Source organism: Myxine glutinosa, chromosome 2 (genome assembly GCF_964187855.1).
Source record: "Myxine glutinosa chromosome 2, kmMyxGlut1.1, whole genome shotgun sequence".
Classification (NCBI taxonomy): domain Eukaryota; kingdom Metazoa; phylum Chordata; class Myxini; order Myxiniformes; family Myxinidae; genus Myxine; species Myxine glutinosa.
Window position 1 is genome coordinate 56,132,014 of NC_136262.1, and position 288,358 is coordinate 56,420,371.

Sequence of the window (288,358 nt, forward strand, 5' to 3'; positions counted from 1 at the left end):
GGTCAACCAGATGTATGAGGGGAGCGTGAGGAAGAACAAAAAGTGGGAACACCTTTTCCTGTGAGATTGAGCAATGTTGCAATGTTGTGAGATTGAACTTTCTATTAACGAGTTATCTGAAATTGATTTGGGGATTAGCAAAGTATTTCCCTGGTGAATACGCAACAGTTAACAACTTAACGGCAATTTGATTATCTGAGATTTTCAGAAAAAGGTAACTACCCATGAGAAGTTAAAATAAATTACGGCCAGAGGTGAAACTTGGTTACACCATTTCAGCTGTCTAGACCGTGTTTGATTCCCGACCCGACTATAAACTGTCCGGTTTAAGGTGATTTGGGCAGGAACTTGTAATTTGTTCAGGACGCCGGCGTTAGCTCGCCTATTCTTCGTGAAACGCATCGTGAGATTTTTTTTTTGTGTGTCCAATGACTAATGCTATCAGATGGGACACCTAGCTTAACATGCATCCAAAGTATGGTGCACTTTGTGGTACATCACCATGACTAGGAAGCACCAGTCAAACAGTTTATGGTAGGGGTTGAGAATCAAACCCAGTGTAGACAGCTCAAATGTAGGTAGTCTACCTATGCGCGCCATCATGTCGTACAGTTATCTCAGAGTGTAAACTATGAAAACAAACTGAGACAGAAAAAGCTCGATGGAGAAAAATCACAACTTATAACTCGTGAACTGTGGCTGGTTCGGAGTCGACTCACAGAACAATTGATGTTATTAGTCATAGGAGCAGTCGGCTCGGTCCCAACCTCTCTCCGGCAAATTTCTACTCATCAAAGAAGTGTCTTTCTCCAGCTTAACTACAAAACCTCCTCCTCCATCCCCCCACTAACCCCACAACTCATGGAAATCCTAGACAATACTAGAGAATGCCCAATTAGTTAGCTCCCATATTACCAGTTTACCCATCATGCCAGAGTCTTGGCCTCATCCAAGAATTGCGCAAAGATGGCTTTCTTACATGACATCACTATCTCTGCAAGGATTCTGTTCAGTGTTAGAGTTCAGGATAGTAGAGTAAAGCCAATATATTTCAGGAGAACAAACCTTGACGGTATGAGGAGAGAGTTGGGAGAAGCCAACAAGAGGACAATCGGCATCAGAGAAATGGGAAAACTTCAAGGCGCAAATGTGCAGAGTGCAGAGTAAGCACCTTCCAATGAAGTGTAAAACTAGAAGCAGAAAGAGGCCTGGGTGGTTGAGTTGTGAGATAAGGAACGCTAATAAGGAGAAGCAGAAGGTATTTATTTGGTATAAAATAACAACTGGAGTTAGATTTATATCAGTATCGGAGTAAACAGACGCAAGTTAAGAAAATAACTCGGCAAGCCAAAAGAGAGAATGAGAAGAACATGGCAATGAATATTAAGCATAACACAGTAGCAAGGCATTCTTTAGGTATAAAAGGGATAAAGAACAGAGTTGGACGAGTCTGGACCATTGAGGAATAGCACAGGAGTGTTTTATTTATTTATTTTTGGAGCAAAAGTAAATAATATTATTATTATTATTTATATTTGGAGCAAGAACACTGAACAGATCAGAATATACAAGACATGTGTGTGCATCTGTGGGAGGAGAGTCTGGTCAAAGGGTGGTGTGTGATTGATATGAGTTTTTCACCCAGGAACTACCTTCGCCACCCCCTCCCGGGGAAAAAAACCAAATTAACAACCCCGCTTCCCCACACACAAAAAACATTAATTTACTTTCATTTTATTTAAATATTTAAAATGAACATGTTTCCCCTATTTTATTTTGACGCCCTTGGATACGATACTGGTCATGTCACATAGTGTCATCCACATTCGTCCCGTCATTCCCCCAATGGAATTGCATCGTTTTGACGGATTATATTTGTCTGCTATTGATGTGGATATGGCCTCCTCGTGCATCTCGTTTCCTTGTGTATCCCAAGTCCCAATCAATCTGATGTGCTTTTCCACAACATGACATCATGCCCCTGAACCTTTTATGTTTGATAACAGGCGGACACTTTTTAGTAACCTTCAGAATATTCCACAAACTTGTTGTTTACCTATAATGAATGTATAATTTGGCCTGAATTTTCAAAACGTTTATTATGTGCCTGAAAAATAGCACAACTTGTAATTCCTCCATCCATCCCGTCTGTCCCGAACATCCCTCTACCTTTCGCTAATTTCAATCCCGTTTCTTTTCAATCTCTCTTCTGTTCTCTTCCCCCTATTTTTCCATGTTCTGCCACCCTACTTTCTCTCCCCTATCCTGATTATTTTCTCAGATCTATTGTTCGCAACTTCCCCCCCACTCCATTTCGTGTTTACATAATTACTTGTTGAAAACCAGGGCATGCCCACTGACATGGTCTCAGAGGAATTTGACAAAGCAATATGAAAACTTTTCATAATTAAATTTACTTGACTTGATATCAACATTCAAATCCCATTCTAGTTAAAGAAAATAAAAAATCCTTTTGTACTTTTGGCACTAGACCTTTGGGTATCAGTTTTCTCTCCCCTCTGTCTCACACAGCTGCCGGTAACAGCAGGGTTGTGCTTTCACTATGTTTCGTTGACGTGAAAGTTTAAAAGCAAAGTATTCTCAGTCAACAGGGTTTATTAAAAGCATCGGTCTTCTTTGGACTTTATTTCTTTTAGCTACTCGCCAAGGAAAACGAAGGAAAGAGGAAGAAAGATAAATCTTTCACAGGGCAATTCCATGGATTTTTTGGAGACCAGGCTGGCAGACCACCACCCGTGAAGGCGGATGCAATGATCGCATAGCTTTGCAAAGCATCACGACAGTCGATATTGCTCAACTGTTTTGGACTTCACGCCTTATCAGCAAAAGAAGGCTGTGTATATGACCAGCGTGATCTCCCTAACGACTATAGTACTGGGGAAAACACACTTTTTTTTTGTCAATTTTCAGATTTGGCTTTTGTAAAGTTTCGTTAATGTGCAGTAACGATTAACCATTGTCCATCAGATCGGAACTCATGAAAGTGTTCTTTCTCAGCCTGTCATCCTTCCGAGGTCGGCTAATTGAGTACCAGTTCACTGGCAATTCCCTGTTTGTCGTAAAAGGCGACAAACAGGGTTGGTGGCAGGAAGGGCATCCGGCCGTAAAACATTGCTTCAAAAAGGGGACCAACAAAAAAAGCAACAACAACCACGGTTCCCGAAAAAGGCCAACCCCCGCTTTGCGGGGAAAATGGCCTCTAAAGGTGTTTTTTGTTTTTGTTTTTTTTTCATCAGAAATATGACAAGAGAAAGTTGTACAGTCCCTGACGAGCACCAGAGATGGTAAAATGTGTTGTTTAGCAGGTGTCAGGAGATGGGACGAGGGCCCTCCGGAAGCTTAAAGTGTGATCGTCATTTTTTAGTGGACGTTTCAAGGATCCCAAGCTATGATGTTTTCAAGCTTAAACTTTGGAGTATTTTCAGGTGTTGCCTTTCAGAGCATATTTACCTTAATTGCTGTTTTTATGCTGCTGCCAGCGAAGTCGCCGGAAGCATTATGTTTATGGGTTTTCCGTCTGTCCGTGTGTCCAAGATAGGTTTTCGTTGTCTCGATTACTTGAGAACGGCTGAAGGGTTCAAAGTCAAATTCGGTACAGGTATATATGAGGTAAAAATGAACTGATTAGATTTTGGGGTCACGAGGTCACAGGCCAGAGGTCATGTTAGGTAAAAATCCTGTTATCACTTGTGAACCAGTTTTGAGATTTTGACCAAAGTTTGTACAAGTATGTATTATGATGCAAAGATGAACTGATTTGATTTTGGGCTCAATAGGTCAAAGGTCAGAGTCTGTAATTGGCTTGTAACTTGAGAACGGCTGAAGGGATTCAAATCAAACTTGGTCCAGGTATGTATAATGATGTAAAGATGAACTGATTAGATTTTGGAGTCATTAAGTCAAAGGTCACAGGTCATGTTAGGTAAAAATCCTGTTACCATGATAACTTGTGAACCAGTGATGGTATTTTGACCAAACTTTGTACAAGTATGTATTATGATGAAATGATGAACTGATTTGATTTTGGGGTCAAAACGCAAAAGGTCAAATGTCAGAGTCTGTAATAGGATTTTGTTACCACAATAACTTAAGAACAGCTGAAGGGAACGAAGTCAGACATGATACAAGCATTATAATGACGCAAAGATGAACTGATTAGATTATGGGGTCAAAGGTCAGAAGTCCCGTTAGGTAAAAATTATGTTACGATGCTAACTTGTGAACCATTGATGGGATTTTGACCAAACTTGGTATAAGTATATATTTTGATGAAATGATTAGATTTCTACAAAGGTCAAAGGTCATTTCAGGTAATAATGTGATACTTGAGAACAGCTGAAGGGATTTAAATCAAACTTGAAGTATGTTCCATGAAGTAATAATGTGGATGGAGCTATATCAGTCGACGTCGCGGCGTCGAAGAGTGCCATTCTAGTTGCGATTGTCGCTTTAACCACGGGTGTGTTCAGTTACGAAGTATCTTGCAGAGCGCTCCCCAAGTCACTGAATCACTCAAACAAGCACTGCATTCAAAACCGTTTATAAGGAACGGCTGGCTTGGAAAGCGCTAGCTAGCTGCTTGGTAACTGAACACATCCCTGAACTGATTCCAGTAGGAGCTTGTTTATTGGGATATTCCTTGGTATTTCCTTCGAATGCTTATTGAAGTTATTTGTTTTCTATCACTTCAATCGCTCTAATTCTGGCATAATGTCGATTTTCTTTCGCTTCCGATTTCTCTTCATATAGCTCCTCGTGCTTGACCGCCTTGATTATTGTTTCCAAATAATTGGATCGAAACAATTGGGTATACAATATTGATACTTGAGGCACCAATTAATGTTATCCCCTACTCTTAATCTTGATATTTTATTCACCCACTGACTCATCTTTCTCCTTCAGCATTTTCACATGGGTTCACCATTTTGTCAGCTTTTTCTTTCTGTTCAAGTGTTTCTTGTGTACTCCACACACTCGGTTTCTTTAAGTGGCCTGTATTTCCCTACTTTTCTGCCTGTGTGTTTAGTTCCTTCCCTATTTCTCTATTCTTCCTTGTTTGCCAACTCCTTGTGCTCCGTCGCTGTCATTGTCACTGCTCTGTCATTCATCTCTTCCATGAGTCCCAATCTCTGTAAAAATGAAAAAGTTACCTTCCAGTGAGAGAAGGCAATACCTGACTTTCAAAATGATGCAGGAATGCTGACCGAGACCTTTTGCACATGCGCTGTGTGACTCGGTTCTGCTCGAAGGGCACTTTAAATCTGCCGATGTTAGTGCGAAGTGTGTAATTCAAATCATCTTTGTAAAATAATTTTCAGCATTTAGACGAAAGATTGCCAATCTTAAAATGGTTAACCATAACTGTTCTGTTCCTGAATGCAAATTGGATTCATGAAAACGTCCTGAAATACGACAAATACCTGTGGATGAGAAGTGTCGATGGTCCTACCTTTTCCTGGTAATACAATTATTGAGCGGCTGCAGTGACTAACACACACACACACACACACACACACACACACACACACACACACACACACACACACACCTGGGAGAATGACAAAAGAGCAGGAAAATACAAAAAAGAATTGGACGGAGTGGCGATCGGCAAAGAAGGCTCATTGGAATGGCTAAGAAGAGGTCAGCTCAACTGGGATGGCGAACGAATCGTAATAAATGCCCAATATCAAGGACACTACACCAATGGATTTAAAAATATGGCGGGACTGAGTCAGACGGACAAGTGTAGATTCTTTAAGACCAAAATGGAAAGTACTAGTCACCTGTTTTCTGGATGCAAAAAACTATTATCAGAACAACTTTACACACAATGGCACAACAAGGTATGAAAAGTGATTCATTGGCATATCTGCAAAAAATTAAACATCCCAGTACCAGAAAACTTATGGAAACATGAACCAAGGGCAATTATTGAAAATGAGGACGTCATGCTCACGTACGATCTGATGATTCCATCGAGCGTGAACATAGAAAACAAAGCATCTCCACGCATCATTTATCCATGGAAATCTCCACGCATGGCTTGCGGACTTCCTCTCTAGTCGGAGTCAATGTCTGGCCCTGAATGGATTTCTCTCATCTCCCCTTCCTGTTGAGGCTAGAGTTCCCCAAGGCAGTGTTCTGGGCCCTGTGCTTTTTCTGGTCTTCATCAATGATCTCTCCGACTCTCTGGAAAATCTTCTCTATCTCTTTGCTGATGATTCCACTCTCTGCCGCTCCATTCCTCTTCTCTCAGATCAGCAGTCTGCAGCCTCCTCACTCTCTGCAGACCTGGACAAAATCACAGACTGGTCAAACAAGTGGAACATGTCTTTCAATCCTGACAAATCTCACACTCTTACTATGTCTCTCCGAAAAGACCGACTGGAAAACCCTCCCATCTACTTTCTCAACAATCCTCTCCAAGAAGTTCTGTCACTCAATCTTTTGGGTCTCACTATCTGCCATGATCTTTCCTGGGAAAACCACATTTCAAATCTGGCCTCCAAAGCCAGTCTCCGACTGGGCATCCTCCGTCGTGCGAAGTCCTTCCTTGGCACACCTGAACTCCTCACCACATACAAGGCTTTCATCTGCAGCTCAATGGAATACTGCTCTTCTCTCTGGGCTGGTGCTCCTGCCTCACACCTAGCTCAGCTTCATGCTGTTGAAACCAAAGCTTTCAGAATCATTGGAATCTCCCACCATGGAGCTGATTGTGAGGGCCTTTCACTCACTCACTGCAGGCAGGTAGGTGGTCTTTCTGTCTTCTACCGACTCCTATTTGGCCTAGCTCCCCCAGCTCTATCTGTGCTCTGTCCCCCAAATATTCCTACAGGTCGCACAAGATCTGCCAGCAACACTCTTCTGGTGAAACTGCCAAAATCAAGACTCTCTGCTCACCTTTACTCCTTCATTCCTCTTTACTCCCGCCTCTGGAATAAACTCCCTGACTCTCTTCAATCCCACTCCTCTCTCCAGGTCTTTAAAACAGCTGTTCACCACCATCCCTTATCTTCCCCCATCCAAAACCTTGATCTTTTCTACCCCCGTTAATTCACCCCAGATCCATTTTTTTGAAATACCTACTTCTTTCCTGGAGGTCCGAACAGTGTCCATGTGTTTTATACCTCTCCCTCCTCCCCCCCCCCCCCTTCCCATGCCTCCTCCCCCTAAACCCTCTCCCTCCCACAGATCACCCTATGTCCCTGTTCTCTGCTTTTGTACTTGTGTGCTTCCCTCTCTCTCCCCATCTTGTCTCCCGCTCCCTTTATTGTATGTTTTGTGTGTCCGTTTTTAGCCGCGTCACAAGACGCTGGTCATAGAGTGCCCTCTGCTGTTGTTGTTGTTGTTCTTCTTGTTCTTCTTCTTCTTCTTGTTCTTGCAGAGAAGACAAAACCTCAAAGCTCCACCCATTCTGGGAACCATAGCTCCACCCATTGTGGGAGAGGCTTCATATAAACAAATATCCACCATTTTATTAACTCGCATAGCTTTGAGGCCTGTTTTGTAGGCCCGTGGTGTCTTCCTCTCTCACACAGTTTTATTTCAAATCAAATTCGATATATCATTTCATTTTTCACAGTCGCTAACATAGTTTTAGACTCGGTTGAAAAAAAACGGGAAGAAAATCCGATGAAAGTTGCCGTTTATAGAACGAAATGAATTCTCAAAGGCCTGTAACTTCAAGTCCATTGAGATATATTTTTTTTAAATCGCGGCATGCTCAGTCATACACCGCCCAAAATAACAGACGGGAAAATGTCGGGATATATTAAAAATTCGTCCATTTGATGACAATCGTCACGATGAAATATTTAATTTATACGTCATCACAATAATGTGGAGAGAGGAGCATAGCTTCGTTCACATGTCGGTACACACGAGAAATTGCCGAGATATATTTTTTTAAATCGCGGCATGGTCAGTCATACACCGCCTGAAATAACAGACGGGAAAATGCCGAGATATATTAAAAATTCGTCCATTTGATGACAATCGTCACGATGAAATATTTAATTTATACGTCGTCACAATAATGTGGAGAGAGGAGCATAGCTTTGTTCACGTGTCGCCACACACGGGAAATTGCCGAGATATATTTTCACTTTGCACAAAAATAACATCAAGTAATCGAATCAATAGGAATGTCCTGTGCCTATAACATCGACGTTATAGGCACAGCTGCATCTAGGCATTGTGTAACATCGACGCAGCTTTTGTTTTAATTAAAACTTTATGTACTTGTTTTTTTTGGATTAATGAATAGCTCTTACATGAGCCTCGATCTTGTATACAAAAGAAAAAGCGTTGCATCCGGACATTGTACTCAGGAACAAAAAGGAAAAGACAGCATTGATGATTGAGATATCAGTACGCAGCTGTTTTGGCCTAAAGAACGCAGAAATCAAGAAAATGACCAAATACCAGGACCTCAAAAACGAGGTCAAGATATCTTGGAAGCTGAAGAGCATCGAAATTGTACCAGTGATAATTGGAGCAACAGGAATGATAAAGAAGAACTTCACTGAGATTTAAAAAAAAAACCATCCCCAGGAATATTACCACAAATGAACTACAACTGGAGGCAATCCGGGGTTCGGTGACGATCCTGAAAAGAGAACTTGGAGCAAAACTCTGAAAAAGTTGAACAGCTTGGTCCATGAACCGTGATCCTTTACTATAGAGGAGGTGGGTACTTTGGGGCCTGGGAGGACTCCGTTCCACCTCCTGAAACTCACAAATGGAGATAACAACCAACGACACACACACACACACACACACACACACACACACACACACACACACACACACACACACACACACACACACACCTCTCCTTTTAGCAATACTGCAGAGCAAAAATTTAGTAAATTACCTCCACCACCAAAGGTGGAAGAAGGTTATGTTTTCACCTTTGTCTTTTGTGAGCACGATATCTCAAAAAGTTGTGGACGGATTCGGAAGAAACTTTGTGGATGAGTTGGGTATAATAATAATAATAATTCATTTATTTTGTATAGCGCTTTTCCAGAAGCCCAAAGGCGCTTTGACAGAGTGGAAAACATAATGCATAACAATACATGAAAACAACAATTGCAAAAAGACAAGAATCAAGAAAACAAATAGCAGCGATATACGGCATATATATAAGACAAGAATCAAAAAGACAAGACAAGAATCAATAGGGAAATATTTAAAGCAAAAGGAGGGAGAAGGAGAAGAGATAGTCAGGGGTTAAATGCTGTGGGTTGAATGTTGAATGCAGCGTTGAACAGGTGGGTCTTTAGTGATGTTTTGAATGTGGTGAGTGAGGAGGAGTCTCTGATGGTGTGAGGTAGTGAGTTCCAGAGGGTGGGAGCAGCGATGGAGAAGGCCCTGTCCCCCCAGGATCTGAATTTGGTCCGGATGGAGGGGGTCAGGAGGTTGGTACCAGCAGAGCGGAGGTTGCGGGTGGGAGTGTGTCTGGAGAGGAGGTCAGCCAGGTAGGATGGGGCCAGGTTATGGAGGGCTTTGTATGTCAAGAGGAGGATTTTGTACTGGATTCTCTGGGGGATGGGGAGCCAGTGAAGCTTGTAAAGGACGGGGGTGATGTGGTCACGGGTCCGGGAATGAGTGAGTAGACGGGCAGCGGAGTTCTGAATGTATTGGAGTTTATTGGTGATTTTTGAGGGTGAACCATAGAGGAGGCTATTGCAGTAGTCCAGACGGGAGGTGATGAAGGCGTGGATGAGGGTTTCTGCAGCCGTGGAGGAGAGGGATGAGCGGAGACGGGCAATGTTTTTCAGGTGAAAGAAGGCTGACTTTGTGATCTGTTTAGTGTATTTGTCGAAGGAAAGGGTTTGGTCAAAGATGACGCCAAGATTCCGGATGTGAGGGGAGGTGGATACTGGGATACCGTCGATGTTGAGGGCAAAGTTATGGGTGGATTTTGTGAGCGTTTTTGGGCCAATGATGATTATTTCAGATTTATCACAGTTAAGCTTGAGGAAGTTGATTTGAAGCCAGGATTTTATTTCAGTGATGCAGTTTGTCAGGATAGAGTGGGTGTCGGTGGAGACGGACTTGGTGGAGATGAAAAGCTGGATGTCATCGGCGAAGCAGTGGAATTGGAGACCATGACGGCGGATTAAGTGACCGAGCGGGGACAGGTAAAGGATGAAGAGGAGGGGGCCAAGAACTGAACCTTGGGGGACACCTTGGGGGAGGGGAGCAGTGGGGGATTTGCATTTATTGATGGAGATGAACTGGCATCTGTCAGAGAGGTATGATTTAATCCAAGAGAGGGCAGTGCCGGTGACGTTAAAGGTGGATTCAAGTCGGGTGAGGAGGATAGTGTGATCGATGGTGTCAAAGGCAGCGCTGAGGTCGAGGAGGACGAGAATGTTGAGGTTGCCAGCGTCAGAGGAGAGGAGAAGGTCGTTGGTGATTTTGAGGAGAGCAGTTTCAGTACTGTGGTTGGAGCGGAATCCGGATTGGAATGTTTCATACAAGTTATTGGCAGAGAGATGATGTTTGAGTTGAGTGGCTACAGCGCGTTCCAAAACTTTTGACAGAAAGGGTAGGTTGGAGATGGGTCTGAAGTTGTTTAGGGTGTCAGGGTTTAGACCAGGTTTTTTTAGAATGGGGGTAACAGCAGCAATTTTGAGGGAAGGTGGGACGATGCCTGTAGACAGGGAGGAGTTTATTGTTGCAATGATAAGTGGAGAGAGAGCAGGGAGGGAGGCTTTGACAAAGCTGGAGGGGATGGGGTCAAGAGTGCAGGTGGCAGTTTTCATTCCTATGAGGAGTTCAGAGAGGTCAGTAGGAGAGATTGGGGAGAACCGAGACAGGGGATGGCAGGACAAGGGGGGGCAGGTGGTTGGAGGGGGAGCGGGTGCGGCGGTGGTCAAGCTGTTGTAGATGTTGTCAATTTTGCGTTGGAAGAAAGAGAGGAAGGAGATGCAGTTGTCTACTGTGAATGACTGGGTGGTGGTGTTCAGGGGGCGGAGGAGTTTGTTTATTGTCGAGAAGAGTGCTTTTGGGTTTCCGGAGCCAGAGTGGATAATTTGAGAGTAGTAGGCAGAGCGGGCGCGGGAGAGGGCATCTTTGTAGTGTTGTATGTGGTCCTTGTAGGCTTGGGAGTGAACTGTGAGACCCGTTTTATTGCGGAGTCTTTCAAGTTGGCGAGCACGAGTTTTCATCAGGTGGAGTTCAGGGGTAAACCAGGGAGCAGAATGGGTGAAAGAAACTGTTTTGGTTTTTACAGGCGCAAGCTGGTCAAGGCAGGAGGAGAGAGTGTGGTTGTAGTAGTCAGTGAGGTCGGAAGGGGTGTGGAGGTCAATGAAGGGAGAAGTGGACATTTTTTCAGAGAGGGTGGATGAGAATGAGGTAGGTGAAAGAGCGTTTAGCTTACGGAAGTTGATTGTGCGATAATGCCTTGGTGTTGGGGCGGGGATGTTGATGGTCAGAGTGATGGCTAAGTGGTCAGAGAGGGTGAGGTCGGAGCCATAGAGATGGTGCAAATTTAATCCAGTGGAGCAGACAAGGTCCAAAATGTGACCACGGATATGGGTAGGAAAGTCGACATGTTGAGTGAGGTTAAAGCAGGTGAGTAAATCAGTGAAGTCAGTGGTTATTGTGGAGTCAGTGGAGTCCATGTGGATATTGAAATCACCAAGGAGGAGGATTGAGGGGGAGAGGGAACATAGCTGGGTCAGAAAGTAGGAGAAGTCAGACAGGAATGATGGGTGTGGTTTGGGAGGGCGGTAGACGACAGCCATGACTGACTGCGTGTGACCAGAGAGTTTTAAAGCTAGGTGTTCAAATGATGGAGCAGATGAGATGGAGATGAGGTTGGTCTTGATGTCTTGACGGTGGATAACGGCAATTCCACCACCTCGGCCCTCCGAGCGTGGTTTATTGACGTAGGAATATCCATTGGGTGTGGTGAGGTTGAGTGTGTAGTAGTCCAGAGGTTGTTGCCAGGTTTCGGTGAGACAGAGAAAGTCCAGTTTGTTATCCAGGATGTATTCGTTCAGGATGAGGCATTTATTGTTGAGGGACCGGGTGTTGAACAGGGTGAGCTTGATGTTGTTTTGAACAGCAGGGATGAATTCAGGTGATTTAGCCAGGGTTCGTAGGCAAGAGGTGCGATCGTGTGGGTTGCTGTGACCAGGTGCGCTGGGACGAAGAGTGAGAGTGCGCTGAGCCGACCAGAGGACGGGGATGGAGTGACCTGATTGCAAATAAACAAACTTGCGACCGGAGCCACGGTGAATGTACCTGGGTCGTCGGAGGAGTCCATTTGATTTGATGGCAGAGATGCATGATGGGGTGGAGTGGGTATTGAGCAGAAGAAGCCTTGCGGCGGAGTACTTCAGAGCCATGCCAGGCAGGAGCGAAGGGACGAGTACGAGGCCAAGGTCGAGGAGGCAAAGCGGCAAACGCAGCGGCAAACGACTGCAGCCGCTAATCAAGACCATAGCGGCAAACAAGGCCACAAGGCCACCGGCAAACAAGGCCACGGCCACAATCAACGGGAGCGGGCCTTTCGAATTCCGTACCATCAAAAGCAGATTCCGTTATCCAGCCGGAGAACACGCGGCACGTGCGGGTGTGAAAAGGCAGGACAGGTGTGAGATGTCAGGTCAGAAAGGTAGAAGCAGACCCTGTACATCCATCCAGTCGGAGAAGCGGCGAATATGCAACGCCAGCGTCCTCTCGCAACCGAACCCGGAAGCATGTATGTGACAACAAGGAATCGATTCGATTTTGGTGCAGATCCAAATATGGATCCGGATAAGATAATTTTTTGAATTATTCTTCACTATTGAGTGATGGGGCCAAAATCAATGTATAGCACGATATTTCAAAAAGTTGTTGATGGATTATGACAAAACTAGGTGGATGTGAGTTGGTTAGGCAACAAGACGAAGCCGATTCGATTTTGGTTCAGGTCTGGATCCAGATCCGGCCTATCAGTGGGATGCAAGATGTAAATTGTTCAGACTGGAGGAGGTATGCGCTCTACCAAGTCCCATTCTAATACTTGTTTGGTTCTGGAGCCACAAGGTAAATTCCACTAAATTTTGCATTTCTTGCTAAACGTGCGTGCGTGCGTGCGTGCATACCTCATTTGCTCAAAAGGCCTCATTTATAGGGCATTTCAAAAGTCGCATATTGGTTCACTTTGTCTGTGTCTGTCCTGTCTACAAATGTCAGTTTAAGATTGAGGAACAATTGAATTTAAATTGAATTTGATATTTTGAACATTCATAGGAATGTGAATTGGAAAACAAGTTTCCCGTTTGAACGCACTTTGGCTCTGAATTTGTCCCGCTCACATATGCACGGAGATGAGTGAGATCCCCCGTCTGCCTGCCTGGCTGTCAACAACAACAACAAAACAATTCCAAACAAAATTTTCCTGTTTTTCAGGTTTTCCAAAGAAAAAGGCAAACAGGCCCAAAAAAGCTAATGTGATGTGTTAAATAAGGTGGTGTAAAAGACGTTGCATCAACAGCGGTATACTTCCAAAAGATGGGGTTTTCTACAACCTTCAAAATCTTTATTTTATTTCAATTGAATTATATACTTGGACACTTTCAAACACGAATCGCCTTTTTGAGACTTTTGAAACTCTTCCGCCTGGCAGTACTTGGACAAAATATTGCAGCATTTTCCCATCATCATGACCAATCAAATTTGCCGCTCATAGACCCCGCCCATGTCGTAGTTTTCTCAAGACTGCGTGTGCGTTATGAGGTCCTCTAGTTATGGAATAATTGATCCATCATTTATTCTCTTTTTGTCCTGATGATCTTCTTTTGAAAACTACCATGCATGTTCTTAGCATGAGTGAATTGCTGTACTAACACCACCACCACATGATCCAACGTGAACACACTCCATTAATTGAAGACGTCTTCCAGAAATAATATATCCAGGATATGCTTGCAGCTTTGTTTATGACGACGAAATTCCAGCACCCAAACATATTAATCATCCGTTCAAAAGCATTCCGCAAGGCCTGAAACAGGAACTGATCGGCCGCTGGAGGTCAGTGGGTCCGGTGGAACCGCTCTCCCTCCTTGGCTCTGCCTCGTACTTGGAGTGATGGCGACCAGGCCCGAGACATCACCGTGGATCATGGTCGAGTGAGGTCTGCGATCATTCAATCATTCGGATGTCCATTTCCACGGATGCTCAGGTCGTTCATTTTTGTTTGATTGCTTGTTTTTGTCCCCCGTATATCCCAAGCAGATTTTGAAACGTCCACGGTGTGAGCCAAACACACGCGTCCTGAGAAACATGTCTCCTCGCCAATTCCTGGCGGGTGTCCATGGAGTGAACACTATGTCCGGACAAGCAAAACTGACCGGCCACCATGCCAAGCGGTGCATGACGGAACACCAGCTGGCGATCAGCTGTGTTAAGTGTAGAGCAGTGGTGTGAAGTTTGCTCTTTTCTAAAAAGGCTGTTTGCCATGTGCACAGAAGTATTGAAAGAGCAAGATGTCTTATTTGCTTTAGCAAAGCTTTTCCATGCTTACAATTGTCCTCCTTTGGGACTGGTCGACCGACTCGTTCAATGGTTGTAGGTGCTGCAAAACAAGATTGTCTTTGCTGTCGTTTTTTATTCCTTATCTTCCTACATAATTTAGGGGCTGTTGGGGTTGCTCTTAGAGGTATGTGCACTCAACTTTAACCCTAGATCGGTGTACCCCTGGATATACTCATCCGTACGGAATGGGTCGATTTAGTTGGGGTACACCTATCTAGGGTTAAGCTGTTCAGCCTGGTTTCAAATCCCGACCCGGCTATAAACTGTCATCCCGGTGTTTCGTGAAGAGTAGGTGAGCTACTGCCGGCACCTTGGAACAAATTACAAACTTCTGCCCTAACTACTGCTGGGAAGGCACCGGAATACCACCCAACATAACCCTTGCCAAGAAAGTGCTTCTGTAACAGAGTATGTATGGTACATCAGAACAAGAATAATGTATACATGTATGTATACAGTACATCCTAGTGTTCCCTTCCATCCCCGTACACCTCCCTGACTTATTTACCTTCTCTGCCTTCTTCAACTACACCATAATAATTTTCTTTATAACCCCACCCTGTCCCCGTCACTCCACCCTGTATATGCCTAATCTGAAGTTCCCTGTTCACCCCCCCTGGGTTCCCCTCTGGGCGTCTTTGTCTCCAGTGCCTTTGCGTTGCCATGATTTTAGAGGCAACTCGATTTTCGAAACAGATTTGCTAAAGTTTAGAAAACATCTTGTTTTAAAGTTCGTGTTTGTACGTTCACACTCGCTCTGCATGCAAGAGGGAACCAGAGGCAATCGCCCCCATTCCGCATCGGTTCCATCGACACCACGCGCACATGCATTGACACCACGCGCACATGCATCTATATCACGCGCACATGCATCTTTATCACGCGCACATGCATCTATATCACGCGCACATGCATCTTTATCACGCGCACATGCATCTATATCACGCGCACATGCATCTATATCACGCGCACATGCATCTATATCACGCGCACATGCATCTATATCACGCGCACATGCATCTATATCACGCGCACATGCATCTATATCACGCGCACATGCATCTATATCACGCGCACATGCATCTACATGACGCGCACATGCATCGACACCACGCGCACATGCATCGACACCACGCGCACATGCATTGACACCACACGCACATGCATCGACAACACGCGCACATGCATTGACACCACACGCACATGCATTGACACCACGCGCACATGCATCTATATCACGCGCACATGCATCGACACCACGCGCACATGCATCGACACCACGTGCACATGCATCGACACCACGCGCACATGCATCGACACCATGTGCACATGCATCGACACCATGCGCACATACATCGACACCACGCGCACATGCATCGACACCACACGCACATGCATCTATATCACGCGCACATGCATCTATGCATCGACACCACGTGCACATGCATCGTCACCACGCGCACATGCATCTATATCACGTGCACATGCATCGACACCACACGCACATGCATCGACACCACGCGCACATGCATCGACACCACGTGCACATGCATCGACACCACGTGCACATGCATCGACACCACGCGCACATGCATCGACACCACGTGCACATGCATCGGCATCATGCGCACATGCATCGACACCACGCGCACATGCATCGGCACCACGCGCACATGCATCGACACCACGCGCACATGCATCGACACCTTGCGCACATGCATCGACACCACGTGCACATGCATCGACACCATGCGCACATGCATCGACACCACGCGCACATGCATCGACACGTGCACATGCATCGACACCACGCGCACATGCATCGACACCACGCGCACATGCATCGACACCACGCCCACATGCATCGACACCACGTGCACATGCATCGACACCACACGCACATGCATCGACACCACGCGCACATGCAGCGACACCACACGCACATGCATCGACACCACGCGCACATGCATCGACACCACGCGCACATGCATCGACACCACGCGCACATGCATCGACACCACGCGCACATGCATCGACACCACGCACATGCATCGACACCACGCGCACATGCATCGGCATCACGCGCACATGCATCTGCATCACGCGCACATGCATCGACACCTAACGCACATGCATCGACACCACGCGCACATGCATCGGCATCACGCGCACATGCATCGGCATCATGCGCACATGCATCGGCATCACGCGCACATGCATCGACACCACACGCACATGCATCGGCATCACGCGCACATGCATCGGCACCACGCGCACATGCATCGACACCACGCGCACATGCATCGGCATCACGCGCACATGCATCGGCATCACGCGCACATGCATCGACACCACGCGCACATGCATCGGCATCACGCGCACATGCATCGGCATCACGCGCACATGCATCGGCATCACGCGCACATGTATCGGCATCACGCGCACATGCATCGACACCACACGCACATGCATCGACACCACGCGCACATGCATCGGCACCACGCGCACATGCATCGGCACCACACGCACATGCATCGGCATCACGTGCACATGCATCGACACCACGCGCACATGCATCGGCATCACGCGCACATGCATCGGCACCACGCGCACATGCATCGGCATCACACGCACATGCATCGGCATCACGCGCACATGCATCGGCATCACGCGCACATGCATCGGCATCACGCGCACATGCATCGGCATCACGCGCACATGCATCGACACCACACGCACATGCATCGACACCACGCGCACATGCATCGGCACCACGCGCACATGCATCGGCACCACACGCACATGCATCGGCATCACGCGCACATGCATCGACACCACGCGCACATGCATCGGCATCACGTGCACATGCATCGGCACCACGCGCACATGCATCGGCATCACGCGCACATGCATCGGCATCACGCGCACATGCATCGGCATCACGCGCACATGCATCGACACCACGCGCACATGCATCGGCATCACGCGCACATGCATCGACACCACACGCACATGCATCGACACCACGCGCACATGCATCGGCACCACGCGCACATGCATCGGCACCACACGCACATGCATAGGCATCACGCGCACATGCATCGACACCACGCGCACATGCATCGGCATCACGCGCACATGCATCGGCACCACGCGCACATGCATCGGCATCACACGCACATGCATCGGCATCACGCGCACATGCATCGACACCACGCGCACATGCATCGACACCACGCGCACATGCATCGACACCACGCGCACATGCATCGACACCACGCGCACATGCATCGACACCACACGCACATGCATCGACACCACGCGCACATGCATCGACACCACGCGCACATGCATCGACACCACGCGCACATGCATCGACACCACGCGCACATGCATCGACACCACGTGCACATGCATCGACACCACGCGCACATGCATCGACGCCACACGCACATGCATCGGCATCACGTGCACATGCATCGGCATCACGTGCACATGCATCGGCATCATGCGCACATGCATCGACACCACGCGCACATGCATCGGCACCACGCGCACATGCATCGACACCACGCGCACATGCATCGACACCATGCGCACATGCATAGACACCACGTGCACATGCATCGACACCATGCGCACATGCATCGACACCACGCGCACATGCATCGACACGCGCACATGCGTCGACACCACGCGCACATGCATCGACACGCGCACATGCATCGACACCACGCCCACATGCATCGACACCACGTGCACATGCATCGACACCACACGCACATGCATCGACACCACGCGCACATGCATCGGCATCACGCGCACATGCATCGGCATCACGCGCACATGCATCGACACCACGCGCACATGCATCGGCATCACGCGCACATGCATCGGCATCACGCGCACATGCATCGGCATCACGCGCACATGCATCGACACCACACGCACATGCATCGACACCACGCGCACATGCATCGGCACCAGGCGCACATGCATCGGCACCACACGCACATGCATCGGCATCACGCGCACATGCATCGACACCACGCGCACATGCATCGGCATCACGCGCACATGCATCGGCACCACGCCCACATGCATCGGCATCACGCGCACATGCATCGGCATCACGCGCACATGCATCGGCACCACGCGCACATGCATCGACACCACGCGCACATGCATCGGCATCACGCGCACATGCATCGGCATCACGCGCACATGCATCGACACCACGCGCACATGCATCGGCATCACGCGCACATGCATCGGCATCACGCGCACATGCATCGACACCACGCGCACATGCATCGGCATCACGCGCACATGCATCGACACCACGCCCACATGCATCGGCATCACGCGCACATGCATCGGCACCACGCGCACATGCATCGACACCACGCGCACATGCATCGGCATCACGCGCACATGCATCGGCATCACGCGCACATGCATCGACACCACGCGCACATGCATCGGCATCACGCGCACATGCATCGGCATCACGCGCACATGCATCGGCATCACGCGCACATGCATCGACACCACACGCACATGCATCGACACCACGCGCACATGCATCGGCACCAGGCGCACATGCATCGGCACCACACGCACATGCATCGGCATCACGCGCACATGCATCGACACCACGCGCACATGCATCGGCATCACGCGCACATGCATCGGCACCACGCGCACATGCATCGGCATCACACGCACATGCATCGGCATCACGCGCACATGCATCGGCATCACGCGCACATGCATCGGCACCACGCGCACATGCATCGACACCATGCGCACATGCATCGACACCACGCGCACATGCATCGACACCACGCGCACATGCATCGACACCACGCACATGCATCGACACCACGCGCACATGCATCGGCATCACGCGCACATGCATCGACACCACGCACATGCATCGACACCACGCGCACATGCATCGGCATCACGCGCACATGCATCGACACCTAACGCACATGCATCGACACCACGCGCACATGCATCGGCACCACGCGCACATGCATCGACACCATGCGCACATGCATCGACACCACGCGCACATGCATCGACACCACGCGCACATGCATCGACACCACGCACATGCATCGACACCACGCGCACATGCATCGGCATCACGCGCACATGCATCGACACCACGCACATGCATCGACACCACGCGCACATGCATCGGCATCACGCGCACATGCATCGACACCTAACGCACATGCATCGACACCACGCGCACATGCATCGGCATCACGCGCACATGCATCGGCATCATGCGCACATGCATCGGCATCACGCGCACATGCATCGACACCACACGCACATGCATCGGCATCACGCGCACATGCATCGGCACCACGCGCACATGCATCGACACCACGCGCACATGCATCGGCATCACGCGCACATGCATCGGCATCACGCGCACATGCATCGACACCACGCGCACATGCATCGGCATCACGCGCACATGCATCGGCATCACGCGCACATGCATCGGCATCACGCGCACATGCATCGACACCACACGCACATGCATCGACACCACGCGCACATGCATCGGCACCAGGCGCACATGCATCGGCACCACACGCACATGCATCGGCATCACGCGCACATGCATCGACACCACGCGCACATGCATCGGCATCACGCGCACATGCATCGGCACCACGCGCACATGCATCGGCATCACACGCACATGCATCGGCATCACGCGCACATGCATCGGCATCACGCGCACATGCATCGGCACCACGCGCACATGCATCGACACCACGCGCACATGCATCGACACCACGCGCACATGCATCGGCACCACGCGCACATGCACACCCCCGTGGGATCTCAAAGCATCGCCCTGTTTATTAATTCGACGACCGTACGGACACATGGTGACAGCGTCCGCTCTGTATAATGTCAGAAACACATTTATCCAGCAGACGGCGATACCCACCTGCTCTTTTTAAAAGTTTGAAGTACCATACCATTACATACTCTGTCGTCAATACAGAGCGTTGATGCTACTAAAGCAGTTTATTGGCCTGGGTTACACTGGGTGGTTCGCCATTGCCTTCCTAGCGTTGTTTTGTCCGTGTTCTTTAAGCAAGGAAGCAGCACGTAAGATTTATAATAGACTCTAGTCTAGTATGACTCGGCTCGGGGTTCGAACCATGCACCGGCCTCCCAAACTCAGAGCAGCAGACGCTGTTCGACAGGTACAAAAAATATTAAATCGAAGACCCGTTTGCAGAATGTTTTTATTAACTTTAACAAATAAAACAAACTTTGCTTAACTCAGAGGCGTTGTTAGATTTAAAAAAAAATTGTTTCGCCTTTTCTGAAGGTTTTGTTTGTAATCGGACTTACAATAATGTGGAAACACCTGCTAAATAGGTTTTTCAATGACGTCATCGGTGGACATCACTGAAAATCGCAAAGCAATAAGTTGGGTTTTACATCACGTGGTTTTTACATCTTTTTTTTAAAGACGTGCGCTGGAATATTCTGAGGGTTGGAGAAGTTTTAAGCCGAACTGTATTTTCACCGCCAGCATTAAAGAGAGATACCTAGAGTAGGTTGGTTTGTAGTAGATGGTTCGAAAAGAGAATTACATTTAGCAGAAAGAGTAGATAGCTTTAAATTGCAATTAGATAGGTGCTTAGATGCATTGGAGATACAGGGGTACTGAGATATTGGCAGGACAGACTCAGATGTGGATCCATGATTTTAGGTTAGAGGGGTGCGGGATCCATGATTTTAGGTTCGAGGAGTGCGGGATCCATGATTTTAGGTTAGAGGAGTGCGGGATCCATGATTTTAGGTTAGAGGAGTGCGGGATCCATAATTTTAGGTTAGAGGAGTGCGGGATCCATGATTTTAGGTTAGGGGGAGGGTGTGGGATCCTTGATTTTAGGTTAGAGGAGTGCGGGATCCATGATTTTAGGTTAGAGGAGTGCGGGACCCATGATTTTAGGTTAGAGGAGTGCGGGATCCATGATTTTAGGTTAGAGAAGTGCGGGATCCATGATTTTAGGTTAGAGGGGTGCGGGATCCATGATTTTAGGTTAGAGGGGTGCGGGATCCATGATTTTAGGTTAGAGGGGTGCGGGATCCATGATTTTATGTTAGAGGGCAGGTGCGGGATCCATGATTTTAGGTTAGGGGGAGGGTGCGGAATCCATGATTTTAGGTTCGGGGGAGGGTGCGGATCCATGATTTTAGGTTAGGGGGAGGGGTGCGGGATCCATGTTTTTAGGTTAGGGGGAGGGTGCGGGATCCATGATTTTAGGTTAGGGGAGGGTGTGGGATCCATGATTTTAGGTTTGGGGGTGCGGGATCCATGATTTTAGGTTTGAGGGGAAGGGGTGGGATCCATGATTTTAGGTTTGGGGGTCTCAAAAGTTTTCATTGCATTGAAAATATAATTTCGCCGAAATAATAAATATGATAATAAATATATAAATAAAATAACAAAAGAAGAAATAATTATTTTCATTATTATTTTATTTATAATAAATTTAAAAATGATAATAATAAATAAAATAATATAATTAATAAATAATTGCCGAAATAATAAATAAAATAATAATAAATATCCCCGTTAAAATAGCAAAACGTTAACGGATGGAAGGATGGATAGACGGACATCACGACCCAGTTTACAAGTTCATCTCTTCCAGAATCGAGATGCGATGACCTAACAAGGTTTGACATGGAAGTGACCTTCAGAATTTCAGTTTCTCATCAGCTGAACCTTTGCCTTCATCACCTCGACGATGCGAATCACTTACAATAAAGCTTTCTTTTCCAACCCATTCGATGCCTACTTAGTGCATATCCTGGAGAATTTATCGTGGTCAAAAAGAATGTTCTTGAGTTTTTAAAACACAGACCGAGTGCCGAATTCAAACAGAATGATAGGAACTCCGGATTATCTGATATTTGGGATACCATTCCACGAGTTCTTGCTTCATGAATGGTTAGGAGAGAAGAAGCATCTCCGATGACGAATGATTCCGCGGTTATTCGTTAATCATCAGGTATCCATATTGGGAACAAACTGGTTCAACATCAGCGATGGTCTGAGGAATATCGGGTGATTCCACGTTCTGAGACTACATCTTCGGTTATGTACACGCTGATACATGTGAAAAAAAAACGATCGCTTTTGATGGGACTTGGGAGGGGGTTACGGTGCACGTGCCCGGTGCGCCCCCTGGGTCCGTCCCTGGGACTTTTTTTTTTTTTTTTGTATACTGAATCGAGGCTCGTGAAAGAGCTGACATTTACTTCACAAACAAATCAACCAGACAAACAAAATATATAAAAAGAGGGAGCGGAAGACAAGAGAAGGGGAAGCACACAAACACTTGAGGGCACACAACATTTAAGAGCAGGGAGATGTGTGGGAGGGAGAGGGCTTGGGGGGAGGAGGCGTGGCAGAAGTATAAAACACAAGGACACCAAGGACTTCCAGGACAGAAGTTGGTATTTCAAAAAAGTGGAATTGGGGTGAAATTAGCGGGGATAGAAAAGATCAATGTTTTGGATGGGGGAAGATAAGAGATGGTGGTGAACAACTGTTTTAAAGACCTGGAGGGTGGAGTGGGATTGAAGAGAGTGAGGGAGTTTGTTCCAGAGGCGGGAGAAAAGAGGAGTGAAGGAGTGAAGGTGAGCAGAGAGTCTTGATTTTGGCAGTTTAACCAAAAGAGGGTTGCAGGCAGATCTTGTGCGACCTGTAGGAATATTTGCTGGACAGAGCCCAGAGAGAGCTGGGGGGGGGGGGGGGGCAAGGCCAGAGAGGAGTCGGTAGAAGACGGAAAGACCACCAACCTGCCTGCGGTGAGTGAGTGAGAGGCCCTTGGAGTTAGCTTCATCGCGGGAGATTCCAATGATTCTGAATGCTTTGGTTTCAACAGCGTGAAGACGAGCTAGGTGTGAGGCAGGTGCACCAGCCCAGAGGGGAGAGCAGTATTCCATTGAGCTGCGGATGAAAGCCTTGTAAGTGGTGAGGAGCTCAGGTGTGCCAAGGAAGGACTTCGCACGACGGAGGATGCCCAGTCGGCGACTGGCTTTGGAGGCCAGATTTGAAATGTGGTTTTCCCAGGAAAGATCATGGCAGATAGTGAGACCCAAAAGCTTGAGTGACAGAACTTCTTGGAGAGGATTATTCAGAAAGTGGATGGGAGGGTTGTCCATTCTGTCTTTTCGGAGAGACATCGTAAGAGTGTGAGATTTGTCAGGATTGAAAGACATGTTCCACTTGTATGCCCAGTCTGTGATTTTGTACAGGTCTGCAGAGAGTGAGGAGGCTGCAGACTGCCGATCTGAGGGATGAAGAATGGAGCGACAGAGAGTAGAGTCATCAGCAAAGAGAAAGAGAGGATTTTCAAGAGAGTCAGAGAGATCATTGATGAAGACCAGAAAAAGCACAGGGCCCAGAACACTTTTAGATGGGTGATAGTTTCTGGGGTTGGTGTAGCGCGGTCATGATTAAATTCATTCAAAAAAGTATTTTTCGTGCGCTTATACTTGTACTACAGAGAAGAATGACCTTGAAGGGTGTGATCGAACCCCCCATTCCCCCCCCCCCCCCAATTGAAAGCTTGGCCGAAACTCTGTGCGAACAGCCCCAAAGTTCAACCCCAACATGTCCAATCTTCAGGATGACCCTTGGGAAGGAATCTTCTCGCTACAAAGGAGGCTCCAAGCCAAGTCGCACAAACTTTTCAAAACATCATATTTTTGGGAGGAGTTAAAGGACCAAAAGCCGCTAAGCAAATGTTTTCATTTTAACCGCGGGTTTTGTCATAACGCGTTCGCGGAGCACACGCTGGAGCTTCACTGGGAATCGAACCATGTATATTAGATGATCTGTGCGCCTGCTTTGCTGTAAAGGTTATACGTGCTCTGTGCCCCCACACTGCGCTAATGAAAGAAAACAAATAATCGCCTTTTGAAATATTGTTTTCAAAAGTTTAAACTCGGTTCCCCATTGATTCGAACCCACCCTCCCTCTTGCACCCCCAACACCGTCCCCACCGCACCCCCCCTCTCCCAAACGATAGCTTATGCAAACTTTGGAAATATGCCGAGTCGAAAATTTGCTCAAAAGCCGAAAACAGCTTGTCAAAAATGAACTTTGAGGACGCGCCTCCTGAGACGATCGCGGCCCGCCGATTGGTTCGCTAACAAAGGAGGCGGGGTCAGCTCACCTGTTCTTTAGTGCTGATTGGATAGGTGGGCGTGGTGAGCGCGAAAGATTGCCTGCTCGGATAGGCATTAAGGCAGATGTTAGCGTGGTGTGGCTTAGCTCGGTACAGCCGGACGCTGTCCTGGGTTCAAAGGAAAGGACATCTAGATAGACAGGCAAACAGACATAGTGACACGGACAAATGCCGCACTTTTAACCTGCTGACAAGTCCGCGAGCGGTGCAGCAATTCCCACGTGAACCCCTGCGCAATGCGCCTCACACACTCGTTCCCTCGCGCGACCCCTCGTGTGCTCTCGGCGTGTCCCCTCGTTGCCGCGCGCTGATCCGGCGAGAGCGAAAGTGTGCGCAGAAGCCGAGAGCCCACGGGACGATGGACGCGTTGCGTGCGGCGGTGTCCGTGCTGGTCGTGGTGCTGGTGCTGGTGCCTCGCGCGATGCCGGCCGGAGTCGAGATGCAGGGAGCGGGTCCCAGAGCCCCGACGCCCCCCCGGGAGGACGACGACCCCACCGCGCGACGTTACCACCGGGTGGAGCACGGGTCCTGCACGTACACGTTCGTGCTGCCAGAAGTGGACAGCTGCCGTGGGCCGAGCAGAGCTTCGCGGCACGACGCTTTGGGTCCACCTGCGGGCAGCACGGTCGAGCGACTCGGTCGCCTGGAGGCGGCAGCAAAGAACAACACGGCATGGTTGCAAAAGGTGTGCGCACACTCCTCGTCCCTCTCGGTGACGAGTGTCAACGCGATGGTTCATCCAAATACTCTGCAGTTAAATATTCGGCCATTCCATAGATAGATGTTTATAAATGTGTATATAACTCAAAATTCCACTCGAGCAATTGGAGCACACCTGACTTCATATTCAAATATCGTGAACGTTGGCCATAACCAATGAAAATCGTTACCTTATCAAGTTATCAACTACATTGCGCTCTCGCGATACTGCTCATGCGTGACACATGACATGCACTAACCCAGGTGGGTTCTCATCATCAATGAACTGTTGAGATATCCATACGCTGTTGGAGTCTGTTGCGAATTATCTGTGTTGACCATCTCCACGGACCGAGAAGTCCCAGCAGGTAGTTGGAAGTTAAAGCAACTGTTTCCTGCAGCAATTAAATGGGGGGTATTGGGACTTCAAACTCGCGTCGGTAAACAAAGGGTTAAAAGATACTCGTGGGACAAACCTTTTGGAATGTACGCAGTTTGCTGAGTAAATGTACTTTGCTTTTATCTCCTTATTTACAATGGAGGTTGTGACGTCATAAATGGCGTGCAATTCGCAAACAATCGTTATATCCATTTTGCTTGCTGGAGGGCAAAGGATGGTAAATAATGAATGACATTTTGCCTCATTCACAAACTTTCTAACTAGTTCTTGGCTTGTCAAAACTTTTACAGGTGCTCTCTTTATATGGCATGCGCACTCGAATCATATAGGATTTGTATAAAACCCATGCTGTGTGAATCGTACACGAAACGTATACATTGATTTATAGGTACTGTATGTTATGTTAGGACGGAACAGCTTTCTCAGCGGAAATGATCGAACAATGTCTTAATTTTTGGGACACGTCACCTTACTGCACCCACCGCAACACATGCTGCACACTCACACTCCATAACTCATGTTTGTGCAGCAGGAATCCTGTACTTGTATAGCTATATATATCCTATATGGGATATATATATGTGGGATATATATCCTATATATATATATGTATATATAGATATATAGATATATATATATATATATATAGTATATATATATATAGATTAGATAGATAGAGATAGATAGATAGATAGATAGATAGAGATAGAGATAGATTAGATAGATGAGATAGATTAGATAGATAGATAGATAGATAGATAGATAGATAGATTAGATAGATAGATAGAGAGTATATATATATATAGATATATATATATCCTATATATATATATCCTATATATATATATATGGGATATATATATATAGGATATATATATCCTATATGGGATGTTTATGGCATGAAATAGCATTAGTCTACAGATATTTATGACATTGGTCTACAAATAGATTTGATGTATCTAATATATATAGCTCTTTCCAATCACAAACTCACTCACTCACTCACTCACTGGTATAAATGTGTAGGGCAAAGGAGGGCATTAAGCTCCAGGGTGCATTAGGCTCCACTACATTGTAAATCTTGAAGGTAAATATAATGCATTTACAATGTAGTGGAGCCTAATGCCCTCTGGAGCTTAATGCCCCCCTTTGCCCTAGTACTTTACAGATGGGATAGAAAGCTGAAATTTTACATACTGATGCGACTCAAATCCAATATCCCAGGAAAAAATTTTCAAAACCATCTACCACCTCTACCACCTCCCCCCCAAGCCCTCCCCCTCCCACATTTCTCTCGGTGTCTTGCTCTCAAATGTTGTGTTTGTGTCCTTCCCTCTCTATCCCATCTTGTGTTCCGCTCCCCTTATTTTGTGTTTTATGTGTCGGTTGACTTTTTGTGTGATTAATGTTAGCTCTTTCACGAGCCTCGATCTTGTATACAAAAAAAAACAAAAAACTCCGTTAACGAAAATATCCATGAATAAGAGTGAGGAAGTGCAGCCTCTCTCTGCTCACGGTGGGTCACGTGATCCAAGACAATGGGGCTCACACTCAAACTGGTTGTTAGGCAACGCTAAAACATGCCCCCTTCTGCCTTTTAATTAATAACTTTTGAAGTACTGTGTGTGTATGTATGTTTGTATATATATATATATATGTGTGTGTGTGTGTGTGTGTGTGTGTGTGTGTGTGTGTGTGTGTGTGTGTGTGTGTGTGTGTGTGTGTGCGCACACGCGTATTCTGCATCTGGATCTCGGTATGCATCTGGATATATATATTCTGCGGACACATGTTAAATCATCTGAATCGTTGCAACGACCACTCAAAATCCCTGCATCGTTCACATTAACCATCAAATGCGCGCACACCGTTGTACAGACTCACTACTGCTCGTGCACTCACCTGGCCCGTCATTTGCTGTGCCCTCACCTGACCTTTAAGTGCAGACTGTATTCACATTTGAAGAGTAATCTAAAAATTTCTACTGAAGTTTAATTGAACAAATAAAGAAGTTTGTGAGGGTTTTTTTTTCCTAATAAAATTCCTTTTTCAGAATTTTTTTTATCACGTCTTTTATGATCGCGATAATTTTGATGGCGAACGTTTGCGCCGACGTTTTTCCGAAAAGGAATATTGATTACGAAATGTTTTTTCCAATCGATTTTGTGAACTTATCGACGAGTTTTTAAACTGCTCCCTTTTCGTGCTGTGCGATCGCACATACCAATACATGAGGTCTGATGTACCGTAAAGGTGTAACCTGGAATACTTGCGCAGTGAAATGTTAAAATGATGACGTCATTAGACATAGCCGAGACTTAGTTTGCAATAACGTGATGAGCTTCTCCCGTTGCAGTGAAAGGGTAAAACTGATTTCACAAGTTCCAAGTGGCTTTGATGCAGAAGTTTTTATTCGAGAGGATCGGTTCACCCGCTCGATGTTCCACTTTCCGCATTCAATGGTGTTGATTGTGGAAACTCAGTACCACGAGGAAGTTGTGGGTTCACCATGAAAGGTTCTTGTTACGAGGATTTTAATATGAAAACAAACAAGCGCAAGAAGGGGTTATTTGACCCGTGTGTTTCGGCTTTATCACCACCTGTTAGCAATTTTATAAACACCTACAATAGCTGTATCCACTCGCACGGCCACCATACACCTGCACATAAAAATGGAGAGTTGGGATCATCGACTATTATTTCACCTGTTTTGCGTTCCCATCTGAGCACTTAACTCGTGATGTTGGGATGCCATGTTCAAATCCCATATTCTGTGTTCACCTCTCCGTTCTCTACTGATGGCCTCGTATTCGTGCAACGTGTGTCCAAGCTCCTCCGTGAGCCTTTGATCACTGGAGAAAAGAACATTTGACGTCGGAAGCCGTTAAAATTGCTCGTAAAATTGCTCGAATGGCTCACACACGGAGCAGGCGGCAAATGAAACCTTTAATTTATTTTTCTTTTCATTTTTCCTATCAATCAAGCCGCCAGCCTTCACGTAGTGCTTGCATTGCTTTATGGTTCACTCAGCTATACATATCCCATCGAATCGCCATTTTCGATCCATCCGTCATATTGATTCCTGCGATTACTTCCCTTTCCTGCCGACTTATTCCCAGTGTTCATAAATCTTGATCCAAAATCCGATTTTAAATCTTACTCCGTTCTTTTGCACAGTTAAATACTGAGATTCGGAAAAAAGTGGAAAAGGCATAAGCACAATCAAATTTTTTTTTTTTATTGCAGTGATCTAAGCCTAATGTAGATGCTTGTCCATAAATTACATACAGGGCAAAGACATCGGTGTACCTGTTACACGAATTACAAGGACATTATTAGCCACCTTGTCAAGTCCGTATCTGGTGGAGCTGCATGGAATCCATAATGGCCGTTGACTTCAAGTCTTTCCTCTTTTCCAACAGTATGATCTCTGACCAACAGTTTGGATTAGATCCTGGTCACTCAACTACGGGCATGCTGCTGTTTCTATCTCGGCAATGGCCGCAGGCCCTAAATCTCAAGCAAGAGGGCAGGACCATTTCCCCCAGACATACCTTAGGCCTCAATGCAGTCTGGCATCCTGTTCTGCTTGCCATGTTCGCTGTCTACCTGACTCAGAATTCCTCCGCTCAAAAACAGTCAACACCTCTTTTTTTTTTTTTTGTATACAAGATCGAGGCTCGTGTAAGAGCTAACATTAATGACAAAAAAACAAAACGGACACATAAGACGAAATAAAGGGAGCGGGAGACAAGATGGGGAGAGAGGGGGAAGCACACAAGTACAACATTTGAGAGCAGGGACATCGGGAGATCTGTGGGAGGTAGAGAGCTTGGGGGGAGGAGGCGTGGGACGGGGGGTGGGAGGGTGGGAGAGGTATAAAACACATGGACACAGCTAGGACTTCCAGTAAAGAAGTCGGTATTTCAGAAAAGTGAATCTGGGGTGAATTAACAGGGGTAGAAAAGATCAAGGTTTTGGATGGGGGAAGATAAGAGATGGTGGTGAATAGATGTTTTAAAGACCTGGAGGGAGGAGTGGGATTGAAGGGAGTGAGGGAGTTTGTTCCAGAGGCGGGAGAAAAGAGGAATGAAAGAGGGAAGGTGAATAGAGAGTCTTGATTTTGGCAGTTTCACTAGAAGAGGGTCTTCGGTCACTTCGGTATCATTGAAATTCTGAACCCTTTATGGCTCTACACTCATCTGCCAGCTGAGGCTGCATTTCTCCAAGGCTGTGTCTTGGGCCCAGTCCTGTTCGTCATCTACATCAAGGACCTCTCCGATGCTATGGAAAACCTATTTTCCTTTATGTCGATGGCTTCACATGGAGATGACTGTACAGTACCCCCATCACACTGCAGGGCAAAGAGCAGCCGAGTCACTTTGCTCATCTGAAACTTATTACACGTTGGCTGACTTGACCAATTGGACATGTCTTTAAATCCTGCCAAATCATAGTCTCACCCTGTGGTAATGGAAGGATCATCAAACTAGCCCACAGATCTACCCCTATGGACGTCCAATGGAAAAGGTCTATATCTCACCAACAGCCATGGCCTCTCCAGGGCCGACCACGTTGCAAAGCTGACCTCCCAAACCAGCCACAGATTGGGCATCCTCTGTCATTCCAAGCCATTCCTTGAAGAGGTTGAGTAGAATATGAAAACGATTCAGCCTGGAAGGCCTTTGTCCGTAGGCCTATTGACTAGGGCATCAGCATCACACCGGTCTCTCCTGCATTCTGTGGAATGAAACACTTCCAACATTATCGAAATATCCCGCAATTAGGCTGAAACACAAGGCCTGCTGCTCTTACATTGCAGACAAGTCGGTGGTCTTTTTTTTTTACCACCTCTCCTCCGATTAAGCTCCCTCTGCCCTCTCAGTCCTCCAACCCTCCTCAGCTACACCCAGATGTACGAGTTCTTCCATAACTCCTCCTGGTTAAATTTATAAAGCCCAACCCTATTGTCCACCTCACATTACGCTCGCCTGAGGAGAGGGTATTGCATTTGAGTCCGTTTGTCTGCTTGTTTGTCCGCACAGAATAAATTTGATTTTCTCTGCAACCGTTGGTCCGATTGACAGGAAATTTTCACCATATGTGCAACACGACCTGTAGAATGTTTTAATGATAATTATGACGTCATAGGTCATGTGGTTCGGCCGCCATCTTGGAAAAACTGAAAACATTTGCACCTCTATATCTCCAAAGGTGCTGAATAGAATAAATTGAGACATGGCTCATTGTAAAGAACTCTCCATGGGGAATAAAATATGTTAATGATGATGTCATAGGTGCCTCCATTATGACGTCATAATTCGACAAGTACAAAACTTCATCCGATCAAGATGAAATTTCTTGAGCATAATCTCGGAATAAATTAGTTTCGAAAAAAAAATTATGACGTCATCGGACACGTGGTTCGGCCGCCATATTTGTTTTAACACAAAAGCCTTTAAAAAAACACTGAAAATACATCCTGGCGAGGGTTTGCAATCTTTTTTCACGAAACTTTGTATAATTATATATTATGATGCAAAGATGAACTGATTAGATTTTGGGGGTCAAGAGGTTAAAGGTCATGTTAAGTTACAATTATTTTGTTACCACGATAACTTAAGAACGGCTGAAGGAACCTAGGTCAAACTTGGTACAGGTATGTATAATGATGTAAAGATGAACTGAAAGTTTATGGTATAGAGTAATCTCTCTTTTGCATCATTGTGGTGGTATTTTAAAATGTTTCTTCCTCTTGCACCTGCAAAGGGTCTCGGGACATTTCTCCCAAATCATCTGGAGCCTGTTGAAGTTTGTGTGAAGGCCTTTTATTTGGATCTACTCGTATGTGAAGAGAAGCCAAATATCTGTCTGCCTGCGGTTTTGATCACTTTAGTACCGTTTCCGGCTTTCTTTGCCTCTTTCATGATATTGGCTATTGGAAGGCAGATCCAGAAAGAGAGGAGGGCAGTGAATGAATCTCTGAGTGATGATGAAGCTGAAAATTCGACGTTTTGCCAATCTTTTTTTTTTATACCTGCCATTCCTTGAACCAGAAATTGGTAATTTCTCCCCCACGTGATTGTTCTTAGTACCAGTACAGTATTATTATGGCTTTTTTGTTCTTCTCATTTTCACTTGTCTAATTTATTCTGCATTGTTTCTTCAAAACATCCTCTGAGGCTAAAGTTGAAAAAAATTAAAGTTGAAAGGTGGCCCATATGTATGGGGGAGGGAGTGGGGCATTCAAAATGTACGAACGAGATTCTCATCCATGATAGTACAAGACACACAATAGATAAAAAAAAAAAATTACTATAACTACAATATATATAAATAATATGTAGAATCTAAAAAAAATTACGCCTAGTTACCCTCGCAGGAGGAGAGGGTATTGCATTCGGGTCCATTTGTCTTTGTCTGTCTGTCTGTTTGTCTGTCTGTTTGTCCGCACAGAATAAATATGATTTTCTCGGCAACTGTTGGTCCGACTGACAGGAAATTTCCACCATAAGTGCAACTCCACCTGTATAATTTTTAATGATAATTATGACGTCATAGGTCACGTGGTATGGGCGCCATCTTGGAAAAACCGAAAAGCTTTGCACCTCTATATCTCGGAAAGAGCCGCATAGAAAAAATTGAGACACGGGTCATTGTAAAGTACTCTCCATGGGGAATAAAATATGTTAGAGATGATGTCATGGGTGCCTCCATTATGACATCATAATTCGACAAGTACAAAACTTCATCCGATCAAGATGAAATTTATTGAGCGTTATCTAGGGATAAATTAGTGGAGAAAATTTTTATGACGTCATACGTCACATGGTTCGGCCGCCATCTTGGAAAAACCAAAAAACTTTGCACTTCTATATCTCTGAAAGTGCTGCATGGAAAAAATTGAGACATGGCTTATTGTAAATAACTCTCCATGGGGAATAAAATGTGTTAATGATGTCATAGGTGCCTCCATTATGACATCATAATTCGACAAGTACAAAACTTCATCCGATCAAGCTGAAATTTATTGAGCATCATCTCTGGATCAATTGGTGGAGGAAAAAATGATGACGTCATCGGTCACGAGGTTCGGCCGCCATATTTGTTTTTTACACAAAAGCCTTAAAAACCACTGAAAACACATCCTGGCGAGGGTCTGCAATATCTGATTGCTCTTTCTTGTTATATATTTGTTTTATCTGGCATGTGCTGGATGGACTATTGTCATTCTCATTCATGGAAAAAAATTTTATGACCCACGCACAAATTCTGATCATCATTATCATCCATCATCACATGTGTCATAATAGTGTGGGTGATACTTGGTGACGTCCACAGTGATTTAGCTTCTGCTTGAATAGCAAACAGATTTCCCGCACGCAATGTGTTGGACGGCGGCTTGTCCCAAAACAATAGCATGTGTGATAATCCGTGATCGGCGGGCCGGCCATGCCTGCGGCCACGAGCCGTCTCCTTCAATAGAACCCGGGCCGAGTGAGGCCGCACTCTCACCCATACATACTCCAGTCTGCAGGTTCAGCTTCCAAGTGGAATGTCATGGCGTTTTCCATTGCAGTCATGCTTGTGAATGTGTACTCGTCCGGTCGAGTGTGCATTGATCACGAAAGCTAATATACGGCAACTATTATATTATTAGCTCATGATCTATTTCTGTGTTGCTGCAGTTCATTTTATATGGTTGTTTTACACGTGGAGTGGGTTACACGATTCACCTCCTCTGTCCCCTCCCCCCTAAAAAACATTTTTTCTCAAAAAAAGCAGTTAGTTGCTCAATTGTTTAAAAAATGCCTATTTTGCGGATGTTATTCGGAAACCATTTGCCATTTTTAACACCAAAAAATCCAAAAAGCCAAAAATTATTAAAAGTTGGAAATAGATTGATCTGAAAATACCATATAATGTATCTAATGTTCTATTCAACTAATTCCCATCTGTCGGCATTAGTTGGTAGATGTTAAAGATCCCAGGGTGTCCTTCGCGAAGAGTGGACGAGTTATCGCCGGTATCCCGAACCAATTGCGCTTCCTTCCCCTAATCTACAGGTGGCACTGCATCAGTGGCACAGCAATGATGCAAGCCAGCAGTGCTGCATACAAAATGGATGAATGAATTACATTTGAGGGATGGGAGAAAAAGGAGAGGGCAGCAAGCATGCAATGCCATTTAAGTTTGTTCCTTGAACTCGGTTACAATTGCAGTAGCCAAGTTTCATTTTCAGTAATCGATGTTGGCAATGTATTCATTCCTCCATAAATGTGACCATTCACTTTTAATGGAGGTGTGGTCATATGGAGTGCACACAGTCATTCCAAAATCATATTTAATTTCACATTTCAGTAAGTGACACTCCACCATTCTGTGCCTTGAGCAATTGAGGATAACACAACCTCAACCTCACTCGATCTCCAGGCCATTTAAACATTGTATGGCAAGGAATGGCCAAATCACTTTGGTACAATGTTTGGTCCGATGTAGCACCGCGTTGCAATGTGCGCTTATAATGCGCAACGCTACTGCAACCGCACGATTGGAACCACAAACGAATGATGTGGAACCACAAACCATTTACATATGCCGTACATGCTCTTGGAGCATGTGTATGGCTTTATGAGGCTCGAGGAGCAAGCTTTAGGGTGTTTATCAAGAGGTTGCATTCTTCGCTTCAGGCCTACAGGAACCCACCCCCAGGACCCTTTTGTCTGAAGCGGAGGTGTCAGAAATAACGATTTCATGCAGCTGCACCGCACGATGATAGAGCATTTGTCTCAACGTAGATGGCCTCTCTGACCATAATGGACCGTCGGTGCAGGTGTACGATCGAACGGGGAGTCGTATTGAAGGAATGGACCCTGGAGGTTCCGCGATCCATATAGGAGTGGAGAGGCATCTTTTCCGCGTTTCCGTTGTCCGGATTCCAGCGATTTGCCACGAATGCGTTAAGACGCAGAATGCGGAGAAGCGCGGTCGGCGGGACAGATGTAGCAGGTTATGAAACGGCAGGGAGGCCAAGGTCCGGTCAAAACTCGCTCCAGCTGGCAGGGCGGCAGAGAGTAAAGAGACAAAATGGCCGGCAGGCATGTTGTGTTTGTAATGTGGGTGTTTGGGAGAAAAATTGTGCTGATCGCGTCAAAAGCCGATGGTTCCTTCAGATATATGTTCCGACACATGGCGTAGAATCTTGACACATGTCTCTTATTTGGAGGCAATACCATGTCCATCATGACCCTTTGAGGTCGCCTCGCACTGCTTGGACATTTCCGACAGGCTATATCTGGCTGACATACGGGTGTTGAGGTAAATTTGATAAAATTTGATTTTCCCCCTTTTTATACGGGACACATCTGGGACTCCGAAATTCCCACCTTTCAATCCCTAATTCTTCTCCAGTCACTCAGAGATGACGGCAAGAGGAAGAGCGAGCAGACCGCCCATGGGAATGGCGTGCGTGCGTCGGACCAACAGCACAAACGGTTTTCAACATACAGCGGGAATTGTCCACAGATGTGTTCTTGATGGTGTTTGAGGAACCATCTCAGAATTCCTGTGCACACTGGCGAGATCGCTTTAGTTTAATTCATCGCAAAAGCTTTAATCTTCTCCTCCCCATGATGTGGACACATTTGGACACCATCGTGGGGGAAAATGGCCCATTTGGTCGCTTTCGTTTTTGAGATTCCAGTAAATGCAATGACAGTGTCTTTGCACTCGTGAAAGGAAGGTGGATTGTAGATTGGGAATTTGTTCCTTTACAAGTGCAAAGCTGGAATAGATAATACTGTGCGCATGAAGAACAAGGATCTTGAGAGAAAAGGGGGTCGCTGAAAAGGGTCATCTTTGTCTTACCAGTGCAAGAAGATGTAGAGGAATGGTGAGGTTGTTATTGAGTGGGAAAAATGGAATTCAGATAAAGAGGTTGGGAAAGGATGTGTAAAAGAGGGCAAAAGGGAGGTTGTGCGTGCTTGGGGCAGTGGAAAGGTGTGTGCCCCTCCAGGTCGTGCCATCACACCTAACTTGTGGCTTCAGAAAGATGAAAACCAGCAACTCTCGCCTCCGCCACGTCCCTTCAAATCATACTTAGCACTTGAGGTCCTGATTAACTGTTATATCAACGGATTGGTGCAATCGCGTGGGTAATCAGAGTGTAAATGCTTGGCTAATTGGACACGGCGAGGGATGGCGGCTTCGTTTTTGTCATGATGCAAAGTCACGTGATTCGACGAAACCACAGTTGTGACGTCATGATATTACTGCAGGCATGGTGACACTGACGACGCTTCTATGCAAGGCCGAAATTTCCTTATTGATTTGTTTATTTATTTGTTTGCTTGTTTAATTAATTTAATTCATTCTTTCTTTGCTCAATCCTTGCCTTTTTCCTTTTTATTTTTGCATTAATTTTTACAGTGATCCAAAGGTCATGGTGGAACTTGTATTACATGTAGAAATAGAAGGGCAGTCAGTAGAGCGAATACCTCCACCAGGCTGAACAGTTTATGTTTTGTATATCACCGATAGGCTGGATCTGGAAATGGAATCGATTTGTCCTCGTCACATACTCAATCTACCCACCAACTTTCGTCCGAATCCATCCATAACTTTGAGATATTGTGCTATATATCGTTTTTAGCCCTATCTCTCAATGGTGAATAATCACTTTTTAAAAAATTATAGTAGCCAGATCCGGATCTTCACCAAAATCTAATTGTTTCGGCCTTTTTTACATACCTAATGTGTGCACCAAATTTCGTCCGAATCCATGTACAACTTTCTGATATATCCTGTTCACGGTTATGAACGTCATGAGCAGATTCGGACGAAACTTGGTGGACAAGTTAACTTGGTGGACGACATATACCACAATATATCAAAAAGTTGTGGAAGATTTATGACAAAGCCAGGTGGATAAGTTGGGTAGGTGACCAGAACAAGCTAATTCTATTTTGTTTCAACTCTGGATCCAGATCTGGCTTTTCGGTAGGTACAAAACGTAAACTGTTGAGGTTCGTGGAGGTATGCTCTCTACTGAGTGCCATTCTAGTTTATCTTATTCTTTACACGTTGTTTTTCGAAAGAAAAAAAATCGCACCCATGTCCGAAGGAAGCGGTTCAGTTTGGAATTTTAAATATGAAATAGGCAAAGCCGAGAAACGAACAAAACACATTAGAATTACCCTTTAAAACCTTTTAGGATTAACCTTTAGAACCTTTCAGAATTACCCTTCAGAACCTTTTAGAATTAACCTTTAGAACCTTTCAGAATTACCCTTTAGAACCTTTCAGAATTAACCTTTAGAACCTTTCAGAATCACCCTTTAGAACCTTTTATAATTAACCTTTAGAACCTTTAAGAATTACCCTTTAGAACCTTTTAGAATTAACCTTTAGAACCTTTCAGAATTACCCTTTAGAACCTTTTATAATTAACCTTTAGAACCTTTAAGAATTACCCTTTAGAACCTTTTAGAATTAACCTTTAGAACCTTTCAGAATTACCCTTTAGAACCTTTTATAATTAACCTTTAGAACCTTTAAGAATTACCCTTTAGAACCTTTTAGAATTACCCTTTAGAACCTTTCAGAATTAACCTTTAGAAGCTTTCAGAATTACCCTTTATAACCTTTTAGAATTAACCTTTAGAACCTTTCAGAATTACCCTTTAGAACCTTTTAGAATTACCCTTTATAACCTTTCAGAATCACCCTTTAGAACCTTTCAGAATTACCCTTTAGAACCTTTCAGAATTAACCTTTAGAACCTTTCAGAATTACCCTTTATAACCTTTCAGAATCACCCTTTAGAACCTTTCAGAATTAACCTTTAGAACCTTTCAGAATTACCCTTTATAACCTTTCAGAATTACCCTTCAGAACCTTTCAGAATCACCCTTTATAACCTTTCAGAATCACCCTTTAGAACCTATCAGAATTACCCTTTATAACCTTTTAGAATTAACCTTTAGAACCTTTCAGAATTACCCTTTAGAACCTTTTAGAATTACCCTTTATAACCTTTCAGAATCACCCTTTAGAACCTTTCAGAATTACCCTTTAGAACCTTTCAGAATTAACCTTTAGAACCTTTCAGAATTACCCTTTATAACCTTTCAGAATCACCCTTTAGAACCTTTCAGAATTAACCTTTAGAACCTTTCAGAATTACCCTTTATAACCTTTCAGAATTAACCTTTAGAACCTTTCAGAATTACCCTTTATAACCTTTCAGAATTACCCTTCAGAACCTTTCAGAATCACCCTTTATAACCTTTCAGAATCACCCTTTAGAACCATTCGGAATTACCCTTTAGAACCTTTCAGAATTACCCTTTAGAACCTTTCAGAATCACCCTTTATAACCTTTCAGAATCACCCTTTAGAACCTATCAGAATTACCCTTTATAACCTTTCAGAATTACCCTTTAGAACCTATCAGAATTACCCTTTATAACCTTTCAGAATTACCCTTTAGAACCTTTTAGAATTACCCTTTATAACCTTTCAGAATTACCCTTTATAACCTTTCAGAATTACCCTTTAGAACCTTTCAGAATTACCCTTTAGAACCTATCAGAATTACCCTTTATAACCTTTCAGAATTACCCTTTAGAACCTTTTAGAATTACCCTTTAATAACCTTTCAGAATTAACCTTTATAACCTTTCAGAATTACCCTTTAGAACCTTTTAGAATTACCCGTTATAACTTTTCAGAATTAACCTTTAGAACCTTTCAGAATCACCCTTTAGAACCTTTCAGAATTACCCTTCAGAACCTTTTAGAATTAACCTTTATAACCTTTCAGAATTACCCTTTAGAACCTTTCAGAATTAACCTTTATAACCTTTCAGAATTACCCTTCAGAACCTTTTAGAATTAACCTTTATAACCTTTCAGAATTATCCTTTAGAACCTTTCAGAATTAACCTTTATAACCTTTCAGAATTAACCTTTAGAACCTTTCAGAATTAACCTTTATAACCTTTCAGAATCACCCTTTAGAACCTATCAGAATTACCCTTTAGAACCTATCAGAACTACCCTTTAGAACCATTCAGAATTACCCTTTAGAACATTTCAAAATTACGCTTTAGAACCATTCAGAATTACCCTTTAGAACGTTTCAGAATTACCCTTTAGAACCTTTCAGAATTACCCTTTAGAACCTTTCAGAATCACCCTTTAGAACCTATCAGAATTACCCTTTATAACCTTTCAGAATTAACCTTTAGAACCTTTCAGAATTAACCTTTATAACCTTTCAGAATCACCCTTTAGAACCTATCAGAATTACCCTTTAGAACCTATCAGAACTACCCTTTAGAACCATTCAGAATTACCCTTTAGAACATTTCAAAATTACGCTTTAGAACCATTCAGAATTACCCTTTAGAACGTTTCAGAATTACCCTTTAGAACCTTTCAGAATTACCCTTTAGAACCTTTCAGAATCACCCTTTAGAACCTATCAGAATTACCCTTTATAACCTTTCAGAATTAACCTTTAGAACCTTTCAGAATTAACCTTTATAACCTTTCAGAATCACCCTTTAGAACCTATCAGAATTACCCTTTAGAACCTATCAGAACTACCCTTTAGAACCATTCAGAATTACCCTTTAGAACATTTCAAAATTACGCTTTAGAACCATTCAGAATCACCCTTTAGAACCTTTCAGAACTACCCTTTAGAACCATTCAGAATTACCCTTTAGAACATTTCAAAATTACGCTTTAGAACCATTCAGAATTACCCTTTAGAACGTTTCAGAATTACCCTTTAGAACCTTTCAGAATCACCCTTTAGAACCTATCAGAATTACCCTTTAGAACGTTTCAGAATTACCCTTTAGAACCTTTCAGAATCACCCTTTAGAACCTATCAGAATTACCCTTTAGAACGTTTCAGAATTACCCTTTAGAACCTTTCAGAATTACCCTTTAGAACCTTTCAGAATCACCCTTTAGAACCTATCAGAATTACCCTTTATAACCTTTCAGAATCACCCTTTAGAACCTATCAGAATTACCCTTTAGAACCTATCAGAATGACCCTTTAGAACCTTTCAGAATTACCCTTTAGAACCTTTCAAAATTAACCTTCATAACCTTTCAGAATTAACCTTTAGAACCTTTCAGAATTAACCATTATAACCTTTCAGAATTACCCTTTAGAACCTTTCAGAATTAACCTTTATAACCTTTCAGAATTAACCTTTAGAACCTTTCAGAATTAACCTTTATAACCTTTCAGAATCACCCTTTAGAACCTATCAGAATTACCCTTTACAACCTATCAGAATGACCCTTTAGAACCTTTCAGAACTACCCTTTAGAACCATTCAGAATTACCCTTTAGAACATTTCAAAATTACGCTTTAGAACCATTCAGAATTACCCTTTAGAACGTTTCAGAATTACCCTTTAGAACCTTTCAGAATTACCCTTTAGAACCTTTCAGAATCACCCTTTAGAACCTATCAGAATTACCCTTTATAACCTTTCAGAATCACCCTTTAGAACCTATCAGAATTACCCTTTAGAACCTATCAGAATGACCCTTTAGAACCTTTCAGAATTACCCTTTAGAACCTTTCAGAATCACCCTTTATAACCTTTCAGAATTACCCTTTAGAACCTATCAGAATTACCCTTTATAACCTTTCAGAATTACCCTTTAGAACCTATCAGAATTACCCTTTATAACCTTTCAGAATTACCTTTTAGAACCTTTCAGAATCACCCTTTATAACCTTTCAGAATTACCCTTTAGAACCATTCAGAATTACCCTTTAGAACCTATCAGAATCACCCTTTAGAACCTTTCAGAATTACCCTTTAGAACCTTTCAGAATCACCCTTTATAACCTTTCAGAATCACCCTTTAGAACCTTTCAGAATTACCCTTTAGAACCTTTCAGAATTACCCTTTAGAACCATTCAGAATTACCCTTTAGAACCTATCAGAATTACCCTTTAGAACCTTTCAGAATCACCCTTTAGAACCTATCAGAATTACCTTTTATAACCTTTCAGAATCACCCTTTAGAACCTATCAGAATTACCCTTTAGAACCGATCAGAATTACCCTTTAGAACCTATCAGAATTACCCTTTAGAACCATTCAGAATTACCCTTTAGAACCATTCAGAATTACCCTTTAGAACCTATCAGAATTACCCTTTATAACCTTTCAGAATTACCCTTTAGAACCTTTTAGAATTACCCTTTAGAACCATTCAGAATTACCCTTTAGAACCTATCAGAATTACCCTTTATAACCTTTCAGAATTACCCTTTAGAACCTATCAGAATTACCCTTTATAACCTTTCAGAATTACCCTTTAGAACCTTTTAGAATTACCCTTTATAACCTTTCAGAATCACCCTTTAGAACCTATCAGAATTACCCTTTAGAACCATTCAGAATTACCCTTTAGAACCTTTCAGAATTACCCTTTAGAACCTATCAGAATTACCCTTTAGAACCTTTCAGAATCACCCTTTATAACCTTTCAGAATCACCCTTTAGAACCTATCAGAATCACCCTTTATAACCTATCAGAATCACCCTTTATAACCTTTCAGAATCACCCTTTATAACCTTTCAGAATTACCCTTTAGAACCTTTCAGAATTACCCTTTAGAACCTTTCAGAATTACCCTTTAGAACCATTCAGAATTACCCTTTAGAACCTATCAGAATTACCCTTTAGAACCTTTCAGAATCACCCTTTAGAACCTATCAGAATTACCCTTTATAACCTTTCAGAATCACCCTTTAGAACCATTCAGAATTACCCTTTAGAACCTATCAGAATCACCCTTTAGAACCATTCAGAATTACCCTTTAGAACCTATCAGAATTACCCTTTAGAACCATTCAGAATTACCCTTTAGAACCTATCAGAATTACCCTTTATAACCTTTCAGAATCACCCTTTAGAACCTATCAGAATTACCCTTTAGAACCTTTCAGAATTACCCTTTAGAACCATTCAGAATTACCCTTTAGAACCTATCAGAATTACCCTTTAGAACCTATCAGAATTACCCTTTAGAACCTATCAGAATTACCCTTTAGAACCTTTCAGAATTACCCTTTAGAACCTTTCAAAATTACCCTTTAGAACCTTTCAGAATTACCCTTTAGAACCTATCAGAATTACCCTTTAGAACCTTTCAGAATTACCCTTTAGAACCATTCAGAATTACCCTTTAGAACCATTCAGAATTACCCTTTAGAACCTTTCAAAATTACCCTTTAGAACCTTTCAAAATTACCCTTTAGAACCATTCAGAATTACCCTTTAGAACCTATCAGAATTACCCTTTAGAACCATTCAGAATTACCCTTTAGAACCTTTCAAAATTACCCTTTAGAACCATTCAGAATTACCCTTTAGAACCTTTCAGAATTACCCTTTAGAACCTTTCAGAATTACCCTTTAGAACCTATCAGAATCACCCTTTAGAACCTTTCAGAATTACTGTTTAGAACCATTCAGAATCACCCTTTAGATTAGAACCTTTCAAAATTACCCTTTACAATCTTTCAGAATTACCCTTTAGAACCTTTCAGAATTACCCTTTAGAACCTATCAGAATTACCCTTTAGAACCTTTCAGAATTACTGTTTAGAACCATTCAGAATCACCCTTTAGATTAGAACCTTTCAAAATTACCCTTTACAATCTTTCAGAATTACCCTTTCGAGTGTAGAATCACCCTTTATAATTACCACATTAGAACCTTTCAGAATACCCTTTAGAACCCATTATAATTCCCCTCAGAATTACCCTTAAGAATTACCCTTTACAATCACCCGGTAGATTTACCCTTTAGAACCCATTAGAATTACCCTTCAGAATTACCCTTCAGAATTACCCTTCAGAATTACCCTTCAGGATTACCCTTCAGAATTACCCTTCAGAATTACCCTTTATAATTACCCATCAGAATTACCCTTCAGAATTAATAATAATAATAATAATGCATTTATTTTATATAGCGCTTTTCAGGGAGCCCAAAGACGCTTAAATCTGAAGAATTGCCCTTCAGAATTACCAGAATTACCCTTCAGAATTACCCTTCAGAATCACCCTTTATAATTACCCATCAGAATTACCCTTCAGAATTACCCTTCAGAATTACCCTTTATAATTACCCTTTATAATTACCCATCAGAATTACCCTTCAGAATTACCCTTCAGAATTACCCTTTATAATTACCCTTTATAATTACCCATCAGAATTACCCTTCAGAATTACCCTTCAGAATTACCCTTTATAATTACCCTTTATAATTACCCATCAGAATTACCCATCAGAATTACCCTTCAGAATTACCCTTCAGAATTACCCTTTATAATTACCCATCAGAATTACCCTTCAGAATTACCCTTCAGAATTACCCTTCAGAATTACTCTTCAGAATCACTCTTCAGAATTACCCTTCAGAATTACCCTTCAGAATTACCCTTCAGAATTACCCTTCAGAATTACCCTCTAGAATTACCCTTTATAATTACCCTTCAGAATTACCCTTCAGAATTACCCTTCAGAATTACCCTCCAGAATTACCCTTTATAATTACCCTTCAGAATTACCCCTCAGAATTACCATTTATAATTACCCTTCAGAATTACCCTTCAGAATTACCCTTCAGGATTACCCTTCAGACTTACCCTTTATATTTACCCATCAGAATTACCCTTCAGAATTACCCTTCAGAATTACCCTTTAGAATTACCCTTCAGAATTACCGTTCAGAATTACCCTTCAGAATTACCGTTCAGAATTACCCATCAGGATTACACTTCAGAATTACCCTTCAGAATTACCCTTTAGAATTACCCTTCAGAATTACCCTTCAGAATTACCCTTTAGAATTACCGTTCAGAATTACCCATCAGGATTACACTTCAGAATTACCCTTCAGAATTACCCTTTAGAATTACCCTTCAGAATTATCCATTAGAATTACCCTTCAGAATTACCCTTCACAATTACCCTTCAGAATTATCCATCAGAATTACCCTTTAGAATTACCGTTCAGAATTACCCATCAGGATTACACTTCAGAATTACCCTTCAGAATTACCCTTTAGAATTACCCTTCAGAATTATCCATTAGAATTACCCTTCAGAATTACCCTTCAGAATTACCCTTCAGAATTACCCTTCAGAATTACCCTTCAGAATTATCCATGAGAATTACCCTTTAATATTACCCTTTAGAATCTTTCAGAATCACCCTTTAGAACCCATTATAATTACCCCAGTATAACCTTTCAGAATTACCCTTTAAAACCCCTTAGAATTACCCTTCAGAATTACCCTTTAGAATCGCCCTTAAGAATTACGCTTTAGAATAACCCTTTAGAATAACACTTTAGATTTACCCTTTATATTTACCATATAGAATTACCCTTTATAATTACCCTTAAGAATTACCCTTTGCAACTACCCTATAGAATTACCTTTAGAACCTATTAGAATTACCCTTTAGAATAACCCTCTGGAACCTATTATAATATTACCCTTTAGAACCCCTTACAATTACCCTTTAGAATCCTTTACAATTACCTTTTAGAACCTATTCAAATTACCCTTTACAGTTACCCTCTAGAACCCATTATAATTATCCTTCATAATTAACCTTTAAATTAACCTTTAAAATTACCCTTTAAATCCTCTGTAATTTCACTTTAGGATTACCCATTAAAATTAAACACGGTGGGTACGAAACCTTCTTCTTCTTTATTTTGGACTGACGGATGTAAGGAAGGACATAGCCAAATATCAAAGCGGCTTCACTGCTTAAATTTTTTTTTTTTTTCACTTTAACATTAGTACTTGGTTCCTACATTGTTTGCTCTTTTTCAGTGTTTTCTTGCCTATTCTTTGATGTCCTCAAAAAAGTTTTTCACTTTGGAAGTCTTTTTTTTTTAAAGGTTTTTTTTTCTCCATCTGCATCTGTTTGCTTTTGTTACGTGGTCCTCCCGGTAACTATCTGGTCTCGGTGACCCCGGACCGTGGGAGGCACCCCGCCAGAAAGATATATGATTTATACGCTTTCGTAACGCAATCAATATGAATTCCAGTCAATAAGAAACCCCACACCAAGGATCCAGAGTAATCAATAATATATTCCCCCAAGGAATCAACAATCAACAACCATCGACAATCCACAATCAACAATCAATCACCAATATGATTAAGATGGCCATCTTATATATGTGTGTCCCCTTTCCCCACTCCCGACCCCTTGGGTACTCACGACCCCTTTGGTCTCTGTCCCTCACAATGTCTCTGGGCCCCTCCTGACCAAGATGATGGTTGGCCTCTCCGCACACAGGCGGTTGAACGAACCCCTGGCTGACGTGCTCCCAAACGTGCATGTCACGTACCGGGAACAACGGTTGCAGCGCGCACCTCCTTGGCAAGCAACGCGGGCAAAGCAACGCGCGGCTTGTCCAGCGCGCGAGGCCCAAGGTGCGACCCGTACGCGTCCTTGTAGACGGTGAGGCGAACTGTGTAGGACGCTGGGTTCCGTGCACGAACCCACGGCAACTTGATGTGTCAAGGGGTAATTCCTTTCGCCAGATGGGTTTCCCAACGCCGCGTCAGACGCTGCTCGATATCGATACCCTCGCCTCGGAGCTCGGCGAGGAAGAAGAAGAAGAAGATCTTCGCTTCTCCAGGACCTCGTGTCTTTTTCCTTCCGTTTCCGGTCTCCTTTTTCCCAGAAGGGCTCCTGACCCTTTAATCACAACAACCTTTAATCGACTACACATTGATAAGCAAAGACCTGAATAGTAATTCCCATGAATTCGTAACACTCCCCCCCTTCAAGAAAGAAAGTTTGAACCCAGCGAAAACTTTCTTTGCCGGCCAACTTGGATAAACAACCAGATAACTCACACCCCCAAATCATCAGTTCCCCCCGGGCACCATTATCACTTAAAAATAAAGCAACAAAATTTCACCAAAACCCCTAGATTAATTCACTCTGGACCAAGCGTCAACCACTTCTAGTTTCTCTTGAATGACGGTTAAGAGGTGGTGACCAAAGCCCCAAAGTTAAACCTCTCGATAGCACTTTTTCGGGAGGCCCAGCTGAGTATTCCCTACATGGACGCCTTAAGGAATGTGGAGTTCACAGTTAGTCCGGGGAGGAAAGTTCATTACATGGACGCCTTTAAGAACGTGGAGTTCACGGTTAGTCTGTGCAGGAAAGTTCACTACCTGGACGCCTTTAAGAACGTGGCGTTCACGGTTAGTCCGTGTAGGAGCCCCGGCTCGGCGGCTCCCCCGTATCTAGTGCTTCAACTTCTCCAGACTCCTAACATTTACGGTGGGACCCCTTGTCCCAGCCGTTACTTGACTGGCGGTCTCCTTCTCGGCCAGTGCTCTGACATTCATTCTTTCGGGAGGTGCTGTAACTCTGTGAGCCTCCCTAGTAATATCGGCTGCTGCCAACCCCAAAACTACCGCCAAGTTGTCCTCTTCTGTAGACCTCTCGACGTCTACGAAATGCCTTCCCTACTGTTATGGTCCGACCCTCCAAATCCTTACCATTCCAATTCTTCTCTGCCTCTCTGGCGTCTCTTGTGCTTGCAAACGTGACAAAGCCGAACCCTCTTGACCGTTGCGTTTCCCTGTCTTTTACCACCCGCACTTCCACCAGCGGCCCATATCTGTTGAAGACAGAGGTCAGAACTTCTTCCTCTGTGTTGAAGTTCAGTCCCCCTACAAATAACTTGGAACTTTTGTCGCCATCCCGAGCGGGGGTGGTGTTATTTGCCCTGCGGGGCTCTTTACCCACCCTCAGGTTACCATAAATTTGCCCCCCGGCCAAATCATTCCCGATAATCACAGATACTCCCTCTACAGGAAGCGTGGCTTGTAAACCGACGGTGACCGGTCCTGACACCAAATCGGATTCCAAATGGATGACATGAAGTGGGGCACTAACACAGCCACCGATCCCTTGTAACCGAACACTATCACCAGTTGCGGTACTCTTTGACAATGGCAAAATGCCTTCAAGCATTAAGGATTGATGGGCTCCTGTGTCCCTCAAAACCCTAACCGGTCTTGAGTTAGTCAAGTCTCCCTTGAGTGAGACCAACCCCTCATAAATAAATGGTTGGTAACTCTTCTGTGGGCGATTTCTTACGCTTTCCATCGCATTCGGAGTGGTAATAGTCAGACTCCGCTCTGGGTTTTCCCTTTTCATGAGGTAACAACTGGACATCAAGTGTCCAGGTTTCTTGCAAAAAGCGCAAGTAGGCCCGGAGGAAAAACTCGTGGTCTGCCTCGGGCCCCCCGAAAAATAAGTTTGTCTTGGGCCCGTAGCCCCCTGATTTCGAACAGTTCGGGTATCAGCGTTGTCCCCATAATCATCTCGAGGCCGCCGCCATGTATTGTCGTTCTCCGCACCTGCTGTTCCACACCTCCCCTGCAGAGATCTAGGCGAGGAGTTAGGTTCGTGGACCCCTATCCGGTGTGTTAAGGCATAATCATCTGCCATGTTGGCTGCGTCCCACAACTTTGGTACTTTCTTTTCCTGCAGGTACACTTTGATGTCCTCGTGGACACACTGTTGAAATTCCTCCACCAGCATCAGGTCACACAATGCTTCGAAGTCGTTCCCGACTCCTTTTGACTCACACCACCGATCAAACATATTTTATTTCACTCTAGCAAACTCCACATGGGTCTCACTCTCCCTCTTCCTGGCATTCCTGAATTTTTGCCGGTAAGCTTCCGGAACCAACTAATAGGCTTTGAGGATGTGCTTCTTCAATACCTCATAATCTGCACATTGGTCCATTGGTAGTGCCGAATAAATCTCTTGAGCTTTACCCACTAGCACACTTTGCACTAGTATGGCCAAGGCCTCCTCCGGCCAGTTTAACTGTCGAGCCACTTTCTCAAAGTGTGGAAAAAATTGAGTGACTTCCTTTTCACTGAAGGGTGGAACCAGCCTCACATGTCTGCCCACCTCCCAGGTGTTCTGGCTAGGTGTCGACCCCGTCAGCAAGGGTGGTACCTCTCCCCGTTCTCTCATTAAATCCAGCTCCTTGAATTTAATCTCTTGCTGAAGCGCCAGATCACGTTCCTTCAACTCCCTTTCGGCTTTTCTCTCCTCCGCTTCGAGTTCCCTGGCAGCTCTCCTCTCCTCTGCTTTTCTCCCTTCTAACCTTTCCTGGAGTTCTCGTTCCACTCTCCTTTCCTCTGCTTGTTTCTCTTCTCTCCTCTCTTCTGCTTTCCTTTCTTCTTCTGCTAACCTTTCCTGGAGTTCTCGTTCCACTCTCCTTTCCTCTGCTTGTTTCTCCTCTCTCCTCTCTTCTGCTTTCCTTTCTTCTTCTTTTAACCTTTCCTGGAGTTCTCGTTCCACTCTCCTTTCCTCTGCTTGTTTCTCTTCTCTCCTCTCTTCTGCTTTCCTTTCCTCTTCTTTGATCCGTTCCTGGCTCCGTAATTGCAACTCCAGTTTCCGGAGCTCAACGTCTTCTGGTTCTTCGGGTAGTGTTACATATTTATGTGAATGTATGTGAATTACCATTCAGGTCTTTGCTTATCCGTGTGTAGTCTATTAAGGGTTGTTGTGGTTGGAGGGTCAGGAGCCCTTCTGAAAAGTGGCCGGAAACGGAAGTGACCGAAAACGGAAGAGGAAAAGACACGAGGAAAAAGGACGGGATTTCTTCTTCCTCGCCCCGCTCCGACGAAAGGGGGGATTGATTGAGCCGTGTGGAAAAGCGGCGTTCCCGAGCCTGTCTGGCGAGAGGAGTTACCGGGACGGATACCTGCCCGGTGGACGTCAAACTGTCGGGTGGCCGTGCACCGACCCAGCGTTTGGCGCCGTTCGCGACACCGTCTAAAAAGACACGTACGGGTCGCCCGTTGGGGCCTAACATGCCTTGCAAGCGGCGTGGGGCTTTTGGCTTGCTTTCCCGTACCCGCTTCGCGTGGCCACGAGGGGCTGCAGCCGGGGTGCCTGGTAGCGGTACGATACCTGCCCGGTGGAAACACGTCCACCCGGGGTTCGTTCAACCGCCCGAGTGCGGCGACGCCGACCATCATCTTGGTCAGGAGGGGCCCAGAGACATTGTGCGGGACCGAGACCAAAAGGGGGTCGTGAGTACTCACCGGGACACACATATATAAGATGGCCATCTTAATCATAGGGAATTGATTGTGGATTGAGAATGGTTGATGGTTGTGTATTGTTGATTGCTCGGGGAAAATCTCCGTGGTTGTGTCATTGAAATTGTATGGTATCATTACCATTGAAATATATCCTTGAACATCAGTTGTCTCTTGGGTGAAATTCATATGGATTGCGTGGCGAAAGCGCATATATAATACAGCTTTCTGGCAAAGTTCCTCTCACGGTCCGGGGGTCACCGAGACCAGGTATTCACCGAGGGGACCACGTAACAGAATTGGGGGCTCGTCCAAATTACGATTTGCGGTTTCGCAATTGGGTCTACGTCCGGGATCTAAAATTGTATAACATAATAAAATAATAATATTTTATTAATTAAAATTTATTAATTAATTATTAATTGGTAAATTTTTTTGAGAAATTGGGGTAAAGTCTTGGGTGAAGGTTAACAGGTGTTAACGATAGACACCATGGCGTTTGTGGCACAGAACTTTGGGGTAACCCCGAGTGAGGCACAGTTCCGAGCGTTGCTAAAGTCGGACCTCTTGAAATTGGCCAAACATTTTAACTTGGAGGTCCGAACTAATTTGAGGAAGGCAGAGTTGCAGGCCACGGTGATACAATCTATGGTGGGATTAGGAACATGGGACGAGTTAGCCTGGGAGTGGCTACCCGAAGAACCAGAAGATGTTGAGCTCCGGAAACTGGAGTTGCAATTACGGAGCCAGGAACGGATAAAGAAGAAGAAAGGAAAGCAGAAAAGGAAAGAGCAGAAGAAGAAAGGAAAGCAGAAGAGAGGAGAGAAGAGAAGCAAGCAGAGGAAAGGAGAGTGGAACGAGAACTCCAGGAAAGGTTAAAAGAAGAAGAAAGGAAAGCAGAAGCGAGGAGAGAAGAGAAACGAGCAGAGGAAAGGAGAGTGGAACGAGAACTCCAGGAAAGGATAAAAGAAGAAGAAAGGAAAGCAGAAGCGAGGAGAGAAGAGAAACAAGCAGAGGAAAGGAGAGTGGAACGAGAACTCCAGGAAAGGTTAGAAGGGAGAAAAGCAGAGGAGAGGAGAGCTGCAAGGGACCTCGAAGCAGAGGAGAGAAAAGCGGAAAGGGAATTAAAGGAACGTGACATGGAGCTTCAGCAAGAGATCAAATTCAAGGAGCTGGAGTTAATGAGAGAACGGGGAGAGGCACCACCCTTGCTGACGGGGTCGACACCTAACCAGAGAACCTGGGATGTGGGCAGACATGTGAGGCTGGTTCCACCGTTCAGTGAAAAGGAAGTCGCGAAATTTTTTCCACACTTTGAGAAAGTGGCTCGACAATTAAACTGGCCGGAGGAGGCCTGGACCATACTCGTGCAAAGTGTGCTGGTGGGGAAAGCTCAGGAAATTTATTCGGCGCTACCAATGGACCAATGTGCAGATTATGAGGTACTGAAGAAGCACATCCTCAAAGCCTATGAGTTGGTTCCGGAAGCTTACAGGCAAAAATTCAGGAATGCCAGGAAGAGGGAGAGTGAGACCCATGTGGAGTTTGCCAGAGTGAAAGAAAACATGTTTGATCGGTGGTGTGAGTCAAAAGGAGTCGGGAAAGACTTCGAAACATTGCGGGACTTGATCCTGGTGGAGGAATTCCAGCAGTGTGTCCACGAGGACATCAAAGTGTACCTGCAGGAAAAGAAAGTACCAAAGTTGTGGGACGCAGCCACCATGGCAGATGATTATGCCTTAACCCACCGAATAGGGGTCCACGAACCTAACTCCTCACCTAGATCTCCACAGGGGAGGTGGGGAACAGCAGGTGCGGAGAACGACCATACATGGCGGCGGCCTCGAGATGATTATGGGGACAACTATGATACCCCACCTGTTCGTAATCAGAGGGATGCGGGCCCAAGACAAACTTATAGTTCGGGGGGCCCGAGGCAGACCACGAGTTTTTCCTCCGGGCCTACTTGCGCTTTTTGCAAGAAACCTGGACACTTGATGTCCAGTTGTTACCGCAGGAAAAGCGAAGACCCAGAGCGGAGTCCGACTACTACGACTCCAAACGCAATGGCCATTGTGAGAAATCGCCATCAAAAGGGTTACCAACCATTTATTTCAGAGGGGTTTGTGTCACGGGATGGAGCCTCGACTAACCGGAAACCGGTTAGGATATTGAGGGACACAGGGGCACATCAATCTTTAATGCTTGAAGGCATTTTGCCATGGTCCGAGGAGACGGCAACGGGGGATAGTGTTCGTTTACAGGGGATCGGGGGCGGTGTTAGTGCTCCCCTTCATGTCATCCATTTGGAGTCCGATTTGGTGTCAGGACCGGTCACCGTCGGTTTACAAGCCACGCTTCCTGTAGAGGGTGTATCTGTGGTTATCGGGAATGATTTGGCCGGGGGTCAAGTTTATGGTAACCTGAGGGTTGGTAAAGAGCCCAGCAGGGAAAATAACGCCACACCAGCTCGGGGTGGCGACAAAAGTGCCAAGTTATTTGTAGGGGGACTGAACTTCAAAACAGAGGAAGAAGTTCTGACCTCTGTCTTCAACAGATATGGGCCGCTGGTGGAAGTGCGGTTGGTAAGAGACTGGGAAACGCAACAGTCAAGAGGGTTCGGCTTTGTCACGTTTGCCAGCACAAAAGACGCCAGAGAGGCAGAGAAGAATTGGAATGGCAAGGATTTGGAGGGTCGGACCATAACAGTAGGGAAGGCATTTCGTAGGCGTCGAGAGGTCTACAGGAGAGGACAACTGGGCGGTAGTTTTGGTGGTGGCCGCAATCAATATTATTATAGAGGCTCCCTGAGTTACGGCCGCTCCCGAAGGAAGGATTGGCAAAGTAGTGGCCGAGAAGGAGACCGCTATTCATGGGACTACAGGGACAAGTGGTCCCACCCTAAGTATTAGGGAAGTTCTGAGAAGTTGAAGCACTGAATGCGGCGGAGCCGCCGAGCCAAGATTCCTACACGGATTAACCGTGAACGCCGTTCCTAAAGGCGTCCATGTAGTGAACTTTCATGCACGGACTAACCGTGAACTCCACGTTCCTCAAGGCGCCCATGTAGAGAACTTTCCTGCACGGACTAACCGTGAACTCCACGTTCCTAAAGGCATCCATGTAGTGAATACTCGGCTTGGCCTCCCGGAAAAAGTGCTATCGAGTTGCTTAACTTTGGATCTTTGATCAACCCCTTAACCTTCATTCACAAGAAACTGACGGTCAAAGTCAGAGGGTTATGAGATGGAGTTTGATTTGGCAGGGACAATGTCGTTGCTGGTGCTTAGTCCAGAGGGAGTAATCTGGAGGGGGTGTGGTGAAAGGTTGGTTGCTTTATTTTTAAGTGATAACTGTGCCCGGGGGGAACTGATAATGTGGGGGGGGGGGGGGGGGGTGAGTTATCTGGTTTGTTTCTCCAAATTGGCCGGCAAAGAAAGTTTTCGCTGGGTTCAAACTTTCTTTCTTGAAGGGGGGGAGTGTTACATATTTATGTGAATGTATGTGAATTACCATTCAGGTCTTTGCTTATCCGTGTGTAGTCTATTAAGGGTTGTTGTGGTTGGAGGGTCAGGAGCCCTTCTGAAAAGTGGCCGGAAACGGAAGTGACCGAAAACGGAAGAGGAAAAGACACGAGGAAAAAGGACGGGATTTCTTCTTCCTCGCCCCGCTCCGACGAAAGGGGGGATTGATTGAGCCGTGTGGAAAAGCGGCGTTCCCGAGCCTGTCTGGCGAGAGGAGTTACCGGGACGGATACCTGCCCGGTGGACATCAAACTGTCGGGTGGCCGTGCACCGACCCAGCGTTTGGCGCCGTTCGCGACACCGTCTAAAAAGACACGTACGGGTCGCCCGTTGGGGCCTAACACGCCTTGCAAGCGGCGTGGGGCTTTTGGCTTGCTTTCCCGTACCCGCTTCGCGTGGCCACGAGGGGCTGCAGCCGGGGTGCCTGGTAGCGGTACGATACCTGCCCGGTGGAAACACGTCCACCCGGGGTTCGTTCAACCGCCCGAGTGCGGCGACGCCGACCATCATCTTGGTCAGGAGGGGCCCAGAGACATTGTGCGGGACCGAGACCAAAAGGGGGTCGTGAGTACTCACCGGGACACACATATATAAGATGGCCATCTTAATCATAGGGAATTGATTGTGGATTGAGAATGGTTGATGGTTGTGTATTGTTGATTGCTCGGGGAAAATCTCCGTGGTTGTGTCATTGAAATTGTATGGTATCATTACCATTGAAATATATCCTTGAACATCAGTTGTCTCTTGGGTGAAATTCATATGGATTGCGTGGCGAAAGCGCATATATAATACAGCTTTCTGGCAAAGTTCCTCTCACGGTCCGGGGGTCACCGAGACCAGGTATTCACCGAGGGGACCACGTAACAGTAGCCACTGCCAGGCTAACTCGTCCCATGTTCCTAATTCCACCATAGACTGTATCACCGTGGTCTGCAACTCTGCCTTCCTCAAATTAGTTCGGACCTCCAAGTTAAAATGTTTGGCCAATTTCAAGAGGTCCGACTTTAGTAACGCTCGGAACTGTGCCTCACTCGGGGTTACCGCAAAGTTCTGTGCCACAAATGCCATGGTGCCTATCGTTAACACCTGTTAACCTTCACACAAGACTTTACCCCCAATTTCCCCCAAAATTTACCAATTAATACTTAATTAATAAATTTTAATTAATAAAAATATTATTTTATTATTTTATACAATTTTAGATCCCGGACGGAGACCCAATTGCGAATCCGCAAATCGTAATTTGGACGAGCCCCCAATTCTGTTACGTGGTCCTCCCGGTAACTACCTGGTCTCGGTGACCCCCGGACCGTGGGAGGCACCCCGCCAGAAAGATATATGATTTATACGCTTTCGTAACGCAATCAATATGAATTCCAGTCAATAAGAAACCCCACACCAAGGATCCAGAGTAATCAATAATATATTCCCCCAAGGAATCAACAATCAACAGCCATCGACAATCCACAATCAACAATCAATCACCAATATGATTAAGATGGCCATCTTATATATGTGTGTCCCCTTTCCCCACTCCCGACCCCTTGGGTACTCACGACCCCTTTGATCTCTGTCCCTCACAATGTCTCTGGGCCCTCCTGACCAAGATGATGGTCGGCTTCTCCGCACACGGGCGGTTGACCGAACCCCTGGCTGACGTGCTCCCAAACGTGCACGTCACGTACCGGGAACAACGGTTGCAGCGCGCACCTCCTTGCCAAGCAACGCGGGCAAAGCAACGCACGGCTTGTCCAGCGCGTGAGGCCCAAGGTGCGACCCGTACGCGTCCTTGTAGACGGTGAGGCGAACTGTGTAGGACGCTGGGTTCCGTGCACGAACCCACGGCAACTTGATGTGTCAAGGGGTAATTCCTTTCGCCAGATGGGTTTCCCAACGCCGCGTCAGACGCTTCTCGATATCGATACCCTCGCCTCGGAGCTCGGCGAGGAAGAAGAAGAAGAAGATCGTCGCTTCTCCAGGACCTCGTGTCTTTTTCCTTCCGTTTCCGATCTCCTTTTTCCCAGAAGGGCTCCTGACCCTTTAATCACAACAACCTTTAATCGACTACACATTGATAAGCAAAGACCTGAATAGTAATTCCCATGAATTCGTAACACTTTGCCTAATAATACTTAAATCAGTAATTACTTCATCAGCCGCACTGCTACCCCCATAAAGGAGTGAAGATGGGGTGGAAGATGTCATTAACTTTGGGAAAGAGAGGAGAGCAAGAGGAAGGAAAATTTTCATTAAACATTCCCATGTCTCCAAGTCATCTTTGTCCTTAGCTCAATGAAGCACTGCTCTCCCCTTTTGGCTGCTTCCCGCCACTTCATGCCTGTCGCTCCTGGATACTGTGGGATCTGACGCTCTCAACACCATCGGCATCTCCCAAAAGGGAGCACAAGCACGTGGCCTGCCGTTCTCTCATCCCAGACAGGTTGGTGGCATCTTCTTCCTCTTTTTTTTTTTGCCACCTATCCTCAGGTTTTGTTCTATCTGCTCTTTCATCCCTCCATTCCTCCCCATTTTCCGCAAGTCACATCTTCTTCTTCTTCCAGAAACCCCCTCATTTTGAAAATCCCCAAATTCAGGCTAACTGGTCACCCCCATGACTTTATTATTGCTCTTTTCACTTTTCACTACCTCCATCCCAATCCCAAACCAAAAACATTTTATATCTTCATCATTTACGGTATTAAGTTAACAATATTAAATTAATCACACTGGCAACGGTACCCGCCATACGGGCGGGGCTTCAATTGGGAGGCCCAAATGAAAAGGCAAAATATCAGAAATTGAAGGCTTTTTTATTTTAAACGATTTATATAAACATCCATTAAATCATATCACACGCAAATCATCAAAATCTAAACAGTATTTGTAGAATTTCAATAAAATTCACATCACTGTTCATATCGGTAAATATTATTCCATAGTGTTTGGAAAAACTGGAAAATTGGAAAAAAAAATTGGAAAAACAATATAGCCTATTTTACTCCAGGGGGTCCCAGGATTACCCACCCAAAATTTCGTTGTGATCGGTTCAGCCGTTTTTGCGGTACCTGGGAACAGACAGACAGACATTCGGTGAATTATAGTAAGATTCTTTACATAATATATAAGAAAACCCTCTGATGCAAAACGCAGTAAAAATTTGCAAGTTCAACTAAAGTTTATATGAAACAGAAATTTTAAAATACGTAGATTAAGTAATCTTATCTGTTGTACAGAGGCTTAACAAATCGGGGAATTCTCTCGAGACACTCTCGTCAGGTACAGATCAGGAAGGGCTCCAAGGAACAAAGGTGGAGGACCACAAGAAGCACAAAGCTATATAATACAGGGATAATTATGTTGAAAAATAATTTGCAATAATCATGATAATGTATGGTAAAACACCAGCTTAAAGCTACGTTACGTGACCAGCACACCCAAAAAGCCACCCTTTGCTGGTTTACTTCCACACGGACACTTAGCAGCACCCCAGGGACGCGACGTCATACACAAAGCCCGAAATGTTAAGAGTAGCTCCCACAAAAAACAACCCATTGTTCTTGATGCCATTGTGTTCGTGCCGACCCGTCGTCACCGGCTTTCAGTGCGCGTGTCTCGTGCATTGTGGGAATTCTCGAGTAAGCCTGAGAGAAAGGCCAGGCTATTTACAGCATTCCCAGCGGTTTGAGATGCCGACTCCAGGAAAACCGATGGGCCAACTGTTCGGTGGCGTGGCTTTTATAGGCCGAGCGAACCTCATGGAAACGGGCCTTGTGTTTATTTAATTTACCGATTAGGAGGAGTCGATGTCACAGCGCACATTGCACATTGCACATGCACATGGCCGAGATGGCTGCTTGGATTCTCTTGGATGAAGATGTGGGATCATAAAACAGATGTTCCTTGGGAATAATTCCAAATTGAGACGAGATGTTTGCTTGAATTCTGACTATTTGATAGTCGGGTAATTATTGAGGGAAAGAAAGAAAGAGAAACTCTCATTGTATATTACAGCAAAAACTGAATCTGTTTCGCTCCGTTCCATTTTTCATTGTGACTTCTGAGAGCCCACCCCCCTCCTCTTCCACCCCTTCATGAGGTATGTCATACATCATGTGCAGCTGAAGTTATATATAAAAACTGCAAATATGAAAAACAGTAATCGTGACGTCATAAACAGCATCTAATGACAATGGCATGTGAATTTTGCAGGTGCTTGCTTTGATATGTCCTCGTGCCAAAAAACAAAAGCTTGGACTGGAGACAACAAAAAGTTATCTTTTAGCGCTTTCAGTATTTTTCACAACATTCATAGGCTTAGGAAACTTGAAAGTCGGATAATAATGCACATCTGCCTTCATAATTCCAGCTTCCAAGCATTTGTATATGTACTGTATAAATATACATACATATATATATATATATATACTAGCCGAAAGCGCCCGGCATTGCCCGGGTTCTTTTTGAATGAATTTACTACTATAATTCAGCTTTTACTCGTGGCTGTAGAAGATTGACTCCTATAATTCAGCTCAGCTTTTAATTGCGAAATGGGCCCAGCCCGGCCGAAGCAGCCTCGACCGGCCTCACCACTTAGCCTATAACCTTCGCGGGGCCTGTCCCGACATTTTTAGTTCTTTTTGAATGAATTTACTGCTATAATTCAGCTTTCACTCGCGGTCGTAGACGATTGACTATGATAATTAAGCTCAGCTTTCAATTGCGAAATGGGCCCGGCCCGGTCGAAGCGGCCTCAACCGGCCTCGCCACCAAGCCTATAACCTTCCCGGGGCCCATCCTGACATTTTCTGTATTCGAGGTTTCCTCCTATCTTTCACCGTTCAGGAGATCAGCTTGCGCAGACAAACAAACAAAAACTTTCTTTTAGAATATATATATACAGTCACGTGAAAAAGTAAGTACACCCCATGTAAAGTTTTGACTTTTTCAACATATTTCAACATACAGCTATTTGATCTTCATTTCAACAATATTGATAGATAAAGGTGATATAATATAACAAATATCATGAAACATTTACATTATGTAGTCCATTATATAATTTAAATAAACAGAAATGCAAATTTCGCATGTGGAAAAAGTAAGTACACCCCTACATTTATCACTACTTCAACTACCTAAAATTAGAATTAAGGTGCACCAGCTCAGGTGCAAATGATTAGAACATCATTGGAGAGGATCTTGGAGGAACCTGTCTTATTTAAGCCTCAGACGTTTAGTTTGGTTTGCTCTTTGTTGTTGAAGTGTGCAGCGTCACCATGCCTAGATCAAAAGAGCTCTCTGAGGCCTTCAGAAAGAAGGTTATAGATGCCTACGAGTCTGGGAAGGGATTTAAAAAGATCTCCAAACAATTTGAAATCAATCATTCGACTGTCCGGAAGATCATCTACAAGTGGAGAAGATTCCAAACATCTGCCAACTTGTTCAGGCCAGGCCGCCCCAGCAAGTTCAGCCTGAGAGCAGACCGCAAGATGCTGAAAGAAGTCTAAAAGAACGCCAGAATGTCATCACGGGACCTACAGGTAGCTCTTGCCACTGTTGATGTCAAAGTGCACGAGTCTACCATTAGAAAGAGGCTGCACAAATTTGATCTTCATGGGAGGTGTGCCAGGAGGAAATCTTTGCTGTCCAGAAAGAACATCAGGGCAAGACTAAAGTTTGCCAATGAATACCTCGGCAAAGACCAGCACTTCTGGAACAATGTGCTCTGGACAGATGAGTCAAAGGTAGAGCTATTTGGCCACAGTACCAGAAGACATGTTTGGCGAAAACCAAAGACAGCATTTGACCACAAGAACCTGATACCAACTGGAAAGCATGGTGGTGGAAATATTATGTTTTGGGGCAGCTTTGCTGCATCAGGGCCTGGGCAGCTCACCATCATAGAATCCACTATGAATTCTTCATTGTACCAGAGGGTGCTTGAGGATAATGTCAGGCCATCTGTCGGAAAGTTGAAGCTCAACCGAGGGTGGCCCTTGCAACATGACAATGACCCTAAACATACCAGTAAATCCACCAAGGAATGGCTGAAAAGAAATAAATGGAAGGTTCTGGAATGGCCAAATCAAAGCCCGGATCTAAATCCCATCGAGATGTTGTGGGGGGATTTGAAACGAGCTGTGCATGCAAGAAACCCCTCAAACATCGCACAGCTGAAAGAATTCTGCATGGAGGAGTGGGCAAAAGTTTCTCCCAGTCGATGTCAGAGACCGGTAGACAGTTATAAGAAACGTCTACTTGAGGTTGTTTCTGCCAAAGGGGGAAATACCACCTCTTAGAGCCAAGGGTGTACTTACTTTTTCCACATGCGAAATTTGCATTTATGTTTATTTAAATTATACAATGGACTACAAAATGTAAATGTCTCATGATATTTGTTATATTATATCACCTTTATCTAACAATATTGTTGAAATGAAGATCAATTAGCTGTATGTTGAAATATGTTGAAAAAGTCAAAACTTTACATGGGGTGTATTTACTTTTTCACGTGCCTGTATATATATATAACATCATAACTAAATACTAACATAACTAAATACTAACATCATACTAAAATACACAATTTGGTGTCTGGCTCTCAATTTTTGACCACGATACATTCCGTCTTTGCTTATCCAATCTCAACCAAACTTGACAGGAGGACGAAGGGTCACACAATGAAGGTTGTAGCAAATTCATTTGCCCTCCACCCCAAGGGGGTTTTCCCCGCCAATGGGGATGCGTGTTAAGATAGCTTTATCGTGGCGTTTTTCCAAGGCCGCTTCTAAGAACAAAACTAATGTTAATAGCATAACGTTAATGTTATTACAAAACAATATTAATATTAACAATATCCCACTCCTCAAGGGATATTTCCTTCTTGAACAAACACCGTGTCAACATGTATAAATAGCTTATCATGCCGTTTTTGTGGGAGCACCTCTACTAGAAGTAAAAATATAATAAACCACAATCACATATGATTACCTTTTTAAACATTCGCTACTGCTGTTTAACTCTAAACAGAAAGGGAGAAAACCCAGGGTTTAGTTACCAAGCAGCTAGCTAGCACTTGCCAAGCCAGCCATTCCTTATCAACGGTTTTGAATGGAGTGCTTGCTCGAATGTTTAAATGACTTGGCGAGCTCTCTTCTAGAAACTTGGTAAATGAACAGTACACACCGCTGATGTTCTTGAGGCCGGACCTCAGATCTACTGTCATCTATATACCCCAGAGAGGAATCACCCTTGCTTCCTGCCGCTCACATGGTGAGTGCGTGCACTAGTGGAGCAAAATACAGAAAAATCCTAAATGAAAACCTGCTACCCTCCGCAAGAAAGCTGAAATTGGGACGGAAGTTCACCTTTCAGCATGAAAATGACCCAGAGCACACAGCCAAAGTTACACTGGAGTGGCTAAGGAACAAAATTATAAATGTTCTTGAGTGGCCCATTCAGAACCCTGACCTAAATCCAATCGAAAATCTGTGGCATGACTTGAAGATTGCTGTCCATCAACACTCCCCATGCAACTTGACTGAGCTTGAACAGTTTTGTACAGAAGAATGGGAAAATATTGCACAATCAAGGTGTGCAAAGGTGTTGGAGACCTATCCCAACAGACTCACAGCTGTAATTGCTGTCATAGGTGCTTCCACCAAGTTTTAACTCAGGGGGATGGACACCAACCAAGATATTCTAATTTTGTATTCTTAATAAATTTTCTGAAATTTGTAGAATTTGTTTTTCACTTGGAAGTTGTGGGTTACGATGTGTAAATAAAGGTGGAAAAAGTCCTATTTAATGCATTTTAATTCCAGGCCATAAGGTAACTAAAGGTGAAAAAATTTGAAAGCTGGTGTGGACTTTCTATAGGTACTGTTTACGTATATTGTGAATTTGTAATAATTAGCTTCTTGTCTCATTCCTGCTGCTAAAGGGTCACGGCATCACAAAGGACACGATTCACAATGATGCAGTCATCAAACAAGTCCAAGCGGTGGAATGCCCACGTAACGCAATCATACAACATGATGGAATTTGAATGGAGGATCAGGCTGAACAGTGTCGAGCTCGAGTCTTTCCTTCCAGCCACCTCTTTCTCTTTAATATCGGGGATGGAGCTCAGTGAGTGCATGTTTTGCATGTATAATGGTTCAATCCCCGGCATTTCCCATTTTTTTTAGCATGGGCGGGAGGAAGTAAAAGGTCTTAAGTCACGCAGGCTGGTGCAGAGGTAAGGCATTTGATTTTAAACCAGACGCGGTGGTGTAATGGATATAGCGCGCACTCTGTCTGGGAGTCGGTGGTTCAAATCCTGACCGAGTCATTCCTAAGACGTTACAAATGTTACGGGCTGCTTCGTAAGGGCTGATGGACCATGGACAAACAACCATAGGTTGGCAGCTACTGCACAGGCTTTGATGGGCCGAATGGCCTCCTGCATTGAGGAAAACTTGTAAAGGAACTCATATTTATAATTTGTTGCAAGATTACTTACCAACTTTACAATCATGGATGTCGGTTATTGCAATTTACCTGTTTGGTTGGCAACCACTATATATATATATATATATATATATATATATATATATATATATATATATGAATGAATGAATGAATGATCGTTTTTTTTTAAGGCCATTTTCCCCACTAGAGCAGGGGTTAGCCTTGCGGGCCCCACGACAATCATGGTTCCCTGTTTGAGGCAATGTTTTTATGGCCGGATGCCCTTCCTGACGCCAACCCTTCGTCGCCTCTTCGATGCGCAGGGATACGGTGTACCTATTCTAAACCGGGGTACACACCGGGATATATATATACCACTATATGATCTCCGATATCTGATGCACTCTCCCAACTAACAACAATTCATATATTTTGTGGACTTTCAGAAAACTTGTTAAAATCAATTACTTGGGATGTAATTATCGTTGTTCACGGTAAAATAATTTATTATGGGGATGGGGGCATGAGGGAGAGTGATCGAGCCTGCTAAAGGGGGTGACGACATCAAGCTGCGTGTGTGTATATACTCAAAACACTTGTGTCCGTTTCACTGATAGATTTATTGCTGCACCGCTGGGCAAGTGATCCACGCACTAAGGAGACCCAGAAGAACCGATCTCGTGCTGAAAGATATGGATGCGCCAGATGCTCCAGATCTATTGGGATCCATTGAATGAAAATCCCTTTTGAACCTCCCTGGCGCAAAGAATCGGACGAAATGTTTCTGGACGATGCAAAGACCGTCGGAGCAATTTGAAGGAAGGAAAGCTCGGCGACCTAATCTCTCCTTGCGATCCATCTTGTCACTTCTGGGGGGTCATTGAGGCCGAACGTGTTTGGCTCTCCGATATCTCGTGAAGGCAAAGTCCAAATTGTAAAAAAAAAAAAATTGACAAAAGCCAGAGGTGGAAACTCGTCATTTTCTGCCAGAAATGGTCTACATCTTTTTTTTTTTTGTATGCAGGATCGAGGCTCGTGAAAGAGCTAACATTAATCACACAAAAAAAAATCAAACAGACACATCAAACATATAACAAGGGGAGCGATAGACAAGATGGGGAGAGAGGGGGAAGGACACAAACACAACATTTGAGAGCAGGGACATCGGAAGATCTGTGGGAGGGAGAGGGCTTGGGGGGAATTACAATTAATGAGGCTTGGGGGGAATTACAGCCCTCCCAGGTGAGGGTGGTTAACTTGTTAAACATGCGGGAAGATCAATGCATCATAATGGTGGACCCCGATAGATTGGGTAAGCAAGATTTTCCTTTTCATGGCCTTGATTTTACATTCTGCAAAAGTAACCCAGAATAATTTCCTTAATATACGGAAGCATACAGTAAAAGCTGAGGTTCATAATATAGAGAGATGTTAAGGATATAATATACCGTACAAGTTCTAATACAGAAAATAAAATAAGAATCTCTCTCTGTACCTCTATCTTTACCTTTATTCATCACTCCACCACAACTCTTCGAAAAAAGACACCGGTGGAATCTTTAACGTCCACCAAATGACGAGACGTCCAGTTTCACGTCCATCCTATGGACGGCACACACATTGATGAATAGCCCTGCCTGTGAAACACCAGGATGGAATGGCCGAGATTCAAACCCAGGCCAGGCATGCATAGAGAGCGCCAAAAGCATTAAACACGAAGTTTCAAACAGTATATCTTCATGTGTCTACAACTCTACATCCGTGTGTCGTGCCAAGAACTCACGGATTGGTTTAAGGATAAAATCATGGTGCATGCTCTACTGTAGGTGTCGTACACATATAGGATTGTGCAACCATGTCCTTTCCACTCCACAAGGGGTAACATTGTGGAGATGCGGAGCCATAGGTCCAGAAGCTTCAGTCTTTGGAGGATCGGTGTAATGAGATACCTGCCTGTTTACAGCCCTCCCAGGTGAAGGTGGTTAAACTGACCCTCTGGATCATGCATTTCATTTTCCAAGTAATTGGTAGTCAGCCTTTGAACGTTCCCACCCGATGCTGATGACATGATCCATTGAAGGTAAAGCAATCTTGATACAGATCGATGTATTGATTAACTCGGAAGACGTGCTTGACTCAATTTATCTAAAAACTGTCAATCTGGTGTTTCTCAGGCAGGTCCCACCATGAACAAATTCCAAATTCCTGCCATAACTTTTGCAGGGAGAGGATGGCAAACCACCCAACATTACCCTTGGACAAGAAACTGCTTTGGCAGAACCAACACTCTGTAACACAGAGTGAGGTACTTCGGATCGGATTTGATAAATGCTGAAATGAATCATCATTTTCGACAACTTTTACAAGTCAAGCTTATACGAGAAGGTGTACAAGGAACTTTGACACAGGAGGAGGCCGTTTGCTCCCTCTGATGCTGATGACATAAATCAAGTTCCACTTGTCTCTGCCAGATCAACAACATATTCATTCAGTCTATATTACAGTTATCAACTTCATTTCACTGGGGGAGAAGGTTTGCGGTTGATAAATGAGGATAACAGTGTGGAGGGTGCAGGGACACCATCGATGTAGTTGTTGTTGTTTTGGATGCAGCCTGTGGCTACTGGTTGCATCCTTTTCTGAAAGTGCGAATTTGCTGCTAATGCAAGGCCCTGCTACCAGTCAGCTGTTACTTATTTTGCCGACCTCGGAAAGATGCCAGACTGAGTCAACCCACCTGGTGTTGTTTCAACGGCACGAAAGGCACTCAAACTCGAACATTTTAAGATTTAAGCCAGCCACCTGAACCATTAGGCTAACACCAGGCTTAACGAGGTGGTATAAACGCATGTATATGTGTGTATATATATATATATATATATATATATATATATATATATATATATATATATATATATATATATATATATACAGACTTGGCATTTAATATGGAATTTGTTTTTGTGGGGGTGAACTTACTTTTCAAGATGCCTTAGAACCAAAAGTTCATTGGAATTATGTTGAAATTATTCTAGATTTTGTTAATGTGACCTTTAAAAGAAAGAAAAACCACATTTGACATTTCGAAGCAAATAAATTGATCCTTGAAAGTGATGTAAACTGATATCGAACTCAATTCACGGACAGTACTGTGTTAAACTTCTGTGCGTTTTCCAGAAGTATGTCTTTATTTTGCACATTAGCCCAAATTTTTTTTTAACAAAAACAAAAGTTAAATAACGACTGGGATTACGGACAGTAAAATTACAGTTCAGTACTTCGTGTAACCCCCACGAGCATTCAGGAGAGCACGTACACGTTGAGGCATGCTGTTCACGAGATTTGCCAAGGTTTGGACAGGAATCGCTTGCCATGCAGTGACAATAGCCTGCTGCAATTCACACACAGAGGCAGGCCGCTGGTCCAAATTGTCGATTTGACGCGTTAATTCTGCCCACAAGTTCTCTATTGGATTCATATCTGGGGACATGGCAGGCCACTCCATATGCTCTACACCACGGTCAGCAAGAAAGTGTTGGATCATGCGAGCACGATGAGGCCGTGCATTGTCATCTTGGAAGACAAAGTTTCCTCGAAAGGCTGCACGAACAAATGGAAGCAATGTTTCTTCCAGAATGGCCCTGTGCTTGTACTGGTTCAGGTTTCCATTCAGAACAACCAGGTCAGTTTTGCCCCCTGCATGAAAAGCAGCCCAAACGGTCACCCCACCACCTCCAGCTTGGACTCTTGGCACTATACAATCGTCGTTGTAGGCTTCATGCACTTGTCTGCGCACTCGGATGCGGCCATCTTGACGATAGACCAGAAATCTAGACTCGTCACTGAAGATCACGTGATTCCAGTGTCCTGGCTGCCATTGACGGTGCTCTCTGGCCCACTGCAATCGGCGCTGGTGGTGTTGTCTGGTCAGACGTGACTTTCTCAGGGGACGCCTGGCACGATAGCCTGCTTGAACCAGTCGTTGGTTGACTAGCCTTCTGGATACAGGCACATTTGTCAGTTGCTGCCACTCAGCCCTAAGCCGATTAGCTGACTTGGTACAGCCATTGCGGACTAACCGGTGCAGCTGGCGATCATCCCTCCTTGTGGTTCTGCAGGGACGTCCTGGCCTCGGTATTGGAGTAGGGACACCCCTCTGAGCATTTCGTTTCAGGATATTTGACACCTGACCTTGAGTGATGCCATACTGCCAAGCATTAGCACGCTGTTTCATGCCGGAATTTCGTAAAGCCACTACTAAATGACAAACAGCATTGTCGAGTTGACAGACCATCTCCAGTGGAAGTGGCAATAACTTTTGTAGATGTGCAGCAGTTGTTTTCCACTAATACAGAACGCAACGACCCTTATATACCCGATTGTGAAGCCAATCATCAAATGTACCTGTCCGTACATTTTGTCACGCCACCTGTGATATAATCCTGTTATTGACTTCTTGCTGCGACAGACAATCAGTGACATGGTTCTTTTAACAAAGAAATCACCGAGGCGTAAAATAAACTCACCAGATTGATATACCGAGTTCAGAAAGTAAACCCAAGTCAAGAAAAAAAAATAATTCCATATTAAATGCCAAGTCTGTATATATATATATAGATATATTGTTACGGAGTCCTCTACAAGCTCCTGGTCTCGGTAACCTCCGAACCCCGAGAGGAACCCCGGCAGAAAAATATATTACCCTGTGTTGAAAATCAATAGTGAAACCACACCAATGATTATAAATGAACAAACTTGTATTATAAATCACACACAGGTAATACGGTACAGCAAATGGCCATTAAGAGTGCTCTATATATATCTAATATAAAGTCAAGTGACTCACTGCTCTGCCAGCAAATGAACGGACACTCCTCAATGTCTCTATGACTTTTCCCAAGGCGAATGGGATTCGCTCCAGCGGTCGATGGAACGAAATCCGGTCGAAGCCCGAATCTCGCTCTCCAGTCGATATCCGAAGCATGTACAGTGGGCAAGGGTGCTCTTCCCGCCAAACTGTACAACGGCGCCCTCCAGAGGCGCACCTTCACCGCTCCCTCAGCAAACCGCAACGTAATGGGAGACGAAGCGGTCGCACCCACTCATCCCCGACAGACGGTAGGATGTTGGGGGTGACGATGACACGAAGCAAACGTTCACCGGTGTCCAAAGCACAGGGTTCAAAATGGCTGACGGCTCTGGCTTGAGCCGATGCGACGAGGCAAGGATTCGTCGGAATCTCAGCGCCCCAAATCTGTCTTCGCAGATTTCTCCACTCCAGCGAATATTCTTATCGCCGGATGCGCCCCAAATCTGTCTTCGCAGATTTCTCCACTCCAGCGAATATTCTTATCGCCGGATGTCCCTTCCAGGAACTCAAAATCCCCTCGCGGCTGTCGGTAAACCTGGCTCGTTACGGAGCGCTGACGTCACCGTCCTCTCCGAATTTGCGCGCACTGCTTCTTCCTCTTCACCTTCTCGTCTTTCCGGTTCAGTGTCCTGTATCATTTAAAGTTAGCCTTTTTAACTTTAAATAACCGTTCCTGAATAATAAGCCTTTTGAAGATAAATATAGTACATAATATCAGAACTACGTCAAGTGGGTGCAAACCACAATAACGGAAATCACGAATCCGTAACAATATATATATATATATATATATATATATATATATATATATATATATATATATATATATATATATATATATATATATATATATTGTTACGGAACCCAACGTCGGCCTCTTTTCCCCTTATCGAGGGGGGATTAATCCCCTCGTCTATGACTGACCGACGTGGTCCCGGGGGTATGACGTCACACCCGGTCGGCGCTGGGTAGGGTATTAGGCCCAACCGTCCTATGACCTAAATACCAGCGCCTCTCGGTACGCGAGGAAATACTCCCGCTCATGGCCGCAGCGTAATAGATTGGTTGCGCCGAGCGAAGCGAACTGCGGCGTGAGCCATTTATCGAAGGGGCTAAACCCGATTCCTATGCGTCGGCCGAATCGCGCCACGTATACTCAATTTGGAAACCTCTAAAGCGACCGAATGTGAAGAAGAAGACAAAGTAGGAAGAACAGGGATTTATTATTATTTACACACAACTGAAGGAAGAAAAGCAATCAAAGTAATATACAAGGAAATGGAAGAATCAGAAGGACACAGGGCAATTTCTAGCTTATCTATGCAGTCTTACTTAAACCCAGGGACAAGACACACAAAACAAACTCACGTACACGAATGGGGAATTTCAGAGTGGATTGGCTGGAGGGAGAGGAAGGTCAGACCACAAGGCTGGAAGGTTTGGCAGGGCGCATAGCAAGCACACTTTACTTTCCGGGCTGGGAGCGAGCAGGGCGGCGGTGGCACACGTATCTTGTCCTTCCTCGACACGCCTCGGGCTCTTTTGTCATCTGCTGCGGTCCTCTCCTCCCTCAAAATCGTCTGATGCGTTTCTCTCCCTCAATCACGTCTTGCAGGATTTTCGCCCGCATATATCATACCTCAAGCGTGGGTGTGACACGCCCTCATCTGTTTCGGTACCGCCCTCCCCCGTGCTCTGTTTCGTGACCTTATATGGCAATGCCACGGGCTTGTCTCCTTATTTGGGCATGGAGCCGAACGGCGTGCCCCTCGTGGCGAGCCACGGGCTTGTCTCCTTATTTGGGCATGGGGCCGAACAGCCCCGCCCCTCCTGTCCAAACAGAGCACGGAGCACATATTCATTATAGCAGCGAACGCCGCTTCCAAAGCCAGGCCAGTTGAGGGGGCGCGCACCCCACGCTTGTTAAGTTGCGTTACCCAGAGAGGGAGAGTTCGGCTGGGAAAGGTAATTATTGAAGGGGAGCTATCCTTATTTGATTCGGTGCAACGCAATGAATTAGTGGACCACAGAGCCTTATACTGACATTTACTAAGGACATAACTACTGAGGGGAAACTTATGATTGGCTACGTGTGCGCGATGGCCTAACTAAGGACGACCTTTGACCTTTACAATTTTTAATTTTTAAATTTTTTTTTGTATACTGAATCGAGGCTCGTGAAAGAGCTGACTGGAGGTATTTACAAGGAATATTTACAGCAAATTACACACACAGTTCCCAAATCCTCAACACTGCACCCTCCTTCCTTACGGGACGGCCCGGCCCGAAAACTTTAACTCTAGTGTGACACGCAGGTGTAGTAACCCTCTACAATTAACCTGACCCTGAGTGCGACAATTTTAAAACACAAATAAATATGTCCCGCTAATTGCGTTGCAGCCTGCCTAACAGTTTCACACCCACAGCGAACCGAATTGCGGAATTATTTTCAAACTAAACATGAACGGTGGGGGAGCATTATTTACAGTGACATTATTTTGACTATTTACAAAACGCAACCCAGGACCTGTGATTTTTCTTTCAGGGAAACAAAAAGAAATTCCTGTTGGGAGGGAGGAGACAGCATGCATTGCATCGACGCACCAGCACCAATAAATGCCAAAGCACCAATCACCAAAACCGCATCAAAAGCACCATTTGGTGCAACAGTCACCAGTTCATAATAATGACACACAAAAAAACAACTGGTGGTGGTCTTCCTCTTCTCTGCTGGGCCGATGTTCCTTCCTGATGCTTTCTCTACTTGCGGCCTATTTGGAAATAAAAAGGCACCAACGCGTCCACCTTTATTTAGGGCCACAGGGGCCAACTAAGGGTGGTCCACCTGTTTTGCATAGGTGCCACCTTTACACTGGGCCGCAAGTAAGATTACCTGGCCACCATGGCCGGTCCCCAGCAGAGGTGCCAGGCCCCAAAACGTGGGGTCCATAAAGTGGTGCTTGGCCACAGAATGGCGGTCCATAAGTGGTGCATCAATGCAAGCATGCTGGTTGCGGGAGTTTTGGGCTCACAGACACGGCCCCCCGCACACTCCTCTCAGTGCCCAGAGAGCACAGTCCTCGGGTGGGAGACAGGGGGACAGAAGACAGGTGAGTAATGGGTCAGGGCGCAAGGGTACACATCAAACAAGGTAATGCCGGACGAGGTGCGCACGGAGAGCGAAGTGAGAAAGCTCGTCCCTACCGTACGCCCCCCACATGTGACCTACACTACCCCCCCCTTGCCCCTCCCCATATTTACAAAAACCTACACATTTACAAATTTGTCACTACCGTCACGTCTTCCCCATACTTCCCCTATACCAAATTCGTCATCACAATCCCATTGTCTAAATTTTCCATCACCAATTCATCATCAATCCTCATAAGGAGGGAGAGATGGAACAACATAGCACAATGTCACCCCCACGTCATGATGCGTCTCACATTCCAAACATTTGCACAAAAATAATAAAAACATGGCATGGTGTGGAGTTCCGTCACCTCAGGTGAGTGGATGTAGATGGTGCGAGGAGATTCTTAATCCTGACTATCCTCTAAATGACTTTAATACACTTTACACTACCCGGGGTCTTTCCCTGCCAATCCATTGGCCATCTTACACTCTATGCAGTTTTAAGAACCAATTCCCATTGACCAAACTGTGGTGCTTCATCAATTTGGGGTCTCACTCCCCCGATTCAGCTCCCTGTGCCTTTGCACAATTTCAGGACTGGGTCGGGTGGCTCTCCCAGCAGGTCTACCCACCTGCACACCTCCACCACTGCAGTTGCCACCCGAGCTTACCTAGCTCCATCCCTAACCTATCTAACTGGGGAAGGCCCTCTGGCGCTCTCCCCACTCGGTGCCCTCTGGCACTGGGCTACCCGGGTCCGTCCTCCGGATCCTCGGGCCCCATCCACAACAACTCTAACGGCTCCCAGAGCCCACCTGCGGCCTCACCTGGCCGACATCCTCACAGTGGTGGAGTGCCCATTTAACTACACACACTAACAGGCCACACGCCCAGCCATTTCCACGTCACTAATGCACTCATCCAAACACCATTCTTCCACACGCACCACAGATGCCAATATCCAACCACAATTTACCTACTCCCTCTACCTAACTCTTAAACTACCCTCCCCAGGTATTCGTGATGGGGTCCATCCTCCCCATACACACCTTCGCACCATCCACTCCACTCCACAGTTTTCACCATACTCACTCCACACCATCCATTCCATACTCCATATATTCCATACTCCATGTATTCCACACAACCATGCTCACCTGTATTTGCACACCTGTGCCATCACACCTGGTGCTTCCTGCACCCTCCTTCCTCCCTGGACCATTTGCTCAACACAACACTCAATCACCATTACTCACTCATACACTGCTCCATATACCTGCTCACTTGCACACCTGTGCAATCACACCTGGTGCAACCTGCACCCTCCTTCCTCCCAGGCTTCCTCAATCATTCAATACAATGCACAACCACAATTGTTCCTCACGCTGCTTCATACACTTTCGATTCTCAAACACACGGCATCATCTGATCTACCTGGTTTCCTGCTAATTTGGTGCTCCCCGTCTTCCCTTTAAACAAAGCACATCCCACCATTCTAACCTCTCTATGTCCCCAACTACCTGTCCAATGTTGCTACTTAACGCTACCGTTACCTATGGTCCTCTCTAGGTCCCTATACATTATCCTAACCCTCCCGGGCTAGTTTTCACTGCCATAACCCCCATAGCTATTGCTCATGTGCCCCCGTGTGAGGGATGGTGGATTTGCCATCCCACCACATCGGGCATCTTCCACTATAAATTTTGCTCTCAAATTTCAGCCAATCAAAAATTTGCCAATCACTGCCAATCATTCTACCAATCATCTGCCAATCATCAAATTTTTGCCAATCACAAATTCCCTATCCTCAATTTCGGGTCCAAAACACTATCATCATCACAGTCCACTATATCTGAGCCTCGGTGCGTCGTTACCTCATTAAAACTCGGCTTCGCAAAGCCAAGCAATGAATTCGGGTGGTTTGGTCGCCTGCAGGTTGAATCCGTCCGGCCTTCGGTTCAAGGGAGGCGGCTTGGTCGGGCCGAGATTCCACGCACCATCTTGGCGCGGAACCTTGCGGCCTCTGGCCCGATGGCTCAATCTCGCCCGGTCGGGACCCCGCCCCCGCCAGGGGGCACCGTTCCGATCCCTCTTATCTGTCCTTGAACCGGACCGGTCGCCTTGCCCGGCTAGGCCCGGACTCGACCGTGCGCGGCGGAGCCAGGCCCGAATCGGCCGCGACGCTTTGAAGAGAAGCGATGCAGCACCGACCCGCGCTGGGCCTCGCATCCAACAAAGCGCACCGCGCCCCGACTGCTCGCCTCGGCTATCCGTCGCCCTAACTGCTAACCCGGTTAACGTCGATGCTTCACTTGCATGCTCACACCACACGTTCCGTTCCTTATTCACACATCCAGGTGTCTCCATACACTTCGTCATTGCACCTTCTCTTACACACCACCCAGTTACACTCATTACGCTCACAGACTTCGTCACACACCTGACCACCGCACACCTTGGCACACACTCGTCGTTCGCACACCTCATCAACACACCTCCTCGCGCCCACTCCTCGGTCACATCCTCTGTGACAACCACGGGTGTGCACTCTTTTGCACACCCAATCACGCGCTTCAATGGGCTCTCCCACACCCACGCCACAACCAACTCAGGTGTGCTTCCTCGCACACTCTTACCGTCCATCCCAAGCGTGCATCCTCGCACCCGCTCCACCACCAACTCACTCTCCGGGTCACTCTCACCCTCGCACGTACACTCCGTATCACTCTCACTCCCTGTGTCACACCCCGTACACCCCGACGTGCATTCCCGCTCGCACTCGGTTTCACACTCGCGCTTCGTAACACGCTCATTCCCCGATGCACACTTTTTTTTCACAAGCGCGCCATTTCCACTCACAGGGGACCCTTCACCAACGCCCGGATGCTTCCTCGATCCCAAGCGCGCGAAAATTCTTTCTGCGCCAAACATCCTCCTGCAAAATCTCCCCGCACAATACACAGCACGACTCACCTTTGGGATCCTCTTCTCCACGCGCACCTGCAAATCTTTATAAGGATTAGCAAGTACGGCATCAGGATGTGAACTTAGACTTTGTGCACAATCCATTCCTCCCTGCCGCGAGTGCTTTTCTAAGCCCCCGGTCTCTCCAATTTCAATTCCCACTACTTTTTCTTTACTCACCTGGACGACCGCTGGCTGTATTAAAATTCCCTCTACCTCAGCGGTCACCGGCTTTTCCATACCCCGTGTCGCGATCTCTACACCCGTCATTTTACCCGCGCTTTCCTCTGCCTCGCTCAACCAGCGCTTCTCGAGTCGCGTTACCTCCTTGTGCAGCCCTGGGACCTGCTCGCTCAACATGCGGTCCATGGTCTCCCTTTCCACCCGCTTTGCCTCATACCTGGCCTTGTCCCTCACCAGTCCCTCATTTACTTCTTTGGCCTGGGCAGTTATGTCCTTCAATGTGTCCCCCATTTCTCCCATATTCTTCCTCAATTCCCCAAATTGGTTTCCCATTTCCTTTCTCAGCATTGCGGTGAATTGCGTCACGAAGTCCCCCACATCAAAGCCCGCTGGTAGTGGTACAGCGGGCGCGGCTACCGTGCGCTCGTGCGAGGCGCCATTTTGTGCACCTCCAACCTCGTGCGCGAGGGCGCCATCTTGTGCGCTTGAACCCTCCGCAACCCAATGCGTATTGCGCTCCTCCATTACTCCCAAATCCTCCCTGGGGTCCTGGGTCGATTCAAAACCCTCTAACTCTACCCCCACAGGCATCCGGTTGCCTTGAGCATCCATGGCATGATTTTAAATTTAGGATATTAAATAAAAAATTTATACCACTCGTAATTTGAGTGCGCTAAGCACACTTCAGGTCCAAATCCCGCTCCTGACACCAATTGTTACGGAACCCAACGTTGGCCTCTTTTCCACTTATCGAGGGGGGATTAATCCCCTCGTCTATGACTGACTGACGTGGTCCCGGGGGTATGACGTCACGCCCGGTCGGCGCTGGGTAGGGTATTAGGCCCAACCGTCCTATGACCTAAATACCAGCGCCTCTCGGTACGCGAGGAAATACTCCCGCTCATGGCCGCAGCGTAATAGATTGGTTGCGCCGAGCGAAGCGAACTGCGGCGTGAGCCGTTTATCGAAGGGGCTAAACCCGATTCCTATGCGTCGGCCGAATCGCACCACGTATACTCAATTTGGAAACCTCTAAAGTGACCGAATGTGAAGAAGAAGACAAAGTAGGAAGAACAGGGATTTATTATTATTTACACACAACTGAAGGAAAAAAGCAATCAAAGTAATATACAAGGAAATGGAAGAATCAGAAGGACACAGGGCAATTTCTAGCTTATCTATGCAGTCTTACTTAAACCCAGGGACAAGACACACAAAACAAACTCACGTACATGAATGGGGAATTTCAGAGTGGATTGGCTGGAGGGAGAGGAAGGTAGGACCACAAGGCTGGAAGGTTTGGTAGGGCGCACAGCAAGCAGGTCCTTTCCGGGCTGGGAGCGAGCAGGGCGGCGGCGGCACACGTATCTCGTCCTTCCTCGACACGCCTCGGGCTCTTTTGTCATCTGCTGCGGTCCTCTCCTCCCTCAAAATCATCTGACGCATCTCTCTCCCTCAATCATCTCTTGCGCGATTTTCGCCCGCATATATCATACCTCAAGCGCGGGTGTGACACTCCCACGTCTGTTTCGGTACCGCCCTCCCCCGTGCTCTGTTTCGTGACCTTATATGGCAATGCCACGGGCTTGTCTCCTTATTTGGGCATGGAGCCGAACGGCGCGCCCATCGTGGCAAGCCACGGGCTTGTCTCCTCATTTGGGCATGGGGCCGAACAGCCCCACCCCTCCTGTCCAAACAGAGCACGGAGCACATATTCATTATAGCAGCGAACGCCGCTTCCAAAGCCAGGCCAGTTGAGGGGGCGCGCACCCCACGCTTGTTAAGTTGTGTTACCCAGAGAGGGAGAGTTCGGCTGGGAAAGGTAATTATTGAAGGGGAGCTATCCTTATTTGATTCGGTGCAACGCAATGTATTAGTAGAGCACAGAGCCTTATACTGACATTTACTAAGGACATAACTACTGAGGGGAAACTTATGATTGGCTACGTGTGCGCGATGGCCTAACTAAGGACGACCTTTGACCTTTACAATTGGAGGTATTTACAAGGAATATTTACAGCAAATTACACACACAGTTCCCAAATCCTCAACAATATATATATATATATATATATATATATATATATATATATATATATATATATATATATATATATATATATATATATATATATATATTGTTACGGTCCGCGGATTAGGATGTTATTTTTACCGAGCGGAGGTAACCGCGGCCGAACAGTTGTTCCCCGACTAAACCCGATTCACCCGATTCACCCAAACGTTGGCCGTATTGCGCCACAGATACTCAATCTGGAAAACTCTAAAGCGACCGAATGCAAAGAGGAAGAAGAAGACGTACAGAAGAGTAACGGGGTTTATTATGTACACATACACAAGCAAGAAGAACAGTCACGATTATTTACAGGGGACATGAGACGCAGGCGACACAGTGCAAATTACCAGCTTATCTAACAGGCTTACTTAATACCCAGGACAGAACAAACGAAGACACAGACTCACGCGGGGAATTGCAGAGTGGATTGGCTGGAAGGAGAGGAAAGTCCAATTGGTTCGGCAGCACGAATCGGCGCGTTGGGCAGCTGCCGTTCCTCCGCGGCCCTGCTCCAAACCGTCGTCGAGGCCCCAAATGGCTGGCGAGCGTTGTGGCTGCTGGGGACGCTGCTGCTGCTGCTGCTGTAGGCACTGCCGCTGGCAAGCAAGGTGACGAATAGCAGGCTTTTGCGCTTCCCTGGATGACCTCTGCTTTTGGACCTCACAACTCAGCTCTGCTCTGACGACCCAGCTCTTTCCTTTGCACCTCACCACGCAGCTCAGCTCAGCCTTGGACCTTTTTGCAACTCTCTTGGACTCATCTGCTTGTCTCCCTGCTTCTCTCTTTCTTCAGTGGGGGCGTCTCTCAGCGGGTTATATATGCCCCGCCCCTCAACCTTTGCGAACCTCCCCCAAACGTTCTCTCTCCGCCCTCTCAAGCCAAACCCCTTGTTCATGGTTGGTCGAGTGGGGCTGGCTCACTCCTCCCCTCTCTGACAAGGTGGGGACCCGCCTTTCTTCCCCAACCCTGCCTCGTGGTCAATGGTGGCAATTGGAGGGGATGTAATTGCCAATCGACGAAAAGGGGGAATGGAGGTTTTTGGGAATGGGAATGAAGGGAATCTATCTCTTTTACTCGGTGCAATGGAGTGTCATGTTAATGGACGACAAGGCCTTACCCTAAAACACATAATAAGGATATAAACTGTTGAACAAGGTTTTATCGGGTCCTGCAATGTGGTGTTTCATGGAATAACTACCGGGACGCCCTTTTTATCTTTACACAACTCCGGAGGCAGGAGGCGCAGAATAAACAATAATAATAATAAAGCACACAATAAAAAAAATGCCATCCTCATATCCGCAACAATATGTTGGAACCCATCTGTGGATCGGTCCCATCGGCCGATGGGTCTGCGCCATCTGCGGATGTGTTGTTCACGTTGAAGGAATGTGTATGCATCAATGGTGGATGAGTATGTTTATTTGAACCTAAAAATAAGCAATTGATGTCATAAAAGTTTATAAAGCAGTCCGTGACATGTGGTTTGTCGATAACCGTTTGTCGATAAGATAAAAATAAGATAATATTTTTAGGTTCAAATAAACATACTCATCCACCATTGATGCATACACATTCCTTCAAGGTGAACAACCCCCAACCGCTAACAAGGGTAATGTCTTCACTGGGTCATGTCGTATATCACAAGATCGGGCATTGAATTCTGAACATTTTGGCATTAGTTGCATGCCAATTGGATAAAAATTGACCGCGCTATGGTAAAAATACGATTTTGACCTTTTCGTGACCTTGACCTTGACCTTTGACCCGATTGCTCCCAAAATCTAATCAAATGTGTCCCGTATAATAACCAATCATCCCACCAAATTTCATGCAATTCGGTTGAATACTTTTTGAGTTATGCGAATAACATACACACACACACACACACAGACATACAAATAAATACACAGCGATCAAAACATAACCTTCCGCTTTTGCGAAGGTAACAACACATCCGCAGATGGCGCAGACCCATCGGCCGATGGGTCTGCATTGTCATTTCTCGTGCATCCACAGATGGGTCAGACCCATCGGCCGATGGGACCGATCCACAGATGGGTTCCAACATATATATATATATATATATATCTCTATAAAAAAGGAGGAGTGTCTGTGTGTGTGTGTGTGTGTGTGTGTGTGTGTGTGTGTGTGTGTGTGTGTGTGTGTGTGTGTGTGTGTGTGTATATGTGTGTCTGTCTGGATGTCCGCTTATAACTCAAGAACTACACATCGGAGAAAAGTTTTAGACACAGATTCGGAATCAGCATAAAATCCTGGTGGTTATAGGCTACGTTTTATTTTAATATCAATGGTTTTTAAAAACCACGCCACCTGCAATTCCATGGTGGTTTGTGGCGGCGCTAGACATTCGGGGTGTATTGCAATGGTTTGTCGGGTTTGGCTGTGGGTCCAGAATAGCTCCCATTTCCTCATGTTCTTCCACTTTTATTTTGATTCTTCTGTTACAACGCCTTCCTTATGTACCTTATATCCCCCCGATGAGGCCTCTACATAATTTCATGTGGCAGAATTTCGTGCATTTTGAGTGAAAGAAGTGAGACGAGGTTGAAGGAGGAAGAAGAGGCGCGATCACTCTGGAGGCCTTGATCGTGAGTGGAAATGGCGGGAATTGCGTTTGTATCGCAAAGTAAAGGATCTGCATTCATTTCTGAACTTGCATTGGTGGATTGTTATACATCTGCATTATTTTTCATAAAAAAACTTTATGTTGAACTTGAAGGCTCCAAGCACGGACTATATATATAGCCCTCATTGAGGTAAAAATAAAAGTAAAAATCCTGCTATCGCTTGCCAAGCTAGCCGTTCCCCTCTCCCCCTCCCCTCGCCTCCTCCCCCTCCCTCCTCTTCTCCCCTCTCCTCCTCCCCCTCCCTCCTCTTCTCCCCTCCCTCCTCTTCTCCCCTCCCCCCTCTTCCCCCCTCCCCCCCTCTTCCCCCTCCCCCCCTCTTCCCCCCTCCCCCCCTCTTCTCCCCTCCCCCTCCCCCCCTCTTCCCCCCTCCCCCCCCACTCCTCCCCTCCCCCCCCCACTCCTCCCCTCCCCCCACCCTCTCCTCCCCTCCCCCCCACCCTCTCCTCCCCTCCCCCCCACCCTCTCCTCCCCCCTCCCCCCCACCCTCTCCTCCCCCCTCCCCCCACCCCTCTCCTCCCCTCCCCCCCACCCTCTCCTCCCCTCCCCCCCACCCTCTCCTCCCCTCCCCCCCACCCTCTCCTCCCCTCCCCCCCACCCTCTCCTCCCCTCCCCCCATCCTCTCCTCCCCTCCCCCCCACCCTCTCCTCCCCTCCCCCTCCCTCCTCTTCTCCCCTCTCCTCCCCCTTCCTCCTCTTCTCTCCTCCCCCCCTCTTCTCCCCTCCCCCCCTCTTCTCCCCTCCCCACCCTCTCCTCCCCTCCCCACCCTCTCCTCCCCTCCTCCCCCGTTCCCCCCCCTCCCCATCCTCCTCCCCTCCCTTCCCCCGCCCGGCAATGCCGGGTACTTCCCATGGCCAGCTGTACGTGGGCTGCTCGAGGGTTGGAAAACCAAGCAATCTTTATGTCTTGGCACCAAGTAAGAAAACCAGAAAGGTATACCAAGAGGTTTTGAGAAATTGAAAATTGACAAAACGTCATGGAGGAAATGTACTGTGATATTGCTCTAAAATATACATGTTCTTTTCATCATATATTTGTATTATTCTTATTCAACCCGGGCGAAGCCCCCCTCCCCCCTCCCCTACCCCCTCCCCTCCCTTCCCCCTCCCCCCTCCCCTCCCCCTCCCCCCTCCCCTCCCCCTCCCCCCTCCCCTCCCCCCCTCCCCTCCCCCTCCCCCCTCCCCCTCCCCCCTCACCCTCCCCCCTCCCCTCCCCCTCCCCCCTCACCCTCCCCCCTCCCCTCCCCCTCCCCCTCCCCTCCCCCTCCCCCTCCCCTCCCCCTCACCCTCCCCTCCCCCTCACCTCCCCCTCCCCTCCCCTCACCTCCCCTCCCCCTCCCCCCCTCCCTCACCTCCCCTCCCCCCTCCCCTCACCTCCCCTCCCCCCTCCCCTCACCTCCCCTCCCCCCTCCCCTCACCTCCCCTCCCCCCTCCACCTCCTCCTCACCTCCCCCCCTCCCCCTCCCCCTCACCTCCCCCCTCCCCCTCACCCCCTCCCCCTCCACTCCCCGCTGCCCCTCCCCCTCCCCCTACCCCCTCCCCCCTCCCCTCTCCTCCTCCCCCCTCCCCCCTCCCCCTCCTCCTCCCCCTCCCTCCTCTTCTCTCCTCTCCTCCCCCTCCCTCCTCTTCTCCCCTCCCCCCTCTTCTCCCCTCCCCCCCTCTTCTCCCCTGCCCCCCTCTTCTCCCCTCCCCACCCTCTCCTCCCCTCCTCCCCCGTTCCCCTCCCCTCCCCATCCTCCTCCCCTCCCTTCCCCCGCCCGGCAATGCCGGGTACTTCCCATGGCCAGCTGTATGTGGGCTGCTCGAGGGTTGGAAAACCAAGCAATCTTTATGTCTTGGCACCAAGTAAGAAAACCAGAAATGTTGTATACCAAGAGGTTTTGAGAAATTGAAAATTGACAAAACGTCATGTAGGAAATGTACTGTGATATTGCTCTAAAATATACATGTTCTTTTCATCATATATTTGTATTATTCTTATTCAACCCGGGCGAAGCCGGGTACCTAAGCTAGTATATATATATATATGCATAGATGTTGAACTGCCATACTTTTTACAGAGTCTTGGTGCTGCTGAAGCAGTTTCCTGACAAGTGTTTTACTGGGTGGTTTGCCACTCCCTTCTCAGCATTATTTATCTGTGCTCTATCTATCTATAATTCCAGTAATCTCTGTCTGTACGTTTGTCTGTGACCGCTGTTTCTCGACAACCACGGGTCCGATATACTTTTAACTTGCCAGGTATATTGCTGGGGACCCGAGGATGTGCCTTTTCAAGGTTTCATATTAATCGGACAATTACTTACCGAGCTATGTCCAAAAAACGATTCAACCAATCAGAGAGCAGCGAACCAATCAGAGAGCAGCGAACGATCGCGTGTGCCGAACGTGGCGGGCACACTCTGCCTCGGATGGCACATTTGAGAGCGTATTCATTTATTTCACGTTTGCAAACTATGTTGGCGTTAAACTATGTTTTACAACTAATAAAAACGAATTTGCGATTCATTCGCTTTCCTGCGCGTTTGTGCACGCGATGGCGATTTCTTTACCAAACTCCGGAAGCCGTTCGCTTTGGACCAAACCATTGCATGTAAATAGAGGGGGGGGATTGTCACCACTCGCAAGCCGTTCGCTTTGGACCAAACCATTTCATGTAAATAGAGGGGGGGGATATAATTTTAGATATAGATATAGTACGGGCATGCCCTAGTACTTTTAAATACTGACCCTCAAGCAAGGAAGCAGCACACGCCATTTTAAAGGACTTTGGTATGACTCGATTTTGTGTCTCAAACTTTGGTATCTCAGATTTAGACCAGGTGCTCTCGCAATTATGATATAGTGTCGTGTGTATTTGTGTGTGTCGATTTCTATATCTATATATATTATATATATCTATCTATATATATATATCCATCTATCTATCTATATATATATATATATATATATATATATATATATATATATATATATATATAATAATATATGATGTATATATTTATATTTGCATTTATATATAGCGTCTTTGGGCTTCCTGAAAAGCGCTATATAAAATAAATGCATTATTATTATTATATATATATTTATATATATATATTTATATATTTATACATATACAATGCGTATCAAAAAAAAGGTAATCCGAATTCAAGGGGTTAATATGCAAAGGTTATTTAGTTTGACAATTTACATGTGGTTTACCAATTAAGAGGAGATCCTCAGCTTTCCATTGATACCTTCCATGCATCATTGCTGTCACACGTGACCGAGTACATGTTCATTGAAAATGACAACTTCAAATCGCATTTTTACAAGTTTGGCTAATCGATGCAAGTCAGGATAATTGGTGCAAAATGAACGTCAGACGTGAACTTTTCTTTGGAACGATTGGCCTAAAGGCACCCACACCTTCAACATGTCCACCTCCCCTTTCAACACAAATCTCACAGCGGCGAAGCATGCCCTGAACTGCTCGTCTCAACATAGCTGGGTCATTGCGCAAAGCATCCACTTTATGTGGAATACGGCCCTGCAATTCGTCAAGATCACGGGGAGGAGTTACAAACACCTTGTTCTTTAAATGTCCCCAAAGGAAATAATCACATGGTGTGAGGTCAGGTGATCTTGGCGGCCATTCCACTGCATGGTTGAGGGCGACGACTCGGTCTCCAAAGAGTTCCCTCAGTCGATCTCGGACAGCGATAATACGATGTGCTGGGGCGCTGTCTTGGGCCCACCAGAGATATCTGAAGACACCACGAACCTGTCACTCAAAGTTCTCCTCCAGCTGCGGTAAAACTTCATCATTGATCATCTGCAGAGACCTGTCACCGTTGACATTCCTTTGAAAGAAAAATGGTCTGATCACCTGACCACTTCCACAAAGTCCCAACCAAACAGTCCACTTTTGTCGATTCGTGTTGGTGTCAAAATTAAATTCCGGGGGTTGTCCTGTCGGTGCATATTCAAGAACATTATGGGTATTGACCTTTCATCCATGGTGAAAGCAGCTTCGTCGCCGATAACGAGATACCGCAGGAAATTGACATCTGCTTCGCAACGTGCTATCAACCATCTGGCAAGCACCAGCCTCCTGGCAAAACCCCCTGGCGTAAGTTGATGCCGGATGTGAATCCGATATGGATGTTGGTGGAGGTCCAGTCTTGTGATTCGGTTGAATGTTGCCGAAGGCAATCCCGTCCCATTTCGTCATGCGCTGGTATCCCTCGGATGCTCCAAAACTTGCTGCCTTACTGCTGCAATGTTCATTTCCGATCGCTCAGTGCGCCTCCTACCAGAATTCTCCTTGTTGCAGTTGAGGCTAGTGGCATGTTCTTGGTATTTTCTAACATTCGCCCAGATGGTTTTGGCTGCTGGAGGCTCCCGTTCTGGGAAACGTTCCCTGAACGCATCACGAGTTCGCTGCAAACTTCCAGTTTGGTGAAAGGTTGTAACCACGAAGGTCCGCTGTTCAGTCGTAAGTTGAACCATCTTTTCAATGACTCAGACTGTCTCTAAACCCATGCACTGTCGGCCCATCTTAAATACCCATCTTAAACAAAGGATGACACAACCGACGATTACCAGACGGTGCTTTCTGCTAGTATATATATAAAAGGGAGTAGGGTAGCTTCTGACTTCACTGCAGAGTGAACTCATCAACCTTTAAAGCCATAATTTATTTGTCTTGAATGTTTTCAAAACTAACAGGACTGATAAAGATGCGAGAATACATCGCTAAAGTACCAAATTGGGGGATTCCAAAATCTCCGATTTGTTCACTGACAAAATTGTTGATGAATGTCATCTAGCCTAGCGCAATAATGGCCGAATCAATTACAATGATTCCAACGGAAAGAAGCGACATTGTCTCCTGGGTATTGCACCTGTACCATAACAAAAAATTTGATGAAATAAAAACATTGCAACCACAATACACCACAACCTGTTAAATAATATTTACGCATGCGCAGATCGAGAAACTCTGCTGCTGTAAAAAAAAATCTCTGCCTCTTCGACTGCAAGTTATTACAAAATGCGTAATTTACAAAGGCAAAGGGCCCAGAATAAATGGAATCGTATTGAAAAGAAAGAAAGAACGCAGCCTCTCTTTTGAAGTATTGGGCTGACTCAGCTTCCCGGGTATGCTTCCCTGTTCATTATGATGATACTTCTCAGAGGAAAAAGGCAGCTGCTCACATGAATTATGTTGAAATTGTATGTGTACGTGTGTATTGTTTAACAAAACACTTATTTTGTATTCACGTACTTCCGTTATCTATTTCATATATAACTTAATCCCTGCATGTTTGGTACAATGTAATGGTGATGTAACAGCATATTAGATGCATGCACATTGCACATAGACCTGCAGTTTCATCTGCCTTACAGCACTGATATTATATTGTTGCGGATCTGTCGCCGGCCTTCTCCCCTTATCAAGGGGTATTAATCCCCTTGCCTTTACTGACCTGGCGCGACCCGAGACCTATTATGTCCCTTCCGGACAGCGCAAAATAGGGTTTCGGGACCAAATTCTCGCTCGTACCTGAGTACTCGCGCTGCCCTGGAAGCGAGGAAACAAGCTTCGCACAACCACGTGTGATGGTGATACGCCGAGCGGTTTGCGTACACGTGATCCGCGCCGTTATAGATAGTGGAACCCGATTGGAGCGATCTTATTCGTGCCACGCTTAGTCAATGTAGAAATCACGAGAATGATCGAATTCAGAAGAAAAGGAAGAACAATTAATAGATTTAATGATTATTGCACGTATTTACAGTTCAGGACGAAGAGACACAGGGAAATCCTTATACAGTCTTATTCTTAATACCCAAGGACAACTTAATCTTAATATACATCATAGTAGACAATACTTAATAGACAATGTGTCTATAATAGACAATCTTAATACCATCTGACACACTCACACGGGGATTGCAGATGGGCAGGATGATGTTCAGGCCAAACGCGCCGGCTTGGTCGTCCAGGAACGGCCCCGCCCGGCTCTCCTCGGTCACAGCACGTCCCGCGATGATGGAGGTAGGTGAAGACAAGGCCACGCCGCGCGTCTCTCAAGCAAGGGTGATATATCAGGGCAAACGGCAGGGATGGCTTTTATGGCAAAGGGCGGTTATGCAGCTTCGTTCACTCGCTTGACTGAACCGCGCAAGTTGGTTATAAATGCCCTGGCTGCGCCCACATATCTCCAGCGATAGTCAAGTTCATACGGTGTGAGTGACGCAGATCCTCTTCAAGTCCTCTTTGCTGCACGTCCTTTGCAACTGCCGTGTGCATGCGAGTCCTCTTGAGGGCTTTTCACATCGGGTTATATAGCCCCGCCCCACGAGCCTTCTGGAACTCACCAGACTCTTCTCACCACGCCCTCTGACGCAACCACCTCGGAGCCCTGATTGGCGGCTCATGCTTACCATCATCACCTCGCCGCTCTGCCTCGACTCCGCCCCGACCTCAACGCCGGCCCCACCCTTTTAGGCCTACCTCGTCTTAACTCGACTAGTGAGCGAGCAAAGGGCAGCAAAATGGAGTGTGCCTGTAGAGGTGGAATGGTTTGCCGAAGTAGGACCTATTCTCCTGTTTTTACACAACGCAGGATTAGCATTGGAAAGGGCCTACTCTCACATATACTAAGACATAACTATACTACAAATGAGGCTACATGTTGCACGTGTGACTATCTATGCACGCCAGACTGAACAGTTTACGCTTTGTATCCCACTGATAGGCCGGATCTGGATCCAGACTTCAACCAAAATCGAATCGGCTTCTTCTTGTCATCTAACCAACTCATCCACTAAGTTTTGCCATAACTCCTCCATAACTTTTTGAGATATCGTGCTATATGTCATTTTTGGCCCCATCTCTCAATGGTGAAAAATCACTTTTAAAACTCTATTATCCGGATCCGGATCTTCACCAAAGTCTGATTGATTCGTCCTTGTCACATACCTACATGTCCACCATGTTTCGTCCGAATCCGTCCATAAATTTTTGAGATATTCTGCTCACAGACAAACAGATATACAGACAGACAGGGGTGAAAACACAACTTCCGTCCACCTTCGGTGGTGGTGGTAAATAGTGAGTTTGGTTTTGTAAATCTAGATCTATCGCCGAAAATCAATGGACTCAAACCTATAACTTTATTGTGGAACTGTATATTTAATGATTGTTGTGGTTTCTATACATGGTTTGTAAAAGTCTTTCAATTATCTAATTTGGCTCATTGTGGAGCTTGTACATAAATCACATGGGGGATGCAGACATTCGAGACGTCATTGTACTTTTACATGAATTATAATGACGTTCGTAGACACTAGTGTACAACTACATGAATTGGGACATTAGTAGACAATGGTGAAATTATACGGGATATTATACGGGAAATCATACGGGATTTGAACTTGGTGGGCTTCCCCCACATGCATATGGGATTTGAACCTGTCTTCCCAAAACCGACATGAGATTTTAACCTGGGTTCCCAACATCAGGAGCCAGGTTGAGATGGTAATACTAACAGGCAAACAAGTCAGGTTGGAATAATCCCTGCAGTTTTTGTCCAACAATAATCTGTTCAAAAGACACTGTGTTTCAAACAATGAAGAAGAAGAAGCTAGGGAGGTCGATATTCATCGATATCCATGATTTGTCTATCGTAGCAAATTATAATGTATGCAATATTTATCAGACATTTGTTTGAAGATATTGTGATTGAAGAGTTCGCGAATACAATAGGAATGTATTTGATCATGGTACAAGTACTGAACCAAGAACAGGCACGTACCAGACCACGATCACCTACCGTATAACTTATAATCCGGGACTGGGTACGTACTGAGTCACGATCATGTACGTATTGGACAAAAATAAAACATTGTAGTAAAAGGTTGAAACTTTCAGGTTCAAAACAAAGCAAGTTATTTATGATCAGGAAACTCAGGGAGGAGTTCGTAAAACGGTCAGGGAACAATTGAAAGGACTATTGGTGTCCCCGGCCATAAAGAAGCCTTTTAAACACAACTGGGTTGCGTACAAAAGGGACACCCTCCTACATCCTTCGTAGAGTTTGGTTACAGGATGGGCGGCCGCAGGGTCAATGGGCCAGAAGTTCGGACACGTGGGTGGCCTTAATACGTCGAAGATACGCGATTCTACAAGGAGCCGCTGGACTGTCGTTGGAATCAAGAGGGAAGGAGGCATGTTGGGGTGTGAGGGGAAGGGGGTCAGAGTGGAGGAGGGTGGATGGCAGGTGTGGGAAAAGTATACCTGGAGCCTCATCGGACTATCCGGCGGTTATAGACAAGGAATTAAACAGTTCTACTGTCGGAATGTGGTAAATTCTGACCCATTTTTATTTATTTTGTATGCATGATCAAGGTTTGTGGAACAACTGGAGCAGAAAGGAAAGGAACAAAATGGAAAGGAGGAAACACAAACACCAGTGTAGAAATGAGAATGAGAATGAGATCAAGGGGAGGGGAGAAGGACACATGGTAGTGAACAAGCCGCGCACAATCTGAATGAAACACAGAGGAATGGGAAGCGGAGATGGAACAGAAAAGGAACAAACCAATCAACAACTAACAAACTAAAAAAAGGAGAGGGGAGGGAATTCACAATAATTACCTGGAAAATGGCATGCTTGGGAATGGGGTCAATTTAGGGTAGAAGAGATCATGCGTATGAATGGGGATGACCTGAGGTAGTGGTAAATGGCTACCTGTCTATCTGCAGGATGTGAAGTGATACGCACAGGGTAGAATCTTCAACAAAGAGATAGACAAGATGTTCCAGTGAATCATAAAGATCATTGATGAAGATGAGGAACAGGACTGGGCACAAGACTCTGTCTTAGGACACTCAAGGACAGGGAGAGGAGATGAGAGGATCCCGCTAAGAGCTACAGACTGAATACGGGAGTGGAGAAAGTCAGTGATCCATGAGAGTAGGTGGCCTTGGATGCCATAAGCAGAGAGCTTGGTGATCAAGGCTAGGTGTTCAACTGTTTCAAATGCTCAAGATATGTCCAGAGAGATGGTCCTGATCTCATGTCTGAGATTGAGGGCTTCCATCCATTGTTGGGAGAGTAGAGGCAGCACGTCCACGGTAGAATGACCGGGTCTGAAACAGAATTGGTGATCTGAGATCAAGCGGTTGGCATAAAGGTGGGATTTGATGTCAACTGCAATGATGGATTCCATGACCTTGCTTATAATTGGATTGTTATAAGCTCACAACGTGCCTCGTACATGACCTCGAAACAGCTTATTCAGGCAATTAGTACAATTGTGAAGCACTCCATGACTGCACAGCTGTTCTCTGCTGATGTACAGACTGGTGCTTCTGAAACTGCAAGAAAGGCTCTGTTAGCTTAATTACCGGCTTTCCATGTATCTCCTGCTTTATTTTTACCCCTGGAGGCTAATGTTGCTGCCTGTATACGCATGGAGCATGGGAAGAGCCTTTGATTTATCTGGACCCAGAGATGTGGCAATATCATGGGCAGGGATGTACCTCAAGTGCTGCCTCCTCCGAAACGCCACTCACAGCTCCTTGATATGAATTATGGGGACGACAGCCACAGCAATAACAACCACGAGCTTGTCTGTTGCAATCGGTACAGCATGCCTTGCCAGAAAGGCAAAGAACTCCGACTTGTTGTCGTTGACTCGAAGAAACTGCTCCCAGTCTTTTGCTAGGAGATTTGACCTTTCAACTCTTATTTTAGCTCCTTTTCCACACTTACTTCTTGTCTGGGATTTCAGGTTGTCCTCGAAATAACAATCCCACACTAGGTCCACTCGACCGTTTTGATTTGACCCTGGATGTATTGTACGAAGAACATCTCTCATTGCATAGTCATCAAATGTTTTGGCACCAGCTGCTTTCCATCAAGAATGATGACAACGGCCTTTGGAATATCACATCGGATATCACCGCAAGTTTTGAGACTGCTCAAGAGGTCAGACTTTTTTACTGAGACGTAGAAGAGATATTGATGGAAGTTTTTTTTTTTTTTTTGTATACAAGATCGAGGCTCGTGTAAGAGCCAACATCAATCACAAAATCAACAACAAACTGACACAGAAAACATACAAAAATGGAGTGGGAGACAAGATGGGGATAGAGAGGGAAGCACACAAGTACAACAGCAGAGAACAGGGACAACGGGAGATTTGTGGGAGGGAGAGGGCTTGGGGGGAGAGGGCATGGGAAGGCGGGGGGGGGGGGGAGCATAAAACACATGGACACTGCTGGAACTTTCAGGAAAGAAAGAAGTCGGTATTCCCAAAAAAGAAAGTGAATTTTGGGTGAATTAACGGGGTAGAAAAGATCAAGGTTTTGGATGGAGGAAGATAAGCGATGGTGGTGAACGGCTGTTTTAAAGACCTGGATGGAGGAGAGGGATTGAAGAGCGTGAGGGAGTTTGTTCCAGAGGCGGGAGTGAAGAGGAATGAAGGAGTGAAGGTGAGCAGAGGGTCTTGATTTTGGCAATTTCACCAGAAGAGGGCTCCTGGCAGATCTTGTGCAACCTTGTGCGACCTTGTGCGACCTGTAGGACTATTTGGGGGTTGTCCTAGTTCTCATACTTTAAGAATTCATGAAAATTGCCATCGCAAATTTGACAGGTGATGGTTTTTTTCTGGCAGGTGGCCGACTGAAGAGGGAACCTATTCTTGATGGGATGAGAAATGGGTTTCCTTTCCGAGTGGCCCATTCTGTCATGAAGGTGTCATACTGTTCCTGTCAAATCTTCTCAGCCTTTCAAACTCGATCGACTACAGCTCGGTCAGCAATTACTTTTCAGTCTAGTTTGCTAATTCATCATTGATTATGTGAATAAAATGTGTTTATCGCTAATGGCGGCACCTTAATGGCCGCCACGATCGGCATGGAACATTCTTTCCAATGACTCCACATCTCAATGTCTTCAGGGGTGCAATATCTACAAGTGTGCTAACGTTCATACTTTTATGAAAACAGTCACAATTCTCGCACAAATCGACTGGACTAAAGAGGAAAGAGCTATACAAACAGCCATAAGTTGGTAATAATAACACAAACTTTGTTGGGCCTAATGGCCCACAATTTTATAGGGAATCAGACACAATATATATATATATTCTTGGTTTGAATCCAGTATTTTGGTGCCATATTGGGGAATAGTTCTTCTTGTATATAAGTTTTTGTGCCTCCCCTACTATCCCTATCTATTTATCGACTTCCAAACCTGTTCCGTATTTAATGATCATTCTGTCCTTCCTTATCCCTCTTGTTTCCTTCATAATAAACCATTTATTTTTCAAGGAACGTCTTCCCGTATTTTTACGTTCCCGCGTGAACATCCGCCAGGTTGGGCTTGCATTTGAGCGATCTTTGGGGGGTTGTAAATGGTAAGAGTAATTCTGAATGCAGTACAATGAATTCAACATCGTTTTGGTCGTTTCTGGAGGTCTCAGACCTCCAGCTCAGAGCACCCGCTTTAGCGGACCCTCTGACGAGATTAAATTATTATGATTGTATTGCCCAATCGCCTTGTTTTCACAAATGATACATATTAATTTTTATACATTTCAAAGTCCGCATAATTATGGCTCGGAGGAATTGGCGTGCTTTGCTATACAGCCCCCCCTGCTGGCACAGATTTATAACTGAGTCCTTACTTGGATCCACTTTTTCATGATCTCAACACACCTTCTAATCAAGCACGTCCCATGAGCTATGCTGCTTTATGAAATGACGAGCTTTATCTCAGAAGGTGGAATAAGAAACCGGCATATTCTAATGCTTGAGGATCCTCGGAGTAAACGTGAGGACTCGGGTGTGAAACGGACGAGAGGGATGAATAGCCTTTATCTGATCCTGGTGGGATGTTTCCACTGGAAGGTGGGGCCGGGTCAGGGTGCTATCAAGTTAAATCATCCCACAGCTCTGTATGTAATAGATTATGCCAATTTACGGAAAACCAACCCTGGACAGATGACCATTCCGTCACAGGACAGGAAGGCAAAGGAATCCCCTCTTTCAGTAGCCCGAGCATCCAGAGGATTCCAACCCACAGCAGTGAGGGTAATGCAATGATGCTTTACCCACCACTCAACCACCAAGCTAAATACTAATAAAATATGAGTAAACTTCATCAATGTACAATGTAATACCGTATTTGAAGAAAAAAAAAAAAAAAAAAAAAAATATATACAGTATACAGTATATATATATATATATATATATATATATATATATATATATATATATATATATATATATATATATATATATATATATATATTATATATATATATATATACATGTATATATATTTATATTGTCGCGTGACTACCCTTGGTGAACACCTTAGGGTAGCATGGATGACCAAACAAGCTGTTACTCCGAGGCGTTCAGTTCGAATGGTGGAGAATACGTGTGGGGAAACAGGAGGGAGGGGGAGAAACCGAAGCGCTTCCCTTCACGGATCCCACCGGCAGTCCTCAAACCTGCAATAAATCCACTCGAACCGAGACGAGTTTAAAATGTACAAGGAAAAGCCGGCTTTATTAAGAAATGCCGGTCACAAAATAAAACACGGTCAAATAATAATAAATTCCTTCATTGGAGCGCTCCTAAACAGACCCGAACACAGACAAATGATAAAATAACTACAAATAAATAGCATCTGTGTGCACTTAACTCTGATTGCTGGTGGGGCCTCGTCAGTAATCGTGGAAATTGTCCGGGGCCATGGCAGGAACCGCACGCTCGTTGACGGGAACTGCATGTTTGTTGGTGGGAACCGCTCGTTTGTTGGCGGGAACCGCTCATTCGTTGGCGGGAACCCAGGCCGCGCTGTGTGTTGCGCTGCAGCGAGCCAGCAGCACTCGTCCACCCATCGCTCTTGCTTGGAAAGCCGCGGGCTCTTCCTCCTCATGAGCACCAGCGAGATCTCCAAACACGGCCGTTCACGATCGCTCCCTTGAGCCCGAGAGAAAAATGCCACCGCTCGTATGTGGTCCAGGCGAGAAAAAGCGCACGAGGGAATTCGGTCAGAACGAGGAGCCAAGTAGAAGAGACAAAATTTCCGCTAGAGTGAAAAGCCCAGAAGAAGAGAAGAGCCAAAATGTCCGCTAGCACGTTCCTTCACCACCCAGGCTCTGACGTCATCTGGAGTGCTACGCCAATCAGCGAGTCGCTCCCTACCAGTCCTTCCCTGCTCCTATCAGCAAGTCACATCTTACCCCGGCCTTGTGCCAATCCAAACCCCGACCAATCATTGCCCTTCTGGGCGTGGCCCTTGGCCCGTCCGTCCTGTGCGCTTCCAAAGTCAATGTCATCAGCGGCAGCGCTCATTGTCCTGGTTTCCGGTGGGTTTTTAATTAGGGTGTTTAAATCCGCGTTATTGGCTAGTGTCTATGGTGTGGTGCCAAAAGGGACATCTATCTATCTATAATTAATTCCAGTAATCTCTGTGTGTATGTTTGTATGTTTGTATGTTTGTATGTTTGTATGTCTGTGACCGCTGTTTCTCGACAACCACGGGTCCGATATACTTTAAACTTGCCAGGTATATTGCTGGGGACCCGAGGATGTGCCTTTTCAAGGTTTCATATTAATCGGATAAGTACTTACCGAGCTATGTCCAAAAAACGATTCAACCAATCAGAGAGCAGCGAGCTATCACGTGTGCCGAACGTGGCGAACAGACTCTGCCTCGGACGGCACATTTGAGAGCGTATTCATTTATTTCACGTTGGAAAACTATGTTGCCGTTAAACTGTGTTTTAAAACTAATAAAAACTAATTTGCGATTCATCGTATTCATCGCTTCACATTTGCGACAGTGAAGACTTCACTTCCGGCAGCCAATCACAGAACGCGTTGTTGCGAGCCCGAGAGCCTGCGCCATTACGGTTCGTAATTCGATTTCTTCCGGAGAAAATAATAATTTCTCGATTTCTTATGCGCATTATTTCTCCCAATTCAGTCAGAGCGAAGGGCGGAAGCGAAGAGCGTTGTTTTTTTTGTTTACGGGCGTACGGGCGGGGTAGAGCGTACGGGTAGCGTTTTTTTTTTTTTTTGGCAAGGAACGGGCACCCACGTACGGGCATGCCCTAGTATATATAAAACACAGTTTGTGTGTGTGTGTGTGTGTGTGTGTGTGTGTAATGTTACCGATAGACTCCGAAACGGAGAGGCTCACGTGCTTGGAATTTGGCATAGACATGGCCATTGAGCCTGGGACGAACATGGCCGAGACCATATTTGACGAGATCCATATTTTTTATTCATATTTACCTCAGCGCATTTCAGCGAGAGCGAAGTACCCGCTAATCTCAGCCAGTGCGAGCAGCTCGCTGATTCGCTCAGAGCGATCACGTGATGTTCCATCCCATCACACGTCACACGTTTGCACGTAATTCAGGGCGAAAAGCGATTGCGCTTTTTTCACCTTTATGCGATCGTGTTTTGTGTCGATTTTGTGCGATATGAATTAAATTTTAATTCATATTTCGTGTTTACGAATTCGAATACGAAGGATTTCCCCTTTCCCCTTTCGATTTCGAATACGAATCGAATATGAGCTTGAGTCGAGAGGGCGAATGTACGGGTTGGGAATGTACGGGTCTCCCTTCCCCCGCCCGGCAACGCCGGGTACTGGAGGGTGTGGGGTCACAGGATCGGTGAGTCTCCAAACCCGCTTTGTGCTCTTGCGAAGATGCAGGACGATGTCGCGAATGTTGTGCTGCTCTCCGACCATGAGAACTGCAACGTCATTGTTGACTGGCCCTCCCCTTCCCCCTCCCCCGTCTGTCCTCCCCCTCCCTTCCCCCTCCGTCCTCCCCCTCCCTCCCCCCTACCCCTTCCCCTTCTCCCCTCCCCCTCCCCCTCCCATCCTCACCCCTCCCCATCCCCCTCTTCTCCCCTCTCACCCTCCCCCTCCCCCTCTTTCTCCACCTCCCCCCTCCCCCCCTCCCCCCCCCTCCCCCTCCCCCTCCCCCCTCCTCCCCTCCCCCCTCCCCTCCCCCCCTCCCCTCCCCTCCCCCGCCCGGCAATGCCGGGTACTTCTGCTAGTAGGAAATAAATTACAGAGGTAACGACATACAAGGGATAAATTACCCATGATCCCTGAGCTAAATAACATACCCCACTCCTCGTAATGGGGACCATAATACACTTTACATGACATCCGGGCTAAACAAGTACTTATTACATGGTGGTTCTTCTTCTTCGCGACAGTCGGAGCACATTAATCTATGCACTCTACCTGGTCTATGGTATCACTACCCCTATAAACGTAACAATATTATATATATATATATAAATATATATATATATATTATATATATATATATATATATATATCAAGTAATGAACGGCGGTTGGAATTATATCCACGATATCCATTTTTCCGTTCTCCAACCTATAGCTTTGTCTTTAAAAACTCAACGTTTCGGCCAGCAACCCAGCGTGCGCCGAGCCTCCACTAGCCTTCATCAAGAGAAGTTCCCTTGTTCACCTCCTCCCAGATATATCTGGGGGGAGGGGTGGGCCTATTCTATCAACCAATCACAAAGCTGCGTTGCGAGACCTCGTGACCATGGACCCATGCTCGGCTTATGTTGCAAGTGTTTTGTGTGTGTTTGAGCGGTGTATTGTGTTTTGTTGTCCGTGTTGCCTGTGTCGGCTATGCCTTGAGTGTAATCACCCAGAAAGATCTGCTATCGCCAAGCATGGAATAAGGGCGGGCCATGTTCCGCTATGGGACAATGTGAACGTGCTGGCGGCATCCCCGAACCGGGCCAGGAGGCGAATACTGGAGGCCTGGCACACTGGCCAAACGCGGGCACCATTGACAGAGGAGACTGTGGCGTTACCACAGGCATACGGACCTCTCATGCATAAGTACACCAGAGACACACCGATGCATGGAGGAGGACAAAGACAAAGTGGGACATAGCCGACACAGGCAACATGGACAACAAAACACAATACACCGCTCAAACACGCACAAAACACTTGCAACATAAGCCGAGCATGGGTCCATGGTCACGAGGTCTCGCAACGCAGCTTTGTGATTGGTTGATAGAATAGGCCCACCCCTCCCCCCAGATATATCTGGGAGGAGGTGAACAAGGGAACTTCTCTTGATGAAGGCTAGTGGAGGCTCGGCGCACGCTGGGTTGCTGGCCGAAACGTTGAGTTTTTAAAGACAAAGCTATAGGTTGGAGAACGGAAAAATGGATATCGTGTATATATATATATATATATATATATATATATATATATATATATATATATATATATATATATATATATATATATATATATATATACATATACATACATATATATACAGCAATACGCCGTTTTACGCCATTTCGACCTACGTCAAATCCGACTTTACGCCACTCTTCTCGAGTAAATTTCAGTTCAGCAAATGTCATTATGTGCGACTTTACATCACTCCTACATCATAATAGGAGGACGTGAAAAAAATTAATTTTTCCTTAAAAATATATTTAAAATAAATAAAATAGTACATAAAAATTAACAATAAAAGAAGCTAAAAAAACAATTTAAAATACAATAAAAAGCATATTAAAAATATTTAAAAATGTACGTACAGTATACGTACGCGTCGCTGCTGGTTCTCATTCAAAACAAAGGCGACGCCATATGCATTTTGTCCTGTGCTGCGGTTGCGTGCTTGCTTGGCCTTTACTGTTATTTTTGTGATTATTCCTTTACTGTGTCTGTGTTAGCCATGGGTCCTAAGAAGGATAGTGCTAGTGTTTCCAAGCGTAATGTGGTTACGATGGAAGATAAGTTAAATCTGATTAAAAGGTATGAAAAAGGTGAAAAAGTGTCGGTGATAGCGCATGCCTTCGGGCTGCCACGGTCGACGGTATCGACCATCATTCATGATAGGGAACGTATTCTCGCATACGTCACTGAAAAAGCACCCGGTTACACCATTACGCCCGGTTTACGTCAAAAACCGAGTTACGTCATGGCTTATGGAACCAATTAATGACGTAGGCCGGGGCATTGCTGTATATATATATATATGTATGTATAATTGTGTATATATATATATATATATATATATATATATATATATATATATATATATATATATAATTGTATATATATATGTATATACACAAACACTACATGACAAAAAGTATGCGGACACCCCTTCTAATTAGTGGGTTCAGCTGTTTCATTTACACCCATTGCTGACAGGTATATACAATCAAGCACACAGCCATGCAATTTCCATAGACAAACATTGGCAGTAGAATGGGCCGTACTGAAAAGCTCAGTGACTTTCAATGTGGCACCGTCATAGGATGCCACCTTTCCAGAAAGTCAGTTTGTCAAATTTATGCGCTGCTAGAGCTGCCTCGGTCAACTGTAAGTGCTGTTATTGTGAAGTGGAAACGTCTAGGACCAACAACAGCTCAGCCGCAAAGTGATAGGCCACACAAGATCACAGAACAGGACCGCCGAGTGCTGAAGCACGTAGCGCATAAAAATCGTCTGTCCTTGGTTGCAACACTCACTATCGAGTTCCAAACTGCCTCTGGAAGCAACGTCAGCACAACAACCATTCGTCGGGAGCTTCATGAAATGGGTTTCCATGGCTGAGCAGCCGCACACAAGCCAAAGATCACCATGTGCAATGCCAAGCGTCAGCTGGAGTGGTGTAAAGCTCGCCGCCATTGGACTATGGAACAGTGGAAATGTGTTCTCTGGAGTGATGAATCACGCTTCACCATCCGGCAGTCCGATGGACAAATCTGGGTTTGGCGGGTGCCAGGAGAACGCAACTGCCTGAATGCATAGTGCCAACTCTAAAGTTTGGTGGAGGAGGAATAATGGTCTGGGGCTGTTTTTCATGGTTCGGGCTCGGCCACTTAGTTCCAGTGAAGGTAAATCTTAATGCTTCAGCATACAATGACATTCTGGACAATTGTGTGCTTCAAACTTTGTGGCAACAGTGCACAAAGCGAGTTCCATACAGAAATGGTTTGTTGAGATCAGTGTGGAAGAACTTGACTGGCCTGCAGAGCCCTGACCTCAACCACATCGAACACCTTTGGGATGAATTGGAACGCCGACTGTGAGCCGGGCCTAATCACCCAACATCAGTGCCCAAACTCACCAATGCTCTTGTGGCTAAATGGAAGCAAATCCCCGCAGCAATGTTTCAACATCTTGTGGAAAACCTTCCCAGAAGAGTGGAGGCTGTTATAGCAGCAAAGGGGGGGGGGGGGGGGGGGACCAACTCCATATTAATGCCCATGATTTTGGAATGAGATGTGTGATGTTCGGATGTCCACATACTTTTGGTCATGTCGTGTGTGTATATATATATACATATAAATATATGCATATAAATAAAACAGCAGGCTTCAAATCCTTTTTGAACTCCCAATGTTATTACATAGCCACGGGCACGGGCTAACGACTCGGTACTATATGTTGTCACGTGACCACCATTGGACATCCCCTATAAAATGTACTCCCACGTGCATACAGTAAATTTCAACTTAACTTCCAAATCCTATAAAATCGCGGGTGAAATCTCGAGTTGTTTCGAGCCCATTAAAGCGATAAATCTGTGCTTTGCTGAACCGTCCCAAACACAGCATGTTGAATTGATCTAAAGATGCTCTGCAGCGGAATGTCACATGGAAGGCCTCTCCGTTATGGCCCTTTGGGATATCTGAACACCGCCTCTCTGATCCAGTTGTAATGTGTTTGTGCTTTCACTGAACACAGATTGCACAAAGCTGCTACCGTGTCTTTCTGCTACTCATTTCCCTATCAATTCAACACTTTTCACTTCTTAAATTTAATTAATATTTATTCTTCACTTAAAACCCTTGGAATTCGGAGGGTGTCCTAGTTTTACAAACAGGTACTTTCCTGTGATTATATAAGGTAGTGGACATAAAAATGGAAACACCAATGTAAAGTCACTTAATAGGGCATTGGGCCACCATGTGCGGCCAGTACGGCCTTTATGCAGCTTAGCATAGAGTCCACAAGAATCTGGAATTCTGCAGGAGGGATGTGACACCATTCTTCCATGAGAAAGTCAATCAACTCACACATGATGGAGGTAGAAAACACTGTCTCAGGCATCATTCCAGAATATCCCATAAATGCTCGATTGGGTTCAGATCTGGTGACAAATAGGGCCATGACATATGGATAACATCAGTGTCATGCTGATAAAACCATTGGGCGACCACACGTGCTCTGTGAATGGGGGCATTGGGTGGGGGGGTGGGGGGGAGGGGGGGTTTCCTCTTGCAGCCATGCTAGCCATAATTCTAGGCAATTAGGCCTGTGCAGCATCTTTATACATGAACTTAAGCATGCTGGGATGTTATTTGTTTAACTAACACATGGGCCACACTCGTATGGAAGCCGTTGCTTTCAATATACTTTGTCTCCCTCATTTACCCAGGTGTTTCCATTTTTTTTTTCGTCCACTACCTGTACCTTAGCTTTATTGTAGAATTTCCCTACCCCTCACCATTACCCACATTCCCTGTTGTCTGTCTCCGTTTATTTTGTCCTTCGGCCCTGCTGTTGGCATGTCCCCCTTCTCTTTCGCTGTTCCTTTTGTTTGGTTGCATCCTGATCTGTTCTATGTTCCAGCTCTTCCGCAAGCTACCTTTACTCAGTATACAAAAATAGAAAAATAATAAAAGAGAATGATTATACAGTCAGCGTTTGAGGTCGGGAGAAGAGTGGGGTAGGTTACTTTCAAAAGTACTTCTTTAAAGATTAGTGATTGCATTGCCTCGAGTTAAGTAACCTCTTACAGTAATCTGAGTAACATATACATTGATTACTGCAGATTCATTAAAAAAAACATAGCTTACCGTGCATCCATTTCTGCCCTGATATATGCGTATAATTTAAAAATGACAGAACCACGAAGAAATGCAAAGTTCTTTGCCAAATCAGAATGTAACATCATTTTCCCTTACGTACAAATAAGCTGTGAAAGTTTCAATTTAATACCTTCAAAAAATATTGAGGTATGGTGCAGTATAAGCTTTGTTATCCGGCACGTTCTACCAACCGGTATGCGAGGGATCTCAATTAAGTTGTTTACACACGACAACACAGCACCAATTATTACCCCATCAAAACGGGAACAAAAAATGAATACAGTCATCCCAATGCAGTCAGCTGTGAAAACGAGGTTTTTCTCTCGACGACCAACCATCACAGCCTTATGGTTCAAGACTCGTGCCCATCCATCGTAAATCCACACCATCCGAGGTGGCACGAAAATTTATTGGCTTCTCGAAACGTCAGGCATTCATTTCCTTAATTTTGAAAACCCCACGTTGACGTTTTCTGAGTCAAGGTTCAACGTACCAAAAACAAGACTGAAAGTCTAACAGCTGCGTAGCCGGGCTTGTAAAATATAATAAACCACAAACACATATTATTAGCCTTTTAAACAGTTGCTAATGCTGTTTGTAACATTAAACCAGTGCAGTGGTTCTTAACCTTTTTAAAGGCGCCGAACCCTAACGAAACCCATCGAACACTTGAGGAACCCCTCAAATTTGACAAAAAAATTAAGAAGAATTGCATCTTAATGCGTTTTCTGTTCTTCTTTTCGGGAGGTGATCTGGGAAATGCATGGTTTTGTTTTGGCAAGGGCCACCCTCAAATCATTTTCGCATGCAAGCCTGCTCCTTTTCTTTGTTTTAATGTCCACCAGTTTTGAAAACGCATGCTCGCAGAGATACGTTGTAACGAATGGCATGAGGATCTCAAGGGCAATTTTAGCGATGTGAGGATACCCTTCCATTTGGCGGAACCAAAACGTTGAGAGCATTGTTGTGCCAAAGAGTTGTTGTTGAGTCTGGCTCTGCTGAAGTTCGATGAGGTCGTCGAGGTATTGGTCGTTGACATCTGCTGTTGCAACGTCGAAAGTAAACGGCTGCCGCACCCATGCTGGGTATTGCTCTTGGTCGGGGAAGTAGCCGTCAAATGACTTTCCCAGCTCATCCAAGTGCGTGGCAATCGCTTGCTTCAGCTCCCCCAGTACAGCAGTGCCTCCAACTTCAGACTCATCTTCGATCCCGCTCACGCACTCGTCCAGTAGTGAAAAGTTCGCGAAGTTGTCGTTCTCTGTTCGCCGCCTCCACAATGGTAACTTCTTTCGGAAAGCGCTCAGCTTTTCTTCAGATTCGATGACATTCACTCCACCGCCCTGCATCTGGCAATTGAGATGATTGAGTGCGTCGAAGATGTCAGCCAAGTACGCCAAGGCGAGGATGAACTCTGACTCTTGGAAGTGCGTTGCATGGCAATGCTGGTGTTCTCGCAAAAACAGGGCTAAACACGCAAGGCAAAAACACAGCTCACTACCTTCCCTCATGATAACCATCGAACGTTAGAGTGGTAGAGAAGGACTTCGAATTCAGAGCCGATTTCATTGCACAGCTCTTTGAAGATGCGATGATTCAGAGCACGGCTTCGCACGTAATTCACAGTTTCAACGACGATTTTCAGAACATTGGCCAGTTTTGGAGGCAGGGTTTTTGATGCCAGCGCGTGTCTGTGCAGGACGCAGTGCGTGACGATGATGTGTGGTGCATCGGCCTTCACCAGCACTCCAAAACCGGAGTTGCATCCCAGCATGGCTGGAGCTCCGTCCGAGCAAACTGCAGACACCATGTTCCACGAGAGGCCGTTGCTTCTGAAGAAGTCGTCCACAAGCTTCTTCACGTCAGCTGCCTTCGTCGTCGTTGTTGTGAGAGGCTTGCAGAACAGAAAGTCTTCCTTGATTTCGTCTCCTTTGACATAACGCACAAATAAGATGAGCTGGCTCAAATTCGAAACGTCGGTGGTCTCGTCGAGTTGAAGGCTGAATTTTGTCGGGCTCGCGACTAAATCTGCAACTACCTGGGTGAGGATGTCGTCGCTCATGTCGTCGATTCTGCATCTGATGGTGTCATTTGAGAGTGGAACGAGAGACAACTTGTTTTCAGCAGCTTTTCCCAGCATGATGTTGGCCATCTTCAACGCGGCCGGTTTGATGAGTGTCTCGCCAACGGTGTGCGGTTTGCCCTGCTTTGCGATCAGGTACGCAACTTCATACGACGCGGTGAGGATCGGTTTGTCAATTGGAACGAAGCCGAGAGTGGGCAAGGTAGCACTTGCATGGAATCGGACTCTCTTCAATTTGAATTCATCCAGCGTTGCGTCTTTGTACTGCCCCCCGCCGTGCAGTTTTTTGAAGTGTTCCCGTAGTTTTGCTGGTGCTAGGCTGGAGTTGCTCAACTTGACATTGCAAAGCATGCATTGAGGACGCTGACTTCCGTCCCGTTCCGTCAAACACGTGAACCCGTACTGCACGTAATCCTCCGACCACTTCCTTTTTTTGCTCGACATACTGCAAAAAAAAAAAAAAGTAACAAACTGATCTTAATTGAGTTCGGGCAAATAATTACATGACAAAAATTTAAAAAAGAACATGCTTAAATATAATCAGTACCCCTCTGAAAACTGAGAAATTTTAACGAAGAAAATATAACTTATAGTTACGATGACGGGATTTATTATCTACTCAACTCTATGTCACCTCAAATCCCATTATAATATTACATAGAAAACTGCGAATTGTTAGTTTTGAATTGCGACCAAAGGAGTTATATCACCTCCACCTAATTTTCTGAGTAATTCAATCATATTTTATAACCAGCATCCACTTTTGACTTTAATATAACTCTGAACCCGCCCTGCATATCCACAAACATTTCCAACTTACGTTTCAATTAATCAGTAACTCCAAAGTAAGGCGCGACCAATGACACACGGCACACGGCAAGCTAATCGAGGCTATTCACTGGAATTTCCGAACACCTGCAAAGTCCAAAATCCAGTAAGTAAGTAAGCAAGTAAGCACCATCAACAGAATAATTAGCAAGTTGCTCATTGATTCAACTTACGACAGTCAGTGTGACACAACTTATCTTAAACACAGACCAGAGAAACCATGAATGGGATGGGAATACAATTACAAATAACATTTCCATTCGTTCGTAACATACATAGCAAAATGATAATAATATTAATAATAAGCGTAATTACACATAGATTCAAAATTGATACAAAAAAACAACAAAACAAAAAAAACAAATTGCAATGCGTTTAGGAGGACCTCCGCCGAACCCCTGAGACTGGCTCACTGAACCCCTGGGGTTCAGTCGAACCCAGGTTAAGAACCACGGCGATTAAACAAAGAAATTTGGAGGAATCCCGACATCCATGAGGTAAGTTTTACTTTCAAAACTGAGCGAAAATCTACTGTAATCTATATACCCCACAAGGGTTGGGGTGTGCTCATTTACCAAGCAGCTAGCTAGCTTGCCAAGCTTGCCAAGCCAGCCGTTCCTTAAAGGTTTTGAATGGCGTGCTTGCTCGAATGCTTAAACCATTTCGCGATCTCTCCACAAGAAACTTGGTAAATGAACACACACCCAATGTTCTTGAGACCCGATCATAGATCGACTGTAATCTATATATCCCAAAAAGGAATGACCCTTCCTGCCGCTCCCGTAGTGAGCGGGTGTACTAGTAAATTAAAATGTTGGTCTGTGGACTCAGCCGTCATAATGACATCATTGACGTAATGACGTAACAGACACAAAACTGATATATTTTAACTTCCAGTAAGTTTGCAGTCACGACGAAGGGATTATTGTTACGATTAGATTTACTATAATATTAACGTTACGTTATCATTATTTTAAAAATGATATTACCATAAAAAAACTGAGGCTAATTCCTTACTTCCTCGGTTATTAATATTAGTGCCGAACACTGCTTAGATCATTGATCATGAACAATACACCGCTTCAATCCATTAAGTCTCCATTCACGACATTGGGATTAAAGTGTTATCGTTATATTTACTATATTATTATTAAGAAAACGATACTACTGAAACGATACACTACTGTATTAAGAAACCTGGGCTTAATTTGTCCGAAGCGGAAGGTGAGGCAGAACGCCTGAGGCCTATAGGTACCGTATTGTTGGAAGACCCGTAACGCCGATGCTTTCGATATTTCATGGTCATTTTAACAATCGATTTGTTTGTGTTTCACACTGAATGAAAAACGTAAAAGGTAGAGCATGGCGATTGTGATATATGACAGGTTCAACGATATGTTCAACAGGAACGGCATATAAATCAAAATGGTGGAGTGTGGAGAGTCAGCCTCGTATGCCGTAATGACATCAGACGTAATCACGTAATCACATCACCCTGTCATGTGACCATATCCTCAGTTCTGATTGGTATACGTTTGAGGGGACATACATACGGATGGACAAACACTGTTCTAGAGGCTTCGCCCGATGGGCTACGCCGTAAAAACATGGGAACAGGAACAAACACGAACCCAACCAGGATCCCAAATCGTGGGTATAACATGCAAGTGAAAACAGGTGAATAACAAGAAGTTGGCCTTCCAAAGCATCATGGCTTCCGTTGCCCTGGCAAGCAGGTAGGAAGAGGAGGAAGATTGTTCTCACAATCAACCAAAATATTGACAAATGTAGGAGACTGGCAAAGGGAGAAAATAGAAATGCATTGATCTACCGGTTGGTTAAGTTTCGTGAAGATCGGAGTAAAATTTCGACTTGTAGGTGATTGACAAACACACAGAATAATACAAACAAACAAACAAACAAACAAACAGAGACAGACAGAATACCAGACCAACCAATATACCTGTGAATCTTCGATTTCGCAAGTAACAAACAGGGGTGATAACATAAACTCCGTCCAGGTTCGGTGGCGGAGGCAACAATTTTAACAATGTGGATGTGGCCGAGGTGTTTGTCTAGGCGACCCCTTTCGTCTAACAAACCACTGAGCATGACCACTTTATAGATTAGGGGCCCTTTTATGTAAAATCTGGCATATGTATTTTGAATGCAAAAGGTTTATAACCCTCTTTCATATATACAGTGCATTCAGAAAGTATTCAGACCCCTTCACTTTTTTCACATTTTGTTATGTTGCAGCCTTATGCTGAAATCGTTTAAATTCATTTTTTCCCTCATCAATTTACACTCAATACCCCATAATGACAAAGAGAAAACAGGATTTTAGAAAGTTTTGCAAATTTATTAAAAAGAAAAAACTGAAATATCACATTGACATAAGTATTCATACCCTTTGCTATGACACTTGAAATTTAGCTCAGGTTCCTCCCATTTCTCTTGATCATCTTTGAGATGTTTCTACACCTTGATTGGAGTCCACCTGTGGTAAATTCAATTGATTGGACATGATTTGGAAAGGCACACACCTGTCTATATAAGGTCTCACAGCTGACAATTCATATCAGAGCAAAAACCAAGCCATGAGGTCGAAGGAACTGCCTGCAGAGCTCAGAGACAGGATTGTGTCCTGTATATGATATTATATATACAGACTTGGCATTTAATATGGAATATTTTTTTTGTGGGGGTGAACTTACTTTTCAAGTTGACTTAGAACAAAAAGTTCATTGGAATTATGTTGAAATTATTCTAGATTTTGTTAATGTGACCTTTAAAAGAAACAAAAACCACATTTGACATTTCGAAGCAAATAAATTGATCCTTGAAAGTGATGTAAACTGATATCGAACTCAATTCACGGACAGTACTGTGTTAAACTTCTGTACGTTTTTCAGAAGTATCTCTGTATTTTGCACATTAGCCAAAAAAAATTTCAACAAAAACAAAAGCTAAATTATGACTGGGATTAAGCACAGTAAAATTACAGTTCAGTACTTTGTGTAACCCCCACGAGCATTCAGGAGAGCACGTACACGTCGAGGCATGCTGTTCACGAGATTTGCCAAGGTTTGGACAGGAATCGCTTGCCATGCAGTGACAATAGTCTGCTGCAATTCACGCACAGAGGTAGGCTGCTGGTCCAAGTTGTCGATTTGATGCGTTAATTCTGCCCACAAGTTCTCTATCGGATTCATATCCGGGGACATGGCAGGCCACTCCATATGCTCTACACCACGGTCAGCAAGAAAGTGTTGGATCATGCGAGCACGATGAGGCCGTGCATTGTCATCTTGGAAGACAAAGTTTCCTCGAAAGGCTGCACGAGCAAATGGAAGCAATGTTTCTTCCAGAATGACCCTGTACTTGAACTGGTTCAGGTTTCCATTCAGAACAACCAGGTCAGTTTTGCCCCCTGCATGAAAAGCAGCCCAAACGGTCACCCCACCACCTCCAGCTTGGACTCTTGGCACTATACAATCTTCGTTGTGGGCTTCATGCACTTGTCTGGCAACTCGGACGCGGCCATCTTGACGATCGACCAGAAATCTAGACTAGTCACTGAAGGTCACGTGAATCCAGTGTCCTGGCTGCCATTGACGGTGCTCTCTGGCCCACTGCAATCGGCGCTGGCTGTGTTGTCTGGTCAGGCGTGGCTTTCTCAGGGGACGCCTGGCACGATAGCCTGCTTGAACCAGTCGTTGGTTGACTAGCCTTCTGGATACAGGCACATTTGTCAGTTGCTGCCACTCAGCCCTAAGCCGATTAGCTGACTTGGTACGGCCATTGCGGACTAACCAGGGCAGCTGGCGATCATCTCTCCTTGTGGTTCTGCATGGACGTCCTGGCCTCGGTATTGGAGTAGGGACACCCCTCTGAGCATTTCGTTTCAGGATCTTTGACACCTGACCTTGAGTGATGCCATACTGCCGAGCAATAGCACGCTGTTTCATGCCGTAATTTCGTAAAGCCACCACTCCATGACAAACAGCATTGTCAAGTTGACGGACCATCTCCAGAGGAAGCGGCAATATCTTTTGTAGATGTGCAGCAGTTCTTTTCCACTAATACAGAACGCAACAACCCTTATATACCCGATTGTGAAGCCAATCGTCAAATGTACCTGTCCTTACATTTTGTCACGCCACCTGTGATATAATCCTGTTATTGACTTCTTGCTGCGAAAGACAATCAGTGACATGGTTCTTTCAACAAAGACATCACCGAAGGGTAAAAGAAACTCACCAGATTGATATACTGAGTTCAGAAAGTAAACCCGTCAAGAAAAAAAAAAAATCCATATTAAATGCCAAGTCTGTATATATGTATGTATATATATATATATATATATATATATACGTATATATATATATATATATATATATATATATATATATATATGTATATATATATACATATATAATCAGTGTGTGTGTGTACTAACTACTGAGTGAGCACGCCTTATGACAGATTGCACACCAACATACAAATCAGATGGAGTGGCCGTACATGGTGTGAGTGTACTGATCGGATGTGCGTGCATAATGTGTTTTTGAATGTTCAGCTTGTGAGTTCCATGACAAACCAAAGTAGTACATGAGGTTTTAACCTGAGGTCACAGAATCATGAGGTCAACGTACTCGGGTGATAATGCCAAAGAAGGCAGCCTCAATGAAATTTAAAAATTTTTAATCTCAATTTCCTGCCTCCCAGTCTGCACCACCGCTTGCCCCTGGTCACCAGGGTGCTGTTACTATTGTCAAGAGAATAGTCTTGTATTTGGGGATCATAAATCAGGTGATCCCTTCAACGTTGCCAGGTTTAGCGCCCTCGTTTGGAAGATGTACTCCCTATTTCATGTCCATTTGATGTCGATTGAGAGTGTGCTATTTGTTCCTCACAGTTGGAGAGAGCCATGCAGGAAGCAGATCGACAGCAGGTCTGGCAGGCAGGCTCAGGCCCCGACCCCACTGTGGCCATGTTGGAACTGAGCACCAACTTGCTGACCCAGACGGCCGAGCAGACCCGCAAGCTCTCTGCCATGGAGGGACAGGTGATGCAGATCATGGGGGCACAACACAAAACATAAACAAAAGAAAACAGTTTTTTTTTTGTTTTTTTTTGTATACTGAATCGAGGCTCGTGAAAGAGCTAACATTTATTTCACAAACAAATCAAACAGACAAACAAAATATATAAAAAGAGGGAGCGGAAGACAAGATGGGGAGAGAAGGGGAAGCACACAAACACAACATTTGAGAGCAGGGAAATCTGTGGGAGGGAGAGGGCTTGGGGGGAGGAGGCGTGGGAAGGGGGCGGGGGGGGGGGGGTGGGAGAAGTATAAAACACAAGGACACCAAGGACTTCCAGGACAGAAGGTGGTATTTCAAAAAAGTGGATTTCGGGTGAAATTAGCGGGGGTAGAAAAGATCAAGGTTTTGGATGGGGGAAGATAAGAGATGGTGGTGAACAGCTGTTTTAAAGACCTGGAGGGTGGAGTGGGATTGAAGAGAGTGAGGGAGTTTGTTCCAGAGGCAGGAGAAAAGGGGAATGAAAGAGTGAAGGTGAGCAGAGAGTCTTGATTTTGGCAGTTTAACCATAAGAGGGTTGCAGGCAGATCTTGTGCGACCTGTAGGAATATTTGGGGGACAGAGCCCAGAGAGAGCTGGGGGGGGGCAAGGCCAGAGAGGAGTCGGTAGAAGACGGAAAGACCACCAACCTGCCTGCGGTGAGTGAGTGAAATATGAGGTGAGTGATGAAAGATGAGTGAAAGGTGAGTGCGTGAAAACAGTGAGCATGCTTTAATTTATCTTATAAATTTATCACCTGATTGAGAATTCATTATTTTTGTTATTCAACATTTTTCGTTGGACAGTTTTGTTCAACCCCCAACTATTCATTACGTACGCAAACATGGCAGTGATCTTGCCTCCCTACAGGTGCTAAACAAGTGCTCCTTTGCTTCCATTAGACTCAATCACTTAAGAGATTTACCTTTTGATTTAGCGACTTACCTTTGAGTTGTCTAGTCTGGGTTCGATTCCTAACCCGACTTTAAACTGTTGCATTGGTGCCTCAGTGGCAGGATGGTGTTGCATTACAAAGTGTGCTTCGTCCCTCAAATGGACAATAAGCTGGGTGTCCCTTCTGCTAGCATTAGTCGGTGGACGTTAAAGATCTGGCCTCGGTGCCTTTTGCGAAGAGTCAGTGAGTTATCACCAGCAGCCTGAACAAATTCCAAATTCCTGCCATAACCTACAGGGGGCACTGCATCACAACTACGCTCCCCACCAACTATGCCACTCACAGCCATGTGCTGCATACGAGGGAAGAAAAATTCTCCTATCTTCTTTCCCATCACTCCCCAATTCTTCCACAGCACCCTATGCTCGTTTCATTTCACTATCCTTCCATTAATCAATTTACCCCCACTACTCAACTCCTTCACCACCCCCTCCCCATCCCATGCATACATAAACATTACATGGCCCCTAGGTATACAAACCCCATCAGGGAGGTCATGCCCCTCCATGACCTTCAGTCATAAGTTTATGGTGTTTTAGGGTATTTTTCTTCATTGTATTAATTAACAACTCGTGGTGCTCCTTGCAGATTGCAACTGAAGTCAATTTGCTGAATCGAGTTTCCATGCATTGCATACAAGGAATAAAGTCAAAATATTTTTTGTAAAATAATTTATTGCAGGTGCAAAACCACACATGGTGGTTGGAGCAGCAACTGCATGAGGCTGGTGCAGCCACTCAGCATGTGGAGGTGCAACTTCTACAGCACTCAAAAAATGCTGGCCGCCTTCGACAACGCACAAGGTCAGGGTCGTACCAACACAGCACACCCTCACTCAATGTGCACCCCTCTGTTTCAAAACCATGCACCTGAGTCTGTCTGTACACATACTCATAAATAGATAGACTATAAATTCACATTGTGCATGTGCAAATGCGTATGCAACACACACACACACACACACACACACACACACACACACACACACACACACACACACACACACACACACACACACAAACAATGCCATAAACCAACTTGCAGTGTCAGTGTTCCAATGCAGCTGCGGAAAAATATACTGGCCACAATTGAAAATCAACAAACTAGATATCAAAACAAGGAAACTCCTCGCAATCCACAAAATGTTCGACAAAAATAAATGCATCCGAGAATGTACCTGCCGAGGAAAGAAGGAGGTGGTGGCCTGATGGAGTTCAATCAAGTGCACAGAACGAAAACTGCAAGATTGGCTAAGTGAAAAGTTCAACAGACTACCAAATTCAATTTGTATACAAACAGCAAGCAAGAGACAAAATACAGCAAGACAAAATACAACAAGACAAAACACAGCAAGCACAGTGAGCCAAAACACAGCAAGCACAGTGAGACAAAACACAACAAGTACAGTGAGACAAAACACAAGACAAAACACAGCGAGACAAAACACAAGACAAAACACAGCGAGACAAAACACAATGAAACAGCAAGCCAGAAAAGGTATCCCTAACCCACCTTGCAAAAAATTTCCAAAGACAGGTGTGAATAAAAGGTGTCACATTTGAAATCGAAACGGAAACGAATACAGCCCCAACAATTTCAAAAAATAAAAAAGAGCAGGAAGTAAAAAAAAAGAAGAGTTGGACAGATTGGGCATTGACAAAGAAGGCTCATTGAAATGTCTAAGAAGAGGTAAGCTCAACTGGAATGGAGAACGAATCATTATAAATGCCCAAGACCAGGGACACTACATGAACGACTTTAAGAAAACGGCGGGACTGAGTCAATCAGACAAGTATCGGTTCTGCAAGGTAGAAACAGAAAGTAGGAGTCACCTCATATCGGGATGTAAAAAACCTCATGTCAGAACAGCTGTACACCCAAAGGCACAACAAGGTATGTATAGTAATCCACTGGCACATCTGCAGAAATTTAAATATCCCAGTTCTATAAACTCATGAAAACACGAACCAAAAGTAATCATTGAAAACAAGGACTTGATGCTCACGTATGACCTGATGATCGCATTCAGCATGAAAATAGAAAAAAAGCACTGTGTCTGGACATAGTACTCAGATATAAAAATAAAAAGACGGCATTGCTAATTGAGATTTCAGTCGCCAGTGACTTTGGTCTAAATAACGTAGAAATCAAGAAATTACCAAATACCAAGACCTCAATAATGAAGTGATAATTGGAGCAACGGAAATAATAAAGAGGAACCTCACAAAGATTGTACAAACCATCCCTGGGAACATTACCACAAACGAACTACAGTTGGAGGCTGGCGGGAGCTAAGCGACGATCCTGAAAATAGCCCTTGGAACAAAACTCAGAGAAAAACAAAACTTCACAACTTAGCCCATGAATTGCGATCCTTCACTGACATGAAAGTGGGTACTTCATCCTGGGACTTTCCACCTTCTGAAACCCGAATTATTGAGATAACAACCAATGACAAACACAATTCAGATAGTGTTTGTGGTGATTATGGAGCCAAATTGAGAGAGATGTATAGTGTAATTTGCAGGCGCAACCAAAGAAAGATGTAGGGATGGTTTAACGTGGTAATTTATTGGGACATGATATTGGGAATAATGACAAAGAAAGATATCCTTACCTTGCTTACATACTTTTTGACATACCATCCCAACATCCTTTTGTATTTGTTAAAGCCTCCCCCTATGGGATTGGGTAAGGCTTGCGTATTGCTGTTGCCGGGTTTGTTTCTACAATTAGTGCTCCCAATTTTAATGGTACCAAGGTTTCTTAGACCCCCTAGGAGTACTAAACCACCATTCCGAATATTTTTTGTTCCTTCCTGCACTCCTAATTTCTGAGCTGTATCAATTTCCAATTTCTGAGCTGCATCTCGGAGCTGGCTGGGACATTCAGAATGAAATTTTGCATTAACAATTTGAATAAAATGTATGCGGCCTAGACATCTTACTATAATTCACCAAATGTCCTTCCGTCTATCTGTCTGTCTGTTCGAAGGTACCGTAAAAACTGCTGAACCGATCGCAAAGATATTTTGGGTGGTTAATCCTGGGATCTCCAGGAGTAAAATAGGCTATTTAGTTTTCCCAATTTCAGCTTTAGTCTTCAGCATTCTCAGGTTTGCACTCCCGCATAACATTCGCGTTCGCATAACGTTCATTGTTCTCATTGTGACGATGTTGCTTTCCCGGGTGTCGCACAAACGGCTGCACCGATCGGACTCGGTGACCTTGGACAAAGACCTTTTATAAGGACATGGGTTGAATCCCTGCTTGAGAGAATTCCAAACCCCTCCCCGCCATCACGGCCGTCTCTCCAACTCATAATCCCACGAGATATGTGGAAAGGACCACCCAAAACCAATATAAACATCATTAAACATCATTCGCATATAAACATCATTAAAAGTAGATAATGACCTCGGCCAAAGTTCAAATGACGTGAGTTTAATCTCTACATCAGAGAATTCCACATAGCTATTTGGGCGGTGTATAAGCTAACAGATCGCTGTCTCCATCGATCTTGCCAAGGCCGTAACACCTATCGGCTCAAAATCCTTTTAACTGTTGTTACGTGGTCCCCTCGGTGACTACCTGGTCTCGGTGACCCCCGGACCGTGAGAGGACCTTCGCCAGAAAGTAGTATTATATATGCGCTTTCGCAACGCAATCCCTATGAATTCCACCCAAGAGAAACTGATGTTCAATGATATATTTCCAGGGTAAGGATATCATACAATTTCAACAACAAACAACCATCAACAATTCCCAATCCACAATCAATTCCCTATATGATTAAGATGGCCATCTTATATATGTGTGTCCCCTTCTGTACTCACGATCCCCTTTTGGTCTCTGCCCCTCACAATGTCTCTGGGCCCCTCCTGACCAAGATGCTGGTCGGCGTCGCCGCACTCGGGCGGTTGAACGAACCCCGGGTGGACGTGTTTCCACCGGGCAGGTATCGTACCAGGCACCGCGGCTGCAGCCCCTCGTGGCCACGCGAAGCGGGTACGGTAAAGCAAGCCAAAAGCCCCACGCCGCTTGCAAGGCATGTTAGGCCCCCAACGTGCGACCCGTACGCATCTGTTTAGACGGTGCCAGACGCGGGGTCGATGCACGGCCCCACGTCAACTTGACGTCTCCACCGGGTAGGTACACGTCCCGGTAACTCCTCTCGCCAGACGGGCTTCGGAACGCCGCTTTTCCACGCGGCGCAAGGTCGATCCCACCTTTCGTCGGAGCGGGGCGAGGAAGAAGAATACTCGTCGCTTTTCTTCCTCGTGTCTTTTTCTCTTCCGTTTCCGGTCACTTCCGTTTCCGGACACTTTTTCAGAAGGGCTCCTGACCCTCCAACCACAACAACCCTTAATCTACTACACACGGATAAGCAAAGACCTGAATGGTAATTCACATACATTCACATAAATATGTAACACTCCCCCCCTTCAAGAAAGAAAGTTTGAACCCAGCGAAAACTTTCTTTGCCGGCCAATTTGGATAAACAAGCCAGATAACTCAACCCCCCCACATTATCAGTTCCCCCCGGGCACAGTTATCACTTAAAAATAAAGCAACCAAAATTTCACCACAACCCCCCCCCAGATTACTCACTCTGGACTAAGCACCAGCAACGACATTGTCCCTGCCCTTTACATGTTCAATTTCCGTTGGACTCCTGCCAAGCCAAACTCCATCTCATGACCCTCTGACTTTGACCGTCAGTTTCTTGTGAATGAAGGTTAAGGGGTTGATCAAAGATCCAAAGTTAAGCAACTCGATAGCACTTTTTCCGGGAGGCCAAGCCGAGTATTCACTACATGGATGCCTTTAGGAACGTGGAGTTCACGGTTAGTCCGTGCAGGAAAGTTCTCTACATGGGCGCCTTGAGGAACGTGGAGTTCACGGTTCGTCCGTGCATGAAAGTTCACTACATGGACGCCTTTAGGAACGGCGTTCACGGTTAATCCGTGTAGGAATCTTGGCTCGGCGGCTCCGCCGCATTCAGTGCTTCAACTTCTCAGAACTTCCCTAATAATTATGGTGGGACCACCTGTCCCTGTAGTCCCATGAATAGCGGTCTCCTTCTCGGCCACCACTTTGACAATCCTTCCTTCGGGAGCTGCCGTAACTCAGGGAGCCTCCATAATAATATTGATTGCGGCCACCACCAAAACTACCGCCCAATTGTCCTCTCCCGTAGACCTCTCGACGCCTACGAAATGCCTTCCCTACTGTTATGGTCCGACCCTCCAAATCCTTGCCATTCCAATTCTTCTCTGCCTCTCTGGCGTCTTTTGTGCTGGCAAACGTGACAAAGCCGAGCCCTCTTGACTGTTGCGTTTCCCTGTCTCTTACCAACCGCACTTCCACCAGCGGCCCATATCTGTTGAAGACAGAGGTCAGAACTTCTTCCTCTGTTTTGAAGTTCAGTCCCCCTACAAATAACTTGGCACTTTTGTCGCCATCCCGAGCTGGTGTGGTGTTATTTTCCCTGCTGGGCTCTTTACCAACCCTCAGGTTACCATAAACTTGACCCCCGGCCAAATCATTCCCGATAACCACAGATACACCCTCTACAGGAAGCGTGGCTTGTAAACCGACGGTGACCAGTCCTGACACCAAATCGGACTCCAAATGGATGACATGAAGTGGAGCACTAACACCGCCTCCGATCCCCTGTAAACGAACACTATCCCCCGTTGCCGTCTCCTCGGACCATGGCAAAATGCCTTCAAGCATTAAAGATTGATGTGCCCCTGTGTCCCTCAATATCCTAACCGGTCTCCGGTTAGTCGAGGCTCCATCCCGTGACACAAACCCCTCTGAAATAAATGGTTGGTAACCCTTTTGATTGCGATTTCTCACAATGGCCATTGCATTTGGAGTCGTAATAGTCGGACTCCGCTCTGGGTCTTCCCTTTTCATGCGGTAACAACTGGACATCAAGTGTCCAGGTTTCTTGCAAAAAGCGCAAGTAGGCCCGGAGGAAAAACTCGTGGTCTGCCTCGGGCCCCCCGAACTATAAGTTTGTCTTGGGCCCGCATCCCTCTGATTTCGAACAGGTGGGGTATCCGCGTTGTCCCCATAATCCTCTCGAGGCCGCCGCCATGTATGGTCGTTCTCCGCACCTGCTGTTCCCCACCTCCCCTGCGGAGATCTAGGCGAGGAGTTAGGTTCGTGGACCCCTATTTGGTGGGTTAAGGCATAATCATCTGCTATGGTGGCTGCGTCCCACAACTTTGGTACTTTCTTTTCCTGCAGGTACAGTTTGATGTCCTCGTGGACACACTGCTGGAATTCCTCCACCAGGATCAAGTCACGCAATGTTTCGAAGTCTTTCCCGACTCCTTTTGACTCACACCACCGATCAAACATGTTTTCTTTCACTCTGGCAAACTCCACATGGGTCTCACTCTCCCTCTTCCTGGCATTCCTGAATTTTTGCCTGTAAGCTTCCGGAACCAACTCATAGGCCTTGAGGATGTGCTTCTTCAGTACCTCATAATCTGCACATTGGTCCATTGGTAGCGCCGAATAAATCTCTTGAGCTTTCCCCACCAGCACACTTTGCACTAGTATGGTCCAGGCCTCCTCCGGCCAGTTTAATTGTCGAGCCACTTTCTCAAAGTGTGGAAAAAATTTCGCGACTTCCTTTTCACTGAACGGTGGAACCAGCCTCACATGTCTGCCCACATCCCAGGTTTTCTGGTTAGGTGTCGACCCCGTCAGCAAGGGTGGTGCCTCTCCCCGTTCTCTCATTAACTCCAGCTCCTTGAATTTAATTTCTTGCTGAAGCTCCATGTCACGTTCCTTTAATTCCCTTTCTGCTTTTCTCTCCTCTGCTTCGAGTTCCCTTGCAGCTCTCCTCTCCTCTGCTTGTTTCTCTTCTCTCCTCTCTTCTGCTTTCCTTTCTTCTTCTTTTAACCTTTCCTGGAGTTCTCGTTCCACTCTCCTTTCCTCTGCTTGTTTCTCTTCTCTCCTCGCTTCTGCTTTCCTTTCTTCTTCTTTTAACCTTTCCTGGAGTTCTCGTTCCACTCTCCTTTCCTCTGCTTGTTTCTCTTCTCTCCTCTCTTCTGCTTTCCTTTCTTCTTCTTTTAACCTTTCCTGGAGTTCTCGTTCCACTCTCCTTTCCTCTGCTTGTTTCTCTTCTCTCCTCTCTTCTGCTTTCCTTTCTTCTTCTTTGATCCGTTCCTGGCTCCGTAATTGCAACTCCAGTTTCCGGAGCTCAACGTCTTCTGGTTCTTCGGGTAGCCACTCCCAGGCTAACTCGTCCCATGTTCCTAATCCCACCATAGATTGTATCACCGTGGCCTGCAACTCTGCCTTCCTCAAATTAGTTCGGACCTCCAAGTTAAAATGTTTGGCCAATTTCAAGAGGTCCGACTTTCGTAACGCTCGGAACTGTGCCTCACTCGGTGTTACCGCAAAGTTCTGTGCCACAAACGCCATGGTGACTATCGTTAACACCTGTTAACCTTCACCCAAGACTTTACCCCAATTTCCCCAAAAATTTACCAATTAATACTTAATTAATAAATTTTAATTAATAAAAATATTATTTTATTATCTATCTATAATTCCAGTAATCTCTGTTTGTACGTTTGTACGTTTGTACGTCTGTACGTCTGTACGTCTGTTTGTCTGTGACCGCTGTTTCTCGACAACCACGGGTCCGATATACTTTTAACTTGCCAGGTATATTGCTGGGGACCCGAGGATGTGCCTTTTCAAGGTTTCATATTAATCGGACAATTACTTACCGAGCTATGTCCAAAAAACGATTCAACCAATCAGAGAGCAGCGAACGATCGCGTGTGCCGAACGTGGAGGACACACTCTGCCTCGGATGGCACATTTGAGAGCGTATTCATTTATTTCACGTTTGCAAACTATGTTGGCGTTAAACTATGTTTTAAAACTAATAAAACCGAATTTGCGATTCATTCGCTTTCCTGCGCGTTTGTGCACGCGATGGCGATTTCTTTACCAAACTCCGGAAGCCGTTCGCTTTGGACCAAACCATTGCATGTAAATAGAGGGGGGGGATTGTCAGCGTACTCGCAAGCCGTTCGCTTTGGACCAAACCATTTCATGTAAATAGAGGGGGGGGATATAATTTTAGATATAGATATAGTACGGGCAATGCCCTAGTTTTATACAAATACACTTTTAGATCCCGGACGTAGACCCAATTGCGAATCCGCAAATCGTAATTTGGACGAGCCCCCAATTCTGTTACGTGGTCCCCTCGGTGACTACCTGGTCTCGGTGACCCCCGGACCGTGAGAGGACCTTCGCCAGAAAGTAGTATTATATATGCGCTTTCGCAACGCAATCCCTATGAATTCCACCCAAGAGAAACTGATGTTCAATGATATATTTCCAGGGTAAGGATATCATACAATTTCAACAACAAACAACCATCAACAATTCCCAATCCACAATCAATTCCCTATATGATTAAGATGGCCATCTTATATATGTGTGTCCCCTTCTGTACTCACGATCCCCTTTTGGTCTCTGCCCCTCACAATGTCTCTGGGCCCCTCCTGACCAAGATGCTGGTCGGCGTCGCCGCACTCGGGCGGTTGAACGAACCCCGGGTGGACGTGTTTCCACCGGGCAGGTATCGTACCAGGCACCGCGGCTGCAGCCCCTCGTGGCCACGCGAAGCGGGTACGGTAAAGCAAGCCAAAAGCCCCACGCCGCTTGCAAGGCGTGTTAGGCCCCCAACGTGCGACCCATACGCGTCTGTTTAGATGGTGCCGCGAACGGTGCCAGACGCGGGGTCGATGCACGGCCCCACGTCAACTTGACGTCTCCACCGGGTAGGTACACGTCCCGGTAACTCCTCTCGCCAGATGGGCTTCGGAACGCCGCTTTTCCACGCGGCGCAAGGTCGATCCCACCTTTCGTCGGAGCGGGGCGAGGAAGAAGAATACTCGTCGCTTTTCTTCCTCGTGTCTTTTTCTCTTCCGTTTCCGGTCACTTCCGTTTCCGGACACTTTTTCAGAAGGGCTCCTGACCCTCCAACCACAACAACCCTTAATCTACTACACACGGATAAGCAAAGACCTGAATGGTAATTCACATACATTCACATAAATATGTAACACTGTTGATTTGGAAGTTTTTACAATGAAGGAAACATTAACAATGTTGTTAAATGTTTATTTTGTGATTAATTTGTGATTGGAGTTATGTTGTTTGGAATTTAAAAAGAGATATTGAGTTCAAGTAAATGACGACATGCCGTGATGGTTTCTACTTTCTGAATGTGATCTTCGCGGATCGCCATATGCAGATTTGCCACGGACCCACGATCAATGTTTCTATACGTGAACGTACCCGTTTGTTTGCGAACGGGTACATTTTTCATGGAAGTCCTTCACGAACTTGCTGTCCATGTCTGACGTGCGACTGAAGGTGCTACAGGAATGTGGAATTTATTGGTTTCATGCTTTAGCATTCGCTGTATCTGCATTGCCTGTTTGCTTCTGGCCTCCCACCCGTGCATAGCACGGGTATCTATCTCCCTAGTTGGCCTAATTTTAAGGTCATGACCTAATTATAGACATTTTAACATTTTCACCATAACTTGACTAAGGTTTGTCCGATCAGAAGAAAAAATCCTGCCCTAGATAGCCTGGGCCCGAGAGCAATGTACATTTACCTAAAATGTATTATATACCATACCCCTTAAAGTTAAAGGTAAATGTCAAACTGTGATTTGAAAAAACTAACATGGTCTAAAAAAAACCAAAAAAAAAACGTTTTTGTCCGCTCAATTTTGCTAATGTGGAATCACAAATCATAATATTTCAAAAAGTTGTGGACAGGTACTCAAAACTTGCTGGGTGAGTTGGGTAGGTGACAATAACAAGCTCATTAGATTTTGGTTAAGGTCCAGTTGTAGATCTGGCCAACAATGGGATACAAAACGTAAACTGTTCAGCCTGGTGGATGTATGCGCTCTAACTTGTGCAGCCATGATGGATCATGATTCTAGTTTATTTATGTGTATCGCTATGATGGATTAAAACGCCCCATGCCACTGTCGGACCAGGTGAATTGTACTGAGATTTGAATGCCTTCTTTCACTGGCGTGCGGACGTGCAGGGAGCTTGAGAGCCGCCTCGCAGCACAGGGGGTGAGGCAGCAGGCCGACGTGCAGGCTTTGCGACAAGAGCAGGCCGCACTAGGCCGGATGCTTTCACGGCAAGACGCGCTGATAGCGCAGTTGCAACGCCAACTGGCACTCGCTGCCGGAAACACGTCACAGCTTCAGCAACAGCAGCAGGAATTGGCCGAGAGCGTCCACGCCCTGCTCGCGGCTCTGCCTCGTGCCGCCCAGCAAGGTTCGATAGGCAAAATGCGCTCTCACACCTGCTCAACATAAACCCAGATCTATATAGAACTTGAGTCAATAAACTTACAGGTTGAGTTGTGTTCAAGATGTGCTTGTGCAATATGGCGGCTGAAGCTTTGATCAAAAGGATCCATAATTTCATTCTCTTCCATAGAATGGAGCAACGATGTCATTTCCATTTCCCTGAGTTACCTGTTCCGCTTTACACATATATTTAAACTATTTATTGGGATACTTTCCCTGGTGTTGGCTTAGCGGTTAGGGTGCCGGCTTGGGATCCGAGGATACTGAGTTGGAATCCCGGTCGATCGCAGAATTAACGCCAGGGGGTCGACTCAGCCTGTCATCCTTCCGAGGTCGGCAAATTGAGTACCAGCTTGCTGGGATGAATGATCCCGGTGTGTACCCCGATGTAGATATAGGTACACCATATCACTGCGCATCGTAAGAGGCGACTAAGGGTTGGTGTCAGGAAGGGCATCCGGCCATCAAAACATTGCCTGAAAACAGGGAACCATGATTGTCATGGGGCCCACAAGGCCAACCCCTGCTCTAGCGGGGAAAAATGGCCTTAAAACGATCATCTTATTATGTGATACTTTCCCAGATAACAAATCTCTGTGTCCCTTTCCGTTCACATGACATATCTGTGTGTCCCTTTCAGTTCACATGACATATCTGTGTCCCTTTCAGTTCACATGACATATCTGTGTCCCTTTCAGTTCACATGACAAATCTCTGTGTCCCTTTCAGTTCACATGACATATCTCTGTGTCCCTTTCAGTTCACATAACATATCTCTGTGACCCTTACAGTTCACATAACAAATCTCTGTATCTCTTTCAGTTCACATGACATATCTGTGTCACTTTCAGTTCACATGACATATCTCTGTGTCCCTTTCAGTTCACATAACATATCTCTGTGACTCTTTCAGTTCACATAACAAATCTCTGTATCCCTTTCAGTTCACATGACATATCTGTGTCACTTTCAGTTCACATGACGTATCTCTGTGTCCCGATTTATTATGTCCTCAGATATGGTGGAAAATTTCATCTTCCTCTTCCCTCTCCCCTCCAACTTCCTTTATGACCTATGGTGAGCCCTTTTACTCAGTATTACGTATCTGATAAGCACAGGTGGGGTGTATTAATGTTGTTCCTCAGTTGCAATTCTTTTCCTTTATAACCGAGGTGCTAGATCTGGAAACCAAAAGTTCAAGAGTCGCTCGGAGTCTGCGAGAGTGTCAGCCTCAATGTTTTACATCACGGGTATGGCTTTGATTGCAATGGCCATTCAGAGTGGGAGTGTCACCTTTGGTATAGGTACTCGATGACTCACATTGCAGGTACTGGCATGGTGTAATCCAAACAGTGTTTTGAGTCTAACGGAAAGGTTAGACACTAAAAGGTCACACCTCACTTGAGTGAAACAGTCGGTAAGTGATGCTTTTTCAATTCCCCAGGTTTTCAAACCCTCTCCTTTCAGACACCATGATCAATACTTAGGATTTACTTAAGAATAAAAAAAAAATCTTTGAAAAAAGCCTGCATTGATTTCAGAAATGTTTCATATCCTTCTTCTTCTTTCATGCTGCACATGGCTGTGAGTGGCATCATGTGCTGGAGGCGCGGCTGTTCCGCTAATGCTAATGCAACGCCTCCAGTAGGTTAAGGCAGGAATTTTGAATTTGTTCAGAGAGTCGGCGATAGCTCGCCTACTCTTCGTGAAGGACATCGTGGGATCTTTAACATCCATTCACATCCGTGAAGGACACCGTGGGAGCTGGGTCAGGATTCATACCCAGGCTGGATGGCTTAGAGGTGACGTGTAGGACATACCTCTCGGCCATCCTGCCAGCCCTGATAGGCAAATTATTGTGTGTGTGTGTGTGTGTGTGTGTGTGTGTGTGTGTGTCAGCTCCATTACGAGTCTTAGCCCATGTATAAATAAATAAATAAATAAAAACGATACGTATGTACAAGACTTGATCCACATGGTATTTTTTCTCTTTGCCCCAATTGCCCATATATATACTCAATAAATGTGTACTCAGGGGCACGCAGGACGACGAAGAAAGAGAAAAAGGCCTGCACTTCCCAGACACTGAGTAAATAGAAAAACCACAAAGCACATCATGTAGAAAACGATATTTGTTCATTTGTCTAAGTACATATTTTAAAATCCATGTGACTCTCGATCGTCGATCCATGAAAGTGGAAAATCAACTCCAGACTCGGTATACCACACACAGCTTGCATGTGTTACACACAATCCTTTCATGTACCATCAATATGTTTTCATCAACGCATTCGGACAAGCCTGTTGCGCTCAGCTTTATACACCGCACACATTTAGCGCCCACCTGCTTCACAATTTCCTTCACGGACGAGTGATGTGGATCGTGGCTAAACCACAATCTCTCAGCAGTCGACGTGAAGCCTTCATGAGCCCGGTATGTTCTTGGATGGAAAACTACCGATGATATAACTGCAAACGCATGCTTGGTCATGAGCTGCGCAGGTTTTCGGGAGCGCACTGAGGTAAAGGGAATGGTGTTTGTTAAAAATTTAATCAAAAGATCATTTGTCGTACGAGCGAAAAGATTAACCCGGTCGCGGTTGGAATTCCACTTGCGCTAAACAAACTAGATTGGAAAAATCGTGAGAAAAGTTTTTCGACGGTTTGCAATGTAATGTTTGGGGGAGGATGTGCATGCGATGAATGGTGTGGAAGCACAAGTCTGTGGAGAACACTTGCCAAGTATAACGAGCTTTCTGAACGGCTTAGTCGCTCACTTTTCGGTATTTTCGAGTCGGGGCCCCGAAATTGCGAGCACCGAAACGTGGTCGACCCTTCGCCCCGAAACCCGACTGCTCTGCACCCGCAATAAGATGGACTAATTAGGAAATTCCTCCTCGGTTTCTTCAAAACACCTCGCTCGGGGTTAGCTTTTTGGCCTTCTGGTGCAGCCAATCTCCATGCCACATGGTGATTTAAAACCTCACAAAATTGATTGGGATTGATTGGGATTTCTTTAAATCTGCCCCCTCTCCCTTCCCCTGCGAGTGTTGGTGGACTGTTTCAAGTTTGTTTTGCAGGGCACCTCGGATTGGATCTCTAATTACTGTCTGCCCTCACTCAGGGTTGAACAAGGAGCGTTACTACTTGAGGTTAGACTTCAGGGTGTTTGGGTTATCTGCACCCTCGACTTGAATCCGTTTCCTCTCTCGTAGCTCTCATTATATTCCTATAATTTTTTGACAACTTTCCATTGTCCCCTCCAGCCGGTCAAGTGGAAATATATGTTTGTTTTTTACTAACGGCTCTTCTGGCTGAACAGTTGCATCGGCTTCACCTATTAGGCATGAGCTCAGCATTTCCTGTTGGTCAGGATGCATGCAGCAATAGCTGGTGCAGCACTTGCTTCCTGGTACCCACAACAGTAATGGCGTCTGATCTCTCTTGGTGGGTTTGACCAGTTTACTCTGTGGAGGAGCTTCTGCTCCACACTCACAGGTGTCTTGGGGACCTACTCCAATTGAGGAGTGGTCCAATTGTATGACCATGAATTCTGGCCCTTTGGAGTTGGATGTGTCTGTTTGATTGACCTTGGGCTGAGGTGCATGCTGAGGTGCTCATGGGACAGTCTTGTTGGACTGTGTACTTTGGCTGCGGAGTCAAGGTGCACATCCCAAGTTGTTCAAATATTTGTATTTTTAAAACCTTTTTTTGTAGAAGAAAGGCCTCCTTCATAAGATGCGGGAGGGCCAACAATCCCAAAACCCATGTCTGTGGATGTTCCCTCTCCAGTGTGGACTGGTCTATAAAATAGAGAATTGAATTATCTTCCCGGTATTGGCTGTCGTACAATACTACTGGGAAGAAGAGGGCTGTAGCTCTGCTTAGTTCATGCCTAATACGTGAGGCCTATGCAACTGTTTAGACGACCAACAACAGGAGAGGTTTAAAAAAAAAAATTGCTCCTGGCTATCCCTAGAACTGCTTTGTGTACCGCAGACAGGTTAATGTGTGGCAGGGTGTCCTGTTGGTCATGATGCATGCAGCAATAGCTGCTGTGACACTTTCTTCCTCGTACACACCGCAGCAATGAGGTCTGATCAACAAGTCAAAACTCCAATGTGAGCATAAGCTGATAGGAAAACTTCAAAGGAAGATTCTTCTGTCGAAGAGTTTCCGGCCTTTCAGATTTCCTTACACTCTCAGGAGTGTTGGGAGGGGGGTGGAGGGCTGCAAAAAAGGAACGTCTTCCTCTCGGCAGTTTCTCTCCACGACCTATTACTGTACTTGCACTTTCCACCTTACTTTTTCCATTATTGTTATTTGGGGGGAGATTAGAACCATTTACTTCGAAAATGAGCCACGTTCATTCAAGACGGGGAAGCTTGATGATGATGAGATGTTTTCCTGATGACCAGCCATGCTGATGCCTCTTCAGCAGCTGACAATCATTCCTTCAAAACTCTCATTCTGTCTGTACTTGTCAGGTTGAGGTTTTTTACAAGGGTATAGGCAGACCAACCAACTAGTCCCCTTACTTCAATTTCCACATCATATAAGTCAGTAGCATATCCTTCTTTGTGCGTCATAGTCATCAGCCACTCATATTTGGCTCTTTTGACTTCTCGAGCTTCGACATCATAAACTGAAATGGTACGGTGAACTAAATAAATATGACGCGCCTGCTCAATTCTGATTGAAGGACAATATCTGGTCGTTGACCCTTTTGTTAGGGCAAACCTGTCATGCAGACAGCAGATGCTCTAACGTTGCATCGCTACCACAAAGTTTACATTGAACGTCATCCTTTACTTTCCAACAAATGAGATTGGCCCCTGTGGGGAGTTGATCATAAATGGACCGAATGAGGAAACTCATTTGCAGAGGTGACATTTGCCATAAGTCGTTCCATGTTAGGAACCTTTGTAAACAGTTCTTCCAGGTTGTCCACTGCCCTTGCTGACTCAATTTGACAGCCTTATGGAGCCATTTGTCATTTGCTTCTTTACAAACTTACTCGAGCGTTAAGTTCGTTTTTTGACGGTTGCTTGTTTTGACCACCAAACACACATACACTCTATCAGTCCCAGACCATCCCGATAATCTCTCTTGAATTAAAGAGAGTTTTGAGAGCTTTCAACTGCTTCGTGGGCACTCCATTTACGTCCGGTTCTTATTCTTGTTTGTGCTTTATGGATGCATTCATCCCTATAATTTTCGAGAGAAAGGAGCTGCCATCAGAACATTTAGCCACCTTAAATTCCTCTGTGAAGGATTTTATTGGGAGTACCAACATCACCTTCTTGAAGCACAATGCATGTGTTGCTAATCCATGAGGAAAACAATGCCATTTTCACATGTGTTGATTAAACAATGGTCTTCATCAATGATCTCTCTGACTCTCTTGAAAATCCTCTCTATCTCTTTGCTGATGACTACACTCTCTGCCGCTCCATTCCTCATATCTCAGATCGGCAGTCTGCAGCCTCCTCACTCTCTGCAGACCTGGACAAAATCACAGACTGGGCATACAAGTGGAACATGTCTTTCAATCCTGACAAATCTCACACTCTTACTATGTCTCTCCGAAAAGACCGACTGGACAACCCTCCCATCCACTTTCTGAACAATCCTCTTGAAGAAGTTCTGTCACTCAATCTTTTGGGTCTCATTATCTGCCATGATCTTTCCTGGGAAAACCACATTTCCAAGCTGGCCTCCAAAGTGAGTCGCCGACTGGGCATCCTCCGTCGTGCGAGGTCCTTCCTTGGCACACCTGAGCTCCTCACCACATACAAGGCTTTCATCCGCAGCTCAATAGAATACTGTTCCCCCCTCTGGGCCGGTGCTCCTGCCTCACACCTAGCTCGTCTTCACGCTGTTGAAACCAAATCTTTCAGAATCATTGGAATCTCCCGCGATGAAGCGAACTTCGAGGTCCTTTCACTTACTCACCACAGGCAGGTAGGTGGGCTTTCTGTCTTCTACCTACTCCTATCCGGCCTTGCTCCCCCAGCTCTATCTGTGCTCTGTCCCCCAATTATTCCTACAGGATGCACAAGATCTGCCAGCAACCCCCTTCTGGTGAAATTGCCAAAATCAAGACTCTCTGCTCACCTTCACTCCTTCATTCCTCTTTACTCCCACCTCTGGAACAAACTCCCTCACTCTCTTCAATCCCACTCATTCCTCCAGGTCTTTAAAACAGCTGTTCACCACCATCTCTTATCTTCCCCCATCCAAAACCTTGATCTCTTCTACCCGCGTTAATTCACCCCAAATCTACTTTTTTTTTTGAAATACCGACTTTTTTCTTTTCTGGAAGTTCCAGCAGTGTCCATGTGTTTTATTGTCCCCCCCAGCCTTCCCATGCCTCCTCCCCCCAAGCCCTCTCCCTCCCACGGATCTTCCGTTGTCCCTGTTCTCTATTGTTGTACTTGTGTGCTTCCCGCTCCGTTTGTATGTTTTGTGGGTCCGTTCGTTGTTGTTTTTTGTGATTGATGTTAGCTCTTACACGAGCCTCGATATTGTATACAAAAAAAAAAAAAAACTCCTTCTTGAGACTCTCCACAGTTGACAAGGTGAACTCATACATTTGAAGTGGCCACAACAATTTGGGGATCAACATAAATTGTAGTAGCCACACTTTGAATGCACCTTGCAACCATGTCTTGACTAATAGAGATAGATTATGAAGAAGAGCTTATTGAACAACCACCTCACAGGTAAATGTGTCCTTCAGAGACTTGTCATAGCAGCGTCCAAGAACCTTAATGAGCTCTTCAAATAATGTTGGAATTTTATGACTTGCTACTTTAAAGAATATCACATCACGTTTCCCTCGAATGATTGAGGGCGAACGTGATTTTGGCGGATTGAAACTCATATGACCCCACGTCGTAAACTCATATAGCTTGTCCAAAATGTCTTGTGTTTCCTTCTGGGCTTTAGTGAGGATGGTTGTATCGTTCATGAATGCCCTCAATGACAGTGTAAGGATACCATTCCCCACATACTCAGTCTAGTTGTGCTGTCACAGGTATTTCCCCCCATACTCAGTACAGGATAGGTTTCATTGCCACTATGAAAAGGACTGCTGAAACTGTGCAACCCATCGCAATACCAACATGTAATGCAACATTTTTTTTGTATAGGACGCATGCAGCAATAGCTGCTGTGGCACTTGCTTCCTGGTACCCACTGCAGCAATTGGGTCTTATCAAATAAAATCATATATATTGTTATGGATATGAGAAGTGTTTTTTATTGTTGTTGTAAAGTATCGCCCTCCTTCCTCCATTGTTGTGTGTAAAGGTCAAAGGTCGTTCCGTAGTTATTCCATAAACAATCTCGTAGCCAATCATAGATTTCCTCCTTGTTCGGTAGTTATCTCCTTATTATGTGTATTAGATTAAGGCTGTGTCTTCCATTAATTTAACACTCCATTGCACAAAATTCAAATACAGTATATTCCCTGCACATCCCCCCTTTCGTCAATTGCCAACTGCACTGGGCGGTTTGCTACATTCTGCCGCTGCTGTGGGGTTGTTTTCGCTGCAAGACTCCATTAGCCACGAGGTCATCTCGGAGCCGAAGGTGGGAGGAGTCAGCCCAGTGCCGGGAACAAGGCGTGGCCTTGCCAACGCCTCCTCTAAGGGCGGGATCGGTGAGCCCTCGCGACCAATCAGGGCCGAGGCGAGCTCACCGATGGGCGTGTCCTGGAGGCCGGCGGCCTGATCGCCGGAGGCGATATAAAAACGCGTGCGGAAGGGAGTTCAGGTTGCGTCAGAGAAATGGAAGGGAGCAGGAGTTGCGTCAGAGAAACGGAAGGGAGTTCAAGTTGAGTTCAGAAGAGAAAACGAAAGGGGAGTCGAGAGAAACGGAACCAGGAGTTCAAGAGAGAGAGAACCCGTCACGCCAGACCCCCACCAGCAGCTTTGACTCCACCAGGCAGCGTTGGCTCCACCAGGCAGCTTCGACCCGTTACCCCGCGGGACCCAGGATCGGTGGCATCGGTGGCCGTCGAGGTCCAGCCCGGCGTCCCGTGCAGGATCAAGCCCCAGCCAGCGTCCAGCTGAACCTTCCTCTCCCTCCAGCCATCCACCTCCTGCCATTCCTGTCATCATCCCCTGTGTAAGTGTGCTTGTAGTCTGTCTTTGTCTTGTCCTTGGGGTATAAGTTAAGCCTGTTTAGTTAAGCTAGAGTTTCACTGTGTCTCCTGGCTCCTTTCTGTCGTTATTTTCTTATCCTTCTTTCTCCTTGGTTATTTTGATGATTTGTAAATAATAATAATAAATTAGATTTGTTCTTCCTACCTTGCCTTTCTTTCCCTTACATCCTTCGTCTTTGTCTTTTCCAAATTGAATACCTGTGGCACGATTTGGCCAACGTTTCAGGATCGGGTCTAGTCATTGTTAATAGTTCGTGCCGCGGTTGCTTAAAACTGCTCGGCAATTAACATCTGTCCGCGGTACGAACGGGGCTGTGCCACCGGCCTTTCCGGAGGTCGCTGTACAGCGTCAGGGACCACGTCGGTCAGTCATAAACGAGGGGACTAATCCCCCCTCGATAAGGGGAACAGAGGCCGACGTTGGGTTCCACAACATTTGGTGTCAGGAGTGGGATTCGGACCTGAAGCGCTTCGCGCGCTCAAAATTACGAGTGGGCCGAAATTTTGTTTTATAAAATCTTAAATTTGAAAATCGTGCCATGGATGGTCAAGGCGACGGGATGCCGGTGGGGGAAGTAGAGGATGTAGAGTCGACCCAGGACCTCGGGGAAATGTATGTGGGGGAAAGGGAGGAGGTGAGCAATGGTAACGTGGTTGTGGGGGGGGTCAGGTGCACAAGATGGCGCCCTCGCGCACGTGGTTGGAGAGGCACAAAATGGCGCCTCGCACGAGCGCGCGGTAGCCGTGCCCGCTGCGCAAATAGGGGGAATTGATGTGCGGGACCTCATGGCGCAGATTAATGCAGCCATACTAATGGGGAATATAGGATTGGAAAATAGAATGGGGGAGAAAATGGGAAACCAAATTGGAGGTTTGGAAAACAGTATGGGGGCAATGAGGGACGAAGCGAGGGCTCAGGGTGAGCAAATAGAAAACCAAATCGGGCAATTGAGAGACGGGTTAAGTAATATGGGAAATAAATTTGAGCGGTTAGACAATAATTTTATGGGGTTGGACAATAAATTTGAAGGGTTAGACAACGGGATAAAAGAGGTGAAGAATGGGTTAACGGGGTTGGAAAATAGAATGGCTGCCCAGGAGAACCAGATGGAAGGAATGAAGAATGGGTTAATGGGGTTAGAAAACACAATGGAAGGCAAATTGCGGGAAATGGGGGAGCAATCTGCCTGGGAAATTAAACAAATGGGAAATCAGATAGAGGAGGTGAAAATCGGGTTAGAAACCAAATTGGAAGCCCAGAGGAATGAGTTGGAACAGATGAGGGCGGCGTCTACTAAAGAGATGGGAGAAATGGGGGAGGAGATAAGACGAGGTGTGGGCGAGGATGTCTCGGGGGTACGTGAGGAGGTAAAGCGAGGTGAGAAGCGTATGCAGAAAGAGGTGAGAAATAGTACGGCTAGGTTACAGGGGGCATAGAAGATCTAACAAGGGGAGTAGAACAGCTGACGGTGGGACAAAAGGAACTAGTGGAGCAGGTGGAAAAGAACACTGCGGTACTAGGAGGGTTGAAAGCGACACAAAAAGAACTCAAAAATGAACTCGTAGCGACAAAGAGGGAATGTCGGATGGTACGTGAGGGACTGGCAACGAGGTTGGACGAGGTGACGGAGGCAATGGAGACGAAGGACCGGGAGGTGAGGACGCACATAGAAACGGCCAAGGTGGCCTTAGAGGAAGAAATCGAGGGGGCGCACCGGGAAATGAAGGAGGTAAAGGAAAAATTAGAGGAAGTGGAAGAGGGGGTGAGTGAAATTAAGAAGAGACTGAGGGAAACTAAGAGGGAGATAAAGGAGGAAGTGATGGAATATGTGCAAGGTCGGTGCTCAAATCGTGATGGTGTGCTTGCTAACCAAATAAAGAGTTTGCAGGTGGCGGAGGAGGTGCGGAGACGAGGTGCCAAGGTGAGTGGTGATATACTCGGAAATGTATATGGTGTGAGGGGAGATTCAGTCGGCTTGGGGGTTGGTTTGGACCCGGGTGTTCGTGAGAGGCCGCTGGTGAAGTGTGTGACAGGTACACAGTGTGAAGGAGGAGGTGTGCGAGGAGGTCAGACTATGGGGTGTGTGAGGAAAAAGTGTGCGCCGAGGAGTGAGTGTGCTGTCGAGAGTGAGTTGGTCGTAGCGCGTGTGCGGGGGGGCACATGGAAGCGCGGGATGGGGAGTGTTACAGGGGATGTAACGGTAGAATGCACACCTGTGGTGAGTGTTACGGAGGGTGTAACGGGAGAGTGTGCGCAAGAGGATGCACGAGGAAGGTGTGTAACGGACGGGTGCATGAGTACAGAGTGCGCTGTCGAGAGTAAGGGTGAATGCGCGACCGAGTGTGGTGGTGAAAGTAGTGAGAGTGACACGGAGCGTGAGTTGGTTGTGGCAGGTGAGAGAGGATGCACACCTGGGATGGAAGGAAGCACACCTGGAATGGTCGAGCCCGTATGGGAATGCACACTGGAGTTAGTAGTGAGGCACGTGATTGGGTGTGCAAGTGAGTGCACACCCGTGGTTGTCACCGGGGATGTGACCGAGGAGGGGGCGCGAAGAGGTGTGTTGGTGAGGTGTGCGAACGACAAGTGTGTGCTAAAGAGTGCGGTGGTCAGAGGAGTGACGAAGTCTATGAGTGAACCTGGAGGGTGTGTCAGAGAAGGTGCAATGACAAAGAGCATGGAGACAGCTGGATATGTGAGCAAGGAACGGGCTGCGGGGTGTAAGCATGAAAGCGGAGCATCGACGCTAAATGGGATAGCGGTTAGATCGACTTATAGCCGAAGCGGGCCCTCGGTTCGTGCGGGGCTTCGTGTGCCGCTGGAACCAGCGGGGATCGTAACCGCGGCGGTTTGGAAAGAACCGCCGTACGCGATCCACGCCGGGCCGCGCTCTGAACGGCCGCGTCCGTGCTCCGCTAGGCGGAGTGGGCGGCCCGGTAGGAAGGGTCGTCATGGCGACCCCTTTTTGTTGCGGCGTTCCGGCAGGGCGAGATTGGGTCATCAGGCGGGAGACCGGACGGCTCCGCGCCGAGGTGGACCTTGGGATCAAGGCCCGAGTAAACCTCCTTCCCTGCACCGCATGCCGGACGGATCCAACCGCCGGCAACAAACCACCCGCATTCTTTGCTCGGCTTTGCGAAGCCGAGCTTTGGAGATGAATTGGCGTACCAAGAGGCTCCAGTGAGTAGACTGTGATGATGATAGTGTTTTGGACCCGAAATTGGGATAGGGAATTTGTGATTGGAAATTTTTGATTGATTGCAATTGGATGAGCCAAATTTATAGTGAGAGATGCCCGATGTGGGGGGGATGGCAACTCTGCCATCCCTCACAGCGGGGGCAAAGGAGCACTAGTTATGGGGTTGGCAGTGAAAACTAGCCCGGGAGGGTTAGGATAATGATAGGGATCTAGAGAAGATGACCATAGGTAACAGTAAGTTTAAGTAGCGACTTTTGGACAGTTAGTGGGGACATAGAGAGGGTAGTTGGATGATAATGACGAGGGAGCGCAATAATGTAAGGGCGAACGGGGAAGCGCGAGTTTTAGCAGGGCAACAGGTAGGTCAGATGATGCCGTGTGTGTGTGTAAAAAGGTATTCAGAAGTGTATTGTGAGAAGGTGATTGTGAATTGTATTGAGCGTGGAGGTGTATGGAGCAGTGAGTGAGGAACGATGGTGATTGCACAGGTGTGCAACTGAACAGGTGTATAGAGCAGTGTATGAGTGGGTGATGGTGATGTTGGGTTGACCGCATGGTCCTGGGAGGAAGGAGGGTGCAGGAAGCACCAGGTATAGGAGTGATTGCACAGGTGTGCAACTACAGGTGAATGGAGAATGGTTGTGTGGAATACATGGAGTATGGAATATATGGAGTATGGAATGGATGGTATGGAGTGAGTATGATGGAAACTGTGGAGTGGAGTGGATGGTGCGAAGGTGTGAATGGGGGAAGAGTGGACCCCCATCACAAATACCCGGGGAGGGTAGTTTAAGTGTTAGGTAGAGGGTACAGGTAAATTGTGGTTGGATATTGGCATCTGTGGTGCGGTGTAGAAGAATGGTGTTTGGATGGGTGCATTAGTGTCGTGGAAATGGCTGGGCGTGTGGCCTGTTAGTGTGTGTAGTTGGTTGAGCACTCCACCACTGTGAGGATGTCGGCCAGGTGAGGCCGTAGGTGGGCTCTGGGAGCCGGTAGAGTTGTGGATGGGGCCCGAGGATCCGGAGGACGGACCCGGGTAGCCCAGTGCCAGAGAGGGCACCGAGTGGGGAGAGCGCCAGAGGGCCTTCCCCAGTTAGATAGGCTAGGGTGAGGAGCAGGTAAGCTCGGAGGCAACTACAGTGGTGGAGGTGTGCAGGTGGGTAGACCTGCTGGGAGAGCCACACGACCCAGTCCTGAAATTGTGCAAGGGCACAGGGGGTTGAATCGGGGGAGTGAGACCCCAAACTGATGAAGCACCACAGTTTGGTCAATGGGAATTTGGTTCTTAAAACCGCATAGAGTGTAAGAAGGCCAATGGTTTGGCAGAGAAAGACCCCGGGTAGTGTAAAGTGTATTAAAGTCATTTAGAAAGTAGTTAGGATTGAGATCTCCTCGCACCATCTACATCCACTCACCTGAGGTGACAAAACTCCACACCATGCCATGTTTTTATTATTTTTTTGTGCAAATGTTTTGGATTGTGAGATGCATCATGATGTGGGTGTGACATTGTGCTTTGTTGTTCCATCTCTCCTTCCTTATGAGGATTGATGATGAATTGGGTGATGGCAAATTTTGGTTAGAGGGATTGTGGGGATGAATTTGGTATAGGGGAAATCTGGGGAAGACGTGACGGTAGTGACGAATTTGTAACTGCGTAGGATTTTTGTACATATGGGGTAAGGGCAAGGGTAGAGTAGGTAACAGGGGGGGGTGATGTACGGTAGGGACGAGCTTTCTCACTTCGCTCTCCGTACGCACCTCGTCTTGCATTGCCTTGTTGATGTGTACCCTTGTGACCTTACCCCTCGCTCACCTGTCTTCTTCCCCCCCCACCCCCCCTTGTCTCCCACCCGAGGACTGTGCACCACTGGGGGCCGAGGGGAGCGTGCGGGAGTCCGCCATTGTGTGCCAGAGCTCTCGCAACCACAGCTGTCTGCATCGATGCACCACGTATGGACCACATGTCTGTGGCTGAGCACCACTTATGGCCCCTCTGCTGGAACTGGCCATGAAGGCCCGAGATCTTGCTGGCGGACCTTGGTCACAGGGCACCTATGCCACACAGGTGAACCACACATAGTCAGCCCTGTGGGCCATAAATAAAAACGGACACGTTTGGTGCATTTCATTTTATTATTGCAAATAGGCCGCCAGCAAAGAAGTTGACAACAACTGGAAGAATACCAATAGCCAGCAGAGGGAGCCGAAGAGCAAGACCACCAAGGGTTTGTTGGTTTATTTTTTATTATGAACTGTGGTGACTCTGCACCGATTGGTGCTTTTTGGTGCGTTCTTGGTGCTTTCTGGTGCATCGATGCAGCACAGGCTGTCTGCCCCCCCCCCCCCAAAAGAACAATCGCAGGTCCTGGGTTGCGTTTTGTAAATACAAGTAGCGTCATTGTAAATAATGCGCCCCCATCGTTCATGTTGTAGTTTGAAGACAATTCCGCAATTCGGTTAGCTGTGGGCGTGTGTCTGTTAGGCAGGGTGCAATGGAGCAGCGGGACATATTTATTTATGTTTTAAAACTGTCACACTCAGGGTCAGGTTAAATGTAGAGGGAACTACACCTACGTGCCACACTAAAGGTAAAAGTTAATAGGCCTGGGACGTGCCGAAGAGGAGGAGGGTGCAGTGTTATGGATATGAGAATTGTGTTTTTTATTGTTGTTGTAAAGTATCACCCTCCTTCCTCCATTGTTGTGCATAAAGGTCAAAGGTCGTTCCGTAGTTATTCCATAAACAATCACGTAGCCAATCATAGATTTCCTCCTTGTTCGGTAGTTATCTCCTTATTATGTGTATTAGATTAAGGCTGTGTCTTCCATTAATTTAACACTCCATTGCACCGAATTCAAATAGAGTAGATTCCCTGCACATCCCCCCTTTCGTCAATTGCCAACTGCACTGGGCGGTTTGCTACATTCTGCCGCTGCTGTGGGGTTGTGGTTGTTTTCGCTGCAAGACTCCATTAGCCACGAGGTCATCACGGAGCCGAAGGTGGGAGGAGTCAGCCCAGTGCCGGGAACAAGGCGTGGCCTTGCCAACGCCTCCTCTAAGGGCGGGATCGGTGAGCCCTCGCGACCAATCAGGGCCGAGGCGAGCTCACCGATGGGCGTGTCCTGGAGGCCGGCGGCTTGATCGCCGGAGGCGATATAAAAACGCGCGCGGAAGGGAGTTCAGGTTGCGTCAGAGAAACGGAAGGGAGCAGGAGTTGCGTCAGAGAAACGGAAGGGAGCAGGAGTTGCGTCAGAGAAATGGAAGGGAGTTCAAGTTGAGTTCAGAAGAGACAACGAAAGGGGAGTCGAGAGAAACGGAACCAGGAGTTCAAGAGAGAGAGAACCCGTCATGCCAGACCCCCACCAGCAGCTTTGACTCCACCAGGCAGCGTTGGCTCCACCAGGCAGCTTTGACCCGTTACCCCACGGGAACCAGGATCGGTGGCATCGGTGGCCGTCGAGGTCCAGCCCGGCGTCCCGTGCGGGATCAAGCCCCAGCCAGCGTCCAGCTGAACCTTCCTCTCCCTCCAGCCATCCACCTCCTGCCATTCCTGTCATCATCCCCCGTGTAAGTGTGCTTGTAGTCTAGTCTGTCTTTGTCTTGTCCTTGGGGTATAAGTTAAGCCTGTTTAGTTAAGCTAGAGTTTCACTGTGTCTCCTGGCTCCTTTCTGTCGTTATTTTCTTATCCTTCTTTCTCCTTGGTTATTTTGATGATTTGTAAATAATAATAATAAATTAGATTTGTTCTTCCGACCTTGCCTTTCTTTCCCTTACATCCTTCGTCTTTGTCTTTTCCAAATTGAATACCTGTGGCACGATTTGGCCAACGTTTCAGGATCGGGTCTAGTCATTGTTAATAGTTCGTGCCGCGGTTGCTTAAAACTGCTCGGCAATTAACATCTGTCCGCGGTACGAACGGGGCTGTGCCACCGGCCTTTCCGGAGGTCGCTGTACAGCGTCAGGGACCACGTCGGTCAGTCATAAACGAGGGGACTAATCCCCCCTCGATAAGGGGAACAGAGGCCGACGTTGGGTTCCGCAACAATATGTATGTGTATGCAGTGCATTCAGAAAGTATTCAGACCCCTTCACTTTTTTCACATTTTGTTATGTTGCAGCCTTTTGCTGAAATCGTTTAAATTCATTTTTTCCCTCATCAATCCACACTCAACACCCCCTAATGACGAAGAGAAAACAGGATTTTAGAAAGTTTTTCAAATTTATTAAAAAGAAAAAACTGAAATATCACATTGACATAAGTATTCAGACCCTTTGCTAAGACACTTGAAATTTAGCTCAGGTTCCTACCATTTCTCTTGATCATCTTTGAGATGCTTCTACACCTTGATTGGAGTCCACCTGTGTTAAATTCAATTGATTGGACATGATTTGGAAAGGCACACACCTGTCTATATAAGGTCTCAGCTGACAATGCATATCAGACAAAAACCAAGCCATGAGGTCGAAGGAACTGCCTGCAGAGCTCAGAGACAGGATTGTGTCGAGGCACAGATCTGGGGAAGCCTACAAAAAAATCTCTGCTGCATTGAAGGTTCCCAAGAGCACAGTGGCCTCCATAATTCTTAAATGGAAGAAGTTTGGAACAACCAGGACTCTTCGTAGAGTTGGCCGCCCAGCCAAACTGAGCAATCGGGGGAGAGGTGACCAAGAACCCGATGGTCACTGGCTGAGCTCCGTAGATCCTGTTTGGAGATGGGAGAAACTTCCAGAAGGACATCCATCACTGCAACACTCCACCGATCTGGGCTTTATGTCAGAGTGGCCAGACGGAAGCCTCTCCTCAGTGAAAGGCACATGAAAGCCCACTTGGAGTTTGCAAAAAATCACCTAAAGGACTCTCAGACTGTGAGAAACAAGATTCTGTGGTCTGATGAAACCACTGTTTGCTGTTTGGCTTCCAATTTGGTGTTGTTTGACCTCCTCAGACAATTCTCTGGTTCTCTTTCTTTTCTCCATGCTCATTGCGTTACACACAGTGACACAAAACAGCAGAATGACTCCTTTTCTCTCTTCAAACTGGTTGAATGAGTGATTTTTATATTGCAGGCACCTGCAACGCACCACAGGTGAGTTCAATTCCAAAGTAAAGGAGAATCACCTACTTGAAATCTAATTATTTCTAACTTCTAAAAGGTGCCAATAATATTGTCCGGGCCATTTTAGGATTTCTGTGTGGAATAAGCTAAGATTTAGTAATTTTTTCAGCTTTTTTTGTTTTGTTCCAGTACAAACCAAAGAAATACATGTGTGGATACCAAACGTATTTTTAAATTTCAACAATTTTCTGGAAGAAATGGTGGATTATTTGAAAAAAAGTGCAAGGGTGCCAATATTTTTGGCCACGACTGTATATCGTTTTGGCCACATCTCTCTATGGTGAAAAATAACTTGGGCACATCTCATTCAGATCTTCACCAGAATATAATCTATCTGTCCTTGTCACACACGCAACATGTCCACCAGGTTGCGTCCAAATCCGTCAGTCACATTATGAGATATCGTTCTATATATCGGTTTTAGCCCAATCTCTCAATGGTGACGAATCACTTAATAAAAATTCTCTGATCCGGATCCCGATTGGAATCTCCACCAAAATTTAATCAATTTTCGTTTTCACACATCCAACCTTTTCACCACGTTTCCTCCGAATCGGTGCTTACCTTTTTGAGATATCGTGCTATATATCATTTTTTGCCTTATTTCTCAATAGTGTAGAATCACTTCAAAAGATTGTCGGATCCATATCCGGATCTTCACCAAAATCTAATCATTTCGTCCTTGTCACATGCAAAACCTTTCGATAAAATTTCGTCCAAATCTGTCCACAATTTTTTGAGATATCTTGTTCACAACAAACAGACAGGGGTAAAAACATAACCTTCATCCACCTTTTCATCCACCATCCACGTAATAATCTCCAGTGGCATCAAAATGTAAAAACTTTGGAGGGGGGAGGGGGGGGGGGGGTTGAATACTTTTGGAGGCCACTGCATAATGGACTGCATGAAGATCTGATACTTTCATGTGACTCACTCATTGCGTTTACATGTGCAGCAAGTCCGGCGGATGTTGCAGTGCCTGCGGTGAAGGGAACCTATCAGGACTGTGCTGACCTTCTTCAGGCTGGCTTCACCGAAAGTGATGTTTATACCATTCAGCTGCCGAACATGTCACATCCCATCAAGGTACCGACATCTCTCTTACTCTGTTATCTCTGATTGCTGACTTGCACTCTTCCCTTCAAGGGCCATTTTCTATGGAGAGATCTTATTTTATTCACTGACTCCTTTATGAATTGGTTTTGCACCTGGCTAATCCATGTGGAAAGTTTATTGCAAACTTTCATTGTTGTTGCTGTTTGTCGCTTTTATTGTCTACCAGGCACGCACACACATCTGAGATGTCTTGGTTGTGTTTTTCTCAGGTAGTAATGTTAAACGTCCCAAGGTGTCCTTCGCGCAGAGTAGGCAAGCTATCGCCGGCACCCTGAACAAATTCCTGTTCTCACCGACAGGGGGCATTGCATCAGCAGCACAGCCGTGCACCATGCAACTGATGCTATCTTCGGCCATGTGCTGCGTATTGAAGAAGATTGTCTTCCGAATAATTATTCAATACGAGGTGTATATTTGTTTTTAGGCCTGAGGTTTGCAAGGTGCATATATGTGTTTAATTGACATATGTGGGAAAATGTTGTCCCTACATATACATATTGTCCCTACCACTTCCTCCTCTTCAACATCTTACCCTTCCCCTCCCCTCCCCCCCCCCCCTTGTTCTGTATCCGATGCTCCCCCTTCCTCTTCATTAACGGTATGGACCTCAAACATCCGGGGCCTTCGCTCAAACTTGACTGATCTCTCCATACAGGTTGCTTCTGACAAACCAGACGTGATCTGCTTAACAGAAACTTTCCTCCTTCATGATGTCTCTGATTCCTTGGTATCTCTCCCAGGTTACTCCCTCCTCCGGTATGATAGACCTGAGCCTCGTCCTGGAGGTGGGGTTGCTATCTTTATAAAAAAAACTCTCTTCCTCACTCGCCCTGCACTGCCCTCTCTCCACCTCACCCCCAGGAATACCTCTTGCTACGGCTTCCCCTTCGCTCCCACCTTTTGTTCATATGTGTGTTGTACCGTCCACCAAACAGTGATGACTCCATCTACATCTCGCTGTCTGATAATATGGACCAACTTCTATCTACCCATCCCAACTCTCTCTTCCTCATATGTGGTGATTTCAATAATTGTCACCATGCCAGTTGGCTGGGTGTGGGTACCTCTCTCACCAGCCATGGCTCCTCAGCAAAGGACTTCTGCGACTCACTGGGACTGACACAATCTGTCAATTTCCCGACCTGGATCTCAGTCAACGGAACATAACCAAGCCCAGAAGAGAAGATGAGTTATGACTAACTTCCCTGAAAATGTCTGCTGCTCTTCTTCTGCTCCAACCGGCTCATCTGATCATGTGCTTGTTAAAGTGGACATCTCTCTAACCATTCTCAGAGAGCCTCCTCAGCGTCGACGAGTCTGGCATTTCACTCAGGCCAACTGGCATGGTCTTCAAGCAGCCATCAATCATCTGGACTGGTCTCCCATCTCTACCGCCTCTGACATCAACTCATCCTGGGAATTCTTCCAAAGTAAATTGCTCTCTCATGCACAGATTTATCCCATCTCGTCTTCAGTTGTCATACCCTTCCTCCCGTCCATGGTACACGGAATCTTGTGGTGAGGCTGTTGCCCAGAAACAACTTGCCTTCGTCTCCTGCAAAGCAAATCCAATGGAAGGAAATCTCATTTCCTTTCACAAAGCCCGAAACAAGTGTGTGTCCACCCTCAGGAGAGCCAGGAAACAATATCTCTCCGTTCTCAAGACCGAACTCTCTTATCTGTCTCCCTCTTCCAAATCCTGGTGGCGTCTGGTCAAATCTGTTTCTGGTGTTTGTTCCCCCTCCATGCCCCCCCCCCCCCTCACCTCAAATGGCTACACAGCTGACTCCACACGTGAAAACGCTGAATGCCTCAACTCTGTGTTTGCCTCTAAATCTTGTGTCCCAAACCCATCCCTCTCTGTACCCACCGTACCCACCGTACCCAGTCGTACCCAGCTGCTCCTGGAATCTGTGTCCTTTCCTCCTGACAAGGTGGAAAAGTTTGTCAACCCTCGACTCTGATTCTGCAACTGGACCTGACGGCATCAGCCCACGGGTCCTAAAATCCTGTTCTTCTGCTCTTTCACTGCCTCTCTCTGTTCTCGTCACCCTCTCTTTTGCTCAAGGTCATCTGCCATCTGCTTGGAAATCAGCCAACATCACCGCTTTGCACAAAAAATGTGCAAAAACAGATCATAGCAACTACAGACAAATCAGCCTTCTCCCAATTAATCAGCAAAGTCATGGAATCCATTATTGCTTCGGATATGAAATCTTTCCTCTTCTCCAATGGCTTAATCTCTGATCATCAATTTGGTTTCAGACCTGGTCACTCTACTCTGGACATGCTGCTTCTGCTTTCTCAACAATGGATGGAGGTCCTCAATGCCAAACAGGTAATTAGAGCTGTCTCCCTTGACATATCACGTGCCTTCGATACGGTCTGGCACCCCGCTCTGCTCACCAAACTCTCCTCCTTTGGTATCCATGGAAATCTCCACGCATGGCTGACGGACTTCCTCTCTAGTCGTAGTCAACGTGTGGCCCTGAATGGGCTTCTGTCATCTCCTCTTCCTGTTCAGGCTGGAGTTCCCCAAAGCAGTGTTCTGGGCCCTGTGCTTTTTCTGGTCTTCATCAATGATCTCTCTGACTCTCTTGAAAATCCTCTCTATCTCTTTGCTGATGACTCTACTCTCTGGCGCTCCATTCCTCATCCCTCAGATCGGCAGTCTGCAGCCTCCTCACTCTCTGCAGACCTGGACAAAATCACAGACTGGGCAAACAAGTGGAACATGTCTTTCAATCCTGACAAATCTCACACTCTGACGATGTCTCTCCGAAAAGACCAACTGGACAACCCTCCCATCCACTTTCTGAATAATCCTCTCCAAGAAGTTCTGTCACTCAAGCTTTTGGGTCTCACTATCTGCCATGATCTTTCCTGGGAAAACCACATTTCAAATCTGGCCTCCAAAGCCAGTCGCCGACTGGGCATCCTCCGTCGTGTGAAGTCCTTCCTTGGCACACCTGAGCTCCTTACCACATACAAGGCTTTCATGCACAGCTCAATGGAATACTGATCTCCCCTCTGGGCTGGTGCTCCTGCCTCACACCTAGCTCGTCTTCATGCTGTTGAAACCAAAGCGTTCAGAATCATTGGAATCTCCCACGATGAAGCTAACTCCAAGGGCCTTTCACTCACTCACCGCAGGCAGGTTGGTGGTCTTTCCATCTTCTACCGACTCCTCTCTGGCCTTGCCCCCCCAGCTCTCTCTGGGCTCTGTCCCCCAAATATTCCTACAGGTCGCACAAGATCTGCCTGCAACACTCTTATGGTTAAACTGCCAAAATGAAGACTCTCTGCTCACCTTCACTCCTTCATTCCTCTTTTCTCCCGCCTCTGGAACAAACTCCCTCACTCTCTTCAATCCCACTCCTCCCTCCAGGTCTTTAAAACAGCTGTTCACCACCATCTCTTATCTTCCCCCATCCAAAACCTTGATCTTTTCTACCCCCGCTAATTTCACCCCAAATCCACTTTTTTGAAATACCAACTTCTTTCCTGGAAGTCCTTGGTGTCCTTGTGTTTTATACTTCTTCCACCCCCACCCCCTTCCCACGCCTCCTCCCCCCAAGCCCTCTCCATCCCACACATCTCCCGATGTCCCTGCTCTCAAATGTTGTGTTTGTGTGCTTCCCCTTCTCTCCCCATCTTGTCTACCGCACCCTCTGTTTATATTGTTACGGTTCGCGGTTAAGGATGGTATGTTTGCCGAGCGGAGGCACCGCGACCTAACAGTTTCCCCGATTCACCCGATTCACCCAAACGTTGGCCGTATCGCGCCACAGATATTCAATGTGGAAAACTCTAAAGCGACCGAATGCAAAGAGGAAGAAGAAGACGTACAGAAGAGTAACGGGATTTATTATTTACACACACAAGCAAAAGGAGCAGTCACGGTTATTTACAGGGGACATGAAAAAGCAGGTGACACAGTGAAAATTACTAGCTTACCTAACAGGCTTAACTTACTCCCAGGGGCAAGACAAAAGACAGACTACGACCACACTTACACGGGGAATGATGATGATAGGGATGGCAGGTGGATGGCTGGCGGGATAGGGAGGTCCAACTGGTCCTGCAGCACGATCGGCTCATTGGGCAGCCGCCATTCCTTTGCGGCCCTGCTCCAAACTGCCGTCCAGGCCCCAAGCGGCTGTCGAGTGTTGTTGCTGCTGTGGACGCTGCTGCTGGCGAGCAAGGCGACGAATAGCAGGCTTTGTGCTTCCCTGGATGATCTCCTTTCTCTCTCTTGGACCTGAATCGCTGCTGGATGATCTCTTCTCTTTCTCGGACCTCACAACCCAGCTCTCCTCTGACGACCCAGCTCTTTGCTTTGCACCTCACCACGCAGCTCAGCTCTTGGACCCTTTTTTGCAACTTATTGCGCGCGCGCCTTTATAGCGCCTCCGGCGATTAAGCCGCCGGCCTTTAGGACACACCCATCGGTGTGCTCACCTCGGCCCTGGTTGGTCGCGCGACCCTCTGGCTCCGCCCTTGATGACGACGGGCGGGCACGCCTTTCTTCCCCAACCCTGCCTCGTGGCCAATGGCGGCAATTGTAGTTGGCAATGCGAATGGCAATTGACGAAAGGGGAAATGGAGGTTTTTGGGAATGGGAATGAAGGGAATCTATCTTTTTCACTTGGTGCAATGGAGTGTCATTTTAATGGAAGACAAGGCCTTACCCTAAAACACATAAGAAAGATATAAGCTACTGAACAAGGGTATTATAGTGTCCTTCAATGGATGCTTTATGGAATTAACTACCGGAACGCCCTTTTAACCTTTACACAACACTGGAGGCAGGAGGGGCCAGACTCAAGCAATAATAATAATACACACAATCAAAAAAATACAATCCTCATATCCGCAACAATATATTTTGTTTGTCTATTTGATTTGTTTGTGTGATAAATGTTAGCTCTTTCACGAGCCTCGATTCTGTCTACAAAAAGAAAAAGAAAAAAAATGACATGCCCAGACCAGGAATCAAACCCATTTCCCAGATAGCTCAGATGGCAGAGCACTGGTACGGTTCACGAGAGGACCTGGATTCGATTCCAGGTCTGGGTGTGTAATTTTCCCACATATGTCAATTGATTTATTTATAATCCTGTTCATATATATACACGACCAGTCAAGAGTTTTAGAACACCTCAATTTTTCCGGTTTTTATTGAAATTTATGCAGTTTAATGTCCAGTGAATAACCTGAAATGGTACAAAGGTAAGCAGTAAACTGCTCGAGGTAAAAAAAAAAGTTGAGGTTAGCAAAAAGGGGAAGTTAATGTAAATTGCACAGTTATATTGTAAAAAAAGGCCTTCTTCAGGGAACAAGTAATGGGTTAACACTTACAGCTGTTCTGCAGCAATGTAAGTAAATTAAGCCTTGAAAGTTTATGCAAACATTTCCTACAGGTGTCCCAACCTCTGCTGATTACTTGATTACAAACCCCCTGTCTGTATCAAAGCGGTATTGGAACAGACTTTTATTACACCCTCTGAAGCATTATTTGGACAATATTGCACTGCAGGAAGCAGTATATTGGAAACTGAAGGAAACTCTGACAGGAAGAGGTCTGGCAGACCCAAAGCCACAACAGAATCAGAAGACAAGTTTCTGAGAGTCAACAGCTTGCATGATAGGCGGCTCACAGGACCACAGCTTCAAGCACAGCTTAACACTATTCGAAGTAAGCAAGACTCAGTTTCAACTGTGAAGAGAAGAATTCGATCTGCAGGTTTAACAGGTCGAGTGGCAGTAAGAAAGCCATTGCTAAGAGGGCAAAATAAGAAAAAGAGGCTTGCCGGGTCCATGAAGCACCGCCAGTGGACGACTGAAGACTGGAAGAAGGTCTTATGGACCGATGAATCAAAATTTGAAATCTTTGGTTCATGACGCAGGGTTTTTGTACACCGTCGAGTAGGCGAAAGGATGGTTCCTCAGTGTGTGACACCAATTGTCAAACATGGAGGAGGAAGCGTGATGGTCTGAGCTCTTTTGCTGGATCCAGTCGGCAACTTGCACAGAGTGACTGGCACCCTGAACCAAAAGCGCTACCACAGCATTTTGCAGCACCATGCAATACCCTCTGGTATACGCCTAGTGTTTGGCCTGGTGTTTGGCTTAGTGGTTAGGGTGCCGGCTTGGGATCCTGGGTTCGAATCCCGGTCGATCGCTGAATTAACGGCAGGGGGGTTGACTCAGCCTGTCATCCTTCCGAGGTCGGCAAATCGAGTACCAGTTCACTGGTAATTCCCTGTGTCGCAAGAGGCGACTAACAGGGTTGGCGGCAGGAAGGGCATCCGGCCATAAAACATTGCTCTAAAAAGGGGACCATGGTGGGGTCCAAAAGGGGACCAAAAAGGCCAACCCCTGCTCTGCGGGGAAAGATGGCCTCTAAAGGTGGTTCATTTTTTTTGTTCATACGCCTAGTTGGTCAGGGATTCATCCTTCAGCAAGATAATGACCCTAAACTCCAGGCTATGTTAAAACTACCTTCGAGGAAAAGAACTAGACCATCGGCTTCAAATCATGGAATGGCCAGCAGTCTCCAGACTTAAACCCCATCGAGCTGGTTTGGGTTGAACTGGACAGAAGGGTGAAAGCAAAGCAACCTACAAGTGCAACACATTTGTGGGAACTTTGCAACAGTGTTGGAAAGAACTTCCCGAACAATATTTGATTTCCATTGTAGAAAGAAAGATATGAGTGTGTTCGGCGGTTATATCTGCAAAAGGTGGCTACTTTGCTGAGTCAAAAATTTAAATTAAATTTGGTTAAACAAAATGATTATATGATTTCTTTTTTAAATCTCCAATTGTTTATTTGTTCTATGCTTCATTTCAGAGTACATTGAGACATTAAACTGCATACATTTCAATAAAAACTGGAAAAATTGAGGTGTTCTAAAACTTTTGACCGGTAGTGTGTGTGTATATATATATATATATATATATATATATATATATATATATATATATATATATATATATATATATATATATATATATATATATATATATATATATGTTTGCAGTGTTCAGATAGGAACATCAAACAGACTGAGACATTTTATTTCATTTTTCTACTTAACATTAGACGTCTACCTCCATGTCATCCACCTGTCTGTTTTTAATTTACTGTCTCTTCTATAATCCAATTCTTATCATTTTTCTTTCCCATATGGCTTTCTTCCCCGTGTGTACCCCGGTTTAGAATAGGTACACCGTTTCCCTGCGCATCGTAAGAGGCGACTAAGGGTTGGCGTCAGGAAGGGCATCCGGCCATAAAAACATTGCCTCAAAAAGGGAACCATGATTGTCATGGGGCCCGCAAGGCGAACCCCCGCTCTAGTGGGGAAAATGGCCCTAAAACGATCATTCATTCATTCATATGGCTCGCTCTTCTTCTTTAGCCTTCACTTTTACTTAATTTATTATTTTGAGTTAATTAGTAATACCATAGTGAACAAAGCATTCATTCAATGTTAAAGTCAGACATAGAAAAGACAAGGTGTGTGTTTGTGTGTGTTTTTGAATGTGCACTCTGTATGCTCGCATGCCTTCCATTTTTTTTAATGGACTGCAGTCAAAATGTTGAGAGGTTTGGAGATGAGGTTCTGCCAAAAACTTGATCGGCCATTGTTTCATTTCCATGTCTCATTGCGTCCAACAAAGCTCTGGAAGAACCATGCGCTTGCATGACCTCAGCAGGGCCTGGCACGGTTCTCTGCCCCCTGTGATTGAAGGACACAGGAAATTGCATTTGGCGGCCGCATTAGACAGGTATCATTCTGCTGAAATAAGAGTCAGTGGGATTTTTTGTCAAGTGATTTGGACAGCTGATGGGACAAGTGAGCTCGGATTGTAAAAATATGTATTTTTTGAAGTGTTATTCTGCGGACCATCTGTCTGCGAGGATTACATGGTAGTTATTTGTGAATAGCTAATTAGAGAGATTCTCATTGTGGTCATTTTTGAGACGTCCAGTGGAAAAACAATACGACTCCTGCTATTTGCTAAATGAGTTTTCTTGGCTTTGGTGCACTTCCAAAAACATTTATTTCTGTTTCAGGGAAGTGTGTCTGACAGGTCTACGGTAACAGCTTACGAGTGTAGTTTCTGCAGTTATCAACAATCATTTTTTGGGGGCAGGGTGGAGGGTGCACAAGATTTCGGTTTTCTTTTATTTTTCCCTCCTCCTGGCCACATGTTTCTATTTAGTGAGCTGGCTTCTTGTAGCTTGTAGCTTGTCCTCTGTTGCCACGTGTCAAAAAGTTTTAATCAACCACGTTGGCACGACTCTGCCGCATGTTTTCATGCACGTTTCCTGCCTACTGGAGTCGGACCGTTTGACGATCACACGAGGATGATTGTAATAGTAGCCCCCATAGCTGATGGGAAAATTGTGCTCTTTGAGTTTAGAATTTTCCCTTAAAGTTCCATGTGAACAAATAAACAATGGTTTGGCTCTATCACCGAGCATGTTGCATGAAATGTCATAGACCTACATTATGATATATTTCTGATGGGAAAGTTATTGAATGGGGATGCACATATTGGTGGGAAGGGATTGGGCGAGGGGAACTTCTTGAAATTGTTCCATAGTTCATCGTGGTGTTGATTGGTTGATGTGCCTTGCACTTCTTTTGCGATGGGGTTTGCAGCTTTATGTGCACTCACTGCAGGTTTTCTGTGACATGGAAACGGCTGGAGGGGGTTGGACGCGCATCCAGCACCGGGAAGATGGCACTTTGGACTTCCACCGCTCCTGGGAAGAATACAAGCAGGTAAACTGTGGAACACGTGATCATGAAATGACAGGTCAGATAACTCCCAGCAGATGAATACGTTTCCAGCCCATATCCACTCCATATAGATTGCCTTAGTGGGGCAACTTAGCATAACAATTGTGCATTTTGTGAGGAAAGCACCAAATTTGGCACACTAGTAGACTATCATATTATGAAAAGATCTGGATATTGGACCATCTCAGATTCAGAGATTTGATTTTTGCAAGATTTCGATTCGATTGGGATCGAAGAGAACACCTTCTTCGTCTTCTGTACAGTGAAGTTGCCAGCCCTGAATTCTCTGGCTACATCTGGGTGCTTCATTGGGAGTGCAACCATGTCCCTCAGGTGAACAGGGACCCACCCGGCATAGTGTGTGTGGTCTAAGGCATGGAACCATGGGACCAGTTCCGTCAGGGCATCGAGGTACATCGTGAATGAAGCCTGCCGCAGAGAACGCACGTAGACCAGTACCAACATCTCTAGTTCCAGCACAGTTGCCCAGTACTGAAAGTTGGGAATGTCTTCTCCTCTCTGGTGACACCAGTCTTCGAACTCAGGCAGGTCTTCTGCATCATCAGCATATGTCATACAGTGGCGTTCATACGCACGGTGTTGCAGGATGTGCAGTGCCGCTGCAGTGATTTGATGAGCTCTTCTTGTGCGGGTGACGTGGGCAGCTCGCAGGAAGGAGTCGGCCGTCCCTGGCGTTGCAATCTCAGCTTGCAAATCTGCAAAAATCAAATCTCTGAATCTGAGATGGCCCAATATCCAGATCTTTTCATAATATGATAGTCTACTAGTGTGCCATATTTGGTGCTTTCCTCACAAAATGCACAATTGTTATGCTATATTTAGCTTAGCTGCCGGACTATAGGTTCTTTGGGTATACTGAAAGTTTTCCTCCATGGAAGAGTGGTAAGTAAGAGCTACCTATATTTCATCACTGTTGAATGTAGGAAAACACTCGGCAAACCTATTCATCACAATTCGTCACAGAGAGGTGTGAATTATTGGAGTTGAGCATTGAGTTTATACTTGCGGAGGGTAACAAGGAAAGGGTTTCTGGGAGAATCCATGCAAGCTGGAGGGGCAGAGACTGGGTTTAGAAGTGAGATGGAAGGAGGAGCGAGCAAGACCAGAATAGAGCCAGTAAGAAACTGCATGGGCATGCCAGTCTGCTTATGGTGAGCAAGAAGCAGACCCTGAGACTCAGCTTCCTGACACAAGATTCCAATGACATGTAAAGCATTCGATTCCAGGGACTCAACAAGAGGGGCAATATTGGAAGCAGCAGGAGGGGGGGGGGGGGGGGGGGTTGCCCCACAAAAATAGGTACTTTTTTGTTTGTTTAAAGTGTTATGATTATGTTAGTATAATTGTCCATGCTGCCCTGTCTTCTAGCAACCATTGAAATTGGTTTAAAATACTGTGATACAGTTTAAAATACCTTTAGCCAGTGTAGTATACTGCTTTATTCTACCCGGTGAGTGCCCAGGGGTATTGCCCTATTTTTATGAATTTGGTTAATATTGGTAATTTCTCAAAATCCAGGCAGATGGCCTTCAGAAAAACTGCATAATAGCAGAGAAACATTAGCAGACAAGGTGGATGTTTTTTTGTATGTATGAGGTCAATGATACTGCCAGGACCATTAGCGGTGGAGGAGAAAGACTTGACCAACTATCACCAACCTTTTGTGGAGGTGAAATATCTGTGAGATCAGACTTCATTTGGGCCTGATGCTTAATTCTGGCTCATCTCAGGTCATCAACACAATTGCTATGAGCTTTGTAGAGACATCACATGTTCCAATGAGGGGATTTGACTTTCTAGAAGGAAAAGGCAAGCTACTTTCTGGCAAATAATTTCTGGAAAAGGGAGGTTGCCTCACCGTATGAATCGATACACCTCACCGCATGGACGAGAGGTTTGCCAGGATAGCTGGATGCATGAATGCATCCCAAAATCCAAAGATAGAGGAGACAGTAGTTTATTGAGAGATTAGTCCCAGGAATTGTCTATCTCTGGAGATAGAGATAGTGTTCCAGTTTGTGAAGAGATGGTGGACTGCAGGCCAGATCAATCTGCCTAATTAAACCTCCAGACACAGCAACACCTTGGTGGATCCCTAAAGACCACGGTGAGCAAACACTTTCAAGAGTGCATGCATGATTTGATGAGCCAAGTGAGTGGGGAGGATGAACTGGAAAGGTTGGAGCAAAAGTTGCACATGGTTAAGTCAGAGTGGCGGAAATGCAGGTTGAGAATCCTACATATTGGGTGAGACCAGAAGCATCAGAAATAGCATTCCCTGCAATATCATGGAGAGTGGCGTGTACAGCAAATTCCAAGCCAACTGGAAGGGTGACAGTTGAAGATTAGCAAGAGTGGGAATGAGAAGATAAAAGGCAGTCGGCATTGGCTGAGAGCCTCATGCACAAAGTCATCATGTCGGGAGGTTTGTGAACCATGCAAATAAACAAGACATTGCTATGGAGAAGGATACGGACACAGCGACATTCCATGGGGATTGGGGGGAACAGGATAAGGCAGGGACTATGGGAAAGGGAGCTTCTGATGTTGACTACAACACTTCCACCAGCATGAGCATTGGGTATGTTGAAACAGTACAAAACAATAATGGAGAGAGATGATTGAATCTAGGACATCCTATAAAATAAACGTTTGTTTGACGGATCATGTCTAGAGATGAGGTAGTAACCTGTCGGGAGAGATTCAGGAGATTACAGTGTAAACCTCTGGTTGTGATATATCCGATGGAAAGGTTTGGGTAGTGCAATGCTGGACATGTATGAATGATGGTGGGGAAATGAGTAAGCGGGCGAAGGAAGAATTAGTGTTTTGATGCACAGGACTGGAAGCGGAAACAAAAAAACAAACAAAAGAATGAATGAGGCCTGCTGAAGCGTAGTAAAAAAACATATCTACAAAGACGTCCACACAGAAATGAACTCTCAGAGACAGTCTAGGACACAGTCAACAATTGACAATTATAATAAAAAAACACAGCTCTTATAAACAAGCGGACAAAACAAAAATCTGACCAATAAAACTTAGCCTTTTCAGGAGCGAAAGTGTATCCGAAAGCACTTGAAAACAAAAATGGAAGTTTGCCCAAAGAGGTGGTGCATCGTCAGAATTTCCACCAACCCACTTCGTAATGCAAGCGTGGGAGAGTGACTGGTTTTAAGAAATGAGAAACTATCTGTCACATTCAATACACGTAAGTCAATCATATCATTGTTGTAGTTGTGTAGGTGAAGCTGTCGTCCTCCTATTTTTTTTCTTTTTAAGTCAGCCTGTTATTGACACAACTTACATTATTTAGTGCCTGGTTGAACAAACCAACTTCATAGACTAACATTCTGTTTGTGCTTGGCCCAATTCCATGCAAGAACCAAGAACTAAGAGCCACATTAAGTCTGATTCTTACGATATTTCTTAGATATCTATGAGACTGACCTTAGCCCCAACGAGAGAATCTGATGCCACGTTCACACAGGTATCCCAATTTAATTAAATCCATATTTCATTTAATTATTTACCCATAGAAAGTTTGGGTGTATACATGAAAATCATTAATATGAGAAAAAAAGTGGTAAGTGGCAGGTGGTGGATGAGGGGGCAGGCAGGTAGCGAAGTAATTGGTGTCACGAGAAGGCATGAAGAAGGTGAGAAGGCAGAAGAAGGCATGGCTGTCGATCACGTGACTACTGTTCTCGCGAGAATTAGTGCGGACATTGTCCTCAGACCGTGAGTCACGAAATGCTTGCGCCACGTTCACACTGATGTTAATCCATACTGCTAATCCCCGGCCCCAGATGGAGCAACTAGTCCGAAAGCTCCGATGTACTAACTTCCAGTCACACTCATCTCAGCTCTCAAAACTTCGGATTTCATCTGAAGTAAACTTTCTCCGAGAACACACCATTCCATCGAGATATGAATGGTCTTAGCAAAGCTCCGGTGAGGGAGACATATAAAAATAATTCTGCAGATTAGATCCTGTGAGAGAGCCCTGCAGAAGTAATTCTGCAAATCGAGGCCTATGCGCCTACACGTGTTGCGTATGTATTTCGAAGAGGCCAAGCACCAACTAGAGGCCTATAGATTCCTTAACAGGCCTAAAGTTGCTGAAAGAGATCTATTTTCTAGCTGCAGACGGATGAATTTCCATAATAAAAGGTCTAGTGAACTGCACACTGATATTTATTAGCATTTAAACCGAAGGTTTGCACGTACCGTAGTTCTAACGTTAACCACACGCGCTCCAGCGCACGCGGGGTCATTTTTACAACACGGGATTTGAATTATTCCACGACGTTGCGTTCATGTAATAGCAAAATAAAATTGATGGAAAATGAAAACGAAGCAAAAACATTTGCCGATGTGAGAAGCCAGGGGGTGCGATATCGGCAAAGCAAATGGCCGCACAGCGAAGTCTGCAGAGCTCCGTGACATGTAATAATGCAAACTTTACAACCCCTCAGCATCTGCATTCTGATTGGATAGTGTTTTTTTCCTTTTTTTTCTTATTTTGCTGGAATGTTTCTTATTTTAATGCTTTACGTACCATTGCTCCTGGCAGCTAATATTGTACATCTGGAGTAGCTGTGTTGTGTATGAATAACTGTCAAGGAATGGTTGGTGTATTTAGAGTGCATTCGAAAAAGTATATCGCAGAGGTTTGGAATGTCACAGAAGGATGACGGGTGATACACGACCCTTATGCCGACATTATCTCTTCCAGGGATTCGGGGAGCCTGGCGGTGAGCACTGGCTCGGAAACGAACCCGTGCACCAGCTGAGCCGCACGCGTCCTCAGCAGCTGCGCGTGGAGCTGAGCGACTGGGCCGGTTCACGTGCTTTCTCTCTGTACGACCGCTTCGGCCTGGCCAGCGAGCGACTCAACTACAGGTAGGCCTTGGTAGAAGCCTCCACAATACTCAACTACAGGTAGGCCCTATACCCGCCGGGGCCTACAAAGCCCGTCCATTTCCATTATCGATCACTTTTGATTCTCTCTTTCTTGCGCTTTGTCCTTCTATCTCTGTCGAAGGTCACAATCCACACTATTAAATGTTTATTTCACTGCGAGGTCGTATGACAATGGTGAGACGTTCTTCACGTGGTCATTACTATGGCAAAATGTCACGTTTCCTTACCAACAGCCTCGATACAAGATGCACCCCTGGCATTGTATGTCTCATCACTTGAGTAGCACTTCTCTTACATTGTTTTGACGTATCATAATTATTTCTCCAAGAACATTTCAAAAGGCATAACATGTAATTTTTGAGAGAGAGACTACAATCCTCTTGAAGAAGTTCATTCACTCAAACCGTTGGGTCTTACTATTGGCTATGATCTTTTCTGGGCAAAGCACATTTCCAAGTTTGCCTCCGAAGCCAGTCGGAGACTGGGCATCCTGCGCCATGCAGTCCTTCCTTCGCACACCAGAAGTCGTAGCCACCTACAAGACCTTCATTTGCAGCATGATGGAATAATGCTCAACCCTCTAGGCTGGCGTCATTGCCCCAAAGCTTGCTCAGGTTGATGCCATGGAAGCCAAGGCCCTCAAGGTTATTGGAATCTCCCACGATGAAGCTGAGTCTATAGGCCCATCTCTTTGCCATTGCAGACATGTCGATTGTCTCTCTGTCTTCTTCTGCCTCCTTTCTGGTTTTGCACCCTCTGCTCTTTCCATCCTTTGCCCACCCCAGGTTTCTGCAGGGTGCACGCAATCTGTCCGCAACCACCTTCTGCTCAAACTCCCAAAATCCAAAATCACTTCTCACCACCTCCACTCATTTGTTCCTTCTTTTACCACCTGTGAAATCAACTTCCACACTCTCTTCAATCTCATTCTTCCCTCCAAGTATCCAAGACAGTTGTTCACCACCATCTCACATCGTCCCAAATCCAAAAGCTTGATATTCTTACCCCCACCAACCCCTCCCCTGCAAGCCCACCTCTTTCCAAATTGCCAGTTAGTTCTTCCTTTCTGACAGTTATCTTCTGCATCCATATTGCCCTCCACTACCCCTCAATTTTTCCTTCCTCCCCCCCCCCCTCCCCCATATAATTTACGTGTCCAAGTCTCCCTCTATGTTGTCCCTCAACCCCATGCCGTGGGGGAATTCTCCCCTCTCTTTATACTGTTCCTTTTGTTATGTTACATCCTGTTCCATTTCATGTTCTAGCTCCTCCAACAGCCTCGACTTTGTACAAAAAATACCGATATTGTGTATTTGGTTGCCACGTTCACTGACACTTTTTTAAATATATTTTTTGTGTACAGAATCGAGGCTCATGTAAGAGCTAACACATTGAACATGAAAACATGCACAGACACATAAAACATACAATGAAGCGAGCGGGAGACAAGAGGAGGAGAGAGGGAAGCACACAAGCACAACAGTAGAGAACAAGGACGTTGGTAAATCTGTGGAAGGGGGAGGGCTGGGGGAGGAGGGAGGGGTACACAGTACAAAGCAAACGAAACTACGAGGAATTTCAGGAAAGAAGTTGGGGATTGAAAGAGGCAGATTTGGGGTGTTTTAACGGGGGTAGAAAAGATAAAGGTTTTGGATGGGGGAAGACAAGAGATGGTGGTGAACAGCTGTTTTGAAGACCTGGATGGAGAAATGGGATTGAAGAGAGTGAGGGAGTTTGTTCCAGAGGCGGGAGAAAAGGGGAATGAAAGAGTGAAGGTGAGCAGAGAGTCTTGATTTTGGCAGTTTCACCAGAAGAGGGTTGCTGGCAGATCTTGTGCATCCTGCAGGAATATTTGGGGGACAGGGCAGGGAGAAGCAAGGTCGGAGAGGAGTCGGTAGAAGACAGAAAGACCACCTACCTGCCTGAGGTGAGAGAGAGAAAGGCCCTCAGAATCAGCTTCATCGTGTGAGATTCCAATGATTCTGAAAGCTTTGGTTTCAACAGCGTGAAGCCGAGCTAGGAGTGAGGCAGGAGCACCAGCTCAGAGGGGAGAGCAGTATTCCATTGAGCTGCGGATGAAAGCTTTGTATGTGGTGAGGAGCTCCGGTGTGCCCAGAAAGGACTTCGCATGACGGAGGATGTCCAGTCGGCGACTCGCTTTGGAGGCCAGCTTGGAAATGTGGTTTTCCCAGGAAAGATCATGGCAGATAGTGAGAGCCAAAAAATTGAGTGACAGAATTTCTTCAAGAGGATTGTTCAGAAAGTAGATGGGAGGGTTGTCCAAACGGTATTTTCTGAGAGACAAAGTGAGAGTGTGAGATTTGTCAAGATTGAAAGGCATGATTATATAACCGGTATTATTTATTTTTTATTATTCAGATGTATTCTGTTTTTTTGTGAGTCAGCTGTATGTTTGTAACACTGATCAGATAATTTTGAGACAATGATTAAATTGCTGATCCCCAAAGAAGTTCCTCAGGATATGCTGCGATTTGATAATCTGGTTAGCCACCCTGCACCTGATCCATGCCTCACCGTGTCTAAATCACAGCACTTGCACAACGCGTGTGAGAGAAATATATATATATTTAATCCCACACGGAGAATTACTGGGCATTTACAAAGCCAAACACAGTGTTGGTTAACGTAACACCATGCGGAATGGCCTGCCAAGATGGGCCGGGCCCAAAGCATACTGGCCGTCGATCAGAGGCATCGCTTGAACACAAACGACCACAGACTTGCTGCCCAAGGTGAAGCGGCACAGCCCAGCAGTCTCGCCATGTGCCCTATCATCCGAAGCACATGTTGAGACGTCTCTGTAATCGTGAACACTTGGCATCGGGGGTATCCTGGGTTACTGCTTGGGAATAATACATGACCCGAAACGAGATCACATTTCAACCGCGCTTTTACTCCATCCATCAGATTGTTGTGGTTTTACTGCATTTCATGACTGCTTTCTTTAAAATATTAAAATTTTGTGATTTTATGGATTTGCAGCACTACGGATGGTTGGATTGCTCTGAAAAAGGGTGGCGCACCAGACATCAGGAAGCTACGTTGTATTGCGCTGAAGAAATCCTCTAGGATCAAACAAGCAACCCCTTTGAAAAAACCCAAATTCCTGAACCAGCACATCAAATATGATTGCTGTGAAAGTTTTTTCCCAATCACAGATCAGTGTTTCTAACGGATCCTGTTGTCTTCACGTGTGCAGGCTTCTCATTAAAGGCTACAGCGGCACGGCTGGACGTTTCAGTAGCCTCGGACAAAATGGTCTGGACTTCAGCACACGAGACTCGGATCACGACAACTGCGTGTGCAAGTGCTCGCATTTTGCAACGGGCGGTGAGTGCACAAGCGCACGTTCATGAGCAACTGCTTTGATCCGACTAAGCTTCTAGGTCGTGAAACACCACAAGCTTACCTGAACCTCAACTTCCATGGTTGTTTCGTAAAAGGGAGTCTTTTCGAAGACTTGCAGTTACCACCTGCGATTCCCTTGCATGTGTTCACAAATGTATAGACACAATGGAGATAGTATCGCTAGCAGACCGGTGCTGACATGACCCGGCGGGTGTCTGCCCTTTCCATGCTAAGTGAATATCCTTCGATCCACCGAGGCTTTAATATGCAATGTTACCGTTGTTCCCGTCACAGACCTCACTGCCTGAACTTCCATTTGGCTCCCGTATGCAGTGAAATTTAATGTAGCTTGAAATAAGGACCTGGCTTGTGGCTCCACACAGCTCACGAATGCTGCCAGCTGGCATCAAAGTTCAGACTACAGGCCTTGCCAAACAGGCCTTCAAGTGTCGTATGGCCTTCCACCCTCGCTCTACCACCAGACGCATCTTTGAAATGTGAAAAATCACGCCAGAGGGTCGTTGGTAGAGAAATTCGGATTTCAAAATCACTGAAATGAATCGGCTAGAACCGCAGACATGAGGTCTAATTATGATAGCCCTCAGGTCTTATTCCAGTAGATTTGCTCACAATTGCATTTCCCCCCCTCACCCTCCAACAGGATGGTGGTTCGACGCATGTGGCCCTTCCAACCTGAATGGCATGTACTACCCGTATGAACAGCACACAGGAAAGTTCAACGGAATCAAGTGGCACTACTGGAAGGGCTCGAGCTATTCTCTGAAAGGAACGAGCATGATGATTCGCCCGGCAGGTTTCCAGGCCCACTGAGTTACCATTTCTAGGCCTGGTTTCCAAAGAGACAAAACACTTTGCTTGAATCATCGAAGCCGCACACGGACGTTTTTTCAGTCGGAACTGCGGCAAAGTCACCATCCGTGACCATGCTGTGAAGAAGTTCTTTTATTTTATTTTTCAGAGGTGGACTTGGCTACACCTGCATTGAAAGGCCTTTATGTTCCGGTTTCTCTTCAATGGCAAGAAGCTGCTCCAGCTCTTTGTATCCACCAGGTGCTTGGCAGGAACAGTGCCATTTTGAAAGCAAGCTATACGGCAAAAACCTTGATGATTAAAATGTAATAAGTTCAAGGCATTTTTCACTTACGTTGAGGATTCAAACGCTTTAATCCCATTAAGTGTTTAAAATCCACAGAGGGCTTTTGTGTCGATGTTTGACTAGCTATTCAGCTTTAAATCCATGACTATTTCACTAAGGCCTTTTGTGGACTGAGGGAATTTCTTCCCACGTTGGGAAGGTTTGAACAAAAAAAAAAAATCCCATTTCTCCGATTTGTTATTCCTTTGCGCCTTGCGTGTCCATTGGAACTTACTAATTAGGCAAAGGGATATTCCTGACATAAATTAAAGTGGAGCTACCTGACGTATATTGAACAGTATGCTCCAACAACAGGTGGACATGAGTCATGCATGATCTAAGGGCCAACTGGAAGGTGCCTTGTGTCTTAATATCAAAAAAATTGTTTTCAGTTCAACCTCATGCAATCACATTCAATAACATTCCATGTTAGTGGCATCACCTGAAATGACAGTACTAATTCATGATATCATGGATCATTATTATTATTATAGAATAGATAGGGAAATTATAATTAGAGTAAACAGGGTTTTCACGAACACTGATAAGTGTCTGGTGACCCTGTGGATTTTTGCACATTACTTTTGCTGTAATTGTGAGCACATTTGATAATTATGCACATTCTATGTAAATGAACTCCTCAGGACTCTTTAGGCTCAAAGCTTAAGCATTTTATCTTTGTATGTGTGTATATTCCAATATATATGTATGCAATATATGTATGCAATATATATATATATATATAATATATATATAATATATATATATATATATATATATATATATATATATATATATATATATATATATATGTATATGTATATGTGTATATATATATATATGTGTGTATATATATATATATATATATATATATATATATATATATATATATGTATATATATATGTATATATATATATATATATATATATGTATATGTATATATATATTTATATGTATCTATGTATATATATATTTATATGTATATATATATTTATATGTATATATATATTTATATGTATATATATATTTATATATATATTTATATTTATATATATATTTATATTTATATATATTTTATATGTATATATATATTTATATGTATATATATATTTATACAGTATATATATATATATATTTATATGTATGTATATATATATATTTATATGTATATATATATATGTGTATATATATATATGTATTTATATTATTATATTTATACAGTGTGTATATATATATAGTATATACTGTATATATATATATATATATATAGTATATACTGTATATATATATATATATATATATATATATATATATATAGTATATACTGTATATATATATATATATATATATATATATATATATATATATATATATATATATCTATCTATCTATCTATCTATCTATATATATATATACAGGGTGATTGAAAAGTAACTCCCTATTTTCAAATACTTATAATTTATTTCTTAAGTATAATTTTTACAAGAAATGGATATAAGAAGAAAGCACATAGCATGAAGTTTTATTTAAAATTCGATATGGGCACCAGAATTCGCCACCAGCTTCTCAAGCCGCCCGGGAACCGCGTCAACTGATTTCACCAGGAACTCTTGTGGGATGGAAGACATAACTTCTCGTATTCGCCCTTCAAGTTCTTCCAAAGTCGTTGGTTTGGTACAGTAGACTTGCTCTTTTATCCAACCCCAAAGAAAAAAGGCACATGGTGTTAAGTCAGGGCTCCTGGCTGGCCACTCATACGGACCACGACGACCCATCCATCTCCCAGGGAAGTGGGCATTCAGCCATTCACAAACAACAATAGCAAAATGTGGAGGAGCGCCATCTTGCATGAAAATCAAATCTTCAACATTCTCCGAAGCACTGATAATTGGCCAGATTTCGTCTTGCAGCATGGTGAGGTACCTTTTGGCATTCATGGTATCGCGAAGAATGAAGGGACCTACAATCCTTTCTGAAGTCATTCCACACCACACCGTTACCTTGGGCCGATATTGCGTTTTTTCAGAAATAACACGAGGATCTTCTCCTGCCCAGTAATAGCAGTTGTGACGGTTCACAAACCCACCGATGTGAAATACCGCTTCATCAGACCAGAGGATATTTTTAAAGAGATCAGACCAATCTTCATACCAAGCCAGCATCACCTCCCCAAACTCCATGCGAATGTAGCAGTCTTCAGCAGAGAGTGCTTGACAGTAATGCGGCTTCCAAGCATGCCATTTAAGCTACTTTTTGAGCACAGTTCGTACTGTGTGAAAGGAGAGCCCACTTTCCCTTGCTGCTTGTCGAATTGACTTTCTTGGGCTATGTGTAAACATTTCTTGAACTGCTTGCACTGTCTCCGGGTCACTGGACTTGGAAGGACGACCGCTTCTTCGAGTATCAGATACAGATCCTGTAGCCATGAGTTTTGCATGACAATTCTTGATCGTCTTTGCCTCAACTTGAGCATGTGCTCCTTTAATGGTCCTCCACCATCTTTGCACTTGAACAACGGATTTCCAAACTTCGTAACGTGCCGCTAACTGGGCACGCTCCTGCAGGGTAAGACGTCCAGCCATGTTTGTAGGGCTTCCGAATTTCAAACAAAAAATAATCTGAAAAAAAACCAACAGATTAAATTCTCATACATTATGGAACAAACACTAAAAAGTTGAGAAAAATATTGTAATAAATAAATAATTTCTAAATATTTTAAAATAGGGAGTTACTTTTCAATCACCCTGTATATATGTATATATATATATATATATATATATATATATATATATATATATATATATATATATATATATATATATATATATATATATATATATATATATATATATATATATATATATATAATATATATATATATATATATATATATATATATATATATATATATATATAATATATATATATATATATATATATATATATATATATAATATATATATATAATATATATATATATATATATATATATATATATATATATACAGTATATACAGTATATATATATATATATATATATATATATATATATTATATATATATATATATATATATATATATATATATATATAATGTATGTGTGTGTGTGTATATATATACAATATGAACAGTTTACTTTTTAGGTTTACACCTCCCAGATCAAGTCTACTCACTCCGTGCATGCAGCTCATCTTTGCTGGATTGACGACAGAGGCTCAGCGAGCAAACACTCCTCTTCCCTGCACCTTAGGAGAGTTGCACAATCAAGACAACGTTCCATGAAAGACAGCTGGTGGGGAGCACGAGTGGACGAAATTCAGGAGGCAGCTGATACAAATAATTTCAGGCGCTTCTCTGCTGGTCTAAAGGCAGCATATGGAACATCTTCTTCTGGTATCGCTGCACTCCGTAGCTCAGACAGCCAGCACCTTATCATAGATCCAAACAAGATCCTGGAGCACTACACTGAACACTTTGAGTGTCTCCTCAATTGCCCCTCCTCCATCTCGGACGCGGCCATTGACTCTCTTCCCCAACTGCCGATATTAGAAGACCTTGCCCGCCCTCCGACTAATATAGAGATGACCAGAGCTCTCAAGGAGATGTCATCTGGAAAGCCGCTGCCCCTAGTGACGATGGTATAACCTCGTAGGTTTTCAACCTTGGTGGTGCCAACCGCCTCACCCGACTGACCCAACTCTGCAATACCATCTGCAGTGAGGAGTCGCTACCTCAGGTCTTCAAATATGCTATGATTGTTCCCTTGTACAAATGCAAAGGTGATAGGTCATGTGTCAACAACTACCGTGGCGTGGCCCTACTATCTAATGCTGACAAAATACTTTGCCTGCATCATTCTTAATCGCATGTCTCCAACAATTGTCAACAGCATCACCCCAGAAAGCCAATGTGGCTTTCATGCTGGACGTGGCACGACAGATATGATGTTCTCTGCTCGTCAACTTCAGGAAAAGAGCAGGGAACACCATCACGATATATACATGGTCTTCGTCGACCTTACAAGGGAATTTGGTCTGGTCAGGAGAGAAGGCCAGTGTAAGCTACTGTACAAAGTCGGCTGTCCCACTACGCTGATAAACATCATCAGATCCTTCCATGATGGCATGATTGCTTGTGTGAGGGACAGTTGCTGCACCTCTGAGTCATTTCCTGTTACCAACGGCACAAAGCAAGGCTGTGTCCTTGCTCCCCTATTATTTAGCATTGTGTTTTCCTCTATGATTCATGATGCCTTCGAAGATTGCACTCGGAGTGATGATCCAGCTTCACACCGACAGTATTATCTTTAATTTTCCAGCATCTGAAGGCCGAGTCCAGAATCACAGAAATATTGCTCCGTGATCTACTTTTTGCCGATGACTGCGCACTCTTCAGTCATAATCTTGAACATGTGCAATTTATTGTCAACTCCTTTGCGCAATCTGCTCATCGCTATGGCCTCAAGAAGGATTTCACAATTAGCCTCAAGAGGACCGAGGCTATGCTTCAGCCGAGACCAGAAGGTGCGTATACCGTCCGGTCCATTACCATCGATGACACGCCACTCAAAGTTGTAGATAAGTTCTGCTACCTTGGAGGTGTCCTCTCTCAATAATGCAATGATTGACGATGAAGTGACACCAAGACTCAGTAAAGCATGTGTGTCCTTTGGAAGATTGGCATGAAAGTGGCATTCACTTGAACACCAAGATCAGTGTCTATCGTGCCATTGTCTTATCGACATTCCTGTACGGATGTGAATTTTGGACACCCTATCGTCGCCATATCGAATGCCTTGATCAATTCCACATGCGATGCCTTCGCAAGATTCTTGGCATCACCTGGCGAGGCAGAATACCTAACACCTCAATCCTAGATTGCTGTCATATCCAAGGAATTGAGTATTTCCTGATGCAAGTCCAGCTTCACTGGTCAGGACACCTCACACGCATGAAAGACCATAGAATCCCAAGAGCGCTTTTATATGGACAACTTAAATTTGGTAAAAGGTCACATGGTGGACAAAGAAAGAGTTATAAGGACGTCCTTAAGTCTACACTCAAGTCTTGTGCCATCCCAGTTGTCACCTGGGAACATCAGGCCACAAACATGTCTGCTTGGTGTAACATTTGCTGCAAAGGCCTGGACCACTTTGAATGTGGGAGACTTGCTATCGAGAGACAGTGGAGGCAAGAAAGGAAAACCTGACAATGTCCATCTCCGCAAGGACCAGTCTATACCTGCGATGTTTGTGGTAAACGATGTGTGTCCCGCATTAGACTTTACAGCCATCACACAATGCTTGTTGAGCAGCACACCAATGAAGGGAAGAGATTTGTCGAAAGCGACGACTCACACCATCATCCTACAACAACAACAACAACAACAACAACAACAACAACAGGCATTTTAAGGACATTTTCCTAAATCATATGGATGTATTTCCATATAGATGTATTTCCTTGTAGATCACACCATCATCATATGCAATATACATATATGTGCAGAGAGTGAGAGAGACAGAGTGTGTTGTGTGATTTCAGAGTTTTCACTTTATATTTTAACCCACCTAAAAAGTCACACCTGCAATAACGAAGATATTTTATGGAGTACCTTCATCAGATAATTTTCATCCCTGTCTGTTTGTTTGTTTATTCGTCGGTGAGCAGGATATCTCAAAATGTTGAGGACGGATTCAGATTCGGATACGAGAATTATTTAATTTTCTAAGTGATTCTTCACCATTGAGTGATGGGGCTAAAACCAACATATAGCACAATATCTCAAAAAGTTATGGATGGATTTGGACGAACCTTGGTGGACAGGTTGTGTGTCTGACAAGGACTAATCTATTCTATTTTGGTGAAGATCCGGATCCGGTTAGTATAATCTTTTTAAGTGATTCTTCACCATTGGGAGATCGGGCAAAAAACGATACACAGCAGGATATCTCAAAAAGTTGTGGACGGATGATTTCGATTAAATGTGATTTCGTATTGTGATTTTCTGGACTACTCTGGGATACAAAACGTAAACTGTTCACCTGGTGGAGGTATGCTCTCTACTGAGTGCCGTTCTAGTTTTATTTGTTTTGCCTTCTCTTCCCGCCCAGGCAGATCGCTAAACTTTGTGCTGAATTTAGCGATCATATTCAAACAACCATTTTGCTTTGCTAAAGGAAATCAAGTCTGCATCAGAGCTTTCCAATTCTTGTGTTGACGTCATGTTTAGCCAATGTACATGATCGTTGCTCACTGCCCCCATTGGTTGGTGGTGCATGGTTTTCACCTTATAGATTTTTTCCTCTCCTGGATTTCTCTTTCCTTATTCTCTCCATCTGATGTTAGTCGTGCAATATTTGCAATAGCCCCTAAACACCAAATGTAACATTATAACAAGAATGACTGGGAGTGACTTTGCTCTCTCAAATGTGAAATTGAAAAGTTATGCTCCTCCATGTGGTGTTGTTAATTAATCAGGGATGCATTTTTTCCCCCTCAAATATCCTGTAACCACACCAAAGTGCCACGCATACCATCGCATATCCTGCATTGATTCAAGTTCTCATCACATGTGACATGAAGGCACATGGTTGGATTATAAAACTTCCCCCCCCCCAATTCAAAGTGGATAACTTAAGAAAAGAGTTGGCTTGAACTCTGCTTCTCTTTTCACTTGGAATAGAGAAGTAGTAGGAATACGGGGGTGGGAATATGGGAGGGACATCAGCTAGGGGAAAGGTTGAAGATGGAATTGTCAATTATTATGTTTTTACAAAGTTTATCTAATTGGGTTGTAAAGTAATTTGTAGATGTTGTTGATGGTATATCCTCAGGCTTTGGACCTCATAAGCAGGTACCATGTTATATACAGAGCGACGGTTCTGCCTAAGCGGTTTCGTGGCTCGTGTTACAATCCTAGAGAGGTCGCCACTTCGAAACAGCAAGTCTGGGCAGGAAATCAGAAGGACACTGTGTCGTCTTTAACATCCACCAACTAATGCCGGCAGATAGGAGATCCAGCTGAACTTGAGATGGGAGACTCAGCTAAACTTCAGATGGGAGACCCAGCTAAACTTGAGATGGGAGATCCAGCTGAACTTGAGATGGGAGATCCAGCTGAACTTGAGATGGGAGATCCAGCTGAACTTGAGATGGGAGATCCAGCTGAACTTGAGATGGGAGATCCAGCTGAACTTGAGATGGGAGATCCAGCTGAACTTGAGATGGGAGATCCAGCTGAACTTGAGATGGGAGATCCAGCTGAACTTGAGATGGGAGACTCAGCTAAACTTGAGATGGGAGATCCAGCTGAACTTAAGATGGGAGATCCAGCTGAACTTGAGATGGGAGACCCAGCTGAACTTGAGATGGGAGACCCAGCTAAACTTGAGATGGGAGACCAGCTGAACTTGAGATGGGAGACCAGCTGAACTTGAGATGGGAGATCCAGCTGAACTTGAGATGGGAGACCCAGCTGAACTTGAGATGGGAGACCCAGCTGAACTTGAGATGGGAGACCCAGCTAAACTTGAGATGGGAGACCAGCTAAACTTGAGATGGGAGACCAGCTAAACTTGAGATGGGAGATCCAGCTAAACTTGAGATGGGAGACCCAGCTAAACTTGAGATGGGAGACCCAGCTAAACTTGAGATGGGAGACCCAGCTAAACTTGAGATGGGAGACCCAGCTAAACTTGAGATGGGAGACCCAGCTAAACTTGAGATGGGAGACCCAGCTAAACTTGAGATGGGAGACCCAGCTAAACTTGAGATGGGAGACCCAGCTAAACTTGAGATGGGAGACCAGCTAAACTTGAGATGGGAGACCAGCTAAACTTGAGATGGGAGACCAGCTAAACTTGAGATGGGAGACCCAGCTAAACTTGAGATGGGAGACCAGCTAAACTTCAGATGGGAGACCCAGCTAAACTTGAGATGGGAGACCCAGCTAAACTTCAGATGGGAGACCCAGCTAAATTTCAGATGGGAGACCCAGCTAAACTTCAGATGGGAGACCCAGCTAAACTTCAGATGGGAGACCCAGCTAAACTTCAGATGGGTGACCCAGCTAAACCAGATGGAGACCCAGCTAAACTTCTATCCGGGGGACGGCACGCATTGATGAATCACCTGTGAAACACAAGGATGACTGTACCTGGACTGACATTGAAACCCATACTTATACAGCTTAGAGACGAGTGGGTTTGCATGCCTGTCGGTCATCCTGCCAGCCTCCTTATGCACCGACAACATAAAAATATCAACTGAAATCCTGTTTTGTTATCAATTATGACGCGACTGTTATTCATTGTTTTCGTAACTACCGCTGGAAAGACAGCAGGCTGAGATGCTTAGGGTCCACACGATGCCAACAGATGGCACCTGGTTTTCCTTCCTGGAGTCGAAACATTTTATGAATGGAAGCTTAAGTCACGTGCATTGCTAAATGTGGCTTTGATGAAGTTGAGAATCTTTCCTTCTGTTCTTTTTTCCACCGCACAGCTCTTCATTCTTCGTCATGTCTGCATGGCGCTTGTACATATTATGAGGATGCAAGATTTCTGTGGGTTTGGGTTTCACCGATTACTCCAGAACATTCTGATACATTTAATGAAACCCATAATCGGATGACTTGACAATCCGATTGACCTGAAACGACCTCGGCCTCGGGTTTCTAGGCCTTTAAACCTGTGTGGTGTCAACCGATCATGGAGATCAACATGTGGTTGAGAGACTACTTTCAGGTTTATTTCCTGTCATTTCATCACTATCCGTGGGGACAGCTGGCTTTTCCTGGTGAAGGAAGCCAACCTATAAATATAATGGTCCTGGACCCAAACTTGGGACCTCGTGTTCCGAAAGTATATTTATCTCGTATCAATGTATCTGATCCAATGGCTGCACAACTGTATTTGTGCTTTTTAAAATTGTTCTGTCAGACCATCAACCCATTTCAATACGATTGCCAAGTTATATATTTTAAATATGTATATGTATATGAATGTATTTATGTCTTTTCTACACGTTCTCTCATGCAATCACTTTATAAAGTATTCATCTTTTTGATCCATTGTCAATGCGATTCTTCTTCTTCTTCTTTTTCTTTTGTTGGTATTTGTTTTGGATTATATTTTTTGGATTATATTTTTTTGTAATTATTTTGGGATCCCAGGATCCTGGGTTCGAATCCCGGTCGATCGCTGAATTAACGCCAGGAGGGTGACTCAGCCTGTCATCCTTCCGAGGTCGGCAAATTGAGTACCACCTTGCTGGGATGAATGATCACGGTGTGTACCCGGATTCAGAATAGGTACACCGTATCCCTGCGCATCGTAAGAGCGTGACCAAGGGTTGGCGTCAGGAAGGGCATCCGGCCATAAAAACATTGCCTCAAACAGGGAACCATGATTGTCATGGGGCCCGCAAGGCTAACTCCCACCCTAGCGGGGAAAATGGCCTTAAAACGATCATTCATTCATTCATTCAATGTATACAAGATCGAGGCTCGTGAAAGAGGTAACATTAATCACACAAAAAGTCAAACCGACACATAAAATTCTTGTTGTTGCCGAAATCAACACAAAACACCAGTTTTTGGTTCACCGTTACCTTTTGCACCACTGAACACGTTTTCCTGGCCATTTGTGCTTTATCGTGTTACGTTACATCGGCCATACGAGTTCTCGGAGTGCTTAATTCTATATAACGATTTAACCCATTTCTGTTTGCGATCGCTTCGGAGCACTTTTCCTGTTAGCCTAATTTAACATGCGTGCGAGCAACTTAGCCTGACTTTATGGCCCTCCCTTGCCCCCCTTTCGGTATTCCAGTTGCCAAAGGTCCCGACGTGCACACACTTAATTTTTCTGCCTTAAAAATTGCACTGAAAATGTGCAGAACAAGTACATCTCCTGAGAGTTTTCATAATAAGTTCCTTCAAATTCGCCCTCAAAAATGAAATGTAGCCATTTGTCCGCTCGCGGCGTTAAAACCTTACAGCACATGTGCGACACACAAACACAATTAAGCTTTTTATAACTTACTAAAAAAAACAACGTGGTTTACAACTGGTTTTTCCTGTGCCCGAGACGAGCAAGATAGCCGAGTGCTGTTTGGACAGCTTGGCCGGGTGGATGACAGCTTGGAGCCGCTGTCGCGATGCCAAAAGCAACTTTTGAAAATCCATCTGCGCCGCAGTATAAAGGCTCGTGAAATGCACCCTCATGACAAGTACAGTTGGCCGTTTGTGAACTCCAAGAGCGGCAGTTGATAGCATACTTACCTTGTACTCACGAAGGTCAACGATTGCGAACGACACCCACGGCTACAACCATAAGAGGGGCGGCCAAAAGGCTCTCAGGCCGATATTCTCACAGTAGTCCAAGTTTTAAGGGTGTAGTACTGGTGAAAAATTGACAAAACTACATACGTACCTTTGAGAGGCCTTTACACAAAAACAAAGTCAAGTTAATATCTAATTTTCTGTTTTTCTTGAAAGATATAATCTTGGCTTTAACTCAGACCAGTTTCAACGCTTCTTTGTCATATTACATGCATATAATTTGCATAAATTAGACCGTCAATAAAAAACAAGGAAAAACAAAGAACACATTTCTACTTCTATCTTCTATGTCACCCATCATTCTTTTCACACAAAACGTGGTACATGTATTATACATGTGTTACTCTACTACCTGGTGAGGGGATTTTGTGAAATTATGTCAAATGTTCACTAATTAGCTAATTATGCCAATTACTAGATAAAACTTGGTTGTCCTTCAATAAATCCACAATGGCTACTCCTATAAACAAAAGCCTTCATCATTTTAAAGGAAGTGATATTCGGAATATCCTGTCCAAATTTCAGCCCAAAAGAATGATGCAAATTAAAGTTATAACAAATTTCATGCAAAATATTATATTTCTTGTAAATTGCGTGTAAAGATAACAATAATTAGGGGTACTTCTATGACCTCTAATAGCATGGTTCTTGTTTATAAGACTATAAGGAAACTGTTCAGCAAAAAAAAAAAAAAAAAAAATTCACCTGTTCACCTGTACGACACCCTTAAATGTATAGAATTAGCAAGAATATAAAAAATAATGATATTTATTTAAAACTTGAACAAAAATAAGCTTGGCTTAGTGTGAGCCTTTTTTTTTTTCTTGGCTTATTGTGAGAACAAAAAAAACCTTCTTTTTTTATTTTTAACGTCCCGTGTGCATACCTTTTCCATCCTTCGCTTCCATCCAACACATTTTCCTTTGCACTTCCACCTGTCGACTTCCCGTACTCATTCAGCTCCGGCATTCCTTCCTGCTTCGTCCGAGAATGACAACCTCTTCGGCCTCCATATGGAAATCTGCTTGTGGGCATTTCGGGTCATGTCACATCACATGAGATGAAAGCAATCTCGAACGAGAAGCCACTAGTGAAGATTATGTATGTATATATATATATATATACATGTACACATCGGACGAGGTTCAAATGACAAGCTTGAGAAACTTGATTGTAAACGTATGAGATCAGGAAAAGTTTATGAACAATTATTGTCATTGATACTATAGACGGCTTTAACATTACAAAGTCACTTTCAATTGCCGTACGCCGAAACTTCAATACATTTTTGCCGGTGGGAACACATTATTAGCTTGTATGAAAAGTTCCATTCTTTAATTATTTTAACATTTGGGTGGAGGAGCTTGCAAATAGATCAGGCCCAAGATTAAGGACAAGGACGTATTTGATTTTAATTCACAAACTACGAGGATCTTGTGAGTACACAATGCAGCATATGGGATTTCTGGATCAGTGGATGCATGCTGGGATGGGAATGTCAAAAAATCCAACCCAGATGCATCTAATGGATTTTAGGAAGACTGTTCAATATCCGATCCGACGTGCCATACTTCGTGTTACAGAGCGTTGGTTCTCACCAAAGCTTGACCTTCTTCTTCGTCTCCCTTTCCCATGCCCTCTCCCCCCAAGCCCTCTTCCTCCCACAGATCTCCCGATGTCCCTGTTCTCTGCTGTTGTACTCGTGTGCTTCCCTCTCTCTCCCCATCTCATCTCCCGCTCCCTTTATTGTATGTTCTGTGTCCGTTTATTATTATTATTTTTTGGTGATTGATGTTAGCTCTTACACGAGCCTCGATCTTGTATACAAAATAAATAAATAAATAAATAAATTAATTGGCTTGTGGTCATGCTGGGCGGTTTGCCATCCCTCTCCCAGCAGTAGTTAGGGATGGAATTTGTAATTTGGCCACTTTAACGTCCAGCCGAGCGACGGCACACACTTTGATGAATCACCTGCATGTGAAACACCGGGATGACAGTTTATATCAGGGTCGTCATTCAAATCCAGGCTCCACGACTTCGAAGCCAGTGTGCGTGCTTGGAGGCCACCACGTTGTTGAAGATCAGGAGGTGAACATTGAGCATTGTGGTGTGGACGGATTCATGTTTCGTAGAATGCCAGCACTCCCATGTTTTATTTTTAAACTAGTTTGATGGAAACATCGACATGGATGAAGGCCATTCGGCCCATCACGCCCATGTCAACACTCCCACCCACAGCATTCCTATGACTCCACGTACGCTTGACACCGAGGGGCTGGGGAACAATGACAGCCCTCTCATTGTTCCAATACACAAGCAAGACCAATAGTTCACTCTAAAGACAGCTGTTTCATTGAGGCTTGTGGTGCGGACCATCAAAAAACCCAAGATTATACAAAGCCAGATGCAGTACATCAGACACATGAGTGATCATACACAAACGTATATTTTTCCAAGGAAATATTTAAATGTCCTTAGGCCATGGACCAGCTTCCATCAGTTCCATGTAAAATGGCATTCATCTTCAGGAGCTGCTCGCTCTGCCCAATGAATATTTTCTCCTGAAGGCGCAAATTATATATCCAAGGACAATGTCGATTTATTACTTGCAAAATCGAAGATTTTTCAAGTATATTGGTCCGTTGCGTTTGTGGTTCTGTCTGTCTGTCTGTCTGTCTGTTTGTTTGTTTGTCTGTTTGTTTGTTTGCCACCGGCCTACAGGTCACAATTTTCAACCGATCTTCACGAAACTTCACCAAATGGTAGAGTTGGTCAAAAGCAAGAAGCCTATTGTTTTTGGGGTCAATAGGTCAATAGGTCAACATAGGCCAAAGGTCACCAACCTTGCTAAATTTCTAAAATCCTGAATTTTCATCCGATTGACTTGAAATTTGAAGAGGACTTGCATATCTGGTCACTGAATTCAACCACCAAGTATTTTTGAGGTCAACATCTATCTATAATTCCAGTAATCTCTGTCTGTACGTTTGTACGTTTGTCTGTGACCGCTGTTTCTCGACAACCACGGGTCCGATATACTTTTAACTTGCCAGGTATATTGCTGGGGACCCGAGGATGTGCCTTTTCAAGGTTTCATATTAATCGGACAATTACTTACCGAGCTATGTCCAAAAAACGATTCAACCAATCAGAGAGCTTGCAGAGGGCTTTGCGAATGGACCAAACCATTCATGTAAATAGAGGGGGGGGGGGGGTTCTGTGGTCGTTGCGAATGGACCAAACCATTCACATCGAATCATCGAATCACATCGAATGGACCAAACCGTTCGCTTTGGACCAAACCATTGCATGTAAATAGAGGGGGGGGGGGTTCTGTGGTCGTTGCGAATGGACCAAACCATTCATGTAAATAGAGGGGGGGGGGGGGTTCTGTGGTCGTTACTGCCACGTGGTTTCAAAGTTTTTTTTTGTTGTTGTTGTTTGCACGCATGTTTTTTTGCACCCACGTACGGGCACGCCCTAGGATGTTTACACACACACACCCCTACACAAATTTTTTTTTTTTTTTTTTTTTGGCAAGGAACGGGCACCCATGTACGGGCACGTCCTAGCTTATATATAGTACGGGCATGCCCTAGTCTATCTATAATTCCAGTAATCTCTGTCTGTACGTTTGTCTGTGACCGCTGTTTCTCGACAACCACGGGTCCGATATACTTTTAACTTGCCAGGTATATTGCTGGGGACCCGAGGATGTGCCTTTTCAAGGTTTCATATTAATCGGACAATTACTTACCGAGCTATGTCCAAAAAACGATTCAACCAATCAGAGAGCAGCGAACGATCGCGTGTGCCGAACGTGGCGGGCACACTCTGCCTCGGATGGCACATTTGAGAGCGTATTCATTTATTTCACGTTTGCAAACTATGTTGGCGTTAAACTATGTTTTACAACTAATAAAAACGAATTTGCGTTTCATTCGCTTTCCTGCGCGTTTGTGCACGCGATGGCGATTTCTTTACCAAACTCCGGAAGCCGTTCGCTTTGGACCAAACCATTGCATGTAAATAGAGGGGGGGGATTGTCACCACTCGCAAGCCGTTCGCTTTGGACCAAACCATTTCATGTAAATAGAGGGGGGGGGGATATAATTTTAGATATAGATATAGTACGGGCATGCCCTAGTAGGCCAAAATGACAACAGAGGCCAAATTTCTAAAATCTTCAATTTTCATCCAATTGGCTTGAAATTTGAAGAGGCCTTGCATATCTGGTCACTGAATTCAACCACCAAGTATTTTTGAGTTCAGCATAGGCCAAATGGTCAACATAGGCCAAATTTCTAAAATCCTCAATTTTCATCCGATTGACTTGAAATTTGAAGAGGACTTGCATATCTGGTCACTGAATTCAACCACCAAGTATTTTTGAGGTCAACATAGGCCAAAAGGTCAACATAGGCCAAAAGGTCAACATAGGCCAAATTTCTAAAATTCTCAATTTTCATCCAATTGACTTGAAATTTGAAGAGGACTTGCATATCTGGTCATTGAATTCAACCACCAAGTATATTTGAGGTCAACATCGGCCAAAAGGTCAACATAGGCCACATTTCTAAAATCCTCAATTTTCATCCAATTGATTTGAAATTTGAAGAGGACTTGCATATCTGGTCACTGAATTCAACCACCAAGTATTCTTGAGGTCAACATAGGCCAAAAGGTCAACATAGGCCAAAATGTCAACATAGGCCAAATTTCTAAAATCTTCAATTTTCATCCGATTGACTTGAAAATTGAACAGCATTTGCATATCTGCTCACTGAATTCACCCACCAAGTATTTTTGAGGTCAACATAGGCTAAAAGGTCAACCTGGGCCACATTTCTAAAATCACCAATTTTCATTTGATTGACTTGAACTTCTTAGAGAATTTATATATATGGTCACTGAATTCAACCACCATCTATTTTTGAGGTCAACATCGGCCAAAAGGTCAACATAGGCCAAATTTTTAATATCCTTAATTTTCATCCGATTGACTTGAAAATTGAACAGCATTTGCACATCGAGTCACTAAATAGGGAAACTAACTAGTTGTGAGGTCAAAAGGTCAAAGGTCAACTCAAGGTCAACCTTCCAAAATCGTCATTTTTCATCTGAAAAATCGTCAATTTTCATCCTGTTGACCCGAGCTTTGATCAAGATTGTAAATTTTAATCTTCATGAAATGGACAATTTGCTGTATCAATGGAAAACTTGGGGGGGGGGGGGGGATTTTGCAAGTATCGTGCTACGCATGACGGCTTCTTGTTGATTTTGCAAGTATATTGGTCGGTTGTGTTTGTGACTGTTTGTTAGTTTGTCACCAGCCTACAGGTCACAATTTTCAACCGATCTTCACCAAACTTCACCAAGTGGTAGAGTTGGTCAAATGCCAGAAGCCTATTGTTTTTGGGGTCAATAGGTCAAAAGGTCAACATAGGCCAAAGGTCACCAACTTTGCTAAATTTCTAAAATCCTCAATTTTCATCCGATTGACTTGAAATTTGAAGACCACTTGCATATCTGGTCATTGAATTCAACCACCAAGAATTTTTGAAGTCAACATAGGCCAAATGGTCAACATAGGCCAAATTTCTAGAATACTCAATTTTCATCCAATTGACTTGAAATTTGGAGAGGACTTGCACATCTGGTCACTGAATTCAACCACCAAGTATTCTTGAGGTCAACATAGGCCAAAAGGTCAACATAGGCCAAATTTCTAAAATCCTCTATTTTCATCGAATTGACTTGAAAATTGAACAGCATTTGCACATTGAGTCACTAAATAGGGAAACTAACTATTTTTGAGGTCAAAAGGTCAAAGGTCAACTGAAGGTCAACCTTCCAAAATCATCATTTTTCATCTGAAAAATCGTCACTTTTCATCCTGTTGACCCGAGCTTTGATCAAGATTGTAAATTTTAAACTTCATGAAATGGACAATTTGCTGTATCAATGGTAAACTTTTGGGGGAGGGCGTATTTTGCAAGTATCGTGCTACGCATGACGTTTTCTTGTTACTTGCAAAATCGAAGATTTTTCAAGTATATTGGTCGGTTGTGTTTGTGACTCTGTTTGTTTGTTTGCTTGTTTGTTTGCTTGTTTGTCACCGGCCTACAGGTCACAATTTTCAACCGATCTTCACCAAACTTCACCAAATGGTAGAGTTGGTCAAATGCCAGAAGCCTATTGTTTTTGGGGTCAATAGGTCAAAAGGTCAACATAGGCCAAAGGTCACCAAATTTGCTAAATTTCTAAAATCCCCAATTTTCATCCGATTGACTTGACATTTGAAGACCACTTGCATATCTGGTCACTGAATTCAACCACTAAGTAATTTTGAGGTCAACATAGGCCAAATGGTCAACATAGGCCAAATTTCTAAAATTCTCAATTTTCATCCAATTGACTTGAAATTTGGAGAAGACTTGCATTGAATTCAACCACCAAGTATTCTTGAGGTCAACATAGGCCAAATGGTCAACATAGGCCAAATTTCTAAAATCCTCAATTTTCATCCAATTGACTTGAAATTTGAAAAGGACTTGCATATCTCGTCACTGAATTCAACCACAAATTATATTTTAGGTGAACATAGGTCAAAAGGTCAACATAGGCCAAATTTCTAAAATCCTCAATTTTCATCCAATTGACTTGAAATTTGAAGAGGACTTGCATATCTGGTCACTGAATTCAACCACCACGTATCTTTGAGGTCAACATAGGCCAAAAGGTCAACATAGACCAAATTTCTAAAATCCTCAATTTTCATCCAATTGACATGAAATTTGAAGAGGACTTGCATATCTGGTCACTGAATTCAACCACCAAGTATTTTTGAGGTCACCATAGGCCATCATGTCACATTGAAAACTTTTGGGGGAGGGCGTATTTTGCAAGTATCGTGCTATGCATGACGTTTTCTTGTTTGTTTGTCTGTTTGTTTGTTTGTCACCGGCCTACAGGTCACAATTTTCAACCGATCTTCACGAAACTTCACCAAATGGTAGAGTTGGTCAAAAGCAAGAAGCGTTTTGTTTTTGGGGTCAAAAGGTCAACATAGGCCAAAGGTCACCAACTTTGCCAAATTTCTAAAATCCTCAATTTTCATCCGATTGACTTGAAATTTGAAGAAGACTTGCATATCTGGTCACTGAATTCAACCACCAAGTATATTTGAGGCCAAAATGACAACATAGGCCAAATTTCTAAAATCCTCAATTTTCATCCGATTGACTTGAAATTTGAAGAGCACTTGCATACCTGGTCACTGAATTCAACCACCAAGTATATTTGAGGTCAACATAGGCCAAAATGACAACATAGGCCAAATTTCTAAAATCCTCAATTTTCATCCGATTGACTTGAAATTTGAAGAGCACTTGCACACCTGGTCACTGAGTTCAACCACCAAGTATATTGAAGGTCAGCATAGGCCAAAATGACAACATAGGCCAAATTTCTAAAATCCTCAATTTTCATCCGATTGACTTGAAATTTGAAGAGCACTTGCATATCTGGTCACTGAATTCAACCACCAAGTATATTTGAGGTCAACATAGGCCAAAATGACAACATAGGCCAAATTTCTAAAATCCTCAATTTTCATCCAATTGACTTGAAATTTAAAGAGGACTTGCATATCTGGTCACTGAATCCAACCACAAATTATATTTTAGGTGAACATAGGCCAAAAGGTCAACATAGGCCAAAAGGTCAACATAGGCCAAATTTCTAAAATCCTCAATTTTCATCCGGCTGACTTGAAATTTGAAGAGAACTTGCATATCTGGTCACTGAATTCAACCACCAAGTATTTTTGAGGTCAACATAGGCCAAAAGGTCAACATAGGCCAAATTTCTAAAATCCTCAATTTTCATCTGATTGACTTGAAATTTGAAGAGAACTTGCATATCTGGTCACTGAATTCAACCACCAACTATTTTTGAGGTCAACATAGGCCAAAAGGTCAACATAGGCCAAAAGGTCAACATAGGCCGGATTTGTAAAATCACCAATTTTCATTTGATTGACTTGAAATTCTAAGAGGATTTACAAAAATGATCACTGAATTCAACCACCAACTATTTTTGAGGTCAACATAGGCCAAAAGGTCAACATAGGCCAAGTTTTTAAAATCCTCAATTTTTATCCGATTGACTTGAAAATTGAACAGCATTTGCACATTGTGTCACTAAATAGGAAACGAACTTTTTGAGGTCAAAAGGTCAAAGGTCAACGCAGTCAACCTTAATCATCATTTTTCATCTGAAAGGGTGGATTTTGCAAGTATCGTGCTCCGCATGACGTCTTCTTGTTTACTTATTCGTATGCAGCCTGTGGCCGTTTGCTTGCATTATTTTCTGGGGGCGTAGCTGTGCCGCTGATGCAGTGCCCCCTTACAAGCCGAGGAAGGATCAACCGACCTGGTGTTAATTCAACGGCTCAAACTCAATATCTTGGGCTCTTAAACCAACTTTACCCGATAAGCGAACTCCAGGCTTGATGTCGATTGGTTCTTCTCCTGCTGGCAATGAAACGAGCAAATATATATTCAGCACCACGAGTGCTGGAGCCAGACGAGCACCGTTCGTGGAGTTGTCGTCAAATTGGGCGCTTGATAATACGTTTCACACTCGATGTGAAAAGTCAATGCGTTTGTTCCAAAGTTGTGACGGATAATGTACGAGTGAGAGACAAGTGCTATTAAATAATCACGTGGATGATCTCTCAATTGATGCAGACTCCCGCGTCACAGCCTCGAGCCAACAATGACGGCTGTTGGTTGTTGTTAAGCAAAGTTCACTCGATAAAGATCGAGCCGTTCTGCTTTGTTTCTTCGTTGTACCGCGACCTCTATTCCAGCAATGCTGCGTTCCAAGCCAAATTCTTGGCGGGTCTGTTTCCATTTGTATCTCACATCTTTCTACTGACTGCACAATCACAGGCTCACGGAGCGGTGTGACGGCGGATAATGGTCGCATCGCTCAATGTGCTCGGGCCTTTCTCGAGTGGCTTCGTTCGGTATGAATCTACAGCTTGGAGTGTCAGAGATATTGACGTCCCTTATAATTATTGCTTTAATGCAAACGTTTCTTTCTGTGGGATTCCGATACGGCCAGTGAACCAGCGCGCATCTTGACAACGCTGGTTATACACCGCTTCTTGAAGCCGAAACGTTCTCGCGCTGTACGGTGTTTCAAAGCGGACCTCCCTGCGTTTCTTACAGTGCATCGACCACATACAATGAGATGATTTTGTTGCTGATTAGCTTTCTTCGTGGCTGAGCGAGTGGGGAATGAAAGCTGAGGCGGCCCGATGCCAAGCCTGAGGGCGAGGAAATCCTTCCAGATGCAGGAGACAAGTGACGCAGATGATGCCAAACAAGCGGTTTCTCCGTCTCCCTCCCTCCCCTCTCAATGCTCTCATGCAGGTGCTTCAGCTCCAATCTCCCGCACGCGGTTTGCATTCGTCCCGGTGTTTAGCTCGGCCGTTTCATCACGACGCGCTCATGGTAAAAACGCGCCAAGCTCGCCGACTCGGCCGACAGGTGGCCGATCTGCGAGGGTCTTGGGAGGAGGGCAACCCAACCTGCGTTGCCTTCGTCTGTCGGATTTGAGCCTCACACGTGGTCGCGCCATTTCGTTGGCTGCAAATGCCTCATGGTGCCCGGTGGGACAAAGCAAACGTATAATCCAAAGGAACACGAATTAAACTTCAATTACTGTTGCACAAAACACACAGGGATTTATACAACATTACATGGTAACTTATGTTTTACAACCGAGATGTAATTTTTAAATCGCGCGAAGTTAAACGTTCATATTACTATTAGAACACAAAATACGCTCACCGCGGCCAGGTAACCACGTCATCGACCCCGATCAGATTACAGATATTAATACCACTGCACCGACCGCGGCCAGGTAACCACGTCATCGACCCCGATCAGATATTAATACCACTGCACCGACCGCGGCCAGGTAACCACGTCATCGACCCCGATCAGATATTAATACCACTGCACCGACCGTGGCCAGGTAACCGTTGCGTTCAAAATGTCCATGAGCACGTTTAACAAGCCTGATTTGGGCTTCACGGTTAAGGTGGCTGCTTAGGGTCTTGAGTTCGACCACCTGGCAGCCTGTTGAAGTAACACCAGGTGGGTTGACTCAGCCTTCCCTCTTCTCTCTCTCTCTCTTGCTCTAACTCTGTCGTGGCCCTGACTTTGTCAAGGTGGGGGTACACCATCCTGGATGTGGGGGGGGGGGGGGGGGGATCTCTGGATCGCTCCTCCGACATTGATCGGCTGTCTCCTTGCCGTGGACTTGTTCGAGAGAACTGTCCGGGGCTTATCATCATCATCATCATCATCATCATCATCATCATCATCATCATCATCATCATCATCATCATCATCATCATCGTCATCATCATCACCACAATCATGAAGAAGAAGAAGAAGAAAGTCACCTGGTAGAGCGTATACATACCTCCACCAGGCTGAACAGTTTGTTTTGTATCCCACTAATAGGCGGAACTGAAGCAAAATCTAATCGCTTGTTCTTGTCACTTACCCAACTCATCCTCCAAGTTTTGTCATAATCCGAAAACCACTTTTTCAAATATTCCATATATCGTTTTTGGCCCAATCACTCAATGGTGAGGAATCACTTAAAACAAGACCAAAAGTCTAACAGCGGCGTAGCCTGGCTTGTAAAATATTAGAAACCAGTAAACCACAAACACACATGATTAGCTTTTTAAACAGTCTCTAATGCTGTTTATAACACTAGGGCATGCCCGTACTATATATATATCTAAAATTATATCCCCCCCCTCTATTTACATGAAATGGTTTGGTCCAAAGCGAACGGCTTGCGAGTACGGTGACAATCCCCCCCCTCTATTTACATGAAATGGTTTGGTCCAAAGCGAACGGCTTGCGAGTACGGTGACAATCCCCCCCTCTATTTACATGAAATGGTTTGGTCCAAAGCGAACGGCTTGCGAGTACGGTGACAATCCCCCCCCTCTATTTACATGCAATGGTTTGGTCCAAAGCGAACGGCTTGCGGAGTTTGGTAAAGAAATCGCCATAGCTCGGTAACTACTTGTCCGATTAATATGAAACCTTGAAAAGGCATATCCTCGGGTCCCCAGCAATATACCTGGCAAGTTTCAAGTATATCGGACCGGTAGTTGTCGCGAAACAGCGGTCACAGACAAACACACAGACACACACACAGACACACAGAGATTACTGGAATTATCTATCTACTAGGGCAATGGCATGCCCGTACTATATATAAGCTAGGACGTGCCCGTACGTGGGTGCCCGTTCCTTGCCAAAAAAAAAAAAAAAAATTTGTGTAGGGGTGTGTGTGTGTAAACATCCTAGGGCGTGCCCGTACGTGGGTGCAAAAAAACATGCGTGCAAACAACAACAACAAAAAAAAACTTTGAAACCACGTGGCAGTAACGACCACAGAACCCCCCCCCCCCTCTATTTACATGAATGGTTTGGTCCATTCGCAACGACCACAGAACCCCCCCCCCTCTATTTACATGCAATGGTTTGGTCCATTCGCAACGCCAAAGCGAACGGCGAACGGCTAAATCGCCATAGCTCGGTAAGTACTTGTCCGATTAATTTAAAACCTTGAAAAGGCACATCCTCGGGTCCCCAGCAATATACCTGGCAAGTTTAAAGTATATCGGACCCGTGGTTGTCGAGAAACAGCGGTCACAGACAAACACACACACACACACAGACACACACACACACACACACACACACACACACACACACACACACACACACACACACACACACACACACACACACACACACAGATTAGTGGAATTATAGATAGACTAGGGCATGCCCGTACTATATATAAGCTAGGACGTGCCCGTACGTGGGTGCCCGTTCCTTGCCAAAAAAAAAAAAAAAAAAAATTTGTGTAGGGGTGTGTGTGTGTAAACATCCTAGGGCGTGCCCGTACGTGGGTGCAAAAAAACATGCGTGCAAACAACAACAACAAAAAAAAACTTTGAAACCACGTGGCAGTAACGACCACAGAACCCCCCCCCCCTCTATTTACATGAATGGTTTGGTCCATTCGCAACGACCACAGAACCCCCCCCCCTCTATTTACATGCAATGGTTTGGTCCAAAGCGAACGGCTTGCAGTGTTTGGTAAAGAAATCGCCATAGCTCGGTAACTACTTCTCCGATTAATATGAAACCTTGAAAAGGCACATCCTCGGGTCCCCAGCAATATACCTGGCAAGTTTAAAGTATATCGGACCGGTAGTTGTCGAGAAACAGCGGTCACAGACAAACAAACAAACAAACGTACAAACGTACAAACGTACAAACGTACAAACAAACACACAGAGATTACTGGAATTATAGATAGATAATTCCACTAATCTCTGTGTGTGTGTGTGTGTGTGTGTGTGTGTGTGTGTGTGTGTGTGTGTGTGTGTGTCTGTGTGTGTGTGTGTTTGTCTGTGACCGCTGTTTCTCGACAACCACGGGTCCGATATACTTTAAACTTGCCAGGTATATTGCTGGGGACCCGAGGATGTGCCTTTTCAAGGTTTGAAATTAATCGGACAAGTACTTACCGAGCTATGGCGATTTAGCCGTTCGCCGTTCGCTTTGGCGTTGCGAATGGACCAAACCATTGCATGTAAATAGAGGGGGGGGGTTCTGTGGTCGTTGCGAATGGACCAAACCATTCATGTAAATAGAGGGGGGGGGGGGGTTCTGTGGTCGTTACTGCCACGTGGTTTCAAAGTTTTTTTTTGTTGTTGTTGTTTGCACGCATGTTTTTTTGCACCCACGTACGGGCACGCCCTAGGATGTTTACACACACACACCCCTACACAAAATTTTTTTTTTTTTTTTTTTTGGCAAGGAACGGGCACCCACGTACGGGCACGTCCTAGCTTATATATAGTACGGGCATGCCCTAGTCTATCTATAATTCCAGTAATCTCTGTGTGTATGTTTGTATGTTTGTATGTTTGTATGTATGTATGTATGTATGTTTGTCTGTGACCGCTGTTTCTCGACAACCACGGGTCCGATATACTTGCAACTTGCCAGGTATATTGCTGGGGACCCGAGGATGTGCCTTTTCAAGGTTTGAAATTAATCGGACAAGTAGTTACCGAGCTATGGCGATTTCTTTACCAAACACCGCAAGCCGTTCGCTTTGGACCAAACCATTGCATGTAAATAGAGGGGGGGGGGGTTCTGTGGTCGTTGCGAATGGACCAAACCATTCATGTAAATAGAGGGGGGGGGGGGGTTCTGTGGTCGTTACTGCCACGTGGTTTCAAAGTTTTTTTTTTGTTGTTGTTTGCACGCATGTTTTTTTGCACCCACGTACGGGCACGCCCTAGGATGTTTACACACACACACCCCTACACAAATTTTTTTTTTTTTTTTTTTTTGGCAAGGAACGGGCACCCACGTACGGGCACGTCCTAGCTTATATATAGTACGGGCATGCCCTAGTAGATAGATTAAACAACGAAATATGGAGGAATCCCGACATCCGTGACTATGAGGTAAGTTTTACTTTCAAAACTGAGCGAAGATCTACTGTAATCTGTATACCCCACAAGGGTTGGGGTTGTGCTCATTTACAAAGGAGCTAGCTAGCGCTTGCCAAGCCAGACGTTCCTTAACGGTTTTGAATGGAGTGCTTGCTCGAATGCTTAAACCACTTGGCGATCTCTCCACAAGAAACTTGGTAAATGAACACAATGTTCTTGAGACCCGACCATAGATCGACTGTAATCTATATATCCCAAAGAGGAATGACCCTTCCAGAGTTCCAGTTCCTTCAGCTCCCGCAGTGAGCAGGTGTTTACGCCGTAATGACATCATATATGTAATGACGTGGCATGACGGCCGGACACAATACTTCCGCTACTTTAATATACTAGGACGTACCCGTACGTGGGTGCCCGTTCCTTGCCAAAAAAAAAAAAAAAATGTCTGGGCGTGCCCATGGGCCCATGGGCGTGCCCGTAAGTGCGTGATGTGACCGTACAATGAATGTATCGTCCCGACGCCGCAGCTCGGATGGCGCTGCAGTTAATCGGGCCTGTATCGGCAGAGTTATTATAAACGTGTACTACAATCGATCGTACCTTACAACAATCAACACAGATTGCAACGTCAAATAAATGAATACGCTCTCAAATGTGCCGTCCGAGGCAGCGTCTGCTCGCCACGTTCAGCATCAGTACGTCGTCACTATGACTATCCGTAAGTCCGGAAGTGACGTCCTCATTTGACTGTCCGGAAGGTCACATATCGCAGTTACGATGAATCGCAAATTAGTTTTAATTAGTTTTAAAACATAGTTTAACGCCGACATAGTTTGCCAACGTGAAATCAATGAATACGCTCTCAAATGTGCCGTCCGAGGCAGAGTCTGTTCGCCACGTTCGGCACACGTGATAGCTCGCTGCTCTCTGATTGGTTGAATCGTTTTTTGGACATAGCTCGGTAACTACTTCTCCGATGAATATGAAACCTTGAAAAGGCACATCCTCGGGTCCCCAGCAATATACCTGGCAAGTTTCAAGTATATCGGACCCGTGGTTGTCGAGAAACAGCGGTCACAGACACACAGAGATTACTGGAATTATAGATCGATATAAGATATACACTTAACCTCCAGTAACGTTGCAGTCACTAAAAAGAGATTAGTGTTAAGATTATATTTACGATAATAATAATGTTACGTTATTATTACAAAAATTATATTATTTTTTAAAAACTAAGGTGAATTCCTTACTCCCGCTTTTACACCGTTTCAATCCATCAACTTTCCATTCACGACATTGGGATGAAAGTGTTATGGTTATATTTACTACTAGTACCCGACTGCAAAGCCGCAATGAGCCGGCGAAGCCAAAGCCTCTTGCCACTATTTTACCATCACTATGGCATCAGTAGGTTAGGTAGTTGGTAGTAGGTAGGTGTAGTAGGTACTGTACCTAGTTCAAAATGACACCATTTGCATTCTGGATGAGATTAAAATTTATAAAATGTCCTTCTTGATTAATTCGGTGAATTCCGTCTCAACTTCGGATATTTCCGGCCGTGAAAAACTATCCCCTACGGCCGCGAGATTTCTAAAAAATAATTCTTCGTCAATTTTTGAATATTTGACGCCATTTTCAGCGTCCAAAATGTAAAAAGCTTTTTTGAAATATTTTTTCAAATGCTCGAATCTCATTGGTTCTGGTAATTGGTGACGATTTTCGTTGAAGATAACCAGGGCCTGTGTGGGCCCAGGGAACGAGGTTGGTCTTATGTTACGGGGTCCTCCCCTTACCTCTGGTCTCGGTAGACCTCCGAACCCCAAGAGGGTCCCCGGCAGAAATATGTGTTATCCTTGGTTGAAATCAAGCAAATAATGAAACACTCAATGGAACCAGCAAATGAAACCGTCAAATCAATGATGCAACCACACCAGGTTATGAACAAACAATAATATATTAGAAATCACACAAGAAGACCCATACAACAATGGGGGCAATCACCCCTACTATCGAATCTTACGGTGGTAACCTTATCAAGCCCCTTAACCCCAAACTCATGGCACCTCCCCAATGTCTCTGCACCCCTCCAAGGCGAAGTCCCAATGTCTCTGTGCGCTCCCGCGATCGGGGAGTCAAGGCCCGATCAAAGTCAATTGAGGCGTAGGCGATCGAGGCCGCGTTGTTCAGCACCCCGCAATACAGCGGTGGAAAGGAACCTCACAAAGACGCGCTCTGACGTACACGTTGCGGTTCAATCCGCGATCCTCCGTATAATTTTCAAGTGCCCTTTCTGGCACAGCCGTCCCCGGCAAACCACCGGGGAATAATGCCCACCTGACACGACCAAAACCGGTTCACTGCAGGTTGCTCGCGTGGCGAAGATGGCGGATGGCTTTCCCTCGAACCCTGGCTTTGAGGCCAGGATCCTCCGGAACCTCAATGAGGATACCCGACGACACAGGCTCCACGCCCTCCGGCGATAACTCTTATCGCCCGAACTTCCCTTCAAGGACGCAAAGTACACTCGCACTGTACGTCGAACGCTCGGTCCGGAGCTTCAACAACAACGTCTGTTTCACGATCTCCTACCGCCTCTTCTTCCTCGCTCCACCTCTTCCGGTCACGATCCGGATTTTCGGCCGCATTTTACCAGGATCGCTTTTAAATCTTTTAACTATAATAACCCTTTCCCTTCAACCACAATCACCAGAATACTTAGAATCAACAACAATAATCATAACAACAACCCTTAGGGCCGAATCCGTAACACTTAAAGTATTTTATTTACAAATTAGGGGTGCATAAGAATGTGAATCAAACAAAGATGGGTGAAACAAACTCCTATTGAACTTTTTCGCAATTTTTTAATGCATACTTCCGCATTCGGAAGATGGTGGCCTCCATTGAGTGATTTGGTTTTTGAAATATTTTTTCAAATCCTCGAATCTCAATGGTTCCAGTGTTTGGTGACGATTTTCGTTGAAGATAACCAGGCCCGTGCGGGCCGAGGTTGGTCTTAAAGTATTTTAATTACAAATTAGAGGTGCATAAGATTGTGTATAAAAAACGGACGGGTGAAACAAACTCCCATTGAACTTTTTTCAATTGGTTATGCATACTTCCGCATCTGCAAGATGGCGGCCTCCATTGAGCGATTTGGTGCATCAAAGCTTCGAAATTCTCAAGGGATCCAGCAAAATCTGGCTTTTCAACATAATACGTACACGTTCATTCACAACACCGGCTTCGCTGGCTATAATATTATTATTATGAAGACGATACGACTAAAATGATACACTACTGTATTGAGAAACCTGGGTTTAATTTGTCCAAAGCGGACGGTGAGTCGTAACGCCAAAGGCCTATATGTACCGTATTGTTGGAAGATACATAACGCCGATGCTTTCGATATTTGATAGTCATTTTAACAATCGGTTTGTTTGTTTCACACCGATTGAAAAACGTAAAGGTAGAGCATGGCGATTGTGATATATGACAGGTTCGACAATATGTTTAGCATGAACGGCGAATTGATTCATTATTTCATTTTTTAATGATTATTATTTATTTATTTTCATTATTATTTATTTATTTTATTTCTCATCTGGGCAATATCGCAGGCACCTTTTGAGCTAGGAAGCTGATATTTGGACATGACAACGACCAAGTGATTTGGCTGCAACGGGTATTTTTGATTTATTGATTCATTAATTAGTCGATTAATTATTTAATTATTTTATGAATGACTTAATTAATTTAAAAAATTTAAGTTACAGATTCGGATGAAATGGTGGTGGTTTATGTATTATATTAGCCAATTGATTAACTATTTAATTTATTTATTTATTGATTTTCATTATTAATCATTTATTTATTTTCTTTCTCATCTGGCCAATATCTCAGGCACCTTTTTAGCTAGGAAGCTAATATTTGACCACGACAGTGACCAAGTGATGTGGCTATAAAGGATATTTTTGATTTATTGATTAATCATTTAATCGATAATTATTTATTGATTAATCAATTAATTATTTAATTTTTTTATTCATGACTTATTTAATTAAATTCCTAAAAGATACATCTTCAGATGAAGCACTAGTGGTTTAGTTATGCTATTAGCCAATTGATTAAGAAAATATTTTATGATAGTCTTTTATTGATTTTAATTATGCAATTAATCAATCAATTAGTGTACACCTCTCCCTCCCAATGCAGTCTCTATGAGCTGCACTGCGGTATTTCCGGGCGCCAGAGGCGCCCCGGCAATGCCACATTGCAAGATGTTTAATTATTTGGCATGGGGGCGGTGTACTTTGAATGTATCTGCACTTGTTTGCTTTCTTGTTTGTTGGTTTGTTTGTTTGTCTGGGCGATATCTCAGCCATCATTTGAGCTAGGAAGCTGAAATTTGGGCAAAATAGTGAGCAAGTACTTTTTCAAAAAAGGTATTTTTTGTTTAATCAATTTTTTGATTAGTTACTTAATTATTATCGATTAATTAAGTACTTATATATGTCCTTTCTCTTCTGGGCATTATCTCAGGCACCCTTTGAGCTCGGAAGCTGATATTTGGATATGACAATGACCAAGTCATTAGGCTGTAAAGGCTATTTTTGATTTATTGATTAATCAATTAATCGATTAATTATTTAATTATTCGATTAATGACTTAATATATTTTTTATTTTTTAAGTTACAGATTCGGATGAAATGGTGGTGGCTTATGTATTCTATTCGCCAATTGATTAATTATTTAATCATTTCATGATTATTATTTATTTATTTTCATTATTAATCATTTATTTATTTTCTTTCTCATCTGGGCAATATGTCAGGCACCTTTTGAGCTAGGAAGCTAATATTTGGACACGATAGTGACCAAGTGATGTGGCTATAAAGGATATATTTGATGTATTGATTAATCAATGAATCGATTAATTACTTTTTGATTAATCAATTAATTATTTAATTTTTTCGATTAATGACTTCTTTGATTAATTTGCAAAAAGTTATAGCTTTGAATGAAGCACTGGTAGTTTCGGTATGCTATTAACCAATTGATTAAGAAAATATTTTATGATCATTCTTTATCGATTTTAATTATGCAATTAATCAATCAATTATTGCACACCTCTCCCTCCCAATACATTCTCTATGAGCAATCAATTAATTAATCAATCCATTGGTGGCAGATTTCGAATCAAAACGGGGGGAGTTGACAGTGGGAATGGAAGTGTGAGACCCAAGCTGATGTGCTTCGGGCACAGGAGAGGTCAAACTTAAATGGGGAATGTTTGGAGGTAAATGGGGAGTGTTTAGAGGTACATGGGGGAAACTTAAATTTGAATGGGGAATGTTCGGCTGGAAAAGACCTGGAAAGCTATCGGGCTGGTGTGGATGTCACAATTCAACAACAGGGAAAGGAATTGTGTTCAATTCCAACAACAGGGAATTGTGCAGTATCAGCCCAGTGGTGCGGAGCAACAGGGGGTACGAATATTAGAGGTCCGTGGAACGGAACCGGACCGGGTGTGTATGGATGAAGGCCTGTTGTGGCCAGAATTTTTTTTCTTTTCTTTTTTGTATACAAGATCGAGGCTCGTGAAAGAGCCAACATTAATCACACAAAAAGTCAAACCGACACATAAAACACAAAAAATAAGGGGAGACATAGACAAGATGGGGAGAGAGGGGGAAGGACACAAACACAACATTTGAGAGCAGGGACATCGGGAGAAATGTGGGAGGGGGAGGGCTTGGGGGGAGGTGGGAGAGGTATAAAACATATGAACACTGCAAGGACTTCCAGGAAAGAAGTTGGAATTTAAAAAAAAAAGAAAAAAAAGTGTATCTGGGGTGAATAAGCGGGGGTAGAAAAGATCAAAGTTTTGGATGGGGGAAGATAAGAGATGGTGGTGAACAGCTGTTTTAAAGACCTGGGGGGAGGAGTGGGATTGAAGGGAGTGGGGGAGTTTGTTCCAGAGGCGGGAGAAAAGGGGAATGAAAGAGTGAAGGTGAGCAGAGAGCCTAGATTTTGGCAGTTTAACCATGAGAGGGTTGCAGGCTGATCTTGTGCGACCTGAAGGAATATTGGGGGGACAGAGCACAGAGAGAGCTGGGGGAGCAAGGCCGGAGAGGAGTCGGTAGAAGACAGAAACACCACTAAGCTGCCTGCGGTGAGTGAGTGAAAGGCCCTCGGAGTTAACTTAATCGCAGGAGATTCCAATGATTCTGAAAGCTTTGGTTTCAACAGCGTGAAGCCGAGCTAGGTGTGAGGCAGGAGCACCAGCCCAGAGGGGGGAACAGTATTCCATTGAGCTGCGGATGAAAGCCTTGTATGTGGTGAGGAGCTCAGGTGTGCCAAGGGAAGGACTTCGCATGACGGAGGATGCCCAGTCGGCGACTGGCTTTGGAGGCCAGCTTGGAAATGTGGTTTTCCCAAGAAAGATCATGGCAGATAGTGAGACCCAAAAGCTTGAGCGACAGAACTTCTTCAAGAGGATTGTTGAGAAAGTAGATGGGAGGGTTTTCCAGTCGGTCCTTTCGGAGAGACATTGTAAGAGTGTGAGATTTGTCAGGATTGAAAGACATGTTCCACTTGTTTGACCAGTCTGATTTTGTCCAGGTCTGCAGAGAGTGAGGAGGCTGCAGACTGCCGATCTGAGGGATGAGGAATGGAGCGGCAGATAGTGGAGTCATCAGCAAAGAGATAGAGAGGATTTTCCAGAGAGTCGGAGAGATCATTGATGAAGACCAGAAATAGCATAGGGCCCAGAACACTACCTTGGGGAACTCCAGCCAGAACAGACAGGGGAGATGAGAGAAATCCATTCAGGGCCACACGTTGCCTATGACCAGAGAGGAAGTCCGCAAGCCATGAGTGGAGATTTCCATGGATACCATAGGAGGAGAGTTTGTTGGGCAGAGCTGGGTGCCACACCGTATCAAAGGCACATGATATGTCAAGTGAGACAGCTCTGATTTCCTGTTTGGCATTGAGGACCTCCATCCATTGTTGAGACAGCAGAAGCAACATGTCCAGAGTAGAATGACCTGGTCTGAATCCAAATTGATGATCAGAGATCAAGCCATTGGAGAAGAGGAAGGATTTGATATCCGAAGCAATGATGGATTCCATGACTTTGCTGATAATTGGAAGCAGGCTGATTGGTCTGTAGTTGCAAGGATCTGTTTTTGCACCTTTTTTGTGTAAAGCGGTAATGTTTGCTGATTTCCAAGATGCTGGCAGATGACCTTGAGCAAAAGAGAGGGTGAAAAGAACAGAGAGAGGGTGAGATAGGGCGGCAGAGCAGGATTTTGGGACCCGTGGGCTGATGCCGTCTGGTCCAGTTGCAGAATCAGAGTCGAGGTTTGATAAAAACTTCTCCACCTTGTCAGGAGAGAAGGACACAGAGTTCAGGAGCAGTTGGGTTCGACTGGGAAAGGTGGGAACAGAGAGAGATGGGCTTGGGACACAATATTTTGAGGCAAACACAGAGTTGAGGCATTCGGCTTTGTCACGTGCGGTGTCAACTGTGCAGCCATTTGAGGTAAGGGAGGGGATGGAGGGGGAACAAACACCAGAAACGGATTTGACCAGACGCCATCAGGATTTGGAGGAAGGAGACAGGTTTGAGAGTTCAATCTTGAGTACGGAGAGATAGTGCTTCCTGGCACTCCTGAGGGTAGACACACACTTGTTTCGAGCTTGGTGGAAGGAACTGAGATTGCCTTCAGTTGGATTTGCCTTCCAAGAGGCAAAGGCAAGTTGTTTCAGGGCAACTGCCTCACCACAAGATTCAGTGTACCATGGACGGGAGGAAGGGTAAGACAACTGAAGACGAGATGGGATAAATCTGTGCATGAGAGAGAGCAGTTTGCTTTCGAAGAATTCCCAGGAAGAATTGATGTCAGAGGCAGTAGAGATGGGAGACCAGTCCAGGCGATTGATGGCTGCTTGCAGCCCGTGCCAGTCGGCCTGAATGAAATGCCAGACTCGTCGGCACTGAGGAGGCTCTCTGAGAATGGCCAGAGAGATGTCCACTTTAACAAGCACATGATCAGAAGAACCGATTGGAGCAGAAGAAGAGCAGGAGACATTTGCAGGGAAGTTAGTCATAACCAAGTCCAGAAGAGAAGATACTCCATTGACTGAGATCCGGGTCAGGAAATTGACAGATTGTGTCAGTCCCAATGAGTCGCAGAAGTCCTTTGCTGAGGTGCCATGGCTGGTGAGAGATGAACCCACACCCAGCCAGCTGGCATGATGACAGTTGAAGTCGCCACATATGAGGAAGAGAGAATTTGGATGAGTTGATAGAAGTTGGTCCATGTTGTCCGACAGCGAAATGTAAATGGAGTCATCACTGTTTGGAGGACGGTACAGAACACATATGAACAAAAGGTGGGAGCAGAGAGGAAGCCGTAGCCAGAGGTACTCCTGCGGGTGGGGTGGAGAGAGGGCAGTGCAGGGAGAGTGAGGAAGAGAGTTTTTGATAAAGATAGCCACCCCACAACCAGGACGAGGCTCAGGTCTATCGTACCGGAGAAGGGAGTAACCAGGAAGAGATATTAAGGAATCAGAGACATCTTGAAGGAGAAAAGTTTCTGTTAAGCAGATCAAGTCTGGATTGTCAGAAGCAACCTGAATGGAGAGATCAATCAGGTTTGAGCGAAGGCCCCGGATGTTTGAGGTCCATACCGTTAATGAGGAGAGAGGGGGAGCATCGGGTGCAGGACAGGGGAGGGGAGGGGTAGGGTCAGATGAAGGATGAGAGGGGGAGGTAGGAAGAGCAGGTGATAGTGTGTCAGAGATTACAGAAGAGTTACAAGAAAGGGAAGGATGAGGAGGACGAAAGGTTTGATGGTGATGGGATGAGGCACAGTGAGGGGTTGTTTGAGGGGGGGCAGAGGAAAGTAGAAGGTTGGGGGAGGTGGAGGTATGAGATAGAAGGGAGACGAAGTGCGGAGGAGGCAGCTTTGAGAAGGAGGTGGGAGGAGGGAGAATTTGTGAGGGATGGTTGGGGGGGAGATTTGAAGGGGAGGGGTTGGGGGGGAGTTTTGAAAGGGAGGGGCAAGGGGGGAGTTTAGGAGGGGAAGGGCAAGGGGGGAGTTTAGGAGGGGAGGGAGTTTAGGAGGGGAGGGGCAAGGGGGGAGATTTGGAGGGGAGGGGCAAGGGGGGAGATTTAGAGGGGAGGGGCAAGGGGGGAGTTTAGGAGGGTAGGGGCAAGGGGGAGTTTAGGAGGGGAGGAGCAAGGGGGGAGATTTGGAGGGGAGGGGAAAGGGGGGAGATTTGGAGGGGAGGGGCAAGGGGGAGTTCAGGAGGGTAGGGGCAAGGGGGAGTTTAGGAGGGGAGGAGCAAGGGGGGAGATTTGGAGGGGAGGGACAAGGGGGGAGTTTAGAAAGTGGATGATTCATGAAAGATGAGCATTTATAACAAATTGGGTTTGTTGTGATTTTCAAGTTAGCGATCCGTTTAAGAACAATAGAGGAGGGGTGGAATGAATGAGAATTTAGAGCATGTCTTGAGAAAGAATTATTAGAGATTGAATATTTTTTTGAAATGGAATGAGTTGAAGAGGAAATTGAAAGGAGCCTTTTAAATAGGAAGAAAAACAGCGTGTTGTAATATATGACTGAATAAAACATTCCAGGGGAAAGTTTAAACATATTTAAACAGAATCGTGAAGAACAATCTTAGATTCACAAAAATACCAATGGGGAGAGGGAGCCTAGAGGGACAACCACGAGTCACTTGAACAGGGCAAAAGGTGGAAGGCAGGGCGATAATGGGGGCAGGGCGGGACAGCGCACGTGGACAGAGGCAAAAGCACACGATGGGACAAAAGCACACGAGGAGAAAAGGAAATAAATGTTTTTTTTGTTTGTTTTTGGGGGGGGGTTTGGGGGGGGGGGGTTACAACGTTAGACAAAGAGTTCGGTGAAGTTTGGGGGAGAAGGGAAAATAAAAAAACCGAGCAAAACCAGCGAAGGAAGAAACAAACTTCGACGGGGGAAGCCTGAGGCTGCAAGGCCTCACACGCGGCACGGCAAACAGAAACGAATAATTTATGAAAGATAAACACCGAGAAACTTCCAAGGGACACACTATCGGTTCACACACCGAAAGATAAAATACAGTTTCGACAAAATACAATTGTGAACAGACTTAACTTTTAAAACGTGGAGACTGTGTGGAGCTTCGAAATCCGTGACGTCGTCTCCAGATCTCGCGAGACCACCCAATTGATTGGGGATAATGAGAATAATGATTGGACACAGCGGCTGGACACCTTCGACAATACCATCGAGGAAGAGGTTGCTCAGGTCGAACAGGGTCTGGAGGATGAGGTGAGTCAACAACAGGGAAAGTTGATGGATGAGGTGAGTCAACAACAGGGAAAGTTGAAGTTAAATTGACCGAGGGGACCCTCAACACGAACAACAATTGGGCACAAGAGGCTCCAAAATTGCATACCCAGCAGGGGGGGTGTTTTGGCTCCGAGCTGGATTCGGATATGGAAGAGTTGGGAGATAGAGCCTCAGAAGAACTGGTTCCCATAGGAAATTTGGAGCAGCTGCAGGTTATTTGGCACACGAGGCCAAAATCTTTAAAAAGAAATTTAAAATTAAATTTAAATGGGAAATTGATGTGGAGCAGCCTTGGAGGGAATTGGTCCCCGGGCTGTGTAATTTGGACCAGGAGAGGTCAGTGGGGTCGGCCTCGTGTAAAAGTTTCCCCTTTAAAAATCGATTTATGCCAGCCAGCTGGGGGGCTGCGCTGGCAGGATTTGGACGTAGAGTCCGGCCATGGGTGATGTGGTATGACCTGGGCCTATTTAAAAAACGGTGGGGGTGGGGGGGGGTCTGGTGGAGTGTGGCATCCCTTGTCCATCGGGGGCGCCGCCCGAGCGAGTGTCTCGGGCCAGCAGGGTCGCCGGACCCTGGTGGGAGTTAAGACCTCCGGGAGGGAGGGGGGGAGGTGGGTCCGAGGTGGTTTCTCACCGGTACCTAGGATGGTGTATAATGAGGACCACTAGGGGGAGGTGTTGAGAGCCGCGCTTTGGTGGCAGCACCACGGACGGCCAGCACGGGTCTGATGTGGTGACAGCCCGGGCATGCGGCCTGGTAGCCTCTCCCTGAGACTCTGGGACAGCCAGCATGTGGTGACCTGCCATGCTGTCCTGGTCTATGGACGCGGGTCGAACCGCATGGACAGGAATGGATATAGCCCACCGTACAACTATTAGAGCATCTGTGGAACGTGATAGTGTGAGAATGATCGTCCACAGATGATCTGTTATGATTTGTGGACTCTCTGCTTGGGAAGAGGGCAATGGGATTGATTATTCGGGAATTTGTAACGAGCCGAGCATATGGGCCATGCTCGGCTGGCATGTGTATGGAGAAGCACCCTTCTTTGGTGAAATTAGTAAATTCTGAAAAATATTTTTGGCATGGGTAATCTGAGGGTGAGATGTAAATTTAAGGGTGAATTTTGTGAAGAGTAATGGTGGACACTGCACAGTGGCACCATTATTGATCCAGGTGTGTTAGACCAGAGTGTTGGAGGCTGGGATAAAATTGATAGGGTAGCAGGACACAGTCTTCAACTGGCTGTGGGGGCGCTGGCACCGATATTTGGGACGCTGAGTTGTAGGGATGTAGTTGGGTAGTCTCGAGGTCAACATGGTGCTATGGGTGTCTGAGGTGTGTGGACCATGTCTTCTGGATGAGTCTCCTGGGGGAGCATGGCTGTCAAATAGACCCTGGGCGTGGTCAAGTGTGGGTGGGCACTGGGGCTGCAGTTGTGTGGTCTGGGAGATGTGAGAGGTGCAGGGGACGTGATGTGGATGCCACACACTGTGACCGTTCCTCCCAGGTCGGAGGTTTTGGGAATGGTGGAGTTGGTAGCAGGTTCTCACCACATTGGCCAGCTGGGGCTAGTGGAGCCGTGTTCCTTGCAGGGGCTGAAGGATGGATGGTGGGTCACACCCTTATGGACACTCATGGGCCATGTTAGCATTTCGGCTGCTCAGCTTGTCTCGCTGGCCCTTGCACGATAGAGGTGTGGATTTGTCGTAGCCAAATGTAGTCATATAGTAAAGACCACCGGAGGAGGCAGATCCACATACTTGCCAGTACAGTGGGATAAAAGGAAATTTGGAAGAATTGGATCGGCCCTATGGGACAAATTTTGGGATTCTGTAGTGTGGATAACACTCTTGGACCCAACCAACCTGCAACTGCCGGCACTTGAGGTAAGGACTTGATGTGTACTGTCCCAGGCTTCAGGACTTGTTTATGGAAATTGGGACATGATAATTTGGCATCTGGGGCGGGTGAGAGTGATGGCATAGCTGGTGAGGGGATTGGAATGTGAGCCACGGAGTCTTGTGGGTGGCGTTTGTTTATGTGTAGGGGTGTTGCGTTTCTTTGTTGTCATGAAAATGGAGATTGAATTATGAATGAGTGGTGATTATTGTGGTGTTTGGAACTTTGAAATGTGAATGGGGACTTCACATGTGAGCAGGCCATGGCAATACCTTTTTGTGACATCTTCTATGGAAATATGTGGTTGAGAATTGAATGGCACCGGGGGAGGAAATGTTATTGTGGATTTTGTGGGTGGGGCAGGTGTGTGTGTGTCTGCAGGTATGGATCAAGCTCTGGAGGAGTGGTGACTGCGGGCCCCCTCTGCGGTAATTGCCTCTGGCAGCCAGTGGTGCCTGGAAATTGGGAGCCCATCGGCGGGGGTCTGTTTGGGTGCCCTGCGGTATGGAGAGACCCTCGGCGACCCGTGAGGCTGTATGGAAGCCTGAGGCAATGGAGCCTGGTGTGGAGACCTCTCTGGCGGGACGACAGTGTAAGGAGCTGTTTGGCTGTCAGGGGGCCAAGAGTTAAAGGGGGTGGGGGGGGGGGGGGGGGTGAGGAGGTCGTAAGTCAGGTGACTTGTTTTTGGACTGCGGGCACCACAGCCTGAAGCGCCCCCACCATCTTGCTTGTACGGTACCTCCCCGCTGCCTAGTAGAAGCACACACACATGTGTAACGACATCTATGCCATGGTCCTGCAAGGTGGGTGGGGTATTTGGGGGGGGGGGGGGAGGAAGGAGTGAAATACGTGCTTTGTGATGATTTTTGTGTTTTGATGATTTTTTGGAACGTGTATGAGTGGTTATGGGTTTGTGTGAGTGAATGAGGGTGAAATCCACCGAGCCATGTCGCTCACCTGTAACACCAGGACAGGGCCCGTGGAAATTTGGGGCACATTGGGATGGCCCCGCAGGTAACGTTGAGTCTTGTGGCATCCACCGGGGGACGCGGTCTGTAGGAAGGGGTTGTATAAATGTTTTTGGCATTTCTGAACTTTTGCAATGGATGGTTACGTTTTGTGGTTAAGGTAGGTTTTTGTGCTTTGTTGTTTTTATATCCTTCCCCAGGAGGTGGGAACGAGGATCCTAATGTCTTTAAATATTTGAAATGTAAATTTTTGCATAAGGGGGTAGAACGATAAGGAGAATAGGTAAGTAGTTACGGCTCACTTCCCACAGCCCTCCTGCTTTATTTCATAGGCTAATTAAGTGTGAGTCGGTAAGTGGTAAGACTGAGATGATGGCGCCCGCAATGAATCTTGCGCGGACAAAAATACTAGCGCGGCAGACATTTTCGCTTGGGTCCTGACTTTGGTGAAGACAGTTGTGCGCCGATGATTCTCCTCTTTTCTTTGCATTCTGGACCTCGGTGCGGGCGACAGTGTGCCGAGACCTTTCTGGGGATTGTGAGGAGGCCGAGTTGCGAACCATGAGCTGGGAACGAGGAACTGCACGATAACTCCTGTTCTCTTCGCGCTCGACGAGGCCAGGAGTGAGAGGATGCTCGGTGAGGCCTAGCAGCGTGCGAACGAGCGGACTGTGGCCTTCTTCCCGCCAAGAACGGAGCCGGGTCCGGACTGCGGATATTTAATTGTTTGACATGGGGGCGGTATACTTTGAATATATCTGTACTTATTTTCTTGTTTTTTGTTTGTCCGGGCGATATCTCAGCCATCCTTTGAACAAGGAAGCTGAAATTTGGGCACAATAGCGAGGAAGTGCTTTGCCATAAACGGTATTTTTTTGTTTTTCTAAGTGTTTCGAAGAAGAAAAACGGTATTCGAAGAAGTTCTGTCACTCAAGCTTTTGGCTCTCACTATCTGCCATGATCTTTCCTGGGAAAACCACATTTCAAATCTGGCCTCCAAAGCCAGTCGCCGACTGGGCATCCTCCGTCGTGCGTAGTCCTTCCTTGGCACACCTGAGCTCCTCACCACGTACAAGGCTTTCATCCACAGCTCAATGGAATACTGCTCCCCCCTCTGGGCTGGTGCTCCTGCCTCACACCTAGCTCGTCTTCACGCGATTGAAACCAAAGCTTTCAGAATCATTGGAATCTCCTGCGATGAAGCTAACTCCAAGGGCCTTTCACTCACTCACCGCAGGCAGGTCGGTGGTCTTTCTGTCTTCTACCGACTCCAATCCGGCCTAGTTCCCCCAGCTCTATCTGGGCTCTGTCCCCAAAATATTCCTGCAGGATGCACAAGATCTGCCAGCATCCCTCTTATGGTTAAACTGCCAAAATCAAGACTCTCTGCTCACCTTCACTCTTTCATTCCCCTTTTCTCCCGCCTCTGGAACAAACTCCCTCACTCTCTTCAATCCCATTTCTCCATCCAGGTCTTCAAAACAGCTGTTCACCACCATATCTTGTCTTCCCCCATCCAAAACCTTGATCTTTTCTACCCACGTTAAAACACCCCAAATCCTCCTCTTTCAATCCCCAACTTCTTTCCTGAAATTCCTCGTAGTGTTCATTTTCTTTTACGGTGTACCCCTCCCTCCTCCCCAGCCCTCCCCCTTCCACAGATCTACCGTCGTCCCTGTTCTCTACTGTTGTGCTTGTGTGCTTCCCTCTCTCCTCCTCTTGTCTCCCGCTCCCTTCATTGTATGTTTTATGTGTCTGTGCATGTTTTCATGTTCAATGTGTTAGCTCTTACACGAGCCTCGATTCTGTATACAAAATAATATTTTAAAAAGTTGCCTCAAAGTTAATGATTTATGACATAAAACACAGTGTAGCCTTCAAGGTGACTTTGGAAAGTGTTTAAATGGATCAACTTCTTCCCCTCCAAATTACCCTGGCCTTGCTTTCCAGAGTGGAGATGGTGGTAGGTCAGGTCGAATTAAAAATGAGGAAAACAAATGAACTGGGGCGTGCTTGAAATTGAAACAGGGATGTTTTTTTTATAGGCACACATGCTTTCATAAGAATTCTCTCTCCAGCCGGAAACTGTCCCATCTAAAGGCTTTTGTTCTTCTTGCACAAGACAAACGTTTCTCCCTGACTGTGTATAAAAACAGTGGTTATAGTCAGGAGACGGGACCTATGAAGTTGACAGGCATCCCCAAATCTGCTAGTGCGTTTTAATGCCTTGCCTTTAACCCCCTTTTCCTCCTACTCCTCCACCTCTTCTATCAATTCACTTCCTTCCTGTGTTCTTTGCCTGTTTTATTCAAGACTTTTTGCTTCCAGCATTTCCACCTGTAGTTCGGCAGTTAAGAGGAAGCATCGTTCATTTTTTCAGGAAAGCACCAAATTTGGCACATATGTAGTATGGACCTATACAATTGTTTTCCTGAGGGGCGCCCAAAAATTCAGAAAATTCAAAAAATCCCCAAAAATGTCCTGGATGCCGTGAAAAAGGGGAGAAAACGGGTATTGATTCGAACTGTAGATTCTGATATTGTGGTCTTGGCAATAGCACACTACTTTACCTACCAGTCACACGGTGTGGAGGAACTCTGGATTGCCATTGGCACTGGTAAAAGCTACCGCTACCTTGCCATCCATAAAATTGCCACCGGCCTTGCCGCAGGAAGTCCGAGTCTTTGCCATTATTTCCTGCCTTCACTGGCTGCGACACAGCCCAAATGCCTTTTTTTGCCCAAATTGGGAAAAAGACAGCCTGGAAGGCTTGGGAGGCATACCCCAGCATCACGCAGACCTTTCATGCTCTCACTTATAGGCCATCTGTGGACGCTATTACTATGGAACTACAGAGCATAGAAAGATATGTTGCCATCCTCTATGGCCGGACTACCGAGATAAAGACAGTGAATGACATGCGCCGACACATGTTCACGAAGAAGGCAAGAACAATTGATCACATTCCCCCAACAGCAGACGCCTTCGAACAACACCTAAAACGTGCATGTTTTCAGGCTGGACACGTATGGAGTCAGGCACTTGTGCCCTACCCAGAACTTCCATCACCAGCTGATTGGGGCTGGATGAAAACAGGGACTTCTTGGACACCAATTTGGACCACAATACCACTGATACAGGAGGCATGTTCAGAGCTTACAAGCTGCCATTGTAAGTCGGCCTGTAAAGGCAACTGTAAATGCTCCAGGGCAAATCTGCCCTGCACATCACTGTGTGACTGCGATGGACAGTGCTTGTAGTACTACGCGTCTGTGCGAGAGCCTCCACCTTTCAAGTGCCCACAATATTTTAAGTTAAAACTGCAACTGTGTGTAACTTTGATTAATTAATACCATTCCATTGTTATCAGAGACCAATAAAACAATGTGTATCACTTGGAATTGAAATTTTACCTAAAATACTATGAGAGATTCAAGGAAAATGGAAACACCATGGCGGCCATCTTGAAATTAAAGATGATGGATGCCAATCTTTATGCAATTGATCCCATTGGATTCAGAGACCATGAAAACATGGGGTAAGACACTGGAACTGTGGTGTTATCGCTCATAGTATAGAAGTTATTGAGGGAAATAGGTCACAGAGGGCGGTCATGTTGAAATTCAATATGGCGGCCACCAGGGGTTCTGAATTTTTGGGCGCCCCTCAAGAAAACAATTGTATCGGTCCATACTACATCTGTGCCAGATTTGGTGCTTTCCTGAAAAAATGAACCATACGCCCTATTTTTCGGTCTTAACTGCCTAAGTACTGGGTGCTCCGAAACCAATATATTCACCTCTCTTATGTCTGCTGTACATGTATTAGAGGCCATGTTGAAGGCCATCCATTTATTACGTTCCTTTCTTCCTCTTCTCTCCTCTCACTCCCCGTCCCTATTTTCTCTCTCAAATAATCCTTCAATTACTGTACATCCCTTTTTTCCTATTCTTATTTTCTCACTTTACAACCTCTCCCACCACGGACAACTTTCATCACTGTGTACATAATAAAATAATTGATGGACTTTTGGTACAAAAACACTGCGAATTTTAAAATATCCTTTTGAAATAAATTATTTGAAGATCATTTACTTGAATTCGAATGATACAATCGTTGCTACATGTTTTGTTTTCATTACCCAATTATGTCCAACAACGCATGTCGATGACTTACGTAGACGGAGCTGGTAATATATACAGTACATATATATATGTATATATATATATATATATATATATATATATATATATATATATATATATATATATATATAAATATATATATATATATATATATATATGTATATATATATATATACATACATACACACAAACATACAGGGTGCGGCAAAGGTCACTATACCGTAAGTTGTATTTACGGTGGCTTCCGAAAGTATTCACCCCTCCCCTCATTCACATTCCTCCCCTCGACCCCACAATCAGATTGCGTCGTTTCAACAGATAAAATTGGTCCGGTGTTGATGTGGCGCAGGCACGATTGCCCGGATGGCCTCTTCCCGCATCCAGTTTCCTTGTGTACCTTGTGTAACACTGCGTGGGGTATCGTGTTCTATGAACTCTCTAGTTACTATACAGCTTTATACATCAATCTTCTTGATGGTTTATTGAAGCCCAGATCTTCATCGGGTGACTCAACTTGTAATTGATATTTATTAAGCACACACATATCTGTCAAATGAAGAAACCCCTGGCGCAAACGTCGATGACTCACGAGATAGGTGCTTGTGGATGTATTGTGTGTGTGCAAGACATTATTTGTTCAAACTCTTTCTTGAGTTCAAGACATTGACATCAGGAGCGAACGGACAAATCAATCAAATCAATACAAGATATGGGGTTTAATGCTGGTTAAGAATGAAAGAGAACGACGTTGACAAATACAGCATTGTGTAACATAATATCAGTTAAAGTAGATGACATCAGTTATATCTCTTTGAACAGGACTGTAACGGGAAGGTACACCTGAGGGTAGTGCCAACCTGAGTCACCCAGGGGGATTTTAACAACCAATCACAAGGTGTGGTTTGGCACGACATGTAAACCGTGGCTGGCAGAATACTGCCTGAAGGATGTGTGTGTGTGTGTATGTGTGTGTGTGTAAGTGTGTGTGTGTGTGTGTGTGTGTGTGTGCAAGTGTGTGTGTGTGTGTGTGTGTGTAAGTGTGTGTGTGTAAGTGTGTGTGTGTGTGTGTGTGTGTGTGTGTGTGTGTGTGTGTGTGTGTGTGTGTGTAAGTGTGTGTGTAAATGTGTGTGTGTGTGTAAGTGTGTGTTTGTGTGTAAGTGTGTGTGTGTGTGTGTAAGTGTGTGTGTAAATGTGTGTGTGTGTGTGTGTGTGTAAGTGTGTGTGTATGTGTGTGTGTGTATGTGTGTGTGTGTGTGTGTAAGTGTGTGTGTGTGTATGCGTGTGTGTGTGTGTGTGTGTGTAAGTGTATGTGTGTGTGTGTGTGTGTATAAGTGTGTGTGGGTGTGTGTGTATGTGCGTATGCACGCGTGTGTATGTGTGTGTGTGTGTGTGTGTGTGTGTGTGTGTGTAAGTGTGTGTGTGTGTAAGTGCATGTGTGTAAGTGTGTGTGTGTTTGTGTATGTGTGTGTGTGTAAGTGTGTGTAAGCGTGTGTGTGTGTGTGTGTGTGTGTGTGCGCACACATACAAGTTGCTGTTGTTGACTGCTATCTTCACACGTAGGTGGGTTTCAGGTTATGCAGCAGAGACTGACTATGTCTCAAAGTATCCACCTACAGTCATGTGAAAAAGTAAGTACACCCCATGTAAAGTTTTGACTTTTTCAACATATTTCAACATACAGCTGTTTGATCTTCATTTCAACAATATTGATAGATAAAGGTGATATAGTATAACAAATATCATGAAACATTTACATTTTTGTAGTCCATTGTATAATTTAAATAAACATAAATGCAAATTTCGCATGTGGAAAAAGTAAGTACACCCTTGGCTCGAATAGGTGGTATTGCCCCCTTTGGCAGAAACAACCTCAAGTAGGCGTTTCTTATAACTGTCTACCAGTCTCTGACATCGACTGGGAGATGATGGCTGTGTGTGTTCTGGACCTCGGTTGTGTGGTGGGTGTAGGTGTATTGATGTACCAGGTCACCCTTGGTCACCCTTGCTTGAAGGTTAGGGTTAGGGTGATAAGTTTTCATGTACCTGAATCACGGAATTGAGACCTATTCGGAAAACGACAGTTGCTTTGCGTCCCTGACAGCGCAAGATGCTCACAGTGTGGCAAAGTCTGTGGGAACCTCTGGTTTCTTGTGAACAGTAAACAGTTTTAGTTTGCATTATGAAGCAATAGTCCAAAAGGGTATGAATGACAGGAGCTCAGTTGAGGGATGAGCACCTCTTCCCCAAGAAAGCACCACTTTGGTAGCCAGTGCTTCAAATAGCCTTTTCTACCACAAATCATACTGCCTGGCCTCTCATGCCAACAGAAATAGGAAAGGAGATTATCCAGTAACTTTAAATCAAATTGCTCTGGTGAGGTGGTCCACGGTAGTCATGGTGAAGGCCACCCACATAGGAAAAGGAAAACTCAGAATTAAAACCTGTGGTGATAGGTTAATTTTTACAGGCCGCCCTGGAACACCACCACCACCTACCTGACGGAGATCTCCAATTGTCACACTAGACCCTGCGATGGAGTGCCGGGCATTGTCTTTGCGATGGAGTGCCGGATTCGTTTGTGTGGCAATGGTCTTTCCTTCCTGTGCCCTCCATAAAACAATGGTATTATATATAACGCTGGTACTGTGTGCTGGTTTATGAAGTTTTATTTTATTCCTTGGGGGCATGAGCGGTGTATTTTCTGGATTGGCTTTGTCCTGCATTCGTTTATGGCAAATTTGATGGTCCTCTTTTATCCCTAAGTATTTGTATGACGTTTCATTTTGGATTAATTTGATGTACCAGTTAGTTCGTTTCATGTTGGTTTTGTTTCCTCACCAGACCAATTATTTAGATAACAAGGAATCTAAAGCTCGGCCGACTAGGAGGAGGGGGGGGGGGGGGGGCCTTGTTGTAGTTGCCATGAGAGATTTATATTGTTCCTTCCGATTGATGTAGTTTACAGGTTGTGCTCCACTTTTTCATTGTGTCCTCCCATAAGCCAATTATATATTACTAGTGGGGTCACCCGTGGGAATCCCACGGGCATGGAGGTGTATCGTTGCGATCGGTGCAGCCATTTTTGCGGTACCCGGGACAATAACGTTATGCGGAGTCCAAACCTGAAAATGCTGGAGACCAAAGCTGAAATTGGAAAAACAATATCGCCTATTTTACTCCAGGGGTCCCAGGATTACCTACCCAAAATATCGTTGCGATCGGTTCAGCCGTTTTTGCGGTACCTGGGAACGGGCGGACAGACAGACGGACAGACATTCGTGAATTATAGTAAGATGGGTCGATATTTTAGAGTTCCATATGCATAATGCGATCCACAATTGTTGGTACCTAGCGACGAGTATCTTCTTGTTGTCGTTCCAATCTGTTGACAGTTTGGTGTCTCTTTCTATGTGCTGGCAAGAAGTATGCACACTCGCCTTTGGGCTGTCAAACCAGGGTTCGAATCTCAACCCAACTGGAAACTGTCACCATGGTGTTTCGCAAGTTGGACGAGGCATCAATGGCAATGTGTGCCCCGTCCATCAGAAGGACGTTAAGCTGGAGGCCCCGTCTGCCAGCACTTGCCACTGGTAGATGCTAAAGATGTGACAGTGTCTTTCGTGAAGAGTGGTTAGGGTTGTTAGGGTTAGGGTTAGGGTTGTTAGGGTTAGGGTTGTTAGGGTTAGGGTTGTTAGGGCTAAGGTTAGGCTTGGGGTCGGGTTCGGGTTAGAGTTAGGGTTAGGGTTAGGGTTAGGGTTCGGGTTCGGGTTAGAGTTGTCACTGATACCCTGAACAAATTCCAATTCCTTCCCAAATCAACTGCAGTCACATATCGGGCCTGGATAGCTAGTTGTTAGGGTTAGGGTTAGGGTTAGGTTTAGGGTTCGGGTTAGGGTTGTTAGGGTTAGGGTTCGGGTTAGAGTTGTCACTGATACCCTGAACAAATTCCAATTCCTTCCCAAATCAACTGCAGTCACATATCGTGCCTGGATAGCTAGTTGTTAGGGTTAGGGTTGTTAGAGTTAGGGTTAGGCTTGGGGGTCGGGTTCGGGTTCGGGTTAGAGTTAGGGTTAGGGTTCGGGTTTGGGTTTGGGTTAGAGTTGTCACTGATACCCTGAACAAATTCCAATTCCTTCCCAAATCAACTGCAGTCACATATCGGGCCTGGATAGCTAGTTGTTAGGGTTAGGGTTAGGTTTAGGGTTCGGGTTAGGGTTGTTAGGGTTAGGGTTCGGGTTAGAGTTGTCACTGATACCCTGAACAAATTCCAATTCCTTCCCAAATCAACTGCAGTCACATATCGTGCCTGGATAGCTAGTTGTTAGGGTTAGGGTTCGGGTTAGGTTTAGGGTTCGAGTTAGGGTTGTTAGGGTTAGGGTTCAGGTTAGAGTTGTCACTGATACCCTGAACAAATTCCAATTCCTTCCCAAATCAACTGCAGTCACATATCGGGCCTGGATAGCTAGTTGTTAGGGTTAGGGTTAGGTTTAGGGTTCGGGTTAGGGTTGTTAGGGTTAGGGTTCAGGTTAGAGTTGTCACTGATACCCTGAACAAATTCCAATTCCTTCCCAAATCAACTGCAGTCACATATCGGGCCTGGATAGCTAGTTGTTAGGGTTAGGGTTAGGTTTAGGGTTCGGGTTAGGGTTGTTAGGGTTAGGGTTCAGGTTAGAGTTGTCACTGATACCCTGAACAAATTCCAATTCCTTCCCAAATCAACTGCAGTCACATATCGGGCCTGGATAGCTGGCTCATGAAAGATGGGTCAAAACATTCTCGCTAACCGTACAAAAACGTGGAAATGATTGGAGCCATTCAAAACAATAAGAAGTTTGTGTGTATGTATAATACAGTATATATACTGTATATCAAAAGCTGGATCCAAAATGGCCATAAAAATTTAACAAGAAAAACGTGCCCTGGGCCCGAACCCATGGCCTCGGTAACTCAGCGAAAGAAATAGGCCTATTGGCTTTCCCTATTGTGATGGAATTTGTGCTGTTATTTCCATCACCAAAATGAGTCCTGCGTTAGCTGAGCCCACAAGGCACCTGCAGCAGCGGCATTAAAAGTACTGCAGGCCTCATGGGGAAAGTATGCGAGGAGCACTTAGAATTGAGCCAATCTCGGTCGAACCGCCAGCAAAATCTTGAGTGCAACAACGGTACTTTAACAACAGAAAACACGCACGAACAAACTGCAATATGAATTGGCATGGAAAAGAACATGAAAGTATTAAAATCTCTGCGACTCTAGGAAATGTGAAGCAAATCCACAAGGCTGGGTATATATTTAAAACACTTTTGGATTAACAGTCTCCTTGTATTAAGGTAGAATAACTGACAGGCAAGTTTACTTAAGCAACGATTTGGTTAATACACCAGATCACATGCTTTTTGACTCTAATCATAGAGAATTTTCTTCTATGAGGGCATTCCGTAAAAATTACATGTTTTTTTGTTTCACATGCGAGCGATACGTACATGCGTGTGCTGCCACTCGGAGTGATGTCAAACTGGGTGCCATGGATGCTGGCATTATTTGATGGACGCTGAAGACTACTGCATGTTTTTCGCAAAGACTAGATGAGTTATCACCAGCACTCACAACAAATTCCAAATTCTTACCCTGACTTCTTGGAAGCTACACTGCTTGTTATCTTAGAGTGCGGCTGCTGCGTGCAGAGCAGTTTTGCACCGTGAACAATTTAGCCGCACCAGGTAGTCAACATGATTCATGTGAATGGTCTTCTTTAGATACAAAGGGCAACCAGATATATTGTTGTGGAAATGGCTCCTCGGGGTTAGCATTGCTTCACATCGTTTAGTTATATCCTTAGTAAATGTAATAGCGTAAGTGTGACATCATTAATTGTGATACGAGAAATGTGTCGCTTATGTAATAGATAGACGACGTTTCCCCTTCCTACTGTCTGCATCCAAAATTCCCAACCCTTTTGACTCCATTTTTAATGTCCTCGCGTTTGTAAATACGTCTGTATGCTTTTTAAAGCATTTTGCTAGGCCTTTAGGTGCTAGCTGGGTGGGAAAAGACCGCCCTCAACCACCCCGACAGGCCCGTGGCGGCACCAGAACGTCGGGGTGAGAGGTCGAAGAAGAGTCGCTCTGCCCCAGATACAATAAGATACAAAAGATACACGACCAAAGATACAAGAAGAACCTGTCGACCAATTTTAAGAGAGAAGGAAGGGGCAAGAGGCACGAACAATGGCATAGATTTCCAAAGGAATATAAGCGGATGATCAGAACATGGGACGATCCAGTGCCGGGACGTACGGCACATTGCCGAGCCAGTGAATCCAACCTGACTCATCCTGCACGACTGGCCAGGTTTGCCAGGAATATAATTCTTGTCTCATGACTTCCCTACTGTCTACCTCTTGTGGTGTGTCTGTTGCCCAGATAAGTATGAGTTATTTGAGGATCACTATTCGTCATTGGTATCGTGAGCACGTATTCAGTAGTTTTGGATTAAGGGTTGGTTGAATAATTTATTTGCTCATTGCTTCCTTGTGTTTCTTTCCCCATGACCATTGTGTGGTTATATCCTTGACTGGAGACTTGAATGTTGCTATATACAGTGCATTCAGAAAGTATTCAGACCCCTTCACTTTTTTCACATTTTGTTATGTTGCAGCCTTATGCTGAAATCGTTTAAATTCATTTTTTCCCTCATCAATCTACACTCAATACCCCATAATGACAAAGAGAAAACAGGATTTTAGAAAGTTTTGCAAATTTATTAAAAAGAAAAAACTGAATTATCACATTGACATAAGTATTCATACCCTTTGCTGTGACGCGTGAAATTTAGCTCAGGTGCCTCTCATTTATCTTAGTCATCTTTGAGATGTTTCTACACCTTGATTGGAGTTCACCTGTGGTAAATTCAATTGATTGGACATGATTTGGAAAGGCACACACCTGTCTATATAAGGTCTCACAGCTGACGATGCATGTCAGAGCAAAAACAAAGCCACGAGGTCGAAGGAACTGCCTGCAGAGTTCAGAGACAGGATTGTGTCGAGGCACAGATCTGGGGAAGCCTACAAAAAAATTCCTGCTGCATTGAAGGTTCCCAAGAGCACAGTGGCCTCCATCATTCTTAAATGGAAGAAGTTTGGAACAACCAGGACTCTTCCTAGAGCTGGCCGCCCGGTCAAACTGAGCAATCGGAGAGAAGGGCCTTGGTAAGAGAGGTGACCACGAACCCGATGGTCACTCTGGCTGAGCTCCAGAGATCCTGTGTGGAGATGGGAGAAACTTCCAGAAGGACAACCATCACAGTAATACTCCACCGATCTGGGCTATATGGCAGAGTGGCCAGACGGAAGCCTCTCCTCAGTGAAAGACACATGAAAGCCCGCTTGGAGTTTGCAAAAAAGCACCTAAAGGACTCTCAGACTGTGAGAAACAAGATTCTGTAGTCTGATGAAACCAAGATTGAACTGTTTGGCCTCCATTCTAAGCGTCATGTCTGGAGGAAACCAGGCACCGCTCATCACCTGCCCAATACCATCCCAACGGTGAAGCATGGTGGTGGCAGCATCATGCTGTGGGGGTGTTTTTCAGCAGCAGGGACTGGGGACTGGTCAGGGTTGAGGGAACAATGAACGGAGCAAAGTTGTTTTTTTTTTTTTTTTTTTTTTTTTTGTATACAAGATCGAGGCTCGTGAAAGAGCGAACATTAATCACACAGAAAGACAAAACAGACACACAAAACAAATAACATCGGGAGCGGTAGACAAGATGGGGAGAGAGGGGGAAGGACACAAACACAACATTTGAGAGCAGGGACCGAGAGACATGGAGACATCGAGAGAACTGTGGGAGGGAGAGGGCTTTGGGGGGCAGGCATGGGAAGGGGGGGGGGGTGGGAGAGGTATAAAACATATGGACACTGCCAAGACTTCCAGGAAAGAAGTTGGAATTTCAAACAAGGTGGATCTGGGGTGAATTAGTGGGGGTAGAAAATATCAAGGTTTTGGATGGGGGAAGATAAGAGATGGTGGTGAACAGCTGTTTTGAAGACCTGGAGGGAGGAGTGTGATTGAAGTGAGTGTGGGAGTTTGTTCCAGAGGCGGGAGAAAAGAGGAATGAAAGAGTGAAGGTGAGCAGAGAGCCGAGATTTCGGCAGTTTAACCATCAGAGGGTGGCTGGCAGATCTTGTGCGACCTGTAGGAATATTTGGGGGACAGAGCACAGAGAGAGCTGGGGGAGCAAGGCCGGAGAGGAGTCGGTAGAAGACAGAAAGACCACCTACCTGCCTGCGGTGAGTGAGTGAAAGGCCCTCAGAGATAGCTTCATCGCGGGAGATTCCAATGATTCTGAAAGCTTTGGATTCAACAGCGTGAAGCCGAGCCAGGTGTGAAGCAGGAGCACCAGCCCATAGGGGAGAACAGTATTCCATTGAGCTGCGGATGAAAGCCTTGTATGTGGTGAGGAGCTCAGGTGTGCCAAGGAAGGACTTCGCACGACGGAGGATGCCCAGTCGGCGACTGGCTTTGGAGGCCAGCTTGGAAATGTGGTTTTCCCAAGAAAGATCATGGCAGATGGTGAGACCCAAAAGCTTGAGCGACAGAACTTCTTGGAGAGGATTGTTGAGAAAGTAGATGGGAGGGTTGTCCAGTCGATCTTTTCGGAGAGACATAGTAAGAGTGTGAGATTTGTCAGGATTGAAAGACATGTTCCACATGTTTGACCAGTCTGTGATTTTGTCCAGGTCTTCAGAGAGTGAGGAGGCTGCAGACTGCCGATCTGAGGGAGGAGGAATGGAGCGGCAGAGAGTGGAGTCATCAGCAAAGAGATACAGAGGATTTTCCAGAGATACAGTACAGAGATACAGAAATATCAGAAAGTACAGAGATATCCTCAATGAAAGCCTCAAACAAATGAAAACAAATGAGAAAGTACCAAAGAAAGTACAGAGATATCCTCAATGAAAACCAGAAACTGAGCGCTCAGGACCTCAGACTGGGCCGATGGTTCACCTTCCTACAGGACAATGACCCTAAGCACACAGCCAAGACAACGCAGGAGTGGCTTAGGGACAACTCTGTGAAGGTCATTGAGTGGCCCAGCCAGAGCCCTGACTTGAACCCAATCGAACATCTCTGGAGTGACCTGCAAATGGCTGTCCACCGACGGCCCCCATCCAACCTGACAGAGCTTGAGAGGCTCTGCAGAAAAGAATGGCAGAAAATCCCCAAATCCAGGTGTGCAAAGCTTGTCGCGTCATACCCAAGAAGACTCGAGGCTGTAATCGCTGCCAAAGATGCTTCAACTAAGTACTGAGTTAAGGGTCTGAATACTTATGTAAATGTGATATTTCAGTTTAAAAAAAAAAAAAAATTTGCAAAACTTTCTAAAATCCTGTTTTCTCTTTGTCATTATGGGGTATTGAGTGTAGATTGATGAGGGAAAAAATGAATTCAAACGATTTCAGCAACATAACAAAATGTGAAAAAAGTGAAGGGGTCTGAATACTTTCTGAATGCAGTGTATATCAGCATAATTAAGGCAAAACGAAGAGGCCTTTAAATGTTGGTTTAAGTCGACCTAATAACGGTTCTAAAATTTAGTGAATGTTTTTGAAAAAAGTCTCTTATTATTTAAAATATTTCTTTCCAGATTTTTGTTTATTTAGGTGACATGTATTTGTCTTGCACATGCAGGGGTAGGGGGAGGGTATGGGTGAAACAGAGTGTAATGTCTTTGTTATGAAGATAAGGACACGCAGAGAGGATCAAGCAACATCTTTGTTCCAGGCAACGGCAACACAGGCCTCACTCGGCCTTACACGGCACTACACAGAGGTGAGGTTTCAAAAAAGGAAGAGAAGATGCGAAGTGTTTGAAAAAGTATGAAGATGGGCAGGAGGTAGACTAAGGGAAAAACATGGAGCCTAATTGTGGGTTGAGGTGGGAGATGGTGTCGGAGGTGTAAATTCTGCTATATTTCTCGACGTAATAAATAGATTACTTTTTGTGGGAGAGTGACTCGGTGATGTAATGGGTAAACCCTTGTCCCATTGCCCTCATCGTTATGGGTTCTATTTCCCTGGTTGGAATTTCTGCACGGTAAGATCTAGTGGTAACCTTTCCAGGATTGGATCTTAGCCACGGAAATGTTCATGACTTATCATGAATGCTTAAGAATATAGACCTCCACCACTACCACCATATGTTATGTATGGTGTTCTGTTTACTTCCGGGAAAGAGAGAAAAGAGCAGTAAAACATTCATTTCTATCAGGTGCAAAAAATATCTAAAATATTACAGCGCAGACAGCTAGAAAGACCTGATAACCATGGATGATAAGCATTACTTTATTTTTCAGTATGTCGCAACCTAATTGGATGCAGTTTATGATAACTCCATCTTTATCTCATCCAGCGTACATGCTCCAGTGGTGCCACAACAACTTTATTATCAGTACATAACAGTTGTTGGGCTGTGGAATTAGCTGTAAAGGATGCAAGATGTAACTATTCATTTCATATGGCTGCTTCCAAGATTTACTGAAAAATTTACTGAAGTTGTATTTGCTTTGTTTATAATACCCAATTGTTGTGAATCTAGACCTAAATATAAATTGGCATCCTCGTGTTTTGCATACAACGTGAGACTTCAGTGTGTCCCATCCCTCGGGTGGACATTAAACTGGGCATCCAATCTGACAACATTAGTCAGTAGATGTTGAAGACCCCACAGTATCCTTCGCGAAGAGTCGGCGAGCTATCAGCATTACCCTAAACAAACTATAAATTCCTGCCCTAACCTATCGGGGGAAATGCATCAGCGGCACAACTGGGCCCACAGAAAAGAATGCTACCCACAGCCATGTGCTGCTTACGAATGAAGATCTTCCCAAGCGGAATCTTTGTTCTTTCCATGGTATCATACTTGTGGCAAGTTTCCCGTGAGGGTGAGCTATATCTCTGTTCAGCCGTCTCTAGCCACCGGAAGCTACCCATAATAACTCCATTGCATTGCTCGGAGTTTTTTTATTTGGGTTTGAAGATCATATTGCAACACCGACCAAAGCAATCCAAAGCCAGCCGCAGACTGGGTATCTTCTGTCATTCCAAGTCATTCCTTGAAAAATCAGAAATGCTGACAACCTACGAGGCCTATGTCTGTAGCTCGGTGCGAGTACTGGTCTGCTGCCCGAGAATTACATGTCTCTCCTGGATTCTGTGGAATCTAAGGATTTCAACATTGTTGGCAACCCATGTGATGAGGCTGAAGCACAAGGCCTGTTGCTCGCTCATCACAGACAGGTTGTTGGCCTATCGTTTTGTTTTTAACCTCTTCGCCTTGCTCACTCTGTTTTCTCATTTCTCCATCCCATCTCAGTTCCTACAACTCACACATTCTTCTAGCATATCCTTCCTTGGGAAACTCATAAAATCCAGGCTTTCCACACACCTCCTTTGTTTGTTACTCCTTTCTCCCATTTCTGCAACTGTCTTCCAAAGATGGATCAATCCCACCCTTCCCTCCAGGTCTTCAACCAGGCAGTGCATTACATTCTCATGTCGTCCCCTATATCTACCTGCAACCTTTTCTCACCCATTAACCCCACCTAACCCAACCCAACCCTCTTACTTGCAGGTTGCTGCATTTCCTTACATCCTCTTTGCCTGTTCGTTCATTCCCCTACTTGCTGTGTCCAGCTGTTGCCTCATCGTCGGTTCATTACCTTTTTGCCCTCTGTCACCTCGCTCTTCCATGACCCTAAATTTTGGACTTTAATTTAAAAATATATCTCTGGAGCACCTTTATACTCAACTATCATGCAGATTATGTCTATATCTCAATATTGCGTATGATGATAAAACTCTGGTTGTGCATATAAAACGATTGCATATAGTCATACGACTCCTATAAGGGTCATACATATCATCCATCTGAAGGTATCAGTGATGGTAGCGTATACAGACAGTCTCGTCCGTCCACCCGGCGATGCTGAGACAGTTCTCAGCAGCCACAAACTGCACTGTCAATTATAACATTTAGTGGCAAGGAGAGCTCTTGTGTCAAAAATAATACTTCGCACTCAGCAGCCTTGAAATTCAACATAAACCTATTACATGTTAAAAAAAAAAAAAATGACAGCGGCCCCCTTAAGTTCTCCCCGTAACTCCCCTACTGACCCCTAAAGCCAGGTTATCTTAAGTTATCAGACGAATGCATACAACCTTTATGTTCAGCAAGAAACTCAATCCCCACAGAAACCTTGACCAATCTCATGAAACTCCTCTGACAACATATTCCCAGGTGCGCAGTTCTGCGGTTTAAAAGGAAACGCTCTATGCAACAACATAGAGGTGTCCCCCAGTATGTCCTCACTCAAGGTTTTCCTTTTCCCCGTGTTCTCTTTTCCTTCCTACCCTCTCCTCATTACTCCCATCGCACTGCCATCTGCTTAACACCTACAGAATGAATTCCTGCAATTTGCCAGACTTATGTGATCTGTGTGGCTAGCAGTATTACACACATTGCTCTTCCACAATAGGGCTTCACATTCCTCTTCGGATGATAAGATGATTCCTCTTTATCTCCAACAACAGCCTACAAATGATCAGGTCCACTTATGTTTCACTTTTGGATGTTTGACTTTAGTTTGCCTTTCATAGGTCAGATCGACAGTATAATTTCCACTCAACCAGTCATCAGTAGACTGTGGATCAGGTATGAGCAAACCTGAACGTTCTGGATGGAAGGCCCAGCAGCAAAAGATGGGATATGACCAGAATGGCGATAGGTCATTGATCCTATTGGTTGCCAAAACGAATTGAGAAATCAATGAGCCAGTCATAATCAGACGACACTACGTAGCTGTATTCTACCGGGTCAACATCTTTCGTCGTTACACCATTATCATACCATCATGAAGAAACATACACATGTCCACACTGAACGCACATCTGGTGGGAGAACGTTTCTCCAAGCGAATGCTATGTAAACTATTGCATAGTCTGCAAAGTTTTCATACCTAATAGGAACCCAAACCACGCGGATGTCCTCCCGGGGAAAGGAATTCATCGTCGCTAGAACCTCCTTACAAGGTGTCAGGTGTTCCCGGTTATGGATGGCGTCAAATCCCTCAACAGATCAACAGAAAAGTTGTCGGCAGGACAGGGCAGTTGTCTGACTCAGTGGACAAACACGGTCTGCTAGTTTCAGTCACCAATCCTTTCTGCGTAATGTTTTCCCATGATTTACTCAAACTTGGTCTCAACAAATATCCAGTTACAAGACATTGTTTGTCGAGTTGTTCGGTTTAGAACAGATAAACGATATCATCCCAGTGATGATAGCCTGGTGTTGGCTTAGCGGTTAAGGTACTGCCTTGGGATTTGAGGATCCTGGGTTCAAATCTCTGTCGATCGCTGAATTAACACCAGGGGGGTTGACTCAGCCTGTCATCCTTCCGAGGTCGGCAAATTGAGCACCAGTTCACTGGTAATTCCCTGTGTGTGCAAGAGGCGACTAACAGGGTTGGTGGCAGGAAGGACATCCGGCCATAAAACATTGCTTCAAAAAGGGGGACCACGGTGCCCGAAAAAGGCCAACCCCTGCTCTGTGGGGGAAAAATGGCCTCTAAAGGTGGTTCAATCCCAACGTCTATAACACAGTATTTAAAAGCGTTAGGGTCAAAATTGCCCGATTTTTTTCTTTTAGGTTTTTTTCAATGATCTGAGACTAATGGAGGAGCTTGTACACATATCACATGTATTAGTGTACTTTTACATGAACATCAAGGACATTAGTAGAGCATAGACAACGCATATGCTAGATGGAGTTATGAACCTGGACTACCCGACATCCTGAGGCACACAGGTTCATATGAGAACACTAAGGGGCCGACCCAAACTTTTGAATAAACACCACCCCCGATGTCAAGTCGTGATACTAGAACCATCGGTTTGTGCCACGACTTGTTGAAAGAGCATCTGCAAGCATGTTTGCACGGAAATACCGTAATGAACATCATGAGACACAGCTGTCTCCATGGTCCAAACAAGCTTCACTTGCGCCTGCGTTTTTCCCTGTGAGTTTAATTTCCAAACCCAAATCCCATAAAAGATGCCTTCCGTGCAGCATTTGGTGAGCGAATCTAGCAAGTTCGTGTGATATTATCAATTATACCCAGACCACCCTTTCCTCGCCCTCCAATCCCACAGACGGGTTCCCGCACATCCTAGGCGTGCCTTGTGCATGTGAGACAGAAGTCAACAAATGGCGGGCAACAGGATTCCAGCAGAATATCTGAGATATGCCGGCATGCCAATTCCCAAATGTTTGTGGAAGTGAAACAGAACTCCTTTACCGAGTACCATGGCATGGTGCACTTTCCGGGGAGGAAAGCGCACGAGACCGTGCTATATTATGAAACGTAAGACTGCTTTATATCAAACTCTCGATTTTATGAGACAAGATTTGTGCAAATTTAAAAAACGCTGCAACTTTTAGCACGTGGCAAAAGTTTCGAGTTTTCATTACAGATTGGGACTCATGAAGGGACTATGTTTTGCCGCGAGGCTGCGGTTAATGTGGCATTTCTGTTGTGATGAAATACTTTTATAGCCTGAAAATAAAGGAGCTTTTAACGAGAAACCGAGATATAAATTTTCAATTGGAACTTTACTTTGTGTGTTTTCATTATAAAATGGTTCTAAGTTTAACAAATATAAATCTGATACAATATACACATATATGTATATATTTATACATACTGGCTAATGATGCACCACTAACTGTGATTGGTGAGGTCAGGTTGTATTTGGAACCCACAAGTGCCATCTGCCACATGGACACACCATGTTTAGCCCACCAATCACAACCTGGAGGCATCACCATTGTGACTAAGCATCATCACGGCGTTCGTCCAAGTTCGGAACACTTCAATTATCCCATTTGTACATCTTGTAACTGCTTAGTAACAACGGTGATGCTTCCTGATTGTGATTCCTCACTCCCAGCACCACAACAGCTCCCTTTGCTCCACAACCTGCTGGAGGGGATCACCCAAATGGCACTCCTTGGCCTTCCATAGTCGCCTCCACCCCGTGGCAGACCTAACCGACCCTCCTCCCGTCGGGTTTCCCATACCCAGTCACATGTTGGGCTACTAGGGCAGGGCATGGCGGAGTTCCATATTCCTCGCTCTCCCTGAGAACCTGATCTACCTGTGGACACACACCACTTCCCCACCCACAAACTTTATACGCAATGATCCCTCCTCAGCTGCCATTCATTCTACCTACACCTGCAGCACATGCTAAAAGTGGTGTTCCTACCTGCCATGACCTGCATACCCGCCAATCATCAATACACAAGCAGCACAACCACCATTGGGAATTATTCTATTCGCAACACAAAACATTTTAATCCTTTCCACCCAGTCCACGTGCTTTACTCTCATGGCCACTCTTGCCCATCACCTTTACCAATCCCCCAACTCACCTGCATACCCCCAAAAGTAAAACATGGCGAGTTGTGACAATGGGGAAAGGTAAGTTTGATAAAACAAATCCAATTTCCAAAGGCAAATAAGAGAGCTGTGGATAAGGTGGGAGCTAGTGACAGAGAGGGGCAAAGTACTGAAGGTGTGAGAAGGATATTTCAAACAGCTGTTGAACCAGGAAGGTTAGCAACAGCGAGCTGGAGCTACCAAGTTATGTGGAGGGGAAAGTGGACTTGGTGGAAATCACAGAAGAGGAAGTGCAGATGGCATTGAAGAGGATGATGAAAAAGGGAAGGGTGCTAGACATTGATGAGGTGTGTACAGAGATGATAATTACAGCAGGAGAAGTCGGAGTCATGTGAACGAAGAAGCTGTTGAATCTGTGTATGAGAGATGGGTCAATTCCAGAGGATTGGGGGATTGTGCCAATATGTAAGGGGAAGGAGAATGTTCAAGATCCGGGAAGTACAGGAGCATTACACTGCTTAGTCATGTCATGAAGATGCTGGAGTGGGTTCTGGACGGGAGGATAAGGAAGAGTGGAGATGGAAATCGGAGGAGAGCAGTTGGGGTTTATAAAGGGTAGGGGAACGACACATGAGATGTTCGCGCTGAGCCAGCTGGTGAAGAAGAGGTGGAAAGTGCAAGGTGAAATGGCATTGGGATTTGTGGTTCTGGAGAAGGCCTACGATACTCTCCCAAAAGAGATGGTGATGGCAACACAGAGATAGATGGGAGTGCTGGAAGCAGAAGTTAGGTTGGAGGAAGGGATGTACAATGGAACGAAGGGAAGAGTTTTGGTTGGTCCTGGGATGTCAGAAGAGTTTAGTGTGAACATCGGTTTGAGGCAAGGAAGTGCTCTCAGTCCACTCCTGTTTATCATCGTGATGGAGCTGGTAATCAGGAAAGTAAACATGAAAGACATTCTGGGGACGTCATTGTATGTGGACGATCTGACTATTGTGGTGGAGAGTGGGTGGGAGATGCAGGAAGTACTGGGGGAGTGGAAGGAGGCATTTGATAAACATGGGCTGAGAATGAGCATGGAGAGTATGGAGGTGATGTGGGTCGGGCAGCAGAGAAAATAAATAAATATCAGGTTAGAGGGGAAGGAGATCAGACAAGGAAATAGGTTTGAGTATCTGGGGGGAACTGACTGGGGCTGGTAAGCTAAAGGCAGAGGTGTGCAGAAGGATTCAGGTGGGTGTGAATGTGTGGAGGAGGGTGGAGGGACTAATGGCAAACAGAAAGATTTCAAGGAGATTGAAAAGAAAGGTTTTGATGTCTTGTGTAACACCGGCCTAAGTTTACTGTCTGGAGATGGTGACACTGGCATAGAGACAACAACAAAGGCTGCAGGTTTGTGAGAATAACTGGGTCAGGAGGATTGCAGGAGTGAAGAGGTTAGGCAGACGGAGAATGGATGAACTGAGGGAGAAGATTGGTATGCAGATGAGCTTGACAGGGAGATTGGTGAAATGTTGGCTGGACACTTGGTGTGGTGGGGGAAGAGCGAGTGGCAAAGAGAGCGGATAGGTTGAGGGAACAAGGTAGGAGGAAAAGAGGTAGATTGTGGTTGAGATGGGATAGCACATCATAATGGCCCACCCTTGAGTTGCCAATGGCCACACAATAATCATGCGATGTTGTGGCCTGTCGAGTATTCCGTGGTCTTGCTAATGGTGAAGGTCCACAAGCAGCAAGTTCTTGGGAGCAGAAACAGAAATAATATCTGTAGAAAAGAGAAAGAGAGCAAACTTTGCAGTCAATTTGAATGGGTCGGGTTTTGAGGTCAGATTGGGAGAGTTGATAAGTCGAATTAATTTGGATTCAATTCTGTCCAGTATGTATGTGGAACTAGAACCTCCCCAGATGTGAGAGCAGTACTCTAAACAAGGACGAATCAATCGTTTATATAGTTGAAGCAACTGTTGAAAGGAGAAGAATGTTCCGAAAGTAGATAATAATCTGAACAGGACTCCTAGTTTATTTGAGGCAGACTTAGCTATTTGTGTAATGTGTGGATTCCAGGGAAAATTTGATGTTAGGGTAATACCTAGTAGGTTTATTGAATCACATGGTGTAATTGTGGAGCTTTCAAAGGAGATTGGAGAGTTGAGAGGAGTTTGAGAGAGAGAGAGATGGGGAGAAATTGAGTTTTAGAAGCATTCAATTTAACCTGATTTCATTTACCCCACTGGGAAATCTTGTCCAAATCTGGATTTAAATAGGTGGTTGTGATCAAACGAGATGTAGATCGAGTGAGGGAAGATGGGGCAGATGGGAAAACATGGAGGAATGTGATGTCGGGTCATCAGCATACGAGTGCATTTGGTTATTTGTAGAAGAAAGAAGGTCATTGATAAACTAGAGAGGTTCCAGGGAACCTGAACTCAACTGGTCTATATCAATATGGTTAGAATATGCATAATAGAACCACAAACTATATAGTTTATATGTGCTAAAAATATGACAAAAATTGATTTTTCAATATGGCCGCCCTGCCGCGCCCATTTTTGGGTGTCACGCCCTGCCACGCCCAAATGCAATCCCAAATTAGTTTATGTCTTAAAGATGCTGCATAATAAAGTTTTATCAAATTTCATCAATATTTGTGACTTTTAGAGCGTAGACGTCGAATTGTTTACAGACGACAGACAGACAGACAGACAGACGACAGACGGACGACGGACACTGGGTGTCGACAAAAACTCAGCTGGACATAGTCCAGTTGAGTTAAAAAAGAAGGAAGAGTGTTGGAGACAGGACAGAACCCTGAGGTTTTGAACATGAGTGTTTTCTTTGATGTGTTGATGTGCTAATAGTTGTTCACTTTTTAAAAATTCTACTAGCTGGATCCGGATCTTCACCAAAATCGAATAGATTCTTCCTTGTCACATACCCAAGCTGTCCACCAAGTTTCGTCCAAATCCGTCCACAACCTTTCGCGATATCATGCTATATATCGTTTTGGCCCCATATATCCATGGTGAAGAATCACTTAAAAATTAAAAATATCTGGTCCGGATTCGGATCTTCACCAAAATCGAATAGATTCTTCCTTGTCACATACCCAAGCTGTCCACCAAGTTTCGTCCAAATCCGTCCACAACCTTTCGCGATATCATGCTATATATCGTTTTGGCCCCATATATCCATGGTGAAGAATCACTTAAAAATTAAAAATATCTGGTCCGGATTCGGATCTTCACCAAAATCGAATAGATTCTTCCTTGTCACACACCCAAGCTGTCCACCTAGTTTCGTCCAAATCCATCCACAACCTTTCGCGATATCATGCTATATATCGTTTTGGCCCCATCTATCCATGGTGAAGAATCACTTAAAAGAAGAATTATAGTATCCGGATGTGGATTCGCATCTTCACCAGAATCTAAAACCATTTCGTCCTTGTCACATACCCAACCTGTCCACCAAACTTCATCCGAATCCGTCAACAAATTTTCGAGATATCCTGCGCACAAACAGACAGACAGGGGTGAAGACATAACCTCCGTCCGTCGCATATGGCGGATGTAATAATCCACTTAAATCCATTTAATCCACTTAAACCGCACAAGGCGAAACCGACTGCAATTCTCAGAAGCCTTTGTACGAGTGATCTTTCATTTTGTCTCCTCCGGTGCGATTCACCTGATTCCAATTTAATTTGATTCAGAAATGTTAAATTTAGAATGAATCAGAAACAGGAATAATTGCGAAAAAAACGAGTCGGACTTGCGTTTTTAAAGGTTTGAATAATGAAAGATTGCGCTGCCTCTTCTTGTGGGAAGTTCACACTTCTGTCTCTTTTCATGGGAAATTATAATAAACATTCATCGTGGACATGATAAACTGCCCTTGTGACGCAATGACTGCGGTGGAACTTTATTTCTATAGGAAGAACATTTGAAAAACAAGAACATTCTTGTGTCATTCAGTGTTTCGATATTTCAAACAATTCAAACCAGGCAAAACTATCCAATGATATATTAGACAAGTTTCTGAATTAACAATTCCAGCCTCGAGCTTGAAAGTTTTGAGTCTGAAAAGTTTCTCTTTGTAACCGTCGTGCTTCGATGATGTAAATTAAAATCAGAGGCCCCTGCTCTTAGCAGAGCCTGGGGCCTATCACGACTAGTTGAGAAACGATTCCAGGCTATAAACAATAATAGACGGGATGTCGCTCTGACACAGGACACTTTAATGGAGATGTAGGAATTTATTTGTTGAGTATGCCAGATAGTCAGGGCCCTTAGGGATATTTTGGTTCAAATTCTTCCAAAAGCACCAAATTTGGCCCAGATGTTGCCCATGCCATACTCTTTCGATTTTTGACGGGCGCCAAGGGCGGTACGATCCGGGGACCATACCGATCCATCCCGCCATGTCACCTGACCTATGACGTCATAATTAGGATATGCATCCAATCACATGGTGTACTATAAGTGGTCAAAGTTCAAAATGAATCGATCGAAAAATGAAGGCAGGGATCCATTTTTAAGGTTTTCATAAAATCCAACATGGCCGCCAGGTCACATGACCTATGACGTCATATTTATGACATGTATACAATCATGTATACATGAACCCGGATCATGATCGCACAAAAATTAAACACAAGGATATGGCATACAGTTCATAAAACATCAAAATCCGTACCTTTGTAATTAGACTGATGAACTGCATATGCCTGAAAATTAGGAAATAGACATGTAAATATTTCCTCTAATTGTCAAAAATAAGGTCAGAGTTCGATTACCCAACCCAGAAACATAAAATGGTGAACCTCGCGTAAATCTTGACAAAAAAAACTCAAAAACCGACATGTTTGACTCAAAAATGACCTTTAAGATGACCTTGAGGGTTGACCTTGACCTCGAATCATCAAAATAACATCATAATTGGATTCCTCGACCTCGAAAACCCCTGAAAAGTGGTATCATACATGATTCCAACCCTTTTGGTTATTTAACTGATTTTCCTCTAATCCGGGTGGCGGCCATTTAGTATTTCACCAATATGGGGCCCCCGGGGGGGGGGGGGGGCGCCCGTCTTGGCGCCCGTCAAAAATCGAAAGAGTATGGCATGGGCAACATCTGGTGCTTTTGGAAGAATTTGAACCAAACGGCCCCAAAATATCCCTAAGGGCCCTGACTAAGAGATAACTCTCCTACTCTTTGAGAAAGACACCACCTCTCTGCACACGAAGCACCCAGGGTGGCAGTTTATAGTTGGGTTGAGATTCGAACCCAAGCTAGACGGCTCAAGGTGAGTGTGCTTACCTTTAGGCTATCCTGCCAGCCCTCTCCTTTGTTTAATGGCACTAAAACCAGACACTAAAACTTACAAGGTCTTCTTTTGTTTTTTTTCTCCTGGGAAAGCAAACTTAATGCAATTGAGAAATTAAAAATCAATTCAAACATTTTTAAATTTGAAAGGAGTTTATGCAACCTGTTCTATTACTATGTTATCGTGCTCTGTGGCTAAACAATGTAAACAAACAAACACCAAAGGTAAAATTACCGAATATCGAATGTCTTATCCTTAATGAGAAAGCTCCTTCAATCTGCGACTTTCGTTCGAAATGACGTAATCCGCACCAGAATGCTCTGTACGCATGCGCAGAAGCCTCTATAAGAGGTGGGCGTGGGTTCAGGTCACCATCAAGTAAATTGTTATATTCTCCTGAATAAATCTGTTATACTTTTGTCTCTGTCTGCTGTTTGTATTGTCATTGAAAAATTTCCACGATAAATCGTGCCTTGTTGTCCATATTTGTTCGATTCGTTTTTCCAGACAGCCCTGGCCTTCTAAGATAGCGAGAGCTTGATCGTCTTGGTTTTGAGGTTGTTTTGTAATCCGTTTCACTTTTTCCCCCAGAAAATTTGGCCTTTCTTCCTTTTCAAAGCTTTCCTATTCTCCTTCGCTTCAAAAACAAGACCGATCTAACAACGGCTTACCCGGGCTTTTATCCGCTGAGTGGAGGACCCCCCTGTCATGCTATCCCCCTGTCATGTGACCATATCCTCAGCTCTGATTGGTGGACATTTGTGAGGGACATACATACATACACCGAACGGACAGACAAACGCTGTTCCAGACGACATTGCCCTCTATCGACATTGCCGTAAAAATATGGTTGCCGAAGCACGTGACTGATGATGGAAAAAAAAATTCTCGACCAATCTATCCAGAGATCAATCAGTACTGATAGAATCAAAGATTCGATTTGTTGATTGATGATGTCATAATTAAAGCACATATGACATCATCATTAACATATGTTACTCCCCATGGGGAGTACTTTACAATGAGCCAACATTAAATATTTTGCATAGAGTGGTTTCGCAGATATAGAGGTGCAAAGCTTTTTGGTTTTTCCAAGATTGAGCCCGTATCACATGACTTATAATGTCATAATTATCAGTAAAATTATACAGGAAGAGGCGCTACAATTGTGAAAATTTCGTGTCAATCAGACAAACGGTTGCAGAGAAAATGAATGTTAAAGGGATAAACCCGCAAAATGGCAGCAGAAGGGACATACATACAGTACCGGTCAAAAGTTTTAGAACACCGCAATTTGTCCACTTTTATTGAAATTTACGCAATTCAAGTCCAGTGAATAACCTGAAATGATACAAAGGTAAGCAGTAAACTGCTCTAGGTTTTTAAAAAAAGTTTAGGTTAGCAAAAACGGGGATATAGTGTAAATTGCACAGTTATACTGTATTGTATAAAAAGGCCTTCTTCAGGGAACAAGTAATGGGTTAACAACTTCCAGCTGTTCTGCAGCAATGTAAGTAAATTAAGCCTTGAAAGTTTATGCAAACATTTCCTACAGGTGTCCAAACCTCTGCTGATTACTTGATTACAAACCTCCTGTCTGTATAAAAGCAGTATTGGAACAGACTTATTACACCCTCTGAAGCATTATTTGGACAATATTGCACTGCAGGAAGCAGTACATTGGAACCTGGAGGAAACTCTGACAGGAAGAGGTCTGGCAGACCCAAAGCCACAACAGAATCAGAAGACAAGTTTCTGAGTCAACAGCTTGTGTGACAAGCGGCTCACAGGACAACAGCTTCAAGCACAGCTTAACACTGGTCGAAGTAAGCAAGTCTCAGTTTCAACTGTGAAGAGAAGACGTTGAGCTGCAGGTTTGACAGGTCGAGTGGCAGTAAGAAAGCCATTGTTAGGAGGGCAAAATAAGAAAAAGAGGCTTGCCGGAGCCATGAAGCACCGCCAGTGGACTACTGGAGACTGGAAGAAGGTCTTATGGACCTATGAATCAAAATTTGAAATCTTTGGTTCATCATGCAGGGCTTTTGTATGCCGTCGAGTAGGCGAAAGGATGGTTCCTCAGTGTGTGACACCAACTGTCAAACATGGAGGAGGAAGCGTGATGGTCTGGGGCTCTTTTGCTGGATCCAGTCGGCAACTTGCACAGAGTGACTGGCACCCTGAACCAAAAGGGCTACCACAGAATTTTGCAGCGCCATGCAATACCCTCTGGTATACGCGTAGTGGGTCAGGCGTTCATCCTACAGCAAGATAATGTTCCTAAAAACACCTCGAGGCTATGTCAAAACTACCTTCGAGGAAAAGAACAAGACGGTAGGCTTCAAATCATGGAATGGCCAGCACAGTGAATGAATGAATGAATGATCGTTTTATGGCCATTTTTTCCCCGCTAGAGTGGGGGTTGGCCTTGCAGGCCCCATGACCTCATGCAGCCAAAGATGGGGTCTCATCATAGTCTCCAGACTTAAACCCCATCGAGCTCGTTTGGAATGAACTGGACAGAAGGGTGAAAGCAAAGCAACCTACAAGTGCAACACATTTGTGGGAACGTCTGCAACAGTGTTGGGAAGAACTTCCCGATCAATATTTGATTTCCATTGTAGAAAGAATGCCACGAGTGTGTTCGGTGGTTATACCTGCAAAAGGTGGCGACTTTGCTGAGTCAAAAATTTAAATTAAATTTTGTTAAACAAAATGATTCTATGATTTCATTTTTTATCTCCAATTGTTTATTTGTTCTCTGCTTAATTTCAGAGTACATTGAGACATTAAACTGCGTAAATTTCAATAAAAACTGGAAAAATTGAGGTGTTCTAAAACTTTTGACCAGTAAAGTGTACATACATACATACATACATACATACATACAGACATACATACATACATACATACATACATACATACACTGTTCTGGACAGCATTACCATCCGGGCTACGCCATACAAATGGCACCCATGTCCGAAGGAAGTGGTTCATTTTGGCATTCTTAATATGAAATAGGCAAAGCCGAGAAATGAATGAAGCCCTTAAGAATTACCCTTTATAATTACCCTTTAGAACTCTTTATAACCCTTTAGAATGACCCTTTAGAACCTTTTACCTTTTGGAATTACCCTTTCGAATTAATTTTGGAATTACCCTTTTAGAATCACCCTTTACAACCCTTTGGAATTACCCTTTTGAATTACCCTTTAGAATTACTGTTTTGAATTAACCTTTAGAATTACCCTTTAGAATTACCCTTTAGAATTACCCTTTAGAATTATCCTTTAGAATTACTGTTTTGAATTAACCGTTAGAATTACCCTTTAGAATTACCCTTTAGAATTACCCTTTAGAATTACCCTTTGGAATTACCCTTTAGAATTACCCTTTAGAATTACCCTTTAGAATTACCCTTTAGAATTACCCTTTAAAATTACCCTTTAGAATTACCCTTTAGAATTACCCTTTGGAATTACCCTTTAGAATTACCCTTTAGAATTACCCTTTAGAATTACCCTTTAGAATTACCCTTCAGAAATATGCTTTAGAATTACCCTTTAGAATTACCCTTTAGAATTACCCTTCAGAATTACCCTTCAGAATTACTCTTCAGAATTACCCTTCAGAATCACCCTTTAGAATTACCCTTCAGAAATACGCTTTAGAATTATCCTTTAGAATTACCCTTTAGACTTACCCTTCAGAATTACCCTTCAGAATTACTCTTCAGAATTACCCTTCAGAATCACCCTTTACAATTACCCTTCAGAATTACCCTTTAGAATTACCCTTTAGAATTACCCTTCAGAATTACCCTTTAGAATTACCCTTTAGAATTACCCTTTAGAATTACCCTTTAGAATTACCCTTCAGAATTACCCTTTATAATTACCCTTTAGAATTAACCTTTAGAATTACCCTTCAGAATTACCCTTCAGAATTACCCTTCAGAATTACTCTTCAGAATTACCCTTCAGAATCACCCTTTAGAATTACCCTTCAGAAATACGCTTTAGAATTATCCTTTAGAATTACCCTTTAGACTTACCCTTCAGAATTACCCTTCAGAATTACTCTTCAGAATTACCCTTCAGAATCACCCTTTACAATTACCCTTCAGAATTACCCTTTAGAATTACCCTTTAGAATTACCCTTCAGAATTACCCTTTAGAATTACCCTTTAGAATTACCCTTTAGAATTACCCTTTAGAATTACCCTTTAGAATTACCCTTTATAATTACCCTTCAGAATTACCCTTTAGAATTACCCTTTAGAATTACCCTTTAGAATTACCCTTTAGAATTACCCTTTAGAATTACCCTTTAGAATTACCCTTCAGAATTACCCTTTAGAATTACCCTTCAGAATTACCCTTCAGAATTACCCTTCAGAATTACCCTTTAGAATTACCCTTTAGAATTACCCTTTAGAATTACCATTCAGAATTACCCTTTAGAATTACCCTTCAGAATTACCCTTCAGAATTACCCTTCAGAATTACCCTTTAGAATTACCTTCTGGAATTATCCTGAGAAAATGGCGACACACACAGACAAACACATATGTAGACACACACATAGACCAGCGGCTCTATTATTGTATAGATCTGCATTTCACAGCAATGAATGTTGCACAGGATCTACTTAGAGCTTAGAACATTGTGCGGACTTACTGCATAACTTAAGGGAGTCAGTCGTGTTGTTTGAATCAAAGGGCAGGTGTGACCGTTGAAATGTAGACTCAGATGGACAGGGTGAAAGGCCAGCGACTGGACCATTAATCACTCGGCTTGGCACACCACAACGCTCGACACCAAGGTGGTGGGTTTGATTCCTGCCAAGGTGTGAAAATAAACTGCCTTCATGATCAAGCACCTGCTTCCTTGCACTTGTGACTAAGTATCTGCGCTTCGGACATCTGGAGAAACACCATGATTGCGCCGTCGTTCGAGCACGTGACATATGTTTGTGATATCAGGAGCAATTAAAATGGGAGCTATCCATAAAGACACATACAGTCACGTGAAAAAGTAAGTACACCCCATGTAAAGTTTTGACTTTTTCAACATACAGCTATTTGATCTTCATTTCAACAATATTGATAGATAAAGGTGATATAATATAACAAATATCATGAAACATTTACATTTTGTAGTCCATTGTATAATTTAAATAAACATAAATGCAAATTTCACATGTGGAAAAAGTAAGTACACCCTTGGCTCTAATAGGTGGTATTGCCCCCTTTGGCAGAAACAACCTCAAGTAGGCGTTTCTTATAACTGTCTAACAGTCTCTGACATCGACTGGGAGAAATTTTTGCCCACTCCTCCATGCAGAATTCTTTCAGCTGTGCGATGTTTGAGGGGTTTCTTGCATGCACAGCTCGTTTCAAATCCCCCCACAACATCTCGATGGGATTTAGATCCGGGCTTTGACTTGGCCATTCCAGAACCCTCCATTTCTTTCTTTTCAGCCATTCATTGTTGGATTTACTGGTATGTTTAGGGTCATTGTCATGTTGCAAGGTCCACCTTCGGTTGAGCTTCAAATTTCCGACAGATGGCCTCACATTATCCTCAAGTACCCTCTGGTACAATGAATAATTCATAGTGGATTCTATGGTGGTGAGCTGCCCAGGCCCTGATGCAGCAACGCTGCCCCAAACCATAATATTTCCACCACCATGCTTTACAGTTGGTATCAGGTTCTTGTGGTCAAATGCTGTCTTTGGTTTTCGCCAAACAAGTCTTCTGGTACGGCGAAATAGCTCTACCTTTGACTCATCTTGTTTGGAATCTTCTCCACTTGTAGATGATCTTCTGGACAGTCGAATGATTGATTTCAAATTGTTTGGAGATCTTTTTAAATCCCTTCCCAGACTCGTAGGCATCTATAACCTTCTTTCTGAAGGCATCAGAGAGCTCTTTTGATCTAGGCATGGTGACGCCACACACTTCAACAACAAAGAGCAAACCAAACCAAATGTCCGAGGTTTAAATAAGACAGGTTCCTCCAAAATCCTCTCTAACGATGTTCTAATCATTTGCACCTGAGCTGGTGCACCTGATGCTAATTTTAGGTATTTGAAGTAGTGATAAATGTAGGGGTGTACTTACTTTTTCCACATGCGAAATTTGCATTTATGTTTATTGAAATTATACAATGGACTACAAAATGTAAATGTTTCATGATATTTGTTATATTATATCACCTTTATCTATCAATATTGTTGAAATGAAGATCAAATAGCTGTATGTTGAAATATGTTGAATAAGTCAAAACTTTACATGGGGTGTACTTACTTTTTCACGTGCCTGTATTTTCTATGTCCACCATTGTCGGTTGCCAACATAATCCTAAGGATGTGCTGATAAGTTGATGGTGATGCAGTAAACTTTGGAACAGGATAGCCGAGCTGCTGCAGATATGCACCAGGTGTGTGTTCCATTACCTATAAGCTTGATATCGCTTGCCAAGTAAGTCGTTCCTTATCAACTGTTTCGGTGGAGTGCTTGCTTGAGTGCTCAAGCCACTTGCAAGCGATCCATAAGCTTATCTCCGTCATCGATGGTAGATATAGGTTATTTTTCACTCCTGTCTCTTTGTCTGTCTGTTTGTTACTTGCGAAAATGGAAGATTTTCAAGTATATTGGTTGGTCTTGTGCGTTATTCTCTCTGGCTGTTTGCCTGGTTGTTTGTCTGTCAATCGCCTAAAAGGCACAATTTGAAACCGATTTTACGAAACTTCACCAAATGGTAGAGTTGGTCATAAGGAATAAGCCTTTTGATTTTGAGGTCAAAAGGTCAACATAGGCCAAAGGTCAACAACTTAGGTGAAGTTTCTAAAGTCCTCAATTTACATCCGATTGACTTGAAATTTGAACAGGATTTGCATATCAGGTCTCTGATTTCAACCACAAATTATTTTTGAGGTCAACTTTGGCCAAAAGGTCAGCATAGGCCAAAGGTCACCAACTTAGGTGTAGTTTCTAAAATCTTCAATTTTAATCCAATTGACTTGAAATTTGAACAGTATTCACATGTCCAGTAACTTAATTCAACCACAAATTATTTTTGTGGTCTGAAGGCCAAAAGGTCAAACATAGGCCAAAGGTCAACAACTTATTTTAGGGATTTTGCAAGTATCTTGCTAGGCATGACATATTTCTTGTTTGTTTGTCTGTTTGTCTGTGAACAGGATATCTCAAAAAAAAAAGTGGATGGATTTGGATGAAATTTGGTTTTCTCAAAAAATGCATACGAGGATTTTAAAAGTGATTATTCACCATTGAGTTATAGGGCCAAACATGATAAAAAGCAAGAAATCTTAAAAAGCTTTTTTTTTTTTGTATACAAGATCGAGGCTCGTGAAAGAGCTAACATTAATCACACAAAAAAAAATCAAACAGACACATAAAATATATAATAAGGGGAGCGGTAGACAAGATGGGGAGAGAGGGGGAAGCACACAAACACAACATTAAGAGCAGGGACATCGAGAGATCTGTGGGAGGGAGAGGGCTTGGGGGGAGAAGGCGTGGGAAGGGGGGTGGGGGGGGGGGGGTGTTAGAAGTATAAAACACATGGACACTGCAAGATCTTCCAGGAAATAAGTTGGTATTTCAAAAAAGTGGATTTGGTGTGAATTAGCGGGGTAGAAAAGATCAAGGTTTTGGATGGGGAAGATAAGAGATGGTGGTGAACAGCTGTTTTAAAGACCTGGAGGGAGGAGTGGGATTGAAGGGAGTGGGGGAGTTTGTTCCAGAGGTGGGAGAAAAGAGGAATTAAAGAGTGAAGGTGAGCAGAGAGCCTAGATTTTCGCAGTTTCACCAAAGAGGGTTGTTGGCAGAGATTGTGTGACCTGTAGGAATAATTGGGGGACAGAGCACAGACAGAGCTGGGAGAGCTAGGCCGGAAAGGAGTAGAAGACAGAAAGACCACCAACCTGGATGGTCTATTGGTCTATGTATGCGGGAGAAACTAATGAATAAAATAATGGATGGATTCGGGTGAAACTTGGTGGACACGTTGGGTGTGCGACAAGGACGAATCAATTCAATTTTGGTAAAGATCCGAATATGAAACCGGATATGAGAATTTTTTAAATTTACAACTGATTATTCACCATTGAATGACAGGACCAAAAACAATATATTGCACGTTATTTTTAAAAGTTATGGGAGTTCCGTTCTGGTTGCTAATGGAACACACCTCTGGTCCTTGGTAACAGGCGTGAAAAAGATGCAAATACAGTTGTTTTCATCAAACGTTGACCTCCCGGTCTCTTTATTCCTTCCATTGAGAAATCAAATATTCTGACCTAGCTTTCTGGTTTAATCAAGAACATGGTGATCTGCAATTGTTTTTTTTTTCTACAACCATATTAATTCAGGGTCTGGGGGCTTTGCTTAGCTTGATTAGGCCTGTTTTATGAACCCATCATTGCTTCTCATCAAGCGATGCTTGTCTCCGCATTGCAATTTTCCGCACTTTCTCACAATCCACCATTGCTCGCCGTTTGCCGATATAACATTTTGGGGGGGGAATTAGTTCGTTATTTTGGCGTACAATTGCTGGTTTTAATCCGTCGACTTGAAATGCCTTTGATTGCTCTTGAGCTCACTGCATGCTTTCCCCTGCTGATAAAACACATCCAGGACATTCCCACAAACGCATTGAGGGCACACTTTGTAACTCGGGTGAAATTTGCGCTAAAAGTAGCAATACATCAAATCATTTGGCCAGAAGGATGGTTGCGTTGCATTCTTGTGTCGAAATGAATGTGAGGTTTCTGTTGAAGGAGAGAGGGCGGCCATTTTGTTCGGGAGAGAGGGTGAAAGCCAAAACGCACCCACCATCCCCACAAAATAACTCCATTATAATTATTTCCTCAAATTAGATGCCTGCTGAGATCTCATCCGTGAACTTGAAAAGGTTTCTCGTTTAAATTCCACTTCCTTTGATCCCCACTAATCTGATTGTTTGTCCACATGTAGGCCTAAGCATTTCAAATCGAAGGCTTTGGCCTATAGTCTGAGGATTTTTAACAACAACGATAGTGAACAATGTAGCTGGGGAAATAGATCGACGACGATGCAACGACAAGACTCCGGAAGTTGAGGATTAGGTATTTGAGAGATGTCCGGATGAGTTCCCTGTTTTCATTGAAGGTCAAGACTGTGTGAGCGTGGTTAGGAGTGGAACACCAAGCCACCAAGAGTAGGCCTTGTGGCTTTGGTGGTTAACAAATCAAAAATCGCAGCACCCTTAAGTTAAGGTCACATTTGGCTTTCAAAACATTCACGAGAGGAAAACAGATCACCTTTCGAGGGGGTCATAAGTTATGGAGCTCGCTGGGGTTTGGAAGACTCTCCTGGCAAGGCGTCTGTAATGAATTGCCCCCAAAATGCACCATCCGCACCCGAGTCGGGGAGCACGAGGTTGCAGACATTAAGTTCTCGTGCATGAAAAACGTTTCATTCATTTTTGAAAGCGATTGTCGAACTTGCCTTCCTTGCAATTGGACATGCTTGCAGGCCTCACACCACGTGCTGTAAGAAAGGTGACGCCGCAAGGAGGAAATATTGCGTTTACCTGTGTAGGTTTTTATACCATTCTCTACACAGCAGGAGACAAGATTTTGCAATGACTCCTGTGTGTCTGTTTGTTTGTGTCTGTTTGTGTGTGTCTGCTTGTGTGTGTCTGTGTGTGTGTGTGTCTGTTTGTGTGTGTCTGTGTGTGTGTGTCTGTGTGTGCGTCTCTGTGTGTGTCTGTGTGTGTGTGTCTGTGTGTGTGTGTGTGTGTGTCTGTGTATGTGTTTGTGTGTCTGTGTGTGTCTGTTTATGTGTGTCTGTGTGTGTCTGTGTCTCTGTGTGTGTGTGTGTCTGTGTGTGTGTGTCTGTTTGTGTGTGTCTGTGTGTGTCTGTGTGTGTGTGTGTCCGTGTGTGTGTGCGTGTCTGTGTTTGTGTGGCTGTGTGTGTGTGTCTCTGTGTGTGTGTGTGTGTCTGTGTGTCTGTGTGTGTGTGTCTGTGTGGGTGTCTGTGTGTGTGTCTGTGTGGGTGTCTGTGTGTGTGTCTGTGTGTGTGTGTGTCTGTGTGTCTTTGTGTGTGTGTGTGTGTGTGTGTCTGTGTGTGTGTGTATGTGTTTGTGTGTATGTGTGTGTGTGTGTGTGTGTGTCTGTGTGTGTGTGTGTATGTGTGTGTGTGTGTCTGTGTCTGTGTTTGTTTGTGTGTGTGTGTGTGTGTGTGTGTGTGTGTGTGTCTGTCTGTGTTTGTGTATATGTGTGTGTGTGTGTGTGTGTCTGTGTCTCTGTGTCTGTGTGTCTGTGTGTGTGTGTCTCTCTCTCTGTGTGCGTGTGAGTGTCTGTGTGTGTGTGTGTGTGTGTGTGTGTGTGTGTGTGTGTGTGTGTGTGTGTGTGTGTCTGTCTGTCCAGGCTGTAACATTTTTTTTACCAGTTGAGTTTTGTCATCAAAGTTTCACCAGAACTTTATTATGATAATATGGAGAAGGTAAATTAATAATTTGGTCAATAGGTCAAAGGTCAGCATCACATAAAATCGTCAATTTTCATCCAATTGACTGGAAATGTGAAGAGCATTTGCATATCTGGTCACTGAATTCAACCAAAAATTATATTTTCGGTGATCATTGGCCAAAAGGTCAACATAGGCCAAATTTCTAAAATCCTCAAATTTCATCCGATTGACTGGAAATTTAAAGAGCATTTGCATATATGGTCACTGAATTCAACCACCAATTATTTTTGAGGTCAACATCGGTCAAAAGGTCAACATAGGCCAAGTTTTAAAAATCCTCAATTTTCATCTGATTGACTTGAAAATTGAACAGCATTTGCACATTGAGTCACTAAATAGGGAAACTAATTACTTTTGAGGTCAAAAGGTCATAGGTCAACTCAAGGTCAACCTTCCAAAATCATCATTTTTCATCTGAAAAATCGTCACTTTTCATCCTGTTGACCCAAGCTTTGATCAAGATCGTCAATTTTAATCTTCATGAAATGGACAATTTGCTGTATCAATGGAAATATTTTTTCTTGGGGGTGGGGGGCGGATTTTGCAAGTATCGTGCTCCGCATGACGTCTTTTTGTTCATTTATTTATCAAATCTGGAACTATGCTAGTCATTTCCACAGTCTGTTTGGGCTGACAGGATAGCCTAGAGTTATGTACAATTGCCTTTGAGCTGTCTAACCTGGGTTTGAATCTCAACCCAGCTATAATCTGTCGTCCTGATGAGTCACATGCAGAGCAATACATCAAAAGATGCCATGGTGTCCTTTGCGAAGGGTAGGCGAGCTATCGCCAGCACTCCAGCCAAATTACAAATTCCTGCTCTAACCTACAGGAGGCACTGCATCAGGAGCAACGCTGCATCCCCAGCAAATGATGTCACCCACAACCATGCGCAGTATGAAAAGAAGAAGAAGAAGAAGCAAAAAAGAAGAAGCAGAAAAAGAAGAAGAAGAAGAAGAAGAAGAAGCAGAAATAGAAGAAGAAGCAGGAGCAGAAGAAGAAGAAGAAGCAGAAATAGAAGAAGAAGCACAAGAAGAATAAGCAGAACTAGAAGAAGAAGAAGCATAAAAAGAAGAATAAGAAGAATAAGAATAAGAATAAGAACACGAACCTGAGTGGGAAACTTAAAAAAAAATCTTCCATTACGCGACTGGTGTGGATCATTCACAAGAAAATATTCCAATTGGAGATCGAAGTTCGAACCATGTTGAAACCCCAGATGCATTCACATGACCCCCTTTCTGCCCCCCAACAGGATTCTCCATCTATATGACTATGAGATGTTCTTTGGACAACTATGAGATGTTATTCTGCATCGTATGACCCATTTGGGGTTTTATTAACGACTGTGCTAATCCCTGACGTGCTATTCAGCATCTTGCTAATCCCAGAGACATGTTATTTTGGATTTTACTCGCCCCTTTGAGATGTTGTAGTTATTTTTATCCGTGAGAAAACGATAAAATGAATTGATGATTAGACAAGATGCATTGTAATCTACAATAACGGCAGAGTGTTTCCATTCCACCCTACCTCATGGTGTCAGAGGTGGGGTTCGGGCCTGGCGAATTTGCAGGCCTCTCGCTTTCCAGGATATCCAAGGCCAAGGCTAAGAGCAGGCCGGATATGAACCCTGAATTTTGTGTTCCCAAGCTTCTGTTGTGAGAATGATTCAATGCAGCGTCACACTGGGCCTGTGAGAAAGAGGAAAAGGAGAGTTTAACTCGAGAATGGCCTGACATGCAACTCAAGGAAATGACGAAATAACCGCGAGCAGAATCTTTGACCTCGACCCAGTTGAAGTCGATGCACGACGTCTGCAAACCATCCACTTAGGGAGGCTTTGTCCACCAAGACCCACTTAGGAGGCACATTGGGCACGACAAAGAACGGTTGGCCTATGGTTCAAAAATGTACGTTAGTTTTTGCAGCAATTACAACAATCACAAGTGGAATTTTTGGGAAGGTGTCAAGCAGAACATTGAGAAGCATTATCTTGTGTCAGGATAACAATTGTTCCTGCAATGACCCCTTTCAAATCGTAGATTACAGAGGGAAACAACATCCTGACCAAGATTTGGACCAGAACTGTTTCCCCTGGACGACCCCACAAGCAGGTGGGAATAATTGGGGCCATTGCTGAAGAAGAAGAGGAATAGCACTAGAACGTAACAATCTGACATGGACAGCACACAGTTTGGCCTTTTTGAGCGGAGAAGCCATTTCAATATTTGGCGATTTCCGTCCATCCATTCATCAAAAAATGAAGACGAAGAACCTCTCCAACCCACCGAGTTTAATTCTAAAGGGTTCGAAAGGGTAATTGTAATGTGTTCTAAAGGGTAATTCTGAAGGGTAATTCTGAAGGGTAATTCTGAAGGGTAATTCTAAAGGGTAATTCTAAAGGGTAATTCTAAAGGGTAATTCTAAAGGGTAATTCTAAAGGGTAATTCTAAAGGGTAATTCTAAAGGTTAATTCTGAAGGGTATCTCGGAGTCTCGCGAGATCTCGGAGACGGTGGGAGGGATTTTCGAAGCACCACACGGTCTCCACGTTTTTCGAAGTTAAGTCTGTTCACAATTGTATTTTGTCGAAACTGTATTTATCTTTCGGTGTGTGAAGTTATTTGTGTGCAACTTTGGTTGTTTCTCGGTGTTTATCTTTCATAAATTGATCGTGTGTTTGCCGTGTCGCGAACGATTTGAAATCGAAGTTAAGTGATTGTTCCCATTTGTATTTTCGTTAAAACTGTATTTATTTATGGTGTTGTACGTATATTGTGTCCCGACGAAGATTTTTCAGTGCAAATCTTTCATACCTGTATTGAAAATCGTGTTAATTCGTGTCGTGTCTTGAGGCCTTGTACAGTGTACACTGTACAACCTTGAGGCTTTGTTTTTCTCTCAGCGGTCCGTCGTTTGTGATCCAATAACTTTCGTTCTCTGTATTCCCAGGCTTTTCACCCATAGCCTACTTCCTTGTGTAAATGTCAACTCAAAAAAAAAAATAAAAAAAAACATTTCCTTCTCTGTTCTCATTCGTTTATTCATTCTTATTCGTTCGTTCGTTCTTCAACCACGTGTTTCTCCCCCATTTCCCCAGATAGTTTTCACTGTTATTAACCTTCAATGTTTACACTTTCCCCTCAAGTTATGTATTCCGTCATATTTTATAACACCTTTTTCTTCTTCTTCTTTAAAAGGCTGCTTTCGACTTGCTCACCAAATCTATTCATCCCAAAAAATATATCCATCTCCTATAGTGCCTTTTTTCTACATTCCCTAAACTCTCCTGCACTCCATCCTCCATCCAGCGTCCTTAAACGTATTTTTAACTCGAAGGTCACAAGAAACTCATTTTGCAATAAATGTTCGTTTCCCATAAATCGTACACTTTCTAAAATCCAATCTCACCCCTCCCCTCCAAATCTTCCCCATAACCCCTCCCCTCCAAATCTTCCCCATCACCCCTCCCCTCCAAATCTTCCCCATCACCCATCCCTTTCAAATCTCCCCCCTTGCCCCCTCCCTCCTAAACTACCCCCTCACCCCTCCCTGCCAAGATGCCCCCTCGCCCCTCCCCTCCTAGACTCCTCCCTCACCCCTCCCCTCCAAATCTCCCCCATATCCCATCCCTTTCAAATCCCTCCCCTTGTCCCTTCCCTCCCAAACTCCCCCCTCACCCTTCCCCTTCAAATCTCCCCACCAAATCTCCATCCTCCCATTGCTTCTCAATTTCCCCCCTCTCACTCCCCCTCCTCAAAGCGTCCTCCCCGCTTCTTCCCCCTTCCAACTCTCACCTCCATCTCCCCCAACCTTCTGCCTCGCTCATCCCCCTCCTCAAATAACACCTCATTGTGCCTCACCCAATCACCATCAAACCTTTTGTCCGCCCCATCCTTCCCTTTCTCCGAGCTATTCTGAAATCTCTGACGCACCTTCAACAGCTCTCCCTACCTCTTCCACCTCTTCCACATCTTACCCTACCCCTCCTCCCCCCTGTTCTGTATCTGATGCTCCCCCTTCCTCTTCATTAACGGTATGGACCTCAAACATCCGGGGCCTTCGTTCAAACTTAACTGATCTCTCCATACAGGTTGCTTCTGTCAAACCAGACGTGATCTGCTTAACAGAAACTTTCCTCCTTTATGATGTCTCTGATTCCTTAGTATCTCTCCCGGGCTACTCCCTCCTCCGGTATGATAGACCTGAGCCTCGTCCTGGAGGCGGGGTTGCTATCTTTATCAAAAACTCTCTTCCTCACTCGCCCTGCACTGCACTCTCTCCACCTCACCCCCAGGAATACCTCTGGCTACGGCTTCCCCTTCGCTCCTACCTCTTGTTCATATGTGTGTTGTACCGTCCACCAAACAGTGATGACTCCATCTACATCTCGCTGTCTGATAATATGGACCAACTTCTATCTACTCGTCCCAACTCTCTCTTCCTCATATGTGGTGATTTCAACTGTCATCATGCCAGTTGGCTGGGTGTGGGTACCTCTCTCACCAGCCATGGCTCCTCAGCAAAGGACTTCTGCGACTCACTGGGACTGACACAATCTATCAATTTCCCGACCCGGATCTCAGTCAACGGAACATCTTCTCTTCTGGACTTGGTTATGACTAACTTCCCTGAAAATGTCTGCTGCTCTTCTTCTGCTCCAATCGGATCATCTGATCATGTCCTTGTTAAAGTGGACATCTCTCTGACCATCCTCAGGGAGCCTGCTCAGCGTCGACGAGTCTGGCATTTCACTCAGGCCAACTGGCACGGTCTTCAAGCAGCCATCAATCATCTGGACTGGTCTCCCATCTCTACCACCTCTGACATCAACTCATCCTGGGAATTCTTCCAAAGTAAATTGCTCTCTCTCATGCACAGATTTATCCCATCTCGTCTTCAGTTGTCATACCCTTCCTCCCGTCCATGGTACACGGAATCTTGTGGTGGGGCTGTTGCCCAGAAACAACTTGCCTTCATCTCCTGGAAAGCAAATCCAACGGAAGGAAATCTCATTTCCTTTCACAAAGCCCGAAACAAGTGTGTGTCCACCCTCAGGAGAGCCAGGAAACAATATCTCTCCGTTCTCAAGACCGAACTCTCTTATCTGTCTCCCTCTTCCAAATCCTGGTGGCGTCTGGTCAAATCCGTTTCTGGTGTTTGTTCCCCCTCCATCCCTTTCATCCCCTCCCTTACCTCAAACGGCTACACAGCTGACTCCGCACGTGAAAAAGCTGAATGCCTCAACTCTGTGTTTGCCTCTAAATCTTGTGTCCCAAACCCATCCCTCTCTGTACCCACCATACCCAGTCGTACCCTGCTGCTCCTGGACTCAGTGTCCTTTCCTCCTGACAAGGTGGAAAAGTTTCTGTCAACCCTCGACTCTGATTCTGCAACTGGACCCGACGGCATCAGCCCACGGGTCCTAAAATCCTGCTCTGCCGCTCTATCTCACCCTCTCTCTGTTCTCTTCACCCTCTCTTTTGCTCAAGGTCAACTGCCATCTGCTTGGAAATCAGCCAACATCACCGCTTTGCACAAAAAAGGTGCAAAAACAGATCCTAGCAACTACAGACCAATGAGCCTTCTCCCAATTATCAGCAAAGTCATGGAATCCATTATTGCTTCGGATATGAAATCTTTCCTCTTCTCCAATGGCTTGATCTCTGATCATCAATTTGGTTTCAGACCAGGTCACTCTACTCTGGACATGCTGCTTCTGCTGTCTCAACAATGGATGGAGGTCCTCAATGCCAAACAGGAAATTAGAGCTGTCTCCCTCGACATATCACGTGCCTTCGACACGGTCTGGCACCCCGCTCTGCTCACCAAACTCTCCTCCTTTGGTATCCATGGAAATCTCCACGCATGGCTGGCGGACTTCCTCTCTAGTCGTCGTCAACGTGTGGCCCTGAATGGGTTTCTCTCATCTCCTCTTACTGTTCAGGCTTGAGTTCCCCAAGGCAGTGTTCTGGGCCCCGTGCTTTTTCTGGTCTTCATCAATGATCTCTCTGACTCTCTTGAAAATCCTCTCTATCTCTTTGCTGATGACTCCACTCTCTGCCGCTCCATTCCTCTTCCCTCAGATCGGCAGTCTGCAGCCTCCTCACTCTCTGAAGACTTGGACAAAATCACAGACTGGTCAAACAAGTGGACTCATGTCTTTCAATCCTGACAAATCTCACACTCTTACTATGTCTCTCCGAAAAGATCGACTGGACAACCCTCCCATCTACTTTCTCAACAATCCTCTCCAAGAAGTTCTGTCGCTCAAGCTTTTGGGTCTCACTATCTGCCATGATCTTTCTTGGGAAAACCACATTTCCAAGCTGGCCTCCAAAGCCAGTCGCCGACTGGGCATCCTCCGTCGTGCGAAGTCCTTCCTCGGACCACCTGAGCTCCTCACCACATACAAGGCTTTCATCCGCAGCTCAATGGAATACTGTTCTCCCCTATGGGCCGGTGCTCCTGCCTCACACCTCGCTCGGCTTCACGCTGTTGAAACCAAAGCTTTCAGAATTATTGGAATCTCCCACGATGAAGCTATCTCTGAGGGCCTTTCACTCACTCACCGCAGGCAGGTAGGTGGTCTTTCTGTCTTCTACCGACTCCTCTCCGGCCTTGCACCCCCAGCTCTCTCTGTGCTCTGTCCCCCAAATATTCCTACAGGTCGCACAAGATCTGCCAGCAACCCTCTGATGGTTAAACTGCCGAAATCTCGGCTCTCTGCTCACCTTCACTCTTTCATTCCTCTTTTCTCCCGCCTCTGGAACAAACTCCCTCACTCCCTTCAATCCCACTCCTCCCTCCAGGTCTTTAAAACAGCTGTTCACCACCATCTCTTATCTTCCCCCATCCAAAACCTTGATCTTTTCTACCCCCGCTAATTCACCCCAGATCCACCTTGTTTGAAATTCCAACTTCTTTCCTGGAAGTCCTGGCAGTGTCCATATGTTTTATACCTCTCCCACCGCCCCCTTCCCATGCCCCCCCCCCCCAAAGCCCTCGCCCTCTCTCAGATCTCTCGATGTCTCCATGTCTCTCGGTCCCTGCTCTCAAATGTTGTGTTTGTGTCCTTCCCCCTCTCTCCCCATCTTGTCTACCGCTCCCGATGTTATATGTTTTATGTGTCGGTTTGTCTTTCTGTGTGATTAATGTTCGCTCTTTCACGAGCCTCGATCTTGTATACAAAAAAAAAAAGAAGGGTAATTCTAAAGGGTAATTCTAAAGGGTAATTCTAAAGGGTAATTCTGAAGGGTAATTCCAAAGGGCAATTCTGAAGGGTAATTCCAAAGGGTAATTCTGAAGGGTAATTCCAAAGGGTAATTCTCAAGTGTAATTCAAAAGGGTAATTCTAAAGGGTAATTCTAAAGGGTAATTCCGAAAGGGTAATTCTAAAGGGTAATTATCAAGGGTAATTTTGAAGCGTAATTCCAAAGGGAAATTCTGAAGGGCAATGCTAAAGGGCAATGCTAAAGGGTAATTCTCAAGGGTAATTCTTAAGTGTAATTCTAAAGGGTAATTTTCAAGGGTAATTCTGATGCGTAATTCCGAAGGGAAATTCTGAAGGGTAATGCTAAAGGGTAATTCTAAAGGGTAATTCTTATGGGTAATTCTAATGGGTAATTCTGAAGGGTAATTCTAATGTGTAATTCTAAAGGGTAATTCCAAATGGTAATTCTCAAGGGTAATTCTAATGGGTAATTCTAAAGGGTAATTCTAAAGTGTAATTCTAAAGGGTAATTCTAAAGGGTAATTCTAAAGGGTAATTCTAAAGGGTAATTCCAAAGGGTAATTCTAAAGGGTAATTCTGAAGGGTAATTCTAAAGGGCAATTCTGAAGGGTAATTCTAAAGGGTAATTCTAAAGGGTAATTCTCAAGGGTAGTTCTCAAGGGTAATTCTAAAGGGTAATTCTAAAGGGTAATTCTGAAGGGTAATTCTGAAGGGTAATTCTGAAGGGTGATTCTGAAGGGTGATTCTAAAGGGTAATTCTAAAGGGCAATTCTGAAGGGTAATTCTAAAGGGTAATTCTGAAGGGTAATTCTGAAGGGTAATTCTAAAGGGTAATTCTAAAGGGTAATTCTCAAGGATAGTTCTCAAGGGTAATTCTAAAGGGTAATTCTAAAGGGTAATTCTGAAGGGTAATTCTGAAGGGTAATTCTGAAGGGTAATTCTGAAGGGTAATTCTGAAGGGTAATTCTGAAGGGTAATTCTGAAGGGTAATTCTGAAGGGTAATTCTGAAGGGTAATTCTAAAGGGTAATTCTAAAGGGTAATTCTAAAGGGTAATTCTAAAGGGTAATTCTTAAGGGTAATTCTAAAGGGTAATTCTAAAGGGTAATTCTAAAGGGTAATTCTAAAGGGTAATTCTAAAGGGTAATTCTGAAGGGTTATTCTAAAGGGTAATTCTTATGGTTATGAAAGGTTAATGGGGGTAATAATATTCATGGGACAGAATTGCGGATGACAAGATATGGTGGATAAGATAAGGTCATGGAAGTAAGAGCGACACAGAACAGCCTCTGGAAGGTGGTTCCAAGGATGGCATGTAAAACGGACGGCGAGTAATAAAAGAGGTAAGATGTGCTGCAGTCAGTCTGGATTTGAGAAGTTTAACAAAGAGGGATATTTGAAGAGTGAGTGGTAGTCGTTTGTGTGCAGTCTGTGGCTGCTGGCTGCATCATTTTCTGGGAGTGAAGCTGTGGTGCTGATGCAATGCTCTCTCTAACCAGTCATCTGGGACTCATTCTGCTGACTTCGGAAGGATGACAGGACGAGTCAACCCACCTGATGTTATTTAAACAGAATAACAGAGGCTTGATACTCAGGCCCCTAAGATCTCAAGCCAGCCACCTTACCCTTTTAGCCAACACCAGGCTTATTTGAATGAAGAACGAGTGAATCCTGTAGTGGCTTCCCAGGATGGATTATGGTAGTTCGGCCGAGGCCGAGCAAAGTGACGTCTAGGCCGTTTATTCCTGGTATGTGAAAGACCCTGCAATGGTATGTGGAAAACCCGGCCATGTCTGCAGAAAACAGATGTTTTGGAACTCCGTTAGCATTTTCCATCCAATCATTATGTAAGTTTGGTTAAAAAAATTCTCCATGTGTACGCGCTCCTATCTTGAAAGTTTTAGGCGAATCGCTCAAGTTTGTGCGAAAAAAACGAATTAAAAAGCGAATAAAGGTGAAAAATTGGGAGCGGAAAAAAATCCCTGTTACGTTAAACACCCTGCAACCCATGCCTGCAGAAAACAGATGTTTTGGAATGCCGGGCCGCATTTCCACCCAATCATCATGTAACTTTGTATGAAGTTAGCTTGTACAATTGCACACATTTCTTATTTGTCAACTTGATTGTGGGATGGCCTTGGAGGCCATAACATACAAGTTGTTGATTGTTTCCTTGGTGTTGGGAAAGGATATGCACAGAGCACACCGCACAAGTGCAAGCACATCTACACTTGCCACGAGAGATCGTTCGAAGCCCAAAAGTTCTGAGCCCCAACCGAAAAAAACTGGGAAAAGGCAGGAATACTGAATGAATTTCCCGCAATTTTCCAGGAATTCCCAGGAAACCATTTACCTGGAAGAAACGCTAGCTTGGGCTCGATTTGTTTGAAAGCTTTTCTCAGCTCAAGCTCGAGAAAATTAGTCTTGCACCATCTCTAATCTCTGCCATACCCACCCGGTGTGTGAGTGGTGTGGCGCAATTGCTGCCGGTGTGACACAATGCACACCTTAGGCTTAGAGGCTTAGAAGATATAACAACAATCGGGGTGGTTGTACTACCTCCCAACGCAAGTCGGGTCCAAATCTTCCCCATTTTTCCCAGTTGCCTGGATTCATCAGAGCAGCGCGGTCACGGTCAGAGTGCCGATCGGTCCCCATGGACCGGCCCTTTCCCTCTTCTCTTTCTCTCTCTCTCTCTCTCTCTCTCTCTCTCTCTCTCTCTCTCTCTCTAACTCTGTCATGACCCTGACTGCATGAAAGGGTGGGGGTGGAGGGGAGGTACACCATCCTGGATGTGGGGGATCTCTGGGTCGCTCCTGGGAGATCGATTGGCTGTCTGCGTGCCGCGAGCTTGTTCAAGAGAACTGTCCAGGGCTATACAACAACAACAACAACAACAACAACAACAACAACATAGAAGATATGAGCACGAAATATTATTCTAAACTTTGTGGTGACCGGAAATTTCAGTAAAGTCCTCCTTCATCTCATTCACACGAGGGCCTCGGCCGATGTTCCACAATATGGCCAAGGATGGTTGTGGACGCCTATTACTAGTTCTTTACTTGGTGGAATCACGAAACAGGAATTGTATCGATTACAGAGAGTGCAGAGCAAGTGTGCTCGTCTGATCTTGAAGCAACATAAATGGTCCCATGTAACTCCCATGTGAAGCCAATTACACAGGCTCCCAGTTGTAGAGAGATTACAATCGGGAATAATTCTTCAAACTTCCAAGTCCTTGTCATCTTCTCTTCTCGGGTACATCTCATCATGTTTTACACACCAGAGAACACCTTACTCACTTCGTTGTGGAGCAGCTCCATCCCTTGTACATACATTACACAAAAAGCTCCTTTCAGTCAATTGCCTCAAGGCTTTGGAACAAATTCCAAATTTCAATGAGAAATATAACGATAGTTGAATCTTTTAAAAAGTACCTGAAGACACGTATACCTTTCTATGTAGCTGTTTTTCAATCCCTCCCTCCCCTCTCTTTTTCTCCCTTTCTCTCAGCGCCTTGTATCCATCGGCAAAAGTGCTGCGTGTGCCGTATCTGTGCTGTGTCATGCCGTGTCTGTGCTGTGTCTGTGCCGTGTCCGTGCTGTGCCATATCGTGTCAGTGCTGTGTCGTGTCTGTGCCGTGTCTGTGCCATGTCCGTGGTGTGTCCATGCCGTTTCTGTGCCGTGTCCGTGCCGTGCCGTGTCCGTGCTGTGTTGTACCGTGTCCATGCCGTGTCCGTGCTGTGCCGTGTCTGTGTCGTGCTGTGTCATGCCGTGTCCATGCTGTGTCGTGATGTTGTGATATGTCGTGCTATGTCGTGCCTTGTCTGTGCCGTGTTGTGCTGTGTCCGCGCCGTGTCGTGCTGTGCCGTGCCCATGCTGTGCCGTGCTGTGTTGTGCCGTGTCCGTGCTGTGTCGTGCCATGTAAGGATGTCATCAATGACACAAACAACATGCACGAATAACTAATTAAATGTGTTAAATAATGTGGTGTAAAAGAGAGTGGCTGCACCAATGGCTTTCATCAAATACCTATAGTTAAGCAGTACTTGGACAAAATATTAAGCCATCTCGACCAATCAAATTTTCCGCTCGCGCTCCCTGAACTTTCCGCTCGCGCTCCCTGAACTTTCCGCTCACGCTCCCTGAACTTTCCGCTCGCGCTCCCTGAACTTGCCGCTCGCGCTCCCTGAACTTTCCGCTCGCGCTCCCTGAACTTTCCGCTCGCGCTCCCTGAATTTGCCGCTCGCTAATGAACTCTCTAATTTTTATTATTATTATTATTAAAGATCAAGGAATTCGCCGACACTGGAGAAGTACTGTTACTACGTACACTCCATAAACTTTGAAAAACGTTTTTCTTGATGTTTACCATTCAGTCTTTAATTTGGCCGAGCAAAGCGAGGTCGAGGCACCTTATTCCTGATACGGGAAACACCCTGCAACCCATGCCTACAGAAAATTCCGGCTCCATCTTCCGGAATGACGGCTGCATTTTCCATCCAATCATTATGAAACTATCTTTAAAAACTAGAACAATGCGACTGTGCCGCCAATATGCCTCCGCATAGTCCCACAATGGGTAGAAGATGCCATCGTCACTGTCCTAAACATAAACAAATTTGATTTAAATCCCTTCAGCTGTTCTCAAGTATCACATTTTCATGAACCATGACAGGTTTCACATCGATTGGTGAAGCAGTTTCAGAGAAGGGAATTTTATAAATAAACATTTTTGGCTGGTATACCACGTCACCTATGATGTCATCATTATCATGCTTTTGTCATCATTATCCTCATTGGTAGGACTTGACAATGTGCCAAGTTTAAAATTTTTCCATTCAGCGGTTTCCGAGAAATATTTTTTACATTTTTATTTATTTATACAACATCGAGGTTCGTGTAAGAGCTAACATTAATCACAAAAAGACAAACTGACACATAAAACATATGATAAAGGGAGCGGGAGACAAGATGGGGAGAGAGAGGGAAGCACACAAGTACAACATTTGAAAGCAGGGACATCGGGAGATCTGTGGGAGGGAGAGGGCTTGGGGGGGAGGAGGCGTGGGAAGGGGGTTGGGGGTGGGAGAGGTATACAAGACATGGGCACTGCTAGAACTTCCAGGAAAGAAGTTGGTATTTCAGAAAAGTAGATATGGGGTGAATTAACGGGGGTAGAAAAGATCAAGGTTTTGGATGGGGGAAGACAAGAGATGGTGGTTTACAGCTGTTTTAAAGACCTGGAGGGAGGAGAGGGATTGAAGAGAGTGAGGGAGTTTGTTCCAGAGGCAGGAGAAAAGCGGAATGAAAGAGTGAAGGTGAGCAGAGAGCCGAGATTTCGGCAGTTTAACCATCAGAGGGTTGCTGGCAGATCTTGTGCGACCTGTAGGAATATTTGGGGGACAGAGCACAGAGAGAGCTGGGGGTGCAAGGCCGGAGAGGAGTCGGTAGAAGACAGAAAGACCACCTACCTGCCTGCGGTGAGTGAGTGAAAGGCCCTCGGAGTTAGCTTCATCGCGGGAGATTCCAATGATTCTGAAAAATTATTTGCTTTTAATCCAATATGGGTGCCATACCACGTGACCTATGAGGTCACAATTATCATAACAACATTTTGCACGGGTGTCACTCCTACCCTGAAAGTTTCGTCTCAATCAGACATGGTTGCTGAGAAAAACGAGGTTTAGCCCATACGGACGGACGGACGGACAACCCGAAAACATAATGCCTCCGGCGACTTTGTCGGCGGAGGCATAAAAATTATCCATAGGTATGCGATGCGCTCCGATGTGGAACGTTTTGCGTCATTTGCTCAAGCGGTTACCTAGATTCCTGACCTGATTAGTCGTCCAGGTGCTCCGCAGACAAGGCACTTCATATCAATGTGCGCGCAGTCCTTTGGAGTGGACATTAAGCTGGCTGTTCCATCTGCGGCAATTTGCATGTGGATGTTAAAGATTCAACAGCGGGATTTGAAAAGAGCAGGACATTGTGCGCCCTGGTCGACCAAGAGTATTACGTTGGGAGGAGGCAGCAGGCAGCTGCTGCGCGTGTACGAAGTAAAGGATCATGGAGGAGCTTGTACATAATCCATGTAGGATAAGGCCAGTGGAAAAATAACCGCCAAATCAACAGATTTTGAACTCACGACATCCTCCCATTTTGAGTTCCAAGACTCTGAGAATGCTCAGTGTTCAAAACATCATGATCCAAAAAGATTGGATGATAATGATTCTATGATAGGCCAGGTCGTCTGCCGATTGGATGGGGGGAACGGGGGCATCACACATGTAGGATCGTGGCCTCTCATCTGTCTCGAAGGTATGGACAAAACTGTGGATGGCTGGAGGCATACATGATACATACATCGGTGGGGCAGTGTTCACGTAGACACGTAGGGAGACGTCGGGCGACCACGTGCCCATGGCGGCTCCGGAAGAACACGTGGAGTAGATCTGCACAAGGCCGTCCATCCCGCCGAACCGGAGCCGTCCCGCTGACATCATTAGTATCGGAAAGAGCACCGAGATAATGGTTCCTCCATGGAGCAGCTGCCTCGTGGACTCGGCGTGTTGTTTGTTTGGACACCGCAGGCACGAAGCGCTCGCGCTGTGGAGCGAATCCAACGGTTGCCGCCATGGAAGGTGTTTCTCCTTCCTGCTCTACAGTGACAGCACGGATTATGTACAGGGGTGGGGGCGGGGAGGGGGGGGGGTGGGGGGAAGGGGGTAGCCGTGAGCTTGTGATTGTGGTCTTCGATCTCTCTTTTGGTTTTGGTCTCTTTTTATGTATGTATGTATATATGTATATATGTATGCATGTATATATATTGTTGCGGTTTTGAGAACCCACACTTGTAAATATAACGTCATTAAAGGTTAAAGGTTGCACCCCATAGATAGGCCACAAGCAACACGTAGGTCACCATAGGACGTCAGTTATTTTTTAGTATGTGTTTAGATAAGGCCATGCCCAGTAGTTGCATCTGCGTTGTGTCAAACAAATAAGAGTAGGCCCCTCGTCCATTTTTCAGCCTCCCTCCAAGCGATGCCATTAAGTGCTCTTCAGTCTGCGCCCCATCGGCCCTCCCAATTTGTTACGCTCCTTGGCCAGCAGCCTTCGCTGCCCTTGGGCTCGCTCAACCCAGCCCAAAAGCCACGAGGTAAAGCCCGGAAAAAATGGGCGGAGCGCAAGGATAGAGGTGCGGCCACGTCAAGCGGCCATCAAGACGGAGCCGGTAAGACCACACCAGCCAATCAGGGCTAAGGTGAGATTGCCTGACAGGGCATGGTTGGGGCTTCCAGAGCGTTCGCTGGCTTGTCTTATAAAAGCGCGCACGCAAAGCCCTTACACAGGACTGTGTGGAGAGGACTGACGCAACTGCACTCGTTATATCAAGGTTACCCTTCAGGACTGGCCAGAAGAACTTCTTGGTATAAAGAGCGCATCCGGAAGGACTGTGTGGAGAGGACGGATGCGCTTTATCAAAAGGACTGGCCAGAAGAACTTCGTGGTATAAAGAGTGCATTCAGAAGGGCTGGTACGAGAGTTGAGTACGATAGGGAGAGACGCGCTGTGGCAACCAGCTTTACAAAGGGCGAGCGCGTGGCACGCATTGCCGAGGACTGCAGCGTGCAGAAGGACATTGGGGAAGGGGCGCTTGGAGCAATCAGAGTAATACCGGGAGTGCGTGTAAAGGCGCCGGTACACTTATTACATACGCGGCTAAGCATGCAATAACCGCCAGCTTACCAACCTTTCCCCATCACGATAATTGTCCGCTCGCGCCTACGCTACACGGAGAGCTGCCTGCCGTCCACCACCGTCTGCTGGTATGGGTCGAGGACCGGGACGAGCTGTGGACGCCATCGCCGGACCTTCCACCCTACCTTCTACATCCCCGCGTGAGTCTGAGTCTGAGACCGAGTCTGAGAGCGAATGGGCCCGTGTCCAGGGAATAGAATGACTGTCTAAGGCTGCCCTGTGTCCTTTTTCTGCCTCTTTCTTGTACATTCTTTCTTTTCCTCTTCTTGTACAAATTGTAATAAATTACCTTGTTCTTCCTGGTTTCTTCCTAATTCGATCGTCCTAGTCTTTTCTCAATTGGGTAAGCGTGGCACGACTCCAACCGCTTAGAATCGGGTTTAGTCACTGGTTAACAGCTTGGATCGCGGATTGCTATTCCCTCGGCATATTCCATCAATATCCGTGATTCGGGCGAGAGTTATTTCCTTGTTTCCGGTCAGCGTTAGTACTTAGGTAATAGCGAATCCCTAGTCCTAAAAACCCTACCTAACGCTGCCCGGGAAGGACGTTATAACCCCCAGGATCACGTCGGCCAGATAAAGGACAAGGGGATTAATCCCCCATTGATAAGGGGAGAGCCGACGTCGGAGATCCGCAACAATTGGTAGTCAGGAGTGGGGATTTGGAACCTGGGACTAAATTTTTTAGACCAGATTTTGGACACCAATTGTGCATATTGGCCGCAACAATTGGTGTCAGGAGTGGGATTTGGGACCCGAACCAAATTTTTTATCTTTTGGACATTTGGTCAAAATTACGAGCGGCCAAAATTTTTATTAACACCTAAATTTTAAATCGTGCCATGGATGCCGGTGGGGGTAGATGAGGAGGAGTTAGAATCAACCCAGGGCACCAGGGAAGAATTGGAGCAATTGGAAGTGGAAGAGGAAATTAATGAGGGTGCAGCAGTAGGGGTTGCAGGCGAGCAAAATGGCGGCGCCTTGCACATGGCGACGAGGGCCGCGCCCGCGGCGCAAATGGGGGTGGGCGACATGCAAGCCTTCATGGCACAATTCATGGTGGAAATTAAAAAAAAGAATGACAGTATTGACAAGATGGGGGAGTGGATGGCTAGTCAAATGGAAGAAATGAAGGCTCAGGGTGAGCATGTGGGAAACCAAATTGGGGGATTGAGAAATGATGTGGGAAACCAAATTGGGGAATTGAGAAATGATATGGGAAACCAAATTGGGTGATTGAAAATTGAGATGGATGCGCAAACTAACCAAATGAGAGACGGGCTAAATAAATTTGGAAACAGAATGTGTGACCGCATACAAAAGTTTGGGGAGAACATAGACCGCATGTCGAGCGGGAAAGGCACATTGGTATGCGACGGGGTAGCGCGGCCTGAGGAACGCGGGGAAAGCGAGGTTGAGCAAAGCACGGCCGGGTTGACCGGGGTAGAAATCGCGACACGGGGTATTACTTAGGCAGTTAAGACCGAAAAATAGGGCGTATCGTTCATTTTTTCAGGAAAGCACCAAATTTGGCACAGATGTAGTATGGACCTATACAATTGTTTTCCTGAGGGGCGCCCAAAAATTCAGAACCCCTGGTGGCCGCCATATTGAATTTCAACATGACCGCCCTCTGTGACCTATTTCCCTCAATAACTTCTATACTATGAGCGATAACACCACAGTTCCAGTGTCTTACCCCGTGTTTTCATGGTCTCTGAATCCAATGGGATCAATTGCATAAAGATTGGCATCCATCATCTTTAATTTCAAGATGGCCGCCATGGTGTTTCCATTTTCCTTGAATCTCATAGTATTTTAGGTAAAATTTCAATTCCAAGTGATACACATTGTTTTATTGCTCTCTGATAACAATGGAATGGTATTAATTAATCAAAGTTACACACAGTTGCAGTTTTAACTTAAAATATTGTGGGCACTTGAAAGGTGGAGGCACTCGCACAGTTGCGTAGTACTACAAGCACTGTCCATCGCAGTCACACAGTGATGTGCAAGGCAGATTTGCCCTGGAGCATTTACAGTTGCCTTTACAGGCCGACTTACAATGGCAGCTTGTAAGCTCTGAACATGCCTCCTGTATCAGTGGTATTGTGGTCCAAATTGGTGTCCAAGAAGTCCCTGTTTTCATCCAGCCCCAATCAGCTGGTGATGGAAGTTCTGGGTAGGGCACAAGTGCCTGACTCCATACGTGTCCAGCCTGAAAACATGCACGTTTTAGGTGTTGTTCGAAGGCGTCTGCTGTTGGGGGAATGTGATCAATTGTTCTTGCCTTCTTCGTGAACATGTGTCGGCGCATGTCATTCACTGTCTTTATCTCGGTAGTCCGGCCATAGAGGATGGCAACATATCTTTCTATGCTCTGTAGTTCCATAGTAATAGCGTCCACAGATGGCCTATAAGTGAGAGCATGAAAGGTCTGCGTGATGCTGGGGTATGCCTCCCAAGCCTTCCAGGCTGTCTTTTTCCCAATTTGGGCAAAAAATGACACTGTGTCGCAGCCAGTGAAGGCATGAAATAATGGCAAAGACTCGGACTTCCTGCGACCAAGGCCGGTGGCAATTTTATGGATGGCAAGGTAGCGGTAGCTTTTACCAGTGCCAATGGCAATCCAGAGTTCCTCCACACCGTGTGACTGGTAGGTAAAGTAGTGTGCTATTGCCAAGACCACAATACAAGAACAAGACCACTCATAGTGTAGAAGTTATTGAGGGAAATAGGTCACAGAGGGCGGTCATGTTGAAATTCAATATGGCGGCCACAAGGGGTTCTGAATTTTTGGGCACCCCTCAGGAAAACAATATTGTATAGGTCCATACTACATCTGTGCCAAATTTGGTGCTTTCCTGAAAAAATGAACGATGCTTCCTCTTAACTGCTCTGCTATATGGAAAAGCCGACGACCGCCGAATTAGAAAATTTTATTTTATTAGCGCCAGCAGTCGTCGAGGAAAAAGAAAATGAATTAATTATAGTGGAAATTGGGGTTAAGGAGACGGCGGACTTAGAAGAGCAATCGTGGGAGGAAAAGATGGAAATTGTGCAAAGTCTGTGTTCACATCATGATGCCGTACTTGCTAATCCCAATAAACATTTGCAGCTGCGTGAGGAGAAAAGGTTCCCAAAGGTGAGTCAGGCTGTATATGGCGCGAAAAGGTTTGGCGCGAAAGTGCTTGGCGCGAAAGGATTTTTCGCACGCTTTGGATCCCGGCGTCACCCGGGCGCTCGTAGAAGGTCCGTGGTGCGCGGTGTTTAAGTGAATGGCGCGCGTGTGCGAATGGCGTCGGAGCGTGAGTATGAAACCGAGAGTGAGGGAGAATGCACAATGGAGTGTACGTGTGAGAGTGAGTGCGACACGGAGTGCGAGTTGGTTGTGGAGAGTGTGCGAGGATGCACACCGGAGCGTGTTGAGGAGCGTGTGCGGGGGTGCACACCGGGGAGGGTGATTGGGTGTGCAATAGAGTGCACACCCGTGGTGGTTACGGAGTACGTAATGGGGGAGAGTGCATGAGAGGAGTGCGGGGAAGAAAGGTGTGTAACAGAGTGTGCGAGTAGAATGAGTGCGCAAGAATGTGCGCGAGAGTGTGTAATAAAGGAGTGTGCACGAGAGCGTGCGGTGGCGGAATTAACGGAGTGTATGGGATGTGCGAGTGAGAAAAGGGTCGCGTATGGATGGGAGAATGGGACTCGAGCATCGACGCTGACCGGGGCAGCGCTTAGGCCGATGTATAGCTGACGCGAGCTCTCGGGGTGTGGTGTTCTTTGTGTGCTGTGGGGGCCAATGGGGTTCGTTGCCGCGGCGCTCTTGCAGGGAGCGCCGTGCACGATTCGTGCTGGGCTCCGCCCTGTATGGTCGGTGCCGCGCTTTGACGGGCAAGGCGATCGGCACGATTCCGGGGGAGAAAGGCCAGGTCGGACCTTTGCCCCTTGGCGGGGGCGGTGCTCCGGCCGGGGGAGGTTGGGTCATCATGGCGGAGACCGCAAGGCTCCGCGCCGGGATGGCGCCTGGAACGTCGGCCCAAGTATGCCTCCTCCCCAGAATCGAAAATGCCGGACGGACACAACCTACAGTAGACCACCCGATCCGCATGCATTGCTCGGCTTTTCGAAGCCGAGCTGTAAAAATGTATTCCCGCATGAGAGGCTCGAGAGGCTCGAGAGTAGTGGACATTTGGTAGTAGTGATGATAGCGAATGGTAGTTGTACCATTCACTTTGGGCACATGAGCAGTAGATTTATAGGGTTTGGCGGTGTAAACTAGCCAGGGAGGGCTAGGATAATTGATAGGGATTTAGAAGTGACTTTAGGAGACTTAAGATTTAAGTAGTGACCTTTGAACAAGTAGTGGGGACGTAGAGAGATTAGTGGATGATAATGACGAGGGATGTGCTTAGTATAAGGGATGACAGGGAAAGCATTAGTATTAGAGGGAAATAGATAGTCAGATGATGCTGTGTGTGTGTAATTGTGGGAATCACCGTGTGCATGGTCTTGGTGAAATGAGGAATTGTGAATGGGAGTCTTGGTGGTGATGGTGAGGAAATGAGGCAATGGTCGTGAATGATGTGTGTGTGTGTGTGTGAAAGTGTATGAGTGGCGTATTGAGGATGTGTGTCATTGTGTATTGAGTGATTGCCTTGCATAGGGTGCAAGTGAATGAATGGTGTAGAGCAAATGGTGTGTGGAATACGTTGTGTGGAGTGCATGGTGTGAAGGAGTGAATGGGGGGAGGATGGACCCCCTCACGAGTACCCGGGGATGGTAGTTTAAAGTTAGGTAGAGGGAGTAGGTAAATTTGTTGGAGATTGACATCTGTGGTGCAGGGAGTAGTAAAGAAGTGCTTAGAGGGGTGCATAAGACTGTGGAATGGCTGGGCGTGTGGCTTAATTGGTGCGTGTGGTTATTGGGGCACTCCGCCACTGGTAGTCTGTCGACCAGGTGAGGCCGCAGGTAGGCTCTGGGAGCCAGGTAGAGTTCAGTTGTGTAGAGTTCAGCGGGGCCCGAGGATCCGAGGAGAGTACCCGGGTAGCCCAATGCCAGGGAGGGCATTAGTGGGGTGAGAGAGCCAGGAGGGCCTTCCCCAGGTTAGGGTAGTCGCAGGAGCTAGGCAAGCTCGGGTGGTGACTTCAGTGGCGGAGGTGCGCAGGTAGGTAGACCTGCTCATAGAGCCACACGACCCAGCCCCGAAATTGTGCGAGGGCACAGATAGAAAAATTGGGGGAGTGAGACCCCAAATTTGGAAGAGCACCACAGTATGGTCAATGGGAATTGGTTTCTAGAACCACATAGAGTAAAGAAGGCCAATTGGATTGGCAGGGCAAGACCCCGGGTAGTTTAAAGAGTTAATGTCATTTAGAAGGATAGTTAGGAGAAAATGTCTTCGCACCATCCGCATGCACTCACCGAGGTGATAGGACTCCACACCAGGTTTTTGCGTATATTTGGGAATGAAAGACGCATCTTGACGTGGGTGAGACATTGTAGGTTATTCCATCCCTTCCTTCTTGGTAGTGATTGGGGATGAATTTGGTTTAGGGGAGATATGGGGGACGAGACAGTAGAGACAAATTTGTAAATTGTGTAAATACGGGGAAGGGCAAGGGTAGAGTAGGTTGACATGGAGGGTGACGTATGAGTAGGGACGAGCTTTCTCAGCTCGCTCTCCCACGCCCTTCATGTCGCATTACCTTGTATTGATGTGTACCCTTGCGCCCTTGCTCCCCGCTAACCTCTGCTTTGTCTTCCTCCCCACTCATGGACCTATGGTCTTTTGTGCGAGGGGAGTGTGCAGGTGTCCTGAGTTGTGCGGCTGCACTCTGCGCTGCACCCTGTTGCCTGCCTGCCTGCACTGATACACCATATGGACCACACGTTCTGTGGCCTGGCACCTTTGCTGGGGCAGACCATTGCTGCCAGCAGCATCTTACTTGTGGACCACTGTTCTTAAGTGGCGCACAAGCCAAGCAGATGGACCATAAGATGGCCCTGCAAATAACGAAATAAAAAGCGGCCCCGGTTTGTGCACTTTTTTATTATTATTCCGGTGTGCCAGGAAGAAAGAGCTCCAAGTTGTCACGGCACACCGAAGAAGAGGATGCAGCCAAGATCCATCGGCCCAGCAGCAAGCCCAAGACGTCACCATTATTTATTTTGAAATGTTTTTGTGTAGTTTTGGATGATGGTGCTTTTTGTGCATTTTTTTTTTGTGGTACATATGGGTGTATGGTGTATTGGTGCAGTGCAGTGCAATTGGTATTTCCTCTTTCCAAAAAGTTCTTCTTTCTCCTACAAAAGACAGGTCCTGGGTTGTAGTTGTAAATAATTAATTAGTAGAGTCTTGTAAATAACATGCTCCCCACCGGCTTAAATGTATAGTTTGAAAATAATTCCGTAATTCGGTTAATTGTGGGCGTGAATCAGTTAGGTAGTACACAACGCAGCAGGTGGGACATATCTAGTGTTAAAACTGTCGCACTCAAGGTGTAGAGTAAATGTCGAGGGAAACTACACCTAAGTGTTACATGTAGTTGTAAAAGTAGTCCTGACCCAGGTATCGGTTCGGCTCGGGCCGAGCCTGACAAAAGGAGGGGTGCAGTGTTGCGGTTTTGAGAACCCACACTTGTAAATATAACATCATTAAAGGTTAAAGGTTGCACCCCATAGATAGGCCACAAGCAACACGTAGGTCACCATAGGACGTCAGTTATTTCATAGTATGTGTTTAGATAAGGCCATTCCCAATAGTTGCATCTGCGTTGTGTCAAACAAATAAGAGTAGGCCACTTTCGTTCATTTTGGCAGCCTCCCTCCAAGCGACGCCATTAAGCGCTCTCCAGTCTGTACCCCATCGGCTCTCCCAATTTGTTACGCTCCTTGGCCAGCAGCATTCGCTGCCCTTGGGCTTCCGCTCGAACCAGCCCAAAAGCCATGAGGTGAGGCCCGAAAAGGGGGCGGAGTGCAAGGATGGAGGTGCGGCCACGTCAAGCGGCCATCAAGACAGAGCCGGTAAGACCACACCAGCCAATCAGGGCTAAGGTGAGATCGCCTGACAGGGCGTGGTTGGGGCTTCCAGAGCGTTCGCTGGCTTGTCTTATAAAAGCGCGCACGCAAAGCCCTTACACAGGACTGTGCAGAGAGGACTGATGCAACTGCACTCGTTATATCAAGGTTGACCTTCAGGACTGGCAAGAAGAAATTCGTGGTATAAAGAGCGCATTCGGAAGGGCTGTGCAGAGAGGATGGATGCGCTTCATCAAAAGGACTGGCCAGAAGAACTTCGTGGTATAAAGAGCGCATTCAGAAGGGCTGGTACGAGAGTTGAGTACGAGAGGGAGAGACTCGCTGTGGCAACCAGCTTTACAAAGGGCGAGTGCGCGGCATGCATTGCCGAGGACTGCAGCATGCAGAAGGACATTGGGGAAGGGGTGCTTGGAGAGATCAGAGTAGTACCGGGAGCGCGTGTAAAGGCGCCGGTACACTTATTACGTACGCAGCTAAGCGTGCAATAACCGCCAGCTTACCGACCTTTCCCCGTCACGATAATTGTCCGCTCGCGCCTACGCTACACGGAGAGCTGCCTGCCATCCACCATCGTCTGCTGGTACGGGTCGAGGACCGGGACAAGCTGTGGACGCCATCGCCGGACCTTCCACCCTACCTTCTACATCCCCACGTGAGTCTGAGTCAGAGACCGAGTCTGAGAGCGAACGAGCCCGTGTCCAGGGAATAGAATAAGACTGTCTAAGGCTGCCCTCTGTCCTTTTTCTACCTCTTTCTTGTACATTCTTTCTTTTCCTCTTCTTGTACAAATTGTAATAAATTACCTTGTTCTTCCTGGTTTCTTCCTCATTCGATCATCCTAGTCTTTTCTCAATTGGGTAAGCGTGGCACGACTACAACCGCTTAGAATCGGGTTTAGTCACTGGTTAACAGCTCGGATCGCGGATTGCTATCCGCTCGGCATATTCCATCAATATCCGTGTTTCGGGCGGGAGTTATTTCCTCGTTTCCGGGCAGCGTTGCAGCAGCGGGAGACGAACAAAGACGGCAGGAGCTCTCCACGTGTCGTTTGGCGTGCACGGGATTATTATAGGGCAAACGGTAGGCTGGCTTTGGCGGTTGCACTTGCGGCGCAGCCGTGTACGTAATAAACAGACAGTCTGTAATAGTTCAATAAACGCGAGCAATGCGCTTCTCAATCTCCCAATGCGTATCTCAATGCGCTCTCTCAATACAACTCTCTTGCAATGCGCGACTCCGTTCCATCCTCGTAGATCCCTTTTTAAGCGCCTCTCCCTTGTAATCTGAGGTGGGGGCCTCGCGCCAAGGGTTTTATTGCCCTTGGAACCCTCTCGAACTCACCAGACGTTTCTTGCCATGCCCTATCAAGCCATGCCCACCGAGCTCAGGTTGGCTGTTGTCCTCACCGTCACCGCCTTCTGACATGCTGCTTGATGCGGCCACACCTCGACCCTCATGCTCCTCCCCCTTTTCAGGCCTACCTCGTGGTAACCCGACTAGTTTCGAGCGAAACCAAGGGCAGCGAACGCTGCTGGCGGCCAAAGCGTAACAAACTGCTGCGGGTGGCCCAAAGCGTAACAAACTTGAGGGATGCCAAATGGAGTGCGGGATCGAGTTCGCCCATGATGGAAATTGGAGGGTGGCCGCAAAATGAAAGGACCTAAGCTTATTATTTCTTTACACAACGCAGATGTTACTAGTGAAATGGCCTACTCTTACACATACTATGACATAACTAATTCTAATGGGCCTACGTGTTGCTTGTGGACTAACTATGGGGGGCAAGCCTTTAACCTTTGATGATGTTATATGTACAATTCACAAAACCTCAACACTGCCCCCCTCCTTCGCCAGGCTGGTCCCCTAGCCGAACCCACACAAATGAGCACGACCGGTTTTTAGCAAGGGTCAGGACTACTTTTTAACTTACGTGTGACACTTAGATGAGGTTCCCCTCTACATTTAATCTAACACCTTGTGTGTGACAGTTTTACAACACTAAATATGTCCCACCTACTGCGTTGTGTACTAACTAACAGATTCACACCCACGGCTAACCGAATTACGGAAAGAATTCTCAAACTAAACATGAAGCCGGTGGGGAGCATGTTATTTACAAGACTAACCAATTATTTACAGTTCTACAACCCAGGACCTGTCTTTTTCGGAAAGAAATTTGAGGAGAGAAACACAATGCACTGCACCAATACACCATAACAAATGCACCAAAATTCACAAAAATGCACAATCATCACATGTCAATAATAAATGTTTGCTGCTTGGCTGCTGCTGGGCTGCTGCGTCTTGCGTCTTCCTGCTTCGTCTTCGGTGTGCCATAATAAAACTTGAGATCTTCCTTCCTGACACACTGGATTAAATAAAAAAGTGCACAGACCGTGTCCGTTTTTTAATTATTTGCAGGGCCATCTTATGGTCCATCTGCGTGACTTTACGCCACTTAAAACCAGTGGTCCGCAGGGCAAGATAACGCTTGCAGCAAATGTTTGCCCCAGCAAAAGGTGTCAGGCCACAGAACGTGTGGTCCATTAGGTGTACTGGTGCAGCACGAGGTAGCAGAGCGCAGCACAAAAGTGCAGCCGCAGAGCTCAGGGTTCCTGCACACTCCCCTCAACAAAAATAATGGGTCCATGGGTGGGGAGGAAAGACAAAGCAGAGAGTTTAGCGGGGGCAAGGGCGCAAGGGTACACACAATACAAGGTAATGCAACATGAGGAGCACGGGAGAGCGAGCGGAGAAAGCTCGTCCCTAACCGTTCGTGACCCCCCATGTCGGCCTACACTACCCTTGCCCCTCCCCGTATTTACACCTTACAAATTAGTCACTACGTTTTGTCTTTTCCATCCCCCCTCTATGCCAAATTCGTCCTCCAATCCCTCCCAAGAAGGAAGGGATGGAATCACACACAATGTCTCACTTACGTCATGATGCGTCTTTACCATCCAAACATTTGCACAATCTGGTGTGGAGTTCTGAACTACGAGCCTCTCGGTATGTCAATGCATTTTCAAAGCTCGGCTTCGCAAAGCCGCGCAATGCATATGGGTGGTTTGGTCGCCTGCAGGTTGGGTCCGTCCGGCATGCGGTGCAGGGAAGGAGGTTTACTCGGGCCGAGATCCCAAGGTCCACCTCGGCGCGGAGCCATCCGGTCTTTTTGTACTTGTTTTTTTCTTGACTTGGGTTTACTTCTTGAACTCAGTATATCAATCTGGTGAGTTTCTTTTACCCTTCGGTGATGTCTTTGTTGAAAGAACCATGTCACTGATTGTCTTTCGCAGCAAGATGTCAATAACAGGATTATATCACAGGTGGCGTGGCAAAATGTACGGACAGGTGCATTTGATGATTGGCTTCACAGTCGGGTATACAAGGGTTGTTGCGTTCTGTATTAGTGGAAAACAACTGCTGCACATCTCCAAAAGTTATTGCCGCTTCCTCTGGAGATTGTCCGTCAACTCGACAATGCTGTTTGTCATGGAGTGGTTGCTTTACGAAATTACGGCATGAAACAGCGTGCTATTGTTCGGCAGTATGGCATCACTCAACGTCAGGTGTCAAAGATCCTGAAACGAAATACTCAGAAGGGTGTCCCTACTCCAATACCGAGGCCAGGACGTCCCCGCAGAACCACAAGGAGGGATGATCGCCAGCTGCACCGGTTAGTCCGCAATGGCCGTACCAAGTCAGCTAATCGGCTTAGGGCTGAGTAGCAGCAACTGACAAATGTGCCTGTATCCAGAAGGCTAGTCAACCAACGACTGGTTCAAGCAGGCTATCGTGCCAGGCGTCCCCTGAGAAAGCCACGCCTGACCAGACAACACAGCCAGCGCCGATTGCAGTGGGCCAGAGAGCACCGTCAATGGCAGCCAGGACACTGGAATCACGTGACCTTCAGTGACGAGTCTAGATTTCTGGTCTATCGTCAAGATGGCCGCGTCCGAGTGCACAGACAAGTGCATGAAGCCCACAATAAAGATTGTATAGTGCCAAGAGTCCAAGCTGGAGGTGGTGGGGTGACCGTTTGGGCTGCTTTTCATGCAGGGGGAAAAACTGACATGGGTGTTCTGAATGGAAACCTGAACCAGTTCAAGTACAGGGTCATTCTGGAAGAAACATTGCTTCCATTTGCTCTTGCAGCCTTTCGAGGAAACTTTGTCTTCCAAGATGACAATGCACGGCCTCATCGTGCCCGCATGATCTAACACTTTCTTGCTGACCATGGTGTAGAGCATATGGAGTGGCCTGCCATGTCCCCGGATATGAATCTGATAGAGAACTTGTGGGCAGAATTAACGCGTCAAATCGACCACTTGGACCAGCAGCTGACCTCTGTGCGTGAATTGCAGCCGGCTATTGTCACTGCATGGCAAGCGATTCCTGTCCAAACCTTGGCAAATCTCGTGAACAGCATGCCTCAACGTGTACGTGCTCTCCTGAATGCTCGTGGGAGTTACACAAAGTACCCGAACTGTAATTTTACTGTCCGTAATCCCAGTCGTAATTTAACTTTTGTTTTTGTTAAAAAACAAGTACAAAAAGTTTTAATTAAAACAAAAGCCGCGTCGATGTTACACAATGCCTAGATGCAGCTGTGCCTATAACGTCGATGTTGTAGGCACAGGACATTCCTATTGATTCGATTACTTGATGTTATATTTGTGCAAAGTGAAAATATATCTCGGCAATTTCCCGTGTGTGGCGACGAATTTTTAATATATCTTGGCATTTTCCCATCTGTTATTTCAGGCAGTGTATGACTGCCCATGCCGCGATTAAAAAAAAAAAAATCTCGGCAATTTCCCGTGTGTGGCGACACGTGAACGAAGCTATGCTCCTCTCTCCACATTATTGTGACGACGTATAAATTAAATATTTCATCGTGACGATTGTCATCAAATGGACGAATTTTTAATATACTGTATCTCGGCATTTTCCCGTCTGTTATTTCGGGCGGTGTATGACTGACCATGCCGCGATTTAAACAAAATATATATATCTCGGAATTTTCCCGTCTCTTATTTCGGGCGGTGTATGACTGACCATGCCGCGATTTTTAAAAAAAATATCTCAATGGACTTGAAGTTACAGGCCTTTGAGAATTCATTTCGTTCTATAAAGGGCAACTTTCATCGGATTTTCTTCCCGTTTTTTTTCAACCGAGTCAAAAACTATGTTAGCGACTGTGAAAAATGAAATGATATATCGAATTTGATTTGAAATAAAACTGTGTGAGAGAGGAAGACACCACGGGCCTACAAAACAGGCCTCAAAGCTATGCGAGTTAATAAAATGGTGGATATTTGTTTATATGAAGCCTCTCCCAGAATGGGCGGAGCTATGGTTCCCAGAATGGGTGGAGCTTTGAGGTTTTGTCTTCTCTACAAGAACAACAAGAAGAAGAAGAACAAGAAGAAGAAGAACAACAACAACAACAGCAGAGGGCACTCTATGACCAGCGTCTGCGACGCGGCTAAAAATTTGGCTAATGTGCAAAATAAAGAGATACTTCTGGAAAACGCACAGAAGTTTAACGCAGTACTGTCCGTGAATTGAGTTCGATATCAGTTTACATCACTTTCAAGGATCAATTTATTTGCTTCGAAATGTCAAATGTGGTTTTTGTTTCTTTTAAAGGTCACATTAACAAAATCTAGAATAATTTCAACATAATTCCAATGAACTTTTGGTTCTAAGTCATCTTGATAAGTAAGTTCACCCCCACAAAAAAAATATTCCATATTAAATGCCAAGTCTGTATATATATATATATATGTATATATGTATGTATGTATGTATGTATGTATATGTATATATGTATGTATGTATGTATGTATGTATGATTATAATCAACCCTTCTTTGCAGGAGGGATCGGCTGTTGAAGAAAGACTGGAGATGGACCATACAATGGATGTTAAAAAAAACACTTGGATACGGATCGGGGCTATTTCGCCCATACGGCCTGCGATATATCAACGATGCCTGAATTCAATCTATCAGTTTATCTTAACTTCACTGAGGTGGTGGCGAGGGAGAGCGGAGGAGCTGGGAGGCAAGGAGAAGCAGTGAGTCAGGTATACCTCACTGGGGCATTATGTAATATATAAAGCTCTTTGTGACCACTTATTCACTCACTCATATAAATGTTTAGTACTTTCTTGTTGGGCTGGAAAACTGAAATTTCATACATTGATGCAACTCAGTCAACATCCCAGGAAAAAATCACAAAACCGTTGGAAAATGTCCATAAACAGAAATATCCGTGAATAAGAATCGGCCGGTGCAGCCTCATTCTGCTCACTGCTGGTCACGTGACCTAAAACAATGGCGTTTACACTCGAACTGTGTATGACTTTGAGCATCTGTGCAACATTACATTACTTACATTACATTACATTACAACATTACATTACAACAACATTACTCGAACTGTGCAACATTACAACGCCAACAAGAGCATCTTCCGACTTTTATTTTATAGCTTTCGTCTTGTTTACACTTAAAATTACTCCAGCTGTAAACTTTTAAATAAAGAGCTCATTCTAATCACTAATTCTTGATTTACTTGAGTTATTTTGCTGCTTGCGGAATGCAAGAGCAATTCACTTCATCAAGTATACAGTATGTACATCTCTTTACCTCCAATGCTTCTCGGTATTTAAACATATCTACTGTTTCTACTACCACTATCTTTCCAGGGAGACAATTCCATGCATCAACTGCTCTTTGAGTGAAGGATCCTTGAGTTACTACCCTCATACACACTTTCTCGATGATGTTCATCTTGTCATTCTTTGCTGTTAAATTTCCCTAACACCTAAAGGGAAGCTACCTGTCCATATCAAAACACTCCGATATGCAATGTCTGAGCCACATTGAGGTGCACGTAAGTAAGGTCATGAGACATACCATTATTACCCTCGCCTGAGGAGAGGGTATTGCATTTGAGTCCGTTGTTTGTCTGTTTGTCCGCACACAATAAATATGATTTTCTCTGCAACCGTTGGTCCGATTGACAGGACATTTTCACCATTGGTGCATCTCCACCTGTATAAATTTTTATGATAATTCCATTTTTTGTTCTCTTAGTAGAGCTAACATCTCCAACATATATGCACTCCCTCTTTCAATAAGTAAATAAAATATATATATATATATATATATGTATGTATGTATGTATATACAGTACATTGAGGGTTTAGTAAGATGTTTATAAAGGTAACAAAGTACTCTCATTGGAAAAGACCCACACACAGCTCGGGCACCAGTGGCATGATTACAAATGGGACGGCCGGCTTTGCCCGTCGTCCTGGTGAATGGCATGCTTCACGATGCAGCACCACATGGTGATTCTGCACTCGAGCGGCGATTTAAACCGAATCCCACTTGCTCGTGGATTTAAGCTCGACTACCGAGGCCCATGTGTGAGTAAGGAAAACGTTCACCCTCGTTTAGCGATTCGTCTCTTCGTTTTTTCACATTTGTTCATGGCTTCTCTCCACCTGGCTATCCGGGGCATGAGGAGGGGCCGGTGGGGGGTCTGTAAGGGGTGTGGTGGGATCGGTGAGGGATCGAGGGAGGTGGGTACGGCGTGAGGGCGCATACCTCCAAAATTTGCTTAATGCCCGGCCTCTCGCTCGGTCGCACGTCTGCGGGATTCTAACCAGAAGGCAGATGTCCGACCCCGGGCCAGGAGCAAAAGCTTCATAAACACGCCGCGGCAGATGTGCAAACAGAGTTTTTCAAGCTTGTTATTTCAGTATTAGGAATTCCTCTCCTGATTGCCCCCTTTTCTCCCCATTACCGCCGCGAATTTTCTTTTCGTTTTTTTTTTTTTTTTTTCACATGGTGTACTTCATTCCGCCTGAGCCGAGCCATCGGAGCACACGTGACAGGCGATTTTCAGAAATTAATTTCCCCACTACAAGTGTAGCTGTTTTGAAGTCTGCTGGTTGTGTTTTATTGTAATCCGTCATTATACGCATCCATGCTCAAAATTCCTGCGCTTCCTGCACCGCGGGCTGCAGGTGCGCAGATCACTTTGGGGCTCTGTGACGTCAAGCGTCGTCATGATAACAATAACAACTGAAGAGTTCATAGCACACGTTAACCTGCACAGTGTTTACGTGTATACTTCAATTTCAATAAAATAGTGTTTTTAAAGATCGTTAAAAAATACAGAAGTTTAGCGCTACTGAAGCAGTCTTATATACATCAGCCTTATACGGCGTAATTAGACAACATTCAATCACATTTTAGTAGTTGGAGGCTTTATTAATCAACATAGAATGCAGCGTCAACAGCGTCGTACATATAGCCAAAGCGGCGGCCGCTTCTTCACCCCGATATTGCGCCCTCTTACATGCCACGCCCACTTCCCAGTGGCTGCGTATGGCAGCTGCAGTACACACACCATTCTATAAAACATGTGCAACTACTGCAAAAGTCGAGGTTCTTCGAAGTATTATTTAGGCGATTTGTGTTCTACAGTGTTCAAATATATAATTCAATTTAAATAAAGGTTTAAAGAGGTTTAAAGGCACATAAATAAATTAATTCTGGGTTTTACCGCCATTTCACCCAGCGTCTATTACATCAACCTATAATACTTAGTTATTCGTAACTGTTGTATGTGTCCTTTATAACGTGCTTAAAAACAGCAAGTTTTCTGGTTGGAATGATTTTCAATTTTGTTTGACTGCTAGACAGGCAGACAGAGTAAAATAAAAATCGCACCCATGTCCGAAGGAAGCGTTCAATTTGGCATAAATATGAAATAGGCAAAGCCTAGAAATGAACAAAACCCATTAGAATACCCTTTAGAGCACTTTAGAATTACCCGTTAGAATTACCCTTTAGAATTACCATTTAGAATTACCCTTTAGAATCACCTTTAGAATTACCCTTTAGAATTACCCTTTAGAATTACCCTTCAGAATTACCCTTCAGAATTGCCCTTTAGAATTGCCCTTTAGAATTACCCATTAGAATTACCCTTTGGAATTGCCCTTTGGAATTGCCCTTTGGAATTACCCTTTGGAATTACCCTTTAGAGTTACCCTTTGGAATTACCCTTTGGAATTACCCTTCGGAATTACCCTTTGGAATTACCCTTTGGAATTACCCTTTAGAATTACCCTTTATAATTAGCCTTTGGAATTACCCTTTGGAATTACCCTTTGGAATTACCCTTTGGAATTACCCTTTGGAATTACCCTTTAGAACCCCTTAGAATTACCCTTTATAATTGCCCTTTATAATTAGCCTTTGGAATTACCCTTTGGAATTACCCTTTGGAATTACCCTTTGGAATTACCCTTTGGAATTACCCTTTAGAACCCTTTAGAATTACCCTTTATAATTGCCCTTTAGAACCCTCGAGAATTACCATTTAGAATGACCATTTAGAACCCTCTAGAATTGCCCTTTAGTATTATACATGGTGGGTTCTTCTTTTTCTTCTTTTTGCTTTTTCGTTTTTCATTTTTCTTCATTTTTCATTTTTCGAAGGTTCTTCTTTTTTATTTTTGACGGATGGACAGACATAGCCAAATATTGAATCGGCTTCACCACAAACATTATCTCACTCCTTTCTACACATGCGCTATCGTGATGAATTCAGAGACAAACAACTGATAAACTGTAGGTTTTTTCCAATTCATGCACAAAATACAACATTTGATTGGAATGAAGTTGTTCCTCAATCATAAATTACTTTTGTAGACAGACAGACAGATAGACAGACGGACAAAGTGAAGCAATAGCTTCACCCCTCTTTTCGCTTTGCCCACGTGGGTAACAATGACACGAGATGCTGGAGGAGGCGGTTTCACCCATTATGGCCGTGTCGTATCAACATCACATCGAATAATCAATCTATCAATTTAGTTATCTTCCGTTTATTACCCTTTCACTCGCTAAGTGAAAACGGGGTTAAACGTTTGGGTGCGTTTGTACGTGTGGCGTACGTACGTGCATCTGCATTTAAAAAAAAACATTTTCTTGGCAACCGTTGGTCCGATTGACACGACAGTTTCACCAGGGGAGAGCCTCAGCCTGTAGAATTTCTTTATTCATAATTATGATGTCATAGGTCACGTGGTATGGACGCAATATTGGAAAAACATATATCTCTATATCTCTGCACCTCCATATCTCTGAAACAGCTCCATGGAAAAAAATGGGAACATGGCTTGTAAAGAACTCCATATGGGGATTAAGTGGTGTTAACAATGACGTCATTTGTGCCTTAATTATGACGTCATATTTCGACAGGGTCAATGCTTAGTCTGATCAATTTGAAATTTATGTTCGTTCGTTTTTTGTTTGTCATAATAAAGTTGTTAATATTTTCATTTATTTAATTTTTATTATTATTCAATTTATTATTTATATAATAAATGACGTCAATGTCGAAGTCAAGGCTTGAATTCATGGCCACCTTATCTAATTAATACCAACTGGACCCATTTTATCGACCTTGTTATAAGGTCCCATGACCGCTCCATATGAGACAAGTTGTTAATATTGTTATTCATTTATTTTTTGACGTTTCTTTTTTTTGACGGTTTATTTATTTATTTATTTTTTGACGTTTTTATTTATATTTTTATTTTTTGACGTTTTTATTTTTATTTTTTGACGTTTTATTTTATTTTATTTTTTATGATTTTTGATGTTTAAAATTTTTTTGGGACGTTTATTTATTTGTTTTCCTTTTTTGTTTGTCATAATAAAGTTGTTAATATTTTCCTTTTAAAATTTTTATTATTATTCAATTTACTATTCATATAATAAATGATGTCAATGAAGAAGTCAAGGCTGGAATTCATGGCCACCTTATCTAATTAATACCAACTGGACCCGTTTTGTAGACCTCGTTATAAGGTCCCATGACTGCTCCATATGAGACAATTTGTTAATATTGTTATTCATTTATATTTTGAGGGTTTTTTTGTTTTTCTTTGACGTTTTCTTTTTTTATTTAGTATTTATGAGTATTTTTTGAGTATTTTAAAGTATTTTTTTAGTATTTTTGTCGCGCGATTGCCTTTGGTTAAGACCGGGAATGGCGGATGGCCAGAACGAGCTTTAACTCCGAGGCGACGATCAATGACAGGTTTGACTATACAAGCACGGGGACGGGGGAAGAAGGAAGAAGAAGAAGTGGCGAGAGCTCTTACCTATAATTACCGCCCACGCACGCCAGCGTCTTCAACCTGCAAGGTGATTAAGCTTACACAAACACAGGATGTTGAATAGAAATAGAAAATAATACAAGGGTTTATTTAAAACAACTATCGGGACAGGGAAACGCGATGATCAAAACCAGAACCTAGGTTGGGATGTCCTCACTCACAGACTTCGGATACAAAACAACGAAATGAATAATAAAATTAACGTGTCGTTGTATTTGTGATGCGCGTCTTATCTCAGTCTGGCAGTGTTGGGGATCGTCTGGCTCGATTGTGTCGTCCGACGCAACTCCGGTCGGCGGGAAGTAAGGCCTCGATGCGCCCTGTTCGCACACTGCTAGGCCACCGATCCACTTGCTCGCTCGCCCTGGTCTCGCCCGCTCCAGTGGCAAGCCTTGCTCGCTTCGTGAATGCCAGGGAGGATAATCGATGGTGCTCCAATGTTGTTCCAACAGGTAATTCGCGGTTCGCAAAAGGAAGGTCCAACCAGGAACGAAAGGCAAAGCAGAAGGGAGGTCTGGGCAGGAACGAAGCCAAAGTGAGAAGGGCAAAATGCCGGCCAGCCAGTTGTTTTGTTGCTCGTGATCTGACGTAAGTTCTCTTCCTCTGCCAATCAGTGCCTCCCTTCCTTGTGACCTTTCGCGCCTTTTCACGTCACCGGGCTTTCTGCTTTAATCAGTGCGTAGCTTGTTGGTAGTTCGTTCGCGCCCTCCGCACTGAATGGCCGAGCGTCTTTGGTATCACGTCATCGTGTGGCACGTCCGTCATCTTCCCTACCCTCCAATCAGTGACCTGCCTGCAACTCGCCCTTCCCCCCCTTTCAATCAAGAGTCCTTCTGGGCGTGGCTCTCGGCCCTTCTGTGCAATGTCTGCCTGTCATGGTGTACCACTGCGTGGCCGCTGCCTGCTTGTCTTTCTGGTCAGTTCTTTCGTCAGTCATTGTAAGGGGGGGAATTAATTAATGTGGTGCACTAAGGGCCTATCTAAGTGTCTGTAAGAGTGCGTTGCCAAAAGGGACAAAGGAATGATTACCAGGTCTGACACACAGGGGAATTATCTTAGTCCCTAGAAGTATTTATCAGGCCCCATTCCTTGTAATGGGGACAAAGACACACCTTAATAATTTGTTTCGCCTACAGACAAACAAAACAAAGACAAAACAAAGACAAGACAAACGAAAACTACAGACAAAGACAAACCGCCTACAGGTCCTCTACTTATTTACATCGAGGTGGTTCTAGCTACCCACGACAGACGAAGCATGATACCGACACAGATCTTCCTCGATCTGGATATTCCCCTACCCCAAATTCATAACAATACCAACTGGACCCGTTTTGTCGACCTTATTATAAGGTCCCACCCATGACCGCTCCATATTAGACAAGTTGTTAATATTGTTATTCATTTATTTTTTGACGTTTTTTTTTGTTTTTTTTTGACGTTTTCTTTTTTTTTTCTTTAGTATTTTTGAGGTTTTTTGTCATGTATTTTTTGACGTTTATTTTTTTTTTTCGTTTTTTGTTTGTCATAATAAAGTTGTTAATATTTTCATTTATTTAATTTTTATTACTATTCAATTTAATATTCATATAATAAATTACGTCAATGTAGAAGGCTGGAATTCATGGTCACGTTATCTAATTTATACCAACTGGACCCGTTTTGTCGACCTTGTTATAAGGTCCCACCCATGACCGCTCCATATTAGACAAGTTGTTAATATTGTTATTCATTTATTTTTTGATGGTTTTTTGGGGGTTTTTTTGACGTTTTCTTTTTTCTTTTTCTTTAGTAGTTTTGAGGTTTTTGGCATGTATTTTTTGACGTTTATTTTTTTTTTTCGTTTTTTGTTTGTCATAATAAAGTTGTTAATATTTTCATTTATTTAATTTTTATTACTATTCAATTTAATATTCATATAATAAATTACGTCAATGTAGAAGGCTGGAATTCATGGTCACCTTATCTAATTTATACCAACTGGATCCGTTTTGTCGACCTCGTTATAAGGTCCCATGACCGCTCCATATGAGACAAGTTGTTAATAATGTTATTCATTTATTTTTTGAATTCTCGTTTTTAACAGGCCCAAAGGACTTAAGTTAACGCCAAAAGTCATCTATTTGAACAGGTTGCTGCCATATGTATCATTTTCTTGAGAGTTCTGTATTATGATACTTTATTATGACAAACCTTACTGGAGTGTTCGCCGCGGCCTGGGTCCCACTAGATTGTCATTATCACGCACTCCCGTCATTTATAAAGGCAATGAGAACGTCCGTTGCGAATTGTTCCGAGACAAAACAGCTCCGTTTCGCGCTCTCCGCGGCGTGACGTCATTGAGGATTATCCGTGGGCTGCGAGGAGCAGCTGCTCCGTGCTTACATGCGCGGCTCGTCTGGAGCGTCCCCAGGACGCGTTCGACTCACAGATGTGTAATGTTCACACGAGCAAGTGACGTCAGCGTTTTCAAATAGTCTTCAAACACGAATGAGACAGCAAAGTGGTGTAGAGTTCGATTCCGTCATGTTTCTGCTTCATGGTGAGCTTCAAAGGTGGCAGGGTGACACGAGGGCACCCAGGGTGATGGTTTAATTTCCATATGGCGGTCCATCACATTTCTGGCTGCGAGTGTCCCCAGTCAAATCTCATGTATTGCGAGAAAGCTTCAAATTTAACCCGGACTGTTTAAAAAAAAAAAAAAATGTACATCCATATTTTTTGTAGGGTATTTGTGCTCATGGTGTTTGTTCGAAAACCCCAAATGACGCGTTTCCCGTTTTAATGCCTTTGTTTGCAAATCAAGATGGTGGGAAGCGAGATAACAAGGAAAATGGAACAAAGAACGAGGAGCTTTCTGGTAAACGAAAACACCAATCGTGTTGAAATGTATAGACGACAAGCGGGGGCACCTGTTGCTTTTCTAATCCTGTTGGCATTTTGAATGGAAATCAAACTTCCTTTTTTGTGGGGACCGAAAACACATCTCTACACCCACTAAAGAATGAGTGAAAGCGGCCATTTAATGTTACCTTTCGGTGGTCATTTAATGTTACCCTTCACATTGCTACAAAGACTTAGGCACTAGCGTGCGATTATTAAAAAAAATCCAAAAAATCCAACTTTTCCTTTCAACATTTTAATTTAAAAAAATGTTTTGGCCAAAAACACTCCCCGACACAGACACACACACACACATACACACACACACACACACACACACACACACACACACACACACACACACACACATCTGCCGTATAAGTGCTTGCGAGTGGACCGTTGCGACCGAGGCACCGCGGCCTGTTCGAAGTTCCGTTGCAGTAATCTATACATGCACACATGCAGAAAGTACATCAAAACGACAACCCCGAAAGTTTACCGAAACAGGGCTTTGTTCATCGATCAATGTACTTTGTAGTTTTTAAAGGAAGGACATAAATGAAATAGACTATAGCAGGCAGAGGGAGCAAGGCCACATTCTTTTAATTTTATCTTTCATTTGATTTATTTTGCCTTCCTAACTCCGGAGATTTCTTCCACAGAGTATCCAGGCACAACTGTGGAAGCCTTGGTTTCAATCCCGGTGGTTAATTATTTTCGTTGCACTCGATAAAGTTACACTTTTGGGCATACACCTTATCTTCATTCAATATAATTGTTGGAACAGCAGAAAAAGTTAAGTTTAATACTTTGGCAATGGGGAGAAGGAAGGACAGATGTACAATGCACAAGCAGATGTACAAGCCCTGGCAGATGTACAATAAGTGATTGATTAATTGCATAATTGAAATCAATAAATTAATAATCATAAAATAATTTCTTAATCAATTGGCTGATAGCATAACTCAACCACCAGTGTTTCAACTGAAGATGAAACTGTGGAAATTAATTAAATAAGTCATTAATAGAAAATTTAAATAATTAATTGATTAATTGACTAATCAATAAATGATTAATCGATTAATTGATTGATCAAAAAATCAAAAATATCCTTTATAGCTACATCACTTGGTCACTGTTGCATCCGAATATCAGCTTCCTAGCTCAAAAGGTTCCTGAGATATTTCCCAGATGAAAAATAAAATAAATAAATAGTAATCGTAAAATAATTAAATTATTAAGCAATTGGCTAATAGAATACGTAAACCACCACCGTTTCATCCGAATCTGTAACTTAAAAAAAAGGTCATTAATCGAATAATTAATTAATCAATCGATTAATTGATTAATCAATAAATCAAAAATACCATTTGCAGCCTAATCATTTGGTCATTGTCGTGTCCAAATATCAGCTTCCTAACTCAAAAGGTGCCTGAGATAATGCCCAGCCCCCTTCAGTGTCTGGTGATGACGTCATGCAGCGCCTGGAGGTGGAATAGGAAAGGAGCGGTGCACAACAAGAAAACAAGAAAGAAACTGAAGTGAAAACTGAGTACTCCCTTTCATGTGCGTCATCGCCAGGTCCCCCTTGGCTAATAGCACACCTCAACCAGCAGTGGAGTGGTGTGCAATATTCGATGTTTAGCACTCTAGTTTGATGGAACGATGTATATGTCCAGCACTCTAGTTTGATGCAACGATGTGCATGTCCAGAAACTTAGGTTGATCGAACGATGTATATGTCCAGAAATTCAGTTTGATCGAACGATGTATACATGTCCAGAAATTTTGTTTGATTGAACGATGTTCAGATACAGTATGTCCAGAACTTTAGTTTGATTGAACGATGTACATGTCCAGAAATTTCGTTTGATGGAACGATGTACATGTCCAGAAATTTCGTTTGATGGAACGATGTACATGTCCAGAAATTTAGTTTGATGGAACGATGTAAATGTCCAGAAATTTAGTTTGATTGAACGATGTACATGTCCAGAACTTTAGTTTGAACGATGTACATGTCCAGAAATTTAGTTTGATGGAACGATGTACATGTCCAGAAATTTAGTTTGATGGAACGATGTACATGTCCAGAAATTTAGTTTGATGGAACGATGTAAATGTCCAGAAATTTAGTTTGATTGAACGATGTACATGTCCAGAAATTTAGTTTGAACGATGTACATGTCCAGAAATTTAGTTTGAACGATGTACATGTCCAGAAATTTAGTTTGATCGAACGATGTATATGTCCAGAACTTTGGTTTGATTGAACGATGTACATGCCCAGAAATTTCGTTTGAACGATGTCCATGTCCAGAAATTTCGTTTGATCGAACAATGTATATGTCCAGAACTTTAGTTTGATTGAACGATGTATATGTCCAGAACTTTAGTTTGATTGAACGATGTACATGTCCAGAACTTTAGTTTGAACGATGTACATGTCCAGAACTTTAGTTTGATTGAACGATGTATATGTCCAGAACTTTAGTTTGATTGAACGATGTACATGTCCAGAAATTTAGTTTGAACGATGTACATGTCCAGAAATTTAGTTTGATGGAACGATGTACAATTGTACATGTCTAGAAATTTAGTTTGATGGAATGATGCGCAGTGCCTAAAGAAAGCCTTCACCAGCTTTCAAAAATTTCACCTTTAGTTACCTTATAACCTGGAATTAAATTGCATCAAATCAGACTTTTCTACCTTTATTTACACATTATAACCTACGACTTTCAAGTGAAAAACAAATTCTACAAATTTCATAAAATTCATTAAAAATACAAAATTCGAATATCTTGGTTGGATCAGTGTCCACACCCTTTAGTTATTACTTGGTGGAAGCACCTTTGACAGCAATTACAGGTGTGAGTCTGTTGAGATAGGTCTCTAACAAATCTGCACACCTTCTTTTGTACAAAACTGTTCAATCTCAGTCAAGTTGCATGGGGAGTGTTGTTGGACAGCAATCTTCAAGTTATGCCACAGTAACTCCGCTATGGACAAAGACAGCACTGCCATGCTGATCATGTGGCTTCTCTATCACTATCGTCGTATCCGGGATCCTTAGACGAATCCTTGAAGGTGCACGATGCGTCTCTTGTAGGCAAATAATGTGGCATTTATTACCTCCGTGACCAAAGGTGGATGGAGGTTATGTTTCACCCCTGTCCGTTTGTCTGTGAACAAAATATCTCAAAAAGTTGTGGACGGATTCGGACGAAATTTGGAAGAGATGTAGCGTATGTGACAAGGACGAAATTATTAGATTTTGGTGAAGATCCGGATTCGGATCCGGCTACTAGAATTTTTAAAGTGATTCTTCACCATTGGGAGATGGGGCCAAAACGATACACAGCAGGATATCTCAAAAAGTTGTGGATGGATTTGGACGAAACTTGTTGGACAGGTTGTGTGTGTGACAAGGAAGAATCGATTCAATTTTGATGAAGATCCGGATCGGGATCCAGCTTGTAGAATGTTTAAGTGATTCTTCACCATTGAGTGATATGGCCAACCAGACGGAGGTATGCTCTCTAGTGAGTGCCGTTCGAGTTTCTTATGCAAATATCTACCAGTAGATGTTTGGCTACTGAAAGACCTTTGACATTGGTTGAGATGATGAACAATGCCAGTCCTTAGAAGAACCCCAGTTTGGTCTGTACAACCCCAGAAGTACGCCAGCAACATTGTAGCTAGCCAATATATTGGTCTGGATTGGAGTGTCGACTAATGTTTAGCAATCTCCGGTACAGATGACAAACAGACTGAAGCAATTGCTTTAGCCCACTGTGCGCATGCACGTGCAAGGAGACACAGCCATACAATATTTCCAAATTCAGGGCCAACGTACTGCTAACCTGCAGGATTTTGGAAGTACAAAAAAGCAAATTTGTGTTCTCGTGTTCAAAATACGAAATTAAATTGAAGTTTCTCGATCATAGACTGAAAGACACACAGACAGAACTTGCTTTCAACCCATTTGTGCTGCACATGGGACAATGTGTTTTTACGAGAATTCTTTTTTCAAAAAACAAACTAAAACTAGAATAATGCGACTGTGCCGCCAATATGCCTCCGCATAGTCCCACAATGAGTAGAAGATGCCATCGTTCACTGTCCTAAAAATAAACAACTTTGATTTAAATCCCTTCAGCTGTTTTCAAGTATCACATTTTCACCAACCATGACAGGTTTCACATTGATCGGTGAAGCAGTTTCAGAGAAGGGATTTTTTTTAAATGTCGGCTTTCAAGCTAATATGGCTGCCACACCACATGACATATGACATGAAAAATGTACACATTACACATGTATGGGTAGAGGATCACGATTGTGAAGTTTCGTGTTGATCGGTTAACGTTAGTTTTTCTATCCAAGATGGTTGCCAAACCACATGATCTATGATGTCATTATTTTCAAACTATATGCAACAGTGGTGCTCGATTATGTTTGTAAAATTTCGCATCGATAGGGTAAGTGGTTTCAGAGATATCATTATTTAATATTTTCCTTCAATCCAATATGGCTGCCACAACATGTGACCAATGATGTTTTTGTGATCATCTTTTAATCGCCATGCCTAGTCAATGACACACATAAAGATTCGAGTCAATCAATTTGGTGGTTTGGGAGGGGATGTTTTTATGAGGTTTTAGGTTAAATATTGGATTGAAGATTGATATATTGAATTGATATATTGAATATTGCAACCATATTGGATTGAAGGAAAATATTAAATAATTATATCTCTGAAACTTCTCACCCTATCGATGCGAAATTTTACAAATATCATCTAACAGCACTGTTGCATATAGTTTGAAAATGATGATGTGGTAGGTCACGTGGCTTGGCAGCCATCATGGATAGAAAAACGAACCTTATCCGATCAACACGAAACTTCACAAACGTGATCCCCTACCCATACATATGCAGAGTGTACATTTTTTAAGGTCACATGTCATGTGGTGTGGCAGCCATATTATGTTGGAAGCCGACATTAAAAATAAATCCCCTCTCTGATACTGCTTCACCGATTGATGTGAAACCTGTCATGTCGGGTAAAAATGTGATACTTGAGAACAGCTGAAGGGATTTAAATCAAACTTGTTTATTTTTAGGACAGTGAAAGAGGACATATACCCGTTGTGGGACTATGCGGAGGCATATTGGCGACACAGTCGCATTGCTTAGTTTTTTAATGCCACTTTGCAATTATGGAGTATTATGTGAAGATCAGTAACAAAAAAAAATTACAATTTAATCAATTTTAAATTGAGGCCATAACACACCAAAATGTGAAAAAGTCAAGGGATGTGAATACTTTCTGAAGGTACTGTATACACTGTACTGTATTGTTACATGTGTATCACATCATAGACATACAGTTGTGGCCAAAAATATTGGTACCTTTGCACTTTTTTCAAATAACTCACAATTTTCTCTAAAAACAAGTGGAAATTCACAAAAGTATTTGGTATCCACAATTCTTTATTTCACTGTTAATATTACAGAGCCTTTGTTTTTGATTCAGAACTTAATATATCCTTTTAAATCAGAAAATAAAAAGAAATGGCACTGACAAAGTTATTGACACCCTCGACTTAATATTTGGTGGCAGAACCTTTCGACAAAATAACTGCAGTCAAGCGCTTCCGATAGCCATGAATGAGCTTCCTACACCTCTCTACTAGCAGTTCTCCCAGATCTGAAGGGTGCCTTCTCCCAACTGCTGTTTTCAGATCTCCCCACAGGTGTTCAATGGGATTTCGATCTGGACTCATTGCTGGCCACTTCAGAACAGTCCAGCGTTTTGTCTTGAACCATTTCTGGGTGCTTTTTGAAGTGTGTTTGGGGTCATTGTCCTGCTGCAAGACCCATGACCTTCGACGGAGACCCAGCTTTCTGACACTGGGTTGAACATTGCACTCCAAAATACCCTGGTAATCTCCTGATTTCATGATGCCATGCACACATTCAAGGCACCCAGTGCCAGAGGCAGCACAGCAACCCCAAAACTTCACTGAACCTCCTCCATGTTTGATTGTAGAGAAGGTGTTCTTTTCTTTGAAGGCTTCATTTTGTTTTCTATAAACATAGAGATGATGTGCTTTACTAAAAAAACTCTAATTTGGTCTTATCTGCCCACAGGACATTCTCCCAAAAGAATGTTGGCTTGTCGGTTTGTCAAACTTTTGGCAAAAATTGTGTTTGGCAAACTCTAGTTGGGCTGTCTTGTCATATATATATATATATATATATATATATATATATATATATATATATCTCTCTCTCTCTGCAGTAGGGTACTCCTGGGTCTCCTACCACAGAACCCCTTTGATTGAGTTGGCGCCGGATGGTGCAAATTGAAATTGTCGTACCTTGTGACTGAAGGTAGGCTTGAATCTGTTTGGCAGTTGAACGAGGTGCTTTCTCCACCACTTGAACAATCCTTCACTGCAATTTTCGAACAAGTTTCTTTTGTGGCCACGTCCAAGCAGATTGGCAACAGTGCCATGGGCCTTAAACTTCCTGATAACATTGCATATGGTGGACACAGGAACATCAAGGTCTCTGGAGATGGACTTGTAGCCTTGAGATTGTCCATGCTTGGCTACAATCTTGTATCTGACCTCCTCAGACAATTCCCTGGTTTTCTTTCTTTTCTCCATGCTCATTGTGGTACACACGGTGACACAAAACAGCAGAATGACTCCTTTTCTTCATTCAAACTGGTTGAATGAGTGATTTTTATATTGCAGGAACCTGAAACTCACCATAGGTGAGTTCATTTCCAAAGTAAAGGAGAATCACCTGCTTGAAATGTAATTATTTCTAACAACTTATAAAAGGTGCCAATATTTAAGTTTTTTTTTTCTTTTTTTCTTTTTGGATACAAGATCGAGGCTCGTGGAAGAGCTAACATTAATGACAAAAAAACGACACACTAAACATACAATAAAGGGAGCGGGGGACAATATGGGGGGAGAGAGGGAAGCACACAAGTACAACAGCAGAGAACAGGGACATCGGGAGATCTGTGGGAGGGAGAGGGCTTGGGGGGAGCATGGGAATGGGGGCGGGGGGGAGGTATAAAAGACATGGACACTGCTAGTACTTCCAGGAAAGAAGTTGGTTTTTCAAAAAAGTTGTTCTATGTGGAATAAGCTAAGATTTAGTAATTTTTTCTATTTTTTTGTTTTGTTCCACTGCAAACCAACGAAATACATATGTGGATACCAAAATATTTTTTAATTTCAACAATTTTCTGGAAGAAATGGTGAATTATTTGAAAAAAGTTCAAGGGTGCCAATATTTTTGGCCAAGCCTGTACATGTATTACGAGGATATCATCACCAGACATCAATGTATTTCCAATAAGAGCAAGCTTGACTTGAGCATGTATACCGTATACAGGTTATTATATCAATGAACAGATTAAATGGGATGTGAAGCTGGAATAATCATAAATAATTTATGCAAAATTAATGAGAACGTCTCTCTCTCTCTCTCTCTCTCTCTCTCTCCCTCTCTCTTTGAATCGATGATCTCCTCTCTTATTCTGCAAATCTTGCCTTTCCTAACTTTGATGTTTTAATATTTTCTCTCTCCTCCTTTTCCTTTTTTTTCCACTTTCATTTCAATTGAAAACGATCTCCCCCCCCCAAAAAAAACATTGGCGTTTTTATCCTTGAGAGCGGAGGAAGGAGGGGCGGGGCAAATTGTCACCGTGCCCACGCCTACCGTGAACTAGACTCCGCCCATGATGAGCTCCGCTCCGCCCCACATATTTGCGTTTGCGGACTTGTGTGGCGGCTGCTTCTAATCAACGGAGCAACGTCGCTGGTCGCGCTTAATTTGGGTGAGAAAGCCGCCGCCATAATAAATCGCTCAGTTTTGCCTTTGGGTATCATACCACCCGCTAAAATAAGACGTGCAAGCAAAATGAATTGCAAATGTTATTGGGAAGAGGAGAGGAGAGGTTTATATACTGCAGGGTCTCGTTAGCGTGAGGATAATTTTTCCGATTGAGGGCAGATTCACTGCGTGCACTACGAGATGTTGCGGTCTCTTTTAATCGTTTAGCTTGTTCTGACTCTCTCATACATTTCTCTTCGTCGCGGGTGGTATTTGTGAATCGTCAGCCGCACGTTGGGATATTTTAGGCGGTGTATAGGTAATAAGGATTTTGTGGGTCGTTTTATCTATCGATATGATTTTTTCAAAGAGTATTCCTTACGTGTAATGTTTTGTTGGCGTTAGGTTAGAAACTCGTTCGACGACCATCGCACCATTAATGATTTCCCACCACTAATAATAATGTGCCTTTTCGTTGAAGCAAAAATTCAATATGGTGGACCAAGCGGCTCGGGTGGCACCATGCACTCAGGGTCAGAGATTCTGACATTCTAAGTGACGCTAAATCTGTTTGTCCACATGCGAGCACGTTCTCATGAACGTTAAAGATATTCCATGCAGGTGTTTTTGGCAAACGGTAGATGATGGTGTGCTAATACACCGCCTGAATTCAAATTCCTTTCGTCACGATAGACACCTGGTGAAGAGGTGGGCACCTCTGGGTAGGTAGTATTTCCCTCCAAGAGGTATACATAAACAAATGCTAATGACATGTGCAGATAGATGCTCATGTAACGACCGCGATGGTCAGGAGCCAGGCAGGCTAGGCCTTGCTAGGCCTTGCTTGGTCACTCATGAAACGTCACAAGTTCTTTTTTCACAAGCGTTCCAAGCTTTGAAACGTCACTATATATATATATGAGCGTATATACTATATATACACATCGCTGCGTCCTTGGATAACCCCTCACAGTACCAAGTACCAACCTGACACACACTACTGTGTGTGCTGCAGAATGAGGTGATTTTACGGCGGCCAGAGTGCAAATCCTGCCACCAACCTCCTTGAGAGAGGACCTGAGTACCCTGGTACTCATTTTGCCGACCTCAGAAGGATGACAGGCCGACTCAACCCCACCTGGTATTAATTCAACAGCTGAACGGGATTCAAACTGAAGACCTTAGGATCCCAAGCCCTCCACCCTAACTATTAGGCCGACACAAGCTTTTTTCATTGCCTGTTATAAAGTAAGAATTACTCGACGCAATTTGTTGGTTCAAGGTGTTTCTTTGTTATTTTTATACCATATACATTTGTATTGAAACTGAAGGTACTCCAACAGGCAAGGCAAGGCTGCCAAACAGACACGGCCTTCATCCGACGTTTTAACCCTCGAGTGACCTTCATCCGGGACTGTGTAGGCAACGTGAGCCAATTTTTCCCCCAAGGTGGATGGGGACTGTAATAAAGGGATAGTAAGACCTCACATCAGATGACCTAGAGGTACGCACACTCACCTCTAAGCTGTCGAGACTGGGTTCGAATACCAACCCAGCTGTGAACAGTCAGTTCGGTGTTTCACAGGCGAGGTGATTCATCAATGTGTTTGCCGTCCCTGTATGGACACCAAACACGTGTCCCATGTGGAGAGATCCATTGGTGGACGTTAAAGATCCCATGGTGTCCTTCGCGAAGAGTAGACGAGCGTATCGCTGGGACAATGGCCAAATTCCAAATTCATGCCCTTATCAGCAGAGGGCATTTCATCAGCAGCACAGCCATGCCCTCAGCCAATGATGCTACCCCACAGTCTAGTGCTGCTTACAAACGAAGAAGAAGATGTGGTTCTGTTTTGTGTGGGTTTAATTGATCTACCTAGGCTGGCCTAATTGATATGACAATGTATTTGGTTATAAATGCAATGTAAATTAAGAAGAGGTTTCATTGCATATAAAAGAAAACATTATTCCATGGGGTCGGGATCATAATTGCACAAGTGAACCTTCAAACCTCTCATCGTGCACCTGTTCAGCTCCTCTCGCTTTGTTTTTGTTTAGGATGCCAGGAAGCAGCAAGTCGCATCACAGCAGCAACTAGGAGGAGCATTGGTGATTGGTAAGCCTGGTAAGACATCCAACACCTTTCCTCTCGCTTTGGGATTATTTATTCCCCGAAATCCAGTGCGTGATCTCCGTGCCAAAGACCTAGGGCTATATAAGGGGCTGTCCAGCACGTGCGCGACAAATTCGGGAGCACAGCCATTCCATGCAGCTGACTTCAAAGTCCTCACATTTTCCAGCCATTGCCAAAGCTCCTTAGGATTTCTCCTTTCTTGTGGTTCCAGATCTGGGTTTAACCACGTGCTGCTGGACCTCACTGCACTCGGGCCTAGCATGCAGGTTCTCACATATAGCCAGGTGCATTATAAAGTGTTTCTTTGAAGTTTACACGTGTTTTATTCCACGGTGTGTCTACTCTGTTTATTTCGAGTAAGTCCAAATACAGGCAGACAGGATGGCGTACTTGCCTTTGAGCTAGTCTGGGTACAATCGCCGACATGACTAGAAACTACTGCACTGGTGCTTTGCAGGTAATTGCGTTGCATCAAATAAGTGCATCTCCATCCCTGTCACATGGCTGGCCTCTTTGGGGACACATCTGCCAAAGTGCGCTGATTGCCAGTTGATGTGAAATAACTCATGGTGTCTTATCACGAAGCCTGGTGTTGGCTTAGCGGTTAGGGTGCCGGCTTGAGATCCTCGGATCCTGGGTTCGAATCCCGGTCAATTGCTGAATTAACGCCAGGGGGTTGACTCAGCCTGTCATCCTTCCGAGGTCGGCAAATTGAGTACCAGTTCACTGGTAATTCCCTGTGTGTTGCAAGAAGCAAACTAACAGGGTTGGTGGCAGGAAGGGCATCCGGCCATAAAACATTGCTTCAAAATGGGGACCACGGTACCCGAAAAAGGCCAACCCCTGCTATAGCGGGAAAAATGGCCTCTAAAGGTGGTTGTTTTTTGTTTGTCCTATGACGAAGAGTAGATGAGTTATCATCCATACCCTGAACAAGCTCCCAATTCCTACCCTGATTAGCTCTACAGAGTCCAAGCTCTGGCGAAGTGTCACCATCACCCACTATAAAGTATAGACTAATGGTTCGTATCCCGCTGATAGGTCGGATCTGGATCTGGACCTGAACCAAAATATAATCGGATTGTTCTTGTCGCCTAACCAACTCATCCACCCAGTTTTGTCATAAGTCATCCACAACATTTTGAAATATCATGCTATATATCGTTTTTGGCGCTATCACCCAATGGTGAAGAATCACTTGTGATTTATTTTTTTTTCTTCTCATATCCTGATATATATTCGTATCTCCACCAAAATCCAATCGATTCATCTTTGTCACATACACACAACCTGTCCACCAAGTGTCGTCCGAATCCATCCACAACTTTTTGAGGTATCCTGTTCGCAGACAGACAGGCAAACAGACAGGGGTCAAAACATAACCTCCATCCACGTTTGGTGGCGGAGGTAACAACAACGACGACGAAGTCGACAGGAAGAAGAAGTCTGCTAAATACACTGGAATATAACCACACAAGCCAATACAAACAAAGGTCACATTAAAAAGTAATCGATAATATCACCACTGAAGTCATAACTCAGCAAAATTGCACAAGTCCAACGTTTTATGAGTCACATCTCTGTGGCTAAAATGTTGGATTGTACTTTCACCATTTTTGTTACATTTCAGCCACAGAGATGTAACTCATGAAACGTTGGTCCTTCGGTCCGTATCGATGAAACCTTGAGTTGGTTGTGCTCTTGCATCTTCTTTCTATAATTCTTGCAAATTTCGTGATTGTAGTTGATTTTGGACTTTGTCGTGGATTCTGTCAACTACAATTTTTCTTCGGTAGTGGCTAAGTATTATGATTTTAACAACGCACTTACCTGCATCAAAAAATGCATTCGTAAATGTTTTGATGATATTCATGGCTCCGAGTCGGTGTGTTTTTCATAATACTCTTTCATGATATATGATGGTGAACACTTCAGTGGATTTCCAAGGCCCTTATTCAAAGGATGTATCGTGCTACATTTGGACAATATTTCCTGAAGAAGTCATTCCTAAAATTTTTGTCCACGACCCAAAATTTGAAATAATAATTCCCTTCGCAACCCACATACTTGGTTCCGTATCTACTATAAAAAATTGTCAGAGAAAACGCTTTCAAAGTGGCCTCCCTCCCTCAAAAAAACAGGATTTTGAGGGTTTTTTCACGTTTGAGTCGCGATCTTGGGATTGTGAACCCCCTGCTGTAGGGGGTTGGGCAATTCTACCTATGCAGGAACCGCCACCCAGCCAACCTTCCTTTCTTGGAACATTTGCACATCCGTCAGAAGTTAGAGGGAAGATGCGACAGAGTTTTTCCAGGTATGTCCCACACATGTTAAATTTGTGAAAAATCACCAGAACACTAGGCCAAGTTGGTATCTAGACCTTTACTGGTGTATAACCATCTGTGTAATGTTTTACATAGGTGGACGATTATTGTCTTGTTTTAACAAAGCGTAGAGGTATGCACACTCGCCTTTGAGCTGTCGGGCCTGAATTTGAATCACGATCCAGCTATAAAGTGTCACTTTGGTGTTTAGCAGGCTGGGTGATTCATCAATGTGTACGCAGTCCCTTGGATGGCCGTTAAACTATGCATCCCGTCTGCTAGCATTGGCGAGCTACAGTGCCTTCAGCAAGTATTCACACCCCTTGACTCTTTCTCATTTTGTTGTGTTACAGCCTGAATTTAAAATGGTTTAAATTTAATTTTATTGTCACCAATCGACACAAAATACCCCATAATGACAAAGCCAAAACATGTTTTTAGAAACTCTTACAAATTTATTGAAAATGAAAGACAGAAATATCTAATTTACACAAGAATTCAGCTCCCTGAATCATTATTTCGTAGAAGGGCCTTTGGCAGCAATTACAGCTTCGAGTCTTCTTGGGTATGTCTGTATAAGCTTTCCACATCTGGATTTGGGAAGTTTTTCCCATTCTTCCTTGCAGATTTGCTCAAGCTCTGTCAAGTTGGATGGGGAGCATCGGTGAACAGCAATCTTCAAGTCTTTCTCCAGATTCTTAATGGGATTTGAGTCTGGGCTTTGGCTGGGACACTCAAGGACTTTCACGTTCTTGTTCTGAAGTCATTCCAGTGTTGCTTTGGCTGAATGCTTGTGCTCATTTTCCTGTTGGAATATAAATCTTCGCCGCAGTCTAAGGTCTTTTGCACTATGAAGCAGGTTCTCCTCAAGGATTTGCCTGTATTTGGCTCCATTCATTGTTCCCTCTATCCTTACAAGTCACCTAGTCCCTGCTGCTGAAAAATATCCCCATAGCATGATGCTGTCAGCACCATGCTTCACAGTAGGGATGATGTAAGATTGGTGATGAACTGTGCTTGGTTTCCACCAGACGTATTGCTTTGCATTCAGGCCAAAGAGTTCAATTTTCGTCTCATCGGATCGCATAATATTTTGCGTCATGCTCTCAGTCTTTCACAAGCCTTTTTGCAAACTACAGTTGTACAGTCATGTGCCTTTTCTCAGGAGTGGCTGCTCTCCCATAAAGCCGATATTTGTGAAGTGTTGAAGAGACTGTTGTCCTTCCAGCAGGTTCTCCCATCTCAGCGAAGAACTCTTTAGTTCTCAGAGTGGTCATTGTGTTCTGTTCACCTCCCTGACAAAGGTCATTCTTGCCCAGGTGCTCAGTTTGGTCGGATGACCAGCTCTCGTAAGAGTCTGGGTAGTTCAATATTCTTTCCATTTCCTAATGATGGAGCTCACTGTGTTCTTGGGAACTTTCAACACTCTATAATTTTTTATACCTTTCCCCATATATATGCCTCCTCACATTTCCATCTTGGAGTTCTACAGACAGTTCCTTGGACTTCATGGTGGAGGTTTTTTTTTTTTTTTTGTATACAAGATCGAGGCTCGTGAAAGAGCGAACATTAATCACACAGAAAGACAAACAGACAAACCGACACATAAAACAAATAACATCGGGAGCAGTAGACAAGATGGGGAGAGAGGGGGAAGGACACAAACACAACATGTGAGAGCAGGGACTGAGAGACATGGAGACATCGAGAGATCTGTGGGAGGGAGAGGGCTTTGGGGGGGAGGCATGGGAAGGGGGGGTGGGAGAGGTATAAAACATATGGACACTGCCAGGACTTCCAGGAAAGAAGTTGGAATTTCAAACAAGGTGGATCTGGGGTGAATTAGTGGGGGTAGAAAAGATCAAGGTTTTGGATGGGGGAAGATAAGAGATGGTGGTGAACAGCTGTTTTAAAGACCTGGAGGGAGGAGTGGGATTGAAGGGAATGTGGGAGTTTGTTGACACTGCATGTCAGAGTTGCTGCTCTGACATGCAGTGTCAACTGTGGGACCTTATATATAAAGGTGTGTTTCCTTTTAAATCATGTCCAATCAATTGAATTGACCACAGGTGGACTCCATTCAAGTTGGAAAGACATGTCAAGGATGATAAAAAGAAATTGGATGCACCCAAGTTCAATTTGGAGTGTCATAGTGTTACGGATTCATCACTTCTGTCTTTGTGGTTGTCATCCACTTGAAGCATTTTTAGTTTCATGTACTATTATTGTCACGGTTTTGGTGTGAAATGGAGATAACTGTCTTCAAAGGTAAAAATAATGTCTCAGAAGGAAAACGAGATGGGTGAGGGCGAAACCGGAAGAAGAAGAAGCGGCGGGCGAGCGGATCGAGTGAGATCGGGAAAGGAAGGCCAATCTGCTTCGAGGTGTCGAGCGGATGCTGGTGGACATTGGTCACGAGCGAATATTGGTTTCCCAGGGAAAAGGGATTCCTCTGACAGTGTCGTTATTGCTGTGGCAAGTAAACCTGCGAGACAGGTTTTGCTGTTGGTTCCGAAAGTGAATCATCACTGGAGAGCAGGTACGCCTCCATTACGGGCCCGTCCGCCATTTCCCCTCGCATCAGCCATTTCACCTCGCACCAGCCATTTCATCTCACACCAGCCGTTAGCCTGGTTCTCGTGTGTGTCGTGGATTTCGCTTGGGAATTCACGGTTCTCCGCTTGGGAACTGCTGTTCGTTCATGTCAGCGTCATTGTCTAGTGAACCGAAGGTGTGAATTCCCAGTCGCCTTTTGCGTGAACTTTTACCTGACCGACGTCAGCCCGACCTCTCACCGAACGGCTCTTCAGCAGCGTCGACTGTCCTTGGTTCAGGTCTCAGTTCGACCTTTTTTTCTTGTGATCAGCAGAGCGTGGATTGACTTTGGCCTGGTGTCGTGACAGTGACTTTGGGGGTGTTACAGTTCACTCACGTGGAGTACCGTGAGTTATTGAGTTAAGAAACTGGTGGTACCATCATAGGAATTATATGGTGTTTGCTGTGCAATTGAGGTTTTCTTGTACTTGCGCAAGTTGTTATTATTGTGCGATTTTAATACAACTAGGGCATGCCCGTACTATATATATGCCCGTACTATATATCTATCTAAAATTATATCCCCCCCCCTCTATTTACATGAAATGGTTTGGTTCATTCGCAACGCCAAAGCGAACGGCGAACGGCTTGCGAGTACAGTGACAATCCCCCCCCTCTATTTACATGAATGGTTTGGTCCATTCGCAACGACCACAGAACCCCCCCCTCATGCAATGGTTTGGTCCAAAGCGAACGGCTTCCGGAGTTTGGTAAAGCAATCGCCATCGCGTGCACAAACGCGCAGGAAAGCGAATGAATCGCAAATTCGTTTTTATTAGTGATACGAATTGAATTGGGAGAAATTGGGAGATGAATGAATTGGGAGAAATAATGCGCATAAGAAATCGAATTACGTACCGTAATGGCGGTCAGCTCGTAACGCGCTCAGCTCCGCTCGTGCTCGTCTCACATCGGCCACGCCTACGCAACAAAGCGTTCTGTGATTGGCTGCCGGAAAGCGTGCTGCCGGACAGTCGTCACTGTCCGGAAGTTCGCAAATCGCAGTTAGGATGAATCGTTTTAATTTAATCGCAGTTTGAATTCGTTTTAAAACATAGTTTAACGGCAACATAGTTTTCCAACGTGAAATAAATGAATACGCTGTCAAATGTGCCGTCCGAGGCAGAGTCCGATCGCCACGTTCGGCACACGTGATAGCTCGCTGCTCTCTGATTGGTTGAAGCGTTTTTTGGACATATCTCGGTAAGTACTTGTCCGATTAATATGAAACCTTGAAAAGGCACATCCTCGGGTCCCCAGCAATATACCTGGCAAGTTTCAAGTATATCGGACCCGTGGTTGTCGAGAAACAGCGGTCACAGACACACAGACACACAGACACACAGACACACAGACACACAGACACACAGACAGACACACAGAGATTGCTGGAATTATAGATAGATGCTTGGGTTTTGTATCGATTGATTGGTGTGGTTTCACCATTGGTCATTGGCACACATAATAGCACATCTTTCTGCCGTGACTCCTTTCGGGGCTCGGAGGTACACCGTGACCAGGGTTTGGGGAAGAGCACATAACACATAGCAAAGTGGTTGAATACTCTCGCGCGATTGCCCCTCGGTTAAGGCCGGGGAATTGCGGATGGCCAAAACGAGCTTTAACTCCGAGGCAACGATTAATGGCGGATTTGCTATACATGCGCAGGAGGAAGGAGGGAAAGAGGAAGAAGCAGCGAGATTTAATTTATACCATAGGGCCGACGAAATGTCACCAAATTTCACTTTTCTTCCCATTGTACTGGCAGGTATGTGGATCCACCTCCAATGGTGAACTGTACTAACTACTACATGTGGCCACGACAGCTCTGCACCTCTACCGTGCAAGAGCCATCGGGACAAGCTGAGCAGTCGAAACGCCAACATGGTCCATGAGTGTTCACAAGGGTACAACCCACCATCCATCCATCCCCTCCCACCCCCCCCCCCCCCCCACCGGCGAGGAACACGGTTGCACTAGCCCCAGCTGGCCAATGTGGTGAGCACCTGCTGCCAACAACACTACCACACTCACAACCTCGGCCCTGGGGGAGACGGTCGCAGTGCGTGGCATCCACCTCACGTCACCTATGCCGCCCTCATCCCCCAGTCCACACAACTGCAGCCCCCAGTGCCCACCCACACTTGACCACGCTAAGGTCCAGCAGACAGCCATGCTCCACCAGGAGACTCCTCCAGAAGACATGGTCCACACACCTCGGACACGCACAGCACTACGTTGACCCCAAAACTACCCAACCACCACTCCATAACCCCGCGTCCCAAATATTGGCACAGTCGCCCCATAACCAGTTGAAGGCTGTGTCCTGCTACCCTATCAATTTTATTCCAGCCTCCAACACTCTGGTACAACACACCTGGATCAACAATGGTGCCACTGCTGTCAGTATCCACCATGACATTTCTAAATTCACCCTTACATTTGCATCTAACAGTCAGATTCCCAGTGCCAAATATTTCTCACATTTTACTAATCTCACCAAAGAAGGGTGCTTCACCACACACATGCGAGCCGAGCATGGCCCATCTGCTCGGCACATTACCAATTCCAATCAAAACTCCCATGGCTCTCTTCCCAAGCCGAGGGTCCACAAATCATAATGGAACATCTGTGGAAGATCACTCTCACACCATCATGTTCCACAGATGCCCCAATGGTTGTCCAGCAGGCTATGTCCATCCCTGTCCATGCGGTTCGACCCGTGTCCATAGACCAGCACAGCATGGCAGGTCATCACATGCTGGCTGTACCAGAGTCTCAGGGAGATGGTATCAGGCAGCATGCCCGGGCGGCCACCACATCAGGCCCATGTTGGCCGTCCGCGATGCCACCACCAAAGCGCGACCCAAAGCGCAACACCTCCCCCTAGTAGTCCTCAATATATGCCATCCCAGGCCTGAGAAACCACCCCAGACCCCCTGGAGGTCTTAACCCCCACCAGGTTCTGGTGACCCTGCCGGCCCGAGCCACCCGCTCGGGTGGCACCCCGTTGGACAAGGGACGCCACACTCCACCCCCGTGGGGCCCAGGTCGTACCACGACACCCACGGTCGGACCCCACATCCAAATCTCGCCAGCACAGCCCCCCAGCTGGCTGGCATACCCAAATTTCCAAGGGGGCACATTTCTCCCGAGGCCATCCCCAATGACCTCTCCTGGTCCGAATCCCGCAGCCCGGGGACCAACTCCCACCATGGCTGTTCCAAATCCAATTCCCATTTCAATTTAACTTTATTTTTCCTTTTAAATTTTTTTGCCTCATGTGCCCACAATCCACAAATCATAACGGAACATCTGTGGAAGATCACTCTCACACCATCATGTTCCACACATGTCTCCCTTCAATTACCACAGCTGCAGGTAACAATCCCTTCCTCAGGTTGTTCTGCCCCCCCCCCCCCCCCCGCAGCTGCTCCAAATTTCCTACAGGGACCAAATCCTCCGAGGCTCTATCTCCCGATTCCTCTCTGTCCGAATCCAGCTCGGAGCCAACACACTTGCCCCTGCTGGGTATCCAGTTTCGGAGCCTCCTGTACCCAATTATTGTGCACGGTGAGGGTCCCCTCGGTCACCTCAACTGCCTCCTCGGATCGACTCACCTCAACCCCCAAGCTCCTTTGGGCCTGGTCAACCTTGTCCTCCATGGGACTGTCCCAGGTCCCCAACCGCTGGGTCAAATCATGTACATCCCCATCAATAATTTCTGGTCCCACAGGCCTCCATCAACACACACCCGGTCCGATTCCGCCACACGGACCCCCAATACCTCTACTCCCTCATTCTCTGCACAACTGTACCTGCGCAGCAAGGATTCCAATCCATCCCCCTGTTGGGGTGTTGTGACATCCACCCAGCCCTGATAACTTTCCAGGCCTTCATTCCTCAAACAATCCTCATTTACTTCCAAATTTCCTTCCCCAACTTCCCCATCTAAATTTTTACATTCCCCATTTCCTTCCAATTATATTTTAAATGGCATTCCCGGCGCCTGAGCCCCGTGCACATCAGCATGGGCTGCACTCTCTTCCATTCCCACTTTGAATTCCCCTCCGTTCAGATTCGAATTCTGCCACCCTTGGCTTCTCCTGTGCCCCATCGGCACCATTCTTTAGTTCTTCCATCAATTCTTCATTTGTCCAGGCATCCATTTTGTTCATCATTCGCTTCATGTCTCCCTTCAATTCCCCTTTCATTCCCCTCATTTTCTCACTCTGAGCATCCATTTTGTTTTCCAGTCCATTAATTTGACCCCCTAGTTGTTCAGGCAATCGTTCCATTAAACTTTGCATCCAGGCCTGGTCGGGTGTCGCGGCCGTTCCATTTATCTCCCGGTCTGGGACAGGGGAAGTTCCATTTCCATGCTCCACCCCATCTACATCTGACTCACTTCCAAGGTTCTCCGCACCTTCCATCCTTTCCCCTTCCATATCACGTACCTCTTCCATCCGTGGAGAAGAGGTAGCTTTCCCGCGCGTATTTTACCTCAGGAATCGATTTACAGCCTTGGCATTTAATATGGAATATTTTATTTTTCTTGACTTGGGTTTACTTTCTTAACTCAGTATATCAATCTGGTGAGTTTCTTTTACACTTTGGTGATTTATTTGTTAAAAGAACCATGTCACTGATTGTCTGTCGCAACAAGAAGTCAACAACAGGATTATATCACAGGTGGCGTGGCAAAATGTACGGACAGGTGCATTTGATGATTGGCTTCACAGTCGGGTATACAAGGGTTGTTGTGTTCTGTATCAGTGGAAAACAACTGCTGCACGTCTCCAAAAGTTATTGCCGCTTCCTCTGGAGATGGTCCGTCAACTCGACAATGCTGTTTGTCATGGAGTGGTGGCTTTACGAAATTACGGCATGAAACAGCGTGCTATTGCTCAGCAGTATGGCATCACTCAAGGTCAGGTGTCAATGATCCTGAAACGAAATGCTCAGAGGGGTGTCCCTCCTCCAATACCGAGGCCAGGACGTCACCGCAGAACCACAAGGAGGGATGATCGCCAGCTGCACCGGTTAGTCCGCAATGGCCGTACCAAGTCAGCTAATCGGCTTAGGGCTGAGTGGCAGCAACTGACAAATGTGCCTGTATCCAGAAGGCTAGTCAACCAACGACTGGTTCAAGCAGGCTGTCATGCCAGGCATCCCCTGAGAAAGCCACGCCTGACCAGACAACACCGCCCGCGCCGATTGCAGTGGGCCAGAGAGCACCGTCAATGGCAGCTAGGACACTGGAATCACGTGATCTTCAGTGACGAGTCTAGATTTCTGGTCTATCATCAAGATGGCCGCGTCCGAGTGTGCAGACAAGTGCATGAAGCCTACAACAAAGATTGTATAGTGCCAAGAGTCCAAGCTGGAGGTGGTGGGGTGACCGTTTGGGCTGCTTTTCATTCAGGGGGCAAAACTGACCTGGTTGTTCTGAATGGAAACCTGAACCAGTTCAAGTTCAGGGCCATTCTGGAAGAAACATTGCTTCCTTTTGCTCGTGCAGCCTTTTGAGGAAACTTTGTCTTCCAAGATGACAATGCACGGCCTCATCGTGCTCGCATGATCCAACACTTTCTTGCTGACCGTGGTGTAGAGCATATGGAGTGGCCTGCCATGTCCCCGGATATGAATCCGATAGAGAACTTGTGGGCAGAATTAACGCGTCAAATCGACCACTTGGACCAGCAGCCGACCTCTGTGCGTGAATTGCAGCAGGCTATTGTCACTGCATGGCAAGCGATTCCTGTCCAAACCTTGGCAAATCTCGTGAACAGCATGCCTCAACGTGTACGTGCTCTCCTGAATGCTCGTGGGGGTTACACGAAGTACTGAACTGTAATTTTACTGTCCGTCATCCCAGTCGTAATTTAACTTTTGTTTTTGTTAAAAATTTTTTTGGCTAATGTGCAAAATAAAGAGATACTTCTGGAAAACGTACAGAAGTTTAACACAGTACTGTCCATGAATTGAGTTCGATATCAGTTTACATCACTTTCAAGGATCAATTTATTTGTTTCGAAATGTCAAATGTGTTTTTTGTTTCTTTTAAAGGTCACATTAACAAAATCTAGAATAATTTCAACATAATTCCAATGAACTTTTGGTTCTAAGACATCTTGAAAAGTAAGTTCACCCCCACAAAAAAATATATTCCATATTAAATGCCAAGTCTGTAAATGTAATGACGCGCCGTTCGCGTCGTGCAAGCCCAATCGACTATTCCAATTTATCGCCTCGACTATGAAAATATTCCGAATACTCCACTCGTGACACCAAATTTTATTCAGAGGGTTCAAATCCCACTCCTCACCAACATTTGTCGAGGTATCAAAAAGTTTGTATCCCACTTCTGACGACCATTTGTCGCTCGATTGCCCCTCGGTTAAGACCGGGAAACGGTGGATGGCCAAAACGAGCTTTAACTCTGAGGCGACGATCAATGGCGGATTTGCTATACACGCGCAGGAGGATGGAGGGAAAGAGGAAGAAGCGGCGAGATTTACCTGACACGATCTCGCCGGGCAGTCTTCAACCTGCAGGAAATTAAACTCACACGGCACGGAATTTACGTACAAAAGAACAAGGCTTTATTGCCACGGATGCCAATAACAAGAATGCGCCGTTAATTGAATGTCCTAAATCGGGACATCCCCACACCTCACTTCAAATACACGGACGAAGGAATATTCAAATAAAATAATCGTTGTGTTGGGGTTTGTGTGGTGTGAGCTTAGCTTTTGTGATTAGTCAAGAATCGTCAGGGATCGAGCGCGTTCATCCAACACAGCGCTGGTGTTGGCGGGAACTGCCTGGTCTTTGGCGCGGATCGGCCCTCGGCGCGCACACGCGATCACTCGTCAGGTCCCATGCGTGAACGCAGTGAAGGAGGATTGTCGGCGCTCCATCTCTCCACCAAAGTCTGAAGGCAAGAACAGGTACAAGCGCAAAAAACGGCAAGAAGGGAAGAGCGGCAGAGGTGAAGAAAAAGGAAATGTCGGTCTCCGCTCTCTTTTATCAGATCCCTCTCTGACGTCACTGGTGCTTCCTTCTCCAACCAGCGCGTCGCTTCTAGCCTTCCCGCATCTTCTGATCTCACCCGTCCCCTCCCATTGGCTGAGCGCTTGGCACCCCGCTCCCATGCCATTGGTCAGTGGCCAATCACAAGTCCTTCTTTACTCTCCAATCGGTGCTCTTGGTGTTGTTAACCCCTCCCCCTCCTGTCAATCACGAGTTCTCCTGGGCGTGGCTCTTGGCCCGCCTGTGCGATGTCTGCCTGCCATGGCGCCATAGTGTGCGGTCGCTTGCTGTCTGCTCTTTCGGTCAGTTTTATCGTCAGTCATTGTAAGGGATTTGATTAATGCGGTGCACTATTGGGCCTAGCTAATGTGTGTGATGTGCTGCGATATGGGACAAAGGAATGATCACCAGGTCTGTCACACAGGGGAATTAGCTTAGTCCTTATTCGACTGATCATGCCCCATTCCCTGTAATGGGGATGAAGATACAATTAATCCGACATTTGGGCTAGACAGGTCCTCTACTTATTTACATAGAGATGGTTCTAGTTACCCACGACAACCGGAGCATGATACCTTCACAGATCTACCTAAATCTATATATGCCCTACCCACCCACATAACAATACTTATTGACTGAAGACATTTCAGCTTTTCATTTTTAATTACTTTGTAAAAATGTTACGAAAAAATCCACTTTGACATTATGGGATATTATGTGTAGATCAGTGACCAAAAAAACATCTCAGTTTAATCCATTTTAAATTCAGGCTGTAACACAACAAAAAGTGGAAAAAGTGAAGGGGTGTGAATACTTTCTGAAAGCACTGTATCGCCAACACCATGAACAAATTACAAATTCCTGCACTCAGTCGAGTATCCTGAGTTGGAGTGGTGACCGATCCAGGATTGTAAACACAGCCAATGAAACTGCCTTGGCAGTCGTATGCAAGTAATGGCCAGAGGAGGATAAACAACAAGTGGTGAAGACGGTGGACTAACATTGCAAAGGTTATAGCTTTTTATCTTGAAAAAAAAGAACGATTGCTAAGCATTTGGATCGTGTTTCTGTAACTAGCTTCAGGAGAAATGCCAATCCCTACTGGATTGTGGGATTAAACCCAGGCAGCAAACTAATGACGTTTAAGGAGGGCGTAATCTGTCAATTCTCTCTGATTTGGTCGACAAATATAGTGATAGTTAATATTCGATGGTTGACTTTTCACGTCCTCAGGATGTCCACATAAGATGCTGTAGGGGGTGGTTGGGTTCTCAAAAATCTCACAAGTGTCAAAATACACAAATTTATTTTAAGGTCCTGCAGAAGGATTTGAGGATAGATTTAAAAAGAAACGTATCTTCTTCCGAGTTATTTGTGATGCTCTCGATGTCACTCGTTGACAGAAGCTGCAGTATACTTGGGATATAAAGAAGGAAACTTCCTCTTGCATTCAAAAGCATAACAACAGAACTCCATTAGAAAACAGGGATTGCATGTAAAAGTAGAAGAGCACAAAGGTCACATGATATGTAGTATATATGCGCAGTTGATCTCAACCTTTTCAAATAATCTGTGGCAGTCTGTAAAAGTATTGGACTCCTAGCTAATAGGTCGCTCGGACTTTTCACAACGGCGAAAACACCAGTCTTAGGCTTTGCAATAAAATTCAGGAGAATGTTGGTTAAAAAAGAAACAAACTCAAGAGTGATGCAGAATTCTGTCTGTTGAAGAGAAAAATCCTTTGGGGGAAGCATTTCAAGCGTCCAACGGACCTTGTTTTAGAAAAAAGAACCAAAGAAGAGCTTGCAATAAGATCATTTTCCTCGAGGGCTTTCAACCATAAGCTGACTTTGGTCCAAGTATGTGGAAAGAGAAACCTTTATATTTTTAACAACACGCTGAACTTGGACATATCCTTTGAAAAGCTCAATGTGTTTCTCCTTATGTCATGAGACGTTGCTTCAGAAACCCAGCGTTTCGCTGCTCATGGACCACACAAACCGCGTCAGCGTTTGCAGCGATTCCGCCCGAGCTCTGAAAATCCATCTTGCTCACAGTGCGCCGCTCGCGGAGCGAGGTGACACCATAATTAATCTTACACTTTGTTCAGATGCGGCCACGGAGACGAGCCGGTACTTTTCGCTTCCATGCTAATCCGTATTGGCATAGCCTGCTCAGACTTGAGGGGAAGGGGAAGGGGGCGTTTGTTCGGCAAAAATGCGCACAACGTCATAATTAACATTCGGACAGTCACAAAGTACTGAGACTTTTTCTACAATACGGTACCGATTTTTTTTACTACTTCAGGACTATTCAGTTTACTGTGTTTTGTAACCATACCAAGCGGATTTTCGCACTCACTCATTGTGCATTCATCGTCTTAGTCGACGGCGTCATCACCATTCCAGCCTATGTGAGTCTAATACAGACTACAGTTTTCGGCAAACCCACTCTGCATGCCAAGTGTGGTTTCAGGCAAGTCAGGACAGGAATTTGGGAATTTTTTCAGGATGGTGGTGATAACTCACCTACCCTTCGTTGCAAGACTCTGTGCACGAGATGTTTAATGTCCACCAACTAATATGAGTTGACAAGTCCTCAGTTTAACGTCCATCCGAAGCATGGCACACTTTCTGACGCAATGACCTGCTTGCGAATCCAACAGTTTATAGTTGGGTCGGAAATCGAACCCAGACTAGACAGCTCAGAGCCAAGTGTGCTACATCTGTGCAGTCCTGACGGACCATTGTAAATTATCATGTAATGTTGAAATATTTTTGAAAACTCCATCGTAGTGGGAATTCTAAGATATAAGATTTTGTTTGAATTCGCGATTCAGCAAGTTATCAACTTTGTATTATAAAGACATATGCCTACAATAAAAAGGCTACCTTTCCTCAAAATTGCCACAACTAAATAAGTAGACACGTAGTCTAGTTATATTTGTTTAAAACAATTAGAGTAGACTAATAGTAACTGCAAGTGGTGTTATAAACGGTTTTATTTACATAATAGCTATTCAACCTATTTGTCCACTAAAGGGGATTCAGATTTTGCACCTTTTCAATAAAAATTGATATTTAAAGCCAATATAAGGGTAAAGATTATATATTATATATTATATATATATATATATATATATATATATATATATATATATATATATGGGCTTATCTACGGTAATGGGGTATATTTGTGTTACATGGAGGACAAAAAATGAAGCTGATGAGCAGATTCTCATTTTTACATATTTCATTCTTTAGAGTGCACACTATCCAAAACTATAAAGATAAGGATAACTTTTTGTTTATAATAAATTATGCCGGCAGAGATAGCTCACGCTTCAGGCATGGTAACGCTACGAACGGGGACAGACAAAAGGCACAAGAATAGCAATAAAAAATACAGAGATAGCACCTCTTTGAGTTTGACATGTCTCAGTGTGTCATTTCAGTATGATTAAACTCCATGTGTTGAAAATACATACTTTTCCTGGGGGTGAAATACCAAAAGTTTTGTCAGTGACAAATATTCTGAACTTATTGTTCCACATTAATTTTTTTTTTTTAAACCAAATACTCATTGAACACCTTTAAAATACATCATAATACGGCTTTGCAATCCATCAGTCATGTATACCTTAAATTTATCAAAATCGAGAGACTTTCTGTTGAACTGGATCTGCATAAACCTACCTGCCATAATATTGAACATATGGTAACGTTGGTAACGGGGACAGAATGCAATTCTACATTTTGCGATCGTTTTGTTCGCAAACGATCATCTCTTCATGCAAAAAACATCTACAGCATAATGAAGCTGGTGTTCTACACAATTGTAAGAACTTGAAAATATGAATTAAAATTAACAACAAATCAGTGAAAACCTATCTTTCACGTTCGTAATTTCGGGGACAGACGCCATAACGAACGTGCACTACATTTTTGAAAATTCAGAAAAAATATTAAACGACTTCAAAAAAAAAAAAAAACGCGATAAGTTTACTTAATGATGTTGTAATTATTATTATAGAGATAAGGGAAAGAACTTGACCTCATATATGTGATTCTAATCATGTTTTATTTTGATATATGTTGGCGTGTCACGTTTTCACCCTTTTGTAGGAGGGTGGATATGGAACTTCATTTGAAATAAAAATCCAACGAAGTATTTTATTTGCACCAAACTATCTCTAGTATCTCTCCAGGGTGTGCCACATCTGAATTTAATATTTTGTACGACAAAAAATCATTGTGCTTTCGTCAGTTCAGTTAACAATAGAGGCATGCCACAAATGTCCCAATACCGTAGATAAGCCCATATATGTATATATATTGTTACGGACGCGGTTAAAGATGTTATATTTGCCGAGCGGAGGCTCCGCGACCGAACAGTTATTCCCCGACTCTGAAACCCGATTTACCCCAAACTTTGGCCGGATCGCGCCACCGCTATTCAATCGGGAAAACTCTAAAGCGACCGAATGCAAAGAGGAAAAGGAATTAAGACGAGAAAAGGGTTGAAAATACGACTAAATTTATTTACTATTTACAGGCTCAAAATAACCAAGGAAGAAGGAAGGATAAGAAAACAATTTACAGAAGATATTAGAGACACAGTGCAACGCTAGCTTACCTACAGTCTTAATTAACCCAGTGACAGAACAAACAAGGACAGACTCACGCGGGGAATGATGATAGGACTGGCAGGAGGTGAATGGCTGGAGGGAGAGGAAGGTCCACGGGTACTGCCGCACGATCGGCTCGTTGGGCAGCCGCCGTTCCTTTGCGGCCCTGCTCCAAACTGCCGTCCAGGCCCACGCTGCTGTGGCTGCAGTTTCGGTGGCTCGAGCTGCTGTAAACGCAGTTTCGGTGGCTCGAGCTGCAGCTCAACTCTGGACTTCTCTCGGACTCAACTCAAAGCGCCTCTCTTGGACTCAACTCAAAGCGCATCTCTTGGACCCAACTCAAAGCGCATCTCTTGGACCCAACTGCTTGGACTCCCTCTCGTCTGCACTTGGGAACGCCCCGCCGGCGGGTTATATAGGCCCCGCCCCTCAACCTTTTCGAACCTCCCCTAAACGTTCTCTCTCCGCCCTCTCAAGCCAAACCCCTGGCTCATGGTTGGTCGAGTGGGGCTGGCTCACTCCTCCCCTCTATGACGAGGTGGAGACACGCCTTTCTTCTCCGACCCTGCCTCGTTGTCAATGGCGGCAATTGGAGGGGAGGTAATTGCCAATTGACGAAAGGGGGAATGGAGGTTTTGGGAATGGGAATGAAGGGAATCTATCTCTTTCACTTGGTGCAATGGAGTACTTCAATTAATGGGAGACACAGCCTTACCCTAAAACACAGAATAAGATATAACTATCGAACAGGGGTATTCTATGATTGGCTGACGTGTATGCTTTTGGACTAATTATGGGACGCCCTTTTGACGTTTACACAGCTCCGGAGGCAGGAGGGGCCAGACTCAAGCAATAATAATAATACACACAAT

General features: G+C 44.9%; 1 protein-coding gene and 2 long non-coding RNA genes across 4 annotated transcripts; 2 read left to right on the top strand and 1 right to left on the bottom strand.

Annotated features, from left to right (window-relative positions):
* The first annotated feature begins 24,889 nt into the window (after nt 1-24,889).
* On the top strand, nt 24,890-152,616 carry LOC137421778 (angiopoietin-2-like). Its single transcript, XM_068108173.2, has 9 exons — nt 24,890-25,506; nt 104,708-104,857; nt 106,510-106,631; nt 115,947-116,185; nt 133,669-133,799; nt 142,525-142,626; nt 147,404-147,570; nt 150,812-150,942; nt 151,622-152,616. The coding sequence occupies exons 1-9, from the start codon at nt 25,180-25,182 to the stop codon at nt 151,789-151,791; spliced, it is 1,539 nt and encodes a 512-aa protein (XP_067964274.2). The 5' UTR covers nt 24,890-25,179; the 3' UTR covers nt 151,792-152,616.
* LOC137421776 (uncharacterized) lies at nt 140,898-171,483 on the bottom strand. 2 transcript variants are annotated; one of them, XR_010983399.2, is made up of 4 exons: nt 170,957-171,483; nt 163,348-163,482; nt 162,402-162,520; nt 140,914-142,607 (listed from the first exon to the last, which is right to left on the bottom strand). It is a non-coding gene; the product is annotated as an uncharacterized LOC137421776 (long non-coding RNA). The 2 variants fall into 2 exon arrangements; XR_010983400.2 differs by lacking the exon at nt 162,402-162,520 and having other exon boundaries at nt 140,898-142,607.
* Nucleotides 171,484-238,276: 66,793 nt separating this feature from the next.
* LOC137421780 (uncharacterized) lies at nt 238,277-253,695 on the top strand. The gene is made up of 3 exons (XR_010983404.1): nt 238,277-238,328; nt 252,693-252,892; nt 253,526-253,695. It is a non-coding gene; the product is annotated as an uncharacterized LOC137421780 (long non-coding RNA).
* Nucleotides 253,696-288,358: the final 34,663 nt, after the last annotated feature.

What these genes read in the sequence shown, in the direction of transcription:
- LOC137421778 (XM_068108173.2), top strand. Translation starts at nt 25,180, where the DNA reads ATGGACGCGTTGCGTGCGGCGGTGTCCGTGCTGGTCGTGGTGCTGGTG. An exon ending in CCTGGGAAGAATACAAGCAG is followed by an intron (nt 142,627 to 147,403) that starts GTAAACTGTGGA and finishes TATCTCTTCCAG; the next exon opens with GGATTCGGGGAGCCTGGCGG. An exon ending in AGCGAGCGACTCAACTACAG is followed by an intron (nt 147,571 to 150,811) that starts GTAGGCCTTGGT and finishes TCACGTGTGCAG; the next exon opens with GCTTCTCATTAAAGGCTACA.